Source organism: Hippocampus guttulatus, chromosome 8, assembly GCF_054856545.1.
Source record: "Hippocampus guttulatus isolate MCC_2025c chromosome 8, RoL_Hgut_1.0, whole genome shotgun sequence".
In the NCBI taxonomy this organism is placed as follows: domain Eukaryota; kingdom Metazoa; phylum Chordata; class Actinopteri; order Syngnathiformes; family Syngnathidae; genus Hippocampus; species Hippocampus guttulatus.
Window position 1 is genome coordinate 14,322,955 of NC_141268.1, and position 276,082 is coordinate 14,599,036.

Consider the following 276,082-nt stretch of genomic DNA (forward strand, 5'->3'; position numbering starts at 1 on the left):
ATATGATTGTCAGGCAAATTAAGCTCATCCAAATGATGCTTTTTTTTTAATTTCGACATGATCCCGTTTATATTGTGAATATGTTGGGCAAGGTTTGGGATATGTGTGCTTTTTTTTTTTTTTCACAAAGCCCCGTTTGTGGATGTTATGTCACACAACGACTTCGTAGTTACAGAGTGGGTTAACAGCGTGCGCGTGCTCTTGACTGGTCTTCTGAAGCGCATGATGAATTCATCAAATTATTGTCATCAAGAAACTAACCCAATTGGGTCATTGTAAAACAAAAGAATATATATATCATATAATGGAAATGTTTGGTCTGGCCCTCAAGGGGTAAGTATAAAACTAAATATGTGATCCTTGTCATAACGTTGCCTGATGTCAAAACAAATTACACACACACACACACGTACACACTGGATAACATGTCACCCGAGTCTCCAGGTCTGGTTTCAGTTTACTTTGGTAACATCCATTAAACTCGTGCTATGACTGCCCCGCCCTCCCCCCCACCCTCAGACAGCACACATTAGCACCTGGCCCATTGGTTCTAACAATACATCTACCTGCATTATTAAGCCCCGGGTCCACTAATGGGGAAACCTTATCTCACATGGGCATGGGCGTGCGTGCGCACACACACACACACACACACACACACACACACACACACACACACACACACGCGGACAGACCATGTGAACTCTATCAGATGAAACATGAAGTACTGAGTTAGGAGGTCATGTGGCCTCCACTTCCGCCTGCTTTTTAGAACCCCCATCAGCAGTGTCAAAACAGCCGTCGGCGCGTATCCTCAGCCCACTCTTTCAAATCCCCAGTCAGTGCGCATTAAACTCAATTTCTCCTCCACTCCCTCAAACGTTCTATCCATTCTCGCGGGCTGTCAGTCTCTCGTCACACCTCTGCCTCTGCTCTTCAGCTTTATTTTTTCGAAGCGTTACGGGAAAAAAAAAACCACATCACAGGCGGGCGGGAGCAAATGCGCACGGCGGAATATGGTGGGGTGCTGGTAAAAAAGGAAGGAGAGCAAACAAAACCGCTGCCTCCTGATTCAAACACCCCAAGAAAACACACCGCATGGACCGCTCTGATTGGCCGAGGCTGTAGCCAATCACGGCTCGGGAGTGCAAGGTGCCTTTAGGTTATACCCAAACCCCAAAAATGTGAGAGAGGGAGAGAGAGAGAGAGAGAGAGAGAGAGAAAGAGAGTGTAGAGTAGTGCAGAGGATCCTACGGTGAAGCTTCACCTCAGCTCTATTCGCCGTTTGTTCCTGCCGCTGAACTGAGCGTCGAGCAGCGACTACATTAGTGGCTGACATGCAGTAGAATCTCGAGCGCGTGTTGCAGCAGGACCGGCGTGCTTCTCCTCCGGCTAAGACGTGAACTCGAGATCACAGGCTTGCAAAAAGCAGCAGGAGAGGAGCGACGACAGCTGGAGGCAAAAGTAAAGCTTGTCATGTCGGAGGCTTCTTACGCATTGATGTTGAGTTTTGAGAGAGGCGCGCTCGAGCTTTAGCACACTTGAGAGGAGACGAGAAGGACGACATTGTGGACAAGAAGAAGTTCCCCGTGGAAGGCTTCTGGATGATCTTAGGTGAGTCTCCCGTTGATGTTATGGCGCAAACTTTTTGTGTGCGTCGGGAATACAAGTTCGATGAAGGTAGTCACTCAGTCACAGACAAGTAAACAAAGAAACGGTTGCTTTTTTTTCTTTATACCTGGTGCATTTTATATGATTTGATATATTCAGCGATACTGTTTTGTTGACAGGTCACCGAAGATGTGTAAAGGTTAGAGATGATGCACATTTTCACAATGTTACAGTTCATTCCACAGATGAAATGATCATTCATCTCAGTTTGGTGCTTTCCATAATCCCACAGAAAAAAAAAATGTAGAGATATTTTTACACATATATTTAACAGTTTAAGTCTCCTTAGCAAGAAAACGGTTATTTTTAAATGTATGGTGTTTATATAGGTCAGACTTTTTTTTAAAGACGAATTTGTGTCAGATTCATTGTTAATTCTGAAGGACAGCCCAGGATTACAAGGCCAGAATAATGTCAAAATTTTCACCTTAAAAAAAGAAGGGAAAAAAACATCTAATTGAAGGGAGGAGATTAGATTCAAAATAAATACCGATTTTTTGAATATTTATGTTAACATTATTCCAAAGCGGGACAACTCTGACATTCCTGAATAATATTCCACTGTAAAATTGAATTTTAGCTCCATAGGATATTTAGCGCCTTTTTTTTTATTATTATTTTTTTAACAGAGCCAACCATCTTGCAGCGCCATTTTTCTACAGTAGCCCTGAATGCACAAATGCAGACGGTGTTTGTTGTCAATCAAACAGTGCTTTTGTCAACATTTGAACCATGGGATAGGATCAAGTGCTCAGTCAGTTGCATTGCTGATGCGATCATGCAATGACAATGTTGCATTATAACAACGCTTGAAGGTCATCTCCTCTCCTCGCTCAAAAAAAGGGAGAGGTGAGAGAACAATATACAATTTCAACATGAGGGCGCCCCCCCGCCCCTCAAATGTGCCCGACTGAAGAACATCTTTTCACATCTCTTTGGTCATGCTCCATTCTGAATGTTGTGTTTTATTCAAAGAAACACCACGCGACGCAGGTGCAAATGCCAAAATTCACATATCTAATTGTTTTGTACTGTGCAGATTAATCGCTACACGCAAGAAGGTGCATTCATTTCAAGTTTAAGAGTGTACAGCTTTGTCTGGTTTTGGCTCATTTGCAGATACCTCGACAATGAATTGCATAAAGTGCAATGACAGCGTTGGCTGTTGTAGCTTCTTTGACTGAATATTTGATTCGAATCTATTTTAGCTTTCACGCTCAAACCCCTTGAGCCAGAACAAGCATAATCAGATTTTAACAGGCACATGCTCTAAGTCTCGAAAAACACGCTCACATAATTATCAGTCACAATCACAATGAACGTATTTTCTCCGCTCAGCCACCATTTGAACACCGGAGAGCAAAGATTCACACATTCTAAACATGTGCTAAATATGACTCATCTCCCCCTGGTGCAGAGCAGCGTTCGGTGACTCTTTCGTGATATTTATTTAATTTTTGACAATGAATATTTCACATCTAGAGGTTTGAGGCTTTTACTTATTCAGGATAAAGGACCAAGGCTTTTTTTTCTTTTTTACTCTCACACAGACCTTCCTTACTACTATAGTAGTGCGTGTGTGTGTTGGGGATGGAAAGGGTGGTATGTCCTACAAATTATTAACGCCCCCTAAAAGAATCACAGGGGTATGTTGCCTTAGATAAATAACATGACCTTTAAATCAAGGCAACTCATCGAAGGATCACCGCCATTGACATTTGAAATGTATGCTTGACAAACTGACACACACAAGACTGACTTGAGTCCAGCATCATGAGCCAAAACGTCAAATTTGATTGGATTGGAAAATTTTGCTTCACATAAGTAGTACATTTCGTAAAGCAACAAATAAGGTGTCCTGAAAACAACAGCTGTGATATCAATGTGCCAGCACACTGGCTTGTATTAAGAAGAATATCATCTCCATCATTGCCTTGGCAAACTCGAAATACTTCATTGGACCATAATATTTGTGGACCAGCCTTGATACGACGTTGCGTTAGCACTAATGTCAATGCTAATGTTATTGTTCACAGTTCTATGCATTGTTTGTTCAGCTGGGTGATAATACACTAAAACACTGGAAAGGCAAAGATGATAACAAACAGGAGAGTAAATGAATAAGCGCAGCATGAGAGTCCAAGGGTGTCGAGCATTGTCAGGAACATTATTAATACTACATTGTATTTGTGTTATTTAAAACATTTTTACAGAAGTAATCATGGTGCTTTCAGCTTGAGGCGTTGATTTGCTGCTTGATATTCGTTTTAGAGCTTTTTATGGTGTTGAATTAAAAGGCAGTGAGTAGGGGCATACTGGTCATCGGGAGTTTCGTGACACTGTGTTGATTTTCCCGAACGGCCGGTCTATGTCTGCGTGATGGCCGCCCCGATCGCAAATAAGCGGGTGAGGTTTTCTTATTATTGAGTCAGTTGAACTCTTCTTCTTGTGTATACTGTCTTTGTTATACTGCCCCCTGGCGGCCAACGTGTGCACATAAGATATAGCACAAGGGCTGGAACAGGTTAATAGTATTGCACTTGTTTGACCTAACTTAAAAACATTGGCCCTAGAGCCAATAAAGATATTAGAATGGTAAAATTCTATTATCGTTGGCCGATATACAGTATATTGTCAGAAAAGTTACTGGGGGTTTTTTTGTCGCAAAAATAAGCCAGTTGATATTTCTTGAACCGGTCAAAAAGTCTGCGAAGGCACAGACAAAGACTCTAGCGGAGCCAAATGTCTGGTGACCAGATATATAATAAGAAGGGCTTGGACACAAAGACAGAAATGTGTAGATCTGTCATTTACTGGTTTCAAGGTTGCCAAATAAGGCCTGAGGGCTGCAAGCCTGGCGCCGACCCGTCATTATCTTTGTATGTTGCTTCAAGACCACGCTATGGCATCAAACCACACAGGCTCTCAAAATATAACCCATAATTATTGCTCCCCTAGAAAATGACACGCTACTTCTATAGTGTCGGTCACCTGAACATCCTTCCTTTGTCTTCTCCCCTTTGAAAAAAAGCCAGCGGGGGATGCACCTGCTGGCTTCATTATTATCAAGATATGTTGACTCTTTTGCATGGGTTTTTTTTTCCCCTCGGGTTCCTTGCGCGCTCAGGTTGCACAGTCCTGGGTCAGTGCGAGCCCTATTAGTCGAGTTACTGCAGGTGTGTAAATGCTCAAATAAAAGGAGAGTAATAATGTGGAGGGGAAAGGCTGCATGTTGTGTTGACACAGTGGATTTCTTCATGACCTTCACTTCCCTCGGTGTGGTTTCATGCCATATGCTCCTCCGTTGGCCTCAAAACTGCGCACAACAGTGACCTCAGTATCATGAAAAGAGACTCTGCAACCAGCTTTGGGATGTTCCAACATCTCCCTAAACGACTGAAGCTAGAGAGGAGTTAACAAAATTCCTTGAATAGAGTTGTGATGTGATCGTATCTTCTCTGATCATGCTTTGAAATGACTCACATTTATCTGTCTTATAAAAAGAGCAGTCATATGAAGAAACGTGTGAAGTAAGGGTTTTGTGGATGGATGTAGCGTTTACAGTTGAGGATCTTACATGGGCACTTCTTCATTGGTTGAGTTGCTTCTTCTTGTGGCATCGAGGCGGCTGCGCGCTGCCGACAATACAGAAGATGCCGGCGTTGTGGTTTGTGTTCGGATGTATCGAGTTTTTTTTCTTTTATATCCAACATTTTATCGACGGCATTTTCTATTGATATCGATCAAGTGTCTATCGTGATACATACTGATATTGAATTATCGACCAGCCCTACTACAAGATGTCAGCAAAGCGCTACTTTTCAATTGAACATGGCTCAGGTCACATAATTAATTCATTAACTAATTAATAAAACGGAATAGGTACGTTTTGGGGCCAATAACATAGGATAGGTTTCAAGAAAAATCTGTAGATGCTTTCTGAACTTGTGAAGTCTGCGCAGTTTCACAAAACCTCCATCATGGTAGGTTGTGTGAATTTTAAAGGCATTTTGATTTTTTTGTACTGGATTAATGTGCTGATTTGTGTCGTTTTAAGCGCGTAAATGCTTCGAGTATTGAATATCATTGCTCCAGATCTCAGGATGTTTTATGGCTAAAATGAGACAAGACATATCCAGCCTGCGAGGCGAGATGCAAAATAAACCCCAAATTTCTCATGCCTATGTGACATTTTGCATGTGACGGCCAAAAGTTAAGCCTCGGAGGCAGGTATAGCTGCATGTGTGGAGGCTGCTTGATGAAAACCGTGAACCAGTGCGTGTCGCAATCTGCTACAACCGCCAATGATGTTCCTCCTGTACATTAACCTGCAGGTTACACGGCTCTTTACATCCTCCGTTCACCTTGGACTCACCTTAAAACATGCGGCTCCCCCCCCCCCCCCCCCTCCCCAACCTCGGATGCCTTCCCTCGCTTCCCCCTTCTTATTCCAGTGCTGTTTTTTTTCCTTCACTCGTGCTCGATCGACTCCATCCCCCTCAGCTGCTATTATTCCTCCCAAGCTCATCTCTTTGCTAATCAGTGGATGCTTTCCTCTATCGTAATCCGGCAAATGTTGAAATGGCATACTCGTGCGCCGATAACATGTTTGTCTGCGGAGATTTTGACTCAAGCAATTTGACGGTGCGCTTACATACGTACTCATCATAATTCATGTGAGAGGTGAAAATAATATCAAGTTGGTTGTTCGTTGTCAAAAACTGTGACAAGTCAGAGAAGTGAACTGCAGGAAGACGAGCCGGCGCACACACAGTCACTCTTCCAGTGAAAGGACTTATGGGAGTTGTGTGGCAGGCAGCATTTAAGCCTCGCCACTGGGGCGCACAGCATCTATCATTAAAACGAAGTGCAAACCTAAATCAAGCAGCTCTCTTCAGATCTCACACACAGACACACACACACACACACACACTGACGCGACATTCATCAGGACCGAGCCCAGAAGAACACCGCAGTGTTCTGTGTGCTTCGTCGCCTGTCCCTTGCTTAGGTTGAAATAACCGCGTATGACTTTGGGGGTAAGCTGAGCTGCAGTAAATTGGATTTCATGCTGAGTCCATACTAGCAGCAGAGTCACCCTGCGGACGCAAAACAAAGCTCGCAGTGTTTCTTTACAGGTTACGCGGCTAAGACGGACAACATTACGAGCGCTAACACCGGAAACCTTTGAATTATTTTACAGAGAAGTGATGATCAAATTAAATTTCTGCCAGCGAGGGAGCTAAAAGATGCTCGTAAATGACCATCTGCACTTTACGGTGTCGTTTACCACCGAATCAACTTGAGGATGTGTGACGCCGCCACATAAACTCTGGGGGGTGGGGGGGGATAAACATAAGCAGAGTGGGTCAAGACAGAGCTGCAGGCTCCACATTGGAGGCTCTGTACACCAGCGTTGTCAGGGGAGGCGGTGGAAGCCTTTGAGAGGTATCTGCGCACAGCAGCCCATTTACATGCAGATGTGAGTCGCCTGGCATTTTGTGCCGAGCCGACAAGGAGAGATGGCTGTATTTCTTTTCTTTTTTTTTCCCAAATTCATTTTGGCTGCCAGACTTGCAGCCCACCTCTCAACGGTCCCTCCCACTCCCCGCCTTGGTCCCAAACAGCGATGCAGTCAGGCAGGGAATACTGAAAGGCTGCATCGTCGTCACTGACATTGACATTACCTCTGTGATCATTAAAGCTAAATTGGCCAAATGAATTGCCAATTTCAGAGCCCTTAGGCACAGCACGTTGGCGTGTACGTGTTTGCGTGTGCGCACCATGCTTTGTGGTGATAAGCTGCTGGCCCGTGGATGTCATTTTTCCCCCCCAACCCTTTATTCCATCCCGCCTTGCGTCTGCATCTCTTCATTGCAGGCTGCCTCTCGCAATTCTACACAAAAAATTCAATAAGCTATTACATGGGCATTGATCTTTTTCACAGCTAAACATTTGCATGAGAAAAAAAAAAACAGTGGTGATGAAGGCGGGTTGTATCCTTTTTCTGAGTGAAGGGCCAATAGATGGTGTGGTCTGGATTTATAGAATTTGACAGCACTTGAACTCTCCTCCGAATGTGTACAATCAATGCCAGTCGTCCGACGTGGTCGCTGGTGAAGAGGTGGCGCATTCACTTATCTGATGTCATTGTAAATCACTTAGGAAGGGCATGTAGGAACAGAACCCGCACGAGAGATGATAGGGAACGTGCCTCGAGAAAGGCAGTGTGATAACTTGAAATATGCGACTCTATTGGGGCGTGCTGCAACGTTAATGACGGTACAGCAGAAATGATTTGACTTTTAAACTGTAATGTGGCGTAAAATGAGCAGCGGGCGCACGCTTGGCTAGGCAAAGAGGAAATATTGCACCTCCCGACTAAATCCATACTGCTCGAGATGCCGTCCTTTCCTTTATTTGCATTGTTAAGCGAGCGTTTATTTACATCACGGAAGGTTTCCGGCCTGCTTTGATTTGTTTGAAATCGAAGAAGTAGATTGCAGGCAAGCAGAATCTTCAGGTAATCTTGAATTTTGAGCCTGATCTTTCGTTTTTGCTGATCGGGCTCTGGGAACATTCAGTATCATTTCTCTGAATTATAGATTGTGACAAAATGCGTTACTTACTCTTATCAAGTACAGACACAAATGTATTTTAGGATAGATACTTGCACTAGATGGTTCGAGACCATTTAAAATGACCACTCGGCACGGATCCAATACGAGGAGGGCTGTATCAAAAATTCTCCAAATCAAAATGAGGATAATTACGTCATCCAACCTGTTTATGATTTTGAGTGGTTGAGCAACACCAACATCATCCGTTTCACTACATATCATCATCAAAGCGCAGAAGCAGGAAATGTTCACATTGTTTCTAAAGAAGTGGCATTATATGACAAATATAACCATTCCAAACCATTTATTCTATTTAAATCAGCGAGAGGCGGGTCACCCAGCCAATCGCAGGCCACACATCGACAAAGAACCATTCACTTTTGCATTCACATTCACACATAAGCACGATTTCAAGTCTTCAATGAATGTGTCTTGGAATGCAGCAGGAAGCCGGAATGCAAAATTTAGAACTGAGGTGGAGGCACAAATTAATGGTGCACCCTGCTGCATGTACCAGTCACCGCCAAATTAAATTAGATTCGAGATTTTCTACCTGCAATACCCAATCAGGCAATTAATTACAAAAAATGTGACAGGATTATTTTTTTTCAACAAACATATCCATACAGGTTACTGAAAATATTTCTATTCTGGTGTCAAATCATATAAAATGTTTAATAAGAGTAAAGGCCACATTTGTAACACATAATACATGTATTGAAAAATTAATTTAATTAGTACAACTGAATCACTCACTTACATTTTTGTGACTGTCCCAAATCCTGAAGGCATGTTAGACCAGGTGTTAGTGCAGCAAGCATTGCACCTGCACGGAAATCAGGACATGACACCAGAGTCTTTTTATTTACTTCACGGAACTTGGGATCCATATTCTTTTTCTGTCAACTCCCCTCGTTGAGGCCAGTCCTTTTTCTGTAATTAAACCTTTCATGCACAAATAATGATAACCTGTAACCTGATAACCCGATAAGCTGTGCACTGTAGTAACCGCTGTCCCTGAAAGCATTAAGTGTACATTGGTGCCTGAACCTTGAGATACGAGTCAACTGAATGGAACTATTGTAAGGTACGCGAAGGTCAAATATCATACACGTCATGTCTTACAAGACCGCGGTCCAAGAAGCTGAATTGGATTCCAAATGCTTTCGACTTCAAATCAACGGTTATGTCCAAATTCTGTACAGTTATTTCTGGCTTTAGAGTACGATGACACACACTTTGAAAGCTACCATCAGGATGAATTTAGGAATTTTCCGTTTGTCGTCCTGCCAAAACAAATTAACTTTCTGCTTGTAATGTAGCAACTGCTCCAGTGTTGCAAGGGCTCAAACAATCTGAAGATGAGCAAAAAGAGGAAAAAAATCATTTCCCCCTTTGTCCATTTCTGCATTCTTCGCATGTCCCCCAACGTGTCTGGAGTCACCAAAATAGCATTTCTTCCGTTTCCCCCTGAAACGATTTCTCTTTGCATATTTAACAGCAATAAGTAATCAGTCATCACAAAGTAGTAGCAATAAAAGATGCTGATTGCGTGTCGTCTCAGGAGAGGGGAGGGGGTGAGGGGGAGGCATACAAATTATTTCTTGTGCCGTCTGATTGGACCATGATCATGTTGCGGGTTTCCCCACCAAGCGCCTTGGCAGTGAGAGGAACGTGCAAAACAGTAGCAGGGATAAAGAGGCAGAAACAAAAACAAGCATTGTAGGTTGGACGCTGCGGAAGTGAGAAAGCACGAGATGCGGGCAAGCCGAATAAGAGACCGTGAAATGAGGACAGAAAACAATGTCTGGTGTCAGAAAGAAGCGGCAAGGAAAGTGAGAGGAGGCAGATATCTGCAGCACGCCAGTTGTGAGGCTTAAGAAGCTTACCCCCCCCCACACCCCCTCCTTGCCCATCACACAAGAAGAGTCCTTAAGTACAGGCAGCCACTGTGGCTGAGCTGCAAGTGAGAGGAAAGTGAGCAAGGGATGCCATGGGAGGAGAGGCGCGGGCAGGAAGTGGATCAGCATTTTTCATTCAACGCAGGTTTTTATTCCCAATAAAATCGACATGACATGAACGAAAAAGTACACGGCTCGCCATTAGGGCCGATCAATTCATCAAATTCAGGTCGACGTTGCGATGTAGTAGCTGAATGCGAGTCTCAAATCACAAATGCTGCAATTTGGGATATAATAAAATAACTGCTGAATTTTGTTGGCTTGGTAGCGTTTGATACATTTTGGCACTCGGTTCAGGGTGTACCGACTGCCCAAAGACAGCTGGGAGAGGCTCCAGCACACCTGCGACCCTTAGGATGCATTCGGATGATGCATGGATGGATATTTCATTCATTTATTTAGTTATAGAGTGCCGTGATAAATTTGGTGCTTAAGAAGCCCAGTCCACATGTTTACATACAATTGCTAAATGGAACATGGACAGCTAAAGTGATTTTTGTTGATGCCACACTTGTTTGGTGGAATTTTGCAAAGTGGTCGTAGTGAACATTTAAAGCTAACCTATGAAACCAAAACGCTTGCATGATGACGCTCATATTGTTTATTGTAATACGGATTTGTTTATTGCTTGTGTTTGTTTAAAAAAAAATACATGGGAAGAGGACCTCGGAAAAAAATAGTGCATATTAAAATCCCATTTGCAGTATTGAGGGGATAAAACGGCAATGAGATGATTTTTCAAAATCGTTCAGCGGTGCTCTCAAGGGATATCAGCGTCTGCTGTTCATCAATCGGAAGTTGGGATTCATCCTTGAGTCTTCGTTTTAGCGAGACATTTTGCGCCTTGTTAGTTTTCTAGCAGGTCCTCGAAGGTTTAATTCAGATTCATGTTCAGATCCAAATTCTCAAGTCATCTTGTGAAATTAAAGATCAACACGAAGCGATCCATTGTGCCTGCGGGTTCCTTTTCAGTTCCAAGCGTTATTTCACAAACGTCAACGCAAAAGCTTGACTGCCAACATCAGCCGAACCACTTTTGACTTTCACAGATCCCCGAGTCTGAGTCAGAGGAAGAATTGTATTCATTTAAAACGGTTTGTGGTCCAAGATACTAAAAGTAGCTGGGGTGAAATCTAATTCTGGTAAAGAGCGAGAATAATCTATAAACACACATCTTTCATTTTAATCTCATGTTCCCTTTTTTGTACAGGAAGTATAAACCGAGCGGGGCCGGTCCCTGCCTTCCTCAGGAGCCCAGCCGTCCTCTCACCTTCCCCTCTGGACATGAAGCCCTTCCTACAATTCCCCCTGGAGTCGCCACACCCTGCAACTCTGGGTCTCTTCCCCAATTTTAATACAGTAAGTGGTCCGAGTCATGTGACCAAGCGTGGATGCTAAACGGAATCTGAGATGACACCAAGTTGCTGTTTGCTAGCGTTGGCTCTTTGCCTACAGCAACAAGTACAGAGGATTTACATATTTTCCTACTATTTGACAGCGATGTACATTTTTATTCAAGAGTGACACTCATTAAAAACAAACACAAAAAAACAAAAAAAGAAAAGCCTTGGTGAGTGTTCTGCAGCACTAAAATGACTTCCGGCTAATCAATTGTATAAGCGACCTAGGCTGAGTTCTCCAGAGTCAGCATTTGCTGGTTCCCATTTCCAGATTGAGTTTCATGTGAAGGTCAACGTGACCAACACGCATCCGCACGTCATCTCGGTCATCTGCGTGCGGCTCGGGCAAAACGACCCCTGTGTGAGTTTATGATTCATCCTGCGTTGTTGAGGATGTGGAGTGTGGCCGCTAATGTCATCAGACCTTCACAAATCACTCTCCATCTTATTTTCAATAAACAAAAACTGGATTGCATTCATATAGTTCTTTCATGGTCTTCTGAACACACTTGCCTACAATAACAAGATTGTTATTTATTAGCGTTCCATCGTTATTCTGAGTTTTAATAAGAAGAGGCATCATCAACCATTTTGCAGGGCATAACTTGCAGTCAGTTAAAAGTGCTGCCGTCCGTATTAACCTGAAAGCCACATGGCTGTCATGGCTTCTATTCGAAATGTACGTATCAGGTTAGTGAAGCGGTTTCGGTGTTGCAGTATCGGAGCATTTTTACATGGATGAGTACAATAATAATACTATTGGCTATTGGCATCTCTAGTCTTAACCAATGCCAATGTTCAGTTTGTATTTGTGTGACCTCATTTATTCACATTTGGTATCTGTATGATGAATTATTTTTATAAGCCGTTGAGAACTGACTAAAATTTAGAAAATGAGGAACGGAGGACTGAAACAGGACCGGGGGTGCCTTGAACTGGCTCCATTATTCAGATTACGCATGCATTGATTCATTCAGTAGGTCGACTGACAATGATCTTCTTACACAAAGGGAAAGAGAGAAGAGCAGGGAGACGACAGGATGAAAAAAAAAAGCCCAAAATAAACAGAGAGCTTGTATATGCCAACAATACATTCCAACAGCATTCAGGTTTTTCAGACCAACACATTTTCCTCGGGTGTCTGCAGCTGTGGAGCGTAAACACTCTTTCATTTTGGCTGCATGCGTCCAGAGTGGAGGCAGCAGATGATAGGCTGAGTAAAACCACAGAGAACTTTTGGTGGTTGCTTAGGGCAACACCCGCACTGTCTGTGTGTTTCTGAATACTAAAAGGAAGCACCAGCGACTTCACATGCAGTAAAGTAGCCTGCATCCCAGCTCCAGCGCCAATAAGATTGGCTGATTTTTGGCCCTGACCTTTTTTTTTTTCTGCATTAAGTGTGATGGATTGGTTGAACCCACAGAGTCAACTGCAGAGTAATTCAGACAAAATTGCATTGTCTACAATATGTCACTCATCAATACCAGTCCTTCCTCTAATGCCTAAATACGTTTTCATTCTTAATCTTTTATCTTCATTAAAAGCAACAAACACAGAAACACACTATAGATTTCAAATTTAATCTACGAACTCCAGCGTCTTCCCAAAACATATCGTATTTTTTTTGAATGGCGGGAGTCTATAATTAGGCCCTTGAAGTCACAATGTGAATGAAAGTATTTGAACCGCACCCAGGAAGTGAGGCCCTGCAGACAACAACAGCTGCTGCGAACGAGCACGCGCCCCCCATGCTGTCCACATCAATCACTTCTGCCCGAATTCACGCTTCTTGTTTACATCTCTCCTTTTAGCAGCTTCCCCGTCAGTCACCTGCACCCCTGATCTCATCCGCTGTTGTTGAATCTTGTCAAGTGACCTTTGTGCTAACTTACCCTTTTCAGATGGACCCCGTCCAGAAGGCAGTAATGACGCACACTTTCGGGCATCCCATGGCGAGGACAAAGCGGCCAATCATCTCCTGCAATGTCTGTCAAATTCGGTTCAACTCCGAGGTATGAAATTTGACATTGCAACCCTCACTCTAATATTCATCATTCGAATGCAAGTAGGCTCAATAATGAGCACACATGATACTCTACATCTTAGTCTGAATGTCGACGGTCCCCCCATATGATGTGAAAACTACCTGTTTAATATGCAGTCGGCCCAATTGTTTCTATTAGGCTGAATCGTGTCCTGAACAGCAAAGACACTTGGTTGATTTGTTTAGTCATCATAGCTTGGCATAAGATAGCAAGTGTCAGGATACAGGAGCCTATTAGATTTACTCTGATGACAATTTAATAGAAGCGGTGTGAGATAGGACCCAAGGCCAAGAAATGAACAGTAGTTTGTGTTTAAAGTTCCATTAAAGCTGATAAAGCATTTTTTGACAGATGGTGCACCGCCAGCTAAAAGCAATGTGCCTAAAGGCAAAAAAAAAAAAAAAAAACTTCAAAGGAAAGGAATTGCATGTTCCCACTAAAAGGATCAATTTGCAACTTTACAAGCTCAAAAACGATAACTCGAAAATCAGGTTTCTCCATTCAGTTCAGTTCACTTCATTTTATGCTCAGTTCTCTTTGTTTATGTCATGGTCCCCATAAGGGTGAAGTTATACACGATGCTGTGTATAGATTGTGTCCCCACTCATGATAAGAGGAAAGATTAAAAAAAAAAAAAGTTTCTCAAAGTTTGTATTCTACAGCCACACGCCCAGGAAAGAAAAACACACATTTCTGCATGTTGCTCATTATTGTCCTTTATCTTTGAATTTATTAGTTCACACAAATGAGTATTTTACCACGCCACCCTGTGATTGAAAAACATGTAACAGTAGGTATACTCTCCAATTTACATCATAGTGAGATTAAGTGAAGTGTAATGCTTGATGGAGATGGGGTTTTAATGTGAACATCCCAGAAGACGATTTATGTGTTGGCTGTTTGACATTTACAGTGAGAGAGCCCTTGCACATCTGTCTCTGGGCAAAGCACTTTAAGATTTAAACCTTGTAAGATCAATGGGTTTTTTTCGAACTGTGTGCATTTAAGTAATGGTTGGTTTGAAGGTATTAGTGTCCTTACAAGGATTATCATAAAAAACGTGGCTGCGTGTGGTTGAGTAATTCTTGCAGATGCCAGAAGGAAACGGTCAGAAGTGATTTTTATTCCCAGTCCAAACCCGCTTGCTTCCATGACACATTCATCCCACATTCATCCATTGACAGAATGCAGCAATTCTCCCAACATGTTGACATGACAAAAATCAAAGTAAAAATATGATAGTACTTGCCATACTTGAAAATCTTTATGAACCAAACTTTAATGACTGGATGCAAGCGCTAGAGCAGCAGTGTTGTGTCATCATTCTGGCTGTAAAGTACTCATATATTCCTGTTTTCACAGAAGAAACATTTCAATTTAGACCTGGAGACTTAATTTAAAACCTTTAGAGGTGCCAAACTACCACGGTCTTGTAAACAACAAGCCAAAATGACAAGGAGTACAGTGAGGATCTCAAATCAAATCACTGCTAATATTGTCTGGGCGACACAGAAAAAAATGGATGTATGTCTACTCCATTGGCAGTCAAAAAAAATATGTCCCCCATGCAAAGAACATGGATAACCGAAACCAGCCTGCAAAGTTTATTGAAAGAAATTCATCGTAACTGATCACTAAAACCTGTCACAGAAACCACAAACCAAAACAAATAGCATTCCGACAAAACCCTAATAGAGCGTACAAGCGGAGCCTGAAATATAAATACATTGTGACGATTAGGTGCTAAATACTTGTCCTCTATATGCAGCAGTGTAGAAAGGACACAGGCAGAGGAGTCATCTGAAACTTGTGTAACACTGCCCAGTTCTCTGTGAGGGGCCACTTAATTATATCACCCGCTGCTGTTCTCACATGGTCCACAAGTGCAGAAGATGTGAGCATTTTGTTCAATACAGTATGACTTCATTTACATACTATAGAAAGAGCTCTTTTTTCAAGACAAGGGCACTACAAGTGAGCGGCGCGGTCTGAATCTACATAGGGGCGGACTCGACTGGGTTTTGGTATCTTGCAGGCAAACGGAGTTTGGCAAAGGTAAAAGAAAATCGGTGTTTTGCGCCGTTGTGGGCGTGAACACAGCCGACTTGATTTGTCGCCAATCAAAGTGGCTTCTCTTGCGGCCTTTAAAATTGACACGGCAAAAGAAAAATATAATTTGCTTCTGTCCCGTAGCAGGTCGACGGGACATATAAAGAAGTGCAAGCAAATGTTTACTGCCGAATGATGAAAAGTTTGCCAGGGAGAGACAGATCTGTGACATGGGCACTTAGAGACTGCCTTCCCGTGACCAGGGTGTGATTTTAAAAATACTGTTTAATAAAGATGATCATGATTTCTAGCTATGATTCAGAGGATTCGATGCACGCCCTTGTTATATATATAAATAAAAGACAATGACATCCACCACACATCTCCGCAAAGCGTAGAATATGTCCCCAATCAAATTAACCCAAACTTCACACTTTACACTACCTACGTCAATAGTTGGTTCGAGCACACATACGCTTAGTCTAATTTCAGCCATAAAATTGTCAGCTGCGCCGGGGGCACGGCGAATGCCAGATTGCCCACCATGGCGCACAGCCGTCTGCCAAACAGAGAGATTCCCGAACAGGCAAAACAAGATTCATGATGTTCCGATCCTTCCGCTCGAGCGCAACTGCGCTGTCTACGAACCTCCCTCCCTCAGGTTTAATTTCCCAAAAATGCCCGGATGCGTGTCAAGCCGCTGATGTGCGATCCACTCCAAACTGTACGAATGAACACGAAGTTTTGCACCTGTGCCCTGCAGCAAGGACTTCCCAGCGTAACCGGAGATGATGGGAACTTTGTGAACACACTTTAATAATGAAGTAATAATCTGCTGGGAGTCGAGTTTCTGCAGGTGGAAGGTGGACAGTTTTTCAAGCCTTCCCACGGCTGCTTTTATATTTTAGTCGTAAAGCATACCCCCACGTTTTCTTGTTTACGCCTGAGGGAAGCCATTGTTAAAGAGAAGTAAAAGCAGAAGTGACGCAAGTGATTGATGTGACCACTCCGAATAAAGTGCCTCTCGCTCTACATGTTGTAATTATAACATTGCCAATTCATCTCGGGCCACAGAGGACATATTAGCCTGCCAGTGTTCGAGCACAGTCCTGCTGCAAGGCTGACGTCACGCCATGCTGCATTAGCCGTCGTCACCACTGCAGAACGACAAGCGGGCACATGCCGCAGACCGTTCGATCCCCGGAATTCCGTCAACGCACTTGTTCCCTTCACCTTTCTTTCCGAGCGGTTCCTTCTCGACCCGTTTTCTGTGCTTGTTTGTAATGTTTCCCTTTCATCCTCCGTGGGGTTTACTGTCGCCTTCTCGCCAGCTTCTTCCCACCCCCCACACGTGACTGTCGCTGCTGCCTGTACCCTGATTTGTCAGAGACCGGCTCGCTCCATTTTCTGTGCCTTTGTCACTCTATAGATAAAACATCAAAGCATATACTGCTTTGAGAGAAAAGGATTTCAGGGACATTCACCGGCTCCCATTTTCTCCCCCTTTTAAATCCCGTCCATGCCTCCTCACTCATCCTAATCCCCTTCCACATGGGGTCGTCTTTCGTTTTTCTCATCTTACTCTTCTGCACTTCATTCATATTTGATCATTATTCACTTTGCCCCTTAACCTCAATGATCTGATGGCTTAATCTGTTTTCTGTCCTCGTGGCGAGCTAGCGCATCCTTGCGCCATTCCCCCAAAGGCTTTCCTGATTCTTTTTGATTCATGGCAGACTTTCATTGATTTCTTAGGACCTGTACTTGAAGGTCACAAAGAGAGTGAAAGTATTGGAACGCTATCTGAAAGACAGCAACTGGGAGTGACCCAAAAAAAAAATTCAAGGACTTGTGCTCTTCCTAGCAGTTGTTTGTTGGCTTGTAAAGCATCATACCCTTGTCTAATTGAAGGCTTAGGGAAGCAGCAGCCACTGGGTTGAGTTACAAAAACAGCGAGCTATGGATGCCATTCTGTCATCACCAATCAGGATGAGCGCTATATATGAGTAACTGTCATCGCCAGCTAATACTTGAGGCTTACAGAGGCATCTTGAACACGACCCGGTGGTCCATCGAGCTCCAGCCGTGCATCCATTAAAACGCCTTATGGGCTTCCTTCAAACTTGTTTTGGGCATCATCTTGAATTGTCTTATCTTGTGTTTATGCACTCTGGTCACAACAATGGCAACATTGACACCATGTAATGTGATCCAATACAACAGTTGATTATTTTTGTCTTCATTAGGTTGATAATGCTCAGTTCTCGTCCTCCTCTTCCTCATCTTCATGTTAAATAACAGACCTCTGAAAGTATGAACCCATATTGAACTTTATTGAATTGTAAAGACACGTTTTTACGCAGCTTTCCATGAGACTTTGATAGATTGCGCATCTGTATCTAGTGAGGACCAAACTATGCTCCTGTAAGGGGGGTGCACAGCAAGTTTCGGGGGGAAACAACCCTACAAAATAAAGTGAGCGAAAATAAATATGAGACTGCTTATTAAGAATATTATAAATTCTAAAATCAACACTGAGGGATTAAAGTTCCTCCTTAAAATGTGTTCTACGGCACTAATTCACATTTACCCCATAAAGTCATCAAACAACACTGGAGAAACAGTGGAAGTTTGATGATTTATTCTTCGGAGTTTGACACATCAAAATTACAGTGAGGAAATTTGAAAGTCTACCAAATGGCCATGTCAGATTACCCTTCTGCGAGATTTAATAAATGGCCCCCCACCAAAAAAAAAAAAGCCAACCTCTTCAGATGATTGAACTAGAATTGCCTTTTATGTGACAGACACACGGCCCCCGCTGGCTCTGTGACTCACTTGGACGTCAGCAAGCAGATTAAGAGTGACGATGATGCAAGTGAAACGAACATCTTCACAAATCTTCACATCCACCCAATTGTGTTTTCTTCCAGAGTCAGGCAGAGGCTCACTACAAGGGCAACCGACACGCTCGCAGGATCAAGGGCATAGAGACGTCTAAGACAGGTCGTCTTCAGGATGGCGACAAGCAGCACTCTCCCCCCACCACTTCACCCTCACCGTCGGGTCCCTCACCATTCAACCTGGATCCTGACCCAAATAAGCAGGGTGAGCATCACCTGTCACTCTGACGTGTGATGCTCCGCACACATATAGACACAAAATCTGGCACAACACGACCCAGATGCTCAACACATCTGCTGCGGAGCTTTCACCCCTCGATGGGTAGTTTACAGTACCCGACTGGTGCATCCGGCGGAGCGTGCTATTCTCTCATATCCATATCGTCCTGCTATTGCACAACTGTCCCCTTAATATTTAACGGACGGTAGACAGTACATGCAATGACAGCAAAGCACTGTCTCGTTATTTTCACATATTTATATAAAGTTCCAATGTGTTGAAGGGGCTTTTAGACGGCTGCGTACTAACCGGAAATGTATGTGCTGGTTATAGACGACACCCAATCTCGTGCCAACTCTGAGTCACCTTTGACCCAGAGCCACATCTCGACACCCACAGTGAGCTCAGCAGAAGCAGCGTGTCCCTTCTCGGAGTCGACGGGCGCACCTTTGCCATCCTCCCCCTCGCCGGCCGCCATTGACAGCGCGCCACTAGCGGACTCAGCAGGGGCGCTGCTGCCTGACAACCCGTCTCCGGCTCCCAGCCCTCCCTCTGGAGAGTCTGAGGAAGAAAAAGCCAAGAAGCTTCTCTACTGCTCCTTATGCAAAGTTGCAGTCAATTCCCTCTCACAGCTGGAGGCCCATAACAAAGGTAATTTGTACATATGCGCAGCTCCACAAGCACATGCACCAGAAATGAGAAATATGCATAATTGGAATCGGTGGGTTATGGCTCCTGTGAATCTCAAGTTGATAGGACAGAAATAAAGCAGGAGCACTACTGCCACCCAGTGGTTTAAAATAAATGTTGCAAATAGTTTTTTTTTTCAAACAATCAAAAAATGTGAATATGACATGGATTCCGTAACAATTTTTAATCACTCCAGGTACAAAACACAAAACAATTTTGGAGGCACGGAGTGGACTGGGGCCCATTAAAGCCTACCCACGTCTGGGTCTGAAAGGCAGCCCTGAGCAGGGCGGGGAGCTGTCATCTGACTCTAACACTCAGGAAAGAACCTTCCACTGTGAGATCTGCAATGTCAGAGTCAATTCTGAGCTGCAGCTTAAACAGGTGAGACTTTTTTTTAATGGGGGGAAAAAAATTAAAGAGCAAAAAAAAGCAATCCATTTGTATGAACTGTCCGGTTTCTTTTCACCTTGCAGCATATTTCCAGCCGGAGGCATCGAGATGGAGTTGCGGGGAAACCCAATCCTCTCCTGAGTCGTCACAAGAAGCGTGTTGACTTCATGGTATAGCATTCACCTTTACTTCGCTCAATGGACATTAGTTTTGTGGCAGACTTCACTGTCAATTACTACAATTCATCAATTGCTTAGTGTCCCAGTACTTTTGTCCATGTGTGTTGGATTGGATTGGATAAACTTTATTGTCAAATGTACTGTATGTGTAACATACAGCAGAGTTTTCATCACTATCTCGATTAGTCACATGACATTTTCCTTCTCTCTCAAAGGAACTTCCAAAAACTCTGGGGGCGGGGCTCTTACCAAATCCTCTGGCCGTTGCGGCAGCCATGGCCGCTGCGGCATCCTCAAATCATCTGGCACTGCGACCACCTGGCCCGCCAACCCACCCCCATCACCACCTGCTACAGGGGGCCCCCCTTAGCCTGCTGAGGCCCGCCCCGGGGCCCATCCGCACTACGCACGGGCCAATTCTCTTCACTCCGTACTGAATGCGTGAGCATAAGGAGGAGTCAGGCAGAAGCACACTGTGAAGCCGCAAGCTCAACCCAGGTGGCGTTCCATTTGAGTCAAACTTGTGAGCGACGCTTAATGGTGCATACTGTAGTTGCAGACTACGGCTGCCGTTGCGCTAACAGGCAGAGCCAGAAGTATTTGACGACCCGAGAGACAACATACATTTTCATCTTTCCCAACTGCCCTGCATCGATAAAATATCAACAAATCACCGATCATCACCCTGCAAAGACGATGAAGTGGACTATTATATGCACTCTCACTTTGCAGCTGGCTTCACCGCTGAATTCCAAACCCTACCTCTTCAACAATAATTCAAATTTTCTCCACATCCGATGCATCAATTTCATAAGAAAAAAAAAAGCCCGCTGGGTTCCATATCGTGATCTCCTCTGATATTAGCTGTTAGCAATCACTGTGTACTGGGTCCCCCACTTTTATGTGGTCGATGAATTTGTGTTGCTGCTGGAGTCTCCTGCAACATTTCTCTGTACTGTATGTCTAGATCTTCCCAGCTGGCTTAGGGGGTCTATACGTACCTCTGTGGGACACAAATGGTGGGGTAAAAGAGGAAAACAATATACAATACGTCTTAAAGAAGATAGTCAATGAAGCACCTTAACCATGTCAATGGGTTGTTGGCAAAGTTGTAGTTGTGGTAAAGAAGTACTATGCAGCTATCAGTGTTTATATTTGTGGTCTGATTAGATGTTGGAGAAAAGGAAAAAAAAGTTAAAACAATATCAGGGAAGACTAGGCAAGTGTCTTTAGGTTTAGGTCTACATGTTAATTGTCAGATAAAACCCCAGATTTGATTCCCCAGATTTTCCCTGGTGACTTGTGCTTGAAAAAAAAATAATAATAATGTGAGTAGGCACTGGGGTAAACGTCTGCATGTAATGTTAAATGCATTTAAAATGCTTTAATTCACGTTTCACTGCACAAAACAGAAAAGTTTCAGTATCTCAGAGAAAGACTTTCAACACTGTGAGCACAGCAGGCCAATGAGTGAGGAATACAATAGCGGCTATTTGCAATAGGGACATATGCAGCTCATAAACACACACAAGTAGACGTAAATACTATAATAATAGACATAATGATAATAATAGTAATGATAATATGTTCTAAAAATATAAAAACACAAGGAACACAAGCACACATGCATAAACACATGCGCGCGCGCACACACACACACACACACACAAGTAGCAAAAACATCCTTTTAGATAGTTTTGCAGGTGTGTGGTAGGATAAAGCAATGGTTTGTTTGCTCTGCTTGGTGACCCAACATGACTTTGAAGAATCCCAATGAAAACTGTCATGGCAGCATGTCACACATTAGTGAGAAACTTCAGCAAACAGAAACTAGCAATACTTTATGCTCTATTTTTTATGTGAATGCAAGAAATGCAATAAAAAAACGAGTCAAAAGACATATTAATTGTTTTTAGAAGTGATGTGTAGAAACATTGCTGTAAATGTTGACTATTTTAAAAAATGACAAATGGCAAATGTGGGGGGCTTCCAAATTGTTGAAATTAAATAGAATTGTAACCAAAATCATTAAACTCAGTTAATGATTTTACTGCAAGTGGACAGACTTTTTATTTCTATTTATTTGTCCACAGTTGAGATGTGTTTTAACGTTAGGAGATTGGACAACATCACTGAATAAAACTCCAAAACTTGGTTGGAAATTTAAAAATGTAATTCAGCAAGTCAAATCCAAAACGGCAAAACAGTTTTACAGTATTGGATTTGATCATCATTACATTGTGCAGGTGTACCTTATGTCGAAAGTCGGATATAGTGAATGGACCAAACTGAATCTCTCAACTTAACATTCATTTTTGCATGTTACCTTGTCACGGCACGTTTGCCTTGACTCCTACGAGACACAAATGTGCGGTCACGGGTGGCAGAGCTTCACCTGCAAGTGAAGAGTAAAACAGGAAATAAATAAATAACAATTTCGTAAACACCCCCCCCCCCCTTTTTAAGTACAGTATGTGTTTTAAATTGAAATACATTGGTGAGGCGAAAGTAGTAATGTAAACAGAAAAGGCAAATAGTAACCATGTCTAAGTGACACACTTGAGTCGATGGGAGAATCTCCGCAACCAAAAAACTACAGAGCACCGTGCGTTTTCTGATTTAAGCACATGGTAGAATATGCCCCTGTGTGCGTACACCCACTTCATCATTAATTAGTGGTCATTAACTTTCTGATTGAATTTTGCACGGTGGGTTTGTCAAATGTGGTGGATTATCACTTCCCTGGTTTGTGGCTCAATTTGCCAACTTGTGGCAGTTGTGTGAAAGAAGCAAATTCAGTGAACGCTTTTGTCCATCAGATCAAGTTGCCTCTGTCATTCTCATTACAAACCGTTGCAGTCAATCCGCCAGAAGATATGTAAATATTCGCCTAACAGAGGACAAGTAATGACAGGTCTAGGAGAGAATTGGCACGATAAAAACGTTTTTTCTGGCCTCCGTGATAGAAATCGTCATATCGTCGTCAGGCTCAAGTGCAGACTAGTTCACGTGTGGCATCAAGCAGACAGCCTCACCTCAGATTGCACAGTCACTCACTAAAAAAAATAAATTGGAGAGAGCAACGGCACTATCAATTGGTAAAACGATTGTACTAAAACAAAGGAGCGCCGCCAAACCCACAATCAGAATAAATGGTGGTTCGCGCATGCTGCCGAGAAGGCAGGTTATCAACCACATATTTTCTCTTTTGACAAATGTCACGGCCAAAACTCTGAGAATAGTCTACAACGGGTCCACCCGAAGGACAACAAACGCCACCTACGGCGCCATTTTGGGAGAAAAAAAACCAGCAGTCAAATGTAATGTAAATGGAAAGTTTAAGCATAAACATAAATACAACAAAATATGTAGAAACTCTAGACTTTGAGGAATACCGCTTTCTGTTAAACGTTTTACCTTTTCAATTATCACTACGGATACCAGTGAAACTCTGACTTTTGAATCACCATTTCCTTGATTTTTGTCCGCAAACTGACATTTTCGACTCACCATTCATTCAATTACTGTTGAAGTCCAAGGACCGATTTGGCGCGCATAAAGTGCTCACGTCCACCAGGGGGCATTTTCCATGGTCACGTTGCTGCGATTGCTGTGATACGCCGTAATGTTAACAATTAACCATTATCGTCAGTTTACGTGCTTGTCTTCTTAAGCAGTGTGATCACTTAATTTCACATTGAATTTATGAGCCAACGACCATTTCGTGCTTTGGAAAGCAGCTCTAAAATGAGATTGGATCTTGTGTTTGAGACATTACCTGAATGTAGTGTGCAAAGAGCCCTTTCCTCTGGTCACTGATGTAAAACACGTGTGGGTCTGAAAGAGACCTAATTAGGGCATATAGTCACCATTTGCTTCCGGCGCACAAGAACAAAAAGAAAACTTCATCTGTTACTTACTTTTGAAACTAAAAGGGCTAAGAGAGTATATGCAACATCGTTCTCTTCCTGAATTTCTCATGACAGAAGGCGGAAAAAACCCTACCTCCAACAATTACATCATACCAAGGGTACTTCAGCAACACGCATAAATTAAAATGCCGACAGGAAGCCAAACAGTGGAGCGGGCCAGTGCACAGAAAGAGCTTTGTGTTGACTTTTCTGACAAGCGGCAGAAATATTTGGCTTTGAGGTAAGAAAATGTTTGAAAATTGCCTTCAACTTTCATGTTGTTTCAGCTCCAATTGGAGTGGAAATGTAATACACCCTGTGTTAAATAATCTATACTCATCTGTCGTATTAAAATACATCAAATTCAAGGAGGCTTTTTGTATCTGTGTATCTTAACTCATATCCATCAGTTTTCCGAAATGCTTATGAGTAGCTTTCTGTATATTTTCAGATTCAGATTCAGAAAACTTTATTTATCCCCATGGAGTAATTAAGACTAAGCAGCCCAAGGTTGGTATGACACAAGATATTTTTCTACTTTGCACACACATAAGTATTTAAGTAGAATAAATAAGATTGTGTATCAGCGCTTCAGAAAAGGTCAAGATTGTTTTTTCACCCTATTTTACAGATGACTGCATGTCTCCCGGGCCTCAACGTTTGCATCATTAAAATGAAAAGCAAACGCATATCTTGAGCCAATGCTTATGTTTAATGAATAATTCCCAACACGCAAAACAATTACATCGAAAAATTAAAAAAAAATTCGAAAGTATATAAAAATATATATATTTTTTGCTTTTTGGGGGGGGGGGGGGGTGACCGAGCTGAAATCCAACATAAGTGAGTAATTTGTCATCTTTAACTGCTATTTTTGGGTCATGCTGTCCTACAAACGTGTTCCTCTTTCGGTAGAGGAAGAACATATTAGCTAAGTAAATGGGGGGAAAAAAACTGAAAGGGAACACATTAACATCTCAAATTTGAGAATCTCACCAAAGAACGAAGATTAAATTAACCATTGACATTGACAATAATCGACAACAAATTGCTTGACATTGCTATACTATGACTTAATTTGTCCCCAAATCTTTTTTTTACAACAATATAGTGTACAGTGACATACAGAAGAATTAAATGTTCTTCCGCTAAATCACAGAAGATATGGATACACACTTTTTACACTCATTGTGACATTTCCGTGAAGTTGTGTTCCAGGACATGATGATTATGAAACACTGTTTTAGACTGCACATTTCTTGACGATAGGAATTTGTGAGAATTGCACTTTCTAGGGACATAACAAAAGCCCAATCATTTGACAGGATGTTGCTGAACGTCACCGACCAAACGGAGGACGATTTCTCCTGCTACAGCGCTTCAGTCGAAGGGTACCGCTACTTTGCCGTGCTTTGGGGATGCGTCGTTACCATCACTGGCACGGTTGGGAACCTGATGACCATTTTCGCTTTTGCTTTGGACTCACAACTGAGGACCCGCTTCAACGTGCTCATCGTCAACCTGGCTATCGCTGATCTTCTCTACTGCACCATACTGCAGCCCATCTCGGTCGATTCCTACCTGCATCTCAGATGGCGCAGCGGCGCGCTCTGGTGCAGGACCTTCGGCCTGCTTCTATTCCTGTCCAATTCGGTCTCTATTATCACCCTCTGCCTGGTGGCAATGAGTCGATACCTCCTGGTTGCAAGAAGGGCCTTGTTTGACCGTGTTTTTTCAAACTGGGGGCTGGTTTCCCTCCTGCTGTCGACATGGGCGCTGGGCATGGCCAGCTTCGGCCCACTTTGGTCTGTTTTTGTGTTTGTGCCTCAAGTGTGCACATGCAGCTTCCATCGAACCTGCGGCCGCCCCTACACCACCATCCTGCTCTTTTTCTACTTCTTCGTGGGACTGGCCTGCGTCGGCACGTTCTACCTCCTCATTTATCGTCGCGTCCGGGTTGCGTCAAAGGCCCTGGTTCGCTACAGGTTCAGCCGACGCTCTTCCAAGAGGAAGCCAGCCCTGACAGCGCCAGTCACTGATGACGTTAGTGTGGAGAGTGGGATGGCCACTGCGAGTAGTGAGCTGAGCTCCCAGTGCAAATCCGCACAGAGTAAGGAGGACATCAACAGTGACAGTGCCTCTCCAAAAACACATGCTGAGCCAACAAATCAATCGGGAGAAAGCAAAACAAAGCCTGACATTGTCAGTAAGCCACAGTCAAGCGCACCTGCGCCCGCTTCTGCGGCATCCCACACAACCACCTCAGGAGACGATACAGAATTTAAGCGTGTGACGCGCATGTGTTTTGCGGTTTTCCTGTGTTTTGTGTTTTGCTTTGTCCCCTTCCTGATACTCAACATTGTCGATAAGCAAGGTCGTGCCCCGCAGGTGTTGCACATGTTCTGTGCAAACCTCACCTGGCTCAACAGCTGCATCAACCCACTTCTCTACGCTGTCATGAACAGACAATTTCGAAAGGCCTACCAACTATTGCTCACCAGGGTGGTGAAACCCTTGACATGCCTCTGGATTAAGAGCGCCTAAATCCCCTCAACGTAAAACCTTACTAAATGCTGAAACAGATTCAATTAACAATTTTCTTTGCATACTGTAAAGCAGGGGTCACGAACATAGTGCCTGTGGGCATCAGGTAGCCCCCCCCCCCCCCCAAACACCACATGAGTAGACCACAGGCCAATTCTAAAGAAAAAGCTCACCAGTAATGGGATATAGTGATTTCCTTGGAATGCCGTGAAAGTGATGTATTGACACTTGCGGGGATTTAGCGACTGTGGCGTGCTGTTAAAGCTTGCTTTTAACGCTGGTCAATAGACAATTTGAATCAGAGATCACATAATTTATAGCTACGATGATTCCGAGACAGATCCCACCTGTAACGAAACCTAACCTTTAATTTAAGAACTATTACTAAATAAAGAATCTAAGTACTAAGTAAAGAATCTAACATAGAAATGTCACCGGCAAATGACGTGAAAGTGGCCATGAGAAAGAAACAAACAGGTTCAAGATACTCATGTCAACATTTGACATCTCAACTTCCTTTCAGATGCTCCATGTGCTTTTATTTATTGATCAGCCACATTTGAGATGTTCACTGTGAAGTGGTTGCTTTGAATGCATATTTAAGTTTGTTTACTAGAACCTTTAAGGATGCAACAAACTCTCTTGGTCATTATGTTCCATTGTTACATCATGTCACGAATGAAACCCCATCGTATTGCAGAATCAGCAGGGATTTCCCATTTGGTGCAATGCGATACATTTTCGACTCTCGATTGAGGAACTTGTGATTCATTAGGAAACTATCTAGGCAAGTTTAAAAAAGGTGAATATTATGTACCAGCGAAAACGCAAATGAATTTCGAGGTGAATATTTCACCCTACATAAGATTTAGAGTTCAAGCTCCTTTGTTACATCATGGAAAACCATCCCTACGATTTAAAAGTTGTTGCAATCACTTTGTAGTCCTACCGGTACATTGAGCTGAATTTTGTATTTACTGTCTATGCTTTTCACAACGCGTTTGGTCCCGATCGTATTTTCCACACAGTACGTACTTGCTATTTAGATGCATGGAATGATTTCAGCCGTGGACAAATCCAAATGACATGTAGCACAGTGATGAGTAGGTATATAATATACCGGTAGTATAGCCTATCGTGACTTAAAGAGGAGGTTGGTACTGAATTCCGAGTGTGTTACTACATACTATTGTGGTTCCACTACAATCCTTTTCGGTAAATCTGAGCACCTACAATGTGTCTTTTTCAACATTTGGCATTGACTCCACAATTAGTAGTGGGAGTCCACACAAAACAGTATACTGTATGTATACAGTGCATTACTCGACCACAAACACCATTTCCAAATGTGCCATTTCCCCAGTGTGGGACAAATAAAGGATATCTTATCTTATCTTATTTATTTCTTGGATGTCTGATATTTTTAAACCACGAGTCCCAAACAACAGTTGGAGAGGAACGAAAAACTGAAAGTGAAGTAAGCAATCTTGGCAGGATGAGGCAACATATTAGAGACTGGCAGGCAGCGAGGGTTCGTCGATAAAGATTTCAGGGTCGAAAAAGTGATTCGAGTTGCTGGGATACAGCAAGTCATCTGCTGAGATTCCAACAGAGTCACACAGCATGGGGTCAAGACGATAATTAACCAGATGAGGCTCCAGAGAATCCACGGATTGCCCTGAAAGCAAGAAATGAACGGAAAAAGGCAACGTTATACTAATGGTGACAGGATAAATATTTTATGTACTTCTTCTGTGACCAAAAGAAACAAAGATGCATGCATGTTTTTGGAATGTGGGAGGAAACCGGAGCACCCGGAGAAAACCCACGCAGGCCCGGGGAGAACATGCAAACTCCACACAGGGAGGCCGGAGCTGGAATCGAACTCGGTACCTCTGCACTGTGAAGCCGACGTGCTAACCACTGGACTACCGGGCCGTCTCTCTCTCTCTCTCTCTCTCTCTCTCTCTCTCTCTCTCTCTCGCTCTCTCTCTCTCTCTCTCGCTCTCTCTCGCTCTCTCTCGCTCTCTCTCGCTCTCGCTCTCGCTCTCTCTCATATGTTTATATATATATAGGTAATCTATATATATATATATATGAGAGAGAGAGAGATTTAAAAAGGACGGATTAAGCAAGGAGTGAAGTGGGTTTTCAACCCGGAGACAAAAGAACAAGGCTAGAGTGGAGCCACACACTGTATTTTCTTAACAGGCTATTTCATCTCAACAGTATTTCTATAGCAACACTGTCACCTAGTGGACAGTCAGAGAACATAAAGTGCAGACGGACACCCATTTCACAAACGTCAATCCAGCCGGTTAAGAAAGCTGGCTGTGTTGTCTGTCTCTCGGTACCCGCCCAGCATGCTGATGGCTAGGATTTCTAAAAGTTACGTTTTTATGATTATGATTTCATTTTATCAGAGTAACTATTTTTGTGTTGTGAAAGACTTAATGTTGAGTTGCTTCTCACTAAGACATTAAACATACTGTCTAAAGAAACAGTGATGTCAATTTGTTTGATTGATGGCCAGTCGAGATAGATAGATGCTCACCAGCAATCTCACCACATGGACCATTCATTGCCTGCAGGAGTTCACTCTCTGTCACGTCTGTGGTCAAGGGTGTAACAGCCTCCAGTGTGTCCCTACATGACCATTGACAAAGTATCACTGCATGATGATGACAGATTACTGTTCAATTATTATAATGAAGTGCTTCCACGAGTGAAAATGCTTTTATTCGTGTCAGTCACCATCGGAAGTAAGTGACTGCTATGTATGTGGTGCAACGCTGCCATTTGTTGGCTCAGATAAGTTGAATCACGTTAGGATATGAAAATTCAGCAAAAAGTAAATAAGTGAATTAAACTTACCCTTTTAAGACAAACACGAGCCTGGTTTTGATGTATTTAAGGTAAGGAGAGTCATCTAAAAAAAAGGTGAGAGATTATTTTAATGTAGTTGTACGAAAATGTTCTGTTAAAAACAAACAAAAACAACAAAAAAACATTGTTTTTCTTACTTCCACTCATGTCAGCATAGTACTTTCCAAAAGCCTCATCTTTGGGAGTGTTGGGATATAAATAAAGCAAAGGATTTTGTGGGACCTCTTTTAAGATAAGGAAATGCCTGATGATTTCATGGAAGGGAATCTGGGAGAGGTCAGTTTTGGTGAACGGCTGGATTGTCTTGACTTCCGGATCACCTATAGATATAAATGGCACATGGACAAAAGTTAGCATGCCATCGCTAGAGTATCAATCGCGGTTCCCAAATTATCATGCTCACCAGTTGCGCCTATTTCCACCCAGGAGAAAGTGATCCCTCCAATCACACTTTCACTAAAACGAATCAAGAAGGTGCCCTTCTGCTTTTTCTTCAGAAGGAGCTTCTCTTTGCATTTGGTCACAAAGCCCATGATGAGGCTACGATACAGATGAGGAGAAACTAATTGGAAAAAATAAAATAAAAGGCTCAGATTTGAATCAAGCATTTAGGGTCCTCCACATACCCATCCCTCCACAGGTTTTCAAGATACGTTTTCACCATCACCACGATGCTGTCAAACCACACCCAAAAGGTGTCAGGACTGTTTTCCTAGACCAGGGTCAGGACAAAGCGGGTGACAAAGTTACATGTTGGAACCCATGGGCAAGGATGTAACACACTGATTCAGGTGTAAAGACCGTCATTTAAGTGAGATATTGTCAATTAACTAAGCATGGTGTTGCTATTCTCTCCTTATCTATTTATAGTCTTATTTGTGTGAAACGTTGTAAATTCTTACCTTTGAAAATTTGGACCAAGTTACACTACAGATGTCGTAGCTCTGTTGCTTTCCTGGATGGACAAAAACATGTATTATAATAATAATAATCAAGTGCAAGAGATCTTTTTTATCTATAGCTACAGTATATATCCTATATTATATAGTATATCAATGTGTCTGTCAACAGAATTATAAATGAAAAATAGATGCGTCACAGAATGCTGTTTCTAATCTCGTTTGATTCTCACCTCTCACATCTATCCTTCCATGCATAATCAGAATTACTTAAACCTTGCGGTCGGAACACATTAAAGCTATGCAAAATCTTCTGCGGGAATCACATCATATGGCGAGAGGCAGCAAGCAATAGCCCGGTGTGAAATCGGTAACTCTTTTTGGCCGTCGACGTCAATTTACCAAAAAGTCTGTATGCGATCATTTCCAGCTGAGCGTCATTCAGACCAAGTTGAGTGGCAGACAGAAACTGCCAACTCAGCATCTCTCCAAACTGTGGCCAAGTGGCTGCCGGAGATTGGGCAAAGAACATCATATCCTGTGGGAAATGAAAAATAATAATAGTTTCGATCTTTTTTTTTTCTGGTGGCTTGTAGCAGCTTACAATCGGCTTGCTTGGCCGGTTTCGACGTTTCTCACTTTAGTATTTTTACTGAGCATGTTGAACCAGAGCACAGATGCCCAGGCACTCTGCTGTTGACTGGAATTGGAGATAATAACCACTGGTAGAGAGGTGGCCTAGGTAGAGTACAAAAAATTCACATTTTAGTTACAACTTCAAATTGTGAGACCCAACATTTGAAGTGACTGCTTGACTTTTATTTCACAGTATATGGAATAAATATACTTTACCTGCAATTCAACAGACATCCCTTTCAGCTCAAATAAAGTGTTGAAGTAGAGGATGTGCAGCTCCTCCGTCACGCTCAGAGAAATCTTTCACCAACGTACCACACACAACGATGGTTAGAAAGGCTTTTATTAAAATGATACTTACTGTCTGCGTGTTCCCCATGTTAAGCAGGCCTACTTACATCATTGGCACCTTTACCCCCACCTCCTGTCTTCTGCTCCTTCAAATTCTACCAGAGAAGAAAATATAACGTGTGGTGGTTGGACAATTGACAATAACTTAAAACACTTTGTATGCAATAGAAAATTACAATCAATCAAAAGGACCGGGAGATGTTAGTAGAGACCGTAGTGGAGCTCATTAAAAATGGTCTTTGCATGAAAATCAAAATGAAACCGAGGCATCATGTCGGGGACGACTTGACTGAAATCGGCAGAAGTTAATCTTTCGGCTTGCCAAAAACACAAGTCTACTAATGGCACAACTCCTCCACGTGGCATTGTTCACCAGTGGCAAGGAAACAGGAGTTAAGAACATTCGGAGAGAGATTCCTCCCCCCGAAATCTGATTATTTTCCCTGTAGGCAATCAGGAAAATCCCTAATTTGGATCACTGCCGCTTGAGGATTCCATGGAGAAGGAAGGTCACTCACGAGATGCCTGAAGTCTGCCACCATGCTTCTACTCTGACTCTCTGACAAGGCTTTGCTTGTGGTGCCAAGGACATTGAAATGACGATATCTACAAGCAGAACAGGCTTGATCAAAATAAACAAGCTCGAAACGATTCACAAAGTAATTACCACATCACTTGGAGGCGAAGAATGAAAGAAAATGTTTACCCTTTTATCTGAGGGGCCTCCCTAAGAGAAAAAAAAAGGATTAAACATAAAGGGTAACAAACCATCATGCACGTGTGCGCTGAGAAATGAGCAACGCTTTTACCGGTCCATTGAGATGTTGACTTTCATGGAATTATTCAGCTCAGAAAACTTGACGAGGAGTCTGCAAGATTTATAGAGTGTTCAAAAACGTGCAAGACAGCTCATGTTTTTTGTCTCTAGAAAATTCTCTATGACTATGTCAGTGCCGTAAATGTACTGCATAAGTTTATGTGGTTTAATAAACCTCTGAAGCTACTTGCTATGGAGATCCTGAAACATGCCTTCTAACGAATCAGTTAACTAAATTTGAAAGGGTTGGGCTGCACTTGCAAAAAAATGTCCATAAAGGCCCTTTTTTTCCCCCACTAGAGCCGATACCGATTATTAGTTGTCCAGGAGGTCGACGACCAATATTTGAAGCCGATATTTGTTTGTGGTATAAGTGAAAACAATTGACTTAATTTAAAAGCTCTTTAAGGACAAGTTTAATCACCATCTTTTTTGGATTTGAAGGTTTGTTTTTTTTTCCCCCCAGACATCTTTGCTGAAAAATTCTAACAAGGGTATGGAGCTTACAAGCTAAGCAATAACGTTCAATGAAAACATCAAATAAGTATTAGCTGCCTCAACTTTTCTAAAATAGTGGAGATTTACCAAATGTCAATGCAATTGAAATTTAACTTTTCACTTGTCACTCATTATTATCATTTTTTTCAGTGCAAAAACAAAAAAGCCCATGCTCAACGCATCTACTGGCCAGCAGGTTGTCCGTGTGAGGTGCTAGCAGAGACTTAACATCTCAAAAGAACCCAATTTTTAATTCATCACTTATCGGCTGTTAATTAAAAAAATGGTCGACGGTGATGCGCCAAAATGCCAAATATCGGCTCCAATTATCATCCCGACCGATAATCGGTCTGTCACTAATACAGTTGAATAACATAGCATTTGCCAGACATGGAAACTGACCTGGTCTTAACACAAAACTGTATACTTGTGTGGAAAACCAGAGACACTGACCTGGTTTTAACAGAGAACTGAACACCTGTGCGGAGAACCAAGGGGCCTTTCCCCTGAGGCATGGACGGCTGAGTCTCAACCACGAACGAACTTCGAGAAATGATGACAAAAACAATAATATGAGCATTTTTTTTAAAAAAAGGAAATGATCGGGGAGAAACGTAGCGCAGCAAACAGTGAGTAAAGCTGATACCTCTTGAGCAAATCTGTAAGTAATTTTCCGGTCCTCCTTTGCAGAAAAGGTTTCTGAGTCTTCACGGGGTCGTTGTCATAGCTTATCTTTCCAACCAGCTCCTCCAGCTTACTGAGGAACTCACGCACTTGGAAGAGACATTCTGCAACACAGGTAAACCTACAACGGGAGCGAATGTCCGCGCAAGTGTCAGACAGGAGAAAAAATAAATAAAATCACAAGTCGCAGCCAAATGGGCTCTGTGGGCTTCTGTCTAACAGGTTTATTTTTAGTGAGAGCAATTTCTCAAGTGAGATGACCATTAATATCTTGTGAGCACGTTACACTTTTCATATTTCACTTGCGTTAACTTACGTTTCTGTATGTATCAGATATAACCAACAAAAAGTGCCAGTGTAAAGCCTGGTCATAAAATAAAAATAATCTGGACTTTCCGATTTCAATCGACATTATTTTAAATAAATCTGAACCAAAATGCCGTGTTTATCCGCACATTGCAGCATACCATTTTTCAAGCTGATCGAGACAAACTCTGTCTGGAGCTCCAATGCAGGATTTTTGCTGTCTCCTCTGCCATTGCAACATCTCTTTGTTCACCAAGACATTTATAAGGTCCTCAGCTCTGTCCAGGAGCTTATTCAGGTCAAACAGCGCTCTCTGGATCCAAAAGACAAAATGAGAAAGGAGATAATACGACTAGGGACACATTGATTTCGTTTTGTGTATCCACTGTCTCTAACCTTCCTGCTATTGTTGAGTTTGTTGATAAGTAACTGAAATCTGTCTTGTTGTAGGTTTGCAGAGTTGTCTGTTGTGGTGGCGTTTCCACAGTGGGATCACACGGTTTCCACACAAGATCAACAAAACAGAAATAGCACAGAATGTCACTCATCCTCAAAGAACTTTCAAATTTAGTAGGACAATGCTCTTTGCTTACCTTCTAACAAGTACGTCTTGTATTTAAAATCAAACTCATCTTGCTGCTCCTCCAGACACATCATTGTATGTTCTATACACTGTCAGCCCCCAAACATTAAAAAAAATAAAAATAAAAACACTGAAAGACTTGTCACATATTTCATCCACATATTGAAAACTAAATCAACAAAATCAACACCTGCACTTCATTTTTAAGGCTGGCCATTCTCCGGTCAAGGTCACGCTGAGTGCCGGTCTCAAAGCCTCCTTGTTCTACTTGCAAAACCCGCACCTGATAAGAGACAGTAGAACAAAGTATTTAAACGTCGACTGTATTCCGGAACAGTGGAATCAAATGTAGCAAATGTAGCAAACAGTGGAATCAAATATGATTTGGCCCACTTGATTTCAAACAAAATGTTCAAGGAAAATAAATGTGTTCCCATGGAGAAACTATCTCAAAACTACCATACTTTGTGTATAAATATGTAATATTAGACATTAAATCATGTTAGAATGAAGGTACTTAGTATTTTTTTTTTGTCACAAAAAAAAAAACTAAATCATTTGCCTGCTCAGCCAGATCCGCAGTCTGCAAGATCTCTTTCTCTTTGTCCAGGAACCAATACACTGTGTTTGCCAAGGCACATGGGTACTCCTGGTACCTCTGTGAGAAGTTGCACAGATCAGAAACAATATAAACAAATGATCACTCTCAGACTGGACAAAAAACAAAAAAGCATAATATCATTAAGACATTAATTATACTTTTAAATCGTAGAAATGTGTACCTGAAAACTACCATTGTCAATTCTCTATTTCCATAAAATCATTAATTCTAGCTTCATATTCCAACCATCCAGTCCAGACCTGAAAATTCTGTTTATAGCGTCGAATGTTGTGTTGCATTAAGAAGGACTCCTCTTGTACAAAGCGGCTGTACTGGATGTCTAGATTCTCCAACAGGGCCTGGAACAATACCATCGCCAAATCATAGTCACTCGCTGCTCGTTGCCTAGACAGAAGCATACATGACAACAAATCAGTGTATAACAAACAGGGTGAATTCAATGTTCATTCCCGTCTAAAGACACCAAGTAAAAGTTTCATTTGTATTTTGAGTCATGGCTGTAGCTTTGGCACCAAGCTGGTAAATTGCCCTTGGCCATTTGTATGCAGATCTGTGCATGTGGTGCAGTAATAATTCTCATGTCAACAATTCTCACAGCCACAAAGGGGCTCACCATCCGGTATGTGGGAATTGTTGTGATGTTTTGATGTATGAACAACATGTGTTTCTTGAGGATGGCACAAACATTGTCTCAATGTGAGAAGCCTTTCCTCAATTTATCAAATATTAGTACAGTATATTCAAAGCGCTGTTTGAAGTCGCCCAAGCTTACCACTGCTGTGATTCTATCCATGCAGCCAAGTAATGGCGGACATCCATGGGAAGAGCCTCCCTGTCATACAGGTCGTGTAACTGTTGACTGAACGCAGCAGGCAGCTGCATCAGTCTCTCCCACTGCGACATCTTGGGGGCAAGGAAAAAGTTACAAGGAGTGATAAGGTGCCCTTCGAAAATAATATAGTATTTTCATTTTGTGGGACTTAAGTTGTCAGGTCCAAAATCCCACACATCGTTCAAAAAACACTTGATGTCACAGATGTAGAAAGACTCAATGCCACATAAAACTTAATAAAACAGCACCCAACTCAGGTGTGCCAAATCTGGATAAATCTGAAGATTTATCGAATAACATGGTATGGTCATGCAAACTTTAATCACAATACTGTCAATATAATTACGTGATGTTTATTACTAAAAGTGTGTAAATGTGTACAGATGACTCCAGGCTTGTTTTGTTCGTCGTTAACGCTCGAATCAACCAATAAGTGGACCAAAATATGCTGACGTTTTTGCTGATACAGCTGATAAAAGCTAGTGATGATATCCTGAAGCCTGCAAAAGTCAGACAACAGCTAAACGGTAAAACTGCAAATTTTGGAGGTTAAGTAAATACTACCGCTCTTCTCAAAGTGGAGGCAGCGTATATCTTTGAACAGAATACCTCTGCATCTGTAAAACATATATACAAGTTCGCCTGTACAACATGTCCATACCTTGCTATGGGCTGATGTCAACGTCAACTCGTTGTCCCGTAATAAGCCGTCTGAAAGTGACCGGTGGTTTCCATCAGACTGAGAATATAACGCAGGCGTGACAATGTTGTGGACCCTATTTCCTTTAGTCTCATTTTCGTCGAAAGGGTTCCTCCCACAGCTGTTAAATACGACGAAGCCATTTTGGTTCCAAAATATTAAACATAAGCGCCAGTCGGAGCCACAATGGACTTCGGCGAGTACGCAGTTACCGTCACCGATTCAAATCAAACCGATGATTGGTGGTTTCGCAGTCAGAGCAGCGCATGATGTGGTTGGTCGAGCAGCGCGTCAATCAACACAATCTCTTTCTAAAACGAAACTTAACTCGGGTAGATTTCCGACGAAATTGACAATGAAAGTGGAAAACATGACCTACAATCTCTATTGAAAAAAATTACCACTTCTCTGCATCCATGTATGTAACGCAATTTATTTTTTCCTTCACTTTCGTTTCTTTGTAAAACAATTTATTTGTTAATATTTGTACATTTGTCTTTTTTATACAGTTGAGTTTTGCTGCCCGATTTGACAATAAAGCTGACTTGACCCGAAAAGCGGAACTACTTAACAGATTCTATGATACATACCATACTCGTTCTGAGTAAAGGTAATTGGTTTCGTCGTTGCCAAAATGTCTCAGTTGGGGGTTCACCATTGGCAAATGTAACCATTGGATGGCATGTCTGAAAATGAATGAATGGATTACTGTAATTGAGAATATCATTCGTCGACATTCATAAGCACGTTTTATATATGTGTGTTTATTTATATATGATACACAAGAAGCAACATACTAAACTACGTTAATGTAAGTGTATTTGCACAGACTCGTACACTTTAGTCCAGGGTCACTGATAAAAAAGAAGTGTCACGTTACGCACGAAGCAGGAAAAGGGAACTGCTTCGTACGTAACAGAGAATAAGTGGATCCCCGAAGGAGCAGATACCGACAAGGACTTCGTCAAAACAAAAATATTTATTACAAACAAAACCCCGTCAAATAAACAACAGAAAGCGCTGGTGAAAACGAGAACCAGGAAATAAGGAAACGCGACAACAGAAAACGCTTGCAAAAAATGGCAAGGGAAATATGTTTAAGACAAGTACTAGTTCACGTACGCTAATATAATGAGTCCTTTGGGACGACGAAGATTTAACCAACAGCGAATGGTATCGAATAAGAATGGCAATCATAGGCAACAACAGTGGCACGGCATGCAATACTCCGGCAGTGATTTGACTGTCGGAGCGCCTAGATATAGCAGGTGCAATCTCTGGCAAATAGGCAGCAGGTGTGCAGGCGACAGAAGTGAACGCGTGCCACCTGCTGCCGAATACGGATCATGACAGTACCCCCCCCTCAACGGACGCCTCCCGGCGGCCCACCCGGTTTGGACGGGTGAGAAGCGTGGAAGTCACGAATCAGGGACGGATCTAAGATCCAGGAGCGGGGGACCCATTGCCGATCCTCTGGCCCATAGCCCTCCCAGTCGACCAGATACTGGAACCCCTTACCCCTGCGCTGAGAGTCCAGGATGGCCCGCACAGTGTACACGGGGTCACCGTCGACAACCCGCGGAGGAGGAGGCGGGGTGGGAGACGGAGCCAAGGGACTGGTCGCTACCGGCTTGATCAGCGAGACGTGGAACACGGGGTGAACCTTCATTGAGGCCGGCAACCGGAGCTTGACTGTGACGGGGCCGACGACGGAGTCCACCACAAACGGTCCGGTGAACCGTGGCCCCAACTTGGCAGACGTGCCGGCCAGGCGCAGGTCCCTCGTAGCCAGCCACACTTTCTGCCCCACCACATAGGTCGGCGCCGGGCGTCAGGCTTGGTGTTCTTGGATCCGGGACAATATGTGAGGGTGAAATTAAATCGCGTTAACAGAAGCGCCCACCGGGCCTGTCGCGAATTTAGTCTTTTAGCGGACCGAATGTACTCCAGGTTTTTATGGTCCGTAAAAACAGTGAAGGGTTCTTTGGTCCCCTCGAGCCAGTGTCTCCATTCCTGTAGTGCTGCAACTACAGCTAAAAGTTCACGGTTTCCCACGTCGTAATTCGCCTCGGCGGCGCTGAGACGACGAGAGAAAAAGGCGCAGGGGTGCAGCTTCTGGTCAACCGGAGAACGTTGAGACAAAACTGCCCCCACTCCTGAATCCGAGGCGTCCACCTCTACGACAAACGGGTGGTCAGGATCAGGATGCTGCAGTACAGGTGGATTGGTGAAGGCTTTCTTTAGGTTCGCGAACGCTGTGTCTGCGTCCGGGTCCCATTTGAACGGGAGCTTAACAGAAGTCAACCTGGTTAACGGAAGAGCCTGTTGGCTATAGTTACGGATGAATCTTCTGTAAAAGTTGGCAAACCCCAAGAAGCGTTGTAGTTCCTTGCGGCTGGTGGGCGTAGGCCACTCCACCACCGCCCTGGTCTTTACGGGGTCGGCTCTCAGCTTACCCTGCTTAATGACAAATCCCAGGAACGAGATGGCTTGTACATGGAACTCACACTTCTCTGCCTTGACGAAGAGCCTGTTCTCTAATAACCGTTGTAAAACGAGCCTGACGTGCTGTTTGTGCTCCTGTACTGACCGGGAGAAAATCAAAATATCATCGAGGTAAACGAAACAAAATACATTCAGCATGTCCCTCAACACGTCGTTGACCAGACTCTGGAAGATAGCGGGAGCATTAGTCAAACCGAAAGGCATGACCAAATATTCAAAATGGCCTAATGGGGTCTTAAAAGCCGTCTTCCACTCATCCCCTTCTCGCACGCGAACCAGATGGTACGCACTACGCAAGTCTAATTTTGAGAAAATGGTGGCAGATTGTAAGGGAGCGAAGGCGGAATCTAACAACGGAAGTGGGTATTTATTCTTAATTGTAATGTCATTTAGCCCACGATAATCCACACACGGCCGTAACGACTTGTCCTTCTTCTCTACGAAGAAGAACCCGGCACCTAACGGTGATCGTGATGGTCTGATGAGACCTGCAGCGAGCGAGCTATTAATATAGTCCCTCAATGCCTCTTGTTCTGGACGAGACACCTGATATAATCGGGAGCTCGGCAGCGGGACGCCCACCTGCAGGTCTATGGCACAGTCGTACGGACGGTGCGGAGGCAAAGATCGGGCGCGATCCTTGCTAAAAACCTGTTTCAGATCGTGATAGTAACTAGGCACCCGGTCAAGGCAGATGACTTCAGGGGCATCGTTACAGACACGCGTATGCCCCCCTACGGCCGACCGCAAACAATGCTCGTGACAAAACGGACTCCATATTTCTATGGCCGGGCGGTTCCATGATATAATTGGGTCGTGTGTCTTGAGCCAGGGCAAGCCGAGAATAACCGGAACGGCTCGGGAATGCATTAAATAAAACCGTCTGTGCTCTACATGATTCCCTGACAACCTGAGCTTAAGCGGTTCTGTGATCCGGGTTACCACTGCCAGAAGGCGCCCATCGAGATCGTGAACCCGTTTCTTTTCGGCTAATTCCTCGGTCAAACAGCCTATCTCTGAGGCAATGTCGGTGTCCAGAAAGCAGTCGTCGGCACCCGAGTCTATCAGAGCCCTGATCTGTCGCGCCCGAGACGGCCCGTAGATCTCCCCCTCGAGTTCAAGTCTTCTGGGGTGTCCCGGCCGAGAGTCGACTCTCTGAGGCTCTCGAGATTCGGCGCGGGGTTGTGACTCACAGTACTCGACGGGCGTAGTCGGTTGGGGTTCCGATGGGCAGGATGCGGCTCGATGTCCTTGTAGACCACGGTTGGAACACGCCTGGTCCACGAACCGACGCCGTCTCTCCTCCGGACTGGAACTTCCGCCCCCCAGCTGCGTCGGCTCCTCCCTGGCGGCAGCCCTCCGGGCGCTGGGGTGGTCCCCGGACCCAGCTGTCCGAGTGATCTCGCTGGATGCACCTTGGTCCGCTGTATGCTGGAACGGGAACCAACTGCTTCCGTGCTCCCGGCTCCTCTCTCTCAGGCGGTTGTCCAGGAGCAGAGAGAGATCGATCAACTCCTCTAGGTTGGAACTGTTGTCGCGGGTGGCCAGTTCGTCTTTAAGTGTATTGTTAAGTCCGCGACGAAACAAGCCACACAGCGCCCGGTCGCCATAGCCACTTTGGGCGGCCAAAATGCGAAAGTCAATCGAGTAGTCCGCCACGGATTGTCTCCCTTGGCGGAGCTCTAATAGCCTGCCCTCAGCCTCTCTTCCCCGCACGGGATGATGGAACACACGGCGAAATGCCGCCACGAAGCCGGGGAAGGAAGACCGGAGGCTCGGTTGTGCTTCGCTCACTGCAATTGCCCATGACGCCGCCCGACCAGCCAATAGGCTCATGATATATGCGACCTTCGCGTCATCACTGACATAGACGGAAGGCTGCAGGTCAAAAACGAGCGAGCACTGGTGGAGGAAGTGCCCGCACTGACCATGTTCGCCTCCATAACGTGGAGGGTGGGGAAGCATTGGTTCCCTACTAAATGGAGGAGACTGGACGGGTACCTCCAGGGTAACATGTCGAAGCTCCGGGGTAGGTGCTCTCCGCCCTTCTAATTTGACTACGCGAGGTTCGTAATCATCGAACTTGTGAGCCAGCATGGAAACCGCGCCGCGGAGCTCTGAAATGGCTCGGTCCTGCTGACTCCTAAGCTGCTCTTGACGGGACAGAGCCGACAAAACCTTCCCAATGTCTGCGGGATCCATGGTGGCCGGAGTATTCTGTCACGTTACGCACGAAGCAGGAAAAGGGAACTGCTTCGTACGTAACAGAGAATAAGTGGATCCCCGAAGGAGCAGACACCGACAAGGACTTCGTCAAAACAAAAATATTTATTACAAACAAAACCCCGTCAAATAAACAACAGAAAGCGCTGGTGAAAACGAGAACCAGGAAATAAGGAAACGCGACAACAGAAAACGCTTGCAAAAAATGGCAAGGGAAATATGTTTAAGACAAGTACTAGTTCACGTACGCTAATATAATGAGTCCTTTGGGACGACGAAGATTTAACCAACAGCGAATGGTATCGAATAAGAATGGCAATCATAGGCAACAACAGTGGCACGGCATGCAATACTCCGGCAGTGATTTGACTGTCGGAGCGCCTAGATATAGCAGGTGCAATCTCTGGCAAATAGGCAGCAGGTGTGCAGGCGACAGAAGTGAACGCGTGCCACCTGCTGCCGAATACGGATCATGACAAGAAGGAACTCAATTACCGGTAGTTCTATTTGGCACTGAAAAACAGAAACACCGAGATCCATTGTATTCATTCAGTTCCTTTATTTAAGCAGCAGACGGACTGTGTAAGCCTTGTAGTTTAAAAATGAAGTCAACATGACTCAGACAACATATAAAAACTTTTTATTTTTAGTAGAAAATATACAAAGAAAAACAATTTTGTTCATGTCAAATTGTAAACAAAAATACTGGATATAGCTTGTTATGTGTTCATTTTTTTCTTCAGTGCTTGTATAAAATATCTGTAAATGCCCCACTGGTAATCCTGAATACAGTATTGTACATTAATAATATTTCTCGCTCAGTTGAAGTGGGCTACATTTTAGCTTTTGATATAATGTTCTGTCAAGTCCTTCATCAATAGAAATAAGCAACGCGCGGATGAGCCTTCTTCATGTGGGCACTGCTTTGGGCTTCAGGAACATCCTGCTGTGCCAGTAGTCGGGATTGTCAAAGGATCGGTCTCCACGTACAGGATCTCCGACATCAACTCCAGCTCGCACTTTTACATAAGGGTCAATGCCCAAATGATGAGCCGTGGTGCCACTTTTCTCTCCCTCGCCGCCTGTTTGCATGTTCTGGTACACTGCTGCGTCTGCAGGCTTCAGTGCGGTGAAGCAGTCCATGTCCTCGTATTCATAAGCCCTGCCCTCATCCCTATCCTGGATCTTTAGCTCCTTGTTCTCCCGAAGAGCTTGTCTCAGCTTCGGCTGCCTGTTAGTGTAATGATAATTACTGTCTTCCACGTACTCCTCTTCTTCCTCTTTCTCTTCTTCTTCTGCCATCCCAACAGTTATGGGAGGAGGAGGAGGAGGACCAGGAGGAGGAGGAGGGTCATGGGCCGGAGGATCATCATCCTTCTCACTACACCTGATATCCATGTATTCATATTTAACCTCTTGAGAATCAAGCTGTTTGGAGCTGTGATTATTCCTGATGAATGGCGTGATATCGCCCGAGCTGGCCATCATCTTCGATGAGAGGGAGGATGCTCGCTTCTTGTTGGGCTTCAGACACTGGCCGCTGTCCTTGAGGTGGCTGTTGATTCGGGGCGAGAGACGCGTCTGCTTGTTCATGTACTCGTATTCCTCGTCGTTCAGGTTGTACAAGAGCCCGGACGAGTGTGACTTGCCCATCCCGCTGGGAATGACTCGAGATGGACTCAGCAAGGTTTCTGTGAAGAAAGAGGAACAGTTATTCACTTTGTCATAATTTCTCACTTGGCTCAGAGGTGGACTGGTCACCAAGTTACACACACACACACACACAGCCATTCACTTCAAATGATATATCAAAATACAAATTTATTGTTATTGTAAAGTCCCCTCTATTATTTCTACGAAAACAGCAAATAAATCACCTCTTTCCGGGCTATCTCCAGGCAGCACATAACCGTTTTGGTCCTCTTCATCCATCTCTGGGGTTGGCGTCTCAGGGGGCCCGCCAGACAAGCTGTCTCTCTGCGACATATAGGCGCTGTCCTGCCTCTGACGTCCACGCTTTGGGCTCCCAGTCAGACATGTGTCCTCGACCATCTCCAGTTCGGTGGCGGTGCCGCCGCCCTCCGAACTCTCGGATACAGTGCGAGCAGAGTTGAGTCGAGAACGTGACTGCCACGGAGCCTGAAATATTGTGAATACTGCAATATTAGAAGGTCATTTTGATCACTTTTATTATTTAATCTAAGGATGATTATGAACATACTTCATTTAGTGGCCCACTTCCAGTATTTTGTGTTTTGAAGTGTTGCAATGTTTTATGGTAACACTTCCATGTGCATTGTAATGGGTGCCGTTTTGGTTTAGTTTAGTTGACATTTCTCAAGCTTGTTAAAAAATAAATAAATAAAGGAGAAGACCACATTTGGGCACCCACCTCTAATCTACAGTAATACAAAGTAGCTCCCATATTGGAGGGTTTACCCAGTGTACTGGTACAAGACAAATAACTTTGCTCAAAAGCAAATGTTCTTACCTGTCCGGGGTTGTCAACACCTGATGTCATTGGCAGATAACCAGCACCACCTGGTGAACTCAGAACCACCTTAAGAGACACACGTTGTATTTAGATACAGGACGTTACATTTGAATATGTGCAGGGTGTTCGGAAAGCCACTGTGCATTTAGAATTTTACTCAATGACATTTGTGGGCTGCTGAAATGTATTTCAACATGGCTGTTCAGAACAAAGACAAATGCACAGTGACTTTCCCAATGCCCCGTATTTTAAAACGAGATGGGAATGAATTACTCTGTGAGAATCCAGCCTGGAGAGACCATTGAAGCTCCTCGACTTAGTAGGAGACAGGTAGTGGGAGGGCGGGTTGAGGTCGTCAATTGATATTCGCTCCGCCTGGTCCTCCAGCTCAAATTCAAGATCCTCCATGTCATCTAGGTCTGCACTACGTTGGGTGACCTCATCAGGGGGCCCATCAGGCTGGCTGCAGTCCTCCTGTTGACGGCAAATAAAAGTAGTGACATAAAGAACATGACCACGCCCACCTGCGAGCTGTTCCGAAATCTAGCGACACAGACGATGTGCTGTCTCACCTTTATCACCAGGTAGCGAGGAGGATCTCGCGCCATTCTGGTAAATTCATTGGCGAGCTCTTTGAACGTGGGACGGACGTTCTCATCAATCATCCAACCTGTAAGGTTGTTGTCACATTTCACAATATCAAATACAATTCCGTTACGAATACGGTATATTGAGTAGGATGTAATTATGAGCAGAAACAATAGTTGAAGATCACAAACTCACACTTGACCATGACCATGTACACGTCAATTGTGCAAATAGGGGGCTGGGATAGTCGCTCCCCCTTTTCCAACAGATCCGGAACTTCCTGCGGGCGCATGGTTGAGTACGGCTCCATTCCGTGCGACATCATCTCCCATATTGTTACGCCTACCGATGAAAGGCAGGTTTAACGTGGCATCAAAAGAGCACAGCAAAAGGCTGTTCTTAACAACATTCAACATACAGTATCGCCTTTTACCTCCAAAATCATCACTTTTCTGGAGTCACCGAAAAACGCCATGTTCGTTCAACCATTAATATTGCCTCATCCTAGAGAATGAGCCATTTTCAACACTTGGAATTGATCAATAATATCATACCCACATGTGTGGATTGACTAATAATATTTTAGGTTTGTGGAGGGAAAAAATATATCCAAGTCATCAAATTGTGGCATAGTAGGTAGCGGCCTGACACAAGTGATATGTTGCAGGATAGAGAACAATATATTCAGTCACAATTGAACATTCCCTCACTGTAAAATGCAAATAGTCCAGTCACATCCATTTAATCCAATTGTTTTACGTCTTGCTCCATGATCTATGCAGAACAGAAGTGTGTAAAGTAAGGCCCTGCACATCCCGCTCTGTATTTTAATCCCGCCCACGAAGAATCTAGTCACAAGTCCTTTATTCTTATCACAATTTGGTCGTGTTTTCCTGAAATTGGTTAATCAAAATGTATCGAAAAGCCAGGCCAGGGTAGCTGTTTATGTTGGCTTGTGGTGTCATCTTCGAAGAAGCTATTCATTGAAAGATGCCTCTCAACACGACTGAAGTGGACGATTACGAAAAAACATGACAGTTGATGATACTTTGTCGCACACTGAGCGATTGAGTACTGCATGTCGACCACAGCACTGCAGCGGTAAAACTGTAGTGTTGTATCATGTGTTGACGTTCCAAATACAAGATGTGTTCGAGCGTTATTATTTTTATGAACCACAAAAACATGATGTCTTTGTCAAAGAAGCAACAAATAGAGCAAACGCGACAATTGAGAAGTCACATGTACATGAGAATTATAATATTGTTGAGTATTATTGTAAAACAGTATATATGCTATATTGTATTGGTACAGCAAATGGAATGAAAACACGACTCACCATAACTCCAGACATCACTTTGATGAGTGTATCTGCGAAACAGGATGCTCTCCAAGGCCATCCACTTGATTGGTGTCTAGAAACAAATTTCAAGTACCGGTATTCAGTTAACAACGCATATTTAATCCAATTATTTTTATCTGACTGAAAGTCAACGTTTCAGCCAGTATACGAACCTTGATTTCATTGTAAAAATACTTTTTGTCATCAGGGTACAGTAGGTCGGCGATGCCGTAGTCGGAGATTTGGACGGTGTAGTTTTTCTTCAACAGCACATTTCTGGCAGCCAGATTCCTGTGGACCATCCTGTTCTCCTCCAGGTAATACATACCCTGAGTCAAGGAGAATACTGTATCATGAGTACACCGTCCTGTCTCGTCTTGCATAGGGAAGTGTTGCTCAGTCAGGCCATTTGACTTTTACCTTTGCGATCTGCACACACCAGTTGAGGAGCCTCTGGGGACTGAGCTTGTTCTTGTTGCTCCTGACGTGCTCCAGCAGGGAGCCTTGGTTGTTGAGTTGGGTGATGACCTGCAGGTTGGCGCCGGGACAAATACCGAGGATCCGGACTACATTGATGTGGTCCAAGCTTCCCATCACCATCATGTGCTGCGGTTGACATTGAGAACTCGTCACTATTGCTGACCGTTACGTTTTTTGATTAAAAAAAAAAAAATCTTGCTGCCAAATCAATTTGATCATTGAAATCAATTTATCGCCCAGCCCCCAGCTATACTCTTTTTGAAATGAGCGGTGTTTTGCTTTCTCACATCTGTCATTTCGAAGAATGTCTGCCGCCCTGTGCGATCATGAATCGTTTTTATGGCAACGGGAAGCTTAACTGTGTCTCCTTCGGGGATCCAAATGCCCTGTGAAATGCAGAAAGACTTCAGCGTGCTTTTCATCGGTAGCAAGGGGTGGCACAATCTTCACTACCTTATGAACTGATCCAAACACGCCGTGACCCAGCAGCTTGATCTTACGCAACTCAGTGGACTTCAAAATCCGAGCGTGGACTTTGGGCCCCTTCTCACCAGGATCCAGTGGCTCAAAACCCTGAGAGCACACAGCAAACAAAGTGTGTTTCAAACCTAGAAGGTCTTAGTTGGCGACGACCACGATGAATCCCACCGGGCATCCTCCAATTGTTTATAAAAATCAAAAAAAGATGATCAAATAAAAATACAAGATGTACACTACTCACAAATTTTAGTGATACAGTATTTGGCTCTCATGGGGAAATTTCAGGATAATCATCAAAGAAAATATAACCTGGTGAACTTAATTTGAGTTTCTCCAAACCTTTGACGTCAAACTGTTCATGTTTTGATAATTTTGGCACAATTTGATGTTCTCTAACAAGGATCTTTATGGAAAAATTCACAACAGGTGTTTGCTCCAAGAAAATTTCCCAAGAATTCAAATTCTATTCCTTTCTGTGACTCTTTTAGTCTCTCTGTTGCAACCTGCTTTTGACACACATCCCTTTTCAGGACATCCTGTTTGAAGCTTGGCAATGTCAAGATACTGTTGATCAATCGTTGTTTTGGTCTCATGATGTCGAAATGAACAACAGTAAGAGAGCAGTGGTTCTTAAACTTTTTACTCCAAGTACCACCACATCAAATGCTTGCTCTCTCCACCATGACTGACGTTAAAGTTGCATACTGGGCCGAAGTGTTCATGTACAATGTGACCTAAGCACCGCTGGATCTATTTAAATATTTCTTAAAAGTTACCTACTTCTGTAATTCTGTTATTTCTTTTTATACCACTAGAGGGAGCCCGCGTAACCCAATTGGTAGTGTACCACACTGAGAATGAGCGACTATTGAAGAGTCTCATGTCATGTTTAACTCCCAATTTCAGCTGAAACAACAAATGTACTGGTCCATTCATGGCTCAACCACCTGTTATTAATTTTGCCGCTCAGCGTCTTAATAGAGAACCGAAGAAAAATACTGAAACAGTGAAAAGTTTGACATGTACATTCAAAAATTTAGAGAAGGTCAAATTAAGTTCAACACTTATGCACTTCAGGTTTATCCTGAAATTTCCTCCGGAAAATCCCTAACTTTTTGTGTGTAATGTATATTTATTTGGCTTCTGTTGCGATATGAACTACAGTTTCAAACACAAAATTTGATTATGATCCATCTGCAGCGCCGGACTAATGACTCTAAATCCAATATAGTTGCCGGAATCCCGCATAATAAACCCATCAGGAGAACATAGCTACTACCTAACTGAAACTAAAGACTCACCTCTCCACTGGCCATGTACCTCCTCATAGCTCGTTTGCGGCGGATGGCGAGCCCTCTGCGGTACAAAACGCTCAGCACGAAAATAGAGAAGCTGGCAAACAGAATGGCGATAACTCCCAGTGCTATGCCTGTGGTTGCTTGTCTTGAAACACAAAAATAGAGAATGGAGATTTCACATTGCGGAAACGTAAAAGATGAACGTGAATGCTGCCGAATGAGAGGAGAATCCTACCCAGAAATGTATCTGGAAGACCCAATACAGCCTCCAGTTCCTGGACCAAAGCACCTAGAGAGCAATCATATTTCAGCTAAATGCAGAACACATAGAGTTCACACAGTCCCACAGGTTTGCCTTACCCTTGAGTACAGTTGATGTGACACGGCTCACAGCGGCCTTGCTTGTTCGGGTACTTAAAGATGACCCCCTCACCTCCCATCACACCCTCCGGACATGAGGAGACACAATGTGGGCCGTCCTGCCGGTTGGCACATGCTACACACTTGTCTGCTCCCTGCACATATGAATGAATGAATGGATAGACTCAGTTTGAATATAACGTAAATATAGAAATAGAAAAAGAAATGTAAAACTATAATTAACAAATGCAGTATATTGGACTGGGAAAAAAAGTTGAAGGCATGATGACATTTTTAAAAAATAGATTCAGTCATTATTCTTTTACCAAGAGAGGAAGCCTGGGTACCACAGTTGAGCATTTTTGTGAGCATTCATACCGGGCCTGTGCAGGTCTGCTTTCCTTCCTGGACTTTACACTCAGAGTGGCAGGGCATACATTCTCCTGATGCATCTGCAAACTCATGTGTCTCCCTACATTCACATAGAAATAATCAAAATGTTTCCACAGACCACAGATGACAAAATAAGCAATGTCGGGTCGGCAGGACCCGATGAATGAATGGATGGAAACTGACCCTGTCACAAACATGCACTCTGGCACACAAGTTCCTCCTCTGCTGTACATTTTGCAGGAGAGACACTGATCCGGGCCTGGACCCCAGCAGCCCTCCGAGGAGCAAAGGGGGTCGCAAACGTGGCCCATCTCAACTGTACCGAAATGCAAAGAGACATAAATTTAATCAAAACTGTGCCAATAGGCTGTACGAGGAAATGCTAAACAACCGGTGGGCAAATTTCTGTCGCATTTCATTTTTTTAAACAGGCAGATGAGCCCAAATGTAAAAGAGGTGGGCTCAATTAATACAAGAAGTATTACAGGACTATTGTAATAATGTAAATATTCGGTGACCCGGTTTGAAGGGCGCAGGAGGCCGTACGTGGCCCCTGAGCCATATTTTGCCAAACATTGACCCAAACCAACTCACCGCACTCATTTCTTGGCCGGTTTTCCTTAATGTCAATGTACTTCTGCCGTCGCTGCGGACGTGAACTGCTGGTCAAGATACGTGTCCAGTTGACAGTGTCATGGTAGCACAGCTTCTTGTTTCCTGTGATGTAGACGCTTCCATCGTTTATCCTTTGAAGCGATCGTAAGCCCAGAGAGGTCAAAGACGGGATCTTCATCACCAGCAGAGAGTAGCCCCTGAAAAATAATGACAACATGATGCAAGATACGAGAAAACGCTGTCAGATTTGATGATTCCGAGGTCAAATGTTTAACAAGATCCATAAAAAAACAAAACATTAAATTCCAAATGAGATTAAGACACCGAAAAATGTGGGTACATGAAAATATTACGATACCTTCTTGAGCTCACGCCTCTAAATGGTTTTAAGGGATAGAGGAGGGAAAAAAAGAAAACACAAACTGATTACAATGTGCGTCATTTGATATTACATATACAGTTATCTCATCCAAAGGGAATAAAAACATAGCTGGAAAAAAAATCACCGGTAAAGTGTTCTGCCTTGAATGGTTTGCAGGTTGGAGAACACGGATAGGTCCGTCATATTTTCAGGCCACGACTGGATACTGAGGATGTCTGAAAATGTTACATTGTGTGCATTCAGTGGTCATATCGAAGAAAAATGAACACAATCGCTGAAGGATCTTGAGATCTGAACAAACACAAACCTGTAATCTCTCGCACCGTGTTGAAAATCTTCAGTTTTTCTGGATCAAGGGCTGGGATGTTGTTGTAATCGTCACTTTGATTGGCGGAAAAGACACAAATGTCATTTCAAATCACGCAGATAAGGACACAAACAGTGGCGCGGAGAGTCTTGTTACCCATGGATCCCGGTCACCAGGAAGTGAAGACTGCCCTGGATCTTTGTGCAGTTAATAAAACTGTCGATGTTAAGAGCATCCACCGTCTGTCGGTTCTGAGTTCCTGTACCGCGGCAAGCTGCAAGGAACGATCTCAATTTAGGAATATGTAGATGTTGAAAACGTAAACACGTAAATACAGACGTCTAAATTAAACAGATTTAATACAATGCAAATGCTTGGTGGACCAGATGAATGAATGGAGCGATTTTTTGATTCCATGATTTTGTGCTTCAGATCTTCTCATGGATCCATTATTGGACATTTAATAGAACAGCACTTTTGAATGCAAAAATGTCAAGTTGTATTTACATCAGAGTCATTCTATGACATTCAGTGCACTGTATACCTTTAGGACAGAGGCCTCCACAGAGCTCACACCTTTTCACCCCGTTTTTCTCCACCTCCATTTTATGGGTGGGACAGTTGCTTACGCATGAGCTGCCATCCACCACAAAGTTTGCTATATGGATAAAAACATACAACATGTCAGCTTAAGAAACAAACGGCACGAATGCATTGACAATAATAGACCGGTGATTGCTTGAGACTCACTGGGACACTGGGACACACAGATGGAGCCATACTGGTACTTGGCATCGGGGTTGGGTTCCAATTTGAAGGTGTGCTTGTTGTAGATCACTGTCTGAGGACACTGAGGGACGCAGGAACCCGAATTGTTGAAGTTCCGACAAGCCTGTGAAATGGGACGGATGTCCGCAGTTAGTCATTTGCACTGTAAAGATTTCAAATATTAAGGGTTAGCTTCAACTAAAATGTGTGAATTAGTGGAAAAAAAAGAAAAAAAAGAAATGAGCTCTTCCATGTCATGAAAACGGTTGAAATCAGTGGTAGGATTGATAAATTTGTTTTCCTGTCACCATATCGTCTTCTTCGCTTCATTGGGATCACTCCCCGTAATTTTCCTTCCAATGTGCCGAGAATTTTGTTTTGCTCATTTATAATATCTTCCTGAATGATGTAAAAAGATGGAATAGTCCATTGAATGAGAAGAGAGGGGGTGACCTCATCAAGTAATTTTTAGCATTTAATAGATATTTGGTGGACCTTCAAAATCTCAGGTTTGTCTCATATGAAGTTCACCTCTGTGGACAGGCAACAATTGTTTTTGTCTGCTCATTAATTTGACATCGACCATAACGACTTACAAAGCAGTCAGTGTCGAGGGGTCCAGTGCAGCCTCCAGCACATTCATTGTGACAACACTCGCTCGGGTTCCTGCCAAAACAGCGGCCATTGCACTGGGGGGCGCACACCGTCTTTGTCACTGGAGCATATTTGAGGCAATATGTCAGTCAAACAACCAGAAATAAAAAGTAACGAGACGCTGTTGTCACTCACAGATCTGACACGTGTCGTTTCCGGGACCCCAACATGGCACGTCCTCGCATGCTTCACTGCAAGGCTCTGACACATACAGAGGCATTGAGGCATGAGAGAAAGTAAAATGGCTTAACTTCTTTTATCACTAAAAAGCACATTTAACTACAGTATGTTCCTGCTAAGATGATGTCAGTTAAAACTCCCTGTGAGGCCTTTGTGATGTTTCAAGTCAGAGATTTGGGCTGACACCAAAATTCATCAAATTCTTCACACTGTTGCATTTTGTACTATTCCCTTTATGTGCACAACGCAAACGTTTTAATAATATGCCATAATTAACGAACTGTGTTCTCTTGAACATACAGCGGCATAAAAAGTCTACACACCCCTATTCAAATGCCAGATTATTATGATAACAAAAAAAATTACATCAAGATTTCTAAGATCATTTCATAAGATTTTCCACCATTAATTGGACCGGCAACTTTTGAACTGGAAAGAAAAGCAAACTTTTCAAAAGGGGGAATAAAAATAGCTTGCACCCCTGTTACAACGGAGGTGTAATCAAAGGGCCTCTGATTAACGCCAAATAAAGTTCAGTTGTTCAGTTCTGAAATGTTTTATCTTGGTGTCATTTTTTAATATCACAAAAGAACAAGGGTATGTAGACTTTTGTAGACACTGTAGCTTTTGTAGACACTGCAGTCTTACTTCACCCCCTGGGAGAGTCAGCCACTGACTTGAAATTGAGGAACAAACCTTTCTGTAGACATCAGCACATCATCTTATTTTTTTACCGCCATGACAAACCTCTTCTACAGGTAAACAGCAGATGATTGTATTTGGGAGTACTCTTCACTCACTTTCAGGTCCATTGTCCTCCAATGTAATAGGCGCTGCCCCGTCCTTTACAATATCCTGCCAGATGACCTGTGGAGCGTAGCTCAGGTACTTATTTTGGATGATCTTGACTCCTCCCTCCAGTATTTCTGTGGGTGGCAGACATTGCATGTAAATGATGAGACACAAATACCGAGACGCTACATGCCCATGACTCAATTATATCAGCCTCAGACATTATTAGAGATTACAGCACTGGAAAACACACTATCATGGGCAAGGGCTCATGTTTCACACGCAGTTGAAAGGCTTACACGAGGTATTGCTGTGACCTCACCAAATCCAATAAACACTACACACACACGTACGAGTGCTGTTCAACGACAGGTATGCTGAAGGCGTGGCAATGTGTGGAGCTCCAACAAGCAGCCTCTTATCTGGACGGCCGCCCACACTTGCTGTAGGCATACTATACTTTAACGGACATACTCTTTACTACACACCAAAACATACTTTTTCAACTCACACCTATCCACTCAAATGTATACTGTTCACTTACAGGTACAGTACTCTTAAACACACACTGAAATGCAGTACATACGTTACACTTAAACGTAAACTAAAAATTGTAGAGTACGCTGAAATCTACAATGAAACATCTACACTCTAACAGAGTCTTAACGGATGCACTTAAACTCATCAACTAAAACACAGGTGTCAAACTCGAGGCCCAGGGGCCAGATCTGGCCTGCCACATCATTTTATGTGGCCCGCGAAAGCAAATCAAAGTTGTCAACTTTCATGATGCTTACTAAAATCTCAACCAAAATTTCAAATTCTCATTTGTAATAAATAAGACTGATACTGTCAGCATTTTCTTGTGAACAAACCCCTCATTACAGAAACTTAAACAATAGGTGAATAAACCATTATTCTTGACTTCTTTATATGGTTCCAGTCATAACGGCCCTCCAAGGGAAATTGTAACTAAAATCTGGCCCCCGACAAAAATTAGTTTGACACCCCTGCACTGAAACATATACATTATGAAATATATAGACTATCATACACCTTCATACACGTTGTATACTGTACTGTGTATTCTAACATAACATTCAGGGGAATTAGCAGTGAAAAAAAAAATATTTATTTTTTTTCAAAAAGAAACTGAGCAAGTGCCTTCTGGCAGCTGGCGTATTTTTGATATTTAATTTTACATTCCAAAAATACAACTTCAAACCGATAACATTGACAGTTATAAAAACACTGTTACAAAAAAGTCATGCTTCCAACGTAGCAGCCATAGCTAATGTCAGCATATTTACAGTGCAAATGCTGTCTTAATGTTGTCATCGCTGCTTTTAGCGTCCTTTGTGACTAGCTATCACAACTATGCACCTTCCTCATCGCATGCCATCATCAAGAGTCATGTTTGAGAATCACGCTCGCGCACGTCAGTAAGCTTTGAATCGAGGGCGGGCGGGACTAGTGAAGTGAGGCGACATTCAAATCTTGCTAGCGGTGCAACACGCACTCAAACATACACTACACCCTCAAACATAAACTGTGTGTTCTAACATAGTCAAAAACACACCAAAAGATCCACTCTAAAATACTCTTTACACGTTTACATATATAGTACACTGAAACATGTAAAGTGTAACATGAACCAAACGTTTTCTTCGTAATGAAGGCCATGCTAATTAGGCACATCCAACAAGACATGTAGATGTAATAACTCTGCTCCTGATGCTCACATTTCATTTAAAATCTCGATATATGTTGTGGACACACTGTAGGTTCCCCCGCCAAACAACAAAGTGATTTTTTGGAGTACCTGTGAGGTGTGTAAGGCCCAGTTCCTGCAGGCCATGCTGGCCTTCCTTCTGGTAGTTGACCATCACAGCCAAGGCATACTGGTCCTCGTACAAGGTGGTGCCCCTGATGACACGAAGGTGGTCCAGCGGCAAGCGGCTGAACTCGTTGATGGCAAACAGGATGTAGCCTGTCACCTCCCTGATTGACTGCATGGGATTTAATGGGTAATATTTATGAATTTGGTTGGCATTGGGCTCTAAAGAAATCAAACGCTGAGGCATTCACTGACATTCTATGGTTACAACATTAGGTACATGTGCACAAAATAAAGTGAGTGTCCAAAGTCCGGTCCGGGGGTCCATTTGTGGCTTGCTTCATATTTCTTATTGGTCCGCACTATATTCTAATAGTATGATTTGAACAGGCCGCATCGAAGGGTTATGAAGAAAAGATAAAATCTTGAAAGATAGCAGATTTTAAACCATACGTTTATATAAATGTAAAAACTGTTAATTGAACCCCTTTGGGGTAATGATATATTTAAAAATCTTGGAAATTCATAAATCTAAGAAGTGTGATTTTTGTCATGTTGCATATATTTACAGTCCAACAATTATCCATCCATCCATTTTTACTCATACTCCTCAATGGCAAGTTAGCAACTAAATCCATAATTCCTGCAACAAAGTCAGACAGCTCTACTAATACACCCATTCAATTTTCAATCTTATCAATAGCTTTCTTTGCAGATTGGCTGGGAGAAATTACCTGGCCATACTATTCAATATATACTAAACTATGAACTACACCTCACTGACAGTGCCCTTCACAACAAACCATGGCTATCTTTGTGAGTGTTATTTACAGACATAATTGTATTGTGCAGGTGTCCAATTGGTGTTTTTCCTTTTCAGTGGCTCACCTGCAGGAAGGAGAAATCTCTGGTGTGTTCCATCATGGTGATCTCAAGGTTTCCCATGACGATCTCACAGCCAGTGTACCTCTCCCGCATCAAGTTATACTGGATCTCGGAATTTCCCGTTGTGCTCAGATCATTTTGGGTGCCGCTACAAACTACCACTGGGGAGAAATAGAAAAATGAAGACTAAAGATGACAAATAGTTCTCTTCAATTCCAAAGTTGACCACAAACAATTATGTCATTGTTGGTTGCACTTTTGGTCACGAGCTACGATTTTCTTTACGATTGCAACAAAGGAGCAATGACAAAAAGTGTGATACATTTCCATTTTTATTTTAACAGTTGTAATGGTTAAGTGACATTAAGAAAAGTCATTGTCAGTTTTTTTTTGTCTTCTGTTAATGCATATATTCGACACAAAAAATATTACCCAATAAAATACATTGGTTTGAGATATCCATCTATTATCGGACCAGTTAGTCAGTAAGTCCAAATGAGGGAAATAAGCAAAAGCTGCATGCACGTGCAGTATGAATGGATTTGTTGCAATAAGGACTGTATATAAGGGGTGCGGCTGTGACAAGAAAACACAACACAAGGCCTTGCCTATGTGTTGATGGGGTTGAGGGGTTCATTCATTCATTGAATCCCAACACGTGGCTGCTGTCCAAATGTCAAGGCAGCACAGAGGACACAAACTGTCTGATGATAACTCCTCATTTGAGGTCTCTTTTTATATGGCATCAGTTAATGTGAATCGTTTTCCTTGAGAAGATTCAATCGCGATCCAGTGTGATATGGAAAGCGGCAGACACTAATGTACTGTAAACAGCATCACTCGGCAAGCACTTTCCTCTTTGCCTTTCATTAAGGCTAAGGATTAAAATATTTATTCCCGTGTGAGCAACGTACATGCCCTATGGGTCCGTAAAGTTATGATAAGTGTCCATTTATTGTGTTGATCTAAAACTTGGGGTTGTCCCTTCATACCACCAAACAATGTGCTTAGTTTCAACTTATCATCTTTTTTTACATTGTGCCCCAGACATTGAAAAACAAAATATTCAACCTGTTTTGACGAAGTAAGGAGCAAAGAGCACAGATATCAATTTGTAAATACAGGGAGTGTAATGGAAAGTTTCATTGCGTAACCCACAACAATTTTGTTCATCACTTGGCACTACTTAGATATTTCCAGAGCGACTCCGGTTTGTCTGATTAAGAACAATAGCGAAAGGTGGAGGTGTGAAACCAACTGTTTGCGTTTTCCCTTCGAGGAACTAATTGTCTGAGTCTTGATGCATCCGACTCATTTACAATGTGGTCACCCACCTTCTAGTATCTCCATGTCTCCATGTGGAATTGTCTGATATCTTTTACGAAGATAATAAACAGCGTTACTTTGTCTTCAAGAATTTATTTATCTTGTTTGGAACAAATATGTTCTTTTCACAGCAGAAGTACAAATCAAATGTTGCCAGAAAAATAAATACACTCTTAAAACTGCTTTGTCAAAAGTAACCCCAAATTGGGTGAAATAGTCAACCCAGTGCTGGGCCCAAAAAAAGACTGAACTAATAATAATAGTAATTTGGCTGCCATCATTTTCTGAGAAGTCACCGCAAAATTAATTGATCCAACCTTGGGTAAAAGTAAGCCAATGTGCTCAAAATCCACAGCTACCCAGCGAGTTGGTTCAGAGAACAACCCAGCATTTTTGCCAAGTAAGAAAGCTACCGTAAAAAAAATATATATATACCTGTATATATATATATATTTAAGCACCGTCATGAATTCTTTTAATTTATTACTTCACTGAACTCTCCAAATGGACGCACATGTAAAGAGTAGCAGCAGCAGCGTTGCAGATAAATACAATGAGCACCATGCAAACAATGCACAGACTGCAACTGGGGGAGGCTGAAAATGTCAACAGGCTGAGTGGGTTGTTTTTTTTTTTAATCAAAGGACGACTTTCAGCACTGGCAGATGGATGGCGGGCGAGAAAGAAAGGAATGGGGTGGAGGGATGAGAGTCAACACGCACACAGATAAACAATGGCCTCCTTTTTCAAAAATGTAGAAATTGTTAGCACATCAGTGTCGCACAGCCGACCTCTGTGCACCAGTGCTGACACTCGACTCTCTGTCGGATCAGTCCATCGCTAACCTTAGCGGGCCTGTGGACGTCCCGAAAAAAGGGATGTCATTGTCCTCAGAATTGCACTGTAAACCAACACACCGCAGATCGGGTTTGCGCATTGTCATGACCGAGATTGCACTTTTGAGAGAAAAGCAGGAAGGAGTAGAGCTACATAAGTGGAGGAACGTGATGACAGCCCGGGAAAATCGCTTGAGACAATGAGCGAGGTAAACAGAAACTTGGCACGGAGCGACGAGAGATTACTGCTCGATGAGCAAGTTCACATGCACAGACACCTGAGCGCAGGCGCCGTTTCGCGCCGTGCTGTCACACAGTGAGCACAAACAAACGGAAATTCTCAGCGATCATCGGGACTTGTAATTGAAGCAGGTCAATTAATGCTGACAGTTACGAAGCTGCACACAGTTTGACAACAGGAGCAACAACAATTTGCCTTAATTAATCATTGTTGACCTGAAATAGCTTGTAGTAAGTAGCCTGTGCTTAATTTGAGATCTCGAGATAAACACAATACATAATCTACAAGGTGTGTGAGTAAGGTTCCTGGGCTGTTTTTCAATTTATTGTGTTGTATTTATCGATTAGAAGTGTTTTTTTTATCCAATTATTTACTGGAAATATCACTTTCATGTTACTAATAGACGACATGCTTGTACAAATCCTGGTTAGGTCACCATAGGAACTCACTCCGTTGTAAACCAAAGACCTCCTGCATTAAAAAACATGACTCTAGTTTCAACTAAGGGAGGGGGCCCACATTGTGTTTTCTCACAGAGGGCCATTATGACTGTGAAAACCATATAAATGAACTCGATAATTACCTCATCATTTCATTTCATATGCGCATGTGATTTGATATAGGTCTACTTTACCTGGAAAATCAATGTGATATTTTGGTATGCAGTATTGTCCATTTTATGTTATGAAGGAATTTGGTGAAATGTAAGTGCTTGTGAAACTGTTTGAATTTGCTTTTCGGTCCAAAGTAAAAGCATACATTTAGTAAGAAACGTTAGCTTATGTAGCCACAGAAAATAATATTGTGCCTTGAATTTGACACCTCTGCACTAAGGCAGTTCACCTCACTGCAGTCTGATTTGTTTGCCTAGAGTTGTGCAGCGTGGCAACATACGACAAGCGTAATTTGCCAGTCAACTGAACGAAAAAATACAAATCCAAATATGTGTAAATGCTCGCCCTCGCAACCTGCTGCTAGTTGATTTGGAGTTTTCCTTCCATTCTGTCATGTACGTAGCACACAAAGGCACAGGTGGCGGATGAAGAGAAACGAGGTTTATGAGAAATCTGCTGTCGAGAAAAAAAAAAGTAATACAGTACATCAAAGCACATCAGTACGAGTTTCCAGATATACTCGTGCAAACCTAAATAGACCACAGACAACTGGCACCAACATGATGCTCTACTTTAAGTATTATTGTACTGTGTGCCGTTTTGTTGTTCAGGAAGACATGTCTTGGATTCATGACGTATGGAAACTCAAGCACAAAACAATTAACTGCACCTAACTAAGTGCACATCATTAGAACCGAAAATATAAACAACACACAAATACAATCTGCCAAGGTGAGGCAGTTGTTCTTTCCATTCCCAAGGGAACACAGGAGTAGCTCTTTTTTGGGCACCAGTCAATGGAGATTTTTGTGCCTAACTCTCACCGTACACTAGCATTTACTTAACTAAACGCTTGGTTCTCTCTGTCATTGATTAAATTAATGTCCCCATCCACTATTTAATGAACGAGTTTATATATAGTGGATTAAAGTGAACTACAATTCCCATACGAGTGTTAGACCAATTATTTCTTCTGTCTCGCTATACGCTAATAGTGAAAAAAAAATCACTGAAAGCTCATGTATGGAATTCATTGACAAAGACAAACACGCATGACATTTCCGCCACAATGCAGGTGAGCTGGACCCTTTTCCAGGTGACTTTGGGCGTGAGGTAGAGTCCACCCTGGACCGGTCACCAGCCAATCAACGGGCACATACTTTATAAAATTTAGAGTCTTCGAACAAGCTAACATGGAAAAGTTGAGATGAAAACCGAGAACCTCGGAATTGGGAGGCACACCTGCTAACCACGAGGTCACTGTGCTGTCATAAAGCAAGATATGAGAAATAAAACGAACTGCCTTCTCGTAAATACTTTTGCCAGCTTCATACACAAGTTCAAAACATCCATCCATCCATTTTCTGACCCACTTTATCCTCACAAGGTTGGCGGGGGGTGCTGGAGCCTATCCCAGCCGTCTTCGGGCAGTAGGCGGGGGACACCCTGAACCGGTTGCCAACTAATCGCAGGGCACACAGAGACGAGCAACCATCCGCGCTCACACTCACACCTGGGGACAATTTTGAGTGTTCATTCAGCCTGCGATGCATGGTTTTGGAATGTGGGAGGAAACCGGAGTACCCGGAGAAAACCCACGCAGGCAGGGGGAAGAACTTGCAAACTCCACACAGGAAGGCTGGAGCTGGAGTCGAACCCGGTACCTCTGTACTGTGAGGTCAACGTGCTAAGCACTCAGGTTCAAAACAGTGATCATTAAAAAAAAAAAAAAGGTCTTTCACAGCAGGCCTGTTTACTGCACAGTAAATTCCAGTTTAACAACAGACCAAGAGAACTGTGGCCTCAATGGCATTAACCTTCAGATGTATTTAAATGATGTGAGTTCCTCTGTTGTCATTGTTTTTTTTTTAAACACGAAGGGGAGGTCACACACGAGAGGCATTGTTGTTGTTCCTTGACATTTGAACATCAGCTGCCACGTTCTGATGATGAGATGATGAATGTTGTTTTGACCACATTGTTTTTCTCAGTCCCGGGCGCCACTGTTGTCTGAAGCAGCCGGTGACAGTAACAAGTAGGTGGGGTCAAAGTTCACAGAGTCTCTCTTGGATTCAAATCACAACAACACTCTCAGTGGTGCTGACGTATCGTGGAGCTGATTTGGTGTGATACAATGTATCACTTGTGCCATCTGAGTTTGTTGTGATGTTCTTTGTAGAGCAAGTTACATTAAGTTCAAAAGTGTCAAGTGAGAAACAAATAGATATTTTAAAGTTGCCCCTAAACACAATTGATGGCATTCGGTTCTTTATCTTGTTCAATAGTTATAAACTTGAAAAAAAAAAGTCTTATAGCAAAAAAATTCATATAATTTATTACATCACGCATTCTATAAATGTTGATTCATTTATTTTTTATATTAAAATGAAAAATGAAAGTCAACAGAAAAAATAGCAATATAAAAGGAAAGTCATGTTTCTTTTATATCTTCTGTTCGATCTATCTATCTATCTATCTAGCTAGCTAGCTAGTAATCTGTTACCTGGCCTGTTACTCAAATTGTTCCACAAATGTATGAAATGAATGCAAATTGTTTTCATTCCCAAGGTGTTGAAACTAAAACAAAACATGGAGAAGCGCTGTGCATTTTCGGAGTGTGTTGAAATGAGTTGAGCAACTCTATGCGTGTTCCAGAATCTTGAAAGAGTGACAGGTGAGATAAGCGTCGCCCCACAGAGTTGTGGGAGAGGTGCAGGTGACTCATTGCAAACAGGTTTTGAAATTTGCAGAGCAGGTTGTGATTGTGCGGCGGGACAGGTGTTCCCCCCCCCCCCCCCCCGCCCTCCACCCAGACAAAGTACATCACATCACAAAGCTAATATACGACAAAAACCTAAACTTGGTTATCTGCTGACTACTCGTGTGCTTGTGTGTGTGTGTGTGTGTGTGTGTGTTCGACCTTACCTCCTTGTGTCTGGGCACTGCAGAGTTGCAGAACTAAGCAGGGCTGCAGCAAAAGCAGCAGGACACGCCGCACCTGTTGGCCCTTCCTCACAAGCGTGGTCATCCTCATTCAAAACGTCTCGGCGTTCCGAAGCAGCATTACCATCCCATGAAACAAAAAGGCCCCAAAAGTTCATTTAGCGCATCAACAGAAGTAGATCCCGTCACGATGGTAGTAGAGCCCGTCACAACTACTAGATCCAGCCTGAATCGTGCTGTCTCCAGCTCATAGTGTGAAGTGGAAATGAGTGCAGCAGTGATTGGAGCTTCGCTGGAGGCCAATCACAGACTGGAGTGCCTTTTTACTCCCTTGCTCTGATTTGAATGGGAGGGACCAGTGTGAACAAAGCACACACACACACGTAGGCACACAACAGCTTGCAAAACTGGAAACCTTGCAAACACCTTGGAGGACACGAATGAATTGGAACAGGAGTGGAACATGTGAATGTTGTGCATCAGAAATTAGAGGTTCAAAACATCCATCCATCCATCCATTTTCCGATCCGCTTTATCCTCACATGGGTCGCGGGGGGTGCTGGAGCCTATTCCAGCCGTCTTCGGGCAGTAGTCGGGGGACACCCTGAACCGGTTGCCAGCCAATCGCAGGGCACACAGAGATGAACAACCATCCGCACTCACACTCACACCTAGGGACAATGTAGAGTGTTCCATTGACCTGCCAGGCATGTTTTTGGAATGTTGGAGGAACCCGGAGTACCCGGAGAAAAGCCAAGCAGGCACGGGGAGAACATGCAAACTACACACAGGAACGCCGGAGCCAGAATCAACCCCTGCATCTCTGCACTGTGAGGTGGATGTGGTAACTATTTGTACTGATTTGATTCATTTGTATATTAGTATTATTGTTACCTCCCACTTGTCAAAACCATATCCTATAAATGGGAATTTGAAACACAACTGGCAGGCCATTACTTTTAATCTTGCATTTAACAAATACTAAAACTAATACTAAGACAAATAAAAAGTAAACTAAAATGACCTGCCTACATTTGCAGTTACCAACTTTTGTCATTTTGACTGTGGTCAATGACATGTGAGACACGTTTTACAAAACACTCAACCAGCAACAACACAAGCTCCTGGTCATTTTTGAACGGGCTATTGTCACAATTTCATATCACAATTCAACAGTTGGCGGCCCGGGAGTCAAGTGGTCAGCATGTCGACTTCACAGTGCAGAGGTACCGGGTTCAATTCCAGCTCCGGCCTTCCTGTGAGGAGTTTGCATGTTTTCCCCATGCCTGCGTGGGTTTTCTCCGGGTCCGGCGGTTTCCTCCCACATTCCAAAAACATGCATGACAGGCTGATTGAACACTCAAAATTGTCCGTAGGTGTGAGTGTGGGTGCCAGTAGTTTTTGTTTCTGTGTGCCCTGCGATTGGCTGGCAACCGGTTCAGGGTGTCCCCCACCTACTGCCTGAAGACAGCTCGGACCCTCCAGCACCCCCTGCAACCCTAGTGAGGATCAAGCGGTTGGGAAAATGAATTAATGAATTCAACAGTCAGTCTGTTTGTTTGGAGCCGATGATGTGTGACGTGTGTTGTAGTCCCCAAAAAAGACAAAGGTCATTACAATTATCATAAAAGTTGCAATTAAAAAGGGTTTGGTTTTCTATTCTGGCTTTGTCATAGATGACTAACAATGACACACACAGAAGTGTTACGGTACCGGTCGTCTTGAGAGGCGCCACACGCCATGCAAACCGCAGCAAGTCGACGGTGTGCTTCTATTTCATTTAACAGTGGTTTAAAACTTAATACACGAGGAAATTCCTGTCATGCGACGTCACAGAATGCTGTATTGTCGAGTTTGTTGTTTGATGGGCTCCGTCACATCGGGTTAGCGAGCCTTTATCACACAACACTGAAAGGCAAAAGTGAAAAATCACATTCACCGAGTGTGTGTATACATAATAACTCACAACTAGCAACCAGCTCATAATCTTTATTTAAGGTGCTTTGGTTGGACTTTGAACCTTCCACTCCTTCACACAGATGGCCTCAAGATTACTTGGGAGTGCTCTGTGACTTCACCTCCTTGCACTTCGACAGTCTAAGGCACTGGCTCGTGTTGGCATACGTAGCACTCTGAGAGGACAAATTTCAGCATAATAACACGTCACTGCTTTCAATGATAATTGTGGCTTGAAGCAATCCAAAGCGTTGAAAGGTCTGAAAATATACAAAGCCACAGGTACCGAACTGTGATTATGCAAGAATTGAGTGTAGTTTTGTGGTGTAATATCACCAATCAATGCTAGATGGCTGACATGTCAGAGCTGGGCTTAGACTGGGTCTAATACTGCCCCTTTTTTTACGTGAGCAGGCCTAATATTTTTTTTGCAGATTTGGTATGACACGCAGGACAAGCGGGGTAGCATGGCTCCGTGGTAGAGTGGTTGATGGTGGGAATCATGTCAAGTGTCCTTGAGGAAGATACTGAACCACCAGTCCTCCCGATCCTGCGTCATCATTACAGTGTAAAGCGATTTGAGTACCCGAGGTAGAAAAGTGCTATATAAGTGACAGCCCATTTAGCATAGTACCTCAATAATATTAAAAATTTGAGTGAGTTTATTTTGGTCAGGGGGGGGGGGGGATTTATACTTAATGTTAGTTTCTTGTTCAGCAGTTTTGTGCCATCCTTGAATTGTAATTTTTCAACATGCATGATGCATGTAGTGAGTGATATATCACTTTAAAGACATACTGTATTTGGTTTATGGTGTACCCTGTCATTCTGGTAGTCCGCTGAATTGTGAGGACAAAAGCGTACTACTGTAGTACAAAAACAATTTCTTCCTGAACTCCGTAACCTTCATGTCAAGCTTGTTGTTTTGCCATCTCGAAACGTGCTGCAAACGACGTGCTGCCGTGAGAGAGGGCGAGCCAGCCAAACTGCTTTGTGGAAACCCGCTCTGCCTGAAGATCCAGTCTCTTGTTGTTTTTCTTGCTTCATAACAGCTCGCTCTCATTCAAACAATATTTCTTTATCTTTTCTCATCTTTAACACAAAATGAAACCGGGGACCGAAATCTGTTAGGGGGCCAAAATATGTTTCCGTATGACCACACGTTCAGTCCAAAAGTGGAAGTGCTCCAGACTAATGGTTAATATTTCACCTCCACAAGGAAGTTATGCTAAAATGCTTCCCCCTCCGCCTGCTCCATTTGTCTTTTTAATCAGAGAAAGAAGAGTCTGTTCAGGCAAACACAACAACGAAAGCAAAGCACACACACACAAGGACTTTTTCCTTTTTTAAAAAAATTGACCCACTTATAAATGATCCTCCAAACATTGAATTACTTGCGAAATGAGTCAACTCTCCCCATATTTTTAACTCAATTTATTGACGCGTGAAAAAAACGATAATAATAAAATGAAGAAAAATATTACATTTAAAATTTAATGAAAAAAATCAGTTACGTGAAATAACAGTAGAGACTATGTAAGATAAGATAAGATATCCTTTATTAGTCCCACACTGGGGAAATTTACAGCCTCCAGCAGCAAGAATGTAGGCAGAAAGAAGAAGAAAAAACAAACAAACACCGTCCAGTTAAGTGCAATATAAATACAAAATGGATAAATCGCAGTGCTATTTACAGTTGTTTTCCACATCATTCAATTGTTAAATATTATTGTTGCTATTTTTTATTCAGCAGCCTGACAGCAGTTGGTAGGAACGAGCGTCTGTATCTCTCCTTCTTGCAGCGCGGGTGTAACAGTCTCTGGCTGAAGGAGCTACCTAGTGCTGTCAGGGCGGGCTGGAGAGGGTGGGAGGGACTGTCCATCATAGCTTTTAGCTTATGTCAACGTTCGTACTGATTTTAATGTAATTTGTCACGGTTTGTTTGGTCTGTACAAAAAAAATGTCATGGTGTTTCAGATTTTTAAAAAAAAACCAAGCATACGTTTTGAGAAACGGCCAGATCTAGAAATTGTCACGTTCCGTATTTGACAGCAGGGGGCAGGCGTTCTTGCTTGCCGCCTGCACACCTGCCACCCATTAGTTGACGATTGCACCCGCTATATCTAGGCACTCCGACAGTCAACTCACTGCCGGAGTATTCCACGCCGTGCCATTTGCTATCGTCTATTCCTTCTCGCTTAAAACTCTGACTTACATGACTATATTGCGTGCCTTGATATTTTCTCTCGTGATTGATTAATATTTTACTTAAGAACTTTCTCCTTGCCGTTTTTGTTTCGCAAGCGTTTTCTGTTATTTTCCTGGTCCTCTTTTTTACCAGCGTTTTCTGTTGCTTCGTTATTATTTCCTGGTCCTCTTTTGACCAGCGTTTTCTGTTGTCCGTTTAGACGGGGATTTTGTGTTATAATAAATTTCATTTTTTATGACAAAATTCTTTTTCTGTGTCTGCTATTTCGGGGATCCACTTACCTAGTAGTTGTGCACGAAGCGATTATTCTGTCGCTTCGGGCTCAACGTGACAGAAATATTTGCGCATGTTTGACTCTATTATCGTGTCTTTATGTGATCGTCTACTGTCTTTCATCTTCAACTTAAGATCTCTTTCAAAATTTTGAGACCCTAATAATGTGAGAGGCAGTTTAATGGTTCTTGAATTTGAATCATTCTTCAATCATTTAAAAACGTTACAGTCCAAATTCTTACATATAATTGTATGCTCTTCATTAGACAGCTAGTATGTATCTTATCTCTTTTTTGGATGAGAAATTGATCCATCATAAGACTTAGATTTTTTTAAATTCTTGTATTTATTGTTTCAGTATTTGAAACTAAATTCAAATCGCCCTAGTAATAATAAGAACATGGAAAAGAATTATACAGTACACAGTATGTACATTTATAGCTCAGTTATTGTTGTTTTGTTAGACTGCCCCCTAAGGGCAGGAGTCTGTCACAGTAACGAAATGGTGTACAGTACAGAGAGGCACAGAGGGATGGTAGGATATACTTGCTTGTAGTTTTCCAAAGTGTGATTGCCAAAACATAAACTACACTTTGCTACTCTGCTAAGAATGATGCATGAGGATAACACCAATCAATAATCAACAATTCAGTTGAATCACTCTGCTCCAAGCTCAAATTGCGATTATAAAACCTTTCTCAATTACATTGGTCATGAACAAGGTTTAATCTGTATTTGTATTTCTTAACATCCTCAATCATTGTACATGTATAAATAGTCAAAGGTGACCATTAATATAATTGTGAAGCCAGTACAGGATTCTATTGGCTCTCATTTGTCCCAAAAGTGTATATGTCAATTGCACAAGTAACATGAGTCCAAACTGATGAGACTGGTCCTACAGAAAATGGGTTTATTTGTGATACAGCAGGAAGTGATCATCACATACTGTAGATGTCTGGTCTCCATGCATTCAGCACTGAAACATGGTCGTCTATGTGTGTAACTAGAACGGTACAGAATGAATACCAGGGTTCTTCATCTTTTGCATTCGTTTTACTGATGTGGTCACATGTTAATGTTTTTTTTGTTGTTGTTTTTTTTAAATACACCCGCCACCCCATCACCCTAACAAATAAGACCTACCACTAAATATGGATCAAGTATACAGGCAAAACAGAAGCTACAGCAAGACAAACCTTCGCCTAACCATCTCAAACTACAGTGCACAAACCTGTTTTTGACAGCGTAAGAGAAACAAATAATAATCAATACATTATTCCTGATAAATATTCAGAAGCAAAAAGATCAACTAAATTTTAGCCGCCACTACATATAAGGCCACGAAACCCAAATGATCAAACTTGAACATGGAATAGATGCACAGATACACATAACAGTAGTTAGTTGTCATGTACGGCACAGACAAAATCTTTTTCAGATTATGAGACGAAAGCCTGCTGGTATCAGTCGTTTGCTTGTGCCCACATTTTGATCCGCGTTACCCTGCTTTCTTTCCTGTACTGACACATCAGCTAAATAAATGACTTTGTGTAAAATAAATATACTGTACTTAACTGCCTTTTCTACAGCCACACCTAATATTCACATTCAGTAAACAAAGTTATGAGGTTGCAATGACGGAACCTTTCCCACCAATCAGAACGACGACATGTTTTGATACAAGGAGTTTTTCAGCGTTCCCGCCTTGTGCGACGACAATGTATTCATCTTGTACCAGATGGAATACACACAAATCAGAATGGGGAGATGATTAATCTGCAGGTGGAAAGCAGTTCTGAGTATTTATGAGATATCCTTCGATATTCGATATACTAGTACGCTCTCCGTCCTCACAAGTCAGAAAATTCAGTCCAGTAACTTTGTCTTACTAGTCACGTTTTTTCCACTTTTTTATATTTCTGCATACTTGTTGGGCACTTTTGGCATACAAGTAGGATAACTACATGTCACTAGTCAGGTAAAACTGCATTAGTTGGTACCTGTGCACTATTAGACACATTTTATGTTTTGTGAGTTGAGTGAACTTAAAATGTCAAGGCAACAAACTTTGATAAAATTTGAACTTGCGAAATTCAACAAAATATTTGAAGCTTTGCTAATGTGACAATTGCCTCCCCCGCATTTTCAACAAAGATATAAAAGTTTACACAACTAATTGTCCCTTGTACTGTCCCCTAACTTAAAGATTAAATTTTAGTCATCAAGGTTAATTTATATTTTAAAGTTGTTCCAATTACTCTTTGAGTCCCCAAAAATACAATTTCAGCAAAATAAAAATGAAATTAACATCAATATTATTGGAAATAACTTTTTTCCTTTTGAATAAAACAAAATTAAAACCAGTCAGCATACAAGACTGCGGACAAAGTGCGTACTAATACACGGACCTTAAGATGGAATTCAAATAAAATGCTCACACAGCTTCCCATAGTGGTTTGTCGTTGTCCGACATGGCTCACGGGGAGAGGTGAAACAAGATGACTGAGCAAAACAAACACCAGTCAACCTCTCCGCAGCGGTGGAGTCACATGACCCAATAACCTGACAGTACACTGCACCAAAAGACAAGGAGGTGGAAACACAAAAAGCACAGGCCAGAGCGATTGTTTATGTTTTGTGTGTGTGCGCGTGGTTCAAACTGGGCTCAGACAACGCCAGATTGAAAATGAAAGCCTAAAATCTCCTTCAAATTCATCCACCCCATGCCCGCTGTCCAATGAAACGAAAAAAAAAAACAATAAAATTGGACGGTTGTGGCTGGCATACGTTTACCACCTTCTACTTTTTGTTCTTGAGCTGATTGGCCAGCCAATCGAGGCCCTCGTAGAGGCCGTCGCCGCTGGTGGCGCAGGTGGCTTGGATGTACCAATTACGGTGGCGCAGGGAGTGTAAACCCAACTTGTCTGTGATCTCGGCGGCATTCATGGCGTTCGGCAAGTCCTGAAAAAGGGAAGATTTTGGAAAGTGGATTATTGTATCCAATAAGCACTCTTAAATTTTTAATAGACAATTGAGGACCACTTTCTGGACTTTTGAATTTGGAAATTCCACGAGAGGCATTAGGTATCTCGGGCGGCCCGGTAGTCCAGTGGTTAGCACGTCGGCTTCACAGTGCAGAGGTACTGGGTTCGATTCCAGCTCCGGCCTCCCTGTGTGGAGTTTGCATGTTCTCCCCGGGCCTGCGTGGGTTTTCTCCGGGTGCTCCGGTTTCCTCCCACATTCCAAAAACATGCATGTCAGGCTGATTGGACGCTCTAAATTGTCCCTAGGTGTGAGTGTGGGCGTGGATGGTTGTTCGTCTCTGTGTGCCCTTGATTGGCTGGCAACTGATTCAGGGTGTCCCCAGCCTACTGCCCGGAGATGGCTGGGATAGACTCCAGCACCCCCCGCGACCCTAGTGAGGATCAAGCGGTTCGGAAAATGGATGGATGGATTAGGTATCTCATCTCAGTTAGCTTAAATTTAGCGCTCAGTATTCTAACTTGGTTCCTAGATTTGACTGAAAGACTGATAACAGCAACATAAAATAGAAGGATGAAATATCTTAATACAGTTAGATATTTTTCAGAACACTATCCCTTTACAAACTGACAGAGGTCAGCATCCAACATGGATTAGTTGTCATAAATCAATGACTTGTGCTGTTTATCATTTGTTTAGAGGTTATTATAGTGCCCAAGGTTGTTTATTGGTATTACAGAGTTCTACGCATCCACTAGTGCTTTATTTGTATAAATGCATTTTAATAATAAATATTTTATAAACTACTGTATGATTACATAATTTTCCGCAAATCATTTCATTTGTGCTGGTGTATGTGAGTGTTTCCTGCCTGCTTATTGGCAAACACGAGGAGCACTGCATCTCTCAGCTCATCCTCAGCCAGCATCCTCATAAGCTCCTCTCGCGCCTCATTAACACGCTCTCTGTCATTGCTGTCCACCACGAAGATTAAACCTGGGGGTTGATAAAAGAGAAAAACATGAATAGATTCAACTTTTGGGATCATCCTTACCGCATCTGTTCAGCTCACCCTGTGTGTTTTGAAAGTAGTGTCTCCAAAGGGGGCGAATCTTGTCCTGCCCACCCACATCCCACACGGTGAAGCTGATGTTCTTGTACTCCACCGTCTCCACATTAAAGCCTGAGAACAAAGTGTGCCACATGAGGTCATACAACAAATACTCCGCACACGGTGGGCCGCGTTTAATATTGGACAGCCTGTGCATACCAATGGTTGGGATTGTGGTGACTATTTCCCCCAGTTTGAGCTTGTAGAGGATTGTAGTTTTTCCTGCAGCGTCGAGACCCACCATCAGGATCCTCATTTCTTTCTTCCCGATGAGGCTCTTCAACAAATTCCCAAATATGTTCCCCATGATTCAGAGAGGCTTCCAAATGACTCTAGATTGTGCAACGTCTCCAGCAAGGGATCCGCTACCGAGGACTAAATGAGAGAACAAAATATACATTCATTTACCACAGCATTAGGTACACCTACACAGACTAAAAAGACGTACAAATGGGAATTGAGAGGAGAGTGAGGTAGGCAAAATACAGAGGAACCTCCAGAATTTAACCCAGTCTGTGATGCTTTCACTTTTTGCCAAGGTTCCTGGGTCTAATAGTTAAAAAAAAAAAAAAACTTTTTCACCGTGCTGTCAATGGCAAATACAAGTCTGGCGACTCTTGGCCGCACACCAAACGATTAAGCACAGCGTATTTAGCAGCACTCTACAATTGGAAACCTGCGACACGAGTTTTGAGGCTTCACAAGTTCACATAAAATATATTGTAATGTATTTTTTTAACACAATAACATGGTGCGAGTGTCAAGGAAAAGCAGTAGTCCATGAAGATGGAGAATCAGGCAAGAATAAGGAGAGCGTACCAATATAAAGAGAGGCTGTTGGTCAGGATCAAAAACCCTATTCACTGCAACTGTGCATTTTGGTGACAGAGACTCTCCACGCTTTGCTTTCTAGGCTAAGGTACATTTGAAATAATATGTAAGGGTGTATTGCAAAACACAAAATATATATACTTTATTCTTTATGTTGGATTGGTAGGACTTGGTGGCGCTGCCATGGATACCGGCCAGTTGGATCTAGCTGTCAACTGAAAATGATATCCCAGTGCCTCAGGGCTCAGGTAACGACCATCGTGGCTCACCCGTTTCCTGAGCCCTTAGGCACTGTGAGGCCTTTTTTGTCAACAGTCATTGCTTAGCAAAATTCCTCCTCAAAGGAAAAAAAAAAAGTTATTTTGAGCTTTGTAGAATTAGCATCCGTTCGGTAAAAATCAATTAATATGTATTTGATATTTAAATAATAATATTGCGCATATTGTACTGAGCAGCACAAATCCTTAATAAATTACGGCAAGCTCCATTTCTGCGGTGGCATCAAAAAGTCAAGAAAAAGCAACACAACCTTGTCGAGCTCATCCTGAACATGCATTTTGGTTGAGCTCCAAAACGGTATGACTTCTGGACTGTTCCACTTTGGAGGTTCCTCTGTCTTGTTAAAGGAATACCGTTATTGCCCCTGTGGCAGTGCCACTGAAGATTTACGATACTTATCTTTTCAAAGGAATGACTGTTGATACATCTCTTGTATTGAACATCAGTAAATTGTGTAATCGACAGTGTTTAAACAAAGAAACACTCATCTTTCAAAACATTCCACACACGCAACGAGACACAGGCAAGCTCCACCACTCATCGCCCACAGTGATGGTCATAGTGAGTGGAAGAGAGGACATGTCAGCGCCATAGCTCCAGGCTGCAGAGCAATCTGTTCAGAAGCTTCTTTCTATTTTATCCTCCCTCAAACATTAGCCTGAATGAATGCCCTCATAAACCAACGCTGCGTGTCCTATATTCTCAGGGCTGCCTTGAAAACCTAACATTTTAAAAGGCCCATTTGAGCCACAATACAAACTAAAACAGCTTCTTTGGACTGAGGTTGTTCCTCAAAACCATAGATTAAGACCAGTGCGAACAACACAACTGAAAATAAATATTCGAAGAGCAAGTATGTGTTGATTTCATCATACTTTGTAGGTATTTTTGAAATTTGTACTGACACAGTCGAGCCAGTGTTGGAGAACTTCAGGTGGTCCAACACAGTCACATAGTGGCCCCAGGCCACTGTTAATGTATAACCCTGCAATGAACAAGTTAGAGCAGTGATTCTAAAAGTGATAGTATGTGTACTACTAATGGTACGTTGGCTGCCTCAAGTGTTTAGAACTGGGCGATATGACAATAAATATCACGACGATCATGTCACCTTTCACATTTTCATGCCTCTTATTTTTAATGATATTTGTGGAAAAAAATATGCAGGATACTTTGCTTCTGTTTACATTTGATAATTTTTTTCATCGCGGCGCTACTGGATGCATTTCTCAATTGATACAGGTCTATTTAATGTCTCTTAAAAATAAAATGAGTAAAGGTAGGCAGTCATAGTGTGTTTTATATATATTTCGTTAAGTATACAGAATTTTGGTATATCGTTATCGTGATTTGAACTGGCCTATATCATGATAGATTTTTTTTCCATATCGCCTAATGGCACATGAAAGAATCATGCAGTGAAGTAAAGTTGATAGCAAGCAAAGTAATCATTTGCATGTTAAAATAAGTGGCACACTAAACACTAACACCAACACTTTTATTTTTTACAGGAAAAAATAAAACGATATGCATAGAAATAAATTAGAAGTTGACCATTGACAGCCCTGTCCATGGTCCTGAAGGGGCACATTTACTCCAAGATGTAATGTTGTGTTGTTTTAGATTAAAATAATTGTTTAATCTTAAACACACACACACACACACACACACACACACACACACACACACACAGACGCACGCACACACACACACACACACCAGGAGGTTGCCACTAGCGCCTGATTAAACCAGGGGGTCACATGATAGGAATGCGGCCAGGGTGACCCACGTTAGCCGCCGATGCTACCATCGTTAACATTCCTGCTAACTTGTCGCAAATTAACCCGTTGACGTTGCTACCTCTTGTACCGGCGCTGGACCGAGCAAGTCGCCGCTTATTTCGCCATCTCCACAAGAACACGTCCAAATTATGCGCTGTATTACACGACGATAAATCAAGTTGATTGCCGTTTTAATAGCGAATCGATGAGATGTGATGGTGCTAGCAAGTGTTTCTTTCTACCCCACCCCTCCATTCATCCGCTCTCATCTCATCCACCTCCTCCGCTCCGCGGGCATCCTGCTGTCACAAGGCCATTACAGCGACATTCCGGCCAAGAGTGACGCCGAATAAACTCTCCACACCGGCTAAGCGACACGAGGTCAAATAATCAACAGCTGGGACTTACTTTGTCGGATTTTAGTAATCGTCGATGGGTGCCAGTTAACGGTAGTCACTACTTACCTAGCTCGCTTTGATGTCTCGCGAGACCTCCTCAAGACCAGCGGTGTAATGAGAAAGGATCTCGCGAGAACTTGTGTGACTCAACGGACGATGGAGAGCCCCCAAAAGATGTAAAAGCTTATGGTTAAAACGAGGCCAACGAACTAGCGTTTGTGTTTCATTTCACTATGTGTTTTCATCGAATTTTGTACATTCATTTGTGGAAGCAACTAGTATTACTACTAGTATTACTACTAGTTGTTTCGGCGAAATTTGCTTGTGCCCTCATGAAAACCTTGCAGTGATTACAATTAAACAAATACAACCATTAATTTCCTTCGAATGTCATGCTCACCTGCAATGGGAACATGTATTTTTAAAATATAAAACAAAGCAAGTCGCAGATACCACCACATGATTTTAGGAAAGAATGTTTTATACATTGAATGGAACCTGTAAGTACTTTGTACTATATTAAGGGTCACCGACGTTTTAAAACGGAGAGGTACTTATTGTGTACTGATTAATTCAGTGTTATACACACCTCTAAATTTACAAATGTGCTTCATGTGTGCCTTTCATGATGTTATTAATCATGAATTACATTTATTCATGTGAAGTCTCATATGTTAATTATCACTCACAATAATTGAGAAACAGATAAATATCTCTATGTAATATATCTATGTATCTTCGGACAAGAGGCGGAGTACACCCTAAACTGGTTGTCAGCCAATCGCAGGGCAAACTAAAAAAATGGTTAATAGGTAATCAGAACTGTCCACGTTCAGAAAAGGACTTGCTTTTCTTGTGACTAAAGTACATTTGAGTTTAGAATAAATGTGTTGTTATTCTTGGGGAAATGTGTAATTTTAGCTGAATAGTAATTTTAGCAAATGTATTGTTGTTTATTTGTCTTTTATTGTTATTCATTTTGGTGACAGTTACCATCTGTTGAGCTCTGCATAGGAAAAAATAGCCTTCCTCTTAGCGGTGGCATATTTATTTGAACGTTCTTTATGTATTGTCCTTAATATAACAAATAAATAAACGCAAAGTAGAGTTATCCCACTCTGGCGTCTTCATTCTCGACTGACCCAGGCATTTCCAATGTATAGCAAGGCAGGCACGGTGGTAGAGAGAGGCTACGTGGCAGGCCTCAAACACCACAGCGCCCCCAGCGTACCTGAGGAGCATCGCATCCTCTGCTAATGTGCAGATGTGTGATGTTAGCGGAAGGTCTGAGGCGGGCTCATCCCTTTGAGCCAAGCGTCGCGGGGCCAACGTCCACGAGCTGCTGAGGTTGATCTCTGCACGTTTTTTAACACAGCAGCAGCGGAAGCACGGGCACTTTTCACCTGAGGGCCCAGGCAGACGAATTCGCTCGCGGATTCCACGGAAATAGCTTTTTTACGTCTGCTTTTTTCCCCCCACCCCGCAGAAGTTCACAATGCAGGGCAGCTTTGTTTTGCTGCTGCTTGCAGCTTTCACATTCACGGGGGGACTTGCGCAGGGCGACGAAAATGCAGCCGAGGAGGTGCAGGTGGAGACCTTGGTGAGTGGAAAGCTATGCTCCATGCAACATTAACGATGCGTTGAACAAAATCAATACTAACGGTCAACTATTTTGCCCCAAGCTGAAACCCGAAACTTGCTCCGTACTCTCCACAATGGGAGACACGTTGCAGATCCACTATACGGTAAGACAATCAAAAGCACTACACGATTCATAAACAACACCATTCCAGCCAAATATCCTGTCTACCGTGTATTTGGTGCGTCAACAAAGCCTCGGCAATGCGATGGCGGTCGACTGCTGTTGTGTGGCGTGAGAGTGTGGTGGCCCTTGTGTGCAACACGTCAGCAATAACACGAGAGCAGCTCATCCACGCGTTCAGATTGCCAGGCTGGCTCTCTGACTGCTCTGCTGCACACACACACACACACACACGCACACAAACCTGACACGCACACTCAATGTTAATCGGCACTGTTCCACTAATACCGTCAACAATACGTTATGTCGATGTCCATCAATCATCAGATTGCATTCATTCATTCTCATTCATTCTCTATACTGTACAGACTGGTGGATCAGTTTAGAGTTTTCCCAGTGCAGTGTTTCCTTCCTAACATTTTGACAGCCATTCACGGCTAACGATAATTTTAAATTACGAACGTCCGTTATCTTACTGCTAACAGAAAATGGGAAATCTTATATGGAGATGACAAAACTAGTATCGATAATTCAGTAGTTATAAACCTTCAAACATCTTACAATTGATTGCGACCTGCAAACAGCACATACCATGCTCGTATAAATATATTATTTATCCTCTCCAAAAAACAAAAAAACAATTGTATTACTGCAGTTTATTTGAAATGTTTTTTTTGGTTTCATCATCAAACCGACCTGTAGTATGTTTCTATGTATTATATCTTCCCCTAGTGGCTAAAGCGTGCAATCCAGAAGGAGGAGAACAATGAATGAACACCATTTTGTTGGTGTTTTGGGGTGGCTGAAATGGATAAATGGCATTTCCATTCATTTCAATGGGGAAAGATGATTTTAGATAAATGTGTTTTTAGTAACGAGAGTGGTCACAAAACAAAAGCATCACTGTACTGTATTTGTTACTGTTGGCCTCCACTCTAGACACTGTATCCACAATTATCCATCCATGTGGAGCCACCATGATATTCTGTAATAATGTTACCAGCAAGGTAGCTTGATAACATCATGTGTCAGCGTTCACAGCAAAGTGGGGAAACTTTTTCCTACAGGGGCCGTTTCATCTCTTCCCATGGGGCAGGGCCATACTAAAGTAATATGTGTTACTACTATATATTATGGAACATCCGTGGGTTAAATTTGTGGGGGGATTTTCTTAAACATTCCACTGAGATTTGTTTTTAAAATGTCACTAAAAATTACCGATCAAATGCACCACTGTTGTAAAGGAAATTGCACCGAGGTAGTATTCATGAAGCGGTAACAATGTTGTACTTCTGTTTACAAGGGTAAACTGATGGATGGCAAAGTCATCGACTCCTCGCTGTCCCGGGACCCTCTTGTTGTCGAGTTAGGAAAGAGGACTGTCATTTCTGGTGGGTTCAGAGCTAAATTTATTGATTTGGGTGCATTGAAACACATTTATTCCGGAAATGAATATACTCACTTTGGGGATTTAACTTTGCCTTTTGTTTGTTATTTCCTCTCAGGTCTGGAACAAAGCTTGATCGGCGTGTGCGAAGGGTTAGTTTAAAAAAAAAAAAAACAGCAACAAAGTTGTGCTGAAAACTTAGTAATGTTCAGATGCCCTAATGATGGACTCTGTAAAGTACAGACTTAGTTTATACTTATTTTGCTGCTTTGCCACTCTCTTCCAGGCAAAAAATCAAAGCCACAATTCCATCTCACCTCGCCTATGGGAAAAAAGGTTACCCTCCTACGATTCCAGGTAGAGAACACAAAACACATGCATTTTTGTCAATGTGATTCTGTACAATGCTATATGTGTTGTTTTGTAAAAAGAAAGTTGTTTTTCATGTGTTTGGGGATTATGTGAGGCTTTTCAGAGGCACATTTTTGGTTTATTGTTAGCACCCACTGATTGCTCTAATCCCATCATTTGAAACATGCATCTAGGAACAATGTTGCTCTCAATGTGCCCTATAGGCGACGCTTCCCTCGAGTTTGAGGTGGAGGTGATCTCGCTGACACAGCAAACGCCTTGGCAGAAGATGGTGAACGACGTTTTCCCCCTTGTGTGTTTGGCGCTGGTGCCCACTCTGCTCGGCTTAGTGGGACTCTACCTCTACAACAAGGCCAAAGACCCAAAACCCAGCAAAAAGAAGGCCAAGGACAAAAAGAGCAAGAAGAAATAAGAATGGGAAAATGAACTATTTAAATAAAAAAAAATAAAAAATGTGTTCTTTGTGTTGATTTTGTAAAACATGCCTTTGTTGTAAATTTATACCTGGAATTGACATCTCTTCAATTTAATGGGTGTTGATTGTTCAGTAAGTAGCTTCGGTGACACTGATGTTTACACTGCCTGTAGATGTTGCATCTCTGACAGATTTTCAGCCTCCGTGAGTTTGAATATACTGTGTGACGCACCCAAATTACAAAGGGCACATCTCTCAATCCAAGAATTATTGTTGTGTTTTTGGATTGCATGTATTGAGTAAGAATCTGTCATATTGGTTGATGATTTGTACGCACACAATATACAATTCGGCATTTTTTTTAGACATTGTGTTTTACACTATCCCTTTAACCTTCACATTTTAAGAGTTGTGTCAGCGAAACAATTATCACATGGGGAAATTAAATCTTTGTTCTTATGAATCCCTCCAGTGTGGGTGTCTTGGTCTTTATTGTTTGTTTTGATTTTAAGAGGATCACATCCTTCAAAGGTGAAAAAAAAGATACACTACGATTGAATAGCTTTTTAAAAGCCACAATGCCTATATTTTTACATGGTACTGTATTTGTTACGAAGTCACAACTTACTCTATTGTTGAATTACTGTTTTGTTTTGCAGTTATCATTCGTGAAAAAAAAGTTGTACGGTGAACATCCCCTCCATCAAAGGGAGTAAAACCTGTTTAATTGATTGAATATCACAGTATTAGCCCCACAGTTTTTAATACTTTTCAGACTTTATAGTTAATTTTAAACTCGTGTGTTGGTTGGTTGATATTCATTCATTATATATACTGTATAAGATTCAATTGTTATACAGTAATTGACTCGAGGCCATGCAGTACAGAAATATAAAATGAATCTGACATCTTTGCTGTTATTATATTATGTATTAAAAAAGAATTATTTACGAAATAATACTTTTCATAAAGCGGTCATGCTGAACTACGGCACTATTTTTTCTCAAATTGATATCTGGAATACAGTAATTCTACTACCCGTAGCGACACGGATGCGTACACCGGTAATATCCTTCCGCGACAATAAATTGGTCATTTCATTTTAAACTTAACATAAAATCAAATAAAAAGATTAAAAAATAAGATTATGTCAGTTACATAAAATGTGACACCCAAAATGTATTTCTTTTACTCTAAGAGCAATAATTTGGTGCCCCAGGCAAGGCGGAAATGCACTATTCTGCGCGGTACAACCTCTTCCTGCCCTCTTTCCAGCTTCCCGTGCAACATGGTGAGTTCACTACAGCGGTAGGCGGTTGGTAAAAAGCTAGATAAACCGATGTATTTATCGGAAAATACCTCCTCCTTATATATTCGAAGTTAGTAACATCACAACCACCCACCACGATGTGTTATATTGCCGTTTAAAGCACATTAAAACATTTAAAAAGGTGTCGGGGCCTAAATGCTAGCGTTTAGCAAGCTAACATACCCCTGCATGTGTTCTCTTAGCGAGCGGTAGATAAAGCTAAATCTTGTGAGATGCATTTGAGTGACATACTAAAGTAGAATTGTCTAAAGCTTTAAAATATCTCAATTATTTTACAATTTTCATTTATTTATTACAATGTAATCTATCACTTGGAGCAGTTTTATATCTGAATTTAGAGCGTGGTTGCTGCCGTGATGCAAAATCAGTCATGTGAAATGTCACAGTAGCAAATTTGGATGTGACGGTAGATGGTAAATGTATACGGTTAAACTGTTCAATGGTTTTATGAGTCAACCGTCTTATGTGTACTGAATAACCATAGTTGCACCGCGAATTAAATCCAAATGTTTATATTTTGGTCGTTCGTCTCTGTGTGCCCTGCAATTGGCTGGCAACCGATTCAGGGTGTCCCCCGCCTACTGCCCGGAGACAGCTGGGATAGGCTCCGGCACCCCCCCCCCCCCCGACCCTAGTGAGGATCAAGCGGTTCCGAAAATGGATGGATGGATGTTTATATTTTGCATTTCAGACCAAGAAGAGAAGGAACAACGGTCGTGCCAAGAAGGGCCGCGGGCACGTGCAGCCTATCCGCTGCACCAACTGTGCCCGCTGCGTCCCCAAGGACAAGGCCATCAAGAAATTTGTCATCAGGAACATTGTGGAGGCTGCAGCCGTTAGAGACATCTCAGAGGCCAGTGTCTTTGATTGTAAGTGCAATTTCTCGTCCGTATCAAGAACAGCAATACACATTCCACTGCTTATGTGCTTTTCCCCACCACCCTCTCCTGTGTAGCATATGTTCTGCCCAAGCTCTATGTGAAGCTGCACTACTGTGTCAGCTGCGCCATCCACAGTAAGGTGGTGAGGAACCGCTCCTGTGAGGCCAGGAAAGACCGCACACCGCCACCCAGGTTCAGGCCCAATGTAAGGAACTGCTAAAAAGAAATGTTTCTCATACATTGCAATCACCATATCTAACTTTTTTTTTTTTTTTTGTGATAGGCTGGTGCACCGAGAGCTCCTGCAAAGCCCATGTAAATGACATGCTTTACATATGAGGAATAAAAATCTTCACAAAGTCTTCCCAAGTTGTTGATTGAATGTATGATCTCTCATTTACTCACAAGACAAGAGAATAGTTGACTTTTTATTTGGAGTGAATCCTTACAGTACAAAACTTACAGTAGTTAAGATCAAAGTAGCGAAATGCATAACTGTTGTCAACATTTAAGAGTTTGCATTAATTTAAAGCGATTTCAGGTTATTTACAGGAGGTGAGAGACTTACAAAAACATCAGCGTTTGAAAAATCACATTTAATGTGGTATATTTGTGAGCTGAGGATTGGGAGCACATGCATCAGGGTCTGAAGCATAATTAAGTTGAGAGTTGTACAATTACACCATTCCCATTGAAGGCAAATACCATAATAAAAATTTTGAGTAACGATGGGTGCTTTTTGAAAATAATATTTTGACACTTAAAGCCAGCAAAGATTTCATGTCTGCAGGGAGATTTCTTTGGATCTTAGCAGCAGCATTGTATCCTACGGGCATCTGGAAATCAAAAGTAAAATGGTCCTAGCAAGGGGAAAGCTGGTGGTGAGCATTTCACAAAGCTGGCCTGTTGTAGCACACGGTGAATAGTTGCAGAACACTAGAATGAAGGCACAATATGAAAAGTACTACATACAGGAAGCAAACCAGCATCATGGGCCCCTTCCGTTAGTTACACAAGCAGAGTACCTTTTTTTAAATACTAAAAACACATTTCTCAGTACAACAGTGATCACTTTAATGTAAGGTAAGCTAACTTTCATGAAAAAATGACTGATAGTGGAGCCTTAATCTGTCTTGCGTTTAGAATTGTGCTTGACCGCTGCGCAATCATGTCTTATAATTAATAACGCCAACTTCAAATTGTCCACACATGACCTTTAACCATAAAGGTCACCATAACCACATTCAGGATTTAAACCAAGTGAGCAAAAAAGGTTTTTCTTGCAGTTACTTAGGCAACATTGTATAGACAAATACCACCAAACACTTCTCACAATGTAGCGACAAAATATCCTTTGCTCTTTGGAATCAATCACGAGCGCTATTTCTTTTCATTCTTTACATAATTTTCAGCATTATTCTGGTAACTGTTAAAGGGTCAGAAAATTACCTACACAATTTGATCAGGTTTCAGGCAGGTTCTTAAACAGTTGTTGCTTCTGTCATCATTTCTTGGCTTATGCTTAATGTTTTGCAAATTATAGCTCGAGAGTTGCAAGAACAGTCAGAATCCATTCCCCCCCAAAAAACAATGCCACCCATATCCAATCTTTGAACACATAATGCCTAAACTGCCATAGTTTACATTTCTGTTGATAAAAGCTGGAAGTTTTTGCTCTTGTGTAGCTCTATATTTATAATTCCTGCCTGTGTATGCACAAATTAGACACTTCTTGAGATCTTAAATTCTTTGGTAACTCATTCCAACATGAATTCGTATGTTTGAGGACATGATTGTTAGTTAATAGCTTTAACTCTAGTCATTGAATTTCACGATGAGGGAAGGCACAATACAAACCAATGAGAGCAAGTTGTAACTGCATTTACATTATTTCTTGACATAAGATCATCACTTCTCCCACTTGAGCGGCAGTGATGGATTTTCCTCATATTTTGAGAGAAATGTGCAGCTTGTGAATGTAGTCTATAAAACAGTTTAATATGTTCAGGATTTTCTGGCAAGTATCAGTGCAACAGAAGCAGTTATAGAACAAATTTAAAAAAAACAGACAGGTAACGCTCACAAGTCATCCAAGTAAAGGCCTCCATTGTTCATTGGCCTTCACACGGTCTACCGATTTCCAGAAAACTAACAATATCTCACATACGTACACTCAGTTCAATCAGCCTACCACTTGACACAAAACAAAAAGTGCATTTATGATTCACAGACAACTTTCTAAACATCTCATGAACTTTGACCTGGCTCTTTCATTTGGTCTGCACTTAAAATTAGGACATAAAAACGTGATAGTGAATGTTAATGAGAGGTTTTTAAGGGTCATTTCTTCAAATGAGGCGAGGGTCTTCACATTTGACTTTTTGGGATGAAGAATCTGTTAAAGTGCTCAAGAGTTTTCAGGTCGGATTGGTCAACCACAATATGTGCATTAGGTGGGAATCCTGAATTTGGGCGCAAGGCACATTGTGTGGATGGGAAAAGTGCATGTTCAGAGACATTTTCAAAGTGCATTAGGATAAATAATGGATTTCCTTTGTGCTGTGCAGACCAAACCATGCCAGGCCGAGCTCATCGGGACTGTTCCTCAGTCGAGGATGTGCTCTCCACGGACGATGTGCGAAGAAAACTCGTAGCGATCTTTGCTCCGGTGGCCGCAGATGTTACACTCGAAGGGTTGCCGAAATCCATGGCACCCCATGTGGATGGTAAACATGACGTGGTCCATGAAGAGCACGCGGCAGTGGTCGCATCGGAAGCAGCGCACCGTCCGCCCTTCACCGTCTACCACTCGCAGAGTCTCCCTTGAGGTGGACGAGGGCGCCGTAGGTGAACTGGGCATCGGGGCGAGGCCCGACGGAGGGGGCGCGTGGTGACTTCCGTCCTCTCTTTTGGTCTCCCGGTCTTTGGCGTGGCCGGGGCTGTGTCCGTCCCAAATTTTGTAGTGCGAAGGAGCCGCCGTGTTGTGGAGATGATGCCCGTTGTTCCTGGTGCTGTTGCACGGCTCGTCCGCCATGCTTTCCGTGTCCGTAGAGTCCTGGCAACCGTTGGTGGGGGAGGCTGCCTGACTGCGACCCACGGGCAGGTCTTCGTGACCCTCCGCCGCTTCCCTTCTCCCCACATTGGCGGGCCCCAGCCCTACACTGGCCCCCATGCAGTCCAGCCTCAGGCCGAGAGCGCCCGGCGCATAAGCGGCGCTGTGCATCGATCGGAGTTCGGATAAGCACGAAGGGTGAGTGATGGGGAGATGGAGAGGCTGCAGGGTGTCCGCCATCCCCCCTCCTCCTCCATCACTGCCTGCATACTCTCTTCTAGGAACGCGTAGGCCTTCCAAGTCTCCTGGATGTGTCTCTCCATCTTTGTCCAAAGCAGCATTTAGCTCGTAAGGTGCATTTCCACTATGTATGTGCTTCTGTCCTGCAATTAGAACATAAAATCCTCATAGATTGAAACAATAGCATTGTTCCACTTTTCAACTTCAGGATGAGCCCAAAATGCAATGTTTAACCCACTAAGCCCCTGTACAAAATGGCAATCATTTTGTGATCCTTAAAAAATAAAATTAAAAAAAATGCACCTCACTTTCCTGAGAGCTGTAATTTTAGTATTATAGTTAAAAAAAATTCCTTCAATATAATGTAAAGAAACCTTTCTGCTACACTAATAAATGTCAACACTACATAAGTAAAAACTACTCATCATTTGATGATACCGGTCCTACAGTGTAAAAAAAGCTAACATGAATCAGAAGCGTTGCAAAATGTTCTTATGTCAATCTTGATCATCTTTAGTCTCAACGTTCTGTGTGAAATTTTAATTTTGATGCAGTTTTTTTCCGGAATATCTTGGTTAGAGTCAAGTGGTAAAAATTCTGGTGTGTTTGACTTTCCTGAACTAACTTCAGCAAACTAATTCGAACACCAAAAGTACATCCTGATTTTTGCTTTGAGTCAGCCTTGTGAGCCTTGTTCATAAAGTTTGTTTTCTCGTTATTAAGGGCTAAACATGAAGCGGCTATTTACTCAGACCTCACCAAACCGAGGCCACATGCTCACCTACAAATTTTTGTGGCATAGATCTTTTGCGTTTGGTGACGCTGCTGGCGAGCCGATCAACAAACATCATCTTGTCTGAGTAGGCATGAAGCGGGGAGTCTGGGATGTACTCCATCTCCCTAATCTCCTCTCCTACAAAACACAGAATATATAACATTTGCTCTGATTACAGATCCTAAATAGTCCAGCTAGATTTTCAAACCAAAGCAAGTATGAAAACTAAGCAAAATGGAAAAAGAGAAGGATGGGTGGATCATTTTGATTATATCACAAACCCCAAATTCACCATCTCTAGAAGTCAGAATACTACATTAAAATAAATCTAAATGGATTTTTCCAAATATAGAAATTAAATAGGAAGAATTGCTTTTGAGTAAAGCGTTTTCCCACTTGTGTAATGACTTCTACTCTAATTTTGAAAAGACCTAGTGCAATACCTGTGAATGCATTTATTTAGGATGCACCATTATCACTTGTTTTGAGACAAAATACTTGAGTAATTGCCAAATCCGAGTACAGATACTTGATATTGCCATTATGCCTCAAAATGGTAGTTAAAATGTGTTTTGTTTTAACCAAATATTCAGAGACAAACTTTTCTTGAACATGGCACAAGTCTCACTCAAATCTTTTGTGTAGAGTAACAACTTGTCAATCTTTTTTCAGTTGCTGATGGTAGAGTGGTACACACCCCTGACTTGTGTGTCTCACTCAGTGACGTTGTGAATGTGGATGGTTGTTTGTCTCTTTTTGTGCCCTGTGACTGACTGGCAAACAGTTCGGGAGTTAGTCCGCCTTTCACCCGAAGTCAGCTGGGGTTTGAAACTCGAGACTTGCTGTACCCCCGATTGTCACCAGAGCATAGTTGAATACGCAGTGAGCTAAAAGTGTTGCAATCCGTTTTTACCTCAAAGAAGCTCCTCACGCATGGCAAAGGCTGCCACAGTATGTACATGGAAAACGTCTGGCTGGTGAAGTGGCATTCATGCAGTCGTACGGGTATGAGCACTCTACAGTCGATATCGTTGCATCCTCAGTAACTTTTGAGATGCATCTGTAATAGCGTGCTGTATTGTGACTCAGATGAACCATGCTCACCTGGATGCTGAGCACTATTAGGCTGTTTTGACTCCACAGTCTGTAAGTAGTTGTAGCAGCGTTCAAGGTGCTCCTCCAGAGTGCTCTGTTGCTTGTAACTGCGACCACAGTAACTGCATTTGTATGGCTTCCCAACAGTTGGAGAGGATACTGGAGCATAAAGTGGAAGGAGGACATTACCTTTTGCCAAGAGATACATTATTCGGAGTGATTGGAGGGGGGCAGACTTATTAGGCCTATTTTTGATTGATTTGACAATAAAGATGACCTTGACCTCGACCTAAAAATGTCCTACCGGCATGAGTGCGAAGATGGCCGGTGAGGGCGTCTCTTCTTCTACAGGCATAGCTACACAAAGGACATTTAAAGGGCTTCTCTCCGGAGTGCAGCTTAATGTGACGGAGCAGATTTCCTTTTTGAGTGAAGGAGGCACCACACTGATTACACTGGAATGGCCGCTCACCTGCACAAAGATCAAATTGTTGTGAATGAGAAATCCATAGGTCATAGTTGGAGCTGAACAATTAATCAGAAGATTGAGCAGAATCCCTCAATGGAATGGGTTTGAGATTCCAATGTAGTTGCTGTACCCAGTGGGAAAATAAGCTAATTTTACAATCCTAAAGCAAGTCATATATTGCATGTGTTTCAAATACTTAGACATTCAAAACATGTCAGTTTTGCCAACACAAAACAAATGTTATTTCACATATGAAGCTTTTTTTTCTTTTTTCTTTTTTTTACCTGTGTGACTGCGTTTGTGCACCATGAGAACATTGGGCCCAATGCAGATCATACCACAGATGTCACACTTCAGCTTCCCACTGGGCAGTCGAATGTTGTCATGATTGGCAAGCTCCCTGGGACCAGGCGGCTCTGTTCCCTGATCCACGCCTCCTTCCTCTATACGTTCCACTCGCTCATCATCGTTATTAGGACCGGGGTCTTCATCACTGTACAACTCGACTTTAATGGAATTTGCTAAAAGAGAGGGGGAAAAAAAGGAATCCCATTTTTTTTAAACATAGAAAAGGAGAATTAAGTGTCCAGTATTTATGACTTACCGCTAAGTGAGCGGTGAGGTGAGGTTTCCTTACTATTTGGAGTGCTTACTGTCGGACCACCAAGGCCCCCAGAAAACTCTTTTTCCATTGAAGAGTCGCCACTAACTGCAAATACAAAAAAAACAATTAAACATAAATTGTTACTTATGGTCTGATTTGATGCACAAAAAACAAATAGCTGACCTGACATGTAAGACTGGCCATTGCAGTCATCAACATCCATACTAGATTTCGGCCCAGTACTGAAATGAGAGTTATGTCCACATCAACTTGTCATTACAAAACCAAACGTGTGCTACTGATGTTACACTTGTTACATCTATAGAACTGGAGAAAATCGCAGTGAGTCAACCCATGACACCGCACTGTTGAATTAGCTTTTAGACATTTAAACACAATACAAATATGTTGAGGATGGCATCCGTTATTAAAGTGGGATTAATCGTACGATTGCTGTAGCAGTGCCAACAGCTACACGAGAGCTAACTCGAACATTAGCGGCTACAGATCAGCTGATCGACTGACTCGCAATTCTCATGCCACCACTGACAGAATCATCGAATACTCGTATGCCATCAATTAGTCTTCAATACACATTCTGAACGTTGAAGAATTCATATGCGTCTCCGTAATTTAACAGCTAAATCAGCAGTCGGCCTGGGCAGTTCAAGTTAAGCGAAGCTTGATTGGCGCAAATGTGAAGCCAAAGCAGCTAAAACCAACACGACGACGTTGGTATTTGTTACGCTCGCTCACTGAATATCGCGGTATCAAAGTTAGGTACCGAACGGTGCAATGTCAATGACTGACATGCGTGATAAGTTCTCAGACTGACAAATGCTACATTTAGCCCGCTCGATGCTAACTACGGCAGCCAGTGTTTCCGAAATGGTTGCTATGGCACCCGCAGCCTCGCCGAATGCTATGAGCAGACAGGTACGGACGAACTACAGAACATGTTCTCCTCGATTCAAGTAACGACGTCCGAAAATTTAATGAGTCCACTCCCCGTATATGTGTGGTAAATTACCAATGCCTGGCGAGGGCGACGATTGAGGTTATTCGGTGTTTGCATCTGCTTGTTTGGGTTTACGACGATGACATCCCCAGCCGGCAGCACTACCTCACACGCCAAACTACTTCCGGTCACAATTTCGAGTGTGTCATAAATATTGATAATTATATCCATACAAACCTCATGACTTTTATTAAATTATACAATACAATCAATATAGCTTGTTGCTATGCAGACAGTCTTTAAGCCAGGGGTTTCCAAACTCGGTCCTCAAGGGCTGCTATCGCAATCCTGTCTGTTTTCCAGCTCTCCCAGAGCATCACACCTGATTCAAACACTCAGGATCGTTCTAATGTTGCTTCAGAGCTGGCTGGTGAGCTGATCATTTGAATCAGGTGTGTTGCAGCCGCGAGAGATGGAATACAGGCAGGACAGTGGCTTGACGTGCCTGGAGTACATTTGTTTGGAACCTTTCAAGCATTGTCCATTACAGTTTTGTTGCACTTACCATGTATGTGAAATAGACTACGTTACATTTGCATTTAAACTTAAAGAAGTGATTGTTTTTAAACATTTAAGTACAAATTTCATGTAACTTGTGTCCAACACATTTTAATTTAATAATTTAAAGTAGTTTTTTTCTTTTCCGGTATTTAAGTCCAGTTCTGTTCAAACTGTCCGTAACGTTAGAGTGTCTCAAAAATAATGCATTATACAATATGTAATGGGACTAAAAGCTCTGCCCTGTTTTTGATTAACTAGCTATGTAATATTTTTTTGGTCACAAAGGACACATTTTAATAGCGTTAAAGTCGAACTAAGGCTAACTTTATTTTGTTTTAATCATTACTCTGAACCTCGTCAATTTTCATCCATTTTGATATTTGACAGCAATGCAAATACTGTACCCTAAATGCCATTCTTGCATGCGGACATTTGAATACTTTTGCTAAAGGGACCTTAAACAACACGAAAAATGAAAATATACAAACTTTCTTCATACAGGTGCTACAAAGTTTGTGTAAAATCAAGGAAAATGGTAAACAGGTGGTAATGTTGAAAATTTCATAACTAAGAAAAAGTATTTCTTCAGGCAATTGTGACAGTGGTCACCGTGGAGTTTGAAACAGTCCCAAAAATCAAGAATAGTCTGTATTAAATAGTCCAAGTCACATATGCAGTAGCCAATGCGTATTTTTATTGGACATGGAGACGGTGTTTGCTCGGGTAGTTTGAAACAGTCGACAGACCTGTCCGTGACATTTGCACAGGTTCCCACGAAAATGGGCACCTGTTGGTCTTGGAATTGTCATGGGAAATCTCAAAATAGTGTAAGAGTAAGCATCAGCATGACGTATAGTAAATATATACGGAACAGAAGTCATGCAGCGGTGAAAGAGTTGATGCTGCAAAAACAAGACCTGTATCTGCAATGGAGTTAATAAAAATACACTTTTCTTTCTCCTAAAACATTAATTTAGGATCAAGCCTTTATTGACCATTAATACAATTTGAAAGGAACGATAGTTCAGTTTGATATGCCTCAAACAACAAGGCGTATTTACAGTAGTAATTGTTACCATTGTGTTATTGTCCATGTTATGTGTTGTGTTCTGTTGCACCATTTTTGTTAAGTCGTGTTAAATGTTCTGTGACGCGGTTTGTTGCAGCTGCAGCTCTTGTGAAAACGCTATCGAAATAAATTGGTTGTATTTTAAATACACACTACTACTAAGAGGATGGCTTGTCTAAATTGAATCCCAGAACATACAGTGCATGCATGGAAAATGAACCGTGTGAAAGCGGGTGGGTACTTTTGTCACCTCTGACATTTTGTTCTAGTATTTGTCTTGTCTGGAAAGGTCGAGTTGAAAGCGGTCTAAACAACACTCGTGTCAGTGGGTTGCAGAGCTCAGAGCGACCCCCGCTGCCGTATATTAGCTTTGCAGAATGTGTGACGTAAGAGCTGCCTTTTACGACGGTGTGCTTACACAATGACACTTTCCGTTACTATCGCCTGCGAGTTGTAACCGCGTTGGAGATAAAATATCCCGTTAACTGTTGAAGTTCGGGATATCGTTTTAAGATTTCGATTTATCGATCGATATCACATACTGTACTGGATTGAGCGCAAGTGTTTCTCCCCTTCAAAAGTACACGGTGTACTTCCTGTGGTGAAACTGCTTCGAGCTGGTAAAGGCCCAGCAGAGAGCTCCCAAAAAGTTTGTTGTTGTCACGTGACGTGAGCCGAATGTGGCGATAAAAGTTAGTTTAGAGCGTCAAAATAGCTTTGCCTGCTACACATTTAAAAGGTAATCGACGCCGTCTCCGCCGCAATGCCGCAGCCGAAGTACCGGAAGATTGCTGTGATCGGTTACAGATCTGTTGGTGAGTAAAGCTCCCAAGCTCGTGCTGTGCTAGCTGGCTAGCTAGCTAGCTGGCTAAAGTCCCGGCTTTGTTTTCCTTGTGTCAGGCTGACCTCAGCAACACGCGGTCTGCTTTGCTTTCATTACACTTGTGCTTTTCCTACTCACAAATCTAATAAGTGTACTTTTGGCTGGAGCCGCACCCTGAGTGCGGTAAAGGTTTCGTGGCATTCCTCTTAGGAACACATTATTTCCACATTATTTCCTATAAACATAATGTGTCACAAATTAAATGGGTCATTTTTTTGTCATATGATTATTAACGATATAAAGACACATTTTTTCTAATAGTGCATTATTTTAATGCTGCCTTGGTATTACATATGTAAATGTCTCCACAGACGTGTTTGAGTACCATTTTTTTAAGTTATTGATTATTTCATGTTTTAGGCCAGAATAGTTAAGACAACCGAGCGATCAATACACAAAATGTGTGGCAGTCTAATGCAAATGATATGTGAAGAGCAAGATTTCTTAAACTTGTATTGGGGTCGGGGGGGTCAAACAATTATGCATTTTGACACAGCTTTGTTCATCGCACCCATTGACCAAGCTAATCGTCGTGCCCCTCTGAAATAGACTTCTTCCTTAACAGTAAAGACAAAAGTGCATATCAGCTTCATAGTTTCATTGAACATTTTTTTTGTATTTACATGTGTTACCTTTCTAACACTGTACAATCAGTATATTCAGCCATGCCTCAGAAGTAGAGCGGGTCATCCAGTAACTGGAAGGTCCACTGTTCAATTCCCTGCTCTGTCCAAGTCATGTGTTGCTGTGTCCTTGGGCAAGACACTTCACCCACCTTGCCTCAAGTGCCACTGACACTGGTGTATGGCTGAATGTTTGTTGGATGGTCAGAGCGGCTGTAGGCGCACACAGAAAATCTGCCCGTTTTTTTTTCCATTTCAGAGGGCCACCATTTTGGCACTTGTCAACTTGAAAATGACGTTACAACTCCTTAAAGACAATAACATGCATTTGTGTAACGTTTTGTGGAAAAGGCTGCTATACACTGTTATTATTAAAGCACAAATGACAAGTCACATGTCCATTTTCCTTCTGCAGGAAAGTCATCTCTCACAATACAGTTTGTGGAAGGACAGTTTGTCGACTCCTATGACCCAACAATTGAAAACAGTAAGTTTAACCATGCAGTCGAGAACTGATATACAGTATAGGTTAATCAAGGCACAACATTGATACATGTGGAGGCCACTGTATGAAGAAATTTGCTAGTGATTTAGAAATACTTCTACATATAACTGTTACTTCCCTTTCCCAGCCTTCAATAAAATGGTCAGCGTGAATTGTCAAGACTTCAATCTTCAGCTGGTTGACACAGCTGGACAAGTGAGTTGTTTAGCGCCATATTGACATATAGGTTTAAACTGCAGCAATATTTAAGTTTTGATGATTGTAAACTTATAAAAATCAATGACGAATTGCCTATACTGTGTCCTGTGCTTGAGACTAATATGTTATATGGCATGCTATCATTTGTAGGATGAATACTCAATTTTTCCCCACTCCCACTCAATGGACATCCACGGCTATGTCCTTGTTTATTCTGTGACATCCATGAAAAGGTATGTAGTTGGATCATTGTGAATTTCTAACATATCAATAAAAAACATTTAGTTTGAAGCATGTTTTTATCATCTGTGTTCATTTCTCATCTCAAGTTAAAAACGGGATGACGTATTAAGATCAGGCTTTGTATCTTTGAGCCAATCACTATGTAAACTCGATCGGCAAATTGGTGCCGTTGTTAAATCCAGCTTCTTTCACCTTAGACAGCTGGCCAAAATAAAACCTCTCCTCTCACATGAACACTTTGAGATGGTAATTCATGCCTTTGTCACATCCCGGCTCGATTACTGCAATGCCCTTTACTTTGGAGTCAGCCAGTCCTCCATTAAGCGCCTTCAGCTGGTCCAGAATGCCGCCGCTCGCCTCTTGACTGGTACTCGTAAGAGGGAGCACATAACTCCTACTCTGGCATCCCTTCACTGGCTCCCCATTCATTTTAGAGTTATTTTCAAGATCCTCTTATTTGTTTTCAAATCTCTGAATAATCTCGCGCCACCTTACCTCTCTGAGCTCATCCGCCCCTACACACCTGCCCGGCGCCTCAGGTCTGTGGACCAGACTTTATTAGAAGTACCAAGAACTAAACTGAGGCTCAGAGGGGATCGAGCCTTTTCTGTTGCTGGTCCCTCTCTCTGGAATGACCTCCCACTAAACATTCGGCAAGCCTCCTCGCTGCCCATCTTCAAAACCCTCCTCAAAACTCACTTGTATTCTTTGGCATTCGACTCAGCATGACTTAGATTTGTTCTTGGTTTTACTGTTTGGTGCTTTCTACCGCCTTTATTACCGATTTGTCTTACTGTTTATTGTGCATGTTAAATTGCTCCATGTACAGCACTTTGTATGCAGCGATGGCTGTTTGAAAGTGCTCTATAAATACTGTTGACTTGACTTGACTTGACTTAATCAACAAGCCGTTTCTATTCTCTGATCAGTTTTGAAGTCGTTCAGGTTCTACACGACAAGCTGCTGGATATGGTTGGAAAAATTCAGTAAGTTATCTCAACTCTTTTTAAGTTCAATACTATCAAAATGGCCCCACAATATAGTTTTTATTAATATTTCACCATCATTGTTTTCTATTTAGAGTTCCAACTGTGCTTGTTGTCATTACTATCAAAATGGCCCCACAATATAGTTTTTATTAATATTTCACCATCATTGTTTTCTATTTAGAGTTCCAACTGTGCTTGTTGGAAACAAAAAAGATCTCCACATGGAAAGGTAAGCACAATATTTATTTCTCCTTGTTCGAAAAACGTTTCAGTGGATTTATCCTGTAATAATCAGTACGTATATATAGTGGAGTCCAGTCCAGGCGCCAGACCTACTACTATTACTATATCTGTATGATTTTCTGTAATTTAACCAATGTATCTTTTGTGCTGTTACAATCGCCTTTTCTGATCTCTTGAGAAGTAAATATATGTTTGAAAGACACTTATAAATGAAATGTATTATTACTGTATTATTATTACACAGGAAATGCGCAGCTCAAACTCAGCCAATCAAATGGTTTACTCAGAGCAACTTTATGATGTGGTGCTTTCAAACGAGTAAAAAAAAAAAAGCGGCTAGTTAATTGTTCACCTTAATTCAGATGTTTATATCAGGAATATTTTGTCTTATTGTTACTCTGATGAAAACACCAAAATCCTAAACTTTTGCATCCTTCCAATTTCGTTTTCGAGTTGTTTTCTCCCTCTCAGCTTATCGTGACTTGTCCTAAGGTCAAAAACAAAGTTCCCACAATTTCACCTTTTACCTATGAGATCCTGTCAATCTGCACTTTCTTTGTCCATCATCTCATCAAACATGACATTTGTATCAACTGTGTGCCTTTGTAATTTCATAACCGATGTTTTCACTGTCTTGTTTCTCAGGGTCATAAAGCCTGATGAGGGAAAGAAGCTTGCTGATTCCTGGGGTGCTGCTTTCATGGAATCTTCAGCCAAGGAGAATGAGGTCATTCCACGCATTCATTTTTTTTTTGCAGGTCTCTATTGGCGCCGTCTTCATACTTCTTCCTGCCTTACAGACCGCCGTGGAGGTTTTCAAGCGAATCATATTGGAGATGGAGAAAGCCGATGGGAATGCCCCGCCGGAGGTAAAGAGGTGTGCCATGATGTAAGAGTGCATTGAGGATATGGTAAAAGTCACTTGCTGAAGACAGGAGAGGCACAGCTCCACCAGCGTACCACTCTGAAGACCTCGCCAACAACAAGACCCGGCAGTGCTGCCAGTTTTAATTCATATTAAACTATTCCACCAAAAGAAGCTCAGGCAGAGAAGCACCTTCATTGGACATTTGCTATAAATAGTTTAATTCTTGGATGGATATAATTTTAGCCCAGAAAACGTAGATCTTCATGGACTGCATCCGAAATTCCCTTGTTATTGATATATATTGATAATGGTAATTATTTGTGAATGCCTGATGTTGAGACAACATTGGTTTGTGTAATATTTGAGTGGTTGGTGTCTTGTGGTGGTGAGCGCTTGACAGCGGTGCAGCCTCGGTTCACATTTCTGTAAATGTGGTGGTTGATTACATCACAGTGGTGGGACTGCCTTGGATGCTCGATTATGAGCTTTCACAAAACACACTTTCCATGCTTCTTTCCATTGTAATATTTATCGGTTTCCTTTCAAGCTATTTATACATACCAGCCACTCGCCTGTGAGCTTTTCTGCTGAGCAGATTAGTCCGATGCCCTCATTTCTATAGTTTGAACTTTTCTATCACCACTAAGATGATATGGAACCCCCAGATCAACTTGGTATAGGTTGGAAAAATCGCTTCAATTTTTGCCACATATGGCTTTTAATCAATTAATAATAGAAGAGGTTTTGTTTTGTTAGTTTTTTTGAGTGATGCCAGCTTTGTGTCCTCCACCACTTTAGAGCAGTGCATAGCAGTAATTTATCACGTCATTTTGACGTTTTTGTAAAATACAATGAAAAGAATGGGGTGAGTTGTCATTTGTTGTCAATGAATTTGTCATGATTTCAAGGTTAATGAAGCCGTGATCTCATGCACGTGATTGAATCTAAACTCTGGATTTAACAATCACTGTCAAAACACTTGAGATGCAATTTTGCATTTAGTTTGTCTTGGCTCTTGTTGCCTTAAAGTATACTTGTCTGTGAACTATAATTGCTTGACACATTCATCTTTTTCCCTCATATAGTTTGTAATATCTTGTTGTTGTTTTTTTTTTTTTTATCAAGTGCTTTGCAGAGTAAGTAGTTTTACGATGGACAGAGGCTGGTCATGCTGTGTCTTGTGCCTTACACATCTTTGAAACTCCCACATCTGGTTTCCTTCATGACCAAAGGTGCTCTTACAGGGTTTCTTCTTCCGTCTGTTAACTTGATCTCATGGGTGTTGATCTTGGTGGTGATGTTGTGCACAAGATGGACGCCAATATGTCCATAATGGTCAGCGTTCATATAAAAATCTTGCTGTAAACAGTTTGTATATAAAATCTGTTACTCATTCGTGATAGTGTTTTTTGTATCTCATTTTTATTTAGTTGGCCACACGCAATGAAGAAAAAACATATTATTCCCAAGATAAACGTAAAATTGAAACTGATACCTTCTGTTGTGTTACACCTCCAAGCTAAAATGAAAAGCTATTTCCATTTAGAAATGATCATAAAACATCGACAGACACTGTCTGAAGTTAACCATTATGTAATACAACGGCCCTCTCCGGGTATCACCAATAAAGCCAAGGAAAAAGTACACAAAGATGTATATGTATGTATACACACACACACACATATATATATACAGTATAATTATTATTACAGTACCTCTGGCTCAACCCCTTTCGAGTACATATTTTCACTGCGCTGACTCTACCAGTATTACGGTAACGACCATTCAACCAGTCAGGATGCTCTGGTTCGACATGTAGCTGATGCGCCGAATTTGCGACTACTTGGCTGTTTGTCACCCAATCTAGCAGGCTGAGGAGGAGACGTGACAGTGACACCGTGAATGGAATATGGAGTGTGTAAGTCCACCGGTAAACTTTTATATTTTCCAGTATAACTATTTAACACGTTGTCCGTCCTTACCTGACACATGCTAACAGTAGCAACGATGCTAACTATTTGGAATTACATTGCGAAGTAGGTAGGTCGTTATATGTGACATTATTGTCACGTGTCTGTTGCCTATTGTTGCTGAAATTGGTGAGTTTATTGAGTGACCCAAATGTCCCTTTAGTTTTGTTGGACGAAAGAAATCGTCTCTCCTTGTAAGTGTGATGTATTCTCAGCAAGCTTTGACTGGTCAATGCTAACGTCATTAGCTTGGAGTTCGAAGCAGGACTCCGTAAAGCAACGAGTGTCATTCTCCCAGTCGGTCAACATTGTTTTTTCAAAGTGATGCATCTGCAAAGACACAACGTTCATTTAATAGGCCTCGATGCATTTTTCAAGACTGCATCTAAAAATTTGACTAAACCAGACTTTCCCAATCTTTATCGAGCTCAGGTTCACATTCTACATTGGAAAAAATATAAAGTCTAATGAGATAAAGAGGATCTCGTCTCATTTTACTCAGCAATGACTGCGTATGAAATGTGGCCCCCTCACACAGACCTATTATTATGTTGTTCTATGGCTAGGAACAGGTGGATACACAGGTTATTGTTATTTCCTAATTTCCAATGCCAAAGGAAATGATGTATGTGATCGGTTAATTATTAGGCTTCCCACAACTGCCTTGCATTCTAGCCGCAAGCCCACTCGGTGAACAAGCACATTGCAGCTCAATTTCGGGCTAGCATAAAAACCTTGCAGAGCCTCTCCTGTACTTTAGATGTATTCAAAACTGAACCAAATGCCATAATTTTTTTTACAACATAATAATCAACACTTTTCAAAGTGATACAAATATACTTGTCTATGTGCTTTTTTTTTCTAAAAAAAAAAGTGACCACAAGAATCTGCCAACGTTTCACTTTCCCACCAAGCAGATTGAAGCTATCGCTGTATTTCAAAAGTTCAACTCTGTTGCTGTTTACACAAGACAAGCTTTGGTTTCTATTTTGCTTGGAGGCTGTACCCAGTGTGATCCAAACATTGAACTTAAAACCAAGTTATGTATAACTGATTCAGCATAGTTACAATCCTGGCGACCAGCTATTATGTGGCCCGTAAGGTAACGTTATTTATAGAGCACATTTCAGACACAGGGCAACTCCAAGTACCGGTAGTTTATTAAAATTACAAAAAGAACATATATTGACAACATTGAAGCTTATTTGTAGCCCAAAAAAATTAAAGGCATTTAAAAGCATAGGAAAGAAATGAAAATTAGCTTTGTGAAATTACTCAAAGACCGTAGACTGAAATAGATTTTTTTAAATGCTCAAATACCTGAATCAACATGTTTTAATCCAGCAATGCTGAAGTATGACTTTAAAGGAGATGTTTGTGTGCACATGATTGAGAGCTATTTTTGGGAAACTGGAGCAGAGATTTCCAGCGAATGAGTGAGTGTCAATACAGCAAACACGCAATATGTAACTCATTGACATTTAATAGTTAGTCCGTACAGTTCATTGGAATGGAGGTTACTCAGGGCCACAGTTCAAAATACAGACATTTGAGTCACAAGTGACATTTTAAATCATCTGTTTATTATGCCTATTTATGATTAGGCTGATGGTTAAAGTTTGCTTTGACAAGTTTGTTTCTTTCAGATTCCGGCAACTCTTGAAGATCTTGACAGCAAAAAGGATCCACTGATTGAGGGTAGGAGATTAAACGACATAATGATGACATTTAAAAGGCTTATCACCCCGTGTCTCGCTCTTCCCTTCAGATCCTGAGCATAATGTGTACACCAGGTTCATGAAGTCCCATCGCTGTTATGATCTCGTACCCACCAGCTCCAAATTGGTGGTTTTCGACACATCCCTCCAGGTCGGATATCATCTTTTTATTCTCTTCGTCAAGTCTGTCATCATTAAGAACTGAAGTAGAGGTGTATCTGAAAGGAGAAATATTTTGGGAATCATGAGCTAATGGTGTCATCAGAGTGAGTTTCCTAACCCTCAAATGTGAAGCGATATTGTTGATGGGGGGGGGGGCTTTTTATTTATTTATTTATTTTTTGATATTCAGTTGAGGTGGTGCCTCCACTCGTGGCGGGGACAACATAATGTGTGGTGCTGTTGTTTCTGATCCTTGGGCTATTATAAAAAAGCATGTTACCAACTAAAGAAGAACTTTGTGGCGTAAAAAAAATGTTTATTTAATTCCACAGGTCAAGAAGGCATTTTTTGCCCTTGTTTCCAATGGGGTGAGGGCAGCTCCCCTATGGGACAGTAACAAACAGTGCTTTGTTGGTAAGATTTCCCATATAACTATCTCACATACTTTCAGTTTGTTCAAATCAAAACAACAACAACAAAAAAAACGAGATGCTGATGCTGTCTACAGGCATGCTAACCATCACAGACTTCATTAACATCCTTCATCGCTACTATAAATCTCCTCTGGTAAGACCGCACGTATCCAGATGTGGTGTTGTAATGGGAGAACTGATGCTTGATCTCAGAATTCTGTGTTTTTGATTTTCAGGTGCAGATTTATGAGTTGGAAGAGCACAAAATAGAAACATGGAGAGGTGTGAGTTTTGACGAGCCTCTTACAGTATTTTAATTAGTTGTCATTTCAGTCAGTTAATTGTCTCTGGTTTATTGGCGCTTTTATTTTAACAGAGCTGTATCTTCAAGACTCTTTCAAGCCCTTGGTTAGCATATCCCCCAATGCCAGGTTTGTTTTTAACATTTTTTAAAAAATTGAATCTAGCCTCGTAAAGACCCTGTAACGTGTGTTCAGCGTTTCTAAAGCCATTGTAGATATTTGAAGATAATTGCTGAAAATGTACAAAGATTGAAAACTATGTAGTGCTCAAATGTGGAGACAAAGAGCTAAATTGTTTTTCACAATTTCACTTTTCCAAATGTTTTTGGACATGTCAAAAACAGGGCCCGGCGATGCACTTGGGCCACGCCATGAGTCACTCTTCTTCTGTTGTTAAGAACTTGAGCGCTTTTGTAGCCTACACTGTATCTGCCACATTTGTGACGTGCAGTTCACGAGCGAGCCAGGCCCACACATCGAAAAATGCACCTTCCCTTCGGATAGTCCGCTGGCGTGGCATCTTTTGAGCACCTCAATGTTTAGTTGTGAATGTGCAGAGGCTTGGAAGAGTGACAAGTAAATTAGTCTGCCATGGCTGCTTTAGAGTGCCTTGTTGCAGCTTGGGAAAGCTCCGCGATGACCCGATGGGATGTATTCCAGCCACCGGAGGCTTCAAGCGGATATATCCTAGCTCGTACATGCAGTTGTGTGTTGGCATGAGAAAGATGCAAGACAAAGTAACACGCAGTTTTCTTACATTCATTTTAACTTTACGGGGACTTACCGTTTCCAAACAATCCTCCTACCTCCCTATTTTGTTGCAGCTTGTATGACGCCGTATCTTCGTTACTCAAGAACAAGATCCACAGACTGCCAGTCATCGATCCCCTGACGGGAAACACTCTCTACATCCTCACACACAAGCGGATTCTCAAGTTCTTGAAGCTCTTTGTACGTCCATTTGACGTTCCCCTCGGCCATGTAAAATACAAAACCTTCAATGTGGAACATCCCCAAACGTTGTACAATGCCAACATTTTGTGGAGAGATATGCCTCAAAAGTCAAACAAATCTTGGCACTCGGGAGTATGAGTTTGAAATTGAGGTTGAACTTGAAAGTCAACAAGCAGCTCATGTTCGACTTTGGATGTTCCGCTTTGAAAGGATCTGCCGTTGACCGTTCTATTCTCCACGTCCGATGAGCGCTCATGCAATCGTACCAATGTGCGAATGGTCATCTGTTATTGTTTTCAGATATCGGAGATGCCAAAACCGACGTTCCTGGGTCAAACTTTGGAGGAGCTGAACATTGGGACATTCCAGAACATCGCAGTGGTGCGCACAGATACCCCTCTGTACACGGCGCTGGGTATTTTTGTCGAGCAGCGTGTGTCTGCGCTCCCCGTGGTGGATGACAAAGGTTAGTGGGCTGCTTGATGTAAAAACATTGTTGAATGTTCAAGGACCTGCACTGCCAAGTAGGACTTCGTCACTTAGCAACTGTATTTTGCTCTCATGAACATAGTAGTCTGGGGTGGGCAAAATATGGCCGACTCCACTCCCAAACATTTACGTTTGGCATAATCAATGTGTTGTCAGACTTAGTAGTGTACATCTGTTAAGCACTTAACCTCAAAGTACAATTCTTTCACATTTAATCTTCAACAAACATTTTCTGCAGGTGTACCATAATTGTTTATCTTGTGCACCTTTTCGAATAAATCCTTCTCTCTTGTGCAGGTCGAGTGGTGGACATTTACTCCAAATTTGATGTCATTGTAAGTTTACAGGAGTCCAATATTGATGATCTATACTCATTTCAGTGTTCAGGTGCTAGTTTTGCGGTGGCGAGGAACCAACTCCTGCCATAAATTGCATAAATCCATGAATGATTAACATCCCCCAATCTCAAAAAGATTGCGTTAACATTTGATGAAATGCTTTTTTTTAAAAATAAAACGGGGGTTGTTTTTTTTCTTTTCATTTGGTGTCTAACATATTTTATTTTTCATGCATTTCGTAACGGTGTACAACAATTCTGCGTTCACCCAAACAATGTTAATCCGCCCCAAATTAATCAGCACTTAGGTCTACTTTTGTACAGCGCAGATGCAAAATGCTCTTAATACTTTGAAGAATTATAAAACATTGTTGAGATTCCTTCATTCATAAGGGCAACTGAGTGATTAGGGATTTGTTATTCTTGTGGAAAGAACCTTTTTAACATATTAGTTGAGGCTGATGAATATGACCAAATCCACTTCATGCACTTGTCTTCCATTATGCCCCATAATACTATAACGTTATAATATTTAAGTAACTCATAAGACATACGGCTTCCCGTTCATGCGACATCAGTGTTGCCATTAGTCAACTTAAAGTAACGACGATAAAATTGTGCTCCCTTCAGAATCTGGCAGCAGAGAAGACTTACAACAACCTCGACTTGACCGTGACCAAAGCCTTGCAGCATCGCTCTCAGTACTTCGAAGGGGTGCTGACCTGCAATCGCCACGAGACGCTGGAAGCCATCATCAACAGACTGGTGGAGGCTGAGGTGTGAAGTCAGCGGAGGATTTCGGCGATGGCCATGCATTTAGCAAATAAAAAAATCTGTGTTGTCACAGCAGAACATTATCAGATTTTTTTTCCCCACTGATGTAAACTGCGTTTGTGTGTCAACCAGGTGCACAGGTTGGTGGTTGTGGACGAGCGGGATGTGGTGAAGGGCATCGTCTCACTCTCGGATATCCTCCAGGCGCTCGTGCTCACTGATAGAGATGAGGGTAAGCCAAGTGGTCTCATCGCACAGTGGCTCAAAGTAATGGTTTGATTTTTTTTTTTGCCCTAAGGCACCGCGTGAGGCGAAAGAAGCGAGGTCAGAGGAAAGGGAGAAAGAAGTGACGTGAGGGAACGTGGGGGAGGGGTTGGGAGATTTTCACAGCCAAAAGAATGATCGTCATCCCGTCTTTCCTGTTCACATTCCTTCATATGTGCATAAATACTTTGCAGTTCACCACGTTTTACGAGGTGAGCAGTAACAATGTTGTTGGTAGCACAGCGAGCGACGCAGTTCCCGTCACCCGAGCCAAATTTGACAACACCAAGGGAGCAATGACAGCGCCAGAATGCTCATTTTAATATTGAATAATAGTCCTCTACCAGCTAAAGGAAAACCAATTTGTGCATGACTAAGATTTCTTCTCCTTTTGTGTTGAGGCAATCAACCCATCCAGGGACATCAAACTCTGTTGATGTGCAAGTTATACACTTAGCCATTTTATTTCTCATCTAGGTTGACGCCCACTCTTTGTCATACAAATACACGAAAGACATCCTGTTGTACTGAGTGCGTCATCACCCGAAAGTTGAGGTTTTATGTAGTAAGTATGAATTGAATTGTTTCGTAGCAAATGAAGAACCTACCAACCTACCAGCTTAACTACTAATTGTACATCCATAGACTCACGAAAGCAGATTATGAGAGTTTGGAGGTGTTGTGTATCACAGTTTTTAAAATAATTTACGTCTAGATTCCAAAACATTACTTGTTTTGTTACATATACTATATTAAAAGGGATTTGTATTACCGTTGACAAAAATGGCTTTTTGGAAAGGGGTCCAACATTTAAATAGAAATGGTCAAAGGTAGCCATTATTTCTTTGGGATTTGTCATTTGAAACAAAAACTTTCTGCTTTTATTTATGTTGCATTTGATGTATCGTTTTTCTCTTCCTTCTGGGGATAAGCAAAGAATGAGTCACGCTTTCTGTTTTGAAGTTGTATGGCAATGCGGTTTTTGTATCAAACTGCAGTCAGTTGTGGAGAGCAATAAATGTTCTTTAGAGAGTTTGTGCGCTCTATGTTCATGTTATGAGGTTCTTTGGGGCGAGGAAACGCATGCATCACAACTACATCAAACTGTTATTCTGACTCACGTGGGAGGTCTCGAGGGGGAAAAGCTTATTGTATTTACATTGAATATAAGGCAAGTACAAGTGGACAAAACACCTTGACTTTCATTATTGCCTTTAAGGTCCAAATGCATAACTTGACAGGCTTTTACAGTGCATGTGACAAAAACAAATACATTGGCAGTTTGTGTACATTGATCAGTTTCAGCATTTCTTCTCACACCCGTGACCATAACGAGTGTTGAAGAAACAGAGACAATTTGTGAGCCATGCAGCGAAGTCAGTAGTAACTCACAAGGCCTTTTTGGAGTTGTTCAATAACCAGGCAAATATAAATAAAAATCGTTACAGTAAAAGTGCATCCTCCCCTCCCCCCAAAAAAGCATCAATGTTGACTAGGCTGTACCAGGGTGGGGGACCCATGGGCCATTTTAGTGGCTGCAATGGCATTTGATCAAGCCAAGGCACCGTACAATTCAAAAGACAAAGAGGAACTGTAAAAATGTGTGCGGGTAATTTGTGTGAGTGTGTGTGTGTGTTTTTTTGTTTGGGGGATTTTGTACCAAAAATAAATAAATAAAGTTACCTGTGAAATTCGATACAATAGAGTCAACATACGAGAACCAGTAGTATCCTATGAAAAGATGAGATTACATTTAAAACAAACAATCCTTGCATTTGTGTGCATGTTGACTAATATGTCTAAAAATGAACCACGATGGCAACACGCTGTGTGGTGCTGTGGGCAGTGTAGACACTACAAGTTCATTATCAACTTGAATACCTGAAGGAAGTTGTCTGCTTCCATTTGCACCCAACGGTAACCATCGCTGTTGTAATGGAACCAGATAAGTGCTTTGCCTCTGAGGACTACTGTGAAACTCCCCATCACCTTTCATTTTGACTCTTTCAAAAAATAAAATGTAATCCAGTCACTGTCATCGATTGCTTCAGAGTGCAGGGAAAGTCCAGGGTTACTTGTCATGGTGTGTAGAACAGGAACCAGACAGGTTTCTGAGAAGGCGAGGTAGGGTTCATCAGTGCCTTAAAAAAAAAAAAAACTCGCAAAGCTACCGACTTTGCAGTCATTGTTAAAGTGTCACCTATTCTCATTGCGTCTGAGGAAGGCTAACTTAAGGATGTGACACTTTCCAGAGCTCTTTCCTAGTGTTTGGCTACTTTCAGATCAAACTTTAATGTCCTCTTTAACAGAAAGCTGGGACAAGCTCTTTTTGATGCGCAGGGCGGTCAAGCGGGCAGCACCATTGGCGTACCAACACTCTCTCATTATTTTGCCCATAACCCGCAAAGCCTGGAACAGAAGGAAAAGCAGATTTAAGTCAGTTTGGAGAAAACTTTGCCTCCTATGATATACTACAGTATGTATTCAAATTCCATCGGAACGTTAAAGGGGGAGTTTACAATTACATACAAAAAAAAAAGCAAAACTGTCAATATTGACAATAGAATACAGGGAAACTTTGTTGCCACAGGTACCTTGAAAAAGTAACTTAGTTACTTTACTGATTACTTGATTTTAAAAGCAACAGAGTTTCTTAACCGATTACTTGATCTTAAAATTAACTACCGTAAATTAGTTTACAAGTCACTTTTAGGATCTACATTCAGCAGATAAAGAGAACCCTGCTTAGCATAAAAATAAAAAACAGTTTGGCGATAGAATTTGTTTCGTTTTTTTTATTTTTTACCTGTCACAAACTCAAAATAGGGGTATAACATAGCTGTCATCAAATTTCAGAAACCAAACGTTGCAGAATAGCGCATGTCATTACCTCATGGCTCTGCCACCAGTTTGAGATGATGGGTCGTGTCTTTTGGTCACACACCACCTTTTTCATGTCTTCCAGTGAAGGGTCCGACGGCACCAGGTCGTAGTAGGGCAACTGATATTCTTCATGGATACCTGCAAGCACAGGACAACACAAAAGTTGTAAAAGGCACTGTTAGCACAGAGCTCGAGTAAAAACACATCTTGTCTGACCTCCACTATTACAGCGGCGCACAATCTCCCAGTAGACCAGCCCCAAAGCGTAGATGTCAGCACATTTGAACGAGTCAAAGTGTCTCATGTTGATTGTCTCGTCCAGAACCTCCGGAGCCATGTACCTGTGAGGACAAAAAACTGATTTTTACCAATAGCCAGAAATCAATTTTCTCTGGCTGACTCACCTCTTGGTTCCCACTCTTTGGTTGGGAGCGATGTCGATGGTGTCTGTGACAGAATCGTGACGGACGGCTAAACCCAGATCAGCGATGGCACAGGTGCCGTTTTTCTTCACAAGGATGTTCTTGGACTTCAGGTCACGGTGGGCAATGCCCGGCTTGCCTACAAAGTTGGTACATGAACTCGTCACACTGCAAACGTTCTCCGAAAAGTGCATTTTATCTTCGGGTGGGGGTGGGGGGGTGTGCACCTTGCGTTCCGAGTATCTCCATGTGCAGATGTGCCAAGCCGCTGGCAGCAGTCAAGGCCAGTTTGATCATCCCTTCAGCCGTGACGGAGTAGCGGTTCAGGTAGTCGAACAGGGAGCCGTATTCGTGGTAGTCTGACACCAACCACAGCTGAGTCCATGTGCCATTGTCTACACCACGACAGACAGTATTCAGTTGTCTTGCTGGGAAATACGGTGGAACCTTCACTCTTCATTTGCGTTTGGTCAAGTATCCAAATGTTTAAAAGTTTTCTTTTTTTAAGTTAATATTAATAACAAATGAGGGGGGTACGAAAGTCAACCATTAATGTAAAGTGAGTGTAGGGGAGAAAAAAACAAATCACAAAACAAGAAGCAAAACAGTGATTGGTTGTTTTTTTTTTGATTGTCGATGAACGGAAGTGTCGTTCAGGTATGAATTTGGTTTCCAAATCAGACAGTCTTTGGAGGTTCCACATCATCCATCATCCTCTTTACAAAAACTCATTGAGACGCGAGCCACGGGGCACCCTTGTTGTCAGCTGCGATGAAGCCCAAGATGTTCTCGTGGCGTATCATGATGGTCTGATAGATTTCAGCCTCGCGGAACCAGGAGCGCTCTTCTCTGGAGGAGAAGATTTTCACCGCCACGTCGCCGCCCCGCCAACGTCCTCGCCACACCTCACCAAATCGCCCCTTTCCGATGACCTCTTGGAGAACAATTGTTCTGGCCACAGTCCTTTGGACAAACAGAGGCAGGCCTGAACAGCACAAAGCCCACAAAAATTTTTTTAACAGAGCACATGAAAGTCAGCATGCGGTTCAGTAATTACACTTTGCCCCGACCTGAGCCGGAACCAGATGTCGACAGATCGTAAATGAAATCCTGCAGGCTCCTGTCATTTGGCATGTAAAGGTGGTCGCAGGAGGGGTCTTCCACCTCGAGCCTCTGTCGGTGGCTGCAGGCCCCCCGCTGGTACTGACACACGAGCAGCAGCAGCAGACACAGCAGGAGCAGCGGCCCCGCTATCATGGCGACTAGTTCCAGCAGCCCCCACTTCCCACCTGGCCAAAGACCTTCATCGGGGCTTGACTGCGTAGTCACTGAAGAAAATTAATCCGGCATGATTATGGAATGCAATAACTCAGCTAATGTTTATCCTTACTGCTCAGCAAGTTGAACCAAGAGTAATACAATAGGGTCACAGGTGAACAGGAGCCAATCCCAGCTGTCTTTGGGGACCAATTTCAGGACGCATATAAATAAACAAACAAACAAAAAAATCATTCACACATTTACTCCTATGGCCAATTTAGAGCAGGGGTGTCCAAACTTTTTAGGGCCGCGTATAGAAAAATGGAAGGATGAAAGGGGCACTTTAAAATTGATCAACTTGTGTTAGAATTTTGAGCCATATCTCTTCCGTAATATGTAGCCTGAACTTCAACTTGAACATTTTTTGCGATTCCACTGTATCCAAATCTGTAGAGCTCAAGTTGGAGTCAAACAAAGAAACAAACAAACGGGCACTGATGAAATCATCACATCCCTGGCAGAAGTGAATGTTGAGTGGGCTGAGCTGGTTGAGGACACTGTGTTTTTATTTTGTGAGAGTCCACTAAACATGTAAACTTAGATTTTGTTCTCACCAGATGGCACTTTGAGGTCAATGCTGTTGCAGTAGTCTGTGTAACAGCAGTGGATGTTGACCAGGCCCTCCGTGCTGCGACAGTAGAAGGGATGTCCGGGTGGTTCAAGTTTGTCTCTGGTGATGCAAGTACGAATGTGCTGCTCTTGACCATCGATGAGCGACGTGGAGGCCATGCAGGCTCCGTCCGTCTCACACCAGAAGCCCGTCGTCCTCTCACACTCCGCAATGGTGCAGTTGCATAGAAGAGCTGTGGAGTTAGATGCAGGCACGACTAAAGACTAGTGTCCAAGAGAGTCACAAGATATGTGTAAAAAAAAAAAAAAAATCAAACAAAACTTGGGAGTTCAAACCATCATCATGCGTGACAACACAAGAGACGGCATTAAGTCTTATGAGACTGGCTAGGTGCCACTACATAAAATAAAGTTTTTTTTGATTGATCGATAATCCTTCAAGTACTGCCCTAAATGTCATGGAAATTATTTATTTCTTTGAATGTCTCCAGGTAAATAAAAATGTTTAACGGACAGGAACTTAACCACTTTCTCTTGAATTAAATTCAATATTCATCCATCACCGCTAAATGACAAATAGCTTTTACTAACAACATGGCTGCAGAAAGAGAAGGGCGAGTTTGCCTAGATTAAATTGATTTGGGACTTGCTTGAGACTTGAATGTTATCATTGTCAATATGACTATTCATGCAAAGCTGTTTTGTATTAATCATTTACGGGTTCCCAAGTATTCAGCACAGTTCTGCGCCACCTAATACTGTTATTTTACATCACGACTTCAACTAGACAAGTCCGATAACTTCAGGAGAGAATACGAGGATGAACGGTAAGAAAACATCTTCACCAAAAACAAACTCGGAACTGGTTGTTGCCGCAACGTGATAACTTGATTTAACGAGGGCAACGTCACAAACTAAGTGGTTCTAAAAACAACTCTACTTCAACCGAAAGATTACACTACTGAAGTGAGTTACAGTCATGGCTTTATTCCAGCGTTAGAATCAAAAACAAACAAAAAAGAGCGAGCCAATCTTGTGACAAGGCTAGCTCTACTAGCATAATGCTGCCACGAGCAGCGATCGCCACAATGGTTCGCCTTGTTGGTTCGGAGGTGAACGAAAAATGCGACTCACCTTCAGCGCCTCTGTACACGACTAGACAATTGACGAACACTAGCACAATGCGTACATTCGCCATAACGAATGAAAAAAAAACTGCGCAGCGTTGCACTACATCGGAGCACGTTTTTTGCTCAGTTAGCCAGCTAAAGTGGGATGATGCGAGGACACATGACATGAAATCCTCCTCGAGGCAGTACAAGTTGTACCACACAAATTGTTGAGAAGCATAACAAATAACTCATGCATAGCTCCATCTATCTATCGATCGATGTATCTATCTAGCTATCTAAAAGGGCAAAATAATACATTAAATTCTTCACATTTGAGGATACTGTCTGGCATCATCAGTTTTAATGCAAGTTTGCTACATATTTACATTTACATGTTTTATTTTATTCAGTTAATCATGTATTTGCGAAACAGCCGATAAAATAAATGCACATCATGATAATGATTAATATTCATGAATGTGCTTATGTTTGTCAATATTCAGAGGGGTTGTCACCGACAATTTTGGTGTAGTTCGCAAATGAGCACCAGATGTTTTTGCTCGGATCACATTTTTTCCCCGTGGATGTAAATAATTCATTCTCATATTAATTGTATTCATGTTTAATGAGACAACTATTTGATTAAAATATATATGAATATTTAATGTCGATGTCTATTTTTCCCCCCACAAATTTAAAATAATTATATGGATGTATTGAATACATTAACTAATTATTTAATTAGATGAATGAATTTTTAAAAAAAATGAATAAATACAACTAACCAGACATTGCCCACCCCTCGTGCAGTCTCATGTTTTTGCCTTTTGAATTTATGAGGTAGATGCAATAGATGCCTCGGTGCATAATTTGCACCAAAGAAACTGAATCAGTAGCCATAGGTTTTACATATTGTATCAAAGCTGATAAAAAAGAAAACTAATAACTATCATGTTCTTTAAGAGACTGAAGAAATATTTCCCATAGAAAATAATGCAAATCCAATTTGTCTATTCCACCCTACCCAACAAAAATATTAATAATGATATACTTTAGGAGAAACGACTGTATTTTAATACAGTACACCAAAATCAATGCAAAATAAATGTAACTAATGAATGAAATGGACAGATTCACAAGTATTTTGCAATCAAATCTATGCCCTGAAATGACCTGGATGGATGAGAATATCGACAACCATTTTCAACTTCATGAGAATTGAGTAAATGTATGAAAACTGTGACAAAACTTTGGCAAAAAAAAAAAAAGACAAAAACTAGAGCATACGAAAACCGAGGTTCCACTGCTTGAACTCCAAACTGTGTTTCTCAGCTTATTTGTTTTCATGAATCAATCATGACTGTTTTGAAGCCCTGAGTAGTGATTATTTAAAAAAAAAAAAAAACTTTGGTTCTGAAATAATAAAGCTTTAGGAATTATGTTAATTTTTGGTCTTTGTGTGGTTGTGTTCTCTTTTTTTTCTCATTTTTTTCTTTCTCCTTTTTCTCCTTCTTCTTTTCTTCCTTGATCTCCTTATATTTCCACTTTGGTGGTTCCAGGTAGCCTTTCTCCATCTTCTTCTTCTTTTCTTTCTTTGGCGTGGCCTCTGTCGGTCTGTTGATATTGATCTGGGGGATACATCCCGAAGGGAACACGCTGTTTCTCCTGGCCATACTTCGAGGAATGAACTTGGAGGCGACCTTGGTGGAGGCCAGTGAGAGGATGCTGCCCCTCCTCTCAGCGTCGGCGCAGCAGGTTGTAGCAATGGAGTCAGCCGAGTGGATGGAGGGAATGATGTGTGACACGGAGCCGTTGCTGTGGCACACAGAACTTTCCTCCAGCTCCTTCTCGGAGTGTTTCTTCATCAGCTCTGGTACGGCGAGGCGCCTCTTGCCCAATTCAGGGGGACTGGTGGGGCACAGTGGACGACACCCAGTGGAAATGAGGGGGCTGTGGATACTGGTGGTCATCCGTACCATATGGTCCAAAACTCCGTTATCCTCAGGGTCATGAGGAAATCGGAATCCAAATGTGTTCTTAATGTGATGGGTGATTTTTTCCCGGGTGCTTTTTTCCGCCATAGCCTTTGCGACCCTCTCCTTGAGCTCAGGCCACTCCGGGATGTAGCTTTCACAAAACTGCTCAGCTTTTGGCCTCATTTTGAGGCGGCGCAGACGATACAGTGTCTCATAGCGACCTGTTTTTAGCGCCCAGTCCTGAGCGCACTTTCCTCTCGTAGTGTCTGTTACATGGATGTCAGCCCCTACACAAAAAGAGGAATAGAATATGAATGCCATTCATACTTGGCACTATTAGAGTTGTTTTAGCTCGAGTAACCATATAACCATCAGTCGAGTATTAAGTATTTTTGTCCTTTTATGCCACCATATAGCAAGAAAACATTCTGCAAATGCAAGTTTGTAAAATTAACAATGGACGTCACATTTTGCAAATCGCGTTTCACTGTGTCTCTTCACCGATGCTTGCGATACATATAGCACTCCTGACAAGGAAACAACTCCAGCAGTCCAAACCTCAAAATTCGCATAGCTGGCCATGGCCATGAGAGAAATGGGGCCACATTTTTGCCGCCAGCGTAAGTCTAGTTTAAAGTGCAATCTAACTGTGCGCATTGGTGGAATTTTCTTTTTTGGGGGGCATTTTCATACATAGGCGCAGCTAGAAAGGGGTGCACAAGAAGGCGCCATGGTGGAACGGACAGAACGCAGTCGACGTCTGGCCAAACGAAGCGGCTCCCCTCATTCCCTTTAAATTCAGTGCAGAGAGAGCTGCACTCTCTCCATGGCATGTAGACACACGGGATCGATATGCGCAAAGTACATTTATAAGAGACTGCAAGATCTCCACTTGCGGCAGAGGTAGAGTCTGATTTCACTGATCTGAAAATCACTGATTACAGGTGATTTTTTTTTCTTGTGATAATATGTTCAGAATGATCCCTTAAACCCGTCTGGCGTCATACTCTGGCGGACAAAGTTAGCTGGCTTAAAATATGAACAGCTCAACGGCCTGGCCAGCTATTCTAGAACTGAACGTTTGGAGGTTAATAGGATAATGGCCAGGTTTCAAAAAAGATCTGTGTCATCATAGTTGAAAAGCTCCTGTGCGAGAGTCTTGTTGCAAATGTTGCCTTGATATAAAGATCAGAAAATGTGAACTTAATCCTCATCTTCATCATGAAATTATCTCACATACCGGCCATCACGAGCGCAGCAACCACATCATCGCGGCCCGTCATTGCAGCTTTGATGAGGGCTGTGAAGCCACGGCAGTCTTTTATTTCTGTGTCTATTCCAGGGTAATAGTTTAGGAGGTACATGACCGTGTTCACGTGACCTGAGAATAAAAAAAAAAGCATCAGTCGGAAGTATTTAAACAATATTTGAATATAAAATATATAGGGAGAAGCGGGGACATTGTTGGGATGACAAATTTCTCTGGCTGCATTGTAGGGTTTAGTTGTGACCTACCTGCTTGGGATGCAATCATCAGTGCTGTGTTGCCTTCGTTGTCCTGATGGTTGATGTCTATGTAGGGGCAGGTATTAAGACCATATACAATGTCTATGAATCCTTTGCAGCAAGCCACCATCAAGCCATTCTGTTGAACGTAGTTTACAGGAAAATGATAAATGGACGTCTGGTCAAGCAGTTTAGATGCTGCTATGAATCTGTTGAAGTCCACTTTAAAGCTTTTTCTGAACAGCTATAGTCATATTTTAAGAACGCTGCATACAACAATTTTTGTGGAAAACGTTTGCACTTGCCGGGCTTTTGGAGCAACCCTTGGATGTTTGTATTTTCTAGGATGATCTAATCCTCTTGGAATGGTGTGGTGAGAGGAATTTTTAGGCCTTGCTATTATCAATCATGTAGTTCTTCAGGTGGTGTTTTATACCGTCCACTCATATTTCTTTTCTGAAGTCTATGTGTGCATCTTCTAGGAAACATGAGTTGAAACTCAACAACTGAACGGAATAACATCTCAGTAGCCGAAATCCGTAACATGTCTTCTCTATCCCGCCCGAAAATGAGCCTTACCCAGTTATTGATGTCCAAGTCCATGACCTCTTCCCTTGTCACCCCTCTCTCCAGAACCCTGCGCAGAGAGGCCAGGTCATTACGGGCGCATGCTTGGTACAGCGTGCATGCCGTTGACCCGTCGGATGTCTCCGGCGTGTAGTCTGGTAGGACAGAGTCGTCGGACAGGATGCTGTCTGAGTCCCAACCCGACAGAGACCCGTCCTCATCATCGGGGCCTGCACCCAAGTGAGGGTCCTCTGCCGCGGTGGCCATTTTCCACCAGCAGAGTCAGGTGAAATGACGTCTATCCTCTGGTTACATCTAACAGGGAATCACAGACGGGATGGAATGATGTATCCAAGGTGAAAGACAACCATTGCAATTCGATCGCGAGGTCTAAAACACTCATGAAATGGTTTGTTTACGAAGAAAGTGGCAGCAAGAGTCCACCTGTCAGAGATTATGGCTGTATTACCTGGCCGTCATGGAGTGGGTGTCGCCATGTGAGGGCCCTCACAGTTAAGTAACTGGATCAGGAATTAAATGCCTTGCTGAGCACACGCGCCTGCTAAATAAGGAATAACCCCGCACCTCAGAATAACCTCAGTCACGTGGGGCGTCCGTCAACAGCATCTATCTATCTATCTGTCTGTCTAGCTAGCTAGCTAGCTACCTAATGTAAAGTTTGACTTGACTTCGTTCTGTGACAATTATGTCCTCGTTTGTGACAGTCTTCTATGTTTGATGGACTGTACCAAGCGCAACACTGCTGAAAACAGGCCATTGTTAGATTTTAGTCATGTTAAAATTTTTATTTTTTTCATACCATTTCATGTGTTACTGCTTGTTTAGGTTATGTATTATTATTATTTTTGTCTAATCCAGTAGACTGTTTATTCAAATTTTAAACTGTGAACTAATTTATGATTCTGTTCTACATATACTTTACTTATCACATACAGGACAACAACCAGTCAGCGTCTGTAGAAAACATACCAAAAATAGAACAGGTTATAAAACGTTAAGATGGTTTGTATTTAGGCCGAGCCGTTCAAAAGACTGACCACTGGACAAAGTTACTTCGTATCTTGAAAAATGTATTTAATCAGGGCAAAAATACGTGCGCGTCCCTAAAACTGCTGGATTAAAAATAACCCGACATGGGTTATTTGGGTATCGCAAAATTGAACCACCCCACCCAGGAGTTATAGTAGACAATGGTGAATTGAAGAAGTCTTTTCTCACACCAAAAATATTTGTACCTGTAATATAATGTTGTTGATCAAATTCAAACCCATCAGCCTGTACCAAAAAAATTATTAATTTTCGATTTAAGATCAAACATATTTTTTGCAGTACATATCACTTTTTTCAAGAGCAAATTAATGAAATTGGATATTTTCTGATAATCTCTCATCAGTCACTGCATCATAACCAATAACATTGCATTTAATCTTTGTCTCAATGCTGTGAAAAAAATAGTGTCCTACAATTTGTGATTTCTGATGAAAATGTGGGTAAAAAAATACCGCCCCCATCGTACAATCTTTTTTTTTTTGTAGAGAGCACATGAATGAGTCAACAATTTGGAGTTACGTGTTTGTTATAAAACTTAAAATTGGTCAAGCAAGACCAAAGGAATCTCACAAATTGACTGTCACGCACAGTGCTGTATTAATCCCGTCAGTGACAACCAACATGCTCCCAACAAATGGGACCGTTTCCAAACTCTCAAGCGCAAACAACGACAGGCTGTGTTGGGTGACGTCGTGCGTAAGATCCACCACAAGATGGCGAACTTTGCCAGACACACAGAATGCAGCCCTCATCAGCCCTTGTGTCATGTTGAGAGAGATTATCAATATACAGTATACAAATCACACATACACACAAGAGAGAGAGAGAGAGAGATTATATATATATATATATATATATATATATATATATATATATATATATACATACATACACGCACACAAGGCTCAAAATAAATATTTTTTCTTTGCGGAACAGTTTTGCGATCCTATGAATTCATATGAGGAGGAACATTTTTTTGTGGAGCATTTTTTATATATTCATCTGTTTGTTTGTTTTTCCTTATTCTGTAGAGTAGCAAACTGCATTTTCTTATTGAGAGGCTAAACTAAATTGATTTAAAAAGTAAGATGTACTGTAATCTATGGTAATTTTGTACTGTAATACACTCAACAGATATAACTGTTTCCTCGCTCCCCATTCTTTCGCGCCTGCTCTTTTGTCTTCGATTTTTTTTGTAGTTTTTATTTCACCACGCTGTGTGTCTGTTCGTGCTTATGCTGCTGTTATGTGTCGCTTAGTAAGGAGCAATTTCACAAAGTCGCCGCACGAGTAGCCAGCCGAAGCTTGTTACTAGCTCGCGGGCGCTACTCGACACAGTAGTTGGAAGAAATGTGCGAACATCCACAGTCAAGCGAAACTTTTTGGGACCGCGGTTGATGATTGGTTGATTCAATGTGTTTTGATAATGCGAAAGATACTAATTTTGCCTTGCTAACTGCAGTGAAAACCCGTTTATTTTGAGACTTGATAATATACATACGGTGCCTTCATGGGCTGTAAAGAGAAGGAGAACATGAGAAGAGAATAAGTTAAAAAATAGGAAAAACAACGTGTTTTTTTTTAAAGCCCAAGTGCCTGTTATGGGTTGATTGCATGTATAGTTAATAAAGATAACAAACGTCAACTGGTCCCTGGGAATTCCATTATTTCCTATGGGAAAGTTTGTTGTGAAACCTGAGTCAGAGGTTACAATGTACACGGAAAATGAGTCCGAACCATTTTTTTCTTTGACAAAGTAGAATAGACTTGGGTCATTGCCTTATCTGACATCTGGATTTAAGAAGCGTTACCTCAACCCTTTATCCTCCTTTCTTGCCCTGCTCCTGTTAGATGGTAGGGTGAAAAAAAGTACCTTTACAACACATGCTACTCAAATGTTAATTTTCCAAATTGGTTAAAATCTGAAGTTTGGTTTTCGGGCGTTTAGTGTGTTTTCACGTTTTTATACACAGTCTGTGCATGTTTGTAGAAAACAAATATGAGAAAAGTGTGAAATCACTCAGGGAGCTGTAAACTGTCATTGTAACCACTTTTTCAATGAATGTTCATGACGATAGTTATTCGGCTTTTCTGAGACAGTTCAAAGGCCTGCTGTGGGAATGAGCCCATGGGACTCGTGGGACGTGGCTGTGGGCCTTTCTGGACACATCAAACCCCCTCCCTCCCCTCCTAACTGGAGTGGTTTGAGGAGCGATCCCTCTGCATCAGCTGTCCTCATGTGTCCAGAAGAAGAAAGCTTCTGTTCTTTTGTTCTCCTGGAGTGAAAGCCAAACACACTGACTGACATGATTGTCTAACACTTCCCTTGTCCATTTCCAGAGGATACAAGGAATGAGGCAGATCTGGAAATGAAGAGGGAACATTGATTCATGAGGAGGACAAGGGCACGAGGTGAACAATGAAGACTTTGGCAAAAGTACAAGGGAGGACGGAACAACTGAAGCGACACAAGGTTGAAAAAGTGAGTATTTCGTTATGTAAATGATGTAAAATTTAAATCATTCATTTTCTAAATCTAACTGCTGCTTATGCATTTTTTTTTTACTTTAGAAATTTGCTTTCGCAAATCTAGCCCTTACACCAACTTCGTTGATATGTATGTTGTGCTTATTTTCTTATTGTGCTGTACTTTGGAAGTAACTCTTGACATTTGTAATGAATTCAAAGATTTGATAATATTCTTACACACCTTTCAGTCATACTTTCAATTCATGTCCTACATCCAATTTTGTTTTCTCTCTTTTATTGTTGCTTTGGAAATCATGCTAGCTTTCAATTTCGCTTTTCTAATTGTGGTGTTAAGTTTAGCGCGATCAGAGAAATTCCGCTGATAAGATAAGAAACCACTCAAACTGAAGCAAAATTAGCAGAGCGAAAAGTGTGACTAGGGATTTTAAAAAAAACATTTAAATGTGGCATTTTGAGCCTAATCTCCACATCAATTTATTTATCCCTTGAACTAGTCAACATTTCTCAAGCACTATAAATGTAAACAAAGCCATTTGTGCAGGTTTGACACACATACTTTGTGTAAGATTTCAGAAAGCAGCAGATACTGTTGACTGACAGTAATCAACATACCAAGATGGAATTCAAGTGGGCCAGGAGGTTCAGCGTGGCTGCAGGATGGAAAGGTAACAAACCAAAATAATAATAACTATCATACAGTGTGTATTTGAGTCTTTGATAATAATAATTAACGATCATATTTAATTGAATTGATTTTTAAGTCACAAACACTTTAGCGACTATTGGTACTATTGTCCTCTTCTTCTCAAATCAGAATTCATGGAAATTCGTGACAAGCAAATATAAATACTATTGTTGTTTTAAGAAGGTATTTGGTGACAAAAGGGAAAAAAAGAGATAATTGGGTAACACACCTAACAAAGTGAAGCAAACACTCCCCTGATTTTTACACTGCAAATAAAATTGAAGTGGGACACTTTATGATCAAGTTGAGAGTTTAGCTGCCCCCCCCCCACACCAACCCCCTCCCCCTCTCAATTTTGACCACATGATTAAATATTGAATGGTTATAGTCGTTTCATAGTTTATCTTGTGGGAGCGAATCCAACACACTCCAATTGATTAGCACTCATGTTGTGCTGATCAAGCACATTCATAAATTAAAGTTTTGCATTCTCAGTGGTGAATAAAAATCGGAATCTTTTTCTTCACTGACTATTTCCATGTTTGGGTTCATGCAAGTATATGTGCATTGGAATCACACTAGCGGCTGCCATATGATCGGACAGCTGTACTCACAAGATCATCCAGTCATGAATACTTAATCTTGGTTTTGAGATTAAATCTGACCGCCTCTGTCCTGCCAGCTCATATCACTGCTGATATTTCCACCTGTTGCTTTTTTCCACTATCGGTTCTTTGCTACCTGTAGTCACAAAAGCAACTTAAGGAGTGGGTCTTATTGCGTGGGCATGCATGTTGGTACTTTTTAAAATATATAGTCATAACACAATTAAATACAATGCCAAAAATTAATCAGTTTGTGCATCATGTCGATAATTCATTGCGACTCTTTCTGGTGTGTGCGACTTGGCCACTGGAGGGCCAGTACAAACAGTCACGAAGACACAAACAAAAGACACTTTCACTATTATTATGACTCAATAAATTGCAAAGGTATTAGTTGTTTTTCCACAGAGGATAAAGAAAATACGCCTGTGAATGATGTTACATTGTCTGTCTACATGTGTTGCTGCAAGAGTGGTACATTCGGATTCATTAACTCGAGGAATGCCAAAATTGGATTGTAGTCCCCATTTCAGTGTCTCAAATTCTTATTCTCGTTCCTCTTAGTGGATGTAGTTTCCATTATTAAGCAAGCTGCTTACCAAAACAGAAGCAGAGTGTAAAAGCATATTGGGGAAGCAAAAGACGGTGATCAAAGGGTGGCAAGAGGGTGAGAGGAGGCGGGGCTAGGATTTTGATGCGAGCTCAGCCATGTGTGCACGTTATATGCACCCTCATCACATATCCCGACGCCCGCCCTTCCCTCTCTGTCAGCCCTTCAAGTACTTATTGTCCCTCTCATACTCTCTTCGCTTACTGTCTGGCCACAATGAGCTAGAGTGTTTTTAGACAATTTTGGCTGCATTTTCTCTTTGGAAAAGAACTACAAGGCAATCTTTATGTCTTTTCCTCTGGGGATTACCACCGGAATAGTGTGCCCCTGTTTATCCACCACTATGCTTGCACTGGATGTGACTTTTGAATGTGCCAGTGGCAAAGGATGGTCATGAGAGGGGGTCACCGGCAACGGGGATGCGGGTGCCAGCACCTGTTGAGAAAACTGCTCCGTAAATGTGGATGCTGCTTTGTCCAAGTGAGAGGTACGATACGTGGATGCTTGCCTCAAAAACCCTTCCGTGCGTTATCTAGCATTTGCTTCCTCACTTTCTCCTACATTTCTTATCAGATTTTTCTGTAATGTTTGAATATTTTCCGTATTTCACGGAATCCTACTGCACGTTTGTTCCTTACAAACCAGCTGTAAAATGTGCTGTTTGGATTAAATAGATGTTTATCACTTATAGGCTTCATGGTAAATGGAAAAAACTGACACGGCACCATATTCTGGAAATAACGGTGATTCCCCACCAGTGTGACTTGAGAGGTGCGCCCTGAAAATTGTCCAATTTCATGAAATTAGTCCAAAAATTATTCTGCTTACTTCAAATAGAGTGTCTTTATTCATCTGTCTATGGTGTGCTTGTGACATATAGTGACAAGCAGAAAAAGTTAAATGCTCTTGTATTCCACCATGGCAATTGACTGCATTTTGTTTTGTTTATTTTTTTTTTCAGTGTAAAAAAAATGCCTCGGCACAAGAAACACTGTTATCGAAAATCTGAAAAAATGTTTCAAATATTTCTTTACAAAAGGTTTTATTTACATCAGCGAGCTTCACTGTATATGTACGCAAATGCCTCTAATTATGAGTACTGCATCAATATTTGGTGGCAGCATTAGTAGACATTATTCTGTGTTTTGTTCTGCTGTATAATGTTGGTAATTTTGTATACACCGCGTGTGTGGTAAACGAACTCAATACTATCGTAGAAGTGGTCTGGAGCCAAAGCAACTAAACACAAAGACACACACCAACACGTGCATGCACACACATCACTGCCTTGACCCTTAAATCCAGTGTTGTTCCAGTTGCTCACGGACTGATTGCAGAGCCGCCCTGTGTGGATGGATGCTGATAATGAATGTGTGACTTGTAAAAATTAAGCCTTGGAGGAGAGTTTTTATGGAATGTGAAGGGAATTGATGAGAAACCAACCATGACTACCTATATATAACACATGTGCATTAAATAGTCTTAAGATTCATTGTTCAACTTCAAATTTATATGTCGAGCAGAAATGTTGCTGATTCCATATTATTATTATTATTTTTTAATCCTTTCCAGGGTTGGCTCTGGGTCATGAAAAGAGAATAAAGCAGGTCGGTAAGCCTCACTTGAATGTGGTTAGCCATGACAAATAAAACTTCAGGGAAGAAGGATTTTTGTTTTTTGGGTTTTGGGACGGCTGGTAGGCATAGCTTAATGCTAACTGCATGTTGTAGTGGTAGAAATGGGCATAGGTATGATCAGTAAGAAAGCTGTTCTTTGGTTGCGTCATCTCGCCCGCGTTTAAGCCCCAGCCAAAAGAAATCCGCATAACTGAGAGAGTGAAAAAAAAACGCGATATCTCAGCAATTCTGTGCGAAATGCTTCCCCAGTCTTTCCACGCATATCCTCTTCTGGCTGTGAGTGGTTGTTTTACCTCAGGCATGGTGACTTACTGATAGTTTTCACAAACATGATATAGCATGACTTTTTTTTTTTTTTTTTTAATCGCAAACTCCCCATTTAATGTTCAGACTTTCCATAATGTTATCGTGGCTTACCTTCATACAAAATATACTTTTGAAGCAAAAAGCCTCCACCACTTTTTTGATGAACACATGGACCTACTATGCAACCGTATTGTAGTGTCAGTAATCATGGCCATACTGAAGGAGCCAAATATTTTCCGAGGAGTAAACAGTTTGAAGAACTACTGGTCTGCAGCATCTGTCAATCCGATGTGCTCTTGAACTACATACTTTATTCAGACTGTTTATTTGTGGAACGTTCAGGCAAGTAAACATGCGTGACACATTGTATTTGAACATAAAAACAGGATGAAAATTTTCAAAGCGGCGGAAATTTTTTCCGTGCTCTCGTCTGGGGATTCGACCCACAATGTTGCAAAACAAGCTAGCTGCAGAAACGACATCCAGAGCAAATCAAACGTCATGAGCTTCACTGAGTGAAATTCCAGTCAGTCTGTGTTATATTTAACCGTGCATTTCACCCCCTGCAAATACTCAACGGGAAGGCTATGCCAGGATTTAGTTTTAATGAGGATTTCATCTATTAGTCTGAGCAAACATATGAAGCAGCAGTCAGTCTTGAGCTCCCTGGCACACGTGACTCACAAATGACATGTGTCACGTATGCACCACTTTCATCGCGCTTAGACTCAGTGAAGTGTTAAAGAAGCATCTAAAAAAAAAAAAAAAGGGCCGTACACCTGATGATGAGCATTTTTAGTCTTGACTTTGAGTCGCAGTCAACAAACCACTAAAACATTTTGATAAGTTTGTCTCATCAGAGCCCTGGTAAAATATGAAGTGAGTGAACGTTTTAACGCATTCTCAGATTTGCATGCATGTATAAACAGTGCAAATTATTCCCAGCTACAGTAACATTTAATGTCTTTATATATGTTGAATTCCTTACAATGGTTCAATACAAATCGTTGCTTACAGCAGCAATACAGTGGACACGATCAACCGCTGCTGAAAAAATTCACAGAGATTTCTATCAGTGATTTTGTGTCCTTGCTGACGTTTGTCTTTTTCAATCACCCTCAGCCGCCTTTAATCCACCTGTCAACACGGCACGGCTGACTAAAGGCGCTGACAACTCTCACAAATCAGCTTTAGTTTGCCGTGGTTCAGCCTTCATTTTCCTGCCTATGGAGCCTACATGCAAGGTTGAAATCCCAGCGTTGGTGTCTGCGCGCACTGCTGACACCCTCGGGTCCGGATGGACGTCCAGCTGTTGCTCTGTGGGAAAACGGCCCGTTACATAAGCTCCTCAAACAAACACTAACGTGCACCTCAGCAGCAATTTGAACATCACAGTGGTGACCATCACTCAAGATTTAGAACAAGGGTGTCCAAAGTTTTTCTTCCAGGGGCCGCATACAGAATTATTGAAGGATGCAAAGGCCACTTGGACATTCTTTCGACGTTAAATTATTTAACACGCTCAAACCAACCCATCGCTGTTGGTAAAGATATGCAAGCTGGTAGAGTCAAGGATTGTTCTGGATCCTGACGTGACCTGTATTCCACGAGAATAGTTCCGCCCCTCTATCGAGCAGCACCAAAATTACATCTCCACATTCCAAACGAAAAACATACAAAGTACAAAGCTTGACACAAAGTAGAGTAAGAATTTGAAATTCCTGCTAAATGTCACCTGTAATTGAATTAGAGCATCTTTTTCATCAGGGGTTGTTCTGAATAGCAATTTTGTCATCTACGAAAGCTTTATATTAAACCATCCATCCATTCTCAGATCCACTTATCCTCACGAGGGTCTTGGGCGTACTGGAGCCTCTCCCAGCTGTCTTCGGGCAGTAGGCAGGGGACACCCTGAACTGGTTGCCAACCATTCGCAGGGCACACATAGATGAACAACCATTCAGACTCACACTCACACCTAGTGACAATTTAGAGTGTAGCAATAACCTGCCACGCATGTTTTTGGAATATGGGAGGAAACCGGAGTACCCGGAGAAAACCCACGCAGGCATGGGGAGAACATGCAACCTCCACATAGGAGGCCGGAGCTGGAATCGAACCCTGCACCTCTGCACTGTGAGGCCGACATGCTAACCAGTCGGCCACCGGACAGTAACCTTTTTCCTATCAAGTTTTCACCAATAAATTGAACATTTGTGTATTGGGATATCACTGGCTAACGCATGACCATCTGCATTTGTACTTTCCATTTTGTATGGTCTCTTGTTCAATGGCCTTATGGCAGTCTGGACAAACGCCCAGCCACATATATTCACTGGCCTCTTCCAGACTTGTCATTGTGATTAAAGCTTCCATAAATGTGCTGACAGGGACTACTGGCTTATGACAATATATTCCTGGACAACTAAAACAAATGGGTGACATGTTAATGTTAGGGTTCTTTGTGGAAACACTGTGTGTGAAGATTAGATGACACGATGTTAAAGCTGAATGTTGGGGGGGAGGGGGGACCCAGCTGTGGCATGACAGGATCACATATTGAAGTCTCGATGAATGAAAATTATGAACTGAGATGTGACTGTCTTGAGGTTTATACTTTCACTAGCAGTCCATTTTGCAACCAGCCCAGATACATAATTTCATGTTAGTTTATATTTACCCGACTATAACCCCTTTTTATGAGTTCAGTGTGTGTTTAACTGTATGTTGTAATTCCTACCTGCTTTGCGGAACATACAAAAAGCTCAAATGGATTATTCTATCAATTGCCTGAGATACATCACACATCTCAGACAGCTATTGCATAGCATTACAGTCTCAGGAACAAATCTGTAGTAAGAATTAAAATGTCGTAGCAATGGGCACAGCAGTTGCAGCGACTTAAGTTTCAGCGAGGGCTCAGCACAGGAAATTGAACATTTTTGTGCAGAAAGCTGTTTGAAGCTTGTGACCCAAGAGGACAAACTCCCACAATTAACCGCTCTGCTTCCCGCAGCAGAGTCATACTCCGTGGCGACCGTCGACAGTACCATTAACCTGGCGCTGGGCTCGACGCCCCACCGGGCCTCAGGCAGCTCCAGCCCGGGCTCTGGAAGATCACGGCACCCCGTCAGCGCCTTGAAGAAGTGGCTCACCAGCCCAGTCCGGAAGCTAAGCTCTGACGCCGGAGGAGGGACGGCGCGGGTCGATAAGCAGATGTCCAGGTCGGACAGGAGACAGCAGCCGTCGGTCCTTTCCAACAGCGGAGCTCAGCCGAGGCCTTTGGACCTGTATGATAGCGACTGCATGATCATCCCCTCGACAGATGCGGTGAGGCGGTGATTCCATCAATATGTGTATTTATTCAGATGAAACATTTGAAGATAATGCGTCGTGTTTTCTTGTACAGGCGTGGAATGATAGGCTGTTGAGTCGCGAAGCTTCATCGTCTTCTCTGGAGCCTTCCCATGAGGGTGACTTTTTGGACCTCCTGCCTGACAGAGAAAGACAAAGTCTTGTAATGTCTCTCTTATTCATATAAATCATACGATAATACATTGGGCTAAACCAACTTTAAATCTTTTGTAGTTGACAAGGTGATGTTAGTCAAGGCAACTTCGATTCATTGATGAGATCATTGACATTTTTCTCAGTTGCGCCGCTCCAAACACAAACCCACACACTCACTGCTCCGTCGTCTTTGGTTGGACAGGCCCCGCCCCCAACTCATTTAGCCAATTATATTCAGACACTCATCGGTTCACGTTCAAATACTTTCATTGCCTCGCAGACAGTCAGAAATTGTCAAACACCTGCACCAATTCATGCAACACAACCGTCCGGTTGTCTGGACGTTTTTTCCGACACGAACCCACCACCTGTTGATTTCAAACAGACTTGCGGTAAAGACTCTCCGTAACTTTTGCCAACAACCCTGGCTAAACATAACTCCTCCCTTTGATTTCAAAGACCTTAGAACAGTCAAGCTGTATCACTTCCACATACTTTCTTGACATCAATTACTACTTTCCTATCGGCCAAGGCTTTGATGACATCTTGTGGCATTTTATCGAGATAATAGGGACAGTGAATATGGTGTTTGTAGACTTTTAGTAAACTGTTGCATAGAATACTTTTGTTGACAACAATGAATGTTTCACATTAGAGTTTCGGCACAAATTATTAACCTACGCCTGCAGTTATTCAAATTAAATGGAGCTTGCAATCAAATCCCTTCGGTATTCAGGTTTCATATCTTAATGATGATGTATAGTAATAACACACAAGCAAGTCACAAGAGTGCTCAAGCTATGAATCACAAAACATGCAAACACTGAGCTGCATTTGCATGTGAATGGCTTCGTATTTGCACACATCATGCGCCTTTCACTAATTGTGCCAAATGCACATTTCACCGCTGTCTGGTAACCCTAAACTGCACTGAGAGATTTATGGGAGCCGAATCAATCCTGCAAGATTTTCCCCGACAGCATCTGGATGTAATCAAGTGGCGAGTAGAACAGTCAGTGTTGGGGCGAGCGGTTTAAATCCGAGTTAAAGCCGAGAAGCAAGTTGAGATGGATGCTTGTGGAGTTGGTCTACCCCTCAGAAAAACATTAGTGTGTGAGGTCAGGGGTCACTCGTGATATTTGTTACAGCTCGTTCCAGAAACACAGAAGACCATCTCATCTAAACAGTGATAATGTTAATCAATTGTTTTTTGCCGAGGATAAAGAATGTATGCCCGTGAATATCACTGCACTGTATTGTCTGTCTCCTTGTGTTTCTATCGCTTGTGTTCAAACAGACATTGTGTAAAGGTTCATACTTACCTTGACGGTCATGCTAGTATTGTTAATCTGTGGTTTAAGTCATTTTCACCTCAAAGTGTCACTAAATAGCTGGAAGCAAGATATTGGGTAATTTTTTGAAGAATTGCTCCCTGTCTTCAAACTGCCGCTTGTTGCGAAATTCGCCGCCACCATCGCTTACGCTTGTAACTCAAATTTTTGCTCTCAACTCAAGACAGAAAAAAAACGTAAGAAAGTAAAGGCAGCCTAAAGTACCCTTACTGTTGAGATAATAGCCTTTAGAACGACGAATTAGCTGAATTCTGCAGTTGAAATGGCAAAATATCCGGCTGGGTTAGGACGGGAAGGCAAGCGACCAAACAGCAAAGTGCAAATTTGACCTACATCATGACTTGACAGAGGAATTACGGAGCGGTGTTCAGAGATAGCGAACAGAATGTAGCGAGGCTGCAGTATGTCAAGCGGATTACAGTCAAATTCACATTAGATTAGACCGCTTTTAGGTGACGAGGGGCATTTGTTATATAACGGCTCTCCATGCCATTACCCCCACCCACCCGCTACACCCGATCCTCCTTGATAAACCACCACCATCCATCAGATCCCAGGCTACCTTTCTACATTTCTTACGTATACAAATCTCCCCCAACAGCCGCAATAGCCATCAAAAAGTTTTTAATACTCTCCGGTTTCTCAGGATTTGGTCATGAATTTCCCAAAGGGGATCAGCAAAAGGGTCACACTGATGGTGGTTTACAACCCATTTGCAGCATCTTCCAATAGTTCCACATGTGGTCAGTCAGCATTACTGTATATCACTAATGAAAGATCTGCTCAAAGTCTGAGACTGCATCCAAAAGTATTTAAATGAAGTTCCAGTCTAAATGTTGCAGTACATTTCAGGTTCCTCCTGAAATTCCACCCGAGAGTTGAATATGCCTAACTTTTTTTTTTTTTGTGAGTAGTGTCAATTACCCCATTGCTGACCAAAATGTACCCATTTGCATTTTAGAGCCATAAATCCAGTGTCAACACTCTCCAAGATGAGGACAACAGCTGCAATGTGACCGAAGATGCTGGCAGCCAGTTGTCGGTGGCTGTGGACAGCGAGGAAGAAAGAAACATCGCCTTTGAGAAGAGCTTGTAAGTGTCTACCCACACATTCGAGAAAACTATGGGACTTTTTTTTTTTTTTAACTGCATGGGGAGTACCAATACTCTGTATCTTCATAACCAAAAAAATTGTCCACAAGGACGTGGAGCATATGGTATCCCGGATACCATGTGGCCCGGATACCGTATCCGGGCCATATAGCATTTGATCTGGCTCACCATGCAATTCTAAAAACAAAGACAAACCCTTATAACTAAAAAACTGTGCTTATTGAAAGCAACGTTATGTGGTCATTATGGCTTTAACACCATTTGGATGTCAACTGGGCTTGTATTAACGATAATGCTGCCGTCCTTGTTTCCATGACGATTCTGTGTCATCTGCTTTCGGACTCATAGTGCATTTGTTAGACTAGCCTGAACATCTCATGTTGCTTTAGCAGGAGCTTCCCTGCTCAAAGAAACTTTGAAGCACACTAAAACGGGCAATGTTTATATCAAGACGACAAGCATGTTTTGTGTTAGCGTTCATTGGTTTGACTTCTTTTGCTTTTTATGACATTGCTAGATAAACACCTTTTCATTGTTTGCTTTGACTTTAAGACAGCAGTTTAAAAGTACACCTTTGCACAATAATGTTTTTTTTTTTTATTACAGTTTTTAGGTGCTGGTGATTTTGAATGTGAAGCTTTAATGCTAAGCAATGGTGTCCTGCATGCAGCTGATATACAATAATGGATTCAAGTGGTTGCGTTTGTCTTCTGAATCTTCGCAAATGATTGTCAGTCCCTCTTTTGAACATGTGCACATTTCTTACATCTAATTAACCCCAAATATCTTTTTTCTCTTAGGTATGTGCTGACAGAGTTGATAGAGACTGAAAGGTTGTATGTGGAAGACCTTGGACTCGTTGTAGAGGTACAGTATAACTTCCAAATAGGGGGTGAACATAGCTTGAGGTCAACGAATGGCTAAACACATGTTTTTGAGATTTTATCTTCCAATTTACCGCAAAAGAGGACTTTCAACAATAATGCTCTGTGAAGCGGCGAACTGTCCGGCCAATAAGGAAACACAGTCTTCAAACATCTGCGCTGGTCTGAGAGTATGAAAATCAGTTGGTTTCCGTGCCACTAGCTTCAGTTATTCCGATCGCCACCAGTCTTCAAACATTCTTAACAGCGCGATCATGGGACTGGCGGTGAAGGAAAGCATTCCGGCGCAAACTGATGCTATAAAATGTTATGCCCTGTAATGCAAGGACAGCAACTGAGGGCTAACAAGAACATTCATAGCGCATTCACAACATGCACCAATGTTACATCAACTCAAATTTCATCACATCATGTCTGACTACAAAAAAATCTTTAGCTATTCAACTCTTAGTCCCACACAACAGCTACTTGGAAATTGGTGTTCCTTCACAAGATGACCGGTTGCGTATATCACACTTTGTGCATACGTGTAGGGCTATATGGCAGCCATGACCAATCAGGGCGTTCCAGAAGACCTTAAAGGGAAAGACAGGATTGTTTTCGGAAACATCCATCAGATCTACGACTGGCATAAAAGGTGCCTTTTTCCATTGTTCACTTACATCTCTGCCAGTTTAGACTTTTTGGGTGCGTGGGGTGGTTGTCACGTGGTTGGCCCTGACTGTCATTTGCTCATTTCCTCTGTCATGTTCCTCAGTTACTTCCTGGGTGAGCTGGAGAAATGTGTGGCTGAACCGGACACCTTAGCCCAGCTGTTCATCAAGCATGTGAGCCTACGTTTTCTCAACCTTTTCTGTTTTGAGTGATCCATCCATCCGTCCATCCATCCACCAGTCTACTCAAACTAAAAGTAAACACTCTATTCATCCATTCAGCATACTTCCAAGCAACCAACTAATCAACCTACCACCACATCCATCCATCCATCATTAAATATAGCCAAACAACGAACCATTCAATTGGTCACCCATCCAAACAACTTTTCACTATTTACTATTTACTGGTACAAGATCCGTGTTAGTAATCCTGCGGCCTTCTCATGTTTCTAAATTAGCCCTTCAAAATAAATCCATAATACACACTTGTTGTTATGGTGCAGTACAGTTCTAAATCACTGCAAAGTATACACAAAACACATTTGTCTTCCAAGAAAGATACTGTATATACAGTCCTGTTTATAATCATTGGCACCGCTGATGAAGATGCGTTTAGATCCCCAAAATGACTTCCATTTTGATTGCAGAAGCATACATTCTCACACAGAAAATTGTAGAAAAGGCTCACCAGACACAGAATCAAGGCTCTCCCATGGTCGTCTCCGTTCTCAGACCTCAACCCGCTTGAAAAACAACTGAAAGAGGAGCGTGCAGAGGAGAGAACCCAGGTCGCCGGAAGATGTAGAGAAATTGTGTAAAAACGAATTGACAAAGGTCATTTTTTTCTGTATTCTCCCATCTTGTGGAACATTAGTTTGGATGAGGAGATTTGATGCTGTTTTGTTGGCTAAAGGAGGTTGTCCAAAGTATTAACATTTGACGTGCTAATAATTGTGGCACACCTGATTTCTTCATGTGGCATTTTTTTTAAATAAATGCACTTGAATTTGCACTTGATTTTGCTCTTTTAAAAAAAGATCGGGGATTTTTGGTGTTGTTGTTTTATTAGAAGCTAAACAACACACCTTAACCATGGTTGCCAATAAGTAAGATGATAAATAGCGCTAAAAGCACATTAGCATGAGTTAACCCTCACTTTTGTCTGTCTACCGCCAGGAGCGTCGTCTTCACATGTATGTGGTCTACTGCCAGAACAAGCCCAAATCAGAGCACGTTGTCTCCGAGTACATCGAGACCTTCTTTGAGGTGAGAACACCGTGAACGGTTCACGCCGCAGAACGCGCCGTCGCATCGTCACCACTGTCGCATGTCACCTTGACAGGATCTCAGACAGCAGTTGGGTCACAGGCTGCAGCTCAATGATCTGCTGATCAAACCCGTCCAACGGATCATGAAGTATCAGCTTCTGCTCAAGGTCTGCCATCCGTGTGGCTTTTACATTCACTCTGGGATCCTCACAAAGTTCAAAAAGATCTTAAAACCAACTTGTTTGCCCCTCCTCAGGACTTCCTAAAGTATTACAGCAAAGCAGGGCGTGATATTGAGCAACTCCAGGTGCTATTGTAATCATTCAGCCATTTTTGTTCATATTTCTTTGTGTAACAGTTTCTGATTTTTGTCCTCCCAGAGGGCGGTGGAGGTCACATGTTTTGTGCCGAAACGATGCAACGACATGATGAACGTGGGCAGGCTGCAAGGCTTTGTGGTAAGATAAACCTGCACGTAGCCATATAGGATCAGCTGCATCAACAGTATGGCGATGAGTGCGATGAATATACTTTTTTCAGGGAAAAATCACAGCTCAGGGGAAGCTCCTCCAGCAGGATACCTTCTCTGTGAGCGAACAGGAAGGCTGCATGTTGTCCAGACCCAAGGAGAGGAGGGTCTTCCTGTTTGAGCAGCTGGTCATCTTCAGTGAGCCAATCGATAAGAAAAAGGGATTTTCTTTACCTGGCTACAATTTTAAAAATAGCATCAAGGTAAATATTGGTCAGGTATTATTGTATATACTCGTTTTTTTTTTTTTTTTTTACATAAAAGTGCACTACATACCAGGAAAATTACAAAAATGTCTCCTATTGCCTGATGTGCTTTTTTTTTTAATTCACGTTTTGGAAATGTCACAGACAACACAAATCAGATACGATTAATTATGAGACAATCACAACTGATTCTGGTCCATTTGTTCTGATTTTAAAACTGTTTTCCCCATTTGAAATATTGTAACTAGGAATCCGTACTATTACCATCATACAACCTTGAAAAAAATCTGCTGCATGATAATACTAAGGGCAACTTGTAGATAACAATGCCAAAGAGCGTGTGCACGCCTTTCCTGCGCTGAATTTTAACGGAAATGAGTGGAGCCGATTTCATTGGCTACAAATTAATTTGGCTGTATTCACTCCCAGCCTTTCTAACTGCTCAGAAAACTCCACACAGTTTTCCCTTTGCGCTAGATTTGCACTGGGCATGAAAATAAGGTCCTCGGTCTTAATGACGAATGACAAAGGCATAATAAAAAGGTCGTTTCCATTGCAGGAGCACGTCTCACACTTTTTACGTGAGTTGTGTGCCGCAGGTCAGCTGCTTGGGCGTGGAGCAGAATTCCAGTGAGGGCCCGTGCTCTCTTGTCCTGACGTCACGCGGGACAAACGGCAGCGTGACTCGCTTCGTCATGCAGGCATCCTCTTCGGAAATACAACAAGCTTGGCTCGGTGACGTTGTGCAGATTTTAGAGACTCAAAGGAACTTTCTCAATGGTACCGGGGATTCGTGTTTTGACATTAAAACTATCAGAAGATTGCTGTTTAAAAAATTGTGATTTCCTGTCCTCACTCCAGCCCTGCAGTCTCCTATTGAGTACCAACGAAGGGAGAGCAAATCAAACAGCCTCGGCAGGAACATGAAGTCTCCAAGTGGCCTGCAGCCTTATTTGTCAGCATCGATGGGCCGCCACCAGCAGCTGGGCCAGATGTCTTATAACACCTCCCTTCCGTCGCTGCATCCGCCCCACCACAGCCCGGCTGCAAAAGCAGTAGGCGAACAATAGATTTTTTTTTCTCACTCTGATCAGAAGCAGACTATTGTATTTTATCTCTTGTCACTGTCAGGCCTCGAACCCTTGTGCCATGACACGTCAAGCAGCCCACCTTCAGCTCTCATCACAGCCACAGCTCACTTTATGTCCTGAAATGACAGGAAACCACAGCATGGATATTTCTCTGCCACCCCGCAGCCAGCACAGCTTGCAGGTACATTGCCCCTGCTGTATTGCGGGGGGGGGGGGGGGGTTCCAGCAGAAGCCAAAAGGTTTTTTTGTGTTTGTTTGTTTTTAAGCCCGATTACTCTTTCGAACTGGTTATATTTCCAAAACAACCCCAAAGCATGATGGCCCCGCCTCCATGCGTCATGTAAGAAAATTAAAAATTCACAAGCACATGTGGGAAAATAGGTTATGGGCCAGAAAGCAAAAAAAAAAAAAAAAAAAGTCAGGAAAAGCCCACAAGAACAGCTGAAATGGATCTACCATAGATGCAGAGGCGCGTGTGTGCTGACTTTCATTCAACATCAGTTTGAATGTGATTGGTTAATTCTGAACTCAACCCACGTCTCCATTTATGAGCGTGTGTACACTGATTAATCAACCACATTATCTAGTTGTTTATTTTTAATTCCCCATTAAAAAAGATTGCATTTATTTTCAATTGGACTCTACAGGCAACATTCATGGTGGAAAATTCTTTGAAAGGATTTATTTTTCTAATTATTTTCATATCACAAAACACCAGAATTTGAATACAATACTTGAAGACTTTTTGTATCCACTGTAATGACTGAAGCTCAAAGGAGGAGACAAAAGGCCCCTATACCTGTCAAAACAGAATTTATTTTTTGCCCCTTTTCCATCTTTAGAGGTATTACCAGCCGGAACATGGAAGGAGCGGCAAGGGAATGGTCAGAAAAGTGAGACAAAGGTGGAAAATGTAACACCTGAGACTCACTTTTCCGTCCCTGTTGTGTTGAACAAAGAAAGTCTGACATTATGTCATCCATTTTGGGGTGGGGGCGGGGGTGGCCGGACTATACCGCATAAAGGAATATTTCTCTCAGGCCAAATTGATGGAAAGCCAATTTTTTTTACCACTTCTGGGGCATTTGACTTTGGAGATTCCACTACTTTCTGCCACTGTCATCAACTCAGAATGTTCTCCTTTTTTAAGGTCGTGACTGCCGCTTTCCAGGCAGCCATTCTTCATGACAGTGAAACTTAAGCACATCAGCCAAAAACAGCAGCATATGAATAGAACCGGATGAGGAGCATGTCGAAAGCCCGTCTTTATCACGCATTGTACCTTTTGAATGCCATTCAAAGACATTTGGATTTCCTGCATGCACATGGCAGCATGTTTAGATGAGAACTATTATTAAAGCACATACTTTAGAGACTTCTTGCTTTTTCCATGGAAATGTCTGTTATTTTTGTAATGCATCGTTTTTCACATGGGGATCAATTCTACGTTATTCCTCCAAGTGACACCACAAGTCTCCGTCCTCAAACGAATTACCAGTTTATTTGTACCTTGCAATTGAGCATTATACCTATGTTGACATTTTGGCGGGCGGCTTAAGCGCAGCCATTGTTAGCTTGTCATCGGAACCAAACACATTTCTGCTTGTGTCACTGTGCAGAGAGAAGAGAAAGGGAGTGCTCGCCTGTGCGTCTCATTTATAAATGCAGTTGGTCGTTGTTTTCTGTGCTTGGCTTTGCGCTGTAAATAAAATTGATCAGCGAAAGGAAACATTTCTCCTTATGATCCTGCTTTGCAAAGTGAACAACGGACACCTCTGTCTGTCCTTCCTGCAATAAGTTAATATTAATAATTAAAGAACACAATGTACAGGACAGTCACCTCTCTTTAGTTTTTATGTGACCTCTCAGGTGAACAGTATGCATTCCTGTTTAGCAGCCCTCTAACAAAATGTCTGTCCATCAAATGGGGAGTAATTTAATTTTGTTTTATTTAAATACAGTAATTCACCTGTAGAAGATGCATTTTAAAAATGATTAGCCATTTCCCACTTCCACAATAATGAATTGCCTTAATGTTTACTTTACAGTTATATAAGCTTTAAGATGGCAACCCCCTGGAACGGATTAATTTCATTTCCACTTGGATGCATTGTTTAATATAATGCTAGAACTCTCACCCCAAGTATACATTGCCCTCTAGTGGGGATAACGTGGAGAATTACAAAAGTGTTGAAAATATGGGACACTTTTCAATAATCAATATGATATGGATTTAATTTAACATTAAAACTGGGAAACACATTCGATTAAAAAAATGTGAATCAAACCATTGATTTTCCTCAACAGTCATATGTTTTAATACTGATGTTTTTCCCCTGGACACATACATTAGTAACATGTCACAGCACTTGGAAACTTGAGTATTCATAACGACGCCGTTTCTATGGTAAAAAAGAGTATTAATCCAGTGAAAAAAAGTGGCAAGAATAAAGTCATTAAGTTATCAGTATAGTAATATAGCCAACATACTGCAAAGTCATATCTTATAACTGAAAATATAGCAAATAATTCTGATCTGGCGATGAAAAGTCCTCATCGATACCGATTACCAAAACCACTGGTACCTTTAGTGTATAATATTTTAAATAACAAGATGACCGTTATTTGTGAATAAAGACCTGTCTTTCTGATACACATGATGATTCGGCGTGTCATACCTCCACAGTGTAGCGCCAACTACTGGCAAGGGTGACGACTTTTTTTTTTGGTTATGATTATTGATGGCCGATATTCGCAGTCTTACGAAATACCTTGAAATAAATCCAGTATTGACCTGAAATTATTACCTGTTACCTGTAAAATATTTGAAGAAATAGATGTGGATTAACAATGAACCAATTAATGCAACAAATATGACAGTAAATGTCCAGGGGGCCAATTTAAAGATTGAAGTATGCAAAACTTTGCCCACCTCTGACTTGAAATGTAAATCTTATGCTATTAGTACTTATTGTACAGTACGACTTTATGAACGTCATCATTTTTTCACTATGCCTCGAATACTCCGTTGTAGTATCACCTGCTCAGTTTTCCATATGAAACTGATACTTCGACAATTAAATAAATTGGATTGAGCTCAGCTGATTTAAAAAAAAAATCAAAGTAACTTCTTCAAACATGAAAACAAAGTTCCAGTCAGTCAGTGCCTCGAGCCAGAAAAAAACCCCATGACATTTAAAAAAACAAAACAATCAATGGCACCTTAGCACTAGCTTGAAAACGCTCTAAAATTAATTATAGTGACACAAGGGCAGCCTTTAAAGGCCACTTTCGACATCAGAAACGCACAAGAAATACAGCAGAAGTCATTTGTATTCATAAAAAATATTTTTTTATATATTTCACGAGGGGGAATGCAGCGTTATGGGTAGGCTATCAGAAGTCAAAGTGGCCACAATATTAGGTGCCACATATTCGCAAGTTGTCCTATGTGTGGCCATACAAACGGGGATCCTCCCTCTGCGCTGCGTATTTACAGGATTGTCACTTTGTGGGAGGCGTCCCCTCTGACCAGGCATAACAATAATGGGAACCGTCTGGATTTGGGGTTGAAATTCTCATATGGCCAAGACTCACATTGTTCTTTGTAAACATACAGACTTGTGTTTACACTGTTTGGTTTATACGTACTGTAAATAAATACTTGTTGAATCCTTTCCATGGCACACAAAAAAATAAAATGTCAGCAAAAGCATCCTCATGTCCTCTTTGGCAAGATAGGATGTGTGGGAAAAAAAAGCAAATTAATCACCACGAGTCAGACACTGAAATCTGTTCTTGAAGAAGAGGAGGCCAAGTTTGCTTTGTGAGGCATCCGAAGAGGCCGGCGGGTAACGAAACTTGGCGTAGGCCTTGTCGCTTTCCGATTGGCTGGTCCAGGGGAACTTGATTTTGCTCGCGTGACTGACAATGACGTTGTCGCAAGAGCCCACATGGAGAGAGCCCAGGCCATCGATGAAAAATTCTGCAAACAAAAACACATTGACACACAAACTATTTGAATCCCTGACTGAAGCCTTTTTTTTTTTTTGCGTTTGGTTTATTTATTTTTTATGAGCAAAAAGTGCCTTTTTTGTACTAACCCAGGTGGGCTACCCTGTTGAGGCGCGGGTCAAAGCCGACCTGCTGGACTTTGTCGGTCCGAGCCAGGAAGAAGTTAACCACCCCGTCAGTCACCACGCAGTTGGGGAAGCCTTGGATCACGTGATGGAACCCTCTCCTCAAGTGCAAACAGTCCCCATCACCCTCTCCAGGCTCGATGGATATGGTCTGCCTGTAGGTGGTGGTATACCCGGTGGCCTCGCGAACTGCACCGCCCACCTGCACGCACAAACAAACAAGCAGGTGAACTGCTAGCATCTCTGCGAAAGGTCAGTAAAGTACTTGTGTGTACAGATGTAGATACAATACATAGACGGGGCACCTTCATCGGGTTAGCCAGTTGCTGCGAATGGTTTGTAATTATGATGTATAATGGCTCACCAGGTCCAAAGTGGTCCTCTCTAAAACATCCACAAATTTCTCCACTTTGGTCTTGCTGGTGAAGATGAAGTCATCATCCACCCACAGCACATACTTGGTGGTCACCTGGGAAATGGCCAGGTTCCGACCGGCAAACCAGCCCTAGAGGACACATCACATTGAAGTCTGACACCCAGAAATCAAACATCGGGCAAAATTGTGCCTTGAGAAACGAGTGACCCAACTTATGGAGTCCCCCCCAGGCCCCTACCCCAAAAAATTATGCTTTGAAACATGCAACACGTGCGCTATATCGTGGCAGGGAAGCAACTGACTTCGCAACAAGCAACAGTTTCGCGTATACTTTGTCAAAGGGAATTACCGTATTGGCCCGAATATAAGACGGTGTTTTTTGCATCGAAATAAGACGGAAAAAGTGGGGATCGTCTTATATTCGGGGTCTAGACATTATACCCATTCACAACGCTAGATGGTGCCAGATATCATTGAAGCGAATGCTGAACTTCACTCCCCAGGCCAAAGTAAACCCGTCACGAAGAATAAAAATAAAAATAGCGGTAGCACGAAGAAGAAAAATAAAAAATAGCGGTAAGAAAGAAAAGAGAAGAAAATAATAGAAGAGATAACAGAAAATGGAGAAACGTAGCGACAATCTGGAGAAAAGTGGGTCGAAGATCGGCCAGGTTAACCGGCATCTGAGTATGATGTAATTTACATTTCAAAAACCAGAAGCCATTCATACACGAATGTGATTGCACTTTAGTTTACAAATTTAAGTTTTCAGATATTAAGATTTGAATGAGGCAAAATAACATGCTTTTTCTCTCAATTATATTGTTATAATCATTTGTTTCAAATGTAACGTTATTATTTTCTGTGTAAAAATTAATTTGGTGTTCAAAAAGTCTTTTTTCAAACTTGAGTCTTGAAAAAGAGGGAGTCGTCTTATAATCAGGGCCTTATATTCGGGCCAATACGGTACATGATGTGTGTTTAAGACAACCACATGGATATTCACCTTGACCATGATCTCATTGTCATTAATGTTTTTTTTTTAATGGTGTGCATATGCATCATTAACTCTTTCATGCAGCCTGTGACCTGATAACATGATAAGCTGTCCACTGTAGTAACCGCTGTCCCCAAAGGGTTAAATTCTTTACATTCTGGCAAATTACCGGTAGGTCACTACTGCATGTCTTTATAAAGTACAAAATTAATTTAGGGTTTTTTTTTCATTACAAAAACATGAAAAAAAAAAAGATGTTAATTGGGTAATTAAACTCATTTCCCACGACACCGCTGTTTGTGTTGTTTGAGCACCTTTCCAAATGGCATGATGTAATGTTCGATGTATGGTCCAGAGATGCTTTGGGGATTTTGACTGTCATCAGCAATGACAATGGTGACGGTCGGGTAGTATTTCCTCACGCTGTCGATGAGGTTCTGAAGCTTGTCGTAGCGCAGGAAAGTCTTGGTTGCTATGGTAACCAGAGCGCTGATGTTGTACTCTGGCGACAGGGGAGAATGCCGGAAAGTGAAATGTGTTTACTTAATGGGGGGGAAAAAACACAGCAGATTATTCTGTGCCATAATAATAATAATGATAATAATAATAATTTTTATTTAGAGGCGCCTTTCTGAGTATTGATGGTCACTTTACAAAGCAAACAAAAGCATACCTCCTTCATTCCCTGTGTTGTACAGTTTGGGCGTGACACCGTGACGGATCTTGATGATGAAGTTGGCTTGATGGCCCTCTGTCTCAAAGTGTACTGAAAAACACAACACAAGGCGAATTTAAAAAGGAACTTCCGTTTCCTGAACAAATATCACTTTGACATTTAATTTGATAAAGCTTTTGAGGGGGGAAAAAAAATTGAAATTAATTTCCCAATCCAGATCGGATTACTTGATTGGCCGTAGGAGTTAAGTCGTTTTTGTGTCCCACTGTTGCCCCTGTATAGAAAGATGTTTTCTTTTTCTGCTATTACAAAAATACTGAATAGATACAGTTTTAAATCAACAAAACACGGAGAAAAGTTGGCATTTCATCAATTTGGACTTCTTTCTTGTAAGTGCTCAATTGCAGATTCTTGTTTCGCGTTCAAAATAAGCATTCAAATTAAAACAAATCAAATCAGATGGCTCAGTATTCATAAAATGCAAATTGAAATTTGGTTTGACCTTGGTACCAAATTTCACAAAAATCAACTTTTATGATCTATTTTATTAGATTAAAAAAAAATTGATTTTTTTTCTCCATTATTTTAACCCTTTCAGGGACAGCGGTTACTACAGTGGACATCTTATCATGTTATCAGGTCACAGGCTGCATGAAAGAGTTAATGATGCATATGCACACCATTAAAAAAAAAAAAAAAACATTAATGACAATGACCTCCAAACTTCACTGAAGGGATATGTGGCCAAAGCCTCACCTGTGTCCGCTGTGTTGGGGTGGAACAGCGTGTTGGTGTACGTGACAAACTGCAGCTGTCGGTTCAGTTTGGTGAGGCGTCTGCTTGACAGCGTCATGTGCATCTCGCCATCACCTTGAATTTGAACCCCGTCCACTTCTGCGGCAACATTGAGCGTTCCCAGCGTGGCAGTGAGATTTATCTGCAGCAAAAGCAACCGTGACAAATGCCTCCAATTAGATTTTTTAAAAAATACATATAGAATAATAAGTCAACGGTTAAAAAAAAAATATATATATGTTTTTTACTCACCGAGTAATGATCTCTGGGAAGGTCCTGTAAAGCCAATCCTGAAATCATAATTGAACGAAGATGTGCTTTTAGAATCACAGTCAACACACCAGTTTTGGTGCTGATCCATACCTGGGATGATGATTGTTTTTAGAGGCCGCACTTCCACGCCCTGCGTTGGATACTGTAACGGGTTGTTTGCCTCTGCGATAATGAGCGTATCCGCAGATGTCTGTAACCTGAGGGCCATAGCCGACACACAATATACAACTGTCATTATTTTGATTTGTGTCAGTAATGCAATACTTTTTCAGTGGAGCATGTCCACTTTTTTGGGGTCAGCTCAACATTTTGGTGAAATGAGTCATTGAGTGGAAATAATCACGTTTCTGGAAAATAACTCTAGTTGTGGACATAACAATGTAATTCACTTTATGTACTGTTTCGCAATAAATTGAGAGAGCACACTTTTTTAAATCGTTTTTCTATCCTTTGAAAACACAACTACACCCGACCAGATTCAATTTTTTTCTGACCTGTTCCGGAGGCTTTTAAACTCCTTATCCCGTCTTTTCTTCACCTCCTCCAGCTCGTCCGCCTGGAAGGCCGTGTGCAGCTGGTGAGCCGACACCCGTGACGATAAGATTTGGAAGAAGGGCAGAGTCACCCCTTCGCTCTCACACACGCATCCGTTGCGTGCCAACAAGCTGCCAAAGTCAACATAGACAGATTCACAAGGTGAGCTAACTATTGTTTGTTTGGGAGAAGGAAAGAAAAACAAAAAACAAAAACAAACCACAGCTCCAGTTCTACTTACCCTGCCACACTTTCGCGCACACGAAAGGGGATGGCGCTCAACTGGGGATGAGGTTCCGGGAGACGGTCCTCCAGATGCCTCTCTACCAGGAGGCCTGGTTGCTGCCAGACCTCTATGGTTGTGTAGGCCCGAGTGGGCCACGTGTGGATGAGAGCCAGTACCAGAACCACTGACACCAGGACTGCAAACAACACTGTCTTCCTCAGGGAGCGCATTCTGAAACCTGATGAGCACAATGACAATTCCCGCTTGATCTTGAATCCCTGTCTATGAATCGCAGAATGCACGGTGTGGATACTGAATACTTTATGGAAATGATAATTTAATAATTAATACACAAATAAATAAATAAATGAGGGGGCCTGGTGGGCCAGTGGTTAGCGCATCGACCTCACAGTACAGAGGTACCAGGTTCGATTCCAGCTCTGGCCTTCCTGTGTGGAATTTGCATGTTCTCCCCGGGCCTGCGTGGGTTTTCTCCGGGTACTCCGATTTCCTCCCACATTCCAAAAATATGCATGGCAGGCTGATCGTCCCTACGTGTGAGTGTGAGCGTGGATGATTGTTCGTCCCTGTGTGCCCTGCGATTGGCTGCCATCCGGTTCAGGGTGTTCCCCGCCTACTGCCCGAAGACGGCTGGGATAGGCTCCAGCACCCCTCGCGACCCTTGTGAGGATAAAGCGGATTGGAAAATGGATGGATGGATGGATAAATAAACCCAGTAAGAGTCTGAAGTTTGTAGACTCAGGCCAATTTGTGAAGTCCAGGTTTCAAAGCAAACAGGGTGAAGCAGCATTTAGCTGTTCTGCTGTACGCAAATGGAATAAATTGACAAAAGAATTTAAGACAGCCCGAAGTACTTTGTATAAATGCCTTTCAATTCAGGTTAAAAACGATGGGATTTTTTTTTTCACATCCCTTTGATCTTTTAAATCTTTTGAGTTTGACACCTATGCTACATGCTCTTGAAGTAATTTCATCAAGCTATTTTGTTCTGTTAATAAATTCCTTTTGGTTTTGTGCTTTCGGTTGCGTGAAGCACATTGAGTTGCATTGTGTATGAAATGTGCAATATGAATACATTTGCCTAGCCTTCATTTTTTTAATGACTCCATGAGATTATTTGCTATCAATTCAGTGGTATTAATCCAAATTCAATATTGGATGCACACCAAGGTCCGTCTCACACAGGTGGCACGCAGGCAACAATTATAGTTATGAATTAAAAATAAATAAATTTAAAAAAAAGCTTCACCAATGCAATAAGATCAAATGGAATTGAGTAACACTGTGTAGGTGATGTGCCATGCTTTAGGTCCAGAAGCACTTGGGCGAATTACAGTTTGGATTAATTTTGCCTTCATACACGGACATGGATGAATGGATTGGAAATAAACCAATCCAAGTGTGATGAAATCTGAACCTTGTAAAATGTTACAAGGCTCAAAGCAAAACATGGGCAGAGGAAGCGGAAACATTGTGCAGCTGTGGTAATTGTGTGGCTTTGACCAGATCGATTAAACAGACAAACAACTCATCCTGTAACCAGGAATAAACCACGACTGGGTTGCTTTCGAGAAGGCTGGATGAAGTGGTCAAAGGGAACACAATCAACTACAGCAAATATTTGTAATTTGTTTTCTTTCCATTTTCACTCCTTCCTTCAACTAGGATCAGATGATTTCAGGAAAACATTCAGTCAAGCCTTTCCTCCCACTTTCCAGCAGTGAAACCCTCTGGAACGCATTTCCGCTGTCAGAAATATCTGTACTGGACGCTCCACAATGCAACTAATGTTGTAAAATATGACCTCAGTAACCAATATGACAACCGACTCATCATAATGTCTTAAAAGTGAACTGCCCTCGCTGGCAACAACATCTTCATTCTGCATGCAAGTGCGCATGCTGACAATCCATCTATCCAGTCAGGAAAAGGGCTTTCTCTGTTGAAATCTGAATCACCAGGAAATGTGGAGCCAGCACTCTCTACTTCTGGGGGGAAAAAATTAATTAGGGGTCATAAAACATTCACTCTTTTTGCGCTGATAAAAAGCTGTTGCATCACATTAAAACTTGCAGCTGCAAGGCGCTACAACGGCCGTCTGAAATCGATAGAATATTCAACTTTGAGTGATTACCACTTCCTGTAACATCTGCTTAATACAAAGAAGAACTTTAAAAAAATATCTAAACTTTTTAGGGTGAAATGGGGTCTCTCTAAAGCACCTTGTGGTAATATTGACTCATGGTCATGGGTAAGCCATCCATTTGAACAAGTGGCAGTTTTCATGATTGGTCATAGGACACAAGCTTGATCAGCCTTGTAGCTGCAGGCCAATTTTTTGAAGGTGTCCAGTGGGAAAACAACCTTTCTCATTCACATTTACACCTATGCACAATTTAGAAAACCCGAGAAATTATTATCTACTTCGGATTGCAGGTGCACCTCACATTGACCTGGTTAGTATATGTATGCATGCTGATCATAAAAATAGGCTGTTATAGTGTGTACACGCTCATGTTTTGAGGGCTGATGTAGGAGCTAAACAATAGCAACTCATAACAATGACAGCGTGAAAAACGGTGGCTGTTTTAATTAAGCAAGCAAACATGGAGGGGAAAAAGGCAGTGGACATGCTGTCCATATATGGACACAATAGAGTCCGCTTTGAGATGTGCACCGCTGCGTTCTAGAATATAAATCTGGTAGGTTTCATTTCACGCGCCGTGTTAACATTAAGGGCGACCGCACCGGGCCTACTTGCTGTCATGAACAACACGACAGCAGGGGGTAAAAAAAATGCAATCACCTTTCTTTAATGACACACACACATGATTCAAAAGCATGCAGTCAAGACAGAGGAATTACAAATGTTCTTGTGTATATGTATAAAAATATGTCTCACCTCAATTTAAAGGCCCATCGCAGCCGATTCCTCTGTAGGCTGTCTGCAAGGAGGTTGCTCCTCTTAATGTACCCTCCTCCTCCTCAGTGGTCCAGTAGACAGAGGCGGACGCTAAGGAACGGTGCGTGGACTCAACCCGTGTAACTTGCGCATCTCCACGGCGCGCAAATCAAGCATTTGGCCATCAGAAAACTGGCAGATAAGAATGTACGCGTAACTTTACAACTAATGAATGACTCCAATGCAGCTTATTATTTTAGACATGAGCATTGAAAACAGCAGTGGTGGTGTGTAATTATTGAAAGGAATACGTCTTGTTCGAAAGACGTTATTTTGAAGAAAAAAAACACACCAAATTGACGTGCTTTTAAATGAAGCCAAAATACCTGAAAGAATTCATGTTGTTTATTGCCATTCAACCAAATCCACCACAAAACGTGTTAACGAAAAAGCATCTGTAGACTGACATACAAGTCAGCCAGTCACACAAGACCACATCCTCCCTTCTGACCAATCCGCTGCCAGTAACTTGCGTTCGCCACGTCCCGCGGAGGGGTTACTCATCTTAAACGCTTTATTTCTAAAGGTCGTAATATTAGGTACACATACTTATAAATTAATTACACCACTTAACAGTTCGTTATAACCATGAGCAATGAAACGGAAGCAAAGACCATCCGGAAAGAAAATGCTGTGAAATGTAAAATTAATCTATATAAATCACGATTCACTCGTAAGATAATATACTCTGAATGGTCCGTGCAAACAGTGAAGTTCGTCCTTTGAGAGACTGCCATTCAGCCATTATCATGACACCAAACCCTCAACAATAACCCTGTTTTCAATGAAAAAAAATATAATAACTGAAGTTGTCAGAATCATTGGCAACGTAAGATGCCTGTCCTCTGGCTTCATCCGCGAGGGCATACAGGTAGTCCGTACGTGAACCAACCAGTGACTGTGGCGTAGAACAAGAAAAACAAATAAACGAAGAAGAGGAGGAGGAGGAGGAGGAGGAAAAGGAAGAAGTGGGTGGGGCTGCGTGTTAATCATGGAGGCTCACCAAGTGCGGTGGCGAAATAGGCTATACGTTTTCTTATTACTGTGGCCAGTTTGTGTCTCGGCTTTCCTAAACTTAGAAGAACTGAATGAGATGAAATATGAGATTCAGATTCTTCCCGATCCTGTCATAATGGGGCAGGTAAGTGAGACGATTTACACAGGGCTAATGGTTAGCTAAAGCGAGGTTTCGATAACGATTGTGTTTTCGCAAACTTGGCCTGTAGACAACAGAAGCTTAACAAACACCTGCTTATGTTTATTTCCATTGACGTGCTTGTATTGTTGTGTTTTGCCAGTAGCTGTTTTTAAGATAACGTGCTTCAAAACGCAGGCGCCACTTGACAGCTGTCACGACAGAACTTCCAACCAACAACTAAATTAACTTGTAAACCAAATGCCACACGGATAAATGTAAAGTTGTGTCACTGCTTCCCATTAGACCAACACAGATGAGGTCATGATGGTGTCCAGCAAGTACAAACAACTCTATGAGTGTCGACTTCCAGCTCAGGCGGTCCGCTTTCACCAGGACCCCGTGTCAGATCCAGACTCACAAGGGTACACCGGGCCGGACATCCTTGATCTACTCAGCCCCATGCGAGAGCCTCCCTGTCTAGTGTTGGTTGGTGCACACTGTCCTATAATGCTCAGAAATAGATCTTAAAATGTTGATAGAAGTGTGATATGAAGGACAACAGCTTCCTAAAATTAAACTTGGCTGAAAGTTCAACACATGGGTGGCCCAGTAGTCCAGTGGTTAGCACGTCGACTTCGCAGTGCAGAGGTACCGGGTCAATTCCGGCTCCGGCCTCCATGTGTGGAGTTTGCATGTTCTCCCCGGGCCTGCGTGGGTTTTCTCCAGGTGCTCCGGTTTCCTCCTACATTCCAAAAACATGCAGGGCAGGCTAATTGAACACTCTAAATTGTGCCTAGGTGTGAGTGTGGGCGTGCATGGTTGTTTGTCTCTGTGTGCCCTGCGATTGGCTGGCAACCAATTCGGGGTGTCCCCCGCCTACTGCCCAGAGACAGCTGGGGTAGGCTCCAGCACCCCCCGCGACCCTAGTGAGGATAAAGCGGTTCGGAAGATGAATGAATGAATGAAAGTTCAACACCAACATTAGAGTTGTTGTTTTATTGGCCATATGTTACGACAGTAAATGTCACTCAGTGGGGCGTGGACCTCCACCAACGCTGAACTGTTAAAACTATTGTTTACATCTGCGGCTTTTTTTTTTGGCAGGCTACTTCTTGATATTTGGAGGATAATGAGCAGTTGGGAGGCACCATTTTAATTATTTGCGATTGATGCTTTAATGACTAAAATTATGAGTCATCGTTAAATGGACTCTTGCTTGTCCCTTTGCGACCCCTTGAGAAAAGGTAAAAGCAAAAAGGTCATTATTACAGCAAAGCTCAAAAGTGACCCTTGCACAGTATGAAATGTCAAAAACAGATTTATCATGCACTCGGTTTTCATACTTTGTATTAACTCTTTCATCCCATCACCTGCCCTATTGCACTACTGCTCACTAGCAAGTACAATGTCTGATTATGTTTTTACCACGCACACATTTTGCGGCTATTTTCCAACAAGTCATTATCTTGCTTGCGTGTTCATCTCTAGTTATGTGGATGTAGGCAAACTAAAGCAGTAGTCTATTTAGGTTCCTTTGGACTATGTACTGTCATGTAATCATTAAAAAAAAAAACAAGACAACAAATGATTGCTGTCTTAACTTATTTAATCGACTTTTTTTTTTAAGTTTGTTTCCTTCACTTTCAATTCATTGCTCATTGCATCAATGGAATACATTGTCTTAAATTTGACACTTACTGAAATATAAAAATTCTTATATTAAATACATAAAGAGAAAAGAGCTGTTAGGTTTGTTGAAGTGAATTTACTCTTTTTGTTTTTCCCTCAGACAAAAGATTGGTGGACATATGAGTTCTGTCATGGTCAGCATATCAAACAGTACCACCTCGAAGGTAAGAGATAGCTTCATGCATTGTTTTCTCAAGGCTTTTCCTTAAATGTTTGTTACGTCTCAGACTCAGAAATCAAAGGGGACGTCCTCTTCCTGGGCTACTATGAGTCTGAATTTGACTGGAGTAATGAAACCGCAAAGGTAATAATTATCCTTCAATGTGACTTCCTGACTAATGACAATCCACAGCAGTTACTTGTAAAACCATGCGTTGGAATATATTGTGATTATGTTACAGGCCTCCAAACAGCACAGACTGAAACGTTTCCACAGTCAAACTTATGTAAACGGCTCCAAGTGTGACATCAATGGGAATCCCAGGGAAGCCGAAGTCCGGGTGAGACTTTTTTATTTTCGGACCGCAAACTCCGACCACAGTATGCTTTTTATTTATTTTTTGTTAAATGAATGAAGACCACGTCACACAAAAGGCACACCGTATTCTATTTATTTCTTTCTTTCTTTATAGCTTTTTTTTCCTCGTTTACTCAATTTGGCTATTTAATTTCATTTGCCAGTACCATGGCGGATTAGTGGATAAGTAGTGAGCAAGTCTGCTTTACAGCTGAGAGTTCCCAAATTTGAACTTTTTGGCTTCAGACCCTCCCACGTGGCCTTTGCATGTTCTCCTTGTGCTTTTGTGGGTTTTCTCTGAATTCCGTCCTCCGGATTTCTCCGACACTCAGTTTGTATGCGAAGACGGCTCGGGTGACTACATCGCGCGAGTGGACGAGCCTCAGTCATGCCGCTACGTGGTGACCATTCATACGAGTCGCACCTGCCAGCATCCCTTCCTGCGACCTCCGTCCACTGCCAAGCCCCAGGGGATCGTATGCCAGCCAGCGCTAAGCGCACAACAGTACATGGACTATGTCAAGGCTCAAGTCTGTGAGTTGCCAGTCATCTTCAAAATCATCACAGTGTTGCGGCTTACCTTTACAATGAAGGCCCCGAACTATTACTAAAAATAGCAATCAAAATGATGACCAATTGTAATGCTTTTATTAACTATATTCTAGTTTTATTTGTACATAGCTGTGTGGAATGTTTTCTGGAATGATTTGCACTCAGTTTCAAAAGGCTATGTTTTGTGCCGTTTACACCTCCTTTTCTTTCTTTTTCTTTCTTTCTTTCTTTCTTTTTTTAATTTCCCAGCGGATACAAAGCGTAAAGTGGAACAAATCTCAGAGGAGCTGAGGAGTCTTGATGAGATGTTGGCTGGAAACGAGGAGGCGCCAGTGGAAGGAACTGCGGAAGAAACCTCATCAGATCCCAACGATGGCCGGGACCAGTCAGACCAAAAAGGTCCATCTCGATCCATCCAAGAGCAAATGACCTGTCATGCCATTGTTGTTGTTGTTTTTTTTATCTCTTTAAATTTGTTTCTTCTCCATGAACAGATATTGCTGACGGGTCTGACGGTGCAGGGTCAGAAGACCCAGAGGATACTCAGTTCTGGGAAGGAATTGCAAAACCAGAAAGTTCAAAAACAAGCTCTTCTCGTGAGGAGAGTGAGGTACATATTTTGTTGTCCAATTTTACATGATGTCATGAAAACATGCAATTATGTCACGTGCCCCAGTAGAGATAAAATATTTGCCTGTACTGTTAATTTTCCTGCAAGAGTAATTATGCGGCAGCATCGTGAGCTAATGATGAGGTTCATGTCTGCCTTTCAGTCGTAATGTGACAATTGGCTGCCATCTTTGTGGAATTTTTAAAAAAGGGAAAAAACTTTCTGCGCCATCATCCAATGTTCAAAATATGCGATGTGTTGAACTCAGGTTAAAATAGCCTTTCGAACCTTTTTTTTTCTTTTTTCTGGGTACTCCTGCTTCCTCCAGCTCTCCAAAAGTATGCGTTGCTTTCACTGAAGACTCTCAACTGTCCTTGAGTGTGAATGTGATCGTAAATGTTTGCTCTGGGATTGGCTTGTGACAAGACTGGGGTGCACACTTTGGCCTAATGAAAACAAGCGCAATGAACGTTAGTTTACCACTAGAGGGCGTAGATTGACCGTATTCCTGCGAACTGTTTGTTCTCTCGGCAGGCAGCTGATGATGGCTTGAACTCACTTACAGACAATGAAGTCCTAGATGATGGAAATGAAGGTACATTTTATAGCTCACTGCTTGCGCAATATTGCAACCATTGATTTAATGTTTGTATTGAACTGCTTGGAGAAGCTGCGCTGGTTAGCAAAGCATAACAATTTTTCCACACTGGCGGAATCTTTTTCAGCTGAAAATTTCAACTTTAAAATCATCACTGATCCTTCAGACCTGATGAAATTTGTCCAGCATCTGAAGGAGAGTAACCGAAAGGTTGGTGCTTTCGTACACAACAGCACGGCATCTGCCTTTGCCCGCACCTGTAAATTCCATTTCTGTGCGGCATTTGTTTCGATGTAGAAAGCGCAAAACCGAGCAAAGGAGCAAGCTGGGGAAAGGGGATCAGTGAAGCGCGGCAAAGACGACGGAGAGGATGATGAAGATGAACGGCTGCTTCAGGAATTCAAGGATGAAATGCCAGACATCTCTGTGCCGGCTGATAAGGCTGATGAGATACAGGAAACCATGCGAAAAGAGTTTGACAACATCATTAATGAGGTAGCAGACAAAATCCAAATGAAAATGAAAACGCAAGTGCACAGGAAACTACGGGATTCCCATATGCACTTGAATTCCAACTCTGTTTAAATTCTTAAAGCACGCCGGTCATCGCACAGAGGACTGACTTTGACTTCTTTGTTTTTGTAGGCACAGCAAGAATTGGAGACAGAAGGGCTGAAAGGGGAGTTTGATCGCACTCAGGCGACGCAGGCACTGGAGACCACGCTCGATAAGCTTTTCGATCATTTGGAGGAGAAAGACGAGCACGAGCAGGACCACAAGAAGCCACCTGCAGGAGCTCAAAAAGCCAACGACCCGACCCGGGGCAGCCCCAGTTTAGCTCCGAAGCAACCCGGTAACCTGACCTGGCATACTATGTCGCTCTTGTTTCCCCGTCTCCATCTTTGTCGCCGTCCTCCCATGTGCCCGTCAGATGTGTTTGTAACATTCCATCCCAGAATAGGCACACACATGGATTTGATGCAGAGACAAAAAAGCTCATGTTAAGCGGGTTACAGACACACTGATCTTTGACATCTTAACCAATTTTAAAGATGGGGAAAGACTCCAAATACTGTATAACGATGCGTTGTGTGTGTGTGTGTGCTAGCACATGCGTTTAGAAAGGGTCTAGCTAAAGTCTAGATATACATGAATAAATGCTTTTTTTTTCCTTTTCTTTTTTTGAGAAATGTAATTTTCACCATTTTAGTGCAATAGCTATTTTGACTAATTACATCTTCAGTAGATTTCCAATATTTGTTAATGCGTTTCCTGAAAACTGAAAGTCCGAAATACAACATTTTTGACATTGTTTTCCACAAAGACAGAACAAATATATGTGTACACTTAATGACAGACACAATATTGTGCAATCGACCAACTCGACACAATATCCCCGCCAACAATCATGAATCTCTTCCCTGAAACCTGATTTCTGTCATTGCACCAAGACCGACTTGTGGGGTAGCAGGTCGGTGCCACAGGGTGGACAGACTGTGGAAAATCCCCCCCAAAATAGAAGCGGCGATGTAAACCTCAATTGTGTCTCATAACTATGTTGGGATTGCAACTCCTGTCGTTTTTATAGTAGAAAATAACTCCCGGGACAGGTTTTGCTTCTCTATTTTTGTGTCTGGCAACAACTTAAGCATCATGTCACTTCCCAATTGGCTCTCGTTCCATCTCACGTCGCAAATCCAGAATCTGTGGCTTGAAAGAACTCGGTTGACTACACATCAGGATTTAGTGTCAATGTCAAACCAAGTTTGTGTGACCACTTTCTGAGCAAATTCTAGAGGCAAAAAAAAAAATTACTCTTGACATGCCTCAGAGTAAATTCTCAGGATATACTTTGAGCAACATGCCGACAACCAGTCCTTTCCTGACTTTAACCGGCCCAATTATTGGTACGTGTGAGCACCGCTTTAATTCTAGAATGCCCTCTCGCGCTTTCTGTCTTACGTGAGGATTATTGTCTCTGACAGCCAGTTGTTTGTCCCTCTTTTGTCTCGTCACCCCAGACCAAGATGCCGATGACCATGTTAAGATCAAAATTACTAAGTATAGGACAGGCAGCAGCTCCGATGGGGAGTTCAAAGTACAGGAGTTGGGCAAAGGTGATCCCCAGTGGCAGCACATAAAGGACGTGGTGAAAGAACAGCTAGAGAAAGCAGGACTGAAGGCCGAAGGTATGAATGGGGAGTGTTCACATACTCGTAAACATGTCCCCCCCCCCCCTTTCTTCTGTCTCTAATCTTGTTTGCTTCTTCAATCTACTTTGGGCATCATAAAAGTGAATTGGTCATATGACTTTTTTTTTCTTTCTTTAAATTATAAATTGGGTTGATAGTTGGTGAAACGGGCGATCAGACACCAGACCGCGAAATTGTTGCACAAGTTGGACTTTAAACCAGGAAGCTTTCTCTCCCGACAGTGGCTTGAAATGAAAGTTATCCATGTGTGTGTGTGCTCTGGCAGTCATCCATCCCTCATCGTAGTTTTATTCTAGGCCTGTTTGTTTGCATGCCGGGTACTTTTTGCTGAGGGAGTGCTTGAATTGAATAGGACACACCCCAGCACCCATCCTGTTTTCTTCTCTAGGTAAAATCGAGGTGAAGATCTTGACACGAAAGAATACAGACGAAGCAGGTGATCAGTGGCTGACCGAGGAAGACACAAAATCATTTCGAGAACTCCTCATAAACCTGCTGGTAAAATATTTTATAGGCTTCACTTTGTTGATTTTACCCCCCGACGTGGCCTTGAATGGACGCAGATTTGCTTGTGTGCCTTTTCACATTAGCCCTTAGACATTAATTCAACATGAAACCTATAACACCTAGTTGTTTTTTATTGTTTTACAAGACGGGAGGCACAGAGGAAGTTCATAAAGAACAAAAGCGACAGCAGGAGTTGGAGGACAACTACAGGTTTGTGTGGGGCGAGGGCCAAGAGGAATCCCAGTCTACCAGCAACTCGGACTCGGACGACGTGGATTTGTGAGCCCGATCGGCAGTGCGGCCATCGTGAAGGTGTACTTTTGTGGTGATCAGCGATGCGGGGAGACTCTCAAGCGCAGCCCCCAATTGTCACAAGGATTCATCTCTTGCTATTAAAGCCAGCGGGTTGCATGACCCTGACGTGTTTGCACCTTCTGGAGTCAGCAGTACATAGCGGACACATAGGTTGATGATATTTGACAGAATCACTGTCAGCTCTACTTGAATGAGTTCGGCATTTTCCCTTCTCTACATAGATGGCCACAAAAAAAAAAAAAGGAAATGGACAATGCCAACCTTTTTATGAATATTTAAGTCAGCGGTGCTGCCTATTTTGCATGGTAGTCACTTGTCGCTCATGTTGCCATTCACCGAGGTCCCCAGTGGTGTGTTACGCCGCACCTCGGTGTTTGCACAGGTCATTTATCTTCAACTGTATAATATGACACAAGGGATGAAACTGTCTGTGAACACGCGTGTACATTACACTTGCTGCGGCACTTTAGGATTTTTTTGGGACAAATGGCATCCTTTGGGTTAGCATATGGAAGTGATTTGATTTTTGTTCTGTCAATAAGTTATTTAAATTCCATTTTTCTTTAGTAACTGAAACCAAGTGACGCTACACTGTCCATGAAATATAATGTAACAAACAAAAAAAAAAATTGGTGTCGATGCTCAGTCATCCAGGTTTTGGTAATCGACAAAAGTTGAATCGAGGCACTGAGACTCGTTAGAAATGTTTCACATTTAATCCAAAAGGTTTCTTTGTTTCTGATAACCGGTGCACTGAATGTCATTCTGCAGCTACCCTTGGCAAAAAAAAACAAAAAACTATATTTGACTTAAGATCTAAAACTGAATAAGCCTTTTTGGTTAAAAGTCAACAAGAAAGATCCAATAGCCTTAAATCAACTTTGAAAGATGACCAAAAGAAAATGTTTTGACCCGTTTTTGAGGTGTATTTTAAGGGCTGGATTTGTGGTCTTGTGTATAATTATGGCTCGACCTGTATAATAGTTTTGGGGTAATTTAGTTGTTTGTTTTCTCTTTATGTTGTGGGTGAGCACAAACCCTAGTGGTAGCTTCAAGCTGAGTAATGAGTGCAATCTTGATGCGAATCAATGTCTTCAAATAGGAGTAAATAATAGACTGCCTTCCTGCTCCCTGAAAGAAGACCGGAAATGTGTGTACGTTTTGGTAGCATTCAAGGATCTGGATTGCACCTCTTGGCTTCAGGTGCCGGAAAAAATAAATATGAGGTCCACCTGAGCTGCTTTATATGAAAGTCTTCAAAATAAAAGCAGCACGGAAGTCCGGTCGACTTCACTCAGCTTTTAATGTTGTATTACTTTTGTCTGTGTTATTGACAGCTAATTTGACGTGTGAAACGCAAACCTCGACTGTTTGCGATCATTACTAGACAGGGGACGTGTGCACTGATAGACCCCGAATGGTGCTCAACCACCTTTTTGCTGGTGTTAAATGTGCCAATCGATGTTTTTGTTGTGGTTTGTTTAATCAAGGATCATATGGTGATACAGTATTGATGACATTTAATGCTAAATTACGGATCCACCAGTCGCAGATGATGGTCATTCAGTTGTTTAATTTTGTGGAAAAATAGGGAATCACAGACTTGACACAAAACTGAAGTCCCTTCAAATTGCAACTTTCTGGCTTTAGTATTTCGAGGGAAACAGTGAGTCAGTAACAGTGATGTTTTTGGACTGGGGGGGGGGGGGGGGTCACAGTAAATGTCCATTTCCCCAAACTAGTGTTCATTTCGTTAACGAATACTGAAAGAAAGTTGTCGGCAAGTGACGTTTTTCACGGGACAAAAAACAGACAAGACTTGAAACCCCAATAATAAACAATAAACCGAGACTACATCAGTATGCATTTTCGTGGACTAATGAAGATAAGACTTAAAATGTAGTTCACGAAATGAAGACTGCGCTAAAATCTGTTGAGAGTTCACAAAGAGAGACGAGACGAAAATTAGATGATTTTTCCTCGTGTATTTAAAAAGTCGTAATTGCTTTCATCTGTGTGTTACAAAAAGACCTGCAATACACTCTAATGCACGTCTAGGTTTAGTCGGGATGGAACGATGAACATAACGGAACGCGCGGGCAAGATGCAATTTTGCGATGGAATAAAGATATGTCGTTTTTATGTCTCTCCGTCGATAGTTTCAATGCCTTTTGTTTTTTTTTTAGAAAACCTATTTTCGTGCCGAAAGACGTGAACAGGAGAAGAGTCCGAACAATGTCCGAAGGGGGCGTGTCCATGTGGCGTCACGTACTAAGCGGAAACCTTTTCCCTGACCGCTTCTTGTTTTCAGCAGCTAAAAGTGGCTTCTCTTGTTTCTCCTCGGATTATTTTCACAGCTGAACATTGGCGTAGCATGACACCGAGTTGAGGCGCTTGACAAACATCTATTCCGCCAGACTGCCACGTTTGGGTGAACTTCTGCCCCCTTAAATGATAGCTGCTTAGCTAACACCGATAGTTAGGCTTTCGAGCAAAATGTTTAGCCGTACTCGTGGTCCTGCACAGTCCCTGCGTATGATTTGTTGGCGATAATTCGCTCGTACTTCTTCCTCTCGTTGTTAATGTGGAGTGACATGTTTAAGATGGCTAGCAAAGCGAAGAAACAACCACTCCTGCAACCTGGGGTGTAATGATCTTTCTCTCATCCGCGTCGTGGAGATATTTCGTGGCGGTGAAGGAAACAGTTGCTATGGTGTCTACGCTTCGTGTGCCTAGTAAGTTCAATAAACCACTCCTTTCAGAACTGGAAGGTGACAACCCCCTTCTGACGTCGGCGTGTAAGTTTTTCGAGGCCTTCCGCTGACCTATGTGGTTTTCCCTCAAGCGCTTGGCTGACGGCGACACACCAGGCTCATCATGAAGTCCCCGGGGTGCAGAATTTCATTCTGTATGGGTTTCATGGTGGGATTCTTCATGCTCTACCTGTTTCTACGGCAAGTGGGCATCAGTCAGAATTTCTCTGTGCAACCGATCCAAAAACTGGTTGAACACAATGACCACCAACGGCATGAAGAAGAGGAGGAAGAAGAAAAGAGATGGAAGAAAGAGAGATCTGCCCTTTTCAATCTCAAACACCCTCACCATTCTGGTAAGTGTGCCTCCCCACATCAGCAGTAAGCAAATGTGGGTAGAGTTGCCAAAAATATACTCAAGGAAGAGTGCATTTACTTTAGAACAGTGGTTCAAAACTCTGGTTCAAACCCCAGGGGTTCTTCGACAAGTCAGTCTCAAGGCCCAGCTGAGGTCAAGGCATACACACCTTTGTCTGCATGTGTGTGTATATCTGCTCTGTTCGCTTGAGTAGCGATTCGCAGAGATTAAAGTCCTCCGGATTTTCATGAAAATTCCTCCGAAAAATTGCCTAAAATTAATCCGGATATTAGTTGACAACGTTGAACGAATTATTTATGCTTTTCAGTCTCACTCAATACAGAAACGTCCTTCTCAGTCTCCTGCATTCTCTTCTGTCGTTTTACTCGAAAAATGTAAATTACCGATAACTTGAATGACACAAAGAAAATCGAAAATTATCCACCAGAACAGATGTTCAAGCTAGGAAATCACAAAATAAATTCTAGTGGTCGGCAGGGTTGTGAACACACAACAAAGGAATAAATAACAATCATCTGTGCTGTACGTTACACATACAGTACATTTGACAATAAAGTTTATCCAATCCAACAATTTTGAGACAGTCCAGTCTCCTACACATACGTGGAATAGACGCAAGTGTTAGGAACACGTTCAAGTGGTCATGGCTTGCGGAAAAGGATTTGAACAGAGATTTTTTTTGTCCGACTACATTCGAAAGGTGGACAAACCTGGTAAATCTGTTAAAATAATTTTAAAAACAGACGAGATGGATGTGCTTCTCTCATGCTGGCATTTAGCAAATAGGAATAACTTTGGTCATCTGTCTCTTAAATCAGAAAGAGTTTCGTCAGATTTTTTGTTTTTTGTTTCGTCAGATTTTTTTTTTTTGGCAATGACAATGAAAAAATGAAGAGCATATGTCACTTTTTTATACCTTGCAGCTTGTAAGGTTTTGATTTCAATTTTTATTTTTCTATTTTTTTTTTCAGATGAGGATAGCCGAATGGCAGATGAACTGTACAAAAAAGTACGCATTCTTTGCTGGGTAATGACTACACCTACCAACCTGCAGACGAAGGCTCGCTATGTGAAGGACACGTGGAGTCGGCACTGCAATGTGATCGTCTTTGTGAGCTCCGTAAGCAATCCCGACTTCCCGGCTGTGGGTATGGATACAAAAGAAGGCCGCGACCAGCTTTACTGGAAAACCATCCGGGCCTTACATTACGTCCACGAGCATTACATCAATGAAGCCGACTGGTTCCTCAAAGCAGATGACGACACTTACGTCGTCGTGGACAACCTTCGGTGGGTGCTTGCTAACCACACCAAGGATGAGCCCATTTATTTTGGTCGAAGATTCAAGCCCTACATCAAGCAAGGCTACATGAGCGGCGGTGCGGGTTACGTGCTGAGTCAAGAGGCCCTGCGACGCTTTGTTCAAGGATTTCAGAACAAAGTGTGCACTCACACCAGCTCAGTGGAGGATCTTGCTTTGGGCCAGTGCCTGGAGAAAGTTGGGGTGCTGGCAGGAGACTCCCGAGACACTTCCCAACGGGAGACATTTCATCCCTTCATCCCTGAGCAGCATCTCACCGCCGAGTTCCCGAAGAGCTTCTGGTATTGGAGCTACTGCTACTACCCCATCTCAATGGCAAGTAATATACAGAATTTGTTGACATGAGTCGCCTGAGTCCAGTGAGAATGCTTCTCCAACTTTTAGCGAGCCAAGGCACATGTTTGGTTCCCTCAGCTCATTAAACAGGAGAGATGTTCTCAAGAGGGGGGCTTGCTTCACTTGGACTTTATTTGTAGATTAGTAACATGACTGTGCGGTCATCAAATCCAATGGGCAAAAGTTCCCTTATGTTGTGTCCTGAAGCTCCTTTTTCCAAAGTGACTGAGGGGATCTCGCTCAAGGGTGGCCAACCCGTGGCTCGCGAGCTGCATGCGGCTCTTTGACTGGTTCAATGCGACTCCTGTCCTTTTACACGACAATTGTTGAAAAAGCCTCGTGATGGCGCTGCCATTCAAACAACGGTGCTTAATGCACAGAACGTACTACGTCAGCCTATCATCAATCCCGTTACTTGATTGACATAGAGGGCATCCAATCAGATGACTGAATCACCGCTCATGCGTAGACAACGGCGCTAAGTGCTAAGCTAGTCAGCGAATTACCTCTGTTTTTAGGGCACGGGTGCCCAATACGTCGATCGCAATCAACCAAGAGCCAGCAGACTGGTCCCAAGTTGACCGCGAGCGGTGGGAGGAGTAAAGGAGGGGGGGGGGGTGTTTGTGTCTTAAGGTTGTATTTATGTTCGGGCTTTTGTGTGTGTGTGTGGCTCTTTGCAGTAACGCAGTAAAAATATTGGCTCTTAGCCTGACTGGTTGGCCACCCCTGATCTCGCTTCTGCCTTCGACTTCTCAACCTAATGGGCTTTATGCCAAGGTCGGGGGGGGGGCAATCTTTTCCAGTGCACGTAACGTTTGGGTCACACAGTGATATTAGTGTTACATTTTTGTGAATATTTTATCTGCTAGTCAACGACACAGTTGTCAGGGATTGACAACTGCCCGTCTGTTTTTTTTTTCCTTTCTTTTAATGTGTGCCTTTGTATGAGGCTGCTGTCGGATTAGCCTACGTGGACTCCATGCAAAAATAGCAACTCTGAGCGAAGTGCAATAAAAATGAGGGCCATACACAAACTAGCTCAGAATGTTCTATGTGCAAAACCACAAGAGGCGATCAGCCAGGCTGCCAGCATCCTTGCCGTCCCTTATCAATCGGTGACATCTTTTCTGGTACAAAAGGTTGAGCCAAACCTAGAATTGCAGGATCAAGCACCCGCAACAGAAATAATTTTTAGGACATGACGCACAACTACAGAGAGGCTTTACGTAAAGTGTGAACAATGTACCATCAGACCGGGATGTGCAAAACTGGCAAACATTTGCCGACTGCCACTATGGAATTTTGAGTCATCTGTTTAGGGCAGGGTTGTCCAAACTGCAGCCCAGGGGCCATTAGTGGCCCACCATCCAATTCATAGCAGCCCATGTCATATTCAAAAATAACTTTTGACATCATCCACAATGCTATTTTTGATATAGATTTTTGAAAGGCGGTAGGATCAGGATGGACAACGTTAAGTCAAGTCAACTGTATTTATAGAGCACTTTCAAACAGCCATCGCTGCATACAAAGTGCTGTACATGGAGCAATTTAACATGCACAATAAACAGTAAGACAAATCGGGAATAAAGACTGTAGAAAGCACCAAACAGTAAAACCAAGAACAAATCTAAGTCATGCTGAGTCGAATGCCAAAGAATACAAGTGAGTTTTGAGGAGGGTTTTGAAGATGGGCAGCGAGGGGGCTTGCCAAATGTTCAGTGGGAGGTCATTCCAGAGAGAGGGACCAGCAACAGAAAAGGCTCGATCCCCTCTGAGCCTCAGTTTAGTTCTTGGTACTTCTAATAATTGTCTGGTCCACAGACCTGAGGCGCCGGGCAGGTGTGTAGGGGCGGATGAGCGCAAAGAGAGGTACGGTTATGTGCTCCCTCTTACGAGTACCAGTCAAGAGGCATTCTGGACCAGCTGAAGGCACTTAATGGAGGACTGGCTGACTCCAAAGTAAAGGGCATTGCAGTAATCGAGCCGGGATGTGACAAAGGCATGAATTACTGTCTCAAAGTGTTCATGTGAGAGGAGAGGTTTTATTTTGGCCAGCTGTCTAAGGTGAAAGAAGCTGGATTTAACAACGGCACCAATTTGCCGATCAAGTTTGAAATCACTGTCCAGTTTAAGGCCCAAGTTTGAGACTGTTGACTTAAGATAAGGAGACAGGGGGCCCAAGTCTGCAGGATGGGATGTACAAGGGCCACTGGGACCAAACAATATGTTTCCTTAAGATGGAACCCAATGGGAGCAGATACAGCGAGAACAGCAGAGGCCCCAGAATTGAGCCCTGTGGAACACCACATGACAGGGGAGCAGTGCGTGACTCAGAGCAGCCAAGGCTGACACAAAAGGTTCTGTCAACTAAATAGGACCTAAACCACTCAAGAGCACTGCCGCCAATGCCCACCAAGTGCTACAAACGTGTCAGCAGAATACTGTGATCCACTGTATCAAATGCTGCAGTTAAGTCCAATAAAACTAGACACACGTGGTCTCCAGCGTCATTTGCCAGGAGGATGTCATTAGAAATGCGTAACAGGGCTGACTCCGTTCTATGCATCGTCTTGAAACCTGACTGGAAGACCTCCAAGATGTTATGTTCATCCAAGAAAAATTTCAACTGCATGTGCACCACTTTTTCCAGAATTTTGGAAATGAAAGGCAGTTTGGAAATGGGCCTGAAACTTGACAGCACATCTGGATCAAGACCAGGTTTCTTGATCAAGAGTTGGACCACAGCATGTTTAAACTGTTGGGGAACTATACCAGAAGAGAGGCTGCTGTTGATGATATCCAAGACCGATGCGCCAGCACTCGGGAGAACCTCCTGAAAGAAGTGTGGGGGAAGAGAGTCGCAAGGGGAGCCAGTTGGCTTCGTCTGGCGAACTACATCCTCCAAAAGCGTCAAGGACACAGTTTCAAAAGAATTTAGCACAGCTGAACATGGACAGAGGGGTCAGATGCGGTATTTGAGACCGGAGTCCTAGCTGTGGAGACCTTATCAACGAAAAACTGAAGGAATCTGTTGCACATCTCGGGTGAAGAATCCGAGCAAGTCGGCAGAGGGGGTTTGAGTACAGAATCTATCGTTTTAAATAGTGCGCGTGGGTTGTGACGGTTAGCTTGAATAAGGTCCGACAGATATTCTCTTTTGGCCTCTTTTACTGTGAGCTGGTAGTTATGCCAGCAGTCTTTCCAAATTTGATAAGAGACATACAATTTGTCTTTTTTCCACTTGCGTTCGACTTTGCGACACCCCTGCCTAGCTGCGCGGGTAATGTCGTTAAACCATGGCTCGGGTTTAGGTTTTGGAAGCACAGTTTTTGAAGGAGCCACCAAATCCAGGATGGCACGGCATGATGAGTTGAACCAAGAGGTGAGTTCCTCTGTGTTAGACGAGGGTACGCAAAGGTTATTAAAGGCATCAGAGAAATGACTAGCAGTGCGAGGGTTAAAAATTCGGCGTTTACAACTAGGAGCGTCAGATTTCACAGCAGCATGCGATAAGACTACGTCAAATAAAACTGCCATGTGATCAGAAATCCCATTTTCAAGGACTTCCAGATTTGACACCGGTAGACCATAAGCAAGGACAAGGTCTAAAATATGTCCTTGTTCATGTGTCGGGCTGGTCACATACTGTACGAAATTAAAAGAGTCGATAAGTCTTAAGAAGTCCTTTGCTAGTGTTTTTTCCGGACAGCACACATGGATATTAAAATCCCCCATTAGGAGGATATGATCATATCTCAGTCTGATTTCCGCAAAGAAAGGTTGAAAAGTCGCTTAAAAAGTCTGTTGTATTTAGGAGGACGGTAAATGACAGCACAAAGCACCGGGAAAACACGACCGACTTCAAAGACGGATGCTTCAAAGCTGGTGGCCGATGTGGTGAATGTGCACAGTTTACATTTGAAATTGTTCTTAAAGATTGTTCCTCCACCACAGCCTGATGTCCTCGGGGTATCAAATGCCTTACATTTTTCCTACAACTCTTAAAAAAAAAAATCCGTCAATGATCGAAAATTGTCGGTTAATGTACCATCTGCTGAAACAGAAATACATGTTTAAAGGATGTAAATATTATACAGACTTGTTTAACTTAGATTTTGTGGAAAAGACAGGCTTTAATTTGTTATCACAAATCACCCCTCCTCCTCCCGAGTCATCACAAATGAAATAGGAAATGTCGGGTTTGCCTCGGGGTCGGGCCTGCAAATCAAGTTAATTGGTCGGGCTTAAATACCAGCGGGCCGGGTCGGGCTGGATTTTTTTTGGCCCAATTTTACCTGTACATCAAATCCATGGTATCATATTAATCACTGTCATGTCATTTATTTTCCACCTGATAGCGCAGTAGTACAAATAAAGCCTCATGATGCTTCGGCCCAGGAACGAACCAGTTGGATGGAAAGCCTCATTGCTCCATGAGGCTTCATTTTCCCATCACTAGTTGTTGAATCAGTAACAACGATCGGCGATCATAAACCAACCGAGACGCTGTTAGGGAGGTAACAAGCATTGCGAAAAGTAAAAAAAAAACGAAATGGCAGGAGCGTCGCCGAACACACAGGCGGCCATCTTGGGCTTTTTACGTTAGAAGTATAGCTGTCGAAAAAGTGGGGGAAATGAATAATGGGGACTACCACTCAGACTAATAATAAATGTTTTTCGATATGCAAAGACAAATACATTTATAGCTAAAATGGTCACTGAATTTCTCCTCATGACAATGTAAAGATTTGCAGGGTTAAAGGTTACCTGTGTGAATAGTTTTGAAATGTGTGTTACTGTCAACATTTTCAATGTATTTATTCATTTATTTTTTATGAGTCTTGACTGTCGCGTAACCACGCTATTGTAATTCTTCCTCCCCAGGGTCCAAACTGCTGTTCAGACCTGTCTGTGTCCTTCCACTATGTGCACGAGAGCAACATGTATTTGTTGGAGTACTACACCTATCACCTACGTGCCTTTGGCTACAAATACCGTTACCAGCCCCCTACCCCGCTCGGCTACACCTCCGTGCGCTCAAACTCCAAGGATGATGATGCTGCTGCTGCTCCTGTCGTTGCTAACAAGGAGAACAAAGCTGATTCTCAGGAAAAGGAACAAAAAGGAGGTGTAAATGGTGACAATAGTCCGGATGACCCGCCTCCAGCGGGCAAACAACGGTAGGACCAATTGGATATGAGAAACAATCGGATCATGAATGAAGAATCTGTTGGCTCACGTTTTAATGACACGTCATAAATAACCTCAACTGTGAAACTAGTCAAACATCAGCATCATTGTCCACATTTTCTTTCTTTCTAGTTTGTCAAGTCATGTCAGTGCAGACTAAATCAGCTGCATTCTTTTTGAATTGTAAAAAAGCACCTTTTCTATCCATGCGTACACCAGCTAGAATTGTGCCATTGTTTAAAGATTTTCTTAGGATAACAAACCCCGGACATGCTTGCATTTGTTTGCGTCACTGCTCCAATGCCTTGAACTAAGCAAACAACTGTTGCGTTAGCTGCGGCAAGTGTCACATAGAAAGAATGACCCACTATTGTTCGCACGGATCATCATGCATGACCCTTACTCCATTAGGCTCTCAAATAGTTCCGCTTGAGGGCTGGGCCTTTGAATATGTTTTTCTGAACAAAAGAATCTGGACACAATCTAATCACCCTTATATGCCGGATGATCGGTATGACTGCGATACGCCCAAGTAGACAAAATGCGGAGGCGAAATGGAACCAAAATAAAGCAAAGTTAAAGTTACACCTTTTAATTGCACACACCGGAAGCAAGAAAAAATAAATGAAACGTATGACTGATTTTGGACTGAATATAGAAGCGGCGCGGTCCACCAGCAGAAAATGGAAGCTTTCCCAGTTTCCAAGCACTTTCCACCGCACTGCGGTGTAGGTTTATACCGGGCGTCAGCAACATGTTGCGCCTAGGTCGCCCCCAAGGGTGAGCAGCCTGCGGGCCTGTTGTAAAGATGGCTCACTAGCGATGGGAAATTGGGATTTCCAAGGAATGTCGTTGAAGTGTCATTTGAAGACTGACATGAAGTGTTGCGGATTGATAATGATCAGTTTCCTGCGTTGTAAAGTCGCTGATCATTATCGTGAGAAACATCGGTGTGCTCACATAGATTATCATCGATCGCTAACCTATTTAAAGGTAATTTAAGCGAAACTTGGCTAATTCCATCTTTCTTTAGCATTCACATTATTGGAAGTGCGTCACCTTTTTTTTTTTTTAATCTGACGTTTTAGGTGCAAATTATCCCGCAAAAGTAGTGCATCAATCAATAACAACATCCGACATTTAGTTGCCTTTTGCATCGAACCCGCCAATGCAATTTGCCACAATTTTGTGGGCAGCCACATAGCCACACAACATACAGAAGTCGGATAATTGTGTTGAGCACAACAGGCTGCAAACAAACATGAGTGTGGAACACAACCCTGCCACACCTTTCCAGTTTTTCTTTCAATTCTGTCTAGTTAATTTCAGTATCCCTTGTCCCAAAAGGAAACTTGTCTTCTTGAATGGGTAACAGACAATTTAGGGCACTTTTAGAAACAGTAAACACACTTCAAACGGCGAAGAAAAAAAAGTTCATCACACAGACATGTTTTAATGATCAAAAAATTGATGAAGCGTATTATAACAAACCAAAAGTTGCACTTTGCTCGCTAAATTCTCTCAAGCTTCCGTCCACAACCACACGTTGCTGGACACCCTCCGAACGTCTGTTTGTCTGATCAGATGAAGAAAACGGAACGTTCTCGCTCGACTGCACACTTTCAGGATGTTGATCCGTCTCTGGAGGTTAAACAAATCTTCCCACTGGCCCGTTCTTCCAAAGAAAATAAGGCCTCTACTAAACCAGCTATGTCAAATGCTTTTAGCTTGCACTACTTGTTGAAAAGAGACAAACTTGCACTCAGCACGTGTCACATCTCCGTTGGTTCGCCCGCAGTGGGTTAGTTGGCACGTGTCGGCCGCACACGTGAATTTGCGCCGAGGGTTTATGGTGAATGAATTCAATACTTCCAATGATGAGCCCCCGGCCTTGCTGATGGTTGACTTTGTGAGCATTTCTCATGTTTGTTTTTTTTGTCCTGCAGTGTTATTAATCTTTAAAATAATGTGGTCGACACATTTTTTTTTCCTTTGTAATTTGTGCAACTTCAACTGTCAAACCGAAGATACTCATTCTTTAATATCGTGATGTGGCAGACACTGTTTTTCTTTGAAATGAAAAATAAATGTCATTTGTTATGTATTTTTCTAAAAAAAACAAACAAACGAAAAAACACCCTAGCTGCTTACTTAGCTATTTTTCTCACTGAAATTGAACATGCGTGGGGTACCTATTCAAATGCCTTTAGGAACCGTACCAACACAGCGTTGTTTCGTCCCAAAGTACACAAGCTATTCACTTAAATTTCTGTGTGTGTGTGTGCGTGTGTGTGTGCGTGCGTGCGGAGAACATCACCAGTTTTTGTACATGATTGCTTTTCAAGAGTCTCAGTCGTAGGCAAAATACCAGACGTGCTCTCTGTTCATCTTGCGAGGAAGCAACATTTGTCAAACTACATTCATTTGGCAAGTTCATTTCTGCTAAAGCAAATTCGGTTCAGGGGGTGTTTATTTACATGTTGGGCTGCAAATGTGCAGCTTGCCATCAACATATGCTATATATTCCATGTAATTTGTCTATCATTTCCCAAATCGTATTTCTTAAGTACCTGCACCTTCCTTAGCCAGCTCGATACAGATACAAGCATTTCAAATCTTTGTCACCATTAAAATTCATTTCGTTTTCATGACAATCTGCTCCCGATGACATTCAATGACGGTGTACAGTACTGTAATTATGGTTGCTGTGTATTAATGACAGTATTGATGTTTTGAATTGATTTTTTTTTTAAGTGAGTGTGTGGTCAGGCTATTTGCAACGGATGGTACTTTAATCACTATCAATAAAGTGTATTTGATTGACACATGCTATATGACTGTTTTCTTATGATTGCAAATACCAAAAATGTGTTCACATATAGATAATGTGTTTCTGTGCATTGACATTGAAGCTTTCACACACACACACACACATGCACACACAGACATTAGGGAGTGCATCCAATTTAAGGACCTTCACCCCACTTAGCCTCCATTTGCCACACTTCCCTTTCATACTGTGGGAGATAAATTAGCTGGCGGCACGAGAGGAGAGTGCTTTCAAGTATTTGGGTCAAAAACAAAACCTGGTCAGGGGGATGAGAGGCAAGCGAGGCAAACAAACAAAACTGCCTTTGCAACACACAGACTTTTCCCCATGTGAATCAATATTCCAGACCTCATGTCCTTTGTGAGCAAAGAGAAGAGCGAGCTGAAAAGACAGATGAGGCCGAAGGAGGAGGGCTGTGGGATGTCCGGTAAAGGATGGGGATTCTCATTGGCGGCTTGGGAAGAAATTGCTTGGAATTTGAGGCAAACCCGTGTAGGGGACACAGAAGAATCCTACAATCAGCAGTCTTCTCGGTCTCCGTCCAGTCACTGTGCGGACTCTGCTTCTATTAACTGAGGTAGGTTGCGTTTGAAAACAGAATATGCTTGAACTTTTTAAGACGACTGGTAATTGCATTATTGTCCTACAACTATATTTGTGCTAGGTTTTTTTTTGTTTTGTTTTGTTTTTCCTAATAGCATAGTCCAAACAACTTGGTCCCAGATCTGCTGTGGAGTATTTCACAGGACATTGACTGCATATGTGACTGCATATGATTTGTTTGTGTACTTTAGTATATCAGCGGAATGATGACCTCCAAGTCGAAGTGGCTGATTGTAGTCCTGCTTCTGCTCAATGAACAAGCGCTGTGCAAGGTGCAGCCTTCTCCGCGAGGCATTCTTGGAGCAGGCGGGCCGGGCCGAATAGATCCACCAACGCGACCACAATTTGGTCTCCCCGTTGCAGAAGAGACTGATTGTGAATCAACTCTTAGACCTGCAGAGAAGCGCCTAAATTCAGCCAAACATATGGTATCTCTCCTCAAGGCGAAGCTACAAGACTCGATTCCACATCTCTCCAGTCCGAGGAATATAAGCTGTGGGGAGCTGCTGTCAGCCAGTGGTCTTGATGACCCTTTCTCCTCCAAGTTCCCACAGGAGCTTCTGGGTCTGTCCTTGGTGCCAGTACTGGTGGTGGCTGGCTGCCCGCAGGAGGCGCACACGCTTGTGGTCAAGCTGTATGGCTCGCTGGGCGTGGCCGATACCAACGAACTCCTCCTTGAAGTGGAAGACTTGATCCAGAGGAGAAAGTCACCATCTGAAGCGAAAACATCGACTCAGGAGAGTGACCAAGCAGAGCGCCACCTAGATGCCGTCATGTTTAACATTCAGCAGCTGGCCATGGTGGGAAAGGGTTCAGGACGAGCGAAGCAAATGCAAAATTGCGACGGTTGGACCAGGGTTAATGGAACCATGCTGCTTGGAGTTGTTGTCCAGGATGCTAACAGCGGGCTGGAGAAGGCTATGGACACCTGTGAAAAGATGGGGGTCATGTGCGCCGGGGTCACAAGCGGTGGGCTCCCTGGACGATATCAGGCGGTGTTCAAGAAAGGCAGTCGCATCCTACCCTCGCAAGCCACCGACTGTTGGATCCGTCAGTGTTACGCAGAGCTTTCATCGACCGGCGCCTCTGCTCGACGGCTGCGACGCGGCCTCCGGGGGACGTGCATCAACCAAAATGAGGAGCGCGTGTTCAGAGTGATGGAGTGGATCCCCGCAGTCAGCACCCTCTACAATTTGGGCACAGCTGTTTATTACGCATCGGTCAACTGCTCCCAAACGGCCAAAGAAAGAGCTGTACTCACCGCCGTGGACCTCGGGACAGACGCCCTCATGGTCGCCACGGGTGGCACCGCCGGTGTGGCTGGTTATGCACTCGGTGCCGGTATCAAGACAGGCGTCAAGGCTGGGGTTAAATACCTTCTAGGCTCCTTGAAGCATGAAGACGATGTGTTGGTCAACCAGTCCAGATGGGAGGAGGGTGTCTTTACTGTACAGTAATCTTAATGAACCACACCAATCGTCATGTGATGTCCTCATTATTACACTCTCTTTTCATGTATGTAGTTTTAACCTTCTTTTCACTGTACATTCTATGTTTTTAAGTACCGGTACTCTGTCGCACGTACTTCCGGGAGGCAAAAAAAATGAAGCATTCTCCAATGGCACCACTGGTAATCACCCCCTTCCATTTTATTTGACCAAGGTAGAATAAATTCCACATTAAACTCCAATTTTTTTACATCATTAGTTAAGGTCATTAGGAATCACTTTTCGGCCAGAGGTATCCTCTTTTTTTTTCTTTTTTTTTTTTGTGAAATGGTTTATATGGCACATTATGTTTGAAATCAAGAAAAAAAGCTTTACTCATCATTTGAATTTCCTTCTGTACAAATTTTGAAATTCAGCAGATCATCGCATAATTTGGAGAGACACTAGTCTGCGTTGTGACTGCTGTTGGGAGCCCGACAATGAAATTAGCTAATTCTATTTAATTGTTCAACATTTATGTAGAAATGCTAGGACAAAAAAATGAGGTAAAGCAAAGTAAATAAAATTGTTAAGAGACATGTTGTGGGTTTTTTGGGGTTTTTTTTTAAAAAACTTTTCCCCCCCTCATGTACAGTGGCGGTTCTAGATCAATTTCACTGAGGGGGCCTGGCTGGGGCCAGGGGTTTTGATAGAGGGGCACATTCAACCCAGGGCTAAAAGGAGAAGAAGAAAAAGGCCCTGGGAGAACATGCAAACTTCACACAGGAAGGCCTGAGCCGGCATTGAACCCGCAACCTCTGCACTGTGAGTTCAACGCGCAAACCACTTGACACCAGGCCGCCCAGTGGTGTACCGACAGAATCGCAATTCAACTTTAGTAGCTCCCCCTGGTGGCTTTAGGACAACCTGATTCTCGGGATAAAATGTGAATTAAAGTATGTATTCAGAGATTCATCAATATGAATATATATATTAATATATATATTCATATATTCATATATTCATCAAAAAGACAGTCCTGTTAAAGCAACCAACGCTTCGTCTCCTCGGTCCTTTGAGGTGCAAGGAAATTACAGCATAAGATTTTTGTTTCTGTTTGAACTTTCACCTGTCTCGAGAGTTGGGAACAACCCGCTTGACTGCTGCGAGTGGTCAACTCGCAATCATGCTATCGGCTGCCATTGGCTCCAATGAGCATTTCCATCGAGCATCATTTGGTTATGCTCCCAGCACTCATTATTTGCTCACGTCTAATACTTAAGTGTCCTTTATTTGCTAAGAGAAAAAAATGTGACATCTAATGGGTAAAATTACAGTGTGTCACACAAGCGATTCTGAGGGCCCTCAGCAAAAACGACTGACTTGGCAACACTCTGAGCCTGAGGCATTAATCTGATTGGTCCAGAAATTAAATAAAATAACATCCACATGTACCGGAAACAGTACAGCCAAGATAAACTCTGCGAAGTGCAGATAATAAATTTAATTCACACAATATTGTAAAAGAGACATTAGAATTTAGGTTGTAACTATAGGTTCTGATTTGTGTCTTAGGCCAGCATTCAGGCATAAACGACAATGGCCACATCTAACATGGCGGTTGCACTGACGTATGGAACGCGGAACTTAATGTCATCGTATTATAAATCTGGGAGAGAGGGACACACATTTTGGCGGGTTTCGTAGTCACCATGACGTAGAAACTCATTCTCAAGTGGGAGGGGCTTAGGGGGCGGACGGTGTCCGGTGTGGCGGCAACCGGGCTTGAGTGTGATCAGGCTAGTTGACCGGAGCTGGAGCGGAGGCGCTGGTATTTGTGTCATTTTACGATCGATTCGCTACTCCGAGTCTGTCGATATGTCCGACGAGGAGCAGGAACAGACAATTGCCGAGGACCTCGTGGTCACCAAGTACAAGATGGGCGGCGACATCGCCAACCGTAAGTGTTCGCCTCGCAAACTGCTGCGCTCTGCTTATGTTGGCCTGTTTAAGTGCAGCCATGTGGTTGACATGCGAGGCGCACGTATGCTACGTGAGCTAGCTCCTAGAATGCTAACTGGCTGGCTCACTAGCTAGCTAGCAGGTGCAGGCAAAGCTCTACTTCCAGCCTCGCCTCATGTTCGCTCTTTTGTTGATTTTGACTGCCGCTGTGCAAATAACATTACAGGAATCGGGTGCTAATGCAAAGATAGCTTCATGCAACTCATGTGCCATCCTGAATTGTATAACTCAAATATGCTCTTGAACTACAACCATGAACTCAGATTTTTGTCAACTTTTTCTTCTAGATAACGTGCAATTTTAATTCAGGGTAATGGAAAATCAAGTGTCCAATTGTGTCATAGTTGCCTGAATTTGCATTTTTGCAACAGATCGCGTGTAATTTGTTCATTTTGTGGATTAAACTAATGTTTTCCACCTATAGTGTGGACAGGCACAAATTTGACATTGTGAACATCTAATTACACACCACCAAACAACAATACAACATAATACCACATAAATACTGTTTACCTGAGTAATAATGGCTCAATTGTACATTAGTCATGTCGTGGGAGAGCAATTAATTCTTCTACATTTTATATGTCGATGGCATTACTTCTTGTAAATGAGTATGCTTCAGACAAAGTGTGTGTAACTGGATCATTTCATCTGCTGATATCTCGTGCCACGTTGTTTGGCATTCATGATTCTGGAAGCTAGTCATTGACATTTAGCAACTGCATTACTTGATAGTTGAGTAGCCTGTACATGCTAATGAGATGCAATAGCGGCAAAAAAGAAATGTTTTAATCTAGTCTAAAAGCACGTTTTGACTCCCCCGTGAGTTGACTAAAGGTAACGCGAATAGAACTTTATAAACAGTCCACTCAAATTAAGTAGCAAGTGGTTGACATTGACATCATTCTGGTGCATTTGGGGCATTTGCTGTCCTCTACAGACACTGCAGATCTTAACATACTTTTCTATTCCTTATCCTCCTGCTTTCAATCCTTCCTATTTTTTTCTCCCCCTCAGAGGCTCTGCGTCTGGTTGTGGAAGCAGCCAAGCCTGGCATCTCTGTGCTCAGCCTATGTGACAAAGGTGACGCCTACATCATGGCTGAAACAGGAAAGGTCTTCAAGAAGGAGAAGGACATGAAGAAAGGTAGGAGTCACCCGATCAACTCTGGTTTCACAATGTCAGTTGAGTGATGCTGTGGATAATTCCCAAATTTTAAAAAACGGTTCTCTTCCCTTCTCTAGGCATTGCCTTTCCAACCAGCGTCTCGGTTAATAATTGTGTTTGCCACTTCTCCCCTCTGAAGAGTGACCCCGACTACACACTTAAAGATGGAGATCTGGTCAAAATGTAGGCACCGTGTCCCTTATATCTTCCACTTTCTCTGTGTCTGGAGCATTTTAGTTCTCCTCCTCTCTGTGGCCTGCATATTTATAGATGTATGGGGCTTTTTCCAAATTGTCTTCCTGCCTCTCGTCAGTGGCAAACAACAAGTAAGGTTGGACTTTGCGTAGAATATTTAGCCTTGATGGTGATGATGGCCTCACGTCTGTCTGACTGATGTCTGAAGGGAATTATATATGTGAATGTAAAGTGACTCCTTGGACTTTTTGTGCATTTAAATAAAACTGATCTTTTTATCTGTGCTTTTCCAGTGACCTCGGCGTTCACGTTGACGGCTTCATTGCCAACGTTGCTCACAGCTTTGTAGTGGGAGCCACAAAGGTGAGGACACTTGGACTTCAAACGCACAGTGTAGCGTTTAATTTGGCTTCTTGACTTCTTTGCAGGAGAACCCCGTCACAGGACGCAAAGCCGACGTCATCAAAGCGGCCCATCTTTGCGCCGAAGCCGCTCTTCGCCTGGTCAAACCTGGTAACCAGGTAAGCCTGCATTCAAAGGTTTTGAATCCACCGAAGAAGTTATAATCAGATAATACATGCTTTAATTTTGCCCAAATACAGAACACTCAGGTGACAGAAGCCTGGGGCAAGATCTCCCAGTCATTCAAATGCTCACCTATCGAGGGTGAGTACCTGTCACTATCTTTTGGTGTCACTGATTTTGAAACATGTTTGTACATCTTGATATTTCTCTGGGCTGATGAGTCAAGTCTCTTGTGTCTTGAAGGCATGTTGTCTCATCAGTTAAAGCAGCATGTCATCGATGGAGAGAAGACCATCATCCAAAATCCAACAGACCAACAAAGGTTTTTTTATTTTTTCATTTACGGCATTTTAAAGCTGGGGTTCTCAAACCGGGGTCCGGGGACTGCCATGGGTCCACCAGCCGTAGCTTGAGTGTCCACAAGATAATTTGTATCAAATGATACTAAACCTTCCTAATTATGCCGAGTTGGCATTGTGATCATGAGAGGGATCTTTGGGTGTGGGGGAAAAAAATTCACTGTAGGAGGTCCATGGTACCCAAAGGTTTGAGAACCCCTGGTTCAAAGAACATTTGACAAATGGGCACATTTTTGAGAAGCAGCCCAATAGCTGGGTTGTCATTGAGCTCACCTTTGAACTGTTTTGCTGATGACAGGAAGGATCATGAGAAGGCAGAGTTTGAGGTGCACGAAGTTTACGCTGTGGACGTCTTGGTCAGCACAGGAGAAGGCAAGGTCAGTGACTTTGTTTATGCATTTTTTAAAAATTTTTTTAACTGAGGCTTTTTTAGGTAAGTTTAAACTTTACTGATGCATAACTGCCAGTAGATGGCAGTGACGTGAGGCATTGTGCCACTTGAGCCAACTGGTTTGAGAAAGGGTTCATTTCTCAAAGCTTTGTGTGCATACTAAACCAACTGTTGAACAGGTGTGTACGCACAGGCAGCTGTATCTTAACCACACATGCATTTTTGCATCTGTTTAGACTCTTGGGAATGAATATGAATTGCAAAATATGCATGAGAAAATAATTTGTCAATATTAAGTGTGTAGGCATAATGCAATATATTAATTTTATCTGTGTGCATTTTCCCACCCTTTCATATCGTAACAAAGTAAATGAGGGTACCGTTTTTTTTTTACCCCCTTCCCAGATCGATTTTACTGTCCCCAATTTCCTTGGAACACAAACATCAATAAAATAAAACAAACATGTTGATCATATCTACTGTCAGGCCCGAGATGGAGGTCTGAGGACTACCATATATAAGAGAGACCCTAGTAAACAGTATGGGCTGAAGATGAAGACTTCCCGTACTTTCTTCAGTGAGGTTGAACGCCGCTTCGATGCCATGCCCTTCACTCTTAGGTAAGGAAAATACCACCTGCTTTAATTCCAAAAGAGTTCGTTCGAAACTAGCTTTCATACTAGATGCTTTTGTCACGTTTAACTCAGAGCATTCGAGGATGAGGCCAAGGCCCGACTAGGAGTAGTAGAATGTGCCAAGCATGAGTTGCTGCAGCCCTTCAGTGTCCTACACGAGAAAGAGGGTAAGGCTTCCTCGCACATGCGTTTTGGGCCATCAGCAATTAGTGTGAGCTTTTCATTGATCTCCCACTTCTCGTTGTCTCAGGAGAGTTTGTAGCTCAGTTTAAGTTCACAGTGCTGCTGATGGCCAACGGACCTCACAGGATCACCAGCGGGCCCTTCGAGCCGGAGTTGTACAAGTCAGAGCATGAAGTCCAGGATGCAGAGCTAAGGGTATGAGTGAGCGCTTGAGAGGAAAATTGCACAAGTTGGGTAGTGTTAAGAAGGTTACAGATTATTTTACTTTTTTTATTTTTTTTTTAACTTGGAAGCAAAAAATTCTACATTTGAGCACTCGATGGTGGGGCCGAACTCCTCCACCAGCACTTTGGCACATGAAACATGAAATATTCTTCAAAAAGTAGACTTCAAGTTGTTTAAAACAATCACAATACTTTGAAATTCCGCTAGCTAAATGTTCATGCAGAATGCCATCGGCAGGCTTGCAGTTACCGTCTTGATGGCGGTGTTATCACGCTTTAAGCAATGGATTCTGGAACACAAATGATCCAACTAAATTTTTTGGCAGACTCTCACAGATGCATATATTATTTATCCTCCGCGAAAAATCCGCTACTGCATCTTACTGAGTGACTTAGTTGTGATGCTCATCTTTGTTTATGAATGTCTGTAAAAAAAGAAAACTGCCCCCGCCCCGGTGGCCCAGGCGCTCGCAAAGTACTGCAATAGATGAATGGCGTTTCCCCTTGTTTCAATGACTTAATATGATTTGCGATATGGATGTTTTGAGTTCGCGGCACGGTGGTCGACTGCTTAGGACGTCCACCTCACAGTGCAGAAGTCGTGGATTCGATTCCAGCTCTGTCCTTCCTGCGTGGAGTTTTTATGTTCTCCCCGTGTCCGCGTGGGTTTTCTCCGGGTACTCCAGTTTCCTCCCACATTCCAGCGGCACTGAGCTAAGCGCCCGGGCCACGAACACATCGGGCAGTACCTTCATTTGAACACTCCAAGGAGTGAGGTTTTACTAACATACACTTACGCAGCGCAAGCTGGCATCTGTTACTCCAGTTATGCCTCTGACTCAGTCAAGACTCTGCTAAGGAAGTGCAGGAATGATTTTATACTAACACTTGTCATTCTTTCTAGACTTTACTACAGAGCTCCGCAAGCAGGAAAACACAGAAGAAAAAGAAAAAGAAGGTATTTTCTAAACACAATTGGGTCTTGACAGACCATCTTTGTCCCATGATGTAGCCGCACTGTGCTTATCCTCTTCTTTGCCGTGATTTCCTTCAGGCCTCAAAGACAGCAGAAAATGCAGCAGGACAGCCAAGTGAAGAAACAGACGCGGCAGAATAACTAGCTGCCTTCACGCCCATGCAAGAAGAAAACGACCCTGCTGTCCGACAGTCACTCTGAAGAGCTGATTTCACAATATGTCCAATTTACAAAAGCAACACTGGAACTGGAAGTGCATATTTCATAAGCGACATTGTTTCTTGAACTCTTGGATGCCTAACCCTTTACTGCATTATAGAAAAGGACAGAAAGGAAATGAGTGAGTGTGCTTGTTACTTAAAAAAAAAACTCTCCTCACCTTACTAGTTACAGCTGAAACAGTCCCCCTCTAAAATATCTCAAACTTAACATTGGGCATTAACGGGTCCGAGGCCATATTTCTCTTGATGAAGCAAATTAGTGAACGATTTAAGTCATGTCTCAGTTCAATCGTCCTGTGGGTCATCTGCCATTTCTTTGATGGACATACAATAAAGGGTTTTATTTGGTGCTTGTCGCTCCAGAAAATTGACAATGTTAGGATAGTTCCATAAGTGTAGAATTCAACCGACAGTATTTTACAAGGTTTGTAGTGTCATAGACAACATGTTTCATGCCGGTCAGATATTTTTCAAAGAATATTCCCATTTATGCATTTAGAAGTTAGAGGGCAAACAGGTGTTGGGGAACAAATGCTAAATGTACTGCCATTAAAGCATGAGAAGTCTTGCAGGGTTTATCCTTCTGAAGAGAGAATCTCAGATTTGAGAAGTCAAGACATGGCTTCAGATTTGTCCAAATGCACAATACTGCAGTGTGGTTTGGTCAGTGGGCGAAGGACTTTTCAAATGACTACAATAAACCTTTTCATATTTGTTTTCAATAAAGGTACATTTATGCCGAACATGTATGACCATTTATTGTGATGTGCATTTCTACCCGTGTCTTTTTATTCACGTACAGTAACTATGAATGCATAAAGGTGACTTAACTGGATCTCCAGGATAATGAGTAAAATACAGTACAGGTTGTAAAATTATCGGTTTCTTGTTTGATCAATGAGTAAATTTGTATTATTAATGTAAGTCTCTTGTATACAATCGATATTGTAATTGGACAATTATCACAGTCACGTGATCCTCAATTGTAGTACAGTATATTTTATAGACTTAGGCCACTTAAGTGTGTCTAAAAATATACGTGTAGGTCATTTCGTAAGCTCTTGGGACCCGTATGAACGCGCGTAACCTGTAAGACTACAACTCCCGTCATGCTACAGAAAACAAATGGCGCCATTACGTCACTGTTTTGTATAAGTACAGCCGTAGTCTTTCGTCATATCCTCTTTCCATTGCCCTCCTTGCTGTGAGGTATTGAAAATTGTTTACTCTCAGTGCAATCCAATCCAATCGAATCCCTAAAGTTTATCATCATCATCCACAGCCACTAATATTGTTTTGCTCTTTCTTTCAACAGACTCTTCTCCACACGATGAGAGCTAAGGTAAAATCTTTTTGTTTGTCGCCCTCACCGTGGACCCCTAACAAGAAACGATTGTTAATCTAGTTGTTGCGTTTCAGTTAAACTAACCAATTTACGCAAATGTCTCACATTTTGTCCCCGTCGCCCTGTTAGACTTGTCGCCAGTAAACTAACTGGACGTATTAAACTAAATGTAAATAGCGGAAATGCTAATGCTACTTGCAGGCCCGGACTGTGTCATATACTAGTTATGGAGAACGTGATTACAGGTAATGGTTTGCGTACAATGCGGGCCTTCGGAAAGTCGGAATATTTGCGAAATTAAGTTGGTACTGCGACTTTGGACTGGTCTTTGACAGGCATGTTGCAGCACATTTAATGCACGTGTTGGTTTACATTAACCGTTTATTTTCTTGCAGTGGAGGAAGAAGCGCATGCGCAGGTAAGCACCACATGTTTTATTTACCAGTGAAGTCTTAAGTAATTCGGATTTCACTTGTATTGCAAGTCTATAGTCTAATGTCCAAAGGTAGCGTTTCACAGTGGAAATGCTTTCCTAGGGTGTTTGAGCCTTGGTTATGAATTGGATTTTCCAGCTCCTTTATGGTTCAGAATTGCATATATTTCTTGAGTTCGTAATTTCAAATGTATTCCGTTTTGTATTTTTGCGTGATGTTTTTTTTGGCTCTATATTTAGTGAAATGTTGAAATGTCATGAACTGGGTATATATTTTATACACTCACATCTACCCTGTTGAGATTGTCAAGGATTGGTGGTAATTAAGGTCTCTGTAATCATAAGAAGCATTGTGACTTAAATCAAATGTTGATAGGGCTGTAAGCCACTGTTTTGTCACTCCACGTGCATCTGCTTGTATAGCAAGAGGTCCTTCAGACTTTAACAACCAAACTTAAGTGTCCTAAATCTGCTTCATTTTTTTTCCCCATGCTCTCAGGCTGAAGCGTAAAAGGAGAAAGATGAGGCAGAGGTCCAAGTAAGCCCTCATCGTGCTGGCTGCAGCCTGTTGGACTGTCTTGAATGACTGAATCGGATGCACGGCCACCTCCAACTTGGCTTCTTACCACCACGCGCCTCGTCCACCCACCCTTGACGGTCTACAAGATGACACCAACCTGGCACTTGATGTCAGAGATGCAGCCATATTGGTTCATGGACCATGAAACGTCTTTGATTTGGCAACTTGTTTGTGTACTGAACAATAAATGAACACTGTTCCAAACTTTGCTACAAGTCCCCTCTTAATATAATCAAAATTGTACCATCTTCAAGCTTGTTAAAATGAGAGTCTAAACATGATAAAAATGTGCCTAAATTTGCTTGGGTAGATGTGAAAGTGCAAAAAAAAAAAATCAAGTGCATTGATCCCATGTGCACTGGCCAGTCATGAACACTTTGAAAATTGTATTATCAGTAGTTATGGGCAAATGAAACGGATACCTGTACCTCCAACCTTGATTTGGACTTCCCAAATCACAGTACATTATTTCAAAATGTTGCTTAGGAGCTTCTAGCGTTCTGCATTTATAGATGTTTATAAGGAGAAGTTGCAAGCTCAGTTGCGTTCGTAATCGCTACTGGTGGAACGTGAGGTTCAAGAGGTTGGGATCATTCTGATCTTATACTACCAAACAAGGTTAAGTAGTAGTAAAAACAGCGTTTGGATGACACACTGGTTGACACAATCATTAAAGATGGTCAGCCTTTTTCTATGGTTGAGGATGAGGGTTTGTTAAAATCCAATTACAATGTTTCAACTCAAAAAGCTGTTGGGGGTGGGGGGTTGGAGGCAAGGTTCTGTGAAACCAGGGCAAAGGATAAAGTCAAGCTATCTTATGCTGTAAGCCTCACTGCTGACATGTGGACATCAACTAATATGGGTTCTTATTTAGAAATATGTCACTTTGTGAAACAAAACACTACTATACTGTTAGGTGTCCAACATTTCCCACAAATATATTCAACAGTTAAAATTGCAGAAACAGCCACCAATTTAATGACTGAATGACAGCTGACTGGGGTTTGCGGCAAGGTCCCGGATGGGGCTCATCATAAAGTGGCGAGCATAAACCAGCTCAACTTCTGATGGATACCCTGTATACTCCTTTGCACACACGTTGAATCTGGTGGTAAAGAATTCCATTACCCAAACCCCAGATTTGCAAATCACCACAGCTCGCAAAATTGTAAGCCAGGGGTTGATTTTTAGCAACATTTGTTTTCCATTTTATGTGGCTGTCAATGGGGAAACGTTTGGCCATTAGTTTGCATAATTTAAGTAGTCAGCCATCTCGAAGGGGGGCGCTCCTGAGCCAGTGCGATGCCGTGTCGGACATGGTCGAAGTAGAGTTGGCATTGTAAACACAAGGCTATGGCTGACGACAGGGGTGGAGGCGAAGACAACATTAACGAGAACATGGGCAACCAGCTGCAGCTCTTTCCAGGTAAACGGTCAGCTCACCGGCTGAAAGGTTTATCCGCTCGTCGTCTTCTGGGAACAAATTGTTTCCGGCTAACAATTTGGCTCGTTATATGGCAATAAAGGGCAACATTCGGTCACAACATACCCTCTTAGGCTGCTTTCATCCCAGCTCGAAGTAGTTTTCCTCTTCGGTGACTTCTTGCTGTGCCATAACAGGCAACGGGGAGGAGGAGGAGGACGAGGAGGAAGATGACATGGAGACTGAAGACCGAGACAATGACGAGACAACGAAGCCAAGCATTATCACTTTCGATCCTAGTCTGCCTACATCACACGCTGTGAGTGACTAAACGCCTTCATACTTTTGTTTTTACCACTCGTTGTTGGTCTCAACGCTTTCATGTGTTGACAGTACTTGGGCTCGGACATGGAGGAATTTCACGGCCGGACCGTCCACGACGATGACAGCTGTCAAACTATTCCTGTGCTGCCACACACTGCTGTCATGCTGGTGCCTGGACAGACCTTGCCTCTGCAGCTCTTTAGGCCCCAGGAGGTCAGCATGATGAGGAGTGTCATACAGAGGGATCGAACCTTTGCTGTGCTGGCACACAGGTACATGGCCAGCGTACTCATATGCTGCTCCGTGCGTCCCTACACCCCCACAACCTCCCCCCTCCCCCCAAGTAATCATGTCATTTTGAATAATTGAGGGGCGGGGGTGTTAAAAATATGACAGTAGATGCTGCGAAACCTGAGATCAGGGGTCCCCACACTTTTTCATCATGCAAGCTACTTATACAATGATGAAGTCCAAATGATCACCGCACTATATTTATTTATTATTTTATTTATTTAAAAACTATACTTAGAATTCGGGCGGCCCGGTAGTCCAGTGGTTAGCACGTCGACTTCACAGTGCAGAGGTACCGGGTTCAATTCCAGCTCCGGCCTCCCTTTGTGGAGTTTGCATGTTCTCCCCAAGCCTGCGTGGGTTTCCTCCCACATCCCCAAAAACATGCATGGCAGACTGATTGAACACTCTTTAAAAAAATAAATAAATGTCCCTAGGTGTGAGTGTGAGCGCGGATGGTTGTTCGTCTGTGTGTGCCCTGCGATTGGCTGGCAACCGGTTCAGGGTGTCCCCCGCCTACTGCCCGAAGACAGCTGGGATAGGCTCCAGCACCCCCCTCGACCCTAGTGAGGATAAAAGCGGTTCGGAAAATGAATGAATGAATGAATATACTTAGAATTTGTTATAGCTACAGTATATATGGGTGTACCTTGCATAACGGCATGAACCCATATTCCACAACGCAACTAGTGTACGCTATCTATCCTTACTTTACTATAATGACTTGCACTGAATGGAATCAGCCAGGCAAGCCTGAAAGGCACCCTGTGCAATATCTACCCACCCCCCACCCCCAATTTATTGCCACAGATTAGTATGACCACAATTTAGTATTTTGTGTGCATATTACATCTACTTAGTAGCCACAATTAAAAGAAAATTCCCAGGTCATGTCCGGGGCTCCGTAAATCTTGGTGGATCTCTAGAGCCCCCCCCCCCCCATTTTCTTTCAATGAAACATAACGTTGAGAGCATCTTGATGTTAGCAGGTGGTAAACCTCACTTTCTCCATTTGCGCCATAATTGCTTCTGATGACTTTGTCATCATAAAGATTAATTTTTTTACAGCTTAAAGTGAGACACTAAAAAAAATGAAGCGCCTTTGGTAGTACAGTAATAAAAACAAAATATAACGATACATTCATCACACTGCTAATCTTCACTAGTTTTTGTAACAAACTTTTCACATTCAAAAGCACGCATTTCCAATCACACACACACACACACACACACACACACACACACACACACACACACACACACACACACACACACACACACGTAAAATAAGAAAATCTTGATGTTGGAAGACGATCAATGCACACACTCTCATACTTGAAAAGTTTTGGACCCTTATCTATGCCAGATGCGCATTCATGACAGTGAAAGCTCTCTCACTGATGCAGCACAAATACATTGCACAGTATAATGGATTTATCCCCTTGAAAAAAAAATCTCAATTGCTATTTTGCACACATGAAAAACAAAAACTTGACAAAAGGGAAGTTGCTACGACTGTACAGTTAATTGGCGGTACACACCTTCATTAGTCAGCTTCATTGTCCCAGTCTTTTTAGGACTCCACCTCACTATTATATCAGGAGAACACCTCTTTCAGTTTGCTCCAGTACACCACTGTGCATTGCATTTTGCAGTGATCCAGGTGAACCAGAGGCAGAATTCGGAACTACAGCAGAGATCTACGCATACCGGGTGGAGCAGGAGTACGGCATCGAGACGGTCAAAGTGAAAGCCGTGGGCAGGCAGAGATTCAAAGTCCACGAGATAAGAACTCAAGCAGATGGGTATGTTGGAATGGTCTCATAAATCACGAACCAAACATTGTATCTGTTAAATGTACAAATGGAGTTCAGTCATTTTGTGGGGGGAGAACTATTCCTCAAAAAGAGAACCATGGTCCTTGACCGCAAAGTATTAACTCTTGAATTGGGTTTTGTTTTTTTCTTTAGAAGATTTTGTCTCAAATTAGGTCTCAACTCAATCTAATCATCACCACTAGGCGGCAGTATCGTTTTGTAAACATATGCTTGTTCAGGCATGTCTAAGTCGGGCTCTTCAAATGCTAAGCAGTTTCACTTATTTTTAGTTGTATTTTACAGCGCTTTATAATTGTTAAAATTGACGCAAATGTTTTTTTTTTTTTTTTTTTGTAATTGCATCTGCACTTAAAAGTTTCATGAAGATGACAGTTTGAGCCCAGAACAAATTCACACTACTTGGCGATGAGGAACTTTTATTTGAAATGACGACACCCATCCACTATATTTATTTTTAACATACAAGATTAGGAATCTGGGCACATAAAAAATAATGCACACCCTCACTTTGTATAAATAATCATGAGAATAGCTTAATAATTAATTACAGGACTCATCCGTGTAGTCGGTGTAATTGACAGTTGAAGCCCAGCTCGCTAGTCTGAATGGACTGTTAAATTCTGATTTGTGCGTGCAATTATCATGACTGGGGAGAGCATGCAAATGAAAAGTGCTACTATTACAAGGGGCAGCTAGAAGGCAGACACATGCTAATCCCGAACTTTGCTCCAGTTGGTTTGAACTCATTTGACCTGTCACCTTGAGTCGCTCCTGTTTTGTGTTACGTAAGAACACAGCGGAGGTTAAAATTGCTGGAAAATATTCTGTGAATGTTAGTTTCGCTTTTTGTGTCCCTTTGAATATTTGCAATGAGTTTGTTAGCATTAATTATCCTTGCTTCCTGCACCGTCTGCCTCAGTGGCATCGATGAGAAAAAATAACCCTCTTGCATGTCCGCGTCCTGATGTCTGTCCTGGTTACAAACGTTTTTAGGAAGCCGGTGAGGCTCACCGCTCATCAGTACGCATTTCCGCTCGTTGCTCGTGGCGCCTATAATGCTCACAAATCACTCTGTACCAAGTTATCCTGTTGAACTTTTGCCATACTGCAAGTGGCTCCAGTGTGTTGGCAAAGCTCTCATTGTAGTACAAATTTCTTAAATTGAGCTTTTTTTTTTTTTTTTTTTTTTTACTCCTACAGTGATCCCTCAAATTCTTCCCACGTGTTCTGTTTTACTATCTAAAAGTGGAACCATTTTCCGTAGACGATATATACTGTATATATATATCTATATATTCTTTTTTGTTCAGGATTCGACAGGCCAAGGTCCAGATCCTTCCAGAACGAATCCTTCCTGATCCTCTGTCTGCAGTTCAGCTAACGCCCCTCTCCAGGCTTGTCGTGCATCCTTCCTCCAAGCCCCCAACTCAAAGCTGCAAGCAGGCCGAACGCTGGTGGAATAACTACCAAGAGGTAAAAATCTACATTTAATATACTTTAATTGCCCTGTCGGGAAGTCTTTAAAACTCCAGTGCAACCACAAACCTCAAACGCCCAAAAATGAAAGTATCTCCAAAAAACTTGACGTTCAAAAAAACTTTATTTTCTAGAAAAAAGGAATTGACATAAATTCCAGTTTCAGTAATTCATGTTTCCTGGTTTGTATTTGATCTCATCTCATGTTAATGAAATCCCAATGGGCACATTGATTCCAAATTTAAATAAATTGGAGGTTTGACCTGTAGCCCAGAATGGACTTCTGGGTTCCACTGCAGTGCCAGCATCTATTTGACACTGTTTGGTCTGATATTTTTCCACTTAATGGCCGTTTGTTGGTTATCCCAGAGGAAGTTTCGCTGTGCCATTCTGACCCGCTGGCCACCGTGGGTCTACGCCCTCTATGAATCTGTAAGCGGCGACCAGTCATTTTATCAAGTCAAGATCGGCAATTTGAATGTGAATGTCAACCACGTGGTCTCCTCCCTCCTCGCAGGAGTCCCTCATGAACCGAGTGAAGAAGCAACTCCACGAGTGGGACGAGAATCTGAAGGATGACTCTCTCCCTACGAACGCCATAGGTCAGCCCCCCCCACCCCCGGCTCTGATTATTGCACCACAATGTAACCGCACGCACACAATCGGTCTCTTTGTTTGTGTTATCCTTCCTTCCTCGCTTTCACCCCCCGTCTGGTTACGATCAGACTTCTCCTACAGAGTGGCGGCCTGTCTGCCCATAGACGACTCGCTCCGGCTGCAGCTGCTGAAAATTGGCAGTGCCATTCAGAGGCTTCGCTGCGAGTTGGACATAATGGATCGGGTAAAAAAAAAAAAAATTAAATTAAAGCACCCCACATCCTCACTCATTACTTTTGGTTTGCAACCATTTGGTAGAGGTTCGAATCTGGATGCCAACGAAATGTACAGTTTTCATAAGATGCCGTCTTTTAGGTCTTTACGGTTGTTTTGTATTTTAGGATCTATTCGCTATAAATGACAACTGTACTAGTCATATAAATTGATTTCTTATGCGTATTCATTTGCAACCAGTAATTTAATGTAATCCATATATGCTTAAGTGTGAATATAGATTGAATTTTATTTGGCTGCTGCTCATTTTTAAAGTGGGAAGTTTTGTAAACTTAATAATGCAAGATTTCCATGTTTTGACAAGTGATACGCAGCTCACAGTCAGCTTCCTCTGCTCATCGCTAACATCATCAATTTCATATAGCAACCAACATTTTCAACGCTGCGCTGCAGTGTCACGCAAACTACTGCTTTTCCGTAAATTCTATTTGGGTTATTCTCATGAATTGAAATAACATCGCCGTTTGTATTTTGAAATTTTAACATATCGTCGCATCAAAATATGCATTTGTGTCATTTATTTTTTTGGAGCAAATGCTCATCAATTGCCCAGGTCGGTGTCAGTTAAAGAAGCTCTTACACATGGGGAAAATAAATAAATAGTTGTCACTATCCCGCTGACGCTCGAACATAAAGCACTACAATATGGACATCCTTTGTCAGCCCGTCAGTGACCACAGCCTTTGACTGAAGGTAGTAGGAAGCCTTAATGGGAACATATTATGTTCACTTTCAAAGTTACCCTGGCTATTCTTGGACTCTGCTAGAGGTGATGCACACATGCGTGAAGCAAGACCTGAACGCCCGCAATGCTCTCTAACTTAGACTCCATAGTTATTTTTACCTTTAAGTACAATGTGATCCTTTTTCTTAGATGATGGATTTTATTGACCTGGTGGCAGTACTGTGGAAGACGGCTTTTTCTTTTTTTTTTTTTTATTATCATAATTGTTTTTTTTGTTTTGTTTTTTAACGATCCATTCTCTTGCCTCCTCAGTGCACATCACTGTGCTGCAAGCAGTGCCAAGACACAGAAATCACCACCAAAAATGAGATCTTCAGGTGAGGCAGCACGTGCTTGACGGATTATTGAAGGCCCTCCGTTGTGTTGAACAGCAGAAAATAACGTTTATTTGATCACGTTTTGGCAAGAGGTTATTCATCACCCGAAGCCATAAATTGGACAAATAGTATTAAACCTTCCTCTGAAAGTCATTTTCATTCATTCGCCATATCAAATGTCGCACTTTTTGAAGATTTAATACTGCTTGGCAGATCTGAATGTAGCGTCACTTCTCCATTTGGTGGAAAATATAGAGACGAATTAGGTGCTTGTTAAATGGAATTATCAACTCTTTCGTGCAACAGTAAAGACAGCCTGTAACCTGATAACATAATAAACTCTCCACTGTAGTAACCGCTGTACTCGAAAGGGTTAATAACTAAGGTGTCATTATGTGATGACGACCTCGCTGTGGACATCGCGACTGCGCTTTGCAGACGAGGTCATTTCTCATAATTACCTGCTCTTGGTCAGCTTGAACCCATCTCAAGTTTAATTCTTGGCCACTTCTGGGTAGCCAACATATATGGCTGCAATCAGCCAAATTACAGCGACATCAGAGGCGATTTGTTTCCCGGGAAGCTGAAGTTTCATCATAATAAGGCCCAACCTTATGTAACAGTGACTTGACGCTTCATTTGTGTCAAACTCTTAAAACTGTCCAGACACGCACCGGAGCCAAACTTCATGAACTTGAAACCATCTCGAATAATTAATATTCAATGACTGGTTACACGTTTGGGAGAAGTTTTTCATTCGTTGTTGACTTTTAAGCTGGAGCTCCATCTTAAACTAGAGGTGTCAAACTTTTTTCAAGCACAAACAGAAAACACTCAAAAATGGCATTCCTTATTTCTTTGGCTCCCACATAAGAGCCGAGAGGAGAGGCTGTTTAAATTCCCCTGGAAGTTCTCGAGTACCACACGACTTTTATTTTTTCAGATCGCATTGCTATTCACATCCGAGTGATTTCAAAGAGTGACGGTCTGCCAAAAAGCACGGCGCAAGCCGTGACGTCCGCTAACCAGAAGCTGAGCTCTGCGCTGTTTGTTTCCACTCTAGGTGTGTGGCCAGCCCGTGAGGCAGCTACAGAATATGTCTTCCACTTCATATGTTACATATTAATGCCCCTCTGCATGGGGAAAAAAATGTCGTAAGCCTTCCTCGGCCAATAAAAAAAAAAAGAGAGCCAGGTCTGGCAGAAACATGCGACATAAACCTATCAAGTGGATGATGTTCTTTTCAAGTGGGTAACTAAGGAAGGGAAGCTGTTGCTTTTATCACTGGAATACTGAAAGAAAACATTTGAGGCAACCGGGGTCTCTGTGAAATGTCATTTGCACTTTCATATAACCTTTGTTTCCCCCCACCTGATTGTGCGTGTCATCCTTCAGCTTGTCTCTGTATGGCCCCATGGCTGCCTATGTCAATCCCCACGGTTACGTCCACGAGACTCTGACCGTCTACAAGGCAAACAACCTCAACCTGGTCGGCAGGCCGTCCACACTGCACAGCTGGTTTCCAGGGTAACTCGCTCTTTGCAGCTCCCGCACCCCGCTGTGACAAGTTAATAGAGAAAAAAAACCCAGTCTTGACGCAGAAGTGTCATCTCGCTTTTACTAGCTTTGTAACTTCAAGTAGCACACGGCATGATTCAAGTAGAAAGCCATCATCATCATCATCATCATCCTCACATTGTGCAAGTTGGTTACTTGGGATTATAAATGATCTTGCTGTCAGTATCGGAATCATCTTTTATTGGCCAAGCATGTCAAAACACACAAGGAATTTCTCTCCAATAGCATGAGCTACACTAGTATTGCAATAACAAGCAACTACGATAAACCAAGACATGAAATACAAGTGTGGAAAGACTTTCCAGAATGTCAGGGTACCATTGAGAAGTAGTACCACCCGATGACAGCTGTGCGACAATGTGCAGTCATTGAGCAGAGAGATAAGGTGATCAATGGCGCGATACAATACTATGACGGCTGTGCAGTTGGCGCGAATAATCGTTGCACCATTTTCAAGGGACCGGCAGCAATAATTATAGTTATAGGTGTGCAATTATGCTATTGTGCCAACACCATCTCAAAATCATGTTCGGTGGCTAATTTATCACACTGTCATTCCATTTAAGATGTCCACAGGGGCTGTCACGAGAAAAGGTTTTTTTTCCGGATGATATAACTTCTCAGAAAGTATTGCAACAAACAATAGGATTCATGTTTTTTTTTTATGCCACTGATTGAACAATATTAAAGCATAATAATTTGAGTACATCCTTTATTTAGCGCCGTTAACTTCATTCTCAAGAATGTTGAACTTTGGCATTGGAATGCAGAGTAATAAGTAAAATATCTTCGAGAAGTGAAAATATAACCAAAACAGATTCAGGTTCTGTTCACAAAAAAAAAATAATAATAATAATAATAATAAATTAACTAAATGAACTGTAACAGGGCGGCCCAGTGATTGAGTGGTTCGCGCGTCGATCTCACAGTGCAGAGGTACTGGGTTCGATTCCAGCTTCGGCCTCCCTGTGTGGAGTTTGCATGTTCTCCCCAGGCCTGCACGGGTTTTCTCCGGGTACTCCTGTGAGTGTGGGTGCGTTGGTTGTTCGTCTTTGTGTGCCATGCGATTTGCTGCCAACCGGTTCAGGGTGTCCCCCACCTACTGCCCAAAGACGGCTGGGATGGGCTCCAGCATGTTCCGCAACCCTTCTGAGGATAAAGCGGATCAGAAAATGGATGGATGGATGGAATTATATTAACATGATATACACTGCAGAGGCAGACTAAAATGAGCTGTCTTTTATCCCCTTCAGAGAAAGTCCTCTTTCACCTAATTGTACAATGCTGGGATGGCTGTTTGGGAAGTCTTTTTTTTTTTAAAATTCATATAAAGGCTGCTTCCTCAACACCTTTCAATGTCTGCATCTCATTTGCTATAAAGCGGGTAACACAATCTGTGAGGCGTTATAATCGCAAGCTGTCGGCAAATGGACGACCTCCGTGTCCCGCCGTGTATTTTGTTCCCAGTGAAGAAACTGGCTTGAATGGCTGTTTTTAAATGGAATTTGAGCTTTGTTGTGTTTGGGACTTTCTTCACACAAATGCGACATCCCGGTTGATTGCGCGCTTTCCATGTCTTACCTAGATTGAATCCAGAAAGTTCCCATACGGCTGCAGCATTAGGGGTTGGAACAGATTGCATTTAACACACTCAACTTTTTTTCTGTGATTGCGCAATTACAGCTGTCAGAAAACTTCTTTTCTGGTACCCGAACTCCCTTTGCTTCAACCGTGCTCACCATCTGTCATTGTGGGTGCATGAGTCCCATCTCCCACAACGGTGAGCACGTTGACTCATAGGAAAGGAACGAATCAGCACAACTGAATTTTGATGATGTGTAAATAAACACGCATGTAAATGGAAATTTATCATGGAGGCGAAAAAAAAGCTATCGTCCATTTTACGTATCAAATTATATGTCGATATAGTAGTTTTTGTGACGGGACTACTGTCCACATCCAAGTCTGTGTAGATGCCGCAAATTAACTTTTGAATTGCTTAAAAAAACAACAAAATTAAGGTTTTGGAATAGCCGAGTCAAAGTCTTGACTTGAATCCATTTGTAATGCTGCATTCGTGCTCCAAAACCCTTCGGTGTTGCTAAATTAAAGCAATCGAATTGACCTAAATAGCTCCACAGAGATGTGAAAGACTCAAATAGGGACCCCCCCCCCCCCAAACTTCATTTGACCAGTTATTAGATTAAGGGGGCAGCGAATTTTCCCTTGCACCTTTAATAGAGGATAGTGGGGAAACGCTGTCTGGATGAATTCTGAATTGGGCTTCCCTCTTCCGCTCAGGTACGCTTGGACAATCGCCCAATGCCGATGCTGCGGCTCTCACATGGGTTGGAAGTTCACCACCACCAAGAAGGACTTGTCTCCACCTCGTTTCTGGGGTCTGACTCGCTCGGCCTTGCTCCCCCGCATCCCCTCCGACGAGGGCGAGGACGGGCGGGACGGCTCGCGACTCTTCTGCCAGTGACATATGACCTCCTGTCCCCCGTCGTGTAATAACTGCCTGGTTGTGTTGCCTCCTAAGTAATCACTACATCACACGCTGTCAGCCGTGGCAGTAAATCCATCATATTAGCGGAAAGGTCATCCAACCTTTACATGGCACTTGGCACTTGAGCAGCATACGCAATCGGAGGGAAGGGCGGGTTGTTCTTTATATGTGGATGCACTGGTGAAGACAAAAAGAGACACGCTTCCCCATTCGTGATCCTTTGAGCATGCCGCTCCGTCGTGCGCGCGTCTGTCCAGCTGTTCGTAGGCACACTGATAGAATGTCAAAATGGGTGTTGTTCATGGGCCCCACGGCTGTTGTCCTCCGCATGGTGGAAGGTTTTGGAGCTTGAGCAAACAGTCTCTCAGAATTCCCATTGAGAGAGCTCTTTTTTTTTGTTTTGTTTTATTGATGCCTGTCATTATTGGCAATGTCTCATTGACTCTGCGCAAGCTGACTCTATTGACATTTTTGAATCTTAGAAGTCAAGCGGTTGTATTTTTGTATGCCAGTAAATTGGAAACGACTTCATGCCAGGACCTCTAAATCGAGTGCGCTTTGTGCTCCAGTGGCAGCCATGACCGTTTTGAAAGGTCACGGGCTAAATTTCGACAAAAGTATGAAAAGAGCATTCAGCCGTCATTTAAAATCCTTCCGGCTGTTGAATCATTTGCTGAACATTAAGCGAGAAATGTACAGCGCGGTCATGACTGTTAAAATGATGTCCTGACTAAGTCCATGATTTGACGGTGTTCCCTTAAGGTTGCACAGCTGCTCTTTTAAGCATCATCAAAATGTGCCGCGAGATGCTGGTTCATGTTTTTTACATGATCTCAATTAAAATTGCACCGAGTGCAATATGCGCCATTGCTTGGAATGTGAATATTGTCTTGGCATCCAAAGACCTTTGGATTTTTGTTTAAAAAAACAAAAAAAAAAAACATCAGAGTGGGCCTCATGTGAGTTGAGTGCCCCCCCCCCATTTTATTTATTTATTTTTCCCCTTGCGATGGTCTAAGCCAGTGGTTCTTAACCTTAAAGGTACCGAACCCAACCAGTTAATATGCAACTAAATTAAAATGATTAAAATAATGAAATTAATTAATTTATATATATATATATATATATTTTTTTTAACAAATTCAAGATACGAAAAAAGTAACATTTCAAGAGATAAGTATACTTTTTTTTTTTTTTAATTGTACGACGTACTATCACAACAGTCACACGCTGACTACTGAGCGAACTAAATTTCCCGCAGCACTGATTGGCCAAGACATGTGATCATCTGCAGCCAGTGCTTGCTAAGCGCGTGTCATAACTAATTGGGATGTTGAGTCGGGGGTGTGTCTTAACCTCCATGGCAGAGGCACTGTCGAACCCCTGAGACCAATTCAGCGAACCCTGGTTAAGAACCACTGGTTTAAGCTTTTAAAATAAGAGTGACGGTCATTCTGTGGCTAATCAACAACATTTGCTTGAAATTGTCGCATCTCAACAGTGACGAATAAAAGAGCTCCTTTTTAACTTGCTGTTCATGCCCAGCTGTCCCGTTAAGAATAACCGTTAAAATGGTATAAAACGTCAGCGGCATAAACTCTTAACGAAGCCCATTGGCCAAACTGAAACTACTGCACTCCGCAAAAATTTATCGGACTGTGCCATTTTTATCATTTTCTAAATGGGAAATGAAAAGTCTGTGTTATTCACATGTTGAGTGACTCGCCTCCAAAACAAAACATGCGAGGAATGACCTACGGGTGTGCCAACATGCCTATTTCAAAAATGGAAAGAACCGTCTTTAAAATCATGTTTTTGCTCCTGTATTTATGCCACTTTTTGCGGTACAGTAGCCGCAGCATCTGCTGTCTTCGTGGCTATTATGCTGCCATTTAGGTTCAACCTACAGGTTGGATATTCATTTCTATTCAAGCATTTTAATTGAGTGTCAGAGTGGAACCTCTAACGTCGAACTCGCTGTTCCAGGAGCCATTTTAAAGCTATTTGTCCCCATAGGAAATAATCAAACTGTCGCAGACATAAAAACCTTTATTAGCACTGTAAAAATATAATGTGAAACTGTAAACTCGCCCTGTGAGGATATGTAAAGTTACCTGAATCTGAATGTAAAAACAATAAAACACTCGACTGCAACTTTGCAATGAGTGGAAATAAGGAAACGGGAGGCTTTTAACTTCACATAATTCCTAGTGTATTTTCCTCGCTCTCTTTTCATTTTCTTCTTCCCTTAACACATCGCTCGCTCGTCTGTTTATGTGTAGCGTAAGTACTTATACGCTCGCTGAACTGAGCTCCCAGCTTGTACGACCTCGGTATCGTTCGACTTTAAAGTTTCCACTCCGCACATTTGTTTTTTTTGTTGACAGAAGTAAAAGGCTTTCGGATAGTACGGCTTGGAGTAATGTGCAGTTGTTAAACTGTACGTTGCGGAGAGAGCGGGTCGGTATGGGGCAGTGAGGGTCTAAATACGCCTTGCGTGGCTGGGATAAGACACATGCAGCGCACCGGGCCTCCCCGATGACTTGAACATGAGTCTACCTCCATGAGGAGCATTTGTAGCCGAGCGAGGTTTAGACAGAGTTGTGGACACGCAGCACGTGTACATTTGTCTTCGCCTAACATAAATACAAAGCTGTCTTTGTTTGGTTTTAGTGCTTGTTTCCCTCCAGTAAACTACCGTGCTCTATGAAACTGGTTGGTGATGTGTGTTTACTTCACTGTCACAATTTTTTTTTTTTTTCGAAGGAATGCTTTCATGGCCTAGCAGAAGAATTCTGCAGTGGAGCCTTGCGGTACAACTGACTTGACATGAGTTTTCTGGGGCGCGAGCCAGCATTCGGCCGATTTGTATTTATTTATATATTTTCTTTAATGCCACTCCCAGTTGACATTTATTGTCAAACTCTATATTAAAACAAAGATTTGTGTATTTAAACCAACTATATAACTTTTCCTGAAAGTCCATTTTACTAAATGATGACAAACAATGCAAAATGCCAAAGCCCATAATCTCCCCCCCAAAAAACACTGTAGCTACAGTAAAAGCATGGTGCTAGCATCATGCTTTGGGGCTGTTTTTCTTTTAGCCATAGGCAAGGGTGAAGGAATTATTCAAATTTCCAGTTAGCAGTAAAGTCTGTGAAAAAAAAAGCAGCAGACGAGAACATCTGAACTTTATTGGGGGTCAAGAAGAGGCACTTTAAATTGAATCGGGTGTGTACTGACTGACATGTGTTTGAATGTGGTTACAGTACTTAATTCTGAACACCGCCACATTCAAGTTGCGAGGGTGTGCACACTTGTTCAACCGCATCATTGTAGTCATTTTTACTTCCCCTCTTGATTTATTTTTTTCATTCATTTGAGTTGTACAGGTAAAAACCAACAAGAATGGTGGTAATATGTTTTAAAATGGTTTATCTTGGTCTCATTTTCGATATTTTAAAAACCTGGCATTTCTACCGGGGTGTGTCGATTTTATATCCATTCGAGCTCCACATCTGAGATTAGCTCAAAATTTATGATAAGGTAATTCCAACCAAAAGTAAATAAATAAACTTTAGAATCTCTCAAACCCTGGTGACAGTCATACCAAAAAAAAAAGGACTCAATCACAATATGAGACAAGTTTATTTGATACATGTCAATTTCATAGTTTAAGTATACACAAAATCATGCGTAGGGCTACCATGCCCTACTCTCACGAGACATGACATGACATGTAACATGGTCCAATAATCAAGTTGTCAAAAATGCAGCTTTTTCGCTAATAGTGCTCATGCTTGATTCATTGTGTCTTGATAAATGTACGGGACAGCGGTGCCTTGAGATAGGAGGGACCCAACTTCCAAGTTTTGCAAGATACAAGTAGCCGACAGTACAATTATTTAGTTTGGAACGGTGTAAAATTGAAAGAAGTACCAAACAGGAAATGGGCTCTTTTAAGTTTCTACACAGCTTAGTTTTTGTTGAAAATGACAGTGGTAACAGCAGATTTTAATCAAATGGCTTTAAGTGTTCCTAAACTTGTCTTTACTTTCTCTGGGAAATCATGTTTTTGAGATCTTTTCATCTTTTGTTTTTTAAGTTTGACATATAAATGCTTCTGCAATATATATTTTACCATAATGTTGTAATTTATAGTTATGACTTTTTTTAAAAATCCATCTGTTGGCGAACCTAATCCTTAATTCATGAATATTACTAAATATTACTATCTTGCATATGATATATTGTAATATGTATATAATAATGATAATAAGAATTATTATTATAAACACCGATGTGCTAGACACAAAAATTGGGCAGATTTGGAATCGGCACTAAAAAAATATATATATCTAGAAAAGTTTAGGTTTTCTGTATATCTTAACCAGTGCTATTGAAAGTCATCCTGCTTTTTATGCCTACAGAAAGTGACAACTAAAGGTTAATTTTATATTGTGCATCTTTATGGATGATTATTGATGTATATTGTGAGATGATAAATTCGTTCGTTTGGAAAAAAAATAGGATTTGCTTACAGTAAAGTTGAAGGATTGGTACAATAGATGATGTCCAATATTTAGTTTTATCCATTGTTCTTGCTCACTCTTATGTGTGTTAAATGTGTTTGTATCATTTCAAAAATATGTTTATAGACCTTGAAAAAAAACAAGTGTTGAAAATACTGCAAAAACATGCTTAGGGTGTCATTAAATAGGATATTTCTATATCACAGAATTCACTTTTTGAGGGGGTCTGGAACGTAACCGTTTCAATGGAGGCGGATTACTGTAACGGCATTTCAATTCCCTTCAAAGGAGAGAGATTATTCTTGATCGGATTGTTTTGAGTTCAGTGCATGGCCACTGGAAAAAAACTAAACTTGTATCTCAGGGCACTACTGTATTGGTTCTTCGTTGTGCGGGTGTCTGCTGAATGTTCTGTTACTTGAGTTCACCATAACAAAGGAATGGAACATGATTGTCAATACAGATTTTTTTTTTTTTTCTGGCACCTCACTCAGGCACAGTTGCCCTCGTCTTGTGTTTGTTCAACATCCTGCATCTGGAACACACTTCCTCATGCAGGCCACCCACCTGTGCTTAGCTGAGAGATGCTGTATTTAAAATATCGTGTGTCACTGACAAATGATATCTTGCCAGTCCAGAGACACCCCGGTGGATTAGCATCTGCTCAACATGCACCAGGCGTCAACACTGCCTCACCTGCTTCCTCCCCTAACACACTTTCTTCACTTGTCATTGGCGAGGGTTTTAAAACTGGTGTAGAAGGTGCTGACCAGCGTGGCTTCGTCGTGTGTGGAGTCTTTGGCGAAGGAGTGCCCCTGGCATACCGGTACGAGGAGCCTCCAAGGAAAGGGACCACTGAATAGGAGGTAGATGAGGGGGTTGGCGCAACTGTTGAGACTGGCCAGCAACATCAGGATGGTGAACGTGGCAGCTGCAGTGACAATGGGTCATAACATTAGGTACACCTGCACAATTTCACAAGACTGGAGCTGGATCAAAAATTCGAACTCTCCAAAGATATTAATGCTCAGTTTTTTTTTTGCTTGACACTAATGTTATAGGTGACAGTGATGTCACCTCATTTGCCTTGAGCTCAAATACAGCAGGGAGTTCAGAAATGATTAGATTTTTGTGCGGCCTTAATGACTTACCAATGTATTAATTGTCTTAGGTCCGTAAACTTGAAATACAAGCACTGTATTCTTTGAAAAAAAAAAGGAGACTTCAAGTTGTTTATTGCTAAGGTAGGAGCTGGGACAAAGTCGTCAGGAAATTCCATGTGTGCCTCGTTCACTTGCTTGTTGGAGATGCTTCACCGAGCCAGAATTCATGGGATTAATACTGAAACATTGCTTTTGATTGTATTACATCATTCTAACACAATTTTATGACTATAATTTGCACATTTTATGGCCAATCCGATGACCACATCCAATATGGAGGACGTCCTGAGATATTGCTCGGAAACAGGCCACCCGGCTCAAGGCAATGTTTGTGCCAGTAATAAAATGTAAGAATACGTTTTTTAAAAGAAGAGGAAAACAATCCGTATCAACATTTCCAAAGGCTTTGTGATTCCTGTATATTTCTGATGGAATAGCTTCAAACGACCCTTTAGTTACTGACACCAATGCAATATGTCCCTCCCCACTTGCCGTACTGTCATTGTGCCAGGGGGCAATGTGTAGGAAACCAAACATCGCCCAATGCTTTTTTTTTTTAGATAAAAATAATCCTTATTGAACAAGTCAGAACATCGCCCAATGCCCGAAAACTGATCGTCGAAATAATGACATCACTACTTATGCTCACATTAGTCAGATAAAATCACACCATTCATTCATCCATCTTATAAACACCTCAACATTGGTATTTCACGACACAAAAGTATCTACTGCGATCAAATAATTGCATTTTTTTAAATACTTGTTTATGTTCAGAGATCCGTGCCTCACTTGGGGGGCATGGCGCCCTAACGTACATATTTTATGCATTTGTTTACATTTTCCCGGCTACGGTTGATTTCATTTCATTTCAGTTCAGTTCTTTTGGATGGAGTGCCACTTACTTTCTTTGGGTGCATTGGGGTCCCAAGCGGACCACAGTTGGACGGTGAAGAAAGGAGACCAACACACCACGTAGGCCACCACAATGACCACGGTCATCTTGAGGGTCTTCACCCTGGCTTTGGACATGCCGGCAGCGCCGCTGGATCTCGGGGCCAGAGGTCCCGCCAGGCCGCGCCGCGGCTTGCGGCGCAGGTTTTGTTGGATGGCCCTGCAGATGCGCACCTGGCAGAAGACGAGAGTGATGACGGGCACCACGAAGATGACCGCCGTGGTCCACGTAATGTAGGTCTTGAGCCCCCACGGCTGGACGAATTTGGCCCAGCAGTCAAACACGCCGGGTGCCACCTCCACACGGGAAAAGATGAACACCTGGGGCAGGCTGCCCACTAGGGATACCCCCCACGCCGCGCACACAGCCGCACTCATGCGCCGGTGCGTCCGCTGGAACTTAACCATGGGGTTGCACACCGCCTGGTACCGGTCCACCGTCATGGCCACGATCATGTAGGTGGACGAGAACATGCCCAAAACCTGCAAGTACTTCACCAGGCGGCACACCAGGTCCGGACCGACGAACCTGTCCGTGATGTCCCACATGAGTTGCGGGCACACCTGAAAGAAAGTGACCACCAGGTCGGCCAGGGCCAGGTGGAAGACGAACACGCGCATCCGGCTCATGTGCTTGCGTTGGCGCCACAGGACCAGCAACAGGATTCCGTTCAGGACGGCGGCGCTGGAGAAGATGATGGACAACAGGGTGATCTCCATCCTGGCCAGGGTCTCGTCTCGCGGATCCGCTTGCTCGCTGTCGTTGATTGTCAGTGACATCCTCTCTGGCCGACGTGCAGGTATGTGACCAAAAGCGCAGCTTGTACGCAAATATTCAAAAGCCAAATCGGCTGTTTTTCAAAGTGTGCTGCGCGAGTAGAATTGTGTGGCTGCCTTTGCACCACTTCTTAAGTCAGAGGTGCAGAGTGGGAGTGATCTCAGGCTGGAATCATCAAGTGTGTGCGCGTGTACGGACGTGCGTCTGCGCGAGTGTGTGCGTGTGCGTGAGTGCTCCACTGATTTATGTGAGGCTGACACAGTCAAAATAATGTTTGTGTTTTTTTAAAGCAACCGAGCATTTTTTTTCTCTGTTTACATATTTAACTTATAGGTGATGCTATATAGTGGTTATTGAAACATCGACATGCCATACATTTAAACATCTAAGAAAACCAAATTAACCCATTTAATCCCAAATTTTTCCCAGACATTTAAAAGTCAAAATCAGGTGCCATTGGTAGCCCTTTTAAGTAATCAGTGTAGCCGAGTCTCTGGAAGGACTAGACTGGACACAAAATAATTTTTATGTGGGCTTTATTCCCGACTGAACAATGAGAAATTGTACAGCTTTAAGATGAAAGTCTGAGATGTAAACTGAATTTTAAAAGAGTTCGAAAAGGGATCTAAGAGATCAAAGAAAATCATTTAACAGCTTAAAGACAATTACGCCACAATAGACAACAGCAGTGGCTTGCTTAATAGGGAAACAGAAATAAAAATACATTATTTCCAAGCCACAATACTTCTTAGTGCAGAACAAATAATCATTACAACCCAATGTTTTGAGATGCAGCCACACTTACTCGATATGTTCCGGTGTGTTGAGTGTGTACAAAGCACGTGGACAAACACAAATGATCTCCCCTCTAAAGAACAGGTAACACAGTTCATATAATTTCACAGTCAAAAAAAACATATTTACATCTAATAACATTGCGAACACTTACGCTGTACAGCTGTTCACACGACTCACTAGTGGTAGATTTCAATCTCCAAACCAAACCACTCCAGATATTGTGCTCTACAAATACCATTCAACTAATTAATCATCTGTCCAAAATTAACACCTAACATGCGTCATGGTAAACTAGTTACCAATTACCTGAATATCGCCAGGGTTACGACGACGATCATGGGTGTATCAAGTTGGGACAAGCAGTGGGCACAGTTCAGCGACTACCCTCCTTCACGTGCATGTCACCCTTACTGGTCTGATTCTCACACGCTGCATATGTTCCCGCGTGTTTTGATCTAGTGTGGCTCTTAAAGTGACAGTGCTACATTTATTAAACAAGGAAGCCTTCACTACAAGCGTCTAAGTAAGGTTCACCTGGTTACATCAGTAATAAAAAAAAATTAGAGCCCTGTAAATTAAATCATTGTTGTCCTTCACAAATGTGAGCGGTGGGATTAAATGGGTTAATATGTCAAGTCTAATCGGTTTAGGTGTTGTGGAGTTATCATATGGCAGACACAACAGATATGTTTAATGATAGAGAGACAGCTACAGAGAAAGACAGATACAATGGATATAAAAAGAACAATGGTGGACGAAAGCCCAGAAAACAGTCAGTGGCAAACAGAAGATGCCTTAGAACTGATAAATATCTGGAGGACTGGTCAGTGTTAGAGCACAAAATCCTTGAATATGCCACACATCTTTCAAGATTGAAATTGAGACATGCATGCCCATATTTACATACTTTGGTAAACACTGCACCATGCAACATCGCGTTTTGTATGCATGCACATCACTTCATAGACACATTCCGTTCACATTAGAAGTCACATTTGCTTTGTAGTGTGAAATAGTTTGATTAACGCCAAATAAAGTTCAGCTATGTTCAAGGAGACTTTTTTTCTGCTTTGTAGCGTAAACCTGAAGGTTTTGTACTAACACTGACTGCTACATGGAACTATACTTGCCTTCACCTTCACAAAGACCACATTTCCAGCAGCAATGCGAAACATGTATCTGGGAGATTTCAAGTGTGTTTTTATTCTATGTAAGGTGAGGCTTCTCTTCCTGTTTGCCACCCTTTCCCTATTGCCAAGACTTATGAGGAAGATGATGGCTGTACTAAATTTAATACTTACCAGACATTTCCTGCAGCTCCTCCAGGGTTATTGTTGTCTCTCAACAGCCCATCTTACCATATTTCTTCTTCTTTTTTTTTTTAAAATCAGTTTTGGAGTTCTAATTCCTGACAATGTCACTGTTGTGCCATATTAATCCCACTTGATAATGACTGTCATCACCATGTTGAATGGTATATTTAATGCCTTGGAAACAAACCATACAAAAGCCTAGGCATTGAGCAGGGGTGTGTAGACTTTTGCTATATCTATTGTAGATACAGACAGATGCATACATACATCCTCATTTAGAAATATACTGTAGAAGCTGTAGTTGTGCATATATTTTTGGTCTGTGGAGGATGTTGACTGAGCTGCGATATACGTCGATTCACACGTCTTATGATTGAACTATCTTTGGACCCAGCTTCAGGCCATGAATCATCCTTCTGAAATGCAGCCACTAATTTGGTGTGGTTATGCCGGTGGTGTGATCATTACCTCAGGCATGGGTTTAAAATGTCACACCGTACAGTCAACTGGGTTGAGATAAGGCTATATCATTCGCAACATAGATAAGCGGATCAGAAAATGGATGGATGGATGGATGCATTCACAACATCCTCTTACACATCACCCCTCTTTGTTTGAAGTGTTGGAAGTTAAATTAGGTTGTGCAGGCCGTTTCATGTGCAGTATGTCATTTAGTTCAATCATTCATACAGCACCTTATCCAGTTCTGGCATTCACACGCACACATTTAGACAACTTGATTTGTCTTAGGAAACTGAAGTACCTGGACAAAACTATTTCCAACCAGTATGCCACAGCACATTAGCGTGCTGCAAGAGATCATTAAGTGTGCTGTGGTACATGTGTTTACAACAAATAATGTATCTTTTGTTCATCGGCCATTGCCAGCAAATGTATTGTGACAGGCAGACTAATTAAATGCTTTTACACTCGATTGCAAATATCCTAGGGATCCACTCTTGATATTTTAGTTTGGTGGTGCGCCTTGATTTTTTATTTGTTTTGTAAAGTATGTGCCTTGGCTGAATAACTAATATGAATGAAATATATACTGAACTACAGTAGACCTTTAATTGGTTTACCAAACAACTAATATATTGTTGTTAGCCTAATAGCGGAGATTGGCTGAGTCATATAGTCACCCTCTTAAAATAATAGCTTGAGTTGTATTTTGACAAAAAAAAACAACAACTTTTTTCCCAGGATGCGGGCTTCCTCTGTTAAAATGACTACATCCTTAGTTACAGATCATTCAATTCTACCGGAAAAAGGAAATTATAAATACATATAATATAATCAGTATTTGGTTGTTTTTGTGTGTGTGTGCGTGTGTGTGTGTGTGTGTTTTCTGAAAAAATATTGTAGGAGGGTAGCAGAATTTGAGCATTGAGTATTATTGTCAGTGAAAGCAAATGAGCTGGATTGTATACATAAGTTTGAAATGGCTTTGGGAATTCTGTTATGAGGCTAACGTTATGTCAAACAATAAAATAAAAACTAAACGACAGGCATAAAAGATAGGATATAAATACAAAGGTCAATACAAACTCATTTTTGGCATCCTGAATACATTTATAATCATTTTATAGAGTAATATATAAGTAATGGACAAGAATAAAATAAAGCAAGGCTGTAACATGAAATGTTAGTTAGGGAGGTCCACGGCTTTACGTTCACAAAATGTTATATAAATGTTTTTTTTTAAGAATTTTTATTGAACAAGTCAGGATACAATTCTCAGTAAACAGAAAACAAAACGAACATGTTATTAATACATACACATATTACAAACATTTAAACAAAAAAGAAGCCAGGGGATTTTTAAACAAATTTTTCAAATAAGGAGCATATAGCCAGAGTCTTAACAGCTTTCTTGTTTTGGAATCCATAATAGAACTCAGGTACTGCTTTGTTTCTGCTTCAAAAATTAAGAAAAGAGGTTTTGAATTACTCCATCTGGATTTGTGGATATGGAATTTAGCGAGAATGATTATTACATTTATAATGAAGGTTTGTTTAGTTTTTTTCGTTACTTTTGTAGAACCCAAATAGTACATTTTTCCAGTATAGCATAGAGTCAGAATCAATACGTTCAATAATAAATCTGGATACAGCTCATGTTATATAAATGTGAGATTGCAGGGCTCCAGACCAGTGACGTCAGTGACGTCTTCATCAAATCGCCCAATCACATAGAAGAACAAGACTGGTGTCACGTGACTTCTAACCGGATATGTGAAACTTGTAAACATACAAGTTGAAGCGGAAGTCGGTAGCGCTTTTTCTCTTGCTTGGCCGTGTAAATGTTTTCGTTTTAAATGATACAAATTAGGTTAAATGATACAAATTAGGAGGTGGACTTAAGTAACTGACGGATAGTTTTTGTTCCTGTTAGCTTTTCGAGTCTAGTTAGTGATTGCTCGACGTGGCTGGCCGTAGTCCGAAAAGAAGTTAGCATTAGCGCTAATTGGTGAACAGCTCAGATGGCGCAAGATGGAGATGCGTCTCTGCCTCTGGTTCGCTCCCTCCACACTCGCATTCCCATGAGTCTTGTGTTCTGCAACCGCAGTCCTCGAGTGGTCAAGCCACTGTGGATTGATTTCCGTGGGGCGCCACGGCCATACAACGACTTGCAGCCCAGAACGGGACGAATAATGAACACCTATGTCGGTAAGGTAACCCTTTGCCCAAAGTAAAAGTGAGGTGACTGACTGTGAAATAGATCTTTTTTCAGATCATCGCGCAACACAACTGATGAGTGTTGCGGCATAGTGGTTAGGCATCACGAGTGTAATTTTAGAAAATTGTTGACGTGTGTTTATGATTGTGACCCCCTCCTACCCACTCAGGCCACCCTTGGATGTTCAAAGATGTAGAGAGTGATGACCTGTTGAGGGTGAACGGCAAAGAGCTCTTCCTGCCTGCTCTGGCAGATGGTGGAGGTGCTGCATTTGTCAATATTACTCTGCCAGGTACATTTACACACACAGTCTAAATGTTGCTGATATTGACCGAGAAATGTGACGTCATTTTTACACTATTGTCGGGCCGGTAATTATGGGTCAGATAGTTACTGTGCATCCCTAGAATAATGTCATCATGTTGCACTATACTGTACTTGAACGGATTAAAATTAGAACTCAGATTTTAAGGTTTTATTTTAAGGCACCTGAATTTTGAAAACGATCAGTTTCAAGTATTACAGTATTTAACTTGCATGTTAATACAGTTTACAGCCTGAAGGAGCGGGCCCTTCAGGTGATCCGACGCCTGGTACGGCCAGAGGACTATAGAAATTTGGAAATAGCACGCTGCCTCATCGAGGAGCTGGAAGACCCGCCCAGTTTGTTAAAAAGTCTACGTCGGTTGAATCAACGTGTAGAGCGCCATCTACTGGACAGAATCCAAGGCCAGGAGGAGTGATTAAGACCACTCCCGGGACTCTAGAACTGTTGCTCAACAACAAGGCAAGCGGATAAAGACTGAACATTCTCCTTTTCATTATTGGATCGTTTGACAGAAACTGCCACCTTTCATTACGGCAAAAGACACTACTAATCCGTTGCTGTTGGTCAGCTTCATTTTCCTCTCGGTAAGAGGAATGTGGGCTGTATGAGATAAAAATGTCTTCTGTGAAGCAGTGTTTTTATTGGCCCTTAAACACGGGCAACCTTCATGACTAATGAAGCGTTTTCCCAGGAGGATCGTCAGAAAGATGATTATGCAAGTCTTGGTCCTCAGAGGTTCTCTCCTACTCCTTTTCCACCCAAAATAAATTGGTGCTCATTCGGCACCAGTGCTGGGCTTAGTTGGTGCTGAACAACTTCTTACAAAGAACGTGTTTGGTTTTCCACCAGCAAAGAGCCAAGTATGAGCTAGGTCATTACATAATTTTAAAGCGTCCAAATGTCACTGCTTTCGTCGACATTTACAGAAGAGCGCCTCAGCTATTAATACTACGAATAATAATGCACCGTAGACATCTGCCAGGCAACTTAGCATAGCATCGATTATACTTGTCTATAGAATATTACAGTCAGGGACTTGCAATCAGCAAAGGCTTATATCTTTCTTCATCATTGTAGATGATCACAAGGCTGGCTGCGATCCGCGATCGCTCTTCTGGTAGGACGCAATTGTGCCGGAGTTCACCGCTCAACAGTTAGTGCAAAACGTCCATGCGTCCAGGCAGTCATTCCTCTCCATCTGCGATCGTCAGGATAACCCCGCCCCCTGACATAGTTAGTGCCAGAGACTGATCCAACAAATAATTGGGGCCAGCTAAAGCGCCAGCGTCAAGCGCTAGAGTTAGAGCCAATTTCAGTGGTGGAAAAAGAAAGAACTGGTGCTCACCGGGGCACTGGCTGGGAACGAGCACTTTCGCACAAGCGCAGTGGAAAAGTGCCATCAGTGTTAACCCAGCTCCAGACAATCAACCCTCACACTCAGTCGCAAGGTGATGGTCATTTGAGGAGTTTTTAGCACACAAAGACACAGATGCTGTCGTCCGTACGCCAGAAGAGAGACAAAGGTTTCAAGAATGGACCTCCACTGTTCGTGGGGGATCCGTAACCTTAAAACCTCTAAAGTTCTTGAAAAAGGAAGAAAAAAACGCCAAGAAGCATTTTCCACGAAAATTGGGCTTTATACCCCCAAAATAAAATAAAAATATTGAGGGGGGGGGGGGATCTGGTCATCCCACTGAGGAAGGCAAAGTTTAAGTCATATTTTTAACAATCTTAATTGTTGCCAGGTTTTGCCTTATCATTAATGCTATGCTCATGCTTCTTCAGAATAAGTTCCATTTCAAATATGCAATGCTTGCCCTCATTTTTTTTTCAGTGGAACCCCGCTGTGGTGCCATTATAACAAAACACAAAAAAAAAAGCCAAAGAAAAAATGAATCAGTCCCTTTGTAATGTTCACTGACCTTGAGTCTCATAAGATTGTTTGTTTGATATTTTATTTTCGGGTTCAGGGTTGGGCTCTTTCAATTTTAAGGTTTCACTGTATTTGATGTCTGTAACTGCTGAGCATTGAAATGTATGACTTCTTTTGTCATTCAAATGTAGTTTTCCTTTTTATTCCAAATCTGACCAATATTCAGTGAGCAGTCACTGTGTGTTAGGTTTTGTTCACAGATGCTATTTACCTCACATTATATGAAATATTAGTCAATATTTTCTCCTGTATGTGTCTTTAGCTGGCAAAAGCTTTGCTTTCAATTACAGTTTGTTCATGTGTGACAGTGACAGAAATCAAATTTAGTTTTACTCTTATGTAAATCAAATACAGAGGTCATTCTTACTATTTATGCACCTATTGAACGAGCATTATTACAGAACGCATTTTTTTAACAAGCTGAATTGTGTTATGCTTTATGAAAACCTTAACCGATTTCTCCACATTTTATGTGACAGTCTTATTTCAAAATGTAATGAATTCATGTTTTGTGGTCAGAGCCCAGGCTTGAATCTAATTTTAATATCTCAGGAGAGATCTGAAAATGGCTTTGCATCACCCTCACCATCGAACCCGATGCACTTTCAGAGATGTTGCAAAGAGGAATGAAAATGCCCCAAAGTGAGAACTGTCTTGTCAGAATTAACCAATCACAGTCAATGTCATGTTAAACGGGAGTCAGCTTACATGTCACCATTTTTAAAAGCTTCCACTAAACCCCAAATACATTTCAGATGTTCTAGTAGGCTTTCCTGACATTCTAACGTTTGAGGAAAAGTCTGAAGGTTTTGAGGTTTGACCGCTAATTCAAACTGTTCATAATTCCCTCCACCTTGTCTAAAGCCCCAGTTCCAGATGAAGATAAACAGCCCCGAAGTATGATGCCGTTCCTTTGGTGATCAGTCGTGTTGAGATTTTGCCAAACTTACCTTTTGAAATTATGTCAATTAAGTTCAACTTTCCATTCACTGGATCATAACAAAATCAAATGTGTTATGTTTGGATTCTAATCACTCCATGCCTTTTATGTTTACAAAGAACCACAGCAGGGGGTAAAAAAATGGTTACCGGTACTTTTATTAGGTAGCATGAAAGAGGCTTCCGTAAACAAAGAATTAACGACGAGGGTGGTGCAGTGGGCAGCTTTCTACTGCTTTGGGAGCAGTTGAGTAAATTGCAATGCCGAGCCATTGGTAGGAACGAAATACACGGATTCGTTTACTCCACCTTCACATGTGGTGAAGCCAGCCAAGATCGAACCGGGGGCCCTCTGGTCAGCCGAACCATAATACAGTGGACAAGACCTCTTCCAGGATTTAAATTGCCCATTCATGACAGAGACTTTGAGATGACTGTGTGGGTATGCAGTAGTCCACATCAATGTCTAATGAATGCTGTCCATAGGGGTCATTTTTTGAATGTTTGAAATGATGATAGTTGAAAAACATCAAGATTTCTTCACTTACTGATAAAGGATATAGCCTCGATGCCTACAAGACAGTTCTGGGATTACCCAAACTCTGAGAGGATTTAAATTTCCCAATCCTGTGCCTTGTGTTTAACGAGTTTAATAAACTTTTTCACACAGGGTAACACCAACTTTTTTTTCTTCCTTCAGCCCTTGCAGTTGTTGCAACTTCTAATGCCGCACAATTCATTGATCCAGCATTTTCTTAAACATTTTAATGGCATCAATTTTAACAATAAGTACTGCGGCAAACTACTTTATTGCATGCTTTTCATAACCTTGAAACGTTTCAATTGCAGGAAATATTAGTTTGAAAACGTCTAACTGGAGGATACAAAACATTTATTCATAATAATCACAATAGGAACATTCATTCATCTTCCGAACCGCTTTATCCTCACTAGAGTCGCGGGGGGAGCTGGAGCCCATCCCAGCTGCCTTCGGCAGTAGGCGGAGGACACTCCAAATTAGCTGCCAGCCAATCGCAGGGCACACAGAGCAGGATATTGAACAGGTTCAATATCAGGCTTCCGCAGAGCTTGGTGATGATCTGATCATTTGAATCAGGTGTGTTGCAACAGGGAGACTTGGAAAACATGCAGGACAGCGGCCCTCCAGGACCTGAGTTTGACACCTATGCTAAATGCTCGCACCTGTTCTCTTGACCAAATCTCGCGAGGTGCGACGAACACGGAACTCTGTCTCCATCTAGTGTTACAAAACGCTATAGCCAAACAACGTTCTATTCGGAAATAAAACTTTAGTTACTTTATCGTCCTAAAAATCACTCCAAGCTTTCTGGGAGGTGCTGAATCACTAAAACGGACTGGACGCCGTTCACAGTCGTCACAAATCTACGATCCCACCCCCAAGAGACAAGTTAACTGTCGAAGTGTGTACGCACACGTTGATTTTCACGTGAGTACCTACTGAATTTACAACTATAAATCTACTTTTCTTTGTGTTTTCACTTTTTAAATGTCATGTTTGCTTTTTAGGACACACGTTGCGGTAAAAGATGGCTAATGCCGAGCTCGGTGGTTAGCTAGGCTAATGTGAGCCTTACCTGGATATATTAAACGTTACTCTTGTGTTTCTTAGTAATTTCCAATTTTCTGGTGGCTCTAACGTTGGCACGTGGTAAAAAAACAAAACAAAATAAAACAAATGATTAATGTCTTCAGTCATTCTTACGTTACACTGCCAGTTGAATGTAAACCGTTAAGATGCTTCATGCTTGGTGGACCTGCGTTGCTGAGCCTGCGACGCCCTTACATCGTCTTAGTTTAATTATGACTACTTTTCGTTCTAATATTTTGCCCGTTGTAACCAAGTAACCTAAATAATAGAAACAACACTAAACTACACGCACGCGAACTTTTTGTGGAATTCCTGCCTGACTATAATGCTTGTGGATCGTCTGTGTTTGTTTGTTGCCCAATAAAGTTCACTAATTCATATTATGGTCGGTTTCCCCCATGAGATCTATCTATCTAGATCGATAATCTATTTTATCTATCTTATCTATCGATATGTCTAGGTTTTCCAACATGGACAGCAACAGGAAAAAGTTGGCTTTTAAGATATCAAAGCGTCAAACAGTCACCTCCCCAACTGTATGTTCCCGTCAAAGAGATGTAACACTCACGCCTGGCAAAGTGCTGCCTAAAGCAGATTTGCCCCTCACCAACTCCCCTGGACCAGTTGGCTTTGGCGAGCTCAGTCTCTACACCCCTAAGAGGAAAGCGGAGTCACCGCTTGATGTGGTTGCCTCTCAAAGCAAAGCTGAGCTCCGGAAGCGCACCAGGAAGTATTTTGAAACATTCACATCCCAGGTGATTTTGTGCACTGTGCTGTCTGTCAACTTGTTGAATAATTTATTGTGCAATACATTTTGCAATAACAGACAATGTAAGATGAGTAGAAGTGCTGTTTATGGTGTTACATGGGAATCCCGTGACTGAAATTGCAAGATTTTACAGTTTTTTTGGTCATCTCACAGGACACAAATCAGCACGAGTCTGCACAGAGCAACGTATCCACTCTTCGCTCACACGTTTTCATCAAGAAAATGGACAGGACACCAGAGGCTTTCGAGACCAGGGGACGGATGAGCACACCTACAAAAATTAGCACCAGCACTGGCTGCTCTGTGCCCCCTGCAAGCCCCCATGAGAAGAGTGAAGAACATAGTCAGGCTTCACTCACGACTAATTGCTGCTGGTCACCGCAGCTCAAGATCAGCGAAGATGAGTGCTCAACTTCTCAAGCAGTTGTGGTTTCAGTTTTCCAAAAAGATGATGCAGTCCCTCAAGTCGGCAATTGGGTAAGTCCCAGTTAATCGAAAGAAAATGATTATTTTTATTGTCCTATACAGTGCTTATAAAATGCCATTGGATTGGTTAGAAAACCTTCTGTGCCATTTCCAAGTCATGTTTTACAGGCTTCTAGTTAGAACGTCTGCCTCACATTTCTGAGGTATCTGTGTATCAGCTTTGATGCCACCTCTAAAGACAAAATCTTTGCACGACAACTGTTTGATGTCTTTAATGTTCATAAATGACAGAGGGGAAAAATGGTGGTTTAACTGCGTATCAGCTTTGATGCCACCTCTAAAGACAACATCTTTGCAGGACAACTGTTTGATGTCTTTAATGTTCATAAATGACAGAGGGAAAAATGGTGGCTTTTATTGGCAGTGTAAAACGGTTCTGTGTAAACAAATAATTAACGACATAGCGGTGCAGTGGGCAGCGTTTGACTGCTTTGGGAGCAGTTGTGTCATTGGTTGCTCAAGGGCACGTCCGCCACTGCGGTAAGGGAATACTGCGACTCAATGCTCATTTATTCCACAAGCCCATATGCTGCAGCCAGCCAGTCAGGATCAAACCGGGAGCCTTTTGAGCGGTTGAACTGTAATACTTTGTAAGTTTGAATACAGCCTCTGTAATAGGAATAATCGACTGTTTGCCCTGGTAAAACCTTACAGACACAGTTGTAACATATTGTTTTAAATCCAATCCAATCTAATTTGATTTGTTTACCATATGTGAACCCACTAGTCCGGGGGTCGGCAACACGAGGCTCCAGAGCCGCATGTGGCTCTTTGGCGACATCTCGTGGCTCCCTGGAACTTGATAAAAAATGTTTGAAATGGAAAAAGATTTAATAGTAGGCTAATATAGCTCAAATAGATATAGATACATGTTGCAGTTACGAAAAAGGAGAGCTGTGGTGTTGGTTTTTAAAAACGTACACTTTATGCTTTTTAACAGTCTCGACAAACGCAGACACGTCTGCGTCCGACTCCGTGCCTTCTCTCTTCTGTTCGACTCGAGAGGCGTTTATAGACAGCCTCCGAAAAACCAAAAATTAATGATCAGTTCACTGACACAAAGAAAAGCGAAAATAATGCACCAAAACAGAAAATCAAGCGAGGAAACTACAAAATAAATTATATGGGGGTGTTTGTGAACACACAACAAAGGAATAAATAACAAACAATTCTGAGACAGTTCAGTCTCTTACATACATATAGCATGTGTTTCCTTCATTGTAAGTTTTATAAAAGGCTTTTATTTTTGTGCGCCTCCAGACATATTTGTTTTTTGTTTTTTTTTGTCCTATATGGCTCTTTAAACATTTTGGGTTGCCGACCCCTGCACTAGTCTGAATGCGGTATTCTGATGAATTTTGCGTCCGTTTCATCAAGTATCTGTTTGTGAACGAACCTGCCAGGGGCATTAAGCCCCAGACAATTTAGCGACTTGGATCATTAGGGCACACAAACCACCTCTACCACAATAAGGTGACAGTGCAGGGAGGGGACAATACTTAACCACGTTTTCAATTTTATGTATACAAGTGAATGTTGGAGTGAACACTTTCGCTAGCCATGCAGACGGCCAGGTCCATTCAAGAGAATGAGAGCGAGTGTCGTCTTTCCACATACTGTGATGTTAATTACAGTTTCAATGTTGTCTATCAGGGTTTTGTGCTGGAAGTAGTTGTAAAAGAACCTCAAGCTCAAAACCGTGACTCTTGTGTGCTCTTGAGTATATTCCAGATTCCTTGTCTTACCTTATGACTCCGCAGGATGACTCCTATGACGGCGGGAAATGCCTGAGCCCGCCACGCAATTACAGCTTTTGCGCTACATCTCCCTTTTCATCCCCGGGAGAATGCAGTGTGGACTTGAGGGATTTAAAGAGGACGATTTTTCTCTCAAACAAGCAGCAAGAAGGCAGAAGCCATTCACCAGTGGCCCGAGTGGAAAGCGCAACCCGAAGCGCCAAGACTCTCGACTTCTCGGACCCCTTTGCCTTGCCATTACAGTCGGACAGTCGTGAAAGTGCCTCCTCATCCACACGCAGGCAGTCATATGCTGGCTCTTCCGTCCATTCCCCCCGTTACTCATTTCAACATGATAGACCGCGGAAGCCAAGACTGTCCATGGATAAACCGCAACCCCCTTGGTCAAGTTACCCCCACAGCACCGGTGGCTTTATCGACACACACTGCCATCTTGACATGCTTTACGGAAAACTGCGCTTCCGTGGCTCCTTCGGCCGTTTCCGAAGTCTCTACCGCTCTAGCTTTCCGGCAGAGTTTCGAGGCTGCATTACGGACTTCTGCAATCCGCGGCTCATGTCTGAGGAGGCCCTGTGGCAAGATCTCCTGGATGAGCAGATGGTTTGGGGTGCTTTTGGGTGTCACCCACACTTTGCTCATGAGTACTCCAGCGTTCACGAACGCAGCATACTGAAAGCCATGGGGCATCCAAAAGCTGTGGCGTTTGGCGAGATGGGTTTGGACTACTCCCATAAAAACTCCACTTGTATCCGCAAGCAAAAAGAGGTAGGGGCGGAATCACTTAACCTGAGTCAAAAATGAAGCTGCGGTGTCGTCACGGTTGTTTGTCTCGATGTGAAGGTGTTTGAGCGGCAGCTGCAATGGGCTGTGACCATGAACAAGCCTCTGCTCATCCACTGCAGGGATGCAGACGACGACCTGATAGCCATCCTGAAGAAGCGTGTCCCCAGAGATTACAAAATTCACAGGTGTGTATTCATATGGTTTTGTTGGCTCTTGACAATTTACTACCTTCTTCAGGGATGTCCAAAGTTCAGTACCGTCCAGGGGCTATTCGGAGAACAATGCACTCTTTTATTTGTTTGTCCGTCTGTCCGTTGGTGTATTCTAAGAAATCAAATTCATGGCTTGCATCATAAAGTTGGGAGAAACTGTTGGAATATGTCACACTTTTTAATAATAATAAAAAAAAAAGTATAGCAAAAAGAAAAAGGTTTGAATTTTCACGTCGCAAGATAATCACATTTTTAAATGTAAAATATTATTGAAAATCTGTCCATACCATTTTTTTATTTATTTAAAGTGGCAGACGGAATAATACAGTCAGCCCCTACTGTTGGCAGGGGATAGGGACCTGGTTCAAAAAAAATTAAAAAAACACAATACAGTATACTGTTTGTAGAGCCTCCAAACTAGATGTAGGGTTGCATTTTTATTGTTGTTGTCCTTTTGGTCGAGGCGCAGTGTGCAATCAATTGGTGTGTAGCTGCGTTCGCCACATCGCTTGTTGTACGGCGGACCTAATACTACACAATGCACATGTTTTAGGATTTTTTTTTTCTCCTCCCACTTTAAAAATGTTTAACTGCTTAAAATATGTTGACCTCAAGTATATTGAATTAATTTTAGCTTGCTGCACAAACACAAAATAAAGTGGCTCTCTTCTTCCATTTTCTTGTCTGTGGCCCTTTGTGGAAAATCTATGGAGAATCCATAACTACATCAACACAATCCTAACCTGCCTTTTTTTTTGTCTGTATGCTTTGATTATTTTGGATTGTGTAGGCACTGTTTCACAAACAGCTATCCGGTGATCGAACCCTTCCTGGAAGCGTTCCCCAACTTGTATGTGGGCTTCACAGCCGTGATCACCTATTCCAGTGCCGTTGATGCCCGAGATGCTGTCCGCAAAGTCCCTCTAGACCGCATCGTGTTGGAGACGGATGCGCCGTATTTCCTGCCAAGAATGGTAGGAAATGTGATTTATTTATTTATTTTTCGCTCCATTCACATGTATTTTATCCAAGCACCCCAAATGTGTTGCCTTTACTTTTATTGTTATTCAACAACAGGACACGTTTTAAAGTTTCTTCCATTCTGATAGGTGAATAAAGACCACTGCAGGTTTTCCCATCCGGGACTGGGCATCCATACACTGCAGGAGTTGAGTCTACTTAAGGGGGAAGACATGCCCACTATGCTCGCCACCATCCGAAACAACACCACTCGGCTTTATGGCATCTGATAATGGGCTTGAATGTTTGAAAAATCTGCTTTCTTGCAGTTGGTTTCTTTTTGGCCTGACTAATATTATATGTATCTCAAGTTTTATATGTGCAGCGCGGTGTACATTTGGGCAATTGAATGGTGCCACATTATAAGCAGTTATAACCTTAGATTGTTGTGATTTTATTGGATTAACATGTTTCATGTGGTCCGCTTTGGTTTGAAAGCTTGCCAAGTAAATTCAATGCTTGAATTCTTGCAGTTTTGTTTTTGAAGCAGCAGTGCCCACAAGAAGAGAGAGCGGTACGCTACAGTACAGCATGGCGTGGAAGTGAAAAAGCATTTTTAAGGCACATTATTGATTGGGGGAATCAAGTACTGGCGCTCTGAAGGACAAGCACATTTCCACTTTGAAGTTCCATATTGAGTGCTTTTTCTTTTGAGCAGGCAAGGTTTTGAAGAGAAATTGACAGCTCTGACTCATGAAAAACAGTTAGGGATGTGCCGGTTGACAGTTTCTCAATAAATACAATCCCAACATGTGGGTCAGAGTACACTTTGTTCCGGACTCAACAAATGTGCCCAATGCATGCGGCAACACATCCACCTCTGCTTTGATTTGCCTGACACTCTCACCCCAGGGGGTAAGGAGGGGTTTTGCAGCGTTTCTGTTTTCTGCTTGTTTTGAAGCATGTGATAATAGATTTTTATCCGTCACATATCATGCGAGTAATTTCCTGTGGCGGCCCCTGACTGAAATGGAATAAGCCAAAAGTTAAAGGGGAAAGACGTCACCTTTATACGTAGTTCTGAAAGTGTCGTAGTGCAGTGGAATGGAACATGTTTTCGTGAATGGAACATGTTTTCGTGAAGATCCAAAGCAACACAAATTTGATGAAATAAATGTGTGTTGAAAACGTATTAGAATATCTAATTCAGAGGTGAGCAAAGAACGGCCCGCTGGCTATGTATGACTCCGTTATTTTCCTGCAATATCTGTTGCATTATTATTTTTTTAAATCCTCGGATTGATCAATTAACGATAGTGCCTTTTTTTCTGCGGTCAACTGATTTATTGTAAACAGTGGAACACAAAATAGTAAAATAATTTTAAAAATAATTTAATTAAAAATATAATCATGGCCATTAATTTGTAACAGTTTTACAATCAACAATCCTACGCAAAATATAAAAATATTACAACTTTAAAATGTTACGTTTTTAAATTATTTTTGTTGTATTTGTAATAATGATAAAATACGATCTATTATTTTACTAATAAAATGAGCTATTTTACATACACATTGAACCTACACATTGAGGAAGCCATGAAAATGAGTACAGTAAAGCAAGATCTCGTTTTATAGAATTAAAATTAAGGTGCAGTTGCTAAGTATGACCACGAGTAGGCAGTAGTACAACATTTATCAACTAGCAAAACTGTAGAAGAAGGTTAGAAGAGGTTCGTGCCCTGTCACGACAAATATCTTCAAATTTGATAGAAAAAAGATTTTAGAATGGACAAGAAGAAAAGACCGTTTGACGTGACAGCGTCCTCGGTAAGTTGCACTTTTAGCAAGCATACTATCGACATTGTGCGACGGTAAATGTCGCGAGAAACCCAGCTAACGTTAATTTTCATGCTAGTTTGCTATCATAAAATTCGATTCATTTACGTAGCTTCAGAAATGGTCGAAAGTAGATTCTTAAACCTCTATGGCTTCTTGTAGCTGGTGGACCTTAAAGCGGAGCTGTACAGAAAGCAGGAGCAATTCAAACAGCAAAGACTTGGCCAAGAAAGTGCTGGCACTGGACATAAACCAAAACCCATAGTTAAGGTACGTAAAGTGTTAATTCTGAGTTTTCCTTGTTAATACAAGCTGTCAACTCAAGTTGTTGCTCTATTCACTGTGTAGAAACCAAATGTATGGGTTAAGCAAAACTCTGGAGTTTCGGCAAGAGATGAGAAAGATGCAGAACAGCTTGCTGAGGAGCAGAGAACCTTGGATAGTGCAAAGTAAGTTGTCAGTACTGTCAGTAATAAAATAATACTGTCATTAATACTTTTTGTTATTTATTAGGAGCAAGCTAGAGGAAAAAGCCAAACTCTATGAACAGATGACTAAAGGAAATTTTCCAGGTCAGAAATGAGTGGTACGCCACCTACTGTATGTGTGATCTTAATTGCAAAAAAAAAAAAAGTTAATTGCATTAACCTTGTTCTCAGATGAAGAAACGGAGGGGTTGTACCTGGTGGATTTTGCACAAAAGATTATTGACAGAAAAAGAGAAACGCAAACACAGAAGGATGCTGACATCGAGGAGGAGGAAAGAGCCAGATTGTCCCCTGTTCCTCCTCCCCAGAACCCAGATGAAGAATGGTATTATTCATGATTATAATGTTGACCATTTAAGTCGTGAAAAGTAAACTGTTTTTCTTTGTTCCGCTGTAGGGTGGACTTTGTGGATGCTTTGGGACGATCGCGAAGGTGTATGAAGAAAGACTTGCCAGATTTTATGAAAATGGACTACAACTTCAAAGGAACTGGGTAATTAAATCAAGCTTGACTTTTTTTTTGGGTGGGGGGGCATAGATGGTGAGCTGAGAATGTGTTTGTTCCATTTAGAAAAGTCTCTGCTGACTTGCTGTCAGAGGACATGCGGAGAGAGCTGCAGAGGCAAGAGTGGGAGCGAGAAGAGGAGGAAGCCATGAAGAAGCCTGTTGGACCCGTCCACTATGAGAACATCAGGGCTCAAGGTTAGCTTTCGTTGGGGATCCACTGGAATACGCAAGTGGAAACGGAAATTCGCCTTCACCTTTGTGCTTTTGTGTCATCTTGCAGAGGCTCGGGAGCTTGGCGTGGGCTACTTTGCCTTCTCTCACGATGAGGAGGATCGCAGAAAGCAGAGGGAGACTCTGGACATGCTCAGGGACCAGGTGAGCCGCTTATTTTAATATCCATTCTTTTCATGTACTGTTGGCGGGGTCACTCTCGTGGTACATGAAGAATTACGGTCTTTAAGTCATACTTTTGACCTCTTTAAATACATGATTTTTTTTTCAATTCTGTTACATTTTTACAAAATATTAAGGATATTCGTTTATCCAAAAAAAACAACAACCTCAACCCACTTGAAAAATACCAGTGTGTAAATAAATAAGCCTAGTATGCTCCCCTGAAATGGATGACCGTCCCCTTTTTCAGACGACTGACCAGCGGAGCAAGAGAGAGCGACTGAAAGAGAAAAAGAAGGCCATCCTGCAGGCCCGGTTGGCCAAAATAAAGCAGAGGAAACTGAAGGCAAAGGGGGGTGTGGCAGAGGAAGAGCAGCTCGAGGAGGAGAACGAAGGTTCAAATCCACCACAACGTCACATTCTGTTTTCTCCTTTTGTTTCATTTGGTAATATACTTGTTTGTGTGGTTATGGTGACTCTGAAGATGAGGACGTGACGGCACTCTCGCCTCCGCCGCATGATCCACCAGAGGTCAGCAGAGTGAAGAAAGTGGAAGTGGAGATTCAGGAAAGAAGGGACACCAAACCTGGAGTCCCTCATGTCCGAGAGTGGGACAGAGGCAAAGGTATGTTGGTGTATCACTGTCATGCGATAAAATGCTCTTAAAGTATATCATGAATAATAAAACCGCAAAGGCGTCGAAGAAATCAAAATATGGTGATAAGCAAAATATTTTAACAGAAGTATATTTCATTTTCTGCCGGGTGAAAAAAGATCCGCATGGACACACGCAAAAAAAACCCCACTTTTACACCAAAACATTTTTGCTTCAAGCACATTTTGGCCAATATGAATCAGTGTCAGTGTCGACAAAAAGCTAAATTACATACGAAAATGTGCCTCTGTGTGTGGACGAAACTTATTGTGCTATTAAAAAAAACTGCTTTAGAAAGTACTCCGCTGATTGGCAGGGAAAAAGCTAATCACCATCTGAAACATTCAAAGAAACGTTATTAGCATATGTGCCCCCACTCGCAATTCAACTCGCGTGTCTTTCCGACTTTGTCACACGTCTTTCCCTTTTTTTTTGTATTCCAGAGTCCATGTTCAGTGAGTGGAAAAGCCGGCGTCAGTCGGAGAGAGAGTCTGAGTTTGCACCTCCCTCCATGTACTTTACCGACCAGAAGCGCCCTAGACCGGCAAAGACACAAATACCTGAGAAGAAAAATCCCGAAATGTCCTTCTTGCGGACACAGGCCCCAGCTATGAACACTGAAAACCAGGATGATGAATCACGCCCCCCCCCTGCAGCCGCCCCCACACATCCTCCGCCACCACAAAATCCCCCAGTCCAGCCACAGCCTCCGCCACCATGCCGCCCGCCAGTTCCCCCTGCCAATCTCCAGTACCTCTCTCCTCCTTTTTACCCTCCATTTACTCCTCCACACTTTATATGCCCACCTTACCCATTTCCTCACTTCCCCGCCCACTACCAAAATCAATATCCCCCTCAGTGTCCGCCTCCAATGCCGAGCCAGTTCCAACCACAGGTGCACCCTCAACACATTGTGCCCAACCAGCCCCAGGTGCCCCCCCAACCCAGCGAGCCCAGCCAGCCTGAGCCAACTCCCAAAGCAACAGAGCCCGAGCAGCCACCTCTAGGTCCCTCCCAAAGTTTGGACGACATACTCTCCTTCTACAGGAACGCCACCTGATACCTGTGTGGATTAAAAAAAAAAAAACGGTAATTTGTTATTAAAACAATTCAACTGTGACAAACATGAGGAGCAACAATATTTCCCTCAAAGTATAATTAGCACACTTTACCCAATGTGCCATTTAGGGCCATTGTGAAATATTACACTTCTGTGGTTTAAAGATTTAATAAATAAGACAGATTTGCTATAATCGTGACTTGGTTATTATCTGAGAGTACACATGCAGGACGACTTCAAATATGCTTTGCGTGCCACTTTTGCAGGTAGTACACACCTTGACGTACAAATAGGACAACATTGTTGAATACCATTGTAAATTGTAATCACAGTTAACCTAGTAAAATATGAAACCAATACTTCAATCAGAACTGACTGTCGCATTTTCATCTTTGTAAAGCTGCGGTTTTTGCGAAGATGATGCATGTGTGGACTTCTGAGATATATACCCTACAATTGACTGGGGTGTACTGCACCTCTTATCTAAAGTTGGCTAGGATGGGCTCCAGCTCCGCAACCCTAATGAGGACAAAACACTGGCGAATGTCTTTCTGATGAGACCAGTGAATGCCTGTTAAACCAACAACCACTAGATGGTGCTGCTATCAAAATGTTGGTTACAATACTGCAGTGGTTTTGAAAAAAAAAAAAGCAGGGAATCAAACTTTCAGTATGACATGTCATGAATATCAGTCAAGATCACCATAAAGGGCACTCCTCTAAAAGTTGAGATTTTTTTCCATTGACCTTAATTTTCACTGTAGTATGCAAATATTGTGCTGTTCGATATACTGTACATATTGGTCAAGGTCCACTTTTATTATTACTGTTCTTATTTTTTTTTGTATGGGATAAATTATTAACCCCAAGCAGACAATGAACATACAAACAGCAATATATAAGGTGGAGATTTTTGCTTATTAATATTGGATGAGCACATGGTGAATTGCTACATTTTCACCATGACTGGGGGATTCTGATGACTGCACCAAACACATTTTATCGTCATCTTAGCGTTGATGTTGTCACACTGGCAACCAAAAAAAGCACTCCAATAGCTTGTGTGATGGCCAATGTGGGTCTATACTGTAACCACATCACGCTGTGCGTGTCACCTATTTTTGGTGATTGTCCCAATAAAAGACGATTGCCTGCCATACAACGTCCACATCGAGCACACGACAGAAACGGCACTCTCACCCATTACCGAGCTGATAACGCATGTGATAGTCAGCCATGCTGACTGGCCACTTTAGTGCACGGAATGACTTTTATGTGAGGGCGGGTGTCGTGACAGAAGCCCTCCCCACCATTCCTCTCGCCTTGCCATCATACGGATGTCAACGCATGGAAGTGTCACTTTAATGAGCAACAGCCATAACGGCCGCTAAGATGAACGAGGCACGGGACGAACTTTTGCAGCGCGTCAACTATCGTACCTAACGTGTACCGTTTAAAAATGCTTCTCTTGGCCCTCCGGGTTCCCATTCTTTGCCAGTACTCTGGGTGAATTGTACATAAAATGCCTTTATTTTTATTTTTATTTTTATTTTTTAACAACAGCCACCTGCCTGGCATCCCGTCCTGCTAAAAGAAACGTGTGTCGCAGGCTATGACGCAAATCTTTGTTGACAGAAATGTTGAAATGTAATATTTATTCTACACATTTTTCCAGCATTGGAAAACATTAAGAATGTTTGTATCATGTTTCATGTAAAAATTCCCTCCCCCATCTTTTTCCTTTTTCAAGAATTTTTGAAAAAGCTCCAAAGGAGCCACTCGGCCGGCGCTGAAGAGCCGCATGCAGCTCCAGATCCGCAGGTTGTCAACCCCCGAACTAAATATTAATATGACGAGGATGAGTGTTTACCACCGCCCATTTTACCACATGTGGAACCCCACATGGGATGACATTTTGAGCCACTGGACTTGACTGAAGTATCTTGAAGGCTGCGCATATGACGTGAATACCGCACAAGCATACGCGAACCTGATTTGAAAACTATCGGCTTTCTTTAAGAGACCCATCTCTTCATATCCCGGGGCGCTTTTTGTAAATGTGTTTGTTGCCTCAATATGCTTGATTTAACCAGTTGAGTCTTAATGACCTATTATCCCTAATGGCACTTTCCGTATACCCTCCACTTGTTTTTATGTTCATGGCTTGCAATTCACGAAGGAATCCTAAATTGTTCCAAAAAACCGATAATGTATTTTGGTCTTCAATTGGCTGCCTTGTAAAATTGTGTTTGCTCTTCAGGTTGACACACTTGTCCCGTGTTGCTCAGGTAAGTTTACCGAGGTTAACGATTTATGCTTTTGATTTCCACGTTCAGTTTGTTAAGTTCACTTCCTGGTCGAAACCATTAAAGTGCAGCATCGTAAAAGTGCCCCCCAGGCTTAATTAAAAATCCCTCACCGTTGAGAGCCTTGTTTGAGCTTGAACCATGACCAAAGTCTCCCTAAAATCAGTCAAACAACACGCTTTGAACAAGTTATCTCTGCCGAGCCATGCACGTTATTGTCCCATCGTGACATTTAATGTTTACAATGACAACCGGCTTTTTATGATTGCTGTACATTACAATATAGAAGTTTATGACCGTTTATAGATCAGACCTCGCGGGTTATTGAACTGAAATTGTTGTCAAACGACACGGGCGCGCAAGTGGAAGGAGGATTCATCAAAGTTGGTCATTTCGTGAATTCATGTATGAAGACAATTAAATGCGACAAATCGGGCTGTCCATATTATCAGCCAGACTTGCAACTAATGTGTATCAATATACTATAGTGCTAAAAATTGTATAGATTTTCGAGAAAAGTCAATTCTAGTCAACTTGTGTTTTGAGTTCCGTCAAAAGAGTTGATGGTAAATATATGAAAGTCTGTTTCGTGTAAATGCATTTTTGTGAGGACACTTGACCAGTTTGAGTTTTCATCAATTGAACTGCTTTGTCTTTTCCGCCGCTGCGCTACCTTCCTCCCGATGACATGTTTCGCTCCACATGAGATAACTGCCTGGCCTCATCTGCCATCATTATCGACATCATCATCATCTTTCTCATCCTCACTCCACTGTGAGCTGTAAGCAGCCGGTGTGTTAGCAATGAGAGCTCGCATTTGCCACATAACGGGGGCTCCTGCTGCCCGGTGTCGCAATCTGCTGGAGATCACTGAGCGTATGTGGCCAGAGTAGCAGATGGATGAAAGAAAGATGAACGCAGGCCTCTACGACGATTGCCGTGTTTCCAATTTTCAGCAGAAAGGGTGCAGATATGAACTCCAACACCTTTCTGTGGTTTGTTACGGATGCTTTCTCATGAATGTCATGCATATATTAAAACATACTAAAAAAATGGAGGGTCGTTTTCCTCACCTACTCACTGGATAGCTGTGGATTTTCAGCAGATTGGTTATTTCTTTCTCAGGGTGGAGTCATTATTTTGACCCGGCAGATTGGATTGAAGGTGTCATGATGTTGTGTCTCCAGCAGGTGGCAGAGGTGGGCCTTCCCTCCTGCTTCCACACCTGCTGCCAATTATGGATCAAGTTAAGACATGTAGTGAAGGACTTCCTGAACACCAACTCCATCGGATTATTGACCTTGTTTGCTGTTCATGCTCAAGTGTTATTTTCCAGACCTCTCGATCTCGTCATTGTCATTTTTGCTCTCTCATCTCTCGCCTTGTAAGTATTTATCTTATTTTGTCTTTGATCTTGGTCTTGTTTTTTGTTTCGTGAAATAGGGTTCGAGTCATTTTGTTTATATTCTGGGATGAACTCTTTCGTTGCCTTTGCGAGCGAGTGCTTTTTTTTCGTGTATTGTATTTCCTGGTTCTTTTTGACCAGCAATTTTAGTTCATACCTTGTCGGTGCGCTTTTGTGATTAAATATTTTTTGTACGGATTTTGTTTGTGTCTTCGTTTAGTATTCAGTTCTTTCCCGAACTGTGTCAAAAAATTGGATTTGGGTGGGCAGAAGAAGTTGTTGTAAATATATCAACATTCTTTAGTGGCCGTTGGTGACTTCAATGTGGAAAAATGGTTTGCTGTTTGCTTTTGGGTGTTTCCAAATGAATAGATAAAGAATAATTTAAAAACAAAAGTGTCCAAAATGCATCACGTGAAGCTACTGTATGTGTGAAGTCTCCAGGGTGGCGTATGTACACAGCGCACGGCCTTCCTCCCTTCTCTTCGAAGACTTTAGCCGGCCGGCCACTGTTGGCACGGATGCTCCCAACGGCCTCATCAACTGCGCTCAGGTGCAAAGGGGAGCCAAAGTAAAAAATCAATTAAAGTGATGCGGGGTTGTGTGTGCCGGAAAGTGCCCAGCATGCTCGCTGCCTGCTGTGAACAGATGCAGCGACAACTCTTCCAAGTATTGTTTGCCATTAAGTCTGATGCCGCACGTCGGACCTCCGGGGGTCCTTTCTTTTATATACTAATTACTCACACAGTACTGCTCTTGAAACCACACACTTTTTGGACACTTGGAGCTGAGGGAGGAGGGGGGGGGGGCAGTGACCTTCTAGTACAGTTCTGGAGTTCTAGCTCACTAGACTTCATTTCAGGAAGCATCCAAGGATTAAATCAGCCTGTTTTGATTTGTTCTTTGGATCTCGATGTCACTTTTCAAAAAGTGACCATGAAGTAAATGGACTCTCAACCTAAGTGGTGACCCAAACATTTGTGATGGGTCTTGAGTATTTCAGTGTCATGATGAGATTGCATGTTCCCCCCATGCGGGGCCAGCATGGGTTTTCTCCGCTTACTTTTGCTTCCTCCCACATTCCAAAAGAAGAATGGCTGGAATATTAGACTGAGCCGCTGTGATGCAACAGTGTCATTGAAGCCTACTCCCTTAAAAAAAAAAAACATCCGTCCAACCATTTTCAACACTGCCTCTTTAAAAAAAAAAGAAGTAACAAATGGCAGCAGACTCAACCCACTTAAGAACAAGCAGCAATTTTGGCAGTTAGATTGATAGCTTAAGGCAAACAAACAATGCAAAACACAGTGTCGCAGCATTATAACCCTTTACGTAGTGGATATTTGAACACAAATGGTTGGGCAACACATGTAGACCGATCATGTCTACATGGGTTGATTCTTTTCAGGTTGTTGCCTGCGACTACTTCCACTCGCCCTGCTTCACTTTGAGTGGAAAAACAGAAAAACAGCGCCAGGAAGGAAAAAATCAAGATGGAGTTCCCTTTTTTTTTTTTCAAGTCTCTCTTATTGTTTCACCTCCGAGCAACGGAGAGGAGGAGACGCGCAAGGAGCGCCTGACGGAAACAGGAGACACTCGGACAGAGAAGGACCACCTTTTTATCTAGTCGTCTGAAAGTCATGGTGTTTGTTTTACACGTGTCACACACTTAGCAACACTTTTATCGGTTACCGTTTGCGCAATCGAATGACATACAATTTGGGAGACGATTCAGACTCGGACGTGCTTTAGCTTCGATACCAGCTCATTTATGTCTTAGTATCATGACTAAGTGAATGTTATTTACCGTCTTTCATGAAACAGTGGTAGCTTTGACTGATGTTTGAAATAAACTAAAATTGGAGGAAATCCACAATTTCTGTAAAAAACAAGTTTCTAGAAGAAGTAATAATTGCCATATAATGTACAATCACCGAGAGATAAATCTCCCAAGATTTTATTGCATAAATTTGGACCTGCAGAACGACAAAAATTGCAAAAGGCCAATCGAGATCTCTGTGCGACGAAAATGGCTTTTGGAAGTCTGAATAGCATGCTTAGAGGGTGAAAGCATCGCTTATTGCTATGGCATGCGCTGGACGACCTGCTTCACAGAAGGAGTTTTGTTTTATTTCAGTTTCATTTTGTCATGGCTCGCGGCATGGTGGGCGACTGGTTAGCATATTAGCATATCCACCTCACTGTATAGATGTTCAGGGTTTGATTTCGGCTTCGGCCTTCCTCTGTGGAGTTTGCACACAATCTCCCTATGCCTGCGTGGGTTTTCTCCTGGTACTCCAGTTTCCTCCCATACCCCCAAAACACACAGGGCAGGTTAATGGAACGCTCTAAATTGTCCCGAGGTGTGAGCGTGGATGGTTGTTGAACTGTTAATGTATTAAAAAAAAAAAAAGCCTACTGAAATAAAGTAGAGGTGGTGGTAGTATTTTTTTATTTTTCCCCAAATTACACCCTTTGTGGTTTGAAGTTGCATTCGACTACATGCCGATGTAGATTTGAATTAATTATGAACAATAATTAAGTATTCAGCCCGAATGATCACTATCATTACAAAAGGATGTATAATGGCGACAGTTTGGATTAATTCTTTCTTGCAAGGGAAAATTGTTTCAAAATGATCACAACCCGGAAGTCAAACACTATCACGTAGTGGATCTGTTTTTTTTTTTCATCAGGTAAATTATTTTTCTTTAGGTTTGCGTGTTAATGCAACTCCTGTTGTTCCAATTTCCAATCCCATACTGTGACCCCCCACCCACCCTCTCTTGCCCCCTTTATAAAAGCAAAGCTTGGGACTTGTGCCACCCCTTCCTTATGTCCTTATGCATTTTGTCTTCATCAGAGAAAATCACGGTGCCATTTGGGGACTCGTCAGGCTTTTCCAATCTGTCTCCCTCGGAACTGTTGAGTTAATTTCATTGCTCTATTCTCATGCATGTCCAATGACAATAAATTTGATTGCATTCCAAATTTCATTCCATTCAAATGTTGGCACGATAACGTGATATGTCTTATCAGTGGGGGTCTCCGACCTTGTTGATGATTCCCCCTAGACTGAAGAGTGTTTCATCATCATCCAATTAGGAAGGTCAGCGCAATATTCACACAGAACGCAGGCCAGATGAGGTGGAACACGTCAATACAATATGCACAATGAAGATGATGACCTCACTGGTGGGCTTGCACTTGTTCTGCTGCCTCAGGAAGTACATCCTCTCTTTCCTGTTCCTCTTTGGAGCCCGGCCGGGGAGGGGGTGTTCTCACTCTTGTGTTTAAAGGATCACAGCCAACTGCACTGCGTGCAAGTCTTTGAGATACCTTGTTTTTGCAGCTTATTCGAATATAATGGCAACATAAACAAGCGAGGAATTGGTTGCGAAAACGCTACCTTCTTTTTGGGTTTTTTTGCTCGATGGAGGTGTATAAAAATTGCAGTTGTCTCAGAAATAGCAAAGAAAAAGAATTGAGGGGTCTCATGATTCACCCATAACAGCACGTTATAGCAGATGATTTGATGTTTACATATTTGAAGTTTTCTGCAACTTTTTGCAACATATTTTTTTTTGCCAGAAAATTCCCAAACGTTCAGCATCATTCAGCTTTCGACGTCGCGCTTTACTGTTTTTTATCAAGTTTAAATCATTTAGCAAAATTGCTACTTTTAGTAATTTGTTGAAAGTGAATGTCATTAGCGTGCTGGTCCCTCAGGATTCCATCCATCTATCCATTTTCCGCTTATCCTCACAAGGGTCGCTGGTGGTGCTGGAGCCTATCCCAGCTGTCTTCGGGCAGTAGGCGGGGGACACCCTGAACCGGTCGCCAGCCAATCTCGGGGCACACAGAGGCGAACAACCATCACTCACACTCGCACCGAGGGACAATTTTGAGTGCTCCATTAGACTGCCATGCATGTTTTTGAAATGTGGGAGGAAACCAGAGTACCCGGAGAAAACCCACGCAGGCCCGGGGAGAACATTCAAACTCCACACAGGGGGGCCGTAACTGAAATTGAACCCGGTACCTCTGCACTGTGAGGTCAACGCGCTAACCATTCGGTTGCTGAGTCAACCGTTCTCGAACGCTGCTACCCTTTTAATATAGCGAGCCGAAAAATGTCCCAATTAAAGTACTGTAATCAGCGCACAGATCTATTTATGTCTAAATGATCAACAATGAATACTGAGAGATGTTTGCTTGAAGAGTATGTTGTGGTCTTTATATGCCATTAGTACTTTTTTTGGGCATAATCATTTTCCACCTATGCTTGTGTGGGCCACCTCATGTTTATTCAATGAGCTGTCATTAGACTCTGAAAGATTTATTGACTTCGTATGAAAGGATTGTACGAGCCAATGGGGGTCAAAAGTGGAGCCACGTTATGACTGTCAAGAAGCCCAACACTGACATTGCTGTTTAAACCCACAGTGAAGGATTATTGCATATTCTGACTAGTAAAATATGTGTAATGTGTCATGGAGCTAGTCGGAATGATTTCATTTATTTTAACCACAATACAAAGAGTAGTCCACAGTAAGTAAAATAACTATCGGTAAATTAATAGACACACACAATAGCATTTCAGGCAGTTTATGTGTGAACATCGTGTCTGTAGGGAGGGATGTGAGGTTTGCTTGTTCAGGAAACAGGGAGAGCAGCTTCCTGTTATGTAGATGGTTGTTTGGTAATCCGACTGTTAGATTTGTGTTTGTATACGTTTCTGTGGGAAAATAGGAAAGGATTAGAGAAGCACATAATCCAAACACATGTGGCATAGGCAGACTGTATGTATGTTGATGTTATGTATTCCTTTATTTGGAGGCACATTATTTGATCTGTGTTTATTTTATATGCAACACCTATCAATTAAAGATGTCACAATCGCTAATTGTAATTTTTTTGTCGTTATTTTCCAACAAAGTCAGACTCTGACTGTTAGCTAGCAAATGCATGAATGTTACATGACAGTGGCTAGTAATAAAATCGCAACATTTTTTATATTACAATGGTGTTTTTTTTAAATGTACATATATCTTCTCTTGACATTGCACCATTGTCATTCTTAAGTTTTTAATTTTCTAATTTCTCAAAGGGCATCAAGTCTCTGTCGTGTAGTATTTGTCTTTTGAATGCTGTGTATAAAGGAAGTACAATGTACAGTACTTTGTATGCAGCGATGGCTGTTTGAAAGTGCTCTATAAATACAGTTGAGTTAAGTTGAGAAGTGATATAAAACAAAGGTCCATATTTGGTTCCTGCCACATAAGGTAGGCAACCATGTGATAACTCTCAGCCAATCAGTCAACAAAGGTAACAAAAGTTAGCGTTCCAGGTTAGAAATTATACTTGAATATTGATGTATTTTGTCAAATAATGGATAGTTATTAAAAATAGTGAAATGTACCGAGGTAAAATCGGTGTTATGATGTGTAATAATAATAAAAATAAATTCATGTATTTTCGCATGTATAAAAATATAATTTGTATGACTTATTTATGTTGATTGTTATTTCAACAGCTATGTTGTGTCTGTGTAAAATGTTTTTTCCCATAAATTCCGCGAGTTTAATACTTTAGTTGAGCCCACCATTAACACACACTCATACACCCACACGCACACGAAGTTTGTGTGTGTGTGTGTGGCCATGAAGAGCAGCGGCGTCTCTTGGATGGCGAGGAAGCGGCGAACACCAGCTGAGTCTTTTGGACACTTTTATTCTTTTCGTGATATTTCATATTGAGTGAGAGCTGCTTCTGTGGACGACATGTGGCGGGAGACGTTAGCTTCGTCAAAATGAACACAGGTAAGCTAAAGATTTAATTGACAATGCAAGTGACGCTCTTGTAAATGTTGCATTCATCATCTGGAGTATCAACTTCTTCAGTATATGTATTTCATATTTTTTTAAAGCCCTGTAGATTTGAATAAAAACGAATTTAACAACATTTAATACTAAGTTGGTTTTAGTCCATTGGTGCCTTTGCTTACTTTGCAGCAATATGAATGAATTTATATACTGAGCTGAGTTGTCTTTAAAATGTAAATTAGGAAAGCCATGATTAGCTTCCTCCTCTGAGTGTTCATGTTTTCCAAATGAAACACATTTATCACATATACATTGCTCTCCATTTGTCACTGTCTATTACATACGATACAGTCCTGTGGTTGCATTCTAAATGCATGAGCAGTTGCTTTAAGGGGCATTGAATCACAGGAAGCCACTCAGGGAAATCCCTTCCATTATTGTTCCTCCAAAGGGTGGACAAGCATTCTCCAAATATACCTTAAGAACCAAATCTACACTTTTGAACTTGACAGTTACACAAAACGTTAAGAATTTTAATGAATACGCAGGGGTCGCATTACAATTTGACGTTTCAGGGACACCCCTCGAGTGAGCTGCAATCTATTTTAAGGTACATCATCTTACCGTTTCCTTTTCCTGTTGTTCCTTCAGACTGCACCAACGAGTCCCGTGTCACTCCAAAGCTATCGCTTGTTTATCCCACCCGCGTGACGCTAATGTCCGCAGCCAGGGGTCCCAAACCTTCCGTTGCCCCCAAACCTATTCTGAAGCTCCATTCCAGGGAACCCTTCCTTTCAGGTATCCCAGAGGGATACGTTAACGGGGGTCTCAATGGAGAGACATTTTCTGACCAAGATGAAGTGTCATCACAAAGACAAACTTTCAGTGAGAACCAACTTGATCAGGAAGAAGAGATACTTCCAAAGACTGATGAGGACTGGAGACTAACGGACAGTGCCCTCGCGGAGGAAGTGGATTCCCTGGATACGCTGTGGACCAGCGACGACCGGCTCACCGTTGACTCGGAGGATGCGGTGGAGATGATTGACACCACAGACGTGACAGAGGACATGGACGAGGATGGCGGCGAGGCGCTGGCCGACACGGATGGCCTCTCAATGGGAGACATTTCCGTAAACAGCGTTGATGAGGAAAAAGGGGCCAGGATAGAGAAGATACCGCCGAGGCGGGGAGAATTGGACCACACAGCCGAGTCTCTCAATGATGATGTCCTTAGTCAACCCAGCCAAGAAGCATCCACTTCTAATAATGGAATCCCCTGTCAGAGCCTCAAGGGTGACCACGGAAATGGTGAAAATCCGCAGCTCAGCGCCCTTGAGGAAGACCCCACCATTCAAATTGGTGACCACAAACAGATCTGTCATGAATCAAAGAGGCACATCGCCTTGGAAGACTATGAAAGCCATGAACCTTATTATGTATCTCCAGCGGACATTATCAAGAAAGATATGATCCCAAATCAAAATAAAGCTTGTGGTGTACCAGGCAGTCCACTTTCATCACCGAGACAAGGTGGTTTCTTGTCGGAGAAGTACCACAAGAGTAAAGGCCAAATAGACCCTGTAGGATACCAGAGAAGTAGGTCTGTTACAAGTGAAGAGTACAGACTAGATGCCTTGTTGAATCGTTTGTATTCTCAACCCAAATTCCGTCTGCTCTGCACCTCTGATAATTCGTTGACGACTTCTTTCGTGGGAAATCAACTGGTTGTACCAGGAAAGCCCGACTTCTTCAGGCATGCTTTGGGCGATGACGTCAGTGATACAGACATCAGTGACGACCACCTTTACGAGGATCCTGGAGATGATCGCGCCGAGTGTGAAAACGTATTTCCTTTGAGCAGGAGCACATCGGGACTATGCTCTCGCTCCTTGTCGCGTCACATGGACAGCGAGGTAGGAGGGCGCCTCGTACATCGACCCAGGTTCGGTCAGAAAGGACCCGTGTTGAGCAGAAGCCCCATGTTGAAGGCCTACCCCAAGCCTCACTATCTGCCCCTGTATGCCTCGTCCTCCACGTCCACGTCTGCTTGTGCCCACGGAGACCCCGAAGGCTCTCCTTGTGGAAGGTTCTCTGGATGCACACCTCTTTCATCCAGTGGATTGTCTACACCCACGTCTGTAATGGACATCCCGCCGCCTTTTGAGCTGGCCTACATCACCAAGAGACCCATCGCCAAGAGTTCGCCCTCACTGCTTATTGACGTGGAATCCTCCGAGAAAAACCGAAAGAAGAAATCCTCCATTAAACGCTTCCTGATGCTGAAGTTTCGACGGAAAGCGGAGAGCAAGCCCTCCAACCTGTCCTCGTCCGAGTCCTCAACAGAGTCCAGCCACGTGACACCCAGCAGACTGCTGGATCCGGAAGGACACAGTGTTACGAGTTCCCCGCGGCTCCTCCATCGCTCTACTTGCCAACCTCAAACATCACCTCAGCCAGCGCCTGCCTTCTTGTTCTACCAGGACGCCACAAGAACAGGAAGATCGGCAGCCTTCCTCAATCGCAGCGTGGTGCGAGTGGAGTCGTTTGAGGAGCGCTCCCGTGTGCCTTTCACACCGCTGCCTCTTACCAAGCCTCGCTCCATCTCCTTCCCCAATGCGGATACCTCAGACTATGAAAATGTTCCCGCTGTTAATTCGGACTACGAGAATGTTCAAGTCCCCCAGTGGAGGGCCGTGCAACCGCGGCCTTTGGGAGACTTCTTTGAGCGCCCCACGCGGATGCTGTCGTCTGCCAATGAAACGGATGGTTACGTTGATATGAGTAGCCTCCCTGGCTTTAACGTCAAAGCTAAGTCATCTGAGCAGGAAGAAGAGAGGTGAGTTGTGCTGCGTGTGGAATGACGGTAATGAGTTACAGAGGGAGGTTGAACAGGATCCTTTTGAGAACCTCGGACCTGTTCCAATTCCAGTACTATTCACCATAGAAACTAATGGAAATGTACGAGTGGTTAGAACAGGGGTGTCAAACTCATCCTAGTCGCGGGCCAATTTGGAGTTACGTCCTCCCTCGGAGGGCCGTTATGACAGTGAAACCACAAAAATGATTACTTGTACACAACAAATTAATAGACGACTAGCTTTGAAATCAATCTTTGAAAGTCAAGTCGATTATAATAGTGTGTTCAAATTATTGTTCAAGTAAGTGTAAATAGGGAAGCAAAATCTCAACGTTATTTATTACACATGACGATTTGACATTTAGGGTTCAGATTTTAGCAAGTGGACACACATGATTTGCTTTCGCGGGCCACATAAAATGACCTGGCGGGCCGGATCTGGCCCCCGGGCCTTGACTTTGACACCTGTGAGTTAGGACATGCTGAGGTTCTGTGTCTTCTGTTTTTCGTGCGGGTTTTCCTCTCAAAAACATGTTAGGTTAAGTGAAGACTAAATCATGAAAAGGTGCGAATGTTAGAATGAATGCTTGTTTGTCTGGATGTGCCCTGCGATTAGGGGTGCACTGATGAACTGAATAATTCAACGTATTTGACTATGAAAAACGCTGAAGCAAAATCTCAGCATCGAAGCTTCACTGGGATAATTTTCACGTATTTCCGCACTTACTAATGTTACTACAGTCACACGCAACACTCCATGTACATTGCTTGTACGTGTGCACAGGATGCATGCGTGCTATATTTATTTTACATGTGCACAGGATGTTTTAATATTTTGACATCACTTATACAGCTGCACACAGGGTGCATGCATATCGTGGTACCACGACACATGCACATGCTTTCTCCTCAGCTTTTTGGGGTTGAAACACTTTATTGTTGTTGGGGAAATGTTGTCATTCATCAATCATGTGTGTGAGACAAATAGCTGAAAGAGCATTTATTGGTATGATCAGCGAAGCTGCGCCGACATTATCACCCGCTCACCCCACCCCTTTACTGCCTTGAATTCCTGCTGGCCATATCCATGCAGGCATGCAGTCCACTCGGAATGATTAATAGTCACAGCGTTTTGGAGCCATTGCTTTTCTTAGTCCACTCAGAAGCACAAGATCGTATCTTCTTCTCTGCATTCTACTGTGTTCATCTTGTTGCTTGCATGATTTGTCTGTAGTACTGTATAGGGAAACAAGTCACGCGCTCTCAAATTAGTAGCGCAGACACATGCGTTGAATGTTGGTGTGAATAAATGTAGTTTACTTTGGTCGTACATTTTAGGTTCATACGGCTAGTAAATGTAAAATGATCTAGCTATCTCTTGTTCTTTTTACGTCCATCCATGCAATTTCTATAAAACGTGTCCTAAATTATTCACACTCCCATTCAGAGGATAAAGAATATATGCCTGTAAGTATTATCATATCATCTGTCTTCATGTCTTGTTGCAATGTTTGTGTACAGATATCTGTTGCTTCACCTAAGGGTTATACCACTATGACACTCGATGCTATTCGTTAGCTTTACTATAGCATTTTGTATCGTGTGTTAGCATTAAGCTAGCAGACTTTCCTAAATCAAAGTTATGCATTTATTTTAAATACACAACTCATAATTGTCTTTGTTTAACAGTAAACTCCAACGTGGAGTGGGCAGAAACAGCTTGAAGCCAATTTCTGGGAAGAATTACTCACTATCTGCCAAACTGCTGCTTGTTGTGGTGTGTCTTGAGTTGCTTTTGCCGCGTACATCCGTAGGTCATTTTCGCTCATTTTTGCTTGCAAGTCAAAGCTAAGTTTAGCTGTGCGATAGCCCGAAAGCAAACTATGAGCAGCTGCTTCAGACTTAACACACTCAGCCATGACCACCAGGCAGACGGAGAATGAATTGTTTCTCTCCTTGCAAGTTTTATGGCAGTATGTTTTCCTCTGCGTCCGCATTTAAGAAGTGACAAAATCGGCGATAGACTCGACATTAGCCCAATATAGAAAGTGTCCACATGTCGTTTGAGCTTCGCGCAACCTCTGGTAACTCATCCAAAGATTTGATCTGGTCGTCAGTAATGAGCCGTGGTGCTATAATGACGCTCGCATATGTTGTTCATATGTCGCTCATTTGCATCTCAGTGGGGTTGAAATCCATTGATGCTTGCCGCGATCACTATTGCATCAACGCCGCAATGTAAAGAGGCATTTTATTTGCATATGGCGTACACTCCCTGTCGAGTTGCAGCCAGTCAGCACATACACCGAGGGCTCCCTGTAGAGGAGGACCAGCAGACTCCACTTGAGTGCGGCTGCCACTCCAGGCCTTGCTGAGCCCACTTTATTGGTCGCAGTAAAGCTGCAACGTTTCAACTATTCTCACTCGCTTCGAACATTCACAATTTTTATTGTGGTGATATTTCAACATGGGGGATCACAAAGGACTTGGAAGGCTAATAAAAACGATGATTTATTGTCAAATTAGAACACGTTAGTCGCGACACCGACTGGACACCTACATAATCTAAAGAGATCACCAAAACATTCATTGGAAAATGATATGAAATTCTGCCATTGCTTTACAAATACTGTCGCGGTTGTAGTTTCCTGCTGTATGGAACTGCACTGCTCAAACAAAGTATCCTTCATTCCGTCTCTGCAGTGCTTATACAGAAGCCTACAAAGTGTGTTCACTTGCTGCTGGTCCACAAAGCGACCCGGATAGTACGGTCAATGGACCCTCAACAGCTGATGAAGATGCCGGACGCACGTCAGAGGAGGAAGATGCAGGTGGTGAAAGCAACTATGATAAACAGGTACATTTGGACAGATTATGACTTGTAATTTCATTGAAATGTATTCCAGAGAGCAGCGTAGCACAGTTGTGCACATAGTCCTGGTCATGTCACATGTTTACGTGATCACTTGTTGCTAGGCAAGCCAAACAAACATTTCCATTTTCAATTTGGGCCGACTCATTCGGAATACGGGGTATGGAATTTGCCTAAAATTGTGACTTTACAAGATGGCTGACTTGTTCCATTTCAGGAAAGCCAAAATGCATTTGCTACTTTGGTGTTGTGCATGTAACACGATGGGGTTATAATCCATATTTCAACCCTTTACAGGTCGACGGTCGATCCCGAGCTTTTTACATCGCAATGGATCTACTCGACACTGAGATGTTGTAAGTTACCTCATCATCATTCAAACTCAACTGCTCAATTCATTCTGTATTTTTCTGTTTGTAGACATGTGAAAGCACTCAAGCTTCTCCAGGAAGTAAGTGATGGATCCATTCATTTTCTTTTCTCTGGATTTAAGGACCTTTTTTTTAACTTTACTTTCCTCCCCCTCTGCTTAGAATGTACAATGACAGAAATTGCCAGTATAAATCTGCTTTCCCCCCTTTTTTTTAAACTTTGTTATCATTAAGGGACATTTGAAAAGACTCATTGCCAGTGTTAACGTCATTTTCTTAATGAGGTCTTAATGAGTCAGGTTTTTTTCCACTTCCTTTTTTAAAAGAAAATCTGCTAGTTAGCTTCATGAAGCAGATTCTGCAGCAGATAAATGAAGTGAAAATACGCAAAAGAATATTGTGCCTTAATTGGACATTTCTTAATGAAGAGGGTGTACATTTAAAAAAAATACGTCACCCCTCGTGCCACAGGACTTTCGGGAAGCAGTTGGCACTGCAGCGACGGATGACGGAGAGCCTGCTTTGGATGAAAAACGACTTTGTGAAATTCTCAATGAGCTGCCTGATATTTACCTTCTGCACCGCACAATCCTCACCGAGCTGGAGAATCGAACTCGGCAGTGGTGAGGAATTAACGCACGTCTCCATTGCGCATACTGAACTCGGAGAGCTTGACGTACACTGCCTCTTCTCCTCTGTCAATGTAGGGAAGAGAGCCAGAAGATCGCAGACATCTTCCTCTCCAGGAAGGCAGAATTCTTGCTCTTTACCACCTACATCGGCCACTACGACCGAAGTATGAACCTACTGGAGGAGAGCTGTCGAACCTCAGCTGCATTTGCGGCCATCGTCCACCAGTTTGAAGTCAGTACATCGCTGACACATAACACGCGAGTCCTTCATTTTAGCATGCACGATGCAAGGTTCATGTTTGAATGAGAATCGGGTGCAATACCTCAACCTCATCAAACATATTGGAGTGAAATAGAACAGTGGTGCCCAACCACCGGGCCGCAGACCGGTACCGGTCCATGGGTCATTTGGTACCGGGCCGCGCAGAAAGGATAAATAACTTACATTACTTCCGTTTTATTCATTTCGGAATTTTTTTTTATTTTGAAAAATTCTCTGTTACATCTGTCTACAGTATGTCTCTCTTGACACGGGTGATGGCACGCTTCTTGGTCACGTGATAGGTTACTGCTAAAATGAAACCCAGGAGCTAGCAAGATGAGTTAAAAACAAAGGTCTTGGAAAGTTTTTTGGGGGAAGGGCAAAAGGCCCAGGCAGGAGACAGAAAAGGAGCCTATGACTTTCAAGGAAAAGAAGGAAACATTTAAAAGACAGTATCAGGAGTCCTACCTAAAATACGGATTTATCTCAACGGGAGATTCCCATGCACCAAGCCCGTATTTTTAATGGACTTTTTATCTGCGGTCTATCTTATTTTGAAGGCACCTTTAAACGTTACCATAGTGACCAAAGAGTGTTGCGGCCAGATAGGACGGTTCTCGTGTCATGATTCACATTTATTATGGTTAGAAAATACCACAGTTTTCATGCAGGTCACATTATTTTGTTGGATTTATCCGACCTTGAAGGCCAGTCCCTGAAAATATTGTCTGACATTAAACCGGTCTGTGGGGCAACAAAGGTTGGGGACCGCTGAACTAGAACTTACTGTCTCTCGTGAACATTAAATGATATTGGGGTGACACAAGACACTCACGCTACTATGGACTTGGCTAACATGTTTCTGGCAGTAAAAGAAAAGAATCACTGGAGGGGTACAGGGGGGGAAAGGGAAGTCAGATTCTAAATTGTAAGACTGAAATAATATTTTATAATTATGATTTAGCATTAGGTCCATCACCAAAAACAAAGCTTGGACTATGTGTAGATTTCGTTGTCCTTAAAGGATTTAAGAAGATATTGTGTGTGGTAAAATATTGTGAGTTTCTACCAGTGCGTAAAAAAAAAAAAAGAACCCCCTTTTTTTTTCGTTTTCTAGCAGAAATGAGCTTCGGTAATTTGAAGATGGAGGGGAAAAAATGTCGTACTATCACACTTTTACTATTTGCAACACACAACATCCATAAAATGAAGATACATTTAATTGACCAATTGTAGGCAAAATGTCAAAACCACAACCAGGCTGCATTAAACAACATAGACGGACATTTGGGCCCCGCCCCCCACCCCCCCGGCCATATATTGCACACCCCTGGTGTAGCACGGTGGTGCACCTACATAACAATACAAAGTTCAACCTTCCTCGGTGCACAAAAAACTCTTCATTGAATTTCCTCCAGACCGTCAAAGGGCAGCACTCAGCTGTGTTTTTTTTCCCTCCTTGGTTCAGTAACACCTTGCTTTTAACGCAGTTGACATTTCGACGTCCGCGTGCATACTGACTTTCCTGTGTTGTAAAGGTCTTTTAACCATGAAGAATGGCCTGTCACTCCCTTGCTGCCTTTTCTTCTCCCCCATGCAGCCCTCTCTGCCTTTATTCTGTGGCACACAATGCCGTCCGCAAGACATCCGTTATCATCTGAAGTTTTGAATTTTGTCACAAAGGTGGACGCAAATGCAAATACGAATGACAAATGAAATTCGAAGGCATCCAAGTATCAATGAGGCACAGTAAACACTCTCAGCAGCTATATGAGGAATTGTCTACCACTCTGACAACGGCAGTCAAAATTGGGGGTTTTTTTTTGTCTATATGGGTTGCATGTTAGGTTATGTGACGACTCTTAAGTAGACCCAACCTCTTGCCCAAAGTGAGTTGTAATAGGCTCCAGCTCACCCGTGACCCTATTCAGGACAACCACTGTAGAAAATAGATGGATGCAAGTCGTTTTGTGTCATTGGCCTTGTCTTAAACTGAAATAATTTGTGGTAAAGTCTGTCTGAAAAGTTCCTCTTTGTTTCCTTTTTTTTTTTTTTTCACATTCAGCAAGCAGTCTCATACAATTTTGATTGTCCACAGTTGTCATGTCATATTCTCGTGTATCCGCAGTACTACAGAGAGGATGTTTTGTGTTCACAGCAGCAGAATCCATCTGGCCAAATAGTTTCTCTTAAGCAACAACTGCTGCAGGTGATCGTGCGTGTGGCTCAGTACCGCATGATCCTAACAGGTGACTGAACTTATATTTTTGAAAAATCTGTTCACTTTTTTTCATTCTATAAGTAAACTTATTTGTCATTCTTGCTTTCAGATTACTTGAATAACCTCTCCCCTGATTCTCAAGAATACGAGGACACCCAAGGTACAATAAACATGCTGAATAAAGCCAGTATGGACACAAGCTGTTGCTCACATGGGAGTTTTACTGGCCTACGTTTGTTTGTTGTTGCCCGCGACTTTATGGGGAATTTATTCCATTTGGCATGGAGAGGTGGCCTTGAGAGAGCCAATTTAGATGACTTTACTAGAAAGAAGGTGAGCCACCAGTGGTTATTTTTTGCAATGACTGGAAATCATCACTGTGGCAGCAAACAAGTAAACAAGGCGCTTCATGCATAAAAGAAATGCGTGGGAATGAACCAAGCAATCGGTTTGCTCTTGCGGTCGTAGTTTTGCAGTGGTGTAGACCAGCGCTGCATCATAATGAGAGCTGTTTCTAATCCTTTGGTTGTTTTTTTGTTTTGTTTTGTTTTTGTTGTTATTTTGGTAGTGCAGTTCATCAACACTGTCAACACAATAATAAGATGTAGTCAGCAATTTGTTTTGTGCTAAAATGATTAACACAATAAGTACAATAATGCAAAAAAAAAAATGAAACGTGAAGCTGAATTTTACAGATCCGAAACCAAGTTGCACAGCCTTGACACTGTCAGAGTTACCGAATGTCATATGGACACACTTCAGTGACTTATTGTGATACATCATCGTTCATTCAACATACTGCATAACATACAACAAAGTGAAACATGAAATCTGGTAAAGACACACACAGAGCGAACATGAAGAATGAGGCATGTGCTGATGACCCCCCCTGCCCCCCATTAGACAATCACTGTTAACCTTTAGCTATATTCCCCAGTGGCTGAAAAAAATGTTTAATGCAGGCATGACATGTCACATTCTTATTCTTTTTTTCCTCCCTTTTGCTTGACCTCATTCAGCTGCTGTCGTGATAGTGGCGGACATTGCCGACCAGGCAAATGACAGTTTAAGACGCGGGGTGAGTATCATGTATAGTATAGCGGTCATACATGATGTTCTGACTCTGATAATATGGTTTATTCTGTATTGTAATTCAAACCTGATTTTTGCCAAAATAATCTTAGTAGAAGAGATTTGCTGATTTGAAAACGGTTGATTTATTTTTGAAATATTTGCACGTATTGTGGCATTCCTATTTACATGCGGACAAATGATCAAATGGAAGAAGTGCACCAAGACAGCATGACTATTTTAAGGGAGTACTAAAAAAGGCTGAACAGGAAAGAGATTTTTTTTCTGAAATGAAGAATGTGAATGTGTTCGTGGCTCAAGACCCTGAGTGGGCAGGACGCTGAGCCCAACGTTACCTCCAACAATGCTCCACTGCTGGACACATGCACAGCTCTCTTGTTGCCTTGAGTCTCCCATGAGCTGCTCCTTTGTTCAGAGTCAAGGAGCAAGCCCAAAAAAAGCCTCACATTTGGAAAAGCACGGCTACAAAAAAAAAAAAAAACGGCTTGCTCTTGCTTTAAGTTCTTGGAAGTGACACTACATATCACCTCCTAAATGGCCACCAATGGTGCTGGTCACAGGAAGTTTCAAGAGGGCACCATGAACCTGGAAGTACAGAATTGTGGAGACACATTTAGGTGGATCTTAATTGTATACACTGTATAGATACCCACATCCTGCATGTTTCACCGAGAAATTTAGGAAAATTGCATTACATTACATTATCCATTTCATTAAACGATGTCATACAAGTGTAAAAAGAAGAACTCTATCTTAACTTGGGTGACAAATAACAAATGTGAACCAATCCATCTCATTTTTTTTTAACCTTATGACTTATTACTTCTATATACGGTACTGTAAGGATTTTAGTCCGTGCAAAAAATATTAACTTTGATAGTAAGCAGCGACGCTTTTGGTCGATGCAAGGGGTGCCTTGAATGGGAATCTGATTACTTTGTATGTGTTTTGATTGTTAACAAAAGAACAAAATCTGACGCTGTACCATTCAATGTGTCATAACATTTTGAGAAAAATAAGTACTGTAAGTACTTTTGATGACAAAGCTCTACTCATGTCTTTGTCTTCTATTTGTTCGTGTTAGGAGAACTTGCTGCGTCTGGTCAACATCGAATATAGTGTTCATGGCCAGCGGGACCTACTGCAGCCTGGTCGGGTATGACTCTCATAATATTGCATTGTTTCAGTCCACACTGGGCCACACGCCTTTTGGCCTTAACACAATGACTCAGCTGGGAATCCCCTTTTGGCCTGAGTTAAAACAATATTAACAACAGCAATCACTAAGTGACTAATAAATGTGTGTCATTTTTATTGTGTTTCTTGGTGTCAGGTGTTTGTGAAGGAGGGCACCCTGATGAAGGTCAGCAGGAGGAGCCGACAGCCTCGTCATCTGTTTTTGGTAAATGTTACTTGTGGAAACAGACAAGCTTAGTTTCGGGCATCAAACACTTAATAACATTTACATTGCCTTGTACAGAAATGAGTAACCCAATTCAAGACATTTTCGAAATATGAGCCGTTTCTCAGAGGATTTTTAGCATCTATCTTGCCGTGTTCTAAAGCCTTAGGCAGTTGATATCTGAATACAAATGGTGCAACAATACATATAGACAGACACATAATGCGCAAACACTAGAAGTGGCCGCACAATGACAGCTTCTTAAACTTATTAAAAATTTACATGTATTACATTGACATTAATCAATTTAATTCAAACTTTGCTGCTTTATTGCAAAACTGTAATGTCATGGTTCTTTTTTTTGTTTTGTTTTGTTTTTTTAAATTAACAAGCACTTCACAAATCTTTTTGTCAGCCTTTTATGGGGGCCTGGAACATCCTAATGGAATTTCCATTCATCTCAATGATCTAAGATGATCAGAGATCGAATTCAATCCGATGTTTTGAGTGACGAGTGTTGCCACCAAACGAATTGAATTTGTAAATCAAGTCACCTCTGTATTTGCTTGATAATGCAACCGTGATCGTGGAAATACTGCCATGTAGGAGCCAACCTTTTTCCCTCTGGCCTATTGCAGACTGCTTTATTAAGAGCAGAGTTTCCTGACAGGATGTTTCTGGATTCTGACTTCCTGAGACACCTAAAAGAAAGAGGGAAAAAAAAAATCTGACAGCAGAGTAAAGATCATCAAAACCACCTCCAATGGTAATTAAGTCTCAAGACAATGAGACTTAATTACTTGTAGAAGCATAACGTCCGTCTCAGTTCACATGTCTTTTAGTATGCTCGTCACTTCTATTTGTTGGGATTTGGGACAAATGAGAGCACCATTAAAATTTAGTGCTTTTCATCCCTGCACGTTGTTTTAACATTTTTGTTAGGACTCCCAAACACACAGTCAAAAAAAAAATGGTGATAAAATTTTTTGTTGTGTCTGTCCTCTATCCTGCTGGTGTTTGCACCTTGTCGGTGATCAATCTTTATCAGCTCTGATTACTCACAGCAAACTAAAAAATGCCTGCTGGAGCTTGAGTTTCTTGATACTAAAACTCAAATCCACTTGATGAAATACAGAGGTTAACAACACAGTGTATATACATTTATATACGTATCAAAAAGATCCCAATGAGTAAAGTCTGCGCTAGATAAAGAACAATCGGCCTCGGATTCAGCCAGAGATCCAACACTATCCAATATAAAGTGCTTACATTGCCACCTAATGGAGAATAGCTTCCTTGCACCGATATAATAATGACTCGTGATTTTCGGTATTCTGCACGAATGTATTTACTCCGCTGTCTGTCTGTTGATTTATTATTGTCCCTGTGTTCATGTTTACAGATGAACGATATGTTACTTTACACTTATCCGCAACAGGATGGCAAATACAGATTGAAGAACACGCTGTCACTCACTGGGTTGAAGGTAAAAAAAAAAAAAAAAACTTTTTACATCTCTGTCTTTATTTGTCACCACAACTCATCACTAATAAATAAAGAGTAAAAAAGAAAGAAAGAAAGAAAGAAAAGTACAGTTTGTTCCTTTCATGATATCGGCAATCAAATGCCTAGGTCAGTAAACCCATCATCGAAAATGTCCAGCATGCACTGAGGATGGAGGGAAACGACATCTCCATTACCTTGTCTGCAAGGTGAGACGCAGATGATCATTGTATGATCATTCCTCGTGGTGAGGATGAATGAAAGTTTGCGATGTTTGGAGTGAGACTGCGTTGTATTATTTGACAGCTCCTTCATTGAAAGAGAGGACTGGTTTTACACGTTGAGCTGCGCTGTGAGTAAACACAACCAAGGATCTGTGCCGTTCAACACCTGCTCGGGAGAAGTAAGCGAGTACTATCCCTTCACTGTCACGATACTGTACTATGCAACACATTGGGATGAACTCACTAACGTGCGTGTGTGTGTGTGTGTGTGTGTGTGTGTGTCCAGACCAGAGATCATTTGCGTGTAACCTTAGGAGAAAAGCCGCCCACACTTGTTCCAGTGTCTCAAGTGATGATGTGTATGAACTGCACGTCAGACTTCAGCCTGACTCTCCGTAGGCATCACTGCCACAGTTGTGGAAGGGTGAGTGGCAATGCAAATAAATATGTCACGTCATAAAAGTGCATATATGTCCTTGTTTGCTCGTTTATGTCTATACTCTTCGCGGTGCCCTCCTTCCGGTGCAGATTGTTTGTAGGAGCTGCTCCAAGAATAGATATCCACTCAAGTACATGAAGGAGCGTATGGCCAAAGTGTGTGACCACTGCTACAGCGAGCTCAAGAAAAGAGGTGTGAAAAGTTGCACTCTAATAATTGCGATCACTACCTCGCCTTTTCTCTCTACGGGTTGTATCAAAAAAATAATAATACTTGGTTGTGCAAAGTAAAGAGTAAGGTGAGCCCAGAAAAACGTATCTTGATTTAATGTGATTCATTGCTGTGTGATACCAAAACTGAACAAATTCGAAATATCTCTTAGATGCAGTAGCACGACAATTACGACATGAGAGTTGACCATTAAACTGTATGTCAAAGTGGATCATAATCTTTTTTTTATTAAATTTGTAAGGGGTCCCTATTGTTTTGGCCACTGTATGCATATGTCAATTTAAACATTCATCCATCCATCCATTATCAGAGCCGCTTATCCTCACGATGGTTACAGGCAGGCGTGGTGGATTTTATGCCACCACTCTCTGAGCAGTAGGCAGGGTACACCCTGAACTGCTTACCCATTAGTACACAATAAAATACATTTATATTTCATATCAGCCATAAATTGTCAGTCAGTAACGTTTGCACATTTGAGTTCCCTTTCTTCGTTATATGATGTATACTGCATTACCAATATTTCACCACTTCTGCCAGGGTACAAAACGTTTGATCACAACCCTTCTTATTCACGCCTTAAAGAAGCGAATCATCAATTTCACTTGGACCCGCAGTTGTTTAAAAAAGCGTCTACCTTGCAGGAGAGGACACGTGTGCCCTCCCGGCAAAGAGCAGCCCTCGTGTGAGCCGCTCCACTCGTCCGCTCTCCTCCGTGTTCCAAAGCATCCACCCTCCAAACATTTGGAGGCATCGCAAAGGCATGCTCACCTTCAACCAGGTGCGTCTCCGCCCACAATGACTTGCGATTGTTGTCTGTGCAGAAGAGACGCAGACACGGTGATCATAAACGGAAGGACCGCGAAGGCTAATAACTCCTTCCACAGGTGACCGTATCGGATGAGGGCTCTATTAGCGGCAGTCTACACCGCAGCAAGAAGAGCAAGAGGAACTGGAAGAGATTGTGGTTCCTCCTAAAAGACAAGGTGCTTTACACCTACAGAGGCCAAGAGGTGAGGGGACACATGCACTCCCCTTCAACCTGTATAGAACATTTGAAAATGCATTCGATGCAGTGTGAGTCGTTACATGATGGACATTCTGATGCTGTTTCCACAGGAGAAGGTGGCGTCAGAGAGCTTGCCTTTGTTGGGCTTTACGGTGAAGCTACCGGACAACCACCAGGGAGATGACGACACCTCTAATGTTTTCCAGCTTTATCACAAAAACACTTTGTACTATACGTTTAAAGCGGAGGACAATTACACAGCCCAGAGGTGAGGAAAATGGGCCACGATCCACTTCAAATGATGACGCAATTCGTACTGACGATTCACACTTTTTGGACAAATCTGGAGAAAATATCTGAATAATTTAGAGAGCCTTGCTGGATTAAGATTTGTTTTCTGGTTTTTAAATACAGTGGTGCTTTGGCACACAAATTTAATACATTCTTAAAAAAGTCGTACTTCTCAAAAGTCGTTTCCCTATTGAAATGATTCGAAATTCCACGATTCAACTCCAGCCTCCCCGAAAAAGCATATTTTTGTCATACAATACAATACAATACATGCTGATTTATATAGCATGTGCATTTTAACTTTGTGAGCAACATTGACTTGATACGCTGTCAACGGGGATCCTAACAAGAAGCACCGTTGGTTATGTTTTTTCTTTTTATTTTTTTTTTAATGAGAATATGCGGACAAAAGTCTTGGCTAACTGTGGTTTCATCATTAAACTGGGCAAGTAAAAAAAAAAAAAAGACATTAACTATAACCAGCAGATGGCAACATTGGATCTCTTTTTCTAGTGTTGTTATTGTTCTTGTTCCTCATGTGCAACTTGTTTCTCGCATAGGTGGGTCAACGCCATGGAGGAAGCCACTGTTTTATAGGACCAGATCATTCCGCTCTTCCAAAAGCAACAACAACAAAGTGTGAACCCAAAAAGAGGGGGAAAAAATTTTTGATTATGTCTGCAAACTGGAACTTCCTCGGCCAATACTGCAGGAAAGTATTGAAAAAGACACTATGTTCTTTGCGAAAGGGGGGGGGGGACACTTTTGCCTACTGTTGCAACCTTGCAGCAGGTGTGATGCTGTGCACCACATGATGCGTTGGCCCAGATACCCGCCAGTCATGTGACGTGACCTCGATCTCTATCAGCCGGCTGATCAGCACAGTTGCTGACGGCAGATCATGGTGGGTCATCGTCAGTTTTTAGACTGGCGTGAGGAAAAACAATTAAGAATGCGCAGCTCTCCTTCCAAGACATTTTTAGAAAATGTAATCTTCACCTTCATATTATTAGTGTTCATGACTGTATTAACAATGACTGGTTTCATTTATATAAATGATGCATCTAAAGTCTTGTACTGTAATGTTTGATGCCTTTTTGTTTTTTTTTGCACTGATACAAAATGGACTACATCAGAAAATCTATACCTTCACCAAACAAGCCATAGTCATCGATTTTTATGTAGAGCATTTCGTTGTACTGTATAGTCTAGTCCAGTATTTCCCAACTTGTATTTTTGCCAGAAAAATCTCACGGCACACCACCAAAAAAGATGTCATAAAAATATTTACTGTACGAGTATTGAAATATGATGATGATCTTCTCTCTTAAATGTACCTGCTCATTGTCAAATGTGTGGACCTGAGTGGTGGAACATAAAGTTATTCTTCTGTTGTCCACACCTGGACAAAATTGTTGGCACTCTTCTGAAAAATAATAAGAACGTAAGAAAAAAAATCATCGTAATCATAAATTTAAAAAGAATGAAAATTAACCGATGACGTCATACACTTCTTTTGAATTATGCGTCAACAGGAACACATTCTTGAAACAGGCCTGGACAAAAGCGATGGTACCCCCAAGAAAAGATTGAAATCATTTGACCATAGTGACATCTTCAACCAAGGTGTGTCCTCTAATTACCGTCACAAGTGTCTTCAAACTTGCAAGTAGTCAGTTGGCCTATTTAAAGTGTCCCGATTAGTCGCTGGCCATTTTGGTGACATCGTGTGTACCACACAAAACACGGACCAGAGGATGCGAGGGAAAGCATTGCTCAGGAGATTACAAATACAATTCTCGACAAAATCTCCAAGTAGCGTGAAGCCCCTGTGATGGCAACGGCACATATTATTTAGAAATTTAAGATCCATGGGACTGTTGCCAACCTAGTCTCAGTCGCAGGCCTTGGGTCTTGCAGCAGGATAATGACCCAAAACACAGCTAAAGACGCTCAAGAACGGCTAAGATCAAAACATCAGACTTTTCTGAAGTGACTTTGGATAAGCCAAGAGGCTGGCATCTTAACTTCAAGGCTGCGAAAAGGAACAAGCCGGTCTTCTTCGGCATGATAAACTACTTTGATTGCACGCTATGTACGTAAATGAAGTCCTTGCAGTGTCTCACCAGTAAGTTGATCGAAAAGCACAGAGCGATAAATTATGTACAATTACCCTTACGTGGTTATTGCCTCAAAAGATTTTGTTCAACAAAAGATGAAGCTAAGGGTGCTCCCATTTTTGTCCGGCCTTGTTATATTTCATTTTAAAAATAATCCTGTTGAATCATCGCTGTCTGATATTCACGATTATTAGTATTTATATATTTTTTGCTTTATTATTATTTTTCTACTGTACCAACATTTTGCCCACATGTATGGCAACAGGTGGACAGACAGGTTCAAGTGGAAGAGCATTTAATTGTTCTGACTGTCACGATATGTTGCTGGCCCAGATAGATGAACAAAGATACATTGTATACACGGTATAATGTCATAAATAAATTATACTTTTGTGACCCGTTATGTGAAATTAGAGAATTTCCTGCAGTAGTAGGTTGGGACTCACTGGTCTCATCAGTGGTATGCACGAGACATACATCATGAACGGAGCTAGCGTTTTGCACTTTGGAGTGTACTTGCTGATTTATCGAGCGTACTGTATTTCCAAAACATATTAAAGCAAAGATGAACATAACAATGGGAACCATCTGCGACATGTTGCTGACCGTTGGTCTTAATATTGACATTCCGCAGGCTGTTATTGACTTCATGGGAGAACACGAGCATGCTACATGTACAATATGGAAACATCTGCACGATGTGCTTTTAGAAGCCCTCGCGGATGTAAACAGCGTGCCGCACGGCCAGCGAAAAAGGCCACGTCTGCTCTGCTTCTCCGCACCCCCCCTGAGGCTCGCTGACCCAGAATATCGTCAAGCGGGAGGCCTTCTTTCTATGGCTGCTGAGAATTTGCAGACAGGCTCGTCCTACATAGACGGGAGATAATTCATCACCCCACTCACCATTTCTAGACCCCATTCTGGTTGACTTAGTGCTTGTTGCTGCTGTGAATTCTTGTCTCACAAGGCCACTCACTGCACTCATGGGACACAAAACAGCGACGCAAACCTGATTGGGAATCATTAGAAGACTCACTTTCCATTGTCAGGACAATATTACATTTATTTGGGGGTTAGTTTAGTGTTCCATAAGATCTCCGTTCAATAGTTTACCGCTTTCCAGTCGCCAAATAAGGTACCAAAGATAACCAAAACAGTAGAAACGACTTTCACTATGACGCAATGCAATTTACATCATTGCAAACAATGTCATTGGAGTGTCCGCTGACGCTATAAATATGTATCTTTCACTTTTTAGAATTGTTAGGTGAGAAATGGGCTTAGTTTGATCAACATTAAAACATGTTTAGGTGTCAAGATGCAGACCACCTAGTGCGGCAGCAGCATGTGCGATCATCCCAGCCCACTTCCATGTTGCCGCAGGGAGAAGCAAAGCAGAGAGGAACAAATAATCAATTACCCCCCCCCCCACACACACACACACACACGCACACACTCACAGAATACTCAATAACATTGGACACATTCCTCTATGATGCGCTCAGCTTTGAAATCATTAACGACTGGCACAACTGCAAAAAAGATGAGCTCTAGCGTGATTTCCGCGAGTTTTGGGCACTGGATGTCTTGTGTCACAATTACTGATGTGGCAAAAAAATACTCACATTCTTGACTTAAGTACAAGTACAGCCACTTGTGATAAAAAGTACTGGGAATGAAAGTAGAAGCACTGTTTAAACTCCTTTGGTAAAAGTGTGAGTTTGCAATAAAACGCAAGACCACTTTTTGTGACATACCTGACAGTAGTGCATGATGATCTGTGGTCTGTGGCCCCATATTAAGAAAAAACATAACAAAACAGCCAATCAGGGACTTTAGGTTGACAATCAGTTGCCACTTACACTTGTACACTTGTAGTGTGCACACCCTCCTAGTGATAGCTTTGCTGAAACTATGATGGAATGTCCACCTCCAGAAAAAAAAAAAATGTCCATCCCTCTTTTGCCCCAAAAAAATCATTATAAGACTAACAAACAGAAGCAGAGCGAAGGGAACTCAGGCAGCTGAGTGAATTCTGAAGTGAGAAAATGAGCAACATGTCTGCAGGTAAGTTGATTACCTCTTTTTTTTTTCATTTTAGTTGATTTTACAATAATTTTAAAAAAATTCCATGGCTTTGGTAAGGTTGTGAACTATGAAAATAAATGCTCAAAAAACACTTGACATGTAGCTTTTGTTCTTTTTTCTTCAGATGTTACAGAGGTAGAAACTGTTTTTTAGTCACAATATCTTATTGTCATGTGAGCAAAAGAACAAGTTTATTTTGACAAAGTGAGGAGTTGAAAATTCGCTAACATCAGTTTACAAATCTAACAAATACTACAGACACCTGAAAAATCCACTAAAATGCAGCTGAGTATTTGTATTTATTTATTTTTTTTACTTCCAAACACACACAACTGGGTATTCGTCGAGATCCGGCATCTCAAATTTGCAGCCTGCAAGATGATTGCGGTCTCTTATTTGACATCAAAGTTTAATGTCAGTGTCGCCACAACATTTTTTTTCAGCGTGTTTGCCCTGGCCCTTTTGTATTTTTTATTTATTTTTTAATCACTTGTAGGCTAAGGCTCCCGACAGCTTTTGGCAATGCGTAATTCAGAAATGACTCCAAGTGGAAGGAAAAGATATCCTGTCATCCAGTCCCAGTCATGTCTTTTTTCAAAACCTGCCATGAAGAGAAAGGCTGACGATGAGAACAGCCAATTTCAAGAAAAAATGATTTGTTTACTTTTTTGAGCACACAAAGACCGCAATCGTTCACATTCCGCAGAACCATTAATGTCCTGAGCTCTTTATTAATAAAGATTGAGACGATCGGATGAGTCGTTCTTTTTTTGAGGACTTGAATCCCTTTTTTGGAATACTTGATACGGCCCGACATAAGTTACGTTTTAATACCCGTTGTATAGACTTTTTTTCTGTTCCTGCCTGAGAAGAAGCTTCAAACCACATTACTTTTCATCTTTCATTGGAGTGTGTGGGTAGCACAGCCTCGGGGTAGAATCGGCAAGATTATGTTACGTAACGGTGGTGGGGATTTAAAGAAACAACTGTGTCCACTTGATGTGGTTTTCACGTTTCTGTGCTTGTCTCATGCAGCTCGTCACCTACCAGACGGCCGAGACAAGATGCAGTGGCGCTCTGAGCTCATGTCCCACTTTGCAAACTCTGTGCAGCCCACGCTTGCAAAAGGTGATGTTACACCTTTTCCATTTCCCTGGAATTTTCAAATATAGCTCTCCTTCTTCTATCCACAGAACACGGAGTGGAAAACCCACATAGCCTTCTGATCATTCTGTGGCAATCTGTTCTGATGTGACCGTTTTGTCGTCTGACGCTAACTGGGCAACACTAGCAAGACAGGCAGTTAAGCTCAAATTGACATATTTTAAGAATTCTTGCATAATTGAAAGTTGTTTCAACCCCCCCTCTGTGTTTTAATTTTTTTTTTTTTATCATAGACTAAATAGTATTAGGCTTAGTGATACGCGCGTTGAGCTCACAGTGCAGAGGTATCGGGTTCAATTCGAGCTCTGGCCTCCCTGTGTGGATTTGCATGTTCTCCCCGGGCCTGCGTGGGTTTTCTCCGGGTACTCCGGTTTCCTCCCACATTCCACAAACATGCATGGCAAGATGATTGAACACTCAAAATTGTCCCGAGGTGTGAGTGTGAGCGTGGATGGTTGTTCGCCTCTGTGTGCCTTGCGATTGGCTGGCAACTGGTTCAGGGTATCCTCCGCCTACTGCCCGAAGACGGCTGGGATAGGCTCCAGCACCTTGTGAGGATAACACGGTTCGGAAAATGGATGGATGGATAAATAGTATTAAAAGCAAGTGTTTGTGGTCTGCAGGAAAAAAATGTGTATGCTGATCTGAATACCTGTTTCCATGCGTTTGGGTCCACCTGCACTCCACCATGCAACAGTGCCTTCACCGTGCTTTTGTGGGAAAAGCCAAAAGGTAGGCTCAAAGATAGTTACTGTCGTTGGTCTTCCAACATGTTCAGATCACAGAAAATGTTTGTCGCTTGGGAAATTATAAGGAATTAGGGCCTAATTGTTGGGGTTGTCAATTGGTTCGTGTGTGGCAGCTGCCTATGATGTCTTGGCAAGAAATAGACGATAGTGGGAGAGCGTTTTATTTATGGACAAGAAAAGATCTTCTAGCCACAGAGCCAAATCGACCTCCTCCTCGTTAGGCTTAAGCCACTGTGTGATGTGTTCTGTGCATTTGTGTGTATACGCTGCGGCCTTGTCTATTGCCAAAAGCTCATCCACCGCCCCCATAGGCATTATAGGTATTCCTTCAACAGTATGCACTTGCTTGCCACAGCATGTAGTATGGACACCTACAAATTCAAATGAGTTCCAATGCAAAGCCGTGAGCAGTATTCTTTATTTAGAATGACAGCAATACTCGGTCTTGATTGAGACTCATGCAGTGGGAAAGAAACATTTGTAGAATGCCTGTCATATTGCTAAATAAGGCACTTAAAATATTTGTTTTATTAGAAACTGCAACCACAATCATATATGTTATGCTGTAAATGCATTACTGTACACCCTCTCTGTCAATCTCAAACCAAAGTTTCCGATTGTGCCGGTGTACCGAATGTTGTGGCTGGGTAGTCAGCAAGTGTAACAAAACACAGTTTGCTGATGGACTCATTCCTACAACACACCATACTACTAGTCATCATATTAATACTAAATCTAATACCAATACTACTATGATTATTTATTGTAATTCTAATTCAAATGCTAATTCTGAGACTTTTACTCATTTTATTGTTAATTTTAATACTGATTCCATTACCACCACCACCACTACTCCTACTTGTTTATTGAACAATTTGTCCCACACTGGGGAAATTTACAGTCTACAGCAGCAAGATAGTGGGTAGAAAGAAGAAAAAAAAAAACACAGTTCAATTAAGTGCAATATAAATACAAAATGGATAAGTCGCAGTGCTATTTACAATTGTTTTCCACATCATTTACTGTAATAATAATATATTGTTCAATAAACAAGTAGGAGTAGTGGTGGTGGTGGTAATGGAATCAGTATTAAAATTAACAATAAAATGAGTAAAAGTCTCAGAATTAGTATTTACTCATTACTATAATAATAACTATTGTAATTCTAAAACTTACACTAATATTGACTCCAATACTAATAGCACTAATACAAATTCTGATACTAATATGAATACTAATATTGTACTAATTATGATGCTAATGCTAAAACTAACGCTTATTGTAATACTAACACTGATTCCAAGACTAATTTTAATGCTAGTACTAATTCTAAAACGAATACCAAGACCATTTCGAATACTAACGTTATCTGTAATACGTTCAAATATAAATACAAAAAGAAATCTCAATTTTACAGTCAGGAATACTACTTCAACTACTACTACTAATACTCTTACTCCTACTATTAGTACTTCTACGACTACTACTACTTATCCTAGCAGTAGGCACTAATAATACAATCCTCGTGATACTATACGAACATAAACAGCATAAAGTACGACAACTGCTTCTACTGCTGCTACAACAACTACTAGTATTACCACTACTACTACTACTACTACAACTATCACTGTTAAGACCACTAATTGACTACGAATACTAAATGAATATCAATACTTTACTGCAGATTAAAAAGAAACAAGATGATGCAATACAAAACACAAACTTTTTTATTTCATTGTGTTAAATCCAGTTTGCTGTATTCCTTATCAGAAAAAAATAGTCAACCGTACACACACTAACTCGTTGGAGCGCGCGCCCGCGCTGACGTGCGTGTGTCAGGTAGACGTCACCATGGTGCGGGAGGGCGTCGGGAGCGCGCTCGCGCCGCGCCACACTTCCTCAATAGTGATGGGAATTCCGGTTCCTTTTAGAGAGCCGGCTCTTTTGGCTCGGCTCCCTAAAAAGAGCCGGCTCTTTCGGCTCCCAAATGGCTCCTCAGTTTTTTTGTTGCTTAAATTAATTTACTACCAAAAATAACGTAATATTATGCGTAAAATGAATTACTAATGCAAAAAATAGACAGTATATCAAATATTTATTATTTATATGGCTTTATGTATATTCTTCTGAACATACTCAACATGGAGTACAACATGGAGTGCTACAAAAATAAAAACAAAGTACAAAGACCCATATCAAAACAAGGTCAACAAAAAGTTCCAATCTCTGAATGTGTATATTTATAAGCTTTTAACTATTTACAGTAAAACAACATAAGTAAGCTTTGAATACCACACAACAAATTATAAGTTAAAATTTGTAAAACAAAAAGAAGAAAGCAGCACCCAGGTAAACGTTTTTTCGCGAAGATTGGCATGAAGAAAAACCAAGTGCCTCAGCTTTGAGGGGTTGATCCTGTTTCTCCTCTCTGTTAATATTTGCCCTGTTTTGGAGAAGATTCTCTCTGAGGGGACAGATGTTGCGACAACACACAGCCAACACAAAATGGCTGAAAATCACTTGCAATCATAATACCCAGTTCCTCGTCAATTTTGTTCTGTTTTGCTGGTTTATAGCTTTTTGCATAAAGTGGCTCATAGAGCTCTGGGTTGTACATCTAGGCAGTTGTGACATTGCAGGAGCAGCAACAGTTGCAGACACACTAGCGCCTTCATTAATAGCTGGTTCCCTTGCTTGTCTTTTCTCTTCAAATTGTACTGATGGGTGGACTTTTCTGATGTGCCTGTGCAGGTTATTTGTGGAGCCTGATCGATGGGATATTTTAACCTTGCACAGTCTACACGCTGCCTTTGAACTATCAATTAAATTGAAATGAGTCCAAATTTCACTGCGTTTCCTATCCATTTTCTCACCTTTCCGCTTTCCACCGTGTTGTTTTTTTCGCTCACTAACTCTCTCGTCTCCTCGTTTGTCTTGTTTGCGTGCTGCTCAGTGTGCTGCTGTGTCTCTTCTCTAACCCCTCCCCCTTCTCTAAACTGCAGGTGTGCGCGCGTGTGTGTGTGTGTGTGTGTGTGTGTGTGTGTGTGTGTGTGTGTGTGTGTGTGTGTGTAAAACCCTCCCCTTCCTCTTCTACCACGGATCTTGACCAATCACGTGCGGCTTTAACCGAAGGGGGGAAAAAAACAGGAGAAAAAAAAAGTCGGCTCCTATTCGGACCGGCTCTAAGAGCCGGCTCGTTCGCGAACGACACATCACTATTCCTCAATTGAGTGTATCACCGAGTGGAAAAAAAAGGAGGAGACTCGAAAGAAAAGAGAGAACAACTTTGCTCCGTGAGTCGATGAAGGTACAACGGACAGTTTGCTGGACGAGGTGAGTCAGTTCTTGACGACCTTTTGTCTGTCGTTTTTGGGGGGTTTTTTTGGTCGCTTTTCGTGCTTGTATAACGTGTGTGTAAAACGTCCCTCATGGAGACTTTAGTGGCACATCTTCATTTGTCACTCATTTAAACTCTGCGAAAGGTCTAATGTTAGCTAGCTTCACACCTGAGCGGCGACGCCATGCGTCGATGCATGAAAGTTATAGTTGCCCCAGCCTTCGTTTATTCACAGACTTACTTGCTTGCAAAGTAAGGTCCGTGGATGCGGTGGAATATGTGAGCTGTCACATCGTCTTTGACTCAACCGGGTAGAGTACGGAAAAAAAAACTTCGCCAAACAAACCGAACAAACCGGCCGCCAACTTTTGCCATTTGTCTTCTTAAAACTTAACCGTGTTCTCTATTTAATTATGATGTACTGTTTTTTATGGACCTGCTTCGTCAGATGCAATTGAGTTGCTTTGCATTCCGCTCATTCCACTTTATTATAAAGTAGTGGTAATGCTTGCAACGCCCATTGTTTCTGTGTTACAGGGAACAAAAGTAACAGTCCAGATTAATGCTTTGAAGCATCTTCTTGACGACATGCTTCAAAATTGTACACTAAAACAGTATTTCAAAAACCACTTTCTTCACCGTGAGACACTATGCCAATGATTTAGACAGCAGTGATTCCCAACTCAAGCACATATTTTAAGTTAAATCTCACCGCACACCACCAAACCAATACTGTATAGTCACAAAAGTGGATATACGTGTCAATTATATACTTTCTGCTATCGGATACAAGATAGTTTTTTTGTTCTGTCTGTCCCTCTACTAAGTCACTGGCATAGATAGATGAAAAAAAGATTCTTCACTTTTTGCGGGTGTTTCGTTCCACGAGCCCCTACGTTAAGTGAATTCCAGCAAAACAGGATATTGTTTGATTCACATCTCTATTAAGGGATTACATACTCCCCTCACACAGTTTCCACACTTCTAAGTACTTGTTTCGCTGCACTTAATGAAGAATAAATACCAGCGCGGTAAACCCTTGGACTTCTGGCGGGAAGTTCTTCTTCTTCATCTTCCATTAAGAAAATTTAGAAGAAAAACGGTAATCCTGGGAACTATATTTTGGTTTCCATAGCAAGGGTTTACTGCGGCAAAACACACTTTAACCCACTAGGATTGAAACTTTGCCGACAATGCCACGTGGAATTCTGTTTAAGTCAAGCAGTTTTAATCTAAAAAGAAAAACTTTCAAGTAGACCTTTCGTCTTCCTTGCATGCTATGGGGTGCAGAGCATGCTCTACTCACGTCAATTCCTCAACGCAGCCTATAACTAGCTCGTGCTTTAACATTTGACTTTCCTCCTGCGTGATGCATCGGGCTCCAATACCCCATTTTTGGGGGGACTCCGAATAACCAAATGGCACATTTGAATGGCGTTCTGAGTTTCTGAACGGTCTGAGTGAAGTAGTGCGCTCAGTGTGTATTTCCGAAACACGCCCATGATCAGGGAACCGGGGTTTTGGAAGCAAAAGGCGCTAATATTCACGGTCTTGGTTTTTATAAAACAAATTCCCCCTAGGAAAAAAATGGGACTGTTTCAACGGCGAAGAAAGATAAATAGCAAGACAACCTACAAAATAAAGAGGTTAAAAACACAATATGAAGTTTATGATCACAAATGTAAACCACACGATGGAGTGAAGCCACGATAACTGAACCGCGGTGTAGCGAGGGAACACTGTACATTATTTGTCATAAATAAATATACATTTCTGACCAGTTCAGTGAAATTTGACCATTTCCCACAGCGCACCTAAAGAGCTGGGCGGGCACAATAACGTGCCGCGGCACACACGTTGAAACTGACTGGTATACTGTAGTGACAGGCAACTCTGAAACACACCAATACAAAACGAGCACACTTGCAAGGAGACTCCAGTTTCGTGACATCACTCATTAGGCCACACCCCTAAAAAAGACTCTTATCCAACAGGTGAATGAATACAAAGGTCCCCAAGGTACAAACACAATGGCTGTTTGTAATCAGAATTGTTTGTAATTCGAGGCACATCAAATTTCAATCTATAATTGTCGTTTAAGATCATTTAAAAAAATACTAGAGTGTAATGCACTACTTTTTTTTTTTTTTTAGGATAATGCAAAAAGTCATCTGTGTTTGCAGCATCTCGTCCTGCTTCCCCTCTCCTCCTCCCCCGTTAAGCGCTGAGAAGTAGAAAAAATAGTTCAACGGAGGAAATTAACCTCAGAGTCGGCCGTTTACTCAACCCTGCAAGCAGCCGATCATATTGTGCCCTGCTTAAAAGTCCTCTGAAGGAAAAAAAAAAAGAGAGAGCTTATTATGGATGACGGCCAGCATTAGCGTTTATTGAAACTTTGACTTTTTCCAAACTTTTTGTCCTGTAGTAATTTGTTTCACTTTACAACAGCGATGAAAATCAACAAAATTGGCCAATTTTTTTTTCCGCATTCAGTTCAGCAAAAACTAAGCAAAATGTGCTTGCTTTAAGCTGTTTATTAGTCACCCCTGTAAAATATGCATCGTTTTTGTGTATGGAAAGAGCGTGACCCGGACAAGTGCACTACAGAGGACTGTTAAATTCTTTATTAAGCCTCCGGGGCCCCACACAATAAACAATAGGGCAAGTGTGGGATTAGTGAAGTGAGGCTAATAACTATAAATCCTCCCTTAAAGTAGTGGTCCCCCGCATTTTTTGTGTCACGGAGCAGTTGAGACAAGCACATGCTGTTTGCGGATATGTATGTACATACAGTATATTAGTTTGAACCATACATCCTCCCTCGAAACTCCAATTTTTTTGACTTTTGGGACTTTGGACATGGAGGTAGCATTTCCTGCAGATTTGCCGGCCTCCGTTTCATGAGCTTTCCCTCTTCTGCATCCCAAATGGGACTGCAGACGCTATTTGAGTAAAACCAGCACGTTTCAGGATCCGCTGTACAACGTTGCATGAATTCTGTTTGACAGCCAATCACCTTCAGAGGATGTATACACTCGGTTCTGAAAGAACGGTTGTAGTCGAGTCGGCTTTGAGATGCTGCCGCTGCTCACTTGATTGTACTCTCAAAGTGTGCCCCAAAAAAGATTTCCCCCATTATGACGCAGTGGGAAGCGTTAACGCAACACAGGTAACGCTATGTTTTTCTTGTTGCCATCAAATTTTCAACGTGTTCAGAATTTCTTTGCAAAGCAGTGCGGGGGGTACTTGGGAGTATTTTTGTCAGCGGTACTTGTGTTTGAGAACCCATTGCCTAACGCCACGCTCCATGAATGCATTTGCACTGGTCAGAGCTGTTCTTTTTGTTGTTACTGTAAAACCTGTTGGCTAAGGTTGTCTGTGCAATGATGAAGAAAGCGTCCTTGCCAGCAACCACACGTTTGTGTCATTCAGTGAAGACATGATTGGAAGGAGGCACAGAATGGTGGTAAGCTGGTGAGGGCATGTGCTTTCAGAGAAAGGCGCACACCTTCTAAATTTAACCCAGGGGAACAAATCAAAAATGTGCATGCTGGACAAATCAATCTGGACTGCCCTCTGTCACTTAGCACAGTGTATGTATTGATTATATTTAAAAAAAAAAAAAAACTGTAGCCACAGTTCATGACTGACTTTCCACCCACCCCCAAACACACACAAGCCCACACTCTTGCCTTTCTGATGACTGATTTTCTTCCCGGTTCGCCTTTCTGTGCTTTACTCTGCTGGTCCCAGTGTGGGCGGTTACGGGTTGAGGAATTGCCGAGCTTCCTGTGGCGCGCCGAATGCTTGTTTTGGAGTCGGGACATGTCGAGGCTCGCTTTGTCGCGGCAGGCATGTCCTCCATCTTTGCTGCTCCTCCCTTTGACAGAAAACAGAAGTGTGTGTGTGTGAAGCCGTAGAAGTCAAGAACGATGGCATATTTGACAGAGCTCATGATAAAGCTGCATCGACTTGTATTGTACTCACCCCTGCCAGTTCTGAAACGTGTGCATACATTGACGGGCTGTTTGTTGGCTGACAATGATCATTTTCACTGCTAGCATAGTTTCCCTCCATAAAGGATGCATTTGAGTCCTTTTTTTTAAGGTGTTGATTTTGATTTCATCGATTAGAATCGATCGAAAGTCATGAGCGCGAACCATTACAGTGGAGACTCCAATGCCAAAGTCCTCGAATGCCGTGGAATTTGAGCAAAAGGCACCCATTTGACATTTGAAAAAGCTCACGTCTCACCACAAAATGTCACAAAGAGTGTGAATACTGAAATCATGATGATTTCTTCTCGAGTTACTCACACATGGGTCGTTCAGTTCAACACGCTGAGCTGATATACTCGCGAGAAGCCTTCACCCTTCAGATGTACGAAAGGCAACAGGGGGCTACACATCGAACGCCTTTGTTGTAATAAATTAAATCAAGTTGGAAATTTTATGGCATCACCCCTGATTTATTACCCATGGCACATCTGGGGGCCACGGCACCCTTTGGTTGGGAGTGACCAGTCAAGGAAGTGGCGAGTAATTGGTGTGCGTATTACCCTTGGGTAACACTCCATTGATCGTCTGTTTTTGGCCACAGCTGACTTTGGGGACTTTTCACCATGCCTCCTTTCTTGAGGATTGCCTTCAACTCGTTCGACCTGGGTGCCCTGCTCCCTCCGGCGGACCCCCCTTTTTGTGCAATCAAGCTGAAGGAGGCCTTGACAACAGGTGAGGAAAATCAATTCACTTGAAGATGTCAGTGCTTTACCCTCACCAACTACTTGACTCTTACTACAAAAGCTCTTTTTAGCATCCTCCCTTCCTTTTTCCCCCAGAACGAGGTAAGACTCTAGTTCAGCGGAAACCCACCATGTATCCAGCCTGGAAGTCCAGTTTTGACGCACACATCTACGAGGGCCGTGTGGTTGAAGTGCTCTTGATGAAGACGGCCGAGGAGCCCCTGGCTGAAGTCACGGTCGGCGTGTCCGTGCTTGCCGAACGCTGCAAGAAAGCCAACGGGCGTGCTGAATTCTGGGTAGAACACCTCAGTTGGTTCTGTGTACTAAGCTTCTGCAAAAGCTTTCTTTTTACGTGCGGGTTTGTGTGTTCAGGTGGATCTTCAGCCTTCCGGGAAAGTGATGATGGCAGTGCAGTACTTTCTAGAGGGGTTGGAGTCTGGTAAAAAAAAAAAAGACAAAAAATCACAGTCTTAATATCCATGCATATTTTGATAGCACTCACAAGGGTATCAGGTGAGCTGCAACCTATCCGAGTTGAGTTTGGGCAAGAGGCAGGATACACCCCGGACTGCTTGCCAGCTAATCGCAGTGCACAAACAACCATTCACACTCATTTTCACACCTCAGGGCAATTTCGTCTCCAAGGAAATTCCAATGTGCTGTCAGTACTCACATACTTTCGTTTCATTTATTTATTTACCAGAGAGGTATACACTTATGCTGCTGTAAACCTAATAATAATAATAAGTATTGTGATCATGATGATTATGATTTAGTTTTCTTATCTTAGTTTCCGTTTGTTTTGGTTTGTAAATGTATCATGAAACAATATTTCAGGACCCTAAACCTGTGACTAAAGCGCCGTAAACTGCACCTGAACTTCGTGAAAGTACTCTGATAGTTTCATCCATCCATACGTTTTTGATACCGCTAATCCTGTTGCGTGCTATGGGAAGCTGGAGCCTATCCCAGCTGACTTTGGGGGGGGGGGGGGGGAAGGTAAATACAGTAAGACCGTATGACCCAGTCAGTCGCCTGGCACATATTGAGACAGACAGCCGGTCACGCTCACATTCACACCATCACTGAAAGGGAAGTGAAGCCACACTGCTTTCACCGAAGTCATCTGACTATACCACTAACATCACCGTTGACCCTGATTTTTGTATGTTGAGTTCATAGTTAACTTGCAGAATAATGCAATAATGTCAGTGGTTTGTATTCTTTTATTTCTTCTCTTAGAAGTAGAGTTTTAATCAAAACAGGCTATCAACTTCCAAAGTGCTGAAGTACTGTAAACACAACAATTGAATTTTTGCACCACGCAATATGCACTACTTTTTGTCATGGGGTTTTTTGTGTTGTAACTCTGTACTGAGTGTTACAAAAGGAAGACCAGAAAGCTCTCAAAAGATATCGCGAGGCTTGCATGTACTCATGAGAGACCCTCTGGACTTTACAAGTGTCTGATTGAGAAAATAGGTTTTCAGAGCAACAGAGAAAAGTGGGTGAATGCTTTTTTTTTTCCCACTGCTAACTTGAGCATTATCAAATGTTGATCACTCTTTTATAGGAAAACAATGACATAATCAAACCTGTCCAAGAAATTAAGAGATTCAAGTCATCGATTACGATCAAGGCGACATGCCTGCGAAATGAACTTTGTCCCTGACAGAGAGCAAACAAGCTGCAAAAGAAGAAGAGGCCCCCACCCTCAACCGTCGACGAGGCGCAATCAAGCAGGCAAAGATCCACTTCATCAAGAACCACGAGTTTATCGCCACCTTCTTCAGGCAGCCCACATTCTGCTCTGTGTGCCGAGATTTTGTCTGGTTAGTTCAGCCTACTTTCTGGTGCTATAAACAAACCTTCAGGGGAATTAAAGGGAAACCTTGAAACCAAGTCGATTGCTTCTCAGTCCACTGACACCAGCAAGGGACAAAATAGTTTTGAAACTCCTTTTGGTCTCGCTCAGCAGGAAGTTGAGGCAAAAAGGAAACACGGTTACACAAATAATGACCGGCGTACGAAAGCTACTCATGACCTCAAACGAAGAATCAAATCAGCAAAAAAAAAATTCAAATTGGTGGTGTTTAAAAAAAAAAAAAAAAAGATGACAATTGTTTTTCTTTACCTCTCACAGGGGACTCAACAAGCAAGGCTACAAATGCAGACGTAAGTGAACACTTTACAGTCCCTTGATATTTGTAGTGACTTAAGTGTTTTCAAAGCTTTTTTTTGACATCCCGTCATTTGGAAGAGAAAAAAAAAAGTCCCCCCCAGCCGATGTGATGCTTGTAGCGTTGATAACTGCTGTGTATGTGTAATGTGTACGTATAAGGGCTTATGTGTGTCATGGAATGCCTATTGTCAGAGGACCAAAAAACAAAAGTGCAAGAAATCCTTGACATTCCTGTAATTCCACCACACTGGTGGGGGCGTGCAACACAGTTTAAGAAACACAGATTTAAAATCAGAAGATGACCTTATGTTTCATGACAAATATGACTCTCTTTTTATCAGAATGCAACGCGGCCATCCACAAGAAATGCATCGACAAAATCATCGGCAGATGCACTGGCACTGCCGCAAACAGTCGAGATACCGTGGTACGTAACGCATCTTTCTGCAGTAGATAATAGAGCCCAATCAACATTTTCCCACTTGTTTTGAGTGCGTAAATGTCTGAAAGAGAATGAGCAAGTGGGTTCATATTGAATTATGTGGGTTGTCAGGTCAGAGTTTTGGAAGGCAGGGTCCACAACTTGTAGGGTCATCAATATCCGAGGATAAAGATGTTCAAAGACCAAGTGAGATAGATAAGAAGCCAAATGGAAACAATCGAACACACCTAGCCGCACAGTGGAGAGCGCAAGACGGGATTAGGTTCGATGACACGCCACAGGCAGAGCGAAATGTGGAAGAAACAGTTTGCGCTCTACGCAGGCGTTCAGAAAGGTGCTAAAATGATGAGGCGCATTTGCAAAGCTGTCAGGCCGCTTCTGAGCATTCCTCTGGCCCGGCTCACTAATGGAGAAGACGAATCCCGTTTGTTGCCGCAGTTCCAGAAGGAGCGCTTCAACATCGATATGCCGCATCGCTTCAAGAGCCACAACTACATGAGTCCCACCTTCTGCGACCACTGTGGGAGTATGCTGTGGGGTCTTGTCAAACAGGGCCTGAAGTGTGAAGGTACAACACAGACACACACCACCGTGACCCCCCCGCGCATCATTTTGAACTGGAATTATTTTTCTGAGCCACTTTGCTGTGTTTGAAGATTGTTCCATGAACGTTCACCACAAGTGTCATCATAAAGTGGCCAACCTTTGCGGCATCAACCAGAAACTATTAGCGGAAGCACTTACACAAGTCAGCCAGGTGAGTTGCTGCAGATCTAACGTCTAAATGCTTCTATGGGTAAGGGTTAGAAGTCTAAATCCGATAGCGTGACGCACTGTAAAAGCAAACATCATTATTTCAGGACACTCTACATATATAATCATATACATTACATGTATAGTTGACTCTGCAAAATCAATGGAGTGCTAATAGCCATTAGAGCACGCAAACTCGCTTGCAGTCTTTTCAAATGTGACGGACGACTCGCTGTCAATTCTACATAAGCAGTGAAACTTAGTCTAATCCCGACAGCTCAAGTCTCACAGAGCTCCAAACATTCAGTTGACTTTTAAACTGCCTTAATATTAAATTGACCTGTCCTTGATAACGTAAGCTATATTTTTGTATGGTTGCTTTGCAAAATGTGTCATTTTAATGTCTTTCTTCCCTTTTCCACTCAGAAATCCTTCACCCGCCGCTCTGATCCGAACCTTGATCAAAACCTCTCTGATATTGGAATCTACGATGAAGTTAATAAGCTATCTGAACTGGATATCAATGGTCAGTGAGTGTTTGCGTGTCCGAAAATGTCACTAGTACTTGCAATACGAGATTCCGTTTGGAGTAATAATACATTGTGACGTCTCTATGCGTGAATGCTTTTATTTTGTTTTTATTTTTTTTTTAGAGTCAACTCATTATAGCAGAATATGGGATGGCTCGAGCCCGCGGCCTCAGACTCGTCTGACACACCTTACTCGCATTAACGTGGACGACTTTGTCTTCCATAAAGTCCTGGGGAAAGGCAGCTTCGGCAAGGTGAACAACAGTCACACAAACACCGTGCGAGGCTCGCCTCGCACTGGAGACCTCATACAATTTTGACGGTGGATCGTAACGTTTTCGCGCGCTTGTAAAATTGGACTGGAATAAATAAGCATCGTCTCTGTGTCAGGTTCTCTTGGCAGAATTGAAAGGTCGGGAGGAGTACTTTGCCGTGAAGGCCCTGAAGAAAGACGTGGTGCTGATGGATGACGACGTGGAGTGCACGATGGTGGAGAAGAGAGTCTTAGCTTTAGCCTGGGATAACCCTTTCCTCACACACCTTTATTCCACCTTCCAGACGAAGGTAAGCTTCCCTTCACTCGAACCGTGTCATCATTGCTCAGTGACGAATACTAAAAGATCTTTTTTGACGACAGGAGCATCTGTTCTTTGTGATGGAGTATTTGAATGGAGGAGACCTCATGTTTCATATTCAGGAAAAAGGACGATTTGATCTTGTCAGAGCCACGTAAGAAAAAGAAACCAAACTCCTTTTTCATTCGTCGGCACGCACGCATGCACACACACGATGAAAGATGGAATGGAAAGCAGACACTAGTCAAATAGAGCTGTTTATTCTGTCTGTAGACCTACCTTTGTCTCCCATGCTTTATGGGACTTTTTCTTTTTCCTTCTTTTGTTTTAAACTTTGACTTGACTGTATCTTGCTGGGCTGAGGCTTGGCTGGCGTCCTTCGGTTGGTGCTCACGAGTACAATGACCTTGTAAGGGACTGAGCTCGCCTCAGTGCCTGTATACTGTTTGTCGGAGCTATCCGTTACCACCACCCACCTCTCTCTCCTCGCCGCCGTGGCGTTCCCTTCAGCAAACTTATAATGACGCTGGCACAATGGTGACAAAGTGTGGGGTCGGGGGGGGGGTCTGAAACTGAACCAGCCAACTGACCTTTCTAAAATGCTCATTGACAAAGACGGAGCTTAAAGCTAAGTAGGTCTTGAACACACAACAGTGGCACACTAAGTGATACTCTATCCCCACTACCTGTACAACGTAGGATGGAAAAACAAAAACAAAACACACACACACATCTACCTTGGCAGAGCAAGTTTGCCCAGGTAATGTGTATGTTTGTGCGTGAGGATAAACGCAAAAGAACACTGTAAAAATATCTACAACTAACAGCAGATAGAATTACAATGCCGGCCATAATTTGCGAGCAGGAGATGATAATTGTGTTCTTACGACACTGAGTCCTCCAAAGTCTTAACAGCTTCACTCCTGTCACGCTGGAAAATAATGTCAAGTGAATTTGTTTGTTGTGGACTCCCAACTGTTGCTGTCATACAACGTAAATGAACGGTACAGGTTGTGTTTTAAGTTGCATTTTTAATCATTGTAATTGTCATGCAAGTATGGTATGAACAAAAGTCAAACACATAAAAACTAAGCTATCATATCAATTGAGGCATCATGAAAAAAAACAAAAAGCAAGAAAAATCAAACTCAAACTGATCAATGATAGCAAGTATTATGCCTGCATACATTCATCTGCTTTCCATTAAATCATATGCACTCCGAAAATGTAAATAAGCATCAGGCTCAGTGTGTGCTCAAACTGTCGCGGCCGAGTGTAATGTATCGTCTCCATTCGCTGATGCGATATTTTTCTTTCGGCCGTGACTGGACTGCTCGCTGAGTTTCAAGTGGCCTCTCACTCTGCAGAAGGCGCCGTTCTAACCAAAGCACCCCAGTTAGTGTAGAGGACAAGCAACCTCATGCAGCGCAAATGAAATTGATTTACAAGCAGATTCACATCAGCAATTGTTGGACTTGACTTCAAGGCTGTTGTAAAACAAGAGGACTTGAATTTGAAGTTTAACGACTTGATTTAGTCGCTAAGGAAAAGTCAAGGGATGTAATTTATTATTTTGTTGCGCTGCTTGTATTGTACTGAGCAGCCAAATCCTTTCCCGCATGGCACGTTCCGTCCACTTCTATGGTTATCGTACATTTTTTCCTCTTTGCCATCACAAGTCATCTTTTGTGGTGGCATCGCCAAAAACTCAAACCTGAATACTTTCGACTTTTGCTCACATGTCAAGTTAAGACTCCTGAGGCATATTTTTTTTTCAGCAAAATTTGGTTGAAGTAGTGTAAAAAACGTTTTTGGGAGGCGAAGGAACCATGTGTTAATTCTGAAAGATTTACTTCTGAAGCAACTAAGCTTATCTAGACCCTATAGAAATAAATCAAATAAAAATTAAAGCCCACCAATCGACCCAAATTAAGCACTTTTGTTTTTGCAGCCTTTGCGATTTGAAAACAACATTCTACTACATTGAGATGTTTATTTGAATTAATTGTTAAGCCCGGCCGTTGCCCCCCCCCCCCCCCCCCCTTCTCCGCGCAGTCACCTATCGAGCCCGACACAGATGACAAACGAAGCGGATCTCTCGAGACACTCAACTCTTTTCGGCTCAGTGCCACGCTAGGCTTTCACGTGAAGCAGCATTATTCGACCGCCGACTACTCCATACAAATGTCCTCCTCAATAATTCACGCCCACGCTGAAAAGAGCCCCCCCTTGTAGACGCCAGCGTTCGACTTCCCGCTTTTTGCACATTGCTGACATCTGTCTGTCCCCTCCATCTCTTCCATTACAGGTTTTACTCGTCTGAGATCATTTGCGGCCTTCAGTTCTTGCATTCCAAAGGGATCATTTACAGGTCAGCAAGTTAACCGAAGTGTGTCATTTTTAAATACATTGCGTAATTTTGTAACCAGTAACAAGTTGCAAGTGTGAGGTGAAAATGAACATCTCTGTTCGCACTTGGTGATAAAACTTCAATGCTTCACTTGCATGTGCACTATCAAGCATTAAGTGGAACCGAGGATGTTCCAGGGTCATGTTAGGACAATCTGTTTACATGTTAAAAAAAAAGTTGCTTTGTTTTTGTTCTTGCAGAGATCTAAAGCTAGACAACGTGATGCTGACTCATGAGGGACACATCAAAATCGCTGACTTTGGCATGTGCAAGGAGAACGTTTTTGGAGAGAACCGGGCCACGACTTTCTGCGGTACACCTGACTACATAGCTCCCGAGGTACTTTGCTCTCGATGCTGTCATGTTGAGTGCAGCTCAAACGTCAGCGTATGTAACTGGGAGTTGAAGTTTTATTGCTGTTAAAATTGCGCAAGGAAGGAAACCAGATACAGGAACTGCACAGATGTATATCATTTCCCTTAAGACTTCAAATTGTATAGAAGATCACTGCACTAATGCGACAACCACTGGCACATGTACCAAATACACATCCATGGACTCTTAAAGTCTGCAAATTGTAAGGCATTCATTTTCAACATTGAAGAGAGCATACAAACTCCACACAAGATGGCTGAACCGTGAACCTCACAACTGTGAACACAATAAATGTTTTGCGTTTGAGCATTCTTATGTCAGTCTTATTAGAGTAGTGGGAACTAAAAAAAAAAAAAGTCTACCGCAGAAGGGTCTGCGTGTGGGGCAGATGTGGATAGTATGACTAGGCCTTGACATGCTTGTCATAAACACGCGGCTGAGTGTATCAAATCCCACAGGGATATCGATATGATGTATACCAAAATGCACTGGTGGTAAAATTCTCACCTGAGAGTTTCATTCCCAGCCAATGCACTTTTTATTTTCTTTATTTCAAAAAAATATTTGCTACTGTATGCCTTAACTTTCAAACTGTATTTTCCCTGTGAGGAGGTGTAAAAGCATGTTTTGGTTATTCCTAGATCTTGCTGGGCCAGAAATACTCTTTCTCAGTGGACTGGTGGTCCTTTGGCGTGTTGCTGTACGAAATGCTCGTGGGACAATCGCCGTTCCATGGAGATGATGAGGATGAGCTGTTTGAGTCCATCCGCATGGACACCCCTCACTATCCCCGCTGGATCAACAAGGAGGCCAAGGAGCTGCTGGAGCGGGTCTGTACCACCTCAACTATGACGACGAGACATCCCAGAGCAGCCTTTCCTCCTTACCGAAGCTCTATTGAGGATCCTGTATTCAGCCTCCATTTTGTTTTTAATCATAGACATGTTCTCATTTTGTTTCCCTCCAGTTATTTGAAAGAGATCCCACACGCAGGCTTACAATTCTGGGTAATATCCGTTTACACTCCTTCTTCAAGTCCATTGACTGGCAGGCCTTGGAGAACAGGGAAGTGGAGCCACCCTTCAAGCCCAAAGTGGTATGGCACGCAGACATGCGCACACCATTTGAGAAACCCTATTGACAGCTGCAGATTTTTTTCTTTAAGATGTGTTGTATTGGTTGTTCATGCAAGATATTTGATGATAATTACAGAGAGCACCGAACGACTGCAGCAACTTTGATCGTGAGTTCCTGAGCGAGAAGCCTCGCCTGTCCCACAGTGACAAGAACTTCATAGATTCCATGGACCAGTCTGCATTTGCTGGCTTTTCTTTCATGAACCCCAAGATGGAGCTCCTCTTAGAGAAGTAACTCCTGAATGAACAGTGAGACTGAGTTTACGCACCTCGTGTTTAGGTGCAGTTCACTTATTGTGTCACATGGTTAAACCTGCCAAATAGCTGGGCCACCACCAGAATTTGCGGCACCTAATTTTAAGCACAAATTATTCTCCTTGGGTACAAGTAGATATTTTTTAGAACATTTGGAGGCACTGTGTTTATTAAGCGTGATGTGTTTGTGTGCATGCGTCTAGTTATTGTGTAGCCTGTAAGAAATAATACAGTAATGCCTGTAAGAAATAATAATGGTGGTAGGTTGAAAACTCTTAACATTCCAATTTGTGTCACTACTGCCATCTTGTGTCAGCAATTCTTGCTTTAATGTACAGTACATAGATCTCAAATCAATCTTGTTGTATTCATCTTGAATTTTAGATTATAATAATTATTGTTTGAACACGGAATTGCCCCACCAGTCTTCCAGAGCAGGGGTGGGGAGCATAAGACAGAGCATTTGATCTGGTATGACATACCGTTTTCTAAAAATAAATAAAACCACCAAGGAGGTGTTATTAAAAAAATACTTGAACATTAATGTTATGAATGTAAAAGAGTAAACATTTGCTTAATCTCACCTGGTACTTTCAATTCACGTGAGCATAAAATAAATGAATGTAGCTCGACTTCAAACATCGGTTGTTGCAAGTAGCTGAAATTGTGTATATAGATAGTGTATATTGGTGTAGCATGTATATTGGTACGCTGTGTGTTTTTTTTTTTACTGTCCATCTTTTACGTCTAATTAAAAAAACCATCAACCCCTCCAAAACACATCTCAGTTTCTGTGTCTTTGTAACTTTTCCGAAACGAATTATTATAAATTACAATCTACATATGTTGCGTTCTCTCTATAAATAGTTTGATTGATTGATTCATATACTGTACATGTATTTTGATTCTTTAGTTTTTGTACGTAATGTCTGTTACTGCTTCTTTAAACAAAGATGACATTGGCCGGAAGTAAGTTGTATACCCACCAATGGCGTCGCGCGTAATTCACATAACGTGACTACGTAACTTCTATACCAATGTGTACGGAAGTGGGAAGTGGAATCACCACGCTAAATTCCTGTCATGTGTACTAAGAATCCTTCTTTTAACGCGGTGGAAAGAAATGAATTCTGTTTTTAATGTCTAAAACCTCAAACACAGCATTTCAAGCAGGGGCAAAACAATTCCAGAATGAGCTCTCAGGACGTACTTAAAAACGCATCCACTCTCGCGTCGTACAATGTGCTGCTACAGGTGAGTAAACGCTAACTTGCATTAATCTGTGTGTGAAATGCTTCCTCCTAATGTTAATATTTGATGTCAGGTGATGTTCCGCGTGCTCACCTTCTTTTTGAACGCGTTCACCCTGCGTTTTGTATCCAAAGAGCTGATTGGAGTGGTGAATGTAAGGTAAGCCCAGTAAATCACAACTTTTATCGAGCCAGGCATATATTTTACATCTCCTTTTAATTTACTCAAACAAATCTACCAAGGCAGATTGAAATCATAACCAGAATAGTCTAACTAAAAGCTGATGTACTCGCAGGAATTGAAGACATTGAGATCTTCAACATCTCTGTGGAACAACATTTAATTGTGCTGCCTGCTGTCACTATACGTCGCCGTCATATATTAACAAGTGTGAATGATTTGTAGTAATTTAAAAATTTTCTGACCAATTGAGTGAAAACAATTTCCTGTGGTACATCTGACGATCTGAGCTCTCTCAGGTACTGTGGTTGGGAACTACTAACAAATTGTGTTACCACTGTCACTCAAAGCAGTTTATTTATGACAGTAATGTATGTTATTATCTTACTATTTTTAGGCTCACACTGCTGTACTCCACGCTAGTATTTTTGTCGCGAGAGGCCTTTCGAAGAGCCTGTCTGAGTGGATCTGCTGACGGGAAGCGCAACTGGAGGCAGCTCATCAACCTGCTATGGCTGACGTAAGCTTCACCAACCACCGTGTTCTTCACCGTGCAATGTTTGCTTATCTCTTGAAAGCACTCTTGGTCTGTCAGGTTGCCTCTGGGTGTGCTGTGGGGAGCCCTGTTAGCCGCTGTGTGGCTATGGCTCCTGGAGGTGCCAGATCCTCAATCAATTCCTTTTTACGGCCCCGCCGTGCTGCTGTTCGGTCTCGCTGGGGTCCAGGAGCTCCTGGCCGAGCCCCTCTGGGTGCTGGCCCAAGTGCACATGTTTGTGAAGCTAAAGGTGGTCGCTGAGAGCTTGGCTATGTTGGCTAAGTGCAGCGTGACGGTGGTGTTGGTGATGTCTGCCCGGGAGTGGGGCCTTTACATCTTCTCTGCTGCTCATGTAAGAATCTGCTCCAAATCTCATATACTGTTTGTTCATTCAAGATGAATAACTTTAATCTTCTGGCATCTTTTAGCTGGTGTCAACAGGAGTCTTGGTGCTGTGCTATGCGGTTTACTTTCTTCATTTCTTGCCGTCCAAAGAGGCAATTGAGAGCAATTTCCCCCTGCGCAATATTACAGATCTGATGCCTCACAAAGCTAATGGAGAGGTACTGTGATTGTTTCTTATCTCTTTTTTGTTACATAATATAGGCATGAGTTTGGGTTTTTACCTGGCTCAAATTGAGGCACAAGCAGCCCCCACTGGCTCCAACCAACACTATTTGTATCAATCAATTACATGAATTTTGAAAAAGTAACATTAGCATAAACGTTTGTAATGTTACTGATATTTGCATTTACTTCTGTTTGGAAATGCACAAAATCATCTGGTGGATAGCAGGGGATCTTACCGCAGTTGCATTGACAAAATACGCCCAACTCAACGCAAAGTTAGTCTAGTTCTACCAGTTTTGACGACATCAGGATAACCTCTCAGAGCATCTGTCTTTTTGTAGCCGCTGGTGGACTGGACCGTGGCCCGTCTTACCTGGAGCTTCTTCAAGCAGTCGTTCCTCAAGCAGATCCTGACTGAAGGCGAGCGCTACGTCATGACCTTCCTGAACGTCCTGAGCTTCGGCGACCAGGGCGTTTATGACATCGTCAACAATCTGGGCTCCATGGTGGCGCGCTTCATCTTCCTGCCAATCGAGGAGAGCTTCTACATCTTCTTTGCTAAAGTGCTGGAGCGAGGCCGTGATGTGAAAAAACAGAAACAGGTGTGCACTGGCATGTTTTATTGTGAATAAATATTGTTGAGTTTAAGGTCACAATGTGATTGTTGTCTTCAGGAAGACGTTGGTGTTGCAGCAAATGTGCTACAATGCCTGCTCAAACTGGTGCTGGTGATTGGACTCATTATCGCAGTTTTTGGGTACGCCTACTCAGAACTGGCTCTGGATATTTATGGTGGATCATTGCTGAGCAGTGGGGCAGGTAATGTAGACAATGTGCGTCTAGTTTTATTGGATTTAACCGCTGCATTTGATACAGTAGATCACAGTATTCAGTTGGCTCGTTTGCAGCACCTGGTGTGCATTAGTGGTAGTGCCCTTCAGTGGTTTGGGTCCTATTTGGCTGGAAAAACTTTTTTTGTTAGCCTTGGTTGGTCTTAGTCACGAAGTGCCCAACTGTTGTGTGGTGTTCCACAGGGTTCAATTCTGGGGCCTCTGCTTTTCTCCATTGTATCTGCTCTCTTTGGGGCCATCTTAAGGAAACATGGTATTTCCTTCCAATGCTATGCGGATGACTGTCAGATCTATGTCCCGCTGAACCAAAAATACGCTTTCTCATTGAGGCCACTTTTATCCTGTCCTGAGGAAGTCAAGACCTGGATGGCGCTGAATTTCAATGAAAAGAAAACAGATTTCACTTTACTGCTTCTTTGTATTTTGTTGAAGGTCCATCCCTCCTGCGATATTACAGCTGCTACGTCCTCCTGCTGGCTGTAAACGGTGTGACCGAGTGTTTTGTGTTTGCTGCAATGAGCCAGGAGGAGGTTGACAAGTACGCACCAATAATCGTTTGCTACATCGCTTTTAACACAGCAAAATATACGTACAGTGGTGCCTTGAGATCTGAGGAATCTGAGAAAGTGAGCAAGTTCAGCACAGCACACTTATCACTGAATAGAACCAAAAATGTGGCAAAACAGATTCATTCTTCAAGTATGTCATTTAATTATGTCATTGCTGCATGTGTTTATAAAGTAAAAAATGATAAACGTACAATTTTTCTTATTAAAAACATGAACATTTTTGTTGTTGTGGTTTTTGGCATGGAAGAACAGATTAATGACATTTCCATTCATTTCAATGGGAAAAGGTAATTTTAGAAATGAGTGTTAAAGGAATAAAATTGGATGTCAAGATAACACTTTATTATTCATTTTTAGGTACAATTTGGTAATGCTGGCCCTGTCTGCGTCCTTCCTCTTCCTGTCCTACATGCTGACGCAGTGGGCTGGTGGCATGGGCTTCATTCTGGCCAACTGCTTGAACATGGCCCTCCGCATCACGCACAGCGTCCTGTACATTCGCCGCTACTTCCTGTCCAGTCAGTGGAAACCCTTGCGGGGCCTGCTGCCCTCGCTGCCGCTGTGCCTGGCGCTCGCTGTCAGTGCAGCCGTCACGGTTGTCAGTGAGGTAATCTTCAAACAATTCACTACTAATGTTGACTTGAGGGTCTTGATGGCATTTGTATTGAAAGGGGATTTGTTGTCGCAGGGTGCTTTTTGCTGCAACGGCGGTTGGCTCCTCAGGTTAGTCCACGTCGGCGTGGGAGCGGCCTGTCTTCTTTTTGTTCTCGGAACGATTGTGCTCACAGAAACTGAACTCGTTGCGTTTGTGAGGACTCAGCTTTTGCCCCAGTACAGGAAAAAAAGTGTATAAGGTGAAGGTCAGCGGCAAGTGGATTTTTTGGGGGGGGGTTGTTGTTTTTTGTGGATCTTGGACGCAAGTATATACAGTATGTGCCTAATTAATTTTGAATATTGAAGAGAAGTTCAGTTCAGTAGTATAATTTCATAAAAATGAAGCTCATTTCATAAATGCCGAGGAAATTATTTTTTTAGCTGTAGGAAATTTAAACCGGTCAACAAAATGTCACTACATTTTTAAATCTGAGATGCAAGTAAACTTTTCTAGATTTTTTTTTGTTGTTTTGGTGTGTTTACTGAATCTGCCCTCACTTTAATTCCCCCCCCCCCCCCTTTGATACATTTGATTTTTGGAATAATATGTAATATAGTAATCAATCTAATAATATTTATGAATTAAGGGTTAGGTTCAGCAATAATAGCGATAAATTTAAAACGCATGGTAGAATCCATCTTGCGCTAGCTTTTATAGGTCAAAGTTAAAAACAAGATATACAGTCACTTAAAAACTGGATACACTAGAAAAAAGTATACTCATTTTTGTCACTGTCAAAGATAAATTTAGGGACACTAAAATTGGTTTCAAAATTTGCTGTTGACCAGTGTAATAACATCATAAAATATTTCACTCTGTCTGAAGTGAATTCAAGATATAAAATTCACTGCTGTAACAAATTGTTTTCACCAATACTGTACTTAATTAATATGCATGTGTATGTGATTATGTGTTGAATGTGTATTATAACGTGACTGAATAATTCCTCTGTACATATGAAGAAGTGTACCCTTATTGGACACATCATTAGGTACACCTTCCAGATCTATTTTTAATTGAAAGGCACGCAGATATTACGCTGTGAAGTGTATGTAATCATCTACGTATGTGCTGTACTCTAAATAAGGTGATTTCTATGAACTTTATTTTTTTTCGCTGATTTTGTACACATGTACCTAATGAATGACTATTGAGTGTATGATAAGTAAACTATTGTGGGCCAAATTTAATGGATTGTGTTACAGTCGGATTTTTACTGCTGAAGTCACTTCACGCAAATTCATACAAAGCATCATTCATCATACATAGCTGGTTGTGTGTCACTATGTGATGTGTCATGGGATGTATTCATTGTGTTTGGAAAAGTTGACCACCAGAAAGTATTTTAACCCCTTACGGATTTATCGTATTAAATGCTTTTATTCAGTAGTGTTGACTTTAAAATGCCTGACATGACAGCAACTTTGACTCCCATTTCCTTGATGGACTCTGGGCAAAAACAAAACCTTTAATTGTAATTTTAAAAAAAAATTGAAGTGAAAGAGAATCTCAGAATCTGCCGCACCCCTATTTTGATGCCACTTTTGTGTAATGTCATCTCACGTGTTATGGGATGATTTGTCCAGTTTGTAGTTTTACTTGCATAGCTGACGTCATGTTGTTTACGGAATGACCTTGTTAATCTGTTAAAAATGTTCTTTTGCTCCATAGGTAACCTTCCGTTGCACAAGACGTGCAGTGGATATCAAACATCTACACACCCCTGTTGAAATGTCAGATTTTCATTTGATTTGGTCAAGATCTTTTTTTTTTTTCCTTTTCCCTATAATTTCCTAGCAAACCGTGGGCTCAGAGTTTTTGTACAGTCTTATTTTTTTTAATTACAATTTTTAAGATCATGTATTTTCTTCCTTGACTTTTCACCAGGAAAACCAGCAGCGAGTGTTTTTTTTTGTTTTTGTTTTGCAGAACCACAAACTGCTAAACTACAAGCTGTGCTTCTTCCACACTTACCACCATTGAAGGAAGCGTCCGTCAGGGTTGGATAATGATGTCATTATGAGGAATGAGCAGTAAAGTACTGCAAGAGACTTGCTTTTTGGTCTTTTTTTTTTTTTCAAAAGTTTGAAACTGGGATTAATTTGCACACACATAAACTGTGGGAGGAGCTTTTACACTCATGACATCATTTGTTAATGTTGAGAAACAGATTTACTGTATTCCCCTCGCCTGCCTGTCAGACTATATACAACTTGGCCACACGAAGGAGATAACGGCTGACATCACCAACATGTCTCAAGTAAGAGCAATGTCTCTAGAATGTCTGCTGTGCAAAATCTTGAACGGTGGTCATCGTTATTGTTGTTGTTCTTAGCAGCCGCAAGAAGTGCAGCGTCCTGCGGTCAGCCGGGAGGAGCTGGCTGAGACAAAGAACAGACTTGGTGAGGGTGGACCAGTAAAGAGCAAAACTTTTGAAGTCATGGAAGAGTGTGGTGAGTACACATGTGCATACACACGTGCAGTATAAACGATGTGCTGTTGGCTAAAATGAAGCGGTGGAACATAACGGGTTGCCATTGAAATTTGCAGTAAGTTTAGGATGAAGAAAGTTTCCACTCCATGTAGGGAGATGTGAAGGCTTCCATAATGGGAGACGGAGTGTTTTCCCAGTGGAATAAAGTGTGTATGTGTAGTTATCCTTTTATTTCGGGGAAAACATTAAAATGCTTGGATTTGGTTTTCCATCAAACCACCCAGGATGATTCTTATTTGTATTAAATCACGTTTCCATTTCCACTTGAAACATTCCCACAGTGATTCTTTTCTCCTAACATTCTGCAGACCTTACCACGGGTCCGATCATGATTGTTGTCTTGTGTGTTCAATTGTCCACAGAGAGAATGGGTAAAACCGCCCCATCCGTTTTCAGTGGCGTGAGGTCAGGAGGAGAGACGGCTTTGAACACGCGCTCAGCTCAACCCGCCAGGAAGTAAACAATCACCACCGTTACATTTGTGGCTCATTGTTTGGCAAGTTATTTTTTTGTAAACACCCTTTCATACATTGACTGTGAGACCATCATAAGATACATTTGCACCATCTAATGAGCGTTAAAAAGAGCTGTATTAAAGATAATGTTCAGATATTTGGATATTTTCGTTTCTTGTGTATGCTCAATACCACAAGTAATTGATAACAGTAATTTAATTTTTTTCCCCCCCAAACCTTTGTTCGGGGTGCCAAATTGGTGCCAAAATTGGTGCCAAATTGCACCCAAATTGGGTGCCAAAGGTGCCACATTGTCTGGATTTTGCAGACATTGTATTTTACAATCATTAAGTTAGAAAGTGTTTTAAGTAGAAATGTAAAGATATTCCTTAAAAACGCTGACACAGCAAAGTAGTCATCATTCCTGTTATGCATTAAATTGTCTAATCATGTCACTGTAGATCCATTTTCCGAACCGCCTGATCCTCACTAGGGTCGCGGGGGGTGCTGGAGCCTATCCCAGCCGTCTCCGGGCAGTAGGCGGGGGACACCCTGAATCAGTTGCCAGCCAATCGCAGGGCACACAGAGACGAACAACCATCCACGCCCACACACACACCTAGGGACAATTTAGAGCGTCCAATCAGCCTGCCATGCATGTTTTTGGAATGTGGGAGGAAACCGGAGCACCCGGAGAAAACCCACGCAGGCCCGGGGAGAACATGCAAACTCCACACAGGGAGGCCGGAGCTGGAATCAAACCCGGTACCTCCGCACTGTGAAGCCGACGTGCTAACCACTGGACTACCGGGCCGCCGCCACTGTAGATGACAATGTGAAAATGTGTGTTTAAAAAAAAGTCAAATTACCGGGAAATAACAGATCTGGTTTTTTTTTAATTCAAAAGTTCAAAGTCAAACAGAATCGGTAAAAGCGCATTGAACTACGCCAAGAACGGAGAAAATGAGTCATGATGGAGATAAAACAAAAACACAACGCAGTATGGTAAAGGACCGCCTGCCAGCTGTGACGCTTCATTTCATAAATTTGTGATGCTGATCCTGTAGAATTTTGGCCGAGGACTTTGCGTCGTAAAAAAGCTCGTTGATCTCCTCCACCTGCTCCCGCTCGACCGTCTCTTTGCCTTGAACGCGACCAAGCAGGCTGGCCGGCGTCAGGAGCTGAACGGCGTACCTGCCAACAAACAGGCCAGTAGTCATTTTTGTTGTTCTTCAACACTTGAGTTCAACATTCCTGGACCAAAATAGATTACATCCGTTTATTTCTCATTATTAATGTATTCTTAGGATGGCAAAAAAACTAACAGTAGAATACACAATTCCATATGGTCGTTGTTTGGCAGAATTCTCTTATCTCCAAAATCACTATCTTTCAGGGGGGGGGGGATTGCACAACAAAAGCTATTTTGCTCGAGTTACTAAACACCGCATGGTTAAATTTGGTGTGAAACCGACGTAATACTTTTTTCCGTAAAGCCTTTTTCCGTACCTGAGAGTGGTCTTGGCGCCGATATCCGCAAGATGCGCGAGTGCTTCCTCGCTGATACTGAGCCCCTCAGTCTGAGCACGGATCTTAATGATCTTGAGAGGGGGAAAAAAAGAGCCGTTATTAGTGTTCTATATATCTATCAGATGCATGTGCTCAGGATTCCTGTTCATCCCCTGACCTGCTTCATCTCCTGCGGCGTGTACAGCATGGTGCGGATGATCATCACTCTGTCCAGCAGGTCCAGCGGAATCCCGTGGGGTGAGCTGATGTCCTCGGTCCCCCTTAAGTGCAAACGTGAGACAAGGTTGGAAGAAAAATTCTCTTACAATGTTTTTGTAACACCTCAAGATGCCACAAAACAGCACCAAAGTCTTGGCTCGTAGGACAAAAGCATATCGTGTCAGGGAAGTGCATTAAAGTAATACCTCTAGATCAGGCATGTCGAGCTCCGGGCCTGGAGGGCCACTGTCCTGCCTGTTTTCCAGCTCTCCCGGCTGCAACACACCTGATTCAGATGATCAGCTCATCAGCCAGCTCTGAAGCAGCATTAGAACATTCCTGATTATTTGAATCAGGTGTGTTGCTCTTGGGAGAGCTGGAAAACAGGCAGGACAGCGGCCCTTGAGGACCGACTTTGGACACCCCTGCTCTAGACTGAAGGACCAGGATTTTGTATGTCGGAGGGGGGGGGGGGGGGATCTGAGTTTCTTGGTTCATAATAGCAGTGTGACAAGTGGCTACCATCTTGGTGGAATTGTCTAAAACTGTGGTATCAGTCCCACTAGTGTTGGTAGTTGAGCTCCCTCTAGTGGTACTCGAAAGAATTGCTTCCAGTGGCTTACACTTTCATAAAACCAGTACAGTAAACCGTATCTTTTTAAGTACAATACATTTGTATTTAATCATTTAGAAGTGTTTTCATGTTTATTTAGATCAAATTTTATTCAACTTTTGTAGAATACATTGTAATGTTTTCTTTTCCTTTTCTATTTTAGCACTGTCAATTTACAACCTCTACATAATGATAGTATCTTACATACATCCGTTCTCTGTAAACATTAAATATAAGTTTTAAGAGGGGGGCAGGGGGGGAACAAGTGATGGCGAAAGTACAACATTTGAAACGTGAAGTAAATCCTGATGTGTTGATTTGAGAACCCCGCAGAGATTCAGCCCATACGAGCTCATTTGTGGAAACTTTTAAACGCAAACTCGTCTGCCAATTTGAGAAGTGGCTCTGCGAGCAGCAGACAAAGTTTTGACCAGATTTTCAATAGAGGATTAAAAAAAAAAAAACTTCGAAATCCATCAATTTTCCAAATTCTTGGTATGTTGCACTCAGTTTGAAACGGCCATACTAACCAAAAATCTCATGTTGCAACTTTAAGCAGAAATTATAGTGAGTCCTCATGACGTGTGTATGGTTTTTTTGTTGTTGTTTTTTTGCTATTGAAAACCCCTCCCCACCAAACAAGCCAAGTACGATTTCATGTCATAATAGTCCACCTGATGAGGCAGTTTCCCCTGTTGGACGCGAACACAACAATGGGGGCGATGGTGCTCTCCAGCGCCCGATGGAGATAAGTGAAGCACTCAATGTCCAGCATGTGGACCTCGTCCACAAAAAGCACACCGGGCACCAGCTCGGCGACACCCTGGTCGATGTAGCGGTTCACCACCTTGTTGATCTCTGCTCGGAGCTTATCTGCAAAAAAAAAATATATGAGAGGACGGCTTAGCAACATAAGCGCAAGTGTGGAAGCAGATGGGGACTTGACGGCAACATTGCCAACCTGTGATTTCCGTCTTTTTGGGCTTCATCAGCTGTCCCATCATGGAGAGAATGTCCTGGCCTCCCTGTGACAAAAACAAAACACTTTAAGGACTGCACAGACAAATTTGTGATGTTGAAAACTTTTTTTTTTTTTGCTAACCTGCGGTCTGGCATTCGCCACGTCGAGGTCGTGCAGTGTGACATCTTGGACGATCTCCTTCTTTTTGTGCACGTCTCCCTTTGGCAGCGGCACATATTCCTCAGCCTCAAGGTCAAACTCCGTGGCGAAGGTGTCACAGCGACCTTGTCTCTGCAAAAACATGGAGCATAAGGATTCTTGTATTTCCATGGCAAAGCAGGTGGGCCGGATGATTGGCAGACGGATGAAGTGCTCTGAGAGAGGCCTGTCAACGAGAGACATGTGTGGCGCCCTACGCCCTTGGTCACGAGGCCACCTGCACCGATTAAAGGAAGCGTCATTGTGACCTGTCAACAGAAGGCGCAAGCCTCACTGCAGGAGAGGAGGCATTTTGGGAGATGGAGAGATAGCGGGAAGAAAAAGCAGCTTTCCTGAACACTCAGAAGGAAGCACGGATTGTCATGCCGAGAGGTGAGAGATGAAAGACCAAAAAAAAAAAATACTCTTCAATCAAATGAATGAATGATTGTATTATGTTCTTTGACCCGAGCAAAGAACAAGTGAGCGTGTGTGGTGATACCTTGACAGCTCCACTGTTGGCTTCAATGTAGATGACGTCTCCCACCTCCACACGTTCCTTCTGAAGACTCTCATAAATGCTGGGATCCAACTTGGGAACATCAAGAATAGTTTGACTACTTGAGCTACGACAAGGATGGGTAAACTTTCACTTACATTTGTTTTTTAATAGACAGCTCGGAAAGGAAAAAAAATCCTTCAAATGTACATACTTAATTCAAACATGTACTTGGGTTGCACAATATTAAAATGTGTTAAACTATTATTTGATTGTTTTCAACGAAGGGGGATTACCAGCTAATCACATTTTACTCACGTGCAACCTAAAATGAAATACTTTCCCCCCCACTCTGTGTAGATGAGGTAAAATTTGGTTATTCTTGTCAGTAATAAAATTATTAGTTTTCCTCATCATGCTAATTAATTCGCCAATTATTGAAGAAACTGAAAAAATATTACAACTCATGATTTATGCCAGACTTTTGAATAACATGGAATCATTGACTACAAAACGTCACTATTTAGACTGACTTGCATTTCAAGAACTGAAAGTACTTACAATGGTGAGCAGTGGTATGCATTTAAAAGAAAAAAAATCTCTTTAGTCAGACCTTGAGCTGCTTAGTGCCTTTCCCTGTCCTCAGACCAATGATGACGTGGCTTATAGTCTTTCCATATCCCCCCATCGGGTTCTCCGTCTCACAGGGGGTCAGCTCCGTCACCTCGCCCTCGTACACCTCCTTCGTCTCTTTGATGCGCAGCCCTGAAAGGCGAGTCGATGGGACAATCGCACACGTTGATCGCAACGGAGTGACTCGGGTCTTTGTATTCTCATGCAAAGCACGCTGCGGCATCCCCTCAAGATATTGCTTGTGCACGTGGCCGTGAACATTCCTGGCCATCATTCCTGAGTGATCCCCTGTTTGGCATGATTGCAGCACGAGGAGGGGCTCACAGGTGGCCGACACTCCGTCGTTCAGATCAGAGAACGCGAGGGCAGTAATTGGCACGGTGGTGACAAGCTTGTAGGAATCTCCACCACTGACAGGAGATCGGGTTCTATGGGAGGACCAGCCGTGCTCTTCATCTACAAAAAGGTCTATTTCCTTCCCTATGACAGGTAACATCAGCAGCGGAAACTTTCCAGCCCATTTCCCCTTCTCAAAATGATTCTCAGGGGTCAATAGGAGACCAAGAGTAACGGACATAACTCTGCGGTCTGTGTTGTTTTACCAATTACTACATCACAATTATCTAACAAGCCAAACTGTTAACTTAAATCAGAAACAGTGGAATGTCCTAAAAAAGACCATCTGTTCTGTGATGCCAGGTTACTGCCAAATCTTTCCTTAAAAAACAAAAAATCTATAGAAAACTAATTTAAGTAAAATTAGCCTGGCTTCAGCAAGCTTCTTAGGTTTATTTTCATGCTAGTCATCAGCAACATGCCATTTACTTTCGTATCTTTGTTAAATTTACTTGTGTGTGTAATTTAGGAATTTACCGATTTGTGATTATGGCATTATTTATGGCAAAATGGGATTAACATATTTTAGTTGAAACAAATATTGTTCAAACTTTTTACAAATGTGGCATGTTTCTATCCAAAATAACACTGTCAGAGTGACAACTTTTGTCAATACAGTACTGACAATTTAACAGCCAACCAACTGCATGTTTTTCAAACAGTCTTGCCACAGATTCACTGAAATGGAGCCAGTAACACAAGGCTTTTCAGTTATGTTCTGGTACACCAATGAAATGGTTTGCTTATTCCTGCTGTGTATTCTAGTTGCCGTAGTGATGGGGTAAAGAAAAAACAGAAGCGCTACTCTCACCGATGGCCCTCCTGAAGTTCTCCATCAGTACTTCTGTCTTTTTAATCTCTGACGAGTAGACCTCACTCCCCACCATGGGGCAGAAAGGCACCTTGTTGCCCAGCTCCTGTGCTATGGCTAAGGCGAGAGCTGTCTGCGAGGAGAAACATCAACAAGTGTGAATTTAAAAGGTAGATACTGCTACTTAAGAACGTATGGACATTACCTTTCCAGTCCCGGGAGGCCCGGCCAGTAAAACTGCCCTTCCTGCCATCTTCTTGGAGCGGATGAGCTCCACAATGATGCCACATGCCTGGAACGTAAACATTTTGGAACAGTCCGATTGTGATGGCTCCCGATACTTTATTTAGAATGCATGAATAACTTATATTCGCTCATCTGGACATGCCAGCAATGTAAAAGCGGACAGGTAGAAAAACTTAAAAGATGGCATATGGTACTCTACTCATTGCCATACATAGAACAGCTTTTAGCTCAACTTAAAAGGCTCAGCTTTCACAAAGTAAATCTATGAGAAAATTAAGACATTTCAGGCGTTTCTCATGTAAAATTGGCTCAATAAAGATTGGAACTTATCAGATGTTCTGAATATAATGTGGTTTGTGCAGTGGTATGAAGCAGTGACTTCACGGGCTTTTATCTTAAAAGTGCACAATGGAGATTCAAACGCACAACCTCGTCCTTTGATGAATGTTCAGTCATCCGAGTAAATCGTTCAAATAATTTCATACGATCAACATTAGTGTACCTCTCTGGCGGCTTCCTGGCCGACCAAGCCGCACGCTGTCTGTTTGGCGTTACCGGCCTCGTCCAAGCCCAATCCTTTAACGTGACTGTGCGAGGCGATCCGTTGAGTTTTTGTGGTGCTCTTCACCTCCTCGATCTTCATGGTGGCTTAAGTAGCTATGCCGCGGAACAGTAACGCTATTTAAAAGCGACAAAATAGTCACTTTTGCTTCTGTTAGCTTCTTTACGCGCCGCCGCCGAAACTCAAAACACAGGAAGAATGGTTTCCATGTGGGGTTACTATGGAAAATTGGCGGAAGTATTACCTCAAAGCCCTGCCCTTTTTGTATTTTACGCAAGGTCATTGGATAGAAACAGTGCAAGTAAAACTATAATTGGCCGAGACTGTTGTCAGTCATTATTATCACAGGAACTCCAACCCCTTTGTCGTTTCCTGTTGTAGTCGAAGTTGTCTGTCAAAGTGGAAACGAGCAGAAATATACCCGTGAGTTAAACAATTGTCAAATAAGTGTGAGGCAAATATCATAAAGATAGATTTAATCGTCATGCGAATATATGCGCGCTCATTTTTAACTACGAAGCCATTGCAGTTACTTCGCTAGCTCCTGCAAACACTTCTATGGGCTCCAGCTAAACGCAAGCGACAACTTTCCCACACGTCAAAGTAGTGTTTAGAGATTAATTTCATTGTCTGTCATGTAATAAGCGTGCTGGAGAATTTCGGTTTCAATTTAGATCTTGGGCAACTACAAGTCGCCTCCCGCAGTGGCGTGTGAGTCCATGGTCCGAATTGATACCAACAGAGCATTTCACGTGACAGAACTTCAACATGGCAGACAATTGGAGCTCAACTTTGAATTTCAACATCGGGGTGCTCGGGCATGTGGACAGCGGCAAAACGTCGCTGGCTCGGGCTTTGAGCAGCACCGCATCCACGGCTGCCTTCGACAAGAACCCTCAGTCCCGCGAAAGAGGCATCACCCTGGACCTCGGCTTCTCCTCCTTCACCGTGGACTTTCCCGAGCAGCTGCGGGAGAGCGGAGACCACCAGCGACCGTATGAAAACCTGCAATTCACCCTGGTGGACTGTCCGGGACATGCCTCTCTCATTCGGACCATCATTGGAGGTGAGACGCCAAAGTCTCCTTTCAGAAGCACTGACCTACATTTACAATTTAAATTCTAATATCAATTCCATGGAATTATTCCCATCAGTCTATCCTTTTAATTCCATAGCGTTTCTCTTGGCTGCCTTCCGTCCAGTACGTGCTAGATATAAAGGGTTTTTGTCCAAATGATTTCAGCTTTATGTGTTGCCATGTCATTCCATTTTGCCCAGGACGTTCAGAGTTGGTGTTGGCCAATATACAGGTAACTTAAACTAGGACGACCACACTTACTGGCCCTTTGAACAACTCCCCAATAGACTAATAAGTAAATAAATAAATACATAAAACAGACAAACATCCAATATTCTCTTTGCACAGAAAATGGGAGGAGTGGGGGTGCAGGACCCCTGTTTTCTGATTTAATCACATTGTCCTGTTCATAATTCCAGCAGGAGGCACCAACTACGCAGAAGTCAGATTTATGACATACTGTATTGGGGGTGGGGGGGGGGGGGGGTAGCATGATTTTCTAGTACTACAGTTATTGACGGTATCCAAAAAGCCTGTTTACATCAGAGAGTTCACCTTCACCAGACCTTTCTCCCCTTGATTTCTTTTTCTGTCTAAAAGACAAAGTGTACTGGATGAAAATTACAGATCTGAGCCACAAGGGAGAACGCATTACCAGTCAATGTGCATTTCATTGAGTTCACCTGAATTTTTCAAAGCGCATCAAATTATGCATTGAAAAGGATGGAAATCATGTTGAAATTTTTATTTATTAACATTACAATTGAATTGAATGCAATTGTGTTTTGTTGTTGTTGTTGATGTTTGTTTTTTTAAGAAGTACTGTATGTGTTTTTTATACCATATACCCAGTCTTTATGGACTCCCTGTAGATTATACAAACGTGTTACACATTAAGGGGGGGGGGGGGGTCACACATTCAAGAACTATAAAATACGGTAGTTGTACCGACAAAACCAGACAATAACAAATGTGTATTATACAAATTATGGTTAAGGGGAAGTCTGAAGAAACCACCAACATGTATGGAAGAGGCACAGGCAGCACTATAAAAAGTGGTTAGCACATCTGCCTCACAGTCGAGAGGTCCTGGGTTTGAATATCGTCCATCCTGTATGGAGTTAGCATGCTTTCCTGCTTTCCCTGTTCTTGTGTTGGTTTCATCCAGTCAGAGATTAGGGCCGGAAGGAGAAAGAATAAATTGGGGTATCTATATTAAGCGCCACTCCGCCCATGTCCCAAGTGGGGAAATCACAGGAAATAGACGGAGCCAAGTCGAAGCAGAGAAAAGAGTTGAGCGCAAGAAAGCAAAGTCAAGAAAGGAAAGACAAGCAAGCGTGCAGCAGCTCGAGTTTCAGCCCTCCAGCCCTTTACTCTTGTTCACCCCTCCCATTTGATGTTTGTCTCCTCTTCTTTTCCTGTTTGTTTTGCTGTCGTCAACTTCACCAGTCACCGTCACCCATTTATACAAAAAAACCCCCAAAAAACAAATAGACAAAAGCCTATCTTGTGTTTCCAGCAACTTTCAGATAAACATAACACAGCTTTTGTATGTTTGCGCGTCTCGTAGGGGCGCAAATCATCGACCTGATGATGCTGGTGGTGGACGTGGTGAAAGGAGTGCAGACTCAAACAGCCGAGTGTCTGCTCATCGGAGAGATGACCTGCCCTCGCATGGTGGTTGTGCTCAACAAGACGGACCTTCTGCCGCTCAACAAGAGGCAGAGCGCCATTGAGAAAATGACCAAGAGACTTCACAAAACGCTGGAGAACACCAGGTCTGCGTCAGAGCACATGTAGCAGGAATTCAATGACAAATACGGACGGCATGGTACATTTCCTAACTGATGAACTGTTATCAATCAATAAAACAACGTTGACTTGTCTTATTTTCATCTAGTTTTAAAGACTGTCCAGTGATTGCGGTGGCGGCCAAGCCCGGGGGCCCTGAGGCTGCCGACGCACAGGAACCACAAGGGGTGTCTGAGTTGATCGAGGTGAAAACGGCCACACTGATAGCTTTGACTCATCTTTGACTCTCCTTTTTTTTTCTTTTCCAAAAATGCCAGAAAACGTACACCCTACCAACAAGGCTCAGTTTTAGGCTTATGTTTTAAAGCATTATTGATGAAAAGAAACTATCTTTATTACTGTGGCTGTAATTTGCTGTGCTGTGTACAACCACAAAATGAATAGATTGTGAAAAACATCTTTCTGACTATCTTAATGTTTTTCCTATTTCAGCATCGGCGTTGCAATTGATCAGATTGTGCTTCTTTATTCAGTCCCATTGACCAATGATGCAATCAAGAGTATTTTCTGCATTGATGTAGCTATTTTTTTTAATAAAATTGGTCAATAAGATATTTTTTCATTATTTTTTATTTGATTTGATTTTTTTTCTTGAAATATTTATCTGATTTAGCTCGCTTATGACTCAAATGAGGATAAGCGGTATAAAAAAAACAAACGGTGGGATGGATGGGATGTGAATGTATTTATGTTTATCAACTCTTCCGTTTCAGCTGTTAAAAAAGCAGACCTATATCCCGCGGAGAGACCCAGGAGGCGACCTGCTGATGGCTGTGGACCACTGCTTTTCCATCCGCGGCCAAGGAACAGTCATGACCGGGACCATCCTGCAGGGGTCGCTGGCTATCAACGACACTGTGGAAATCCCAGCACTGAAGGTACGGTGCATGTTATGAAATAGCTGTTCAGAAGTAGCCTTGGTATGGGCAAGCAGAGGGAGGAACGGGTGGAGAGTGTCAATTCAAATGTCTGGGAAGGATGAGGTGACGACTGCGGGTTATTACTTTATATCGACTTAGGTTTTAAATGGTACGCAACGAACTCGTTGGCAGCGAATAAGAACATGTCTTCATGTGGCGCACGAAGGCATGCTAAGTTCTCCCCGTACTTAGTGTAGCCATTCGATTTTGTTGCATTGTACTTAATGGCCTCAAAGTGTTTTTCATTCAAGATATTTACTTTAATGATGAAAGTATTGCTGTGTTAGCGGAAGTAAATTGCACTTTCTGATTGAGTTGTAAATTCATCGCGGCCATTGTAGCATCATAAACCAAACAAGTCCAATTATAGGAAGCACAACCTCAAAGGCGAACAATGCAGTCTTGGCTGCAGTTCTCATTTTTACCTCAGAGTGGCGACAAATGTTTTGAAATAAAAGTTACTTGGAGGCAAAGTACAGTCTATTCCATAGGTGTCAAACTCAGGTCCTGGAGGGCCGCTGTCCTGCATGTTTTCCAAGTCTCCCTGTTGCAACACACCTGATTCAAATGATCAGATCATCAGCAAGCTCTGCGGAAGCCTGACATTGAACCTGTTCATTTGAATCAGGTGT

The 276,082-nt window shown here is 42.3% G+C and overlaps 29 protein-coding genes and 4 long non-coding RNA genes across 49 annotated transcripts in view; 23 read left to right on the forward strand and 10 right to left on the reverse strand.

Moving 5' to 3' along the window:
- The first annotated feature begins 1,266 nt into the window (after window positions 1-1,266).
- On the forward strand, window positions 1,267-22,031 carry LOC147201314 (zinc finger protein 385A-like). Its single transcript, XM_086116987.1, has 8 exons — window positions 1,267-1,614; window positions 11,463-11,611; window positions 13,554-13,664; window positions 18,680-18,854; window positions 19,203-19,520; window positions 19,756-19,943; window positions 20,036-20,122; window positions 20,347-22,031. Exons 1-8 carry the CDS (start codon window positions 1,605-1,607, stop codon window positions 20,566-20,568), a joined length of 1,260 nt encoding a protein of 419 aa, XP_085973113.1. The 5' UTR covers window positions 1,267-1,604; the 3' UTR covers window positions 20,569-22,031.
- Window positions 22,032-22,417: 386 nt separating this feature from the next.
- Window positions 22,418-27,984, forward strand: gpr84 (G protein-coupled receptor 84). 2 transcript variants are annotated; one of them, XM_086116986.1, is made up of 3 exons: window positions 24,218-24,283; window positions 24,494-24,552; window positions 25,368-27,984. In XM_086116986.1, the coding sequence occupies exon 3, from the start codon at window positions 25,369-25,371 to the stop codon at window positions 26,584-26,586; it is 1,218 nt and encodes a 405-aa protein (XP_085973112.1). In that variant the 5' UTR covers window positions 24,218-24,283; window positions 24,494-24,552; window position 25,368; the 3' UTR covers window positions 26,587-27,984. The 2 variants fall into 2 exon arrangements, with proteins under 2 accessions (XP_085973111.1, XP_085973112.1); XM_086116985.1 differs by lacking the exon at window positions 24,494-24,552 and having other exon boundaries at window positions 22,418-24,283.
- Window positions 27,972-36,573, reverse strand: stat2 (signal transducer and activator of transcription 2). Of its 2 annotated transcripts, none has more exons than XM_086116983.1 (24): window positions 36,362-36,573; window positions 35,641-35,771; window positions 35,108-35,206; window positions 34,809-34,904; window positions 34,437-34,529; window positions 34,257-34,335; window positions 34,060-34,127; window positions 33,825-33,976; window positions 33,320-33,478; window positions 33,127-33,216; window positions 32,168-32,227; window positions 32,065-32,085; window positions 31,877-31,964; window positions 31,406-31,453; window positions 31,224-31,307; window positions 31,011-31,109; window positions 30,774-30,909; window positions 30,375-30,427; window positions 30,099-30,184; window positions 29,876-30,012; window positions 29,610-29,792; window positions 29,461-29,515; window positions 29,141-29,232; window positions 27,972-28,264 (listed from the first exon to the last, which is right to left on the reverse strand). In XM_086116983.1, the coding sequence occupies exons 2-24, from the start codon at window positions 35,659-35,661 to the stop codon at window positions 28,095-28,097; spliced, it is 2,169 nt and encodes a 722-aa protein (XP_085973109.1). In that variant the 5' UTR covers window positions 35,662-35,771; window positions 36,362-36,573; the 3' UTR covers window positions 27,972-28,094. The 2 variants fall into 2 exon arrangements, with proteins under 2 accessions (XP_085973109.1, XP_085973110.1); XM_086116984.1 differs by having other exon boundaries at window positions 35,108-35,252; window positions 36,362-36,569.
- Window positions 36,574-41,752: 5,179 nt separating this feature from the next.
- On the reverse strand, window positions 41,753-61,246 carry erbb3a (erb-b2 receptor tyrosine kinase 3a). The gene is made up of 29 exons (XM_086117113.1): window positions 60,926-61,246; window positions 54,987-55,144; window positions 54,084-54,270; window positions 52,270-52,395; window positions 51,425-51,490; window positions 51,232-51,350; window positions 50,618-50,759; window positions 50,412-50,525; window positions 50,024-50,141; window positions 49,868-49,941; window positions 49,685-49,775; window positions 49,537-49,554; window positions 49,158-49,375; window positions 48,747-48,879; window positions 48,549-48,642; window positions 48,171-48,325; window positions 48,046-48,099; window positions 47,814-47,955; window positions 46,486-46,605; window positions 46,320-46,418; window positions 45,973-46,158; window positions 45,726-45,881; window positions 45,550-45,625; window positions 44,406-44,552; window positions 44,195-44,292; window positions 43,896-44,096; window positions 43,620-43,688; window positions 43,006-43,267; window positions 41,753-42,819 (listed from the first exon to the last, which is right to left on the reverse strand). The coding sequence occupies exons 1-29, from the start codon at window positions 61,032-61,034 to the stop codon at window positions 42,038-42,040; spliced, it is 4,314 nt and encodes a 1,437-aa protein (XP_085973239.1). The 5' UTR covers window positions 61,035-61,246; the 3' UTR covers window positions 41,753-42,037.
- A 5,025-nt stretch (window positions 61,247-66,271) lies between these two features.
- LOC147201318 (ADP-ribosylation factor 3) lies at window positions 66,272-72,854 on the reverse strand. 3 transcript variants are annotated; one of them, XM_086117707.1, is made up of 5 exons: window positions 72,833-72,854; window positions 69,637-69,852; window positions 69,439-69,549; window positions 69,238-69,362; window positions 66,272-68,345 (listed from the first exon to the last, which is right to left on the reverse strand). In XM_086117707.1, exons 2-5 carry the CDS (start codon window positions 69,782-69,784, stop codon window positions 68,184-68,186), a joined length of 546 nt encoding a protein of 181 aa, XP_085973833.1. In that variant the 5' UTR covers window positions 69,785-69,852; window positions 72,833-72,854; the 3' UTR covers window positions 66,272-68,183. The 3 variants fall into 3 exon arrangements, with proteins under 3 accessions (XP_085973833.1, XP_085973831.1, XP_085973832.1); XM_086117705.1 differs by having other exon boundaries at window positions 72,777-72,845; XM_086117706.1 differs by lacking the exon at window positions 72,833-72,854 and adding an exon at window positions 72,616-72,737.
- Window positions 72,855-74,015: 1,161 nt separating this feature from the next.
- On the forward strand, window positions 74,016-77,165 carry fkbp11 (FKBP prolyl isomerase 11). The gene is made up of 6 exons (XM_086118859.1): window positions 74,016-74,366; window positions 74,449-74,511; window positions 75,832-75,919; window positions 76,034-76,067; window positions 76,202-76,272; window positions 76,491-77,165. Exons 1-6 carry the CDS (start codon window positions 74,262-74,264, stop codon window positions 76,697-76,699), a joined length of 570 nt encoding a protein of 189 aa, XP_085974985.1. The 5' UTR covers window positions 74,016-74,261; the 3' UTR covers window positions 76,700-77,165.
- A 708-nt stretch (window positions 77,166-77,873) lies between these two features.
- LOC147201320 (small ribosomal subunit protein eS26) lies at window positions 77,874-79,275 on the forward strand. The gene is made up of 4 exons (XM_086117983.1): window positions 77,874-77,993; window positions 78,724-78,901; window positions 78,988-79,118; window positions 79,197-79,275. The coding sequence occupies exons 1-4, from the start codon at window positions 77,880-77,882 to the stop codon at window positions 79,230-79,232; spliced, it is 459 nt and encodes a 152-aa protein (XP_085974109.1). The 5' UTR covers window positions 77,874-77,879; the 3' UTR covers window positions 79,233-79,275.
- A 53-nt stretch (window positions 79,276-79,328) lies between these two features.
- On the reverse strand, window positions 79,329-86,279 carry LOC147201321 (zinc finger protein Eos-like). Of its 2 annotated transcripts, XM_086117981.1 has the most exons (8): window positions 86,179-86,279; window positions 85,332-85,390; window positions 85,149-85,253; window positions 84,829-85,065; window positions 84,380-84,547; window positions 84,085-84,234; window positions 82,987-83,118; window positions 79,329-82,348 (listed from the first exon to the last, which is right to left on the reverse strand). In XM_086117981.1, exons 2-8 carry the CDS (start codon window positions 85,369-85,371, stop codon window positions 81,519-81,521), a joined length of 1,662 nt encoding a protein of 553 aa, XP_085974107.1. In that variant the 5' UTR covers window positions 85,372-85,390; window positions 86,179-86,279; the 3' UTR covers window positions 79,329-81,518. The 2 variants fall into 2 exon arrangements, with proteins under 2 accessions (XP_085974107.1, XP_085974108.1); XM_086117982.1 differs by lacking the exon at window positions 82,987-83,118.
- Window positions 86,280-88,139: 1,860 nt separating this feature from the next.
- On the forward strand, window positions 88,140-93,683 carry rhebl1 (Ras homolog, mTORC1 binding like 1). Its single transcript, XM_086118502.1, has 8 exons — window positions 88,140-88,551; window positions 89,658-89,729; window positions 89,875-89,942; window positions 90,096-90,178; window positions 91,118-91,174; window positions 91,359-91,406; window positions 92,066-92,147; window positions 92,221-93,683. Exons 1-8 carry the CDS (start codon window positions 88,500-88,502, stop codon window positions 92,311-92,313), a joined length of 555 nt encoding a protein of 184 aa, XP_085974628.1. The 5' UTR covers window positions 88,140-88,499; the 3' UTR covers window positions 92,314-93,683.
- Window positions 93,684-94,060: 377 nt separating this feature from the next.
- On the forward strand, window positions 94,061-100,706 carry prkag1 (protein kinase, AMP-activated, gamma 1 non-catalytic subunit). Of its 2 annotated transcripts, none has more exons than XM_086118249.1 (13): window positions 94,061-94,206; window positions 95,905-95,956; window positions 96,027-96,127; window positions 96,471-96,552; window positions 96,647-96,705; window positions 96,788-96,833; window positions 96,928-96,982; window positions 97,678-97,804; window positions 98,108-98,273; window positions 98,594-98,631; window positions 99,264-99,410; window positions 99,540-99,639; window positions 99,706-100,706. In XM_086118249.1, the coding sequence occupies exons 1-13, from the start codon at window positions 94,198-94,200 to the stop codon at window positions 99,714-99,716; spliced, it is 993 nt and encodes a 330-aa protein (XP_085974375.1). In that variant the 5' UTR covers window positions 94,061-94,197; the 3' UTR covers window positions 99,717-100,706. The 2 variants fall into 2 exon arrangements, with proteins under 2 accessions (XP_085974375.1, XP_085974374.1); XM_086118248.1 differs by having other exon boundaries at window positions 94,073-94,218.
- A 160-nt stretch (window positions 100,707-100,866) lies between these two features.
- On the reverse strand, window positions 100,867-106,870 carry LOC147201324 (activin receptor type-1B-like). 2 transcript variants are annotated; one of them, XM_086118243.1, is made up of 9 exons: window positions 106,001-106,870; window positions 104,851-105,099; window positions 104,047-104,304; window positions 103,731-103,961; window positions 103,204-103,371; window positions 102,959-103,115; window positions 102,771-102,895; window positions 102,562-102,692; window positions 100,867-102,080 (listed from the first exon to the last, which is right to left on the reverse strand). In XM_086118243.1, the coding sequence occupies exons 1-9, from the start codon at window positions 106,161-106,163 to the stop codon at window positions 101,955-101,957; spliced, it is 1,608 nt and encodes a 535-aa protein (XP_085974369.1). In that variant the 5' UTR covers window positions 106,164-106,870; the 3' UTR covers window positions 100,867-101,954. The 2 variants fall into 2 exon arrangements, 1 of the variants encoding a protein (XP_085974369.1); XR_015101655.1 differs by lacking the exon at window positions 100,867-102,080 and having other exon boundaries at window positions 102,771-102,911.
- Window positions 106,871-107,029: 159 nt separating this feature from the next.
- On the reverse strand, window positions 107,030-110,529 carry ankrd33ab (ankyrin repeat domain 33Ab). Of its 2 annotated transcripts, XM_086118247.1 has the most exons (5): window positions 110,497-110,529; window positions 110,040-110,342; window positions 109,470-109,599; window positions 109,195-109,335; window positions 107,030-108,241 (listed from the first exon to the last, which is right to left on the reverse strand). In XM_086118247.1, exons 2-5 carry the CDS (start codon window positions 110,292-110,294, stop codon window positions 107,415-107,417), a joined length of 1,353 nt encoding a protein of 450 aa, XP_085974373.1. In that variant the 5' UTR covers window positions 110,295-110,342; window positions 110,497-110,529; the 3' UTR covers window positions 107,030-107,414. The 2 variants fall into 2 exon arrangements, with proteins under 2 accessions (XP_085974373.1, XP_085974372.1); XM_086118246.1 differs by lacking the exon at window positions 110,497-110,529 and having other exon boundaries at window positions 110,040-110,370.
- arhgef25b (Rho guanine nucleotide exchange factor (GEF) 25b) lies at window positions 110,458-129,769 on the forward strand. Of its 2 annotated transcripts, XM_086118240.1 has the most exons (17): window positions 110,458-113,591; window positions 114,162-114,253; window positions 120,448-120,761; window positions 120,841-120,948; window positions 123,255-123,385; window positions 124,207-124,273; window positions 124,824-124,927; window positions 125,048-125,117; window positions 126,123-126,212; window positions 126,289-126,381; window positions 126,471-126,521; window positions 126,595-126,672; window positions 126,755-126,946; window positions 127,549-127,729; window positions 127,811-128,004; window positions 128,081-128,221; window positions 129,191-129,769. In XM_086118240.1, the coding sequence occupies exons 1-17, from the start codon at window positions 113,518-113,520 to the stop codon at window positions 129,239-129,241; spliced, it is 2,031 nt and encodes a 676-aa protein (XP_085974366.1). In that variant the 5' UTR covers window positions 110,458-113,517; the 3' UTR covers window positions 129,242-129,769. The 2 variants fall into 2 exon arrangements, with proteins under 2 accessions (XP_085974366.1, XP_085974365.1); XM_086118239.1 differs by lacking the exons at window positions 110,458-113,591; window positions 114,162-114,253 and adding an exon at window positions 115,636-115,975.
- A 565-nt stretch (window positions 129,770-130,334) lies between these two features.
- Window positions 130,335-139,101, reverse strand: b4galnt1b (beta-1,4-N-acetyl-galactosaminyl transferase 1b). Of its 2 annotated transcripts, none has more exons than XM_086118244.1 (11): window positions 138,980-139,101; window positions 136,072-136,294; window positions 135,791-135,961; window positions 135,387-135,493; window positions 135,276-135,313; window positions 134,985-135,165; window positions 134,226-134,318; window positions 133,867-134,054; window positions 132,544-132,684; window positions 132,144-132,381; window positions 130,335-132,025 (listed from the first exon to the last, which is right to left on the reverse strand). In XM_086118244.1, exons 2-11 carry the CDS (start codon window positions 136,284-136,286, stop codon window positions 131,805-131,807), a joined length of 1,593 nt encoding a protein of 530 aa, XP_085974370.1. In that variant the 5' UTR covers window positions 136,287-136,294; window positions 138,980-139,101; the 3' UTR covers window positions 130,335-131,804. The 2 variants fall into 2 exon arrangements, with proteins under 2 accessions (XP_085974370.1, XP_085974371.1); XM_086118245.1 differs by having other exon boundaries at window positions 136,072-136,737; window positions 138,980-139,008.
- Window positions 139,102-139,988: 887 nt separating this feature from the next.
- os9 (OS9 endoplasmic reticulum lectin) lies at window positions 139,989-148,488 on the forward strand. 2 transcript variants are annotated; one of them, XM_086118404.1, is made up of 15 exons: window positions 139,989-140,180; window positions 140,481-140,663; window positions 141,967-142,030; window positions 142,094-142,170; window positions 142,268-142,366; window positions 142,716-142,917; window positions 143,185-143,334; window positions 143,430-143,545; window positions 144,080-144,140; window positions 144,271-144,353; window positions 144,441-144,638; window positions 144,789-144,996; window positions 146,165-146,332; window positions 146,745-146,854; window positions 147,009-148,488. In XM_086118404.1, exons 1-15 carry the CDS (start codon window positions 140,031-140,033, stop codon window positions 147,144-147,146), a joined length of 2,007 nt encoding a protein of 668 aa, XP_085974530.1. In that variant the 5' UTR covers window positions 139,989-140,030; the 3' UTR covers window positions 147,147-148,488. The 2 variants fall into 2 exon arrangements, with proteins under 2 accessions (XP_085974530.1, XP_085974531.1); XM_086118405.1 differs by lacking the exon at window positions 146,165-146,332.
- A 419-nt stretch (window positions 148,489-148,907) lies between these two features.
- c1galt1lb (core 1 synthase, glycoprotein-N-acetylgalactosamine 3-beta-galactosyltransferase 1, like b) lies at window positions 148,908-159,990 on the forward strand. The gene is made up of 4 exons (XM_086118358.1): window positions 148,908-149,913; window positions 150,024-150,287; window positions 151,282-151,946; window positions 156,855-159,990. Exons 2-4 carry the CDS (start codon window positions 150,056-150,058, stop codon window positions 157,152-157,154), a joined length of 1,197 nt encoding a protein of 398 aa, XP_085974484.1. The 5' UTR covers window positions 148,908-149,913; window positions 150,024-150,055; the 3' UTR covers window positions 157,155-159,990.
- A 406-nt stretch (window positions 159,991-160,396) lies between these two features.
- apof (apolipoprotein F) lies at window positions 160,397-162,619 on the forward strand. Its single transcript, XM_086117938.1, has 2 exons — window positions 160,397-160,567; window positions 160,785-162,619. Exon 2 carries the CDS (start codon window positions 160,797-160,799, stop codon window positions 162,048-162,050), a length of 1,254 nt encoding a protein of 417 aa, XP_085974064.1. The 5' UTR covers window positions 160,397-160,567; window positions 160,785-160,796; the 3' UTR covers window positions 162,051-162,619.
- Window positions 162,620-163,770: 1,151 nt separating this feature from the next.
- On the forward strand, window positions 163,771-169,661 carry LOC147201331 (proliferation-associated protein 2G4). The gene is made up of 13 exons (XM_086118611.1): window positions 163,771-163,980; window positions 165,060-165,188; window positions 165,287-165,392; window positions 165,698-165,767; window positions 165,833-165,925; window positions 166,007-166,070; window positions 166,173-166,251; window positions 166,587-166,665; window positions 167,166-167,299; window positions 167,387-167,481; window positions 167,565-167,692; window positions 168,626-168,679; window positions 168,776-169,661. Exons 1-13 carry the CDS (start codon window positions 163,899-163,901, stop codon window positions 168,836-168,838), a joined length of 1,176 nt encoding a protein of 391 aa, XP_085974737.1. The 5' UTR covers window positions 163,771-163,898; the 3' UTR covers window positions 168,839-169,661.
- Window positions 169,662-170,046: 385 nt separating this feature from the next.
- On the forward strand, window positions 170,047-171,484 carry LOC147201332 (uncharacterized). Its single transcript, XR_015101706.1, has 4 exons — window positions 170,047-170,127; window positions 170,234-170,260; window positions 170,659-170,681; window positions 171,196-171,484. It is a non-coding gene; the product is annotated as an uncharacterized LOC147201332 (long non-coding RNA).
- Window positions 171,485-172,621: 1,137 nt separating this feature from the next.
- crbn (cereblon) lies at window positions 172,622-185,380 on the forward strand. Its single transcript, XM_086117730.1, has 11 exons — window positions 172,622-172,702; window positions 172,897-173,018; window positions 173,093-173,295; window positions 174,970-175,119; window positions 176,463-176,625; window positions 176,998-177,060; window positions 177,146-177,230; window positions 177,354-177,469; window positions 178,517-178,581; window positions 179,977-180,108; window positions 182,461-185,380. The coding sequence occupies exons 1-11, from the start codon at window positions 172,630-172,632 to the stop codon at window positions 182,642-182,644; spliced, it is 1,356 nt and encodes a 451-aa protein (XP_085973856.1). The 5' UTR covers window positions 172,622-172,629; the 3' UTR covers window positions 182,645-185,380.
- A 1,029-nt stretch (window positions 185,381-186,409) lies between these two features.
- avpr2b.1 (arginine vasopressin receptor 2b, tandem duplicate, 1) lies at window positions 186,410-190,223 on the reverse strand. The gene is made up of 2 exons (XM_086117731.1): window positions 189,272-190,223; window positions 186,410-188,134 (listed from the first exon to the last, which is right to left on the reverse strand). The coding sequence occupies exons 1-2, from the start codon at window positions 190,098-190,100 to the stop codon at window positions 187,926-187,928; spliced, it is 1,038 nt and encodes a 345-aa protein (XP_085973857.1). The 5' UTR covers window positions 190,101-190,223; the 3' UTR covers window positions 186,410-187,925.
- Window positions 190,224-194,466: 4,243 nt separating this feature from the next.
- vhl (von Hippel-Lindau tumor suppressor) lies at window positions 194,467-198,764 on the forward strand. Its single transcript, XM_086118636.1, has 3 exons — window positions 194,467-194,879; window positions 195,059-195,181; window positions 195,439-198,764. The coding sequence occupies exons 1-3, from the start codon at window positions 194,693-194,695 to the stop codon at window positions 195,630-195,632; spliced, it is 504 nt and encodes a 167-aa protein (XP_085974762.1). The 5' UTR covers window positions 194,467-194,692; the 3' UTR covers window positions 195,633-198,764.
- Window positions 198,765-199,195: 431 nt separating this feature from the next.
- Window positions 199,196-205,481, forward strand: tatdn2 (TatD DNase domain containing 2). Its single transcript, XM_086118952.1, has 7 exons — window positions 199,196-199,557; window positions 200,180-200,474; window positions 200,642-200,965; window positions 202,735-203,496; window positions 203,572-203,699; window positions 204,517-204,700; window positions 204,836-205,481. Exons 2-7 carry the CDS (start codon window positions 200,190-200,192, stop codon window positions 204,974-204,976), a joined length of 1,824 nt encoding a protein of 607 aa, XP_085975078.1. The 5' UTR covers window positions 199,196-199,557; window positions 200,180-200,189; the 3' UTR covers window positions 204,977-205,481.
- Window positions 205,482-206,389: 908 nt separating this feature from the next.
- ccdc174 (coiled-coil domain containing 174) lies at window positions 206,390-209,821 on the forward strand. Its single transcript, XM_086117881.1, has 11 exons — window positions 206,390-206,516; window positions 206,688-206,795; window positions 206,874-206,974; window positions 207,039-207,097; window positions 207,185-207,338; window positions 207,411-207,506; window positions 207,585-207,715; window positions 207,801-207,895; window positions 208,164-208,308; window positions 208,398-208,538; window positions 209,012-209,821. Exons 1-11 carry the CDS (start codon window positions 206,475-206,477, stop codon window positions 209,626-209,628), a joined length of 1,689 nt encoding a protein of 562 aa, XP_085974007.1. The 5' UTR covers window positions 206,390-206,474; the 3' UTR covers window positions 209,629-209,821.
- A 9,186-nt stretch (window positions 209,822-219,007) lies between these two features.
- fgd5b (FYVE, RhoGEF and PH domain containing 5b) lies at window positions 219,008-237,175 on the forward strand. Of its 2 annotated transcripts, none has more exons than XM_086118782.1 (21): window positions 219,008-219,161; window positions 219,816-222,003; window positions 224,728-224,881; window positions 225,194-225,252; window positions 225,317-225,347; window positions 225,739-225,890; window positions 225,975-226,131; window positions 228,320-228,410; window positions 228,492-228,542; window positions 229,402-229,460; window positions 230,559-230,630; window positions 230,808-230,876; window positions 232,279-232,362; window positions 232,509-232,588; window positions 232,686-232,782; window positions 232,890-233,027; window positions 233,132-233,234; window positions 233,918-234,054; window positions 234,161-234,286; window positions 234,393-234,550; window positions 235,134-237,175. In XM_086118782.1, exons 1-21 carry the CDS (start codon window positions 219,152-219,154, stop codon window positions 235,168-235,170), a joined length of 4,053 nt encoding a protein of 1,350 aa, XP_085974908.1. In that variant the 5' UTR covers window positions 219,008-219,151; the 3' UTR covers window positions 235,171-237,175. The 2 variants fall into 2 exon arrangements, with proteins under 2 accessions (XP_085974908.1, XP_085974910.1); XM_086118784.1 differs by having other exon boundaries at window positions 234,161-234,259.
- Window positions 237,176-238,702: 1,527 nt separating this feature from the next.
- Window positions 238,703-240,663, forward strand: LOC147201339 (uncharacterized). The gene is made up of 3 exons (XR_015101593.1): window positions 238,703-238,760; window positions 239,817-239,909; window positions 240,569-240,663. It is a non-coding gene; the product is annotated as an uncharacterized LOC147201339 (long non-coding RNA).
- A 3,204-nt stretch (window positions 240,664-243,867) lies between these two features.
- prkcda (protein kinase C, delta a) lies at window positions 243,868-258,215 on the forward strand. Of its 2 annotated transcripts, XM_086117365.1 has the most exons (18): window positions 243,868-244,030; window positions 248,634-248,764; window positions 248,872-249,071; window positions 249,148-249,214; window positions 250,451-250,607; window positions 250,919-250,950; window positions 251,299-251,384; window positions 251,838-251,967; window positions 252,056-252,156; window positions 252,579-252,678; window positions 252,806-252,936; window positions 253,073-253,246; window positions 253,320-253,411; window positions 255,566-255,628; window positions 255,868-256,006; window positions 256,684-256,872; window positions 257,010-257,138; window positions 257,255-258,215. In XM_086117365.1, exons 2-18 carry the CDS (start codon window positions 248,656-248,658, stop codon window positions 257,411-257,413), a joined length of 2,058 nt encoding a protein of 685 aa, XP_085973491.1. In that variant the 5' UTR covers window positions 243,868-244,030; window positions 248,634-248,655; the 3' UTR covers window positions 257,414-258,215. The 2 variants fall into 2 exon arrangements, with proteins under 2 accessions (XP_085973491.1, XP_085973492.1); XM_086117366.1 differs by lacking the exon at window positions 243,868-244,030 and having other exon boundaries at window positions 248,847-249,071.
- Window positions 246,644-248,687, reverse strand: LOC147201341 (uncharacterized). The gene is made up of 2 exons (XR_015101575.1): window positions 248,593-248,687; window positions 246,644-247,914 (listed from the first exon to the last, which is right to left on the reverse strand). It is a non-coding gene; the product is annotated as an uncharacterized LOC147201341 (long non-coding RNA).
- Window positions 258,216-258,484: 269 nt separating the features above from the next.
- rft1 (RFT1 homolog) lies at window positions 258,485-264,095 on the forward strand. Of its 2 annotated transcripts, XM_086117739.1 has the most exons (11): window positions 258,485-258,687; window positions 258,758-258,843; window positions 259,262-259,384; window positions 259,460-259,751; window positions 259,828-259,962; window positions 260,311-260,571; window positions 260,644-260,788; window positions 261,253-261,358; window positions 261,747-261,996; window positions 262,078-262,112; window positions 263,716-264,095. In XM_086117739.1, the coding sequence occupies exons 1-11, from the start codon at window positions 258,625-258,627 to the stop codon at window positions 263,717-263,719; spliced, it is 1,500 nt and encodes a 499-aa protein (XP_085973865.1). In that variant the 5' UTR covers window positions 258,485-258,624; the 3' UTR covers window positions 263,720-264,095. The 2 variants fall into 2 exon arrangements, with proteins under 2 accessions (XP_085973865.1, XP_085973864.1); XM_086117738.1 differs by lacking the exon at window positions 263,716-264,095 and having other exon boundaries at window positions 262,078-263,234.
- On the forward strand, window positions 263,803-265,150 carry mustn1a (musculoskeletal, embryonic nuclear protein 1a). Of its 2 annotated transcripts, none has more exons than XM_086117742.1 (3): window positions 263,803-264,304; window positions 264,383-264,497; window positions 264,901-265,150. In XM_086117742.1, the coding sequence occupies exons 1-3, from the start codon at window positions 264,185-264,187 to the stop codon at window positions 264,996-264,998; spliced, it is 333 nt and encodes a 110-aa protein (XP_085973868.1). In that variant the 5' UTR covers window positions 263,803-264,184; the 3' UTR covers window positions 264,999-265,150. The 2 variants fall into 2 exon arrangements, with proteins under 2 accessions (XP_085973868.1, XP_085973867.1); XM_086117741.1 differs by having other exon boundaries at window positions 263,971-264,304; window positions 264,380-264,497.
- Window positions 265,151-265,869: 719 nt separating this feature from the next.
- ruvbl1 (RuvB-like AAA ATPase 1) lies at window positions 265,870-271,854 on the reverse strand. The gene is made up of 11 exons (XM_086117740.1): window positions 271,581-271,854; window positions 271,038-271,124; window positions 270,833-270,965; window positions 269,606-269,757; window positions 268,996-269,085; window positions 268,437-268,586; window positions 268,296-268,359; window positions 268,009-268,207; window positions 266,681-266,783; window positions 266,503-266,594; window positions 265,870-266,187 (listed from the first exon to the last, which is right to left on the reverse strand). Exons 1-11 carry the CDS (start codon window positions 271,719-271,721, stop codon window positions 266,028-266,030), a joined length of 1,371 nt encoding a protein of 456 aa, XP_085973866.1. The 5' UTR covers window positions 271,722-271,854; the 3' UTR covers window positions 265,870-266,027.
- Window positions 269,020-270,898, forward strand: LOC147201345 (uncharacterized). Its single transcript, XR_015101604.1, has 3 exons — window positions 269,020-269,134; window positions 269,933-270,114; window positions 270,787-270,898. It is a non-coding gene; the product is annotated as an uncharacterized LOC147201345 (long non-coding RNA).
- A 140-nt stretch (window positions 271,855-271,994) lies between the features above and the next one.
- Window positions 271,995-276,082, forward strand: part of eefsec (eukaryotic elongation factor, selenocysteine-tRNA-specific) — a 13,501-nt gene continuing 9,413 nt past the window's right edge. Inside the window, exons 1-5 of one of the 2 annotated variants that reach the window (XM_086118363.1) lie at window positions 271,995-272,063; window positions 272,400-272,706; window positions 274,289-274,496; window positions 274,619-274,715; window positions 275,244-275,408. In XM_086118363.1, the coding sequence (XP_085974489.1) occupies window positions 272,409-272,706; window positions 274,289-274,496; window positions 274,619-274,715; window positions 275,244-275,408 (768 nt within the window). In that variant the 5' untranslated portion in view covers window positions 271,995-272,063; window positions 272,400-272,408. Of the gene's footprint in view, window positions 272,707-274,288; window positions 274,497-274,618; window positions 274,716-275,243; window positions 275,409-276,082 lie in introns of both variants that reach the window. The other variant, XM_086118362.1, reaches the window with a different exon arrangement.

Excerpts from the sequence above, each read along its gene's own strand:
- LOC147201314 (XM_086116987.1), top strand. Across the intron at positions 11,612-13,553 it reads TCTTCCCCAATTTTAATACA|ATGGACCCCGTCCAGAAGGC; the intron begins GTAAGTGGTCCG and ends TACCCTTTTCAG. Across the intron at positions 13,665-18,679 it reads AAATTCGGTTCAACTCCGAG|AGTCAGGCAGAGGCTCACTA; the intron begins GTATGAAATTTG and ends GTTTTCTTCCAG.
- gpr84 (XM_086116985.1), top strand. The coding sequence starts at position 24,189 with ATGCCGACAGGAAGCCAAACAGTGGAGCGGGCCAGTGCACAGAAAGAG. Across the intron at positions 24,284-25,367 it reads CAGAAATATTTGGCTTTGAG|GATGTTGCTGAACGTCACCG; the intron begins GTAAGAAAATGT and ends ATCATTTGACAG.
- stat2 (XM_086116984.1), bottom strand. The coding sequence starts at position 35,771 with ATGTCGCAGTGGGAGAGACTGATGCAGCTGCCTGCTGCGTTCAGTCAA. Across the intron at positions 35,253-35,640 it reads TGGATAGAATCACAGCAGTG|GCAACGAGCAGCGAGTGACT; the intron begins GTAAGCTTGGGC and ends GCTTCTGTCTAG. Across the intron at positions 31,965-32,064 it reads GAGGCCCCTCAGATAAAAGG|ATATCGTCATTTCAATGTCC; the intron begins GTAAACATTTTC and ends TTCTGCTTGTAG.
- erbb3a (XM_086117113.1), bottom strand. The coding sequence starts at position 61,034 with ATGAGGATGACCACGCTTGTGAGGAAGGGCCAACAGGTGCGGCGTGTC. Across the intron at positions 51,491-52,269 it reads GGAGGACAATGGACCTGAAA|AGCCTTGCAGTGAAGCATGC; the intron begins GTGAGTGAAGAG and ends TGTATGTGTCAG. Across the intron at positions 49,942-50,023 it reads CTGGTGACCGGGATCCATGG|TGACGATTACAACAACATCC; the intron begins GTAACAAGACTC and ends CGCCAATCAAAG.
- LOC147201318 (XM_086117707.1), bottom strand. The coding sequence starts at position 69,784 with ATGGGGAACATATTTGGGAATTTGTTGAAGAGCCTCATCGGGAAGAAA. Across the intron at positions 69,550-69,636 it reads CACCACAATCCCAACCATTG|GCTTTAATGTGGAGACGGTG; the intron begins GTATGCACAGGC and ends CTTTGTTCTCAG. Across the intron at positions 69,363-69,438 it reads CTACTTTCAAAACACACAGG|GTTTAATCTTCGTGGTGGAC; the intron begins GTGAGCTGAACA and ends ATCAACCCCCAG.
- fkbp11 (XM_086118859.1), top strand. The coding sequence starts at position 74,262 with ATGCAGGGCAGCTTTGTTTTGCTGCTGCTTGCAGCTTTCACATTCACG. Across the intron at positions 76,068-76,201 it reads TTGATCGGCGTGTGCGAAGG|GCAAAAAATCAAAGCCACAA; the intron begins GTTAGTTTAAAA and ends ACTCTCTTCCAG. Across the intron at positions 76,273-76,490 it reads TTACCCTCCTACGATTCCAG|GCGACGCTTCCCTCGAGTTT; the intron begins GTAGAGAACACA and ends TGTGCCCTATAG.
- LOC147201320 (XM_086117983.1), top strand. The coding sequence starts at position 77,880 with ATGTATTTCTTTTACTCTAAGAGCAATAATTTGGTGCCCCAGGCAAGG. Across the intron at positions 78,902-78,987 it reads AGAGGCCAGTGTCTTTGATT|CATATGTTCTGCCCAAGCTC; the intron begins GTAAGTGCAATT and ends TCTCCTGTGTAG. Across the intron at positions 79,119-79,196 it reads CACCCAGGTTCAGGCCCAAT|GCTGGTGCACCGAGAGCTCC; the intron begins GTAAGGAACTGC and ends TTTTTGTGATAG.
- LOC147201321 (XM_086117981.1), bottom strand. The coding sequence starts at position 85,371 with ATGGATGTTGATGACTGCAATGGCCAGTCTTACATGTCAG. Across the intron at positions 83,119-84,084 it reads TAATAGTGCTCAGCATCCAG|GAGAGGAGATTAGGGAGATG; the intron begins GTGAGCATGGTT and ends TGTGTTTTGTAG. Across the intron at positions 82,349-82,986 it reads TATGCCACAAAAATTTGTAG|GACAGAAGCACATACATAGT; the intron begins GTGAGCATGTGG and ends TTCTAATTGCAG.
- rhebl1 (XM_086118502.1), top strand. The coding sequence starts at position 88,500 with ATGCCGCAGCCGAAGTACCGGAAGATTGCTGTGATCGGTTACAGATCT. Across the intron at positions 88,552-89,657 it reads GATCGGTTACAGATCTGTTG|GAAAGTCATCTCTCACAATA; the intron begins GTGAGTAAAGCT and ends TTCCTTCTGCAG. Across the intron at positions 92,148-92,220 it reads CTTCAGCCAAGGAGAATGAG|ACCGCCGTGGAGGTTTTCAA; the intron begins GTCATTCCACGC and ends CCTGCCTTACAG.
- prkag1 (XM_086118248.1), top strand. The coding sequence starts at position 94,198 with ATGGAGTGTGTAAGTCCACCG. Across the intron at positions 95,957-96,026 it reads AAAGGATCCACTGATTGAGG|ATCCTGAGCATAATGTGTAC; the intron begins GTAGGAGATTAA and ends TCTTCCCTTCAG. Across the intron at positions 96,983-97,677 it reads AGCATATCCCCCAATGCCAG|CTTGTATGACGCCGTATCTT; the intron begins GTTTGTTTTTAA and ends ATTTTGTTGCAG.
- LOC147201324 (XM_086118243.1), bottom strand. The coding sequence starts at position 106,163 with ATGTCATGTGTCCTCGCATCATCCCACTTTAGCTGGCTAACTGAGCAA. Across the intron at positions 103,962-104,046 it reads GACATCTGGTTCCGGCTCAG|GCCTGCCTCTGTTTGTCCAA; the intron begins GTCGGGGCAAAG and ends TGTGCTGTTCAG. Across the intron at positions 103,372-103,730 it reads CATCGCAGCTGACAACAAGG|ACAATGGCACATGGACTCAG; the intron begins GTGCCCCGTGGC and ends GTCGTGGTGTAG.
- ankrd33ab (XM_086118247.1), bottom strand. The coding sequence starts at position 110,294 with ATGGCCACCGCGGCAGAGGACCCTCACTTGGGTGCAGGCCCCGATGAT. Across the intron at positions 109,600-110,039 it reads ACTTGGACATCAATAACTGG|AATGGCTTGATGGTGGCTTG; the intron begins GTAAGGCTCATT and ends TACGTTCAACAG. Across the intron at positions 109,336-109,469 it reads GATGATTGCATCCCAAGCAG|GTCACGTGAACACGGTCATG; the intron begins GTAGGTCACAAC and ends TTTTATTCTCAG.
- arhgef25b (XM_086118240.1), top strand. The coding sequence starts at position 113,518 with ATGAAGACTTTGGCAAAAGTACAAGGGAGGACGGAACAACTGAAGCGA. Across the intron at positions 124,274-124,823 it reads ACCTTGGACTCGTTGTAGAG|GGCTATATGGCAGCCATGAC; the intron begins GTACAGTATAAC and ends GCATACGTGTAG. Across the intron at positions 127,730-127,810 it reads TCAAAGGAACTTTCTCAATG|CCCTGCAGTCTCCTATTGAG; the intron begins GTACCGGGGATT and ends TCCTCACTCCAG.
- b4galnt1b (XM_086118244.1), bottom strand. The coding sequence starts at position 136,286 with ATGCGCTCCCTGAGGAAGACAGTGTTGTTTGCAGTCCTGGTGTCAGTG. Across the intron at positions 135,962-136,071 it reads GTGCGCGAAAGTGTGGCAGG|CTTGTTGGCACGCAACGGAT; the intron begins GTAAGTAGAACT and ends TGACTTTGGCAG. Across the intron at positions 135,166-135,275 it reads TTCCCAGAGATCATTACTCG|ATAAATCTCACTGCCACGCT; the intron begins GTGAGTAAAAAA and ends CTTTTGCTGCAG.
- os9 (XM_086118404.1), top strand. The coding sequence starts at position 140,031 with ATGGAGGCTCACCAAGTGCGGTGGCGAAATAGGCTATACGTTTTCTTA. Across the intron at positions 142,031-142,093 it reads CAAACAGTACCACCTCGAAG|ACTCAGAAATCAAAGGGGAC; the intron begins GTAAGAGATAGC and ends GTTACGTCTCAG. Across the intron at positions 144,141-144,270 it reads CCTAGATGATGGAAATGAAG|CTGAAAATTTCAACTTTAAA; the intron begins GTACATTTTATA and ends AATCTTTTTCAG.
- c1galt1lb (XM_086118358.1), top strand. The coding sequence starts at position 150,056 with ATGAAGTCCCCGGGGTGCAGAATTTCATTCTGTATGGGTTTCATGGTG. Across the intron at positions 150,288-151,281 it reads CAAACACCCTCACCATTCTG|ATGAGGATAGCCGAATGGCA; the intron begins GTAAGTGTGCCT and ends TTTTTTTTTCAG. Across the intron at positions 151,947-156,854 it reads GCTACTACCCCATCTCAATG|GGTCCAAACTGCTGTTCAGA; the intron begins GCAAGTAATATA and ends CTTCCTCCCCAG.
- apof (XM_086117938.1), top strand. The coding sequence starts at position 160,797 with ATGATGACCTCCAAGTCGAAGTGGCTGATTGTAGTCCTGCTTCTGCTC.
- LOC147201331 (XM_086118611.1), top strand. The coding sequence starts at position 163,899 with ATGTCCGACGAGGAGCAGGAACAGACAATTGCCGAGGACCTCGTGGTC. Across the intron at positions 165,189-165,286 it reads GGAGAAGGACATGAAGAAAG|GCATTGCCTTTCCAACCAGC; the intron begins GTAGGAGTCACC and ends TCCCTTCTCTAG. Across the intron at positions 165,393-165,697 it reads GATGGAGATCTGGTCAAAAT|TGACCTCGGCGTTCACGTTG; the intron begins GTAGGCACCGTG and ends GTGCTTTTCCAG.
- crbn (XM_086117730.1), top strand. The coding sequence starts at position 172,630 with ATGGCTGACGACAGGGGTGGAGGCGAAGACAACATTAACGAGAACATG. Across the intron at positions 173,019-173,092 it reads GTCTGCCTACATCACACGCT|TACTTGGGCTCGGACATGGA; the intron begins GTGAGTGACTAA and ends ATGTGTTGACAG. Across the intron at positions 177,061-177,145 it reads TCTACGCCCTCTATGAATCT|GAGTCCCTCATGAACCGAGT; the intron begins GTAAGCGGCGAC and ends CCCTCCTCGCAG.
- avpr2b.1 (XM_086117731.1), bottom strand. The coding sequence starts at position 190,100 with ATGTCACTGACAATCAACGACAGCGAGCAAGCGGATCCGCGAGACGAG. Across the intron at positions 188,135-189,271 it reads CCCCAATGCACCCAAAGAAA|CTGCCACGTTCACCATCCTG; the intron begins GTAAGTGGCACT and ends TTGTCACTGCAG.
- vhl (XM_086118636.1), top strand. The coding sequence starts at position 194,693 with ATGGCGCAAGATGGAGATGCGTCTCTGCCTCTGGTTCGCTCCCTCCAC. Across the intron at positions 194,880-195,058 it reads AATAATGAACACCTATGTCG|GCCACCCTTGGATGTTCAAA; the intron begins GTAAGGTAACCC and ends CTACCCACTCAG. Across the intron at positions 195,182-195,438 it reads TGTCAATATTACTCTGCCAG|TTTACAGCCTGAAGGAGCGG; the intron begins GTACATTTACAC and ends ATGTTAATACAG.
- tatdn2 (XM_086118952.1), top strand. The coding sequence starts at position 200,190 with ATGGACAGCAACAGGAAAAAGTTGGCTTTTAAGATATCAAAGCGTCAA. Across the intron at positions 200,475-200,641 it reads TTGAAACATTCACATCCCAG|GACACAAATCAGCACGAGTC; the intron begins GTGATTTTGTGC and ends GTCATCTCACAG. Across the intron at positions 204,701-204,835 it reads CGTATTTCCTGCCAAGAATG|GTGAATAAAGACCACTGCAG; the intron begins GTAGGAAATGTG and ends CCATTCTGATAG.
- ccdc174 (XM_086117881.1), top strand. The coding sequence starts at position 206,475 with ATGGACAAGAAGAAAAGACCGTTTGACGTGACAGCGTCCTCG. Across the intron at positions 206,517-206,687 it reads TTGACGTGACAGCGTCCTCG|CTGGTGGACCTTAAAGCGGA; the intron begins GTAAGTTGCACT and ends GGCTTCTTGTAG. Across the intron at positions 207,507-207,584 it reads TACAACTTCAAAGGAACTGG|AAAAGTCTCTGCTGACTTGC; the intron begins GTAATTAAATCA and ends TGTTCCATTTAG.
- fgd5b (XM_086118782.1), top strand. Across the intron at positions 225,253-225,316 it reads CTACTCGACACTGAGATGTT|ACATGTGAAAGCACTCAAGC; the intron begins GTAAGTTACCTC and ends TTCTGTTTGTAG. Across the intron at positions 234,287-234,392 it reads ACACCTACAGAGGCCAAGAG|GAGAAGGTGGCGTCAGAGAG; the intron begins GTGAGGGGACAC and ends CTGTTTCCACAG.
- prkcda (XM_086117365.1), top strand. The coding sequence starts at position 248,656 with ATGCCTCCTTTCTTGAGGATTGCCTTCAACTCGTTCGACCTGGGTGCC. Across the intron at positions 251,968-252,055 it reads ACAGGGCCTGAAGTGTGAAG|ATTGTTCCATGAACGTTCAC; the intron begins GTACAACACAGA and ends CTGTGTTTGAAG. Across the intron at positions 256,007-256,683 it reads CTGACTACATAGCTCCCGAG|ATCTTGCTGGGCCAGAAATA; the intron begins GTACTTTGCTCT and ends GGTTATTCCTAG.
- rft1 (XM_086117738.1), top strand. The coding sequence starts at position 258,625 with ATGAGCTCTCAGGACGTACTTAAAAACGCATCCACTCTCGCGTCGTAC. Across the intron at positions 258,844-259,261 it reads ATTGGAGTGGTGAATGTAAG|GCTCACACTGCTGTACTCCA; the intron begins GTAAGCCCAGTA and ends TACTATTTTTAG. Across the intron at positions 259,963-260,310 it reads CTCACAAAGCTAATGGAGAG|CCGCTGGTGGACTGGACCGT; the intron begins GTACTGTGATTG and ends GTCTTTTTGTAG.
- mustn1a (XM_086117741.1), top strand. The coding sequence starts at position 264,185 with ATGACATCATTTGTTAATGTTGAGAAACAGATTTACTGTATTCCCCTC. Across the intron at positions 264,305-264,379 it reads ACATCACCAACATGTCTCAA|CAGCCGCAAGAAGTGCAGCG; the intron begins GTAAGAGCAATG and ends TGTTGTTCTTAG. Across the intron at positions 264,498-264,900 it reads TGAAGTCATGGAAGAGTGTG|AGAGAATGGGTAAAACCGCC; the intron begins GTGAGTACACAT and ends AATTGTCCACAG.
- ruvbl1 (XM_086117740.1), bottom strand. The coding sequence starts at position 271,721 with ATGAAGATCGAGGAGGTGAAGAGCACCACAAAAACTCAACGGATCGCC. Across the intron at positions 271,125-271,580 it reads GCCAGGAAGCCGCCAGAGAG|GCATGTGGCATCATTGTGGA; the intron begins GTACACTAATGT and ends TTTACGTTCCAG. Across the intron at positions 266,188-266,502 it reads GGCGCCAAGACCACTCTCAG|GTACGCCGTTCAGCTCCTGA; the intron begins GTACGGAAAAAG and ends GTTTGTTGGCAG.